We start from the raw sequence: 280,349 nt of genomic DNA, 5'->3' as shown, positions 1-280,349 counted from the left end.
AAACGCAGAGGAGGGGCACAGCAGAGGGATGCTTTGCTCAAGGCCATATAACCTGGCCCATATAACTGCAGCCCCTCAGGGGTATGTGGGTTTGGGAGGAGCTTGCATGGGGCACTGCATGTCTCCCAGCTTCTTTGCCCACCTGACCCCCCACCTTGTTGCCCGCCAGGTCACCCTGTCTCACCTCCCCATAGCACTGACTTGCCCTAAGCCATGTGATGGCTCCATGGGAGACACAGATATGCTCGACTGAGGCTGCAGAAAGCTGTAAAAGGAGGTGGAAGGCCATGAACCCTTATCAGCCAGTGACTCAGCCTGCTTTGCTGTCAACCAGTGGCAAGGGGAAGGTGTAATTAAGGAAAAAACCCTCTATTTCTGAAGCCTTGACTATCCAAACACTATAGTGAGACCCACTTCCAAAACTAACCCTGGGCTGGGCTCCAGGCAAGGGACAAATCTCTCTAAGCATTCATCACATACAATCCAAGGCAGATTTTTCCCTGCTTGTTCACAGCATTGCTCTCCTGCCTGCACAGCTGCCCGCCTGCCCTCCTGGCAAGGCAGCCCCATGCTTGTCTGCTGGCATGAGGTGTTGGGAGAGTCTCAGGCTGCCTTTAAGAGCTTATCACAGTCACCACCACGGTGATTTACCTCGCTGCTGAAATACCCCTCAGCTTCAGGGGCAAATTTGAAGACAGCAACACAGCCAAAGTCTGGCTGCCTTTTGCTGCTCCCATATCCAGCAAGCTTTACTTCTATGCCATGATCTCCAGGTGCTGGGGAAGGTAAGAAACAAATTTGAGGGGTTCATCTCCATTTACATCAGTTTTGAAGGGCTAGGAAAAAAAAAAACCACATGCTCTGCAGCCCTCAAGTCCCTGGGGCGGGGTGGCAGAGGAGCAAACCCCACTGTGGAAGATGAGGGGTAGTGGCAACCCAATCCCTACTGTGAAAAAGCAATGTTTGCTTTGAATAATCCGGATAACAACTTTCATCCCTTTCACACCCGGTGAGCCCTTCAGGAGCTAATCAGGATTTTCACAGGTGTTTGTGAATATTCACCTACATGCCAAGGTGTTGCTATGGCTGGAAGCAGCCAACCTTTGCTCTGGTTCATCACTGGAGCAGCTTGCTGGTGCTCGTGCTGGGAAGCTAAGCATCTTTAGGCAGGCTGAGTATCTTTAGGCAGGCGAAGGAGAGCTGAGTTGGCTCACCATTTCTGCTATATTTCATGATAACTGAAGATCCTGCAGAAAACTCAGCCATTGTCTCAATGACCCTGAGTAATGATTAACTCAAACACGTGAATCCAGCAATGAGCTTTTTTATCAGAAGGAAAACATTGTCAAATGAGTTTTTTTCCAGCCAGCTGCGAGAGCAGGTAACTGATAAGCCTGTCATTGGAGTGGGGCTGAGCCAATGGGAGCCGATGGCGACGGCTTTTACTTCTGTCTAGCAACAGATTCTCCTTGAGCAGCAGACAGCAATTCAATGCTTTCCCTTGCTTGTATTGAGCTCCCCCTTTCCTGCCCTCTTGCTACACAAGGGTTTTCATGGGAGACACTTGGAAACTGAATTTCACATGATTTTCCATGGTTTTCAGTGTTATTCGGTGTGTATTCCTATCCCACATAGCGCGAGCTTTGCAGCTGTAAAAGGGGATGCGTGACCCCAACCTGCTCACATCTTGGGCTCTGTTCACACCTTGCCTCGTCCGTGCACAATGGGCTCTGCTTCTGTTGAGTGAGTGTCAGAACCAACAGGATGTTTGGAATAGCACCATGGCAGAATTGCAGCTGTATCAGGAGACCCTGCTCCAGGGATGTGTCTGACCCTCCAGTTCTGGATCGCCAGTACCTGGTCATGGTCCAGCCCCTCTCCCAGCTGCTGGGGGCTGTTTGCATGGGGACCACAGCTGTGATCAGCATCCCCTGATCAAACACCTCGGTTGCTTTGATGCTGGCTCTGGTTATTGCAGCACATGTGGTTGAAATTCCGTGTAAACCCAAAATATCTTGGGGTGGAGCAATGCCGGTACCTAATAATAGCATGGAGCAAGCCCCTAATCTGGGGCAGTCTATCCCCTTGCAGTGGGACACAGAGGGATGATTTGCCCCACTTACAGGTGGAAAGCCGAGGCTTTGCTCAGGTGACTTGCCAGAGACCACACTGATCACAGCACAGGGACGAACCCCATCAGCACCCCTACCCACCATCACCCATCTCCTCTATGCCTCAACTGTAAATTGGAAGGCAGACAACTCACAGCCGGCTATAAATTAAAATCTCATGAGCCTTAATAACCCTCTTGGCTGGAAGAATTGAATAGGTGTGATGTGGAAATGAATAGGCACATCTGGCAGCCGCTTAGCACTTTGGCTGCAGAAGGGGTGTGCATGTGCATGTGTGCATGTGCATGTGTGTGCGTGTGCGAACCGCCAGCACAGCCTCCCGGATTGGCTGCAAAACCCCTTCCCAACCGATGCTGGGCACTAGAGTGGCCTAGCAACAGCCTTTTCCTAATGAAAAACAAGCCACTTAAGCATCATGACTGTCGGCAGATGAGAAGAAAAGGCACAGTCCCTGGCACACCCTATCCTCCCAAAATAGGCTGCAAAGGCTGTGCTGAATGGTCTTGGGTCATCCAGCCTGAGTATCCTCGGTCTCCATGCCATGTGTGTGTTGTGTGCAGCTGCAGGTGCAACACTAAGAAGCCCCCAGGGGAGAAAGAGTCATCTGTGGCTCCATCCCTCTGTGTGGGTAGCCTAGGTGCCAGGCGCACCCCCAGCATGGCAAGGGCACCCCTACTGCAGCCGCCCCACAGCCCTGCACCCATGGGGCGAGCTGGGAGCTGGATGCCAAGTGGCCTCGGGGTCCATGAGCTGCTGGAGATGCTACCTTTAGGGAAGAAAGGGTTCATGAGGTACAGTGCTGGGGGCATATGGAGCACTCCCCAGCACCGCCAGGTCCAGGAGGGGCAATGGGGTTGGTCACTGCTGTGCTCTTGCTCAGTCATGTCACTTTCCCATGAACTTGCTGCAAGCTCTCCCCTGCCCAGGGAAAGCACTCTGAATACAGCAGGGTCTGACGCATGAGCATAAACTTGTCCCCTAGCAATAGCCTTCTTGCAAGCCAGCTCACAAAACAACTGCTGGGCTTATGGCCAGGGGACCAGGAACTGGTCCTGGGGTCAGTGGGCACGGGGACACCTTGCAGGAGGAAGATCGGAAGCTGGGGACAGCCACAGAGGGTATCAAGGCACAGCATTGCTTTTGGGCTGCAGAAACAACATTTCCGCAGGGAACAGAAGATGCAGGTCAGCTGTCTCCCACCAGTGTGTGCAAATCCCAGTAAAGCAATGGGGGAAGAAGACCCAGCTCAGCCCATCCTGTACTGAGAGCAGCAGTAGCATGGCGTGGTGTTTCCTCCATCCCCAATCACTGCATCATTCCAGGGAGCTTTACACTCTGCACCAAATTTGTATTCTTTCAGCCAGCTTTTCCCCTACCAGCTCACCCTGGGGGTGATGGGGAGATGTTAGAGCACCTATAGTAGGTCTTGGCTTGGCTGAATTCACAGTCTCTGCCTCCAGCCCCTCAACAGATCTACCTGCACCGCTCCGCTCCCGCACATCCAAGGCCTCTCTGAAAGCATTAGAAACAACTCTTTTTTTTCCCCACAGACAAGAAAACAAAATATCATCATCTTACCAGTGCCACCTGGCCAGGGCAGGGCAGCAAGCGCACTATGCCACGGGCCAAGAGCTCTGCCACGATGGATGAAGCAAAGGCTCTTTTCTAGGGGATCCTGATGGAGAAAATTAAAAACTAAATGGAGTAGGGTGGAAGCACAAAACACGACTTCGCCCACTCCTCTGGGCTGGCCACCTCGGGAGCCCAGTCCTGGTTTTCACCCCATTTCTGTCCATCCGAGGTTTGCGCAGTCCCAGCTATTCACTAGATGGTGCCCTCGGGCTGCTGGTCTCTGAGTTATCCCTTGGCAGGCTGGGGATGGGTGTATTTTAGGCAGGTCTCAAGCACAAAAGGAGCGTGAAAGCCACTTCCATAGCTCAATTAAATCCCTGTGTGTTTGGGGGTCTTTGGAATATGGATCCAGTAAGGAGCTGCAAGCACTGGCCTCCCTGCAATACCCAGACTCTATCTAATCCCTCAGTATATTATATTTCTACCACATGATGTGGTTTACCTCACCAAGACGGGAAGAGAAGATTGGCAAAGAGGCAATCCCATGGTGAATGCATCTGAGTAAATGAGATGGTGAGGGGCTCTTTATCAAGGAGTGTAGTGATAGGACGAGGGGTAACGGTTTTAAGCCAAAAGATTTAGATTAGATATTGGGAAGAATTTTTTTCCTGTGGGGGTGATGAGGCACCAGCCCAGACTGACCATAGAAGTCATGGCTGCCCCATCCCTGCAGGTGTCCAAGGCCAGGCTGAATGAGGTTTTCAGTGACCTTATCCAGTGGAAGATGTCCCTGCCCATGGCAGGGGTGTTGGATCTTTAAAGGTCCTTTCCAACACAAACCATTCTACGATTCTATGAATATAGCAACTAACCATCCACAACTGTTATCAAAAACATGTACACCCATAGTTCTGCAGCTCTGGTTCAGAGAGGAAGAGGAGGAAGACAAGATAACACTCATTATTACCAGGAGGATATTTATTAATTTAGAAATGTAAATTAATGGGCATAGATCAGCTTTAGCTGCCTCTGTTAAGGAAGAGCCCTGTCACAGAGTAGGAGGATGCAATGGGACAGGGATGCAAGGCATCCACAGGGCCACACGTGGACCCAGGGCAGGAACAGGGTCTGCTTACCCTCCTGGGAGGTCACTGTTTGCGTTTGCCCTTCATCTGGCCAGGATGGAGACTCTTTCCCTTTTATTAGAAACCACTCCTTCCTTTATAAAATGGGGATCCCAGCCACGATTGGCAACTTCCATGGGCCAAGTCACACAGGGCCACTCTGTGGTGGCAGCGTAGGACATGCCAGCACCCGCCTTAATCTTATGGTCTCTTAAAATAGCAGAATGATAGAAAAGATCAAAGCCAGAGCTACACAGAGCAGCGTTTGTTGTCATTTTAAGGTGGCATTAATATTCAGTTCTGGGTGAAAAAGTTGCTCCAAAACCAGTCTGCTGTTGCTGCTCATCTCTGCCCCACCCCAGGCAAACCCTGTAGTCCTCCTGCCCATGGTCGGGGATTTATACCTCTCCACTTTCTGCAGAGCCATCTAGACATCAGGGTGTGAGCCACAAAGGCCAGGGACTGCTCCTAATTTTTATTGTTATTTTTGTATTTTCATTGACTTCCACCCTCAGAAACCTTCACCTCTGAAAAGGAGACAGACCTGCCCTTTTGTGCCTGAGGACTTGATAATCCACAATTTTAAATAAGTAAAAACCCATGTTTATCACCGAAGTCCAGTGTCAGTAAAAGCACTGCAGTGCAGCTACGCAGCCTTGTCATCTCTATGATTTACCTTTGTGTAAGCTCAGAATATCCCCTTATGCAGGAGTTGGTTTTGTAGCCCATGCTACATTGAAAATGATTGTGTTTTCCATGTTGACTTGTAGGTCAGGAGAGAAAACTTGCAGCAGGGAAGCAAATCCTTATCTGCCTGCTGCAACAGGTGAATATTTTTGTTACGATGCCACAAAAATTGTTAAAGATGTCTGGGTTTGACCCATTTCCACAGGTTTCCCAAGATCACAACTAATTTAACAGAGAATAAATCCATTAATTTGTACACTGATGAAAGAATATAGGCACAAAGGTAGGCGGGGAACATCCAAAAAGCTGTCTCCTCTTCTGTCCTTGAGCCTCCCCTGCTTAGGGCTGTCCTACATGGATGCTGGCTAGGATGAAGCACGTTAAACCCGAGCCTTAGTTTGCATCTCTGGGGCACGGTCCCTTCTGCAGCTCTCCCAGCCGTGCCACGGCACCAATGCCCTCACTGAGAGCCTTATGAGGGACTGTAGCTCATTCCATCCAGGGCTGACCACTGCCACTTGTCCTGGGTGGTGTAAAAGACCTGGCACAGGTGGACACTGCCTCCTTTCAAAGCTCCTCTGTAGGCACCAGGCAAGCGCTGAGCCCTCCAGCAGAGGACAGGGGCAATGCGTGTGGGGAGAGAGAAAGCAGCTGGGTTTAAGGGAAGGGAATTCAGGATTTGCCCCCACCTCAGGTCACCGCTGCCTCCCCCAAGGGATCCATCTCACCTCCTGACAGCTCCAGGCATGGGAATTGCTGCAGGGGAAATCTATGGGGCTTTGAGGAGCTCCACCAAGGGTTTTTTGGCAGACACTTGCCTGCTCGCCAGGAGTAGGCACCAGGCACAAAGGCAGGGGGACAGACAGCTATCCCCCAGCCCCTCCATAGCCTTCACAGGCAGGATCAGGATCCATCCTGGCAGCCTGCATCCCCTGAGGCTGGAAAAAAAGCTGTGCCAGAACCAAGACACTACGCATGTGTGCACCTCTTTGGCCTGTCTCTCCATCCCTGGGAACGGGGCAGACCTGTTTGACGGATACCGATAACGGCCCGTTTTGAGCAAGAGCTTTATGAAACCACCTTTCACAGGCAGCACAGAGGACGGTTGTTCCCAGGGCCAAACCTCCCTCTCCCCACTCCTGCCACTGGATGCTCGGCTTCTTGAAACCTGTGGAGCCTGAGGCGACAGAGGAGACGTGGGAAGGGGGATTTATGGCTAGCTGCGAGGCGAGCTGGGAGGAGCTGTGCTGAGGCAGGGGTTTTGGGGGAGATGGTGGCATCAAGGCACGGCTGCAGCCGGCTGACGCCAGCCCTGCTCTGCGGCCTGAGACCCTTCCAAGGCTCCAGCCGAGGTACAGATGTTCCCATTGTGCATCTTGGGAGCCTTCTTGGAAAACTCCAGCAGTTTCGTTCCTCAAGCTGCCTTTTTAGAGCCAGCTTTTCTTTTTTTTTTTTTCAAAATCATATATATAATTTTGGAAGAAAGCCTTCTCGCTGCTGCATTTCTCTGACTCGTGACAACCACAGCATTTTAAAAGCTCCCTCCTTGCTTTGTGTCACCATCCCTGCCCCCCCAAGCCCGAATGATCATCGCCGTCCCAGGGTTTGGCACTATTTGACTCCAGTGTAAAGCAACTGCTGCCAAGCACAGCCTGTTTTGTATTGCAAGGGCTGGTTAGTGGGGTAAAGAGGATGAGAGGAAAGGCAGTCTGTGCACCAGGGATCCTGCAAACCAGGCATTTGATGCTAAAGTGCACGTGACCCCATTGCCGCTCCCTGACTCAATTTTCCCACCACGCAAAGAAGCATTGCAGTCAGGAGAAGAGAGGTTTGCAAACCACTTGGAGACCCTCAGTTAGAGGGTTTTTCTTTCCACTCCCTGGTTCCTATGCAAAAGCAGCTAAGCAGGGATATGAAGTGAGACATGTGAGAGGGATATTAGATCAGCCCTCAGACGCAGCGGGAGAGGCAACTGTGGAAAAGTGAGCTCAGAATGAAGCTAAAAAATGATTTAAGTATTTGGGGAAGGATCAGTCTCAGGTTCAAGGCCAGGAACCAGAGCTGCAAGGTGCCTGCTCCTGCCTCTAGCTCCACTGTTGGCCAACTTTATGGCATATTTGGTCCCTGCAGGGAGAGTGACTGAAGAAAGCCTTGGGTTGAATCTAGGTGTGAGCAAAGAGGATGTTAAGACCCTGTTTTGGAACCTGCTCTGCTCCTGACTCTCACCTTGTTTAGATGTCATTTTGACCGAGCTGTGGAGCACTCCTGGTTCCCCACGGCTGATGTTCCCAATGAAACTCCAAGTCCAAATGCAAAGGGAGGGCAAGGAGAAAGCCCTGCAGTGCTCTCAAACCCTCATCCTGGCCTGAATTCTCTCTAAAGTACAGTGTCTTTAAGGTTAGTCTCTTAAGGAAGGGGGGAAATTGCCCCATCTCTCCTGGCCAGCACTAGGAGCTTACTGAGAAAAGGGCGATAAATGAGAATCAGTTTCCAAAGAGCAACAAAAAAGCAACACCACCCAGAGCCAGAAAGCAGCTGAAAGAGACATTTGTAACAGGAAAGATATTTACAGCCCAGTAGCAGCAAGAAAAGCCATGGCCTTTAAAGGGAGCAGGGGCAGAGGGCATCTCTCTTTCAAAACAATCAGGAAAGGGAATCCGAAAAGCAAACACAGCTCTCTCAGATATTAAAGAAAAGACAGCAGTCAGTGGAAGTCACTCTCGGATCATGAAGGGATCCTGAGCGGGGATAACATCAGGAGGCACATCAGCAGTGGGTGACAGCCAGGGCTGGTAGCAGGACGAAAGACAGGGCTCCCACGAGCCCTTTGCTGGCGACAGACTGCCTTGGGAAACTCCAGGCCAGGGGGTTTAATCTGCTCCTGTAGATAGGCTCTTCCTTATCGGTTTCCTCCTCTAGGAACAAGGCCCTTGGGGATGGTGAGCCAGCACAGCCCCCTACTCTGTTGGTGGCAAGACAGAGAGGGCAGATCCAGGCTGGCATCATCGTGGTTCTTATTTCACACTGCTTTGCTTCCTATAATCCCTAAAAATCATGGAACAAAATTGTGGGTAGCTTCCAGACAGCCCCTTGCAGCCAAGCCACCCATCCCCAAGTCCACTGGGGCACCAAACCATTAGTAGAACCCACACCAGTATCCACTGCTCTCCAATGTAAGAACGTGGGTTTACAGGGGCTTTCACAGCCTCTGAACTGCACTTAAATTACACAAAGCATAACCTCCACACCACCATGTCCATCTTTGGGGTCTCTGTGCCTGCTGGGAACTGCAGCCCATCCGCCTTCCCCTTCTGATGTGCACCCCAGGCACAGAGTGTGGGCACAGTCAGGAGTCAGGGAGAGGGGTTTCAAAGGCTGCCTTGCTAAACAGGGAGTCACTTAAGCAAGACAGGAAGGCAGGGAGAGCCCCATGCAACAGCTTTGAGATATCAGATCTGAGAAACTGAGAAGCACCTGTAGGATTAAGAAGCCAAGCAGAAGCTTTGAGAGTGCCCTCAGCCCTCAAATGATGAATAGGAGCCACCTCCCTTCCTCTGACACCTACATCCCTTTTGAAGTCTTGGTTCATGTACTAAAAAGCTAACAGTTTTAAAGAGAAACAGAGGGAAGGAAGCATCTTCCAACAAAGAGTAGGTGAGCATGCACATCCTACTGCTGTTCATTAAAAGTAACTAATAATCTCATTTTTTTCCAGCCCAGATAAAGGGCTGTGTATAAGTAGATAAGAGGCTTATGTACCCAGGAGGCTCAATTAATGTTATTAGTTCACACAGTCTCAGGTAGAAGCCACTGCTGACCCCAGGCTGCAGCTACTAAGTCCTTATAATCCAAAGGCTTTTATTTTTAGGTATTCTTAGTACTCCTCATCTCTGCAGCACTTCAGCACAATTTTCCCTGGCTCTACATGCACCGCTGGCTGTACACCAGCAGCCTAACAAAAATTATTTCTCTTCCTTTCCCAAACACCTAAATCCTTACACAAAAGGAAGAGGCCCTTGATGAACATGGTCTTAGCTCTGCTGCTGTGCTGGGCAGGATCCTGCGCTGGCATGAAGGGCTGTGCTGGCCCACATGGATCCTCAATCCTGTAGAAAGGAGGAGCTGCCTCTGGTGCTATTTTCAGTAGGCATGTGGGAGCCCAGGGTTCCTGGAGGGTGGGTGGGTTGTTTTCCCCATCTGAGCCCATTAGTCAGGCTTGTTCACCCTAAGTTAGTTTTAGTTATTTGCTCTTCTGTAGTCTTATCAGCAGAGAGGCACTTGGGGCCCTATTTTTCTTCTAGAAAAATGGTATTTGAGCTAGGAATGTGTTTTCTAGGGGACGTGCTGCGGTGTAACTCCCAAGAAGTTCTCCGTCTTTGAAAGGTGCCTCTTAGGCTGCACTTTGTGAAAACACCCTATGCTGCGTGTCAGCAGATCCTGCAACTCAGTCATTTTTTTCATCACTTACTGACTGCAGCATCAGGGTCGTGTGTCTATTCTAGGGCTGCACAAAGAAGCAAGGTGTCCTTCACTGCTGAAGCCAGAAGGACTGTTGTAGCAAAAAAAAAAAGCACCTGAGATGCTTTTGAGCTGCTGGGGTATGGTCACAGCTGAAAGCTGTGCTATAGAAACACTGATGATTGAGATTGTGGAAAGGAGGGACCTGGCCTCTTCTCCCAAGTGACAGGGTACAGGACAAGAGGGAATGGCCTCAAGCTCTGCCAGGGGAGGTTCAGGCTGGACATCATCAAAAAATTTTTCATGGAAAGGGTCATTGGGCATTGGAACGGCTGCCCAGGGAGGTGGTGGAGTCACCTTCCCTGGAGGTGTTTAAAGGACAAGTGGATGAGGTGCTGAGGGGCATGGTTTAGGGATTGATAGGAATGGTTGGACTCGATGATCCAGTGGGTCCTTTCCAACCTGGTGATTCCGTGATGTGAGTACAATGCAAGTACTCTGAGTTACAGAAGTCCGGAGGCACATTTGGAGCATAGCTGCTATAAGCAGGATAACCATAGATGAGGGCAATAGCGAAGGTCAGCAGAGCTAGGCAGGGCTGTGGTCATGGCTGAGGTTTGCAGTGTGCCAGCCTGTGCCTCTGAGGTCTTCCTCCTGCTCTTATGTTTCCGCATCAATGGGTGACATAGCATCATGAATACTTACAGGGTGAGGCAACTGGGCTAAGTGGGAATGCTGTGAAGATGGTGATCAGGAAGCACAGCAGTGGTGAACAGGGCTTTCTGCTTCCTCAGTGAGATAGGGCCACAGCTGAAGACCTGCCAGCAGCTATATCTCACCCTACGGGCATTGCCCAGAGCCCTGCCTGTGCCCTTGCCATGTAAGACAAGTGCCTGCCTGCCTGTTTCTTCCCTCTGCTGGCATTTGGGCCATTCCCTGACCCAGCCTTCTAGGTGTTGGTCCCTTCTAGCATCATTGGTGACCACATGTGAAGGTGACTTTCAGATACAAATGCTTTCAGTTCCCTGCTTTATGCTCCCCCACCAACTCACCCTGTCTTGTAGCTGATCTTCCTCATGGGTGGGTGAACCTGGCATAGAAGTATGCAAGTGCTGTGTTAAACACTGTTTCACCCCAAGGTGAGGTGCACACTGTCCCTATGCTACTGGATACACCCTACTCCCAGATTCACGCTGCATGTCTGAGCTGATCAGTATTTCTCAATCCAGTGCACATTGACATGCTCCTCTCCACCAGCTCAGCCCTCTCCTGGGACTTTGCAGTGTCTGCAAAAGACAATGTGGGCCAAGCTCTGCTGGCTGTCATGGTAGGGAGGCTTCAACAGCATCTGCACTTAATGGGCTAGAGAAGATTAAGTGCTCTCTCTGCTCCTGAAAGGCCCATTTAATTCACTTTCACCCTCTCTTCCCCCACCCCCAGACCTCCCTGGCATCCAAGACACAGGGACTTTTATTACACCACTGAAAACCTTGAAGGGGACTGATCTTTTTTTTTTTTTTTTAGCTTGTTCCACTCCTTAGAGAAATGTCTCCTCTGACGGGCCACCAAGATTACGTGCCTGCTGTCACGCACAGACGGTTTGGGCTCCAGGACAGCCTGCCAGTGGGTTTGCTCTGCCAACGTCTGCTTTGGGCTCAGAGGGCCCCAAGAGCAAGATTTAAAGCTTGGCAGTGGGGAGGGCTCTGAGAAAGGATGGGGTCTTATCAGCCAAGGACAAAGATTGTCTCTTGCTGCTTGGTTGCCTTTGGTGTTTTGGAGGAACCTGGCAGAAGCCCTGAGGTGCTGGCAGGGTGGCAATAAGATAGGCAGGAGGCTGTGGCTGACACTGGGATGGGGCCAGCCTGGCCTTGGCCTTTCCTTCTCTGTTTGTTTCTGTGCTGGGCTGTCGGCTCGCTTCTCGCCAGCCCCTAGCACCGAGCGCCTGTGGCAGGGCACAGCTGCTTGATGAAATAGTTGAAATTCCAGAAATGTCTGAAATTAATTCAGCTTCTTCGGTCTGCGCTGGCAATACTGAAACTCACTTCACTCTGGGTTTGTCCTACTGGAAATGAGCTTTCCTCTGCACCACACAGAGGCCAGCCATGCAGCTGGGCTGGTTTTTTTCCTAGGGAGGGGAGAGCAGGTTGTGGGGAATGGGAGCAATCATGGGCTTTGCATGCATGTGCCTTTAACTCACCTCAGGAGCAAGTTTTCTCTCTACATGAAGCCAAGGTCTCCCTGGTATAACAGCTCTACAGGCAACAGGAACACAGGTGGGACTATTTTGACTAGCAAAGCAGCGGCCCCAACTCAGCACCAGCTGGCTTGCCAGCTGCAGGTATCTAAGTTTAACTGGAAAAGGGCTAGATTCCCTACTGGAGCAGACAACTGCAAAATCTACTGGCTGTTAGATACTTAATTGAAACCTCTCTAGACCCGTGTCATTAAAACAAACTGAGAATTAAAAGCATTCTCTTAAGACTGGTATGAGCAGGGAAAGATGTATCTGTCTGTTTGGTGAGCTTCCAGAGAGGCTTCCCTCTATTTGCTGCCCTTTACTAGGAGGGTTTTGGGTTAATCCCGCACTCTGTGCCTGACTTTGAGATATTGCTTTGTGTCCAGTACCCCTTCAGCCCTCTCCTGAGAGATACAAATGCACTGATAATATTGTGTAAGTGACTCTCACATTGCTGTAATTGCAGCTTCTGCAGCACAAGGTGGCACCTATAGAAACACACCATTGCCTTCCAGCCCTATTCTCAGCCCTATGGGTTAAGCCAAGACTGTGTCCTTGGAGAAGTGCATGGCAAAACTCCAGCTGAGCTCAAAGGTCTCAAGTTTCTAACTGGAAAATCTTGCTGAAGGTACAGTAACAAAAACAGTATTTCTGAAAGAAAGTCAAATGCCAAGCAAGATCATATTTTCTCCTAAAGATGCACCAATAACGAGAAAATCCCCAGTCAATAGAGAGCAAAAGAAATTCTAAGCTGCGAGAAATCAGGTGGGGCTTTCTTCAGTCAGCCTGTCAACATGTGAATGCAGCACATCTGGATTTTCTTTTGTTGCTCTGACATTTCTTTTCCAACAGACATAAATGTCCAACATGGTTTTTTTTTTTCCTCTGAGACAGCCCAGCCTCTCCCAGCACTCAGTCCTTTGGCAGTTGCACTTCCGTACTGTAAGCAGGTGATGTGCCAGCCTGTGCCACCAGGCTCTGAAGAAACAGTCATTTACGCCAGGGAAGGTCTGGCAGGTGAATTGGAGCTGCAGAAGAAAGCAATAGGCTTTGGAAATCTGAATCTGAAAGGGACGTATATTTGTGCTGCTGCAAACCACCACCTTGCCAAAACATAGCCACCCGTTCTCTCACCAGCTGGGGTGAGCTGCTTTGGGTCACGAGCAGCCCGGACACCCTGGTACTGTGACACAGCAATGTCAACGCGTCGCCCTAAAGCAAACCTTGCAGCTCTCTGGTGACAGGGGTGTATGGCATGCGTGCTGATCTCCGTTGTGTGGGAAAAGCAACAATGTGAGTAAGGCAGAGTAAAATGAGGCTTTCTGTTTCAAGACAACTGCAGGCTTCAAAGATCAAGAACTCTTCCATAAGGTCCATGTCCTGGGCTTATTCAAAGGCTTCTGTAGAGCCCTGCCTCTGCCATGGAATTTGCAAAGGAGGTATTTTCTGTCCATGACTCAATAAGCTCTTGGGGAAGATTCAGGCTATGAATAAATCAGAACTTCAGAACAGCCCAGCGCACCCACCATTTAGATAAGGCATGTCGGCAAATATCTTCCCGTTGTGCCACAGAAATGGAGAGAAACCTGCAAGTCAGTGAGTTACTCAAGACTTTTGCCTTTTTCCCTTGTCCACTGCTGAAATGAAAAACAGCTTTCTGCAAAGTATGTGTTTATTTGAAATGAGTTCTTGAACTCTTTCCCTCCCTAGGTGTCGGACTGTAGGACGTCTGTGGTGTCAAAGCTGCATTGCTTGCTCTGATGGGACATAGGTCAAATTTCTTTCTCAATCTCTCGCTCCAAACACCTTCTCCAATATTTGCTTAAAAAAAAGAAGTCACTCTTTCCATGTCCATTCTGCCAGTAATTTCTCTTACTGGAAGGCTTGTAGTTCAAGTGCTGTCAAAAAAAAGAAATATTGCCCAAATAGTCTTATTCCCTAGTGTTATCACACACTGGCCGCTCCATCCAGGATGTGCCCACAGTACGGCAGAGCTAGAGTCGCCAGTAATAATTACTATTATGGTGCTGCTAAAAGCCTTAAAAGGTATAGTGGTTATGGGCAGGAAAACCTGCAGTTAGCAACCAGGTCCAGTTTATGCAAACACAACCTGACTCACAAAAGCTGTAGTCAGATGAAGATTTGAGAGCTTCTTCTGTCATCCCAGGACTCTTTCTGGCTTTCAGTGGGTTGCAGAGGTCTGGGATGAGCCATAGCCTGAGTTGTACACTGTACCAAAGCATGCCGTGTGTGTCCCAGCAATGCAAGCCCCTCTGTTTCCTTCCCTGAGGCCAGCCCAAGCTTATATGCACACCAAGATCTCCTCTTGCCACTTAACCAGCTGCAGGACAAGTGGGGCTAAAACCTGAACAGTGTTGACTGCCATTAGGAGAAAAAGAGAAGGAGAGCCCCAAAGGATTGCCCTTCAAGTAGAGTGCTCATTTTCCAAGCTTCAGTACACATGAAGAGGACGCTTCACTTTCCAGATGTGTCCTGTCATGTCAGGGCTAGGAACAGTAAGGTTATACATGACTTTCCCTGAGCCCAGTCTCTCAAGGCCACACTTCACCCTTTCATGCTGTCTGTAGCAACAACAACCCTCCAGTGCTCTCTGGCTGTTCAGAAACAGCTGTGTCTGACTGTGCTTTATAAAGAGATAAAACTCAGAGATTTCTGAAGAAGAGGAATCCGAGCTTCCCTTAACAACATCGTACATGGTGATGTTCTCCTGAGTAACACCCCTGCCTAGAGACACCAGACAACATGGCCAGCAGTCATTACGTGATGGACAGTTGGTGTAGTATATGTGCTTGTGTCTTGGCCTGGCTGTTCTTCCTGCCCAGGAAGGTATAACCTCCTCCTCGTCCTGTCCTTTCTTTTTGGAGAAGCAGAGGGAAAGCAGATCCCCTAGACCAAAACTTCAGAAGAGGGTGTTCAGTTCATATGTCAGAGACGTGACTACCTGGTGCCTGCAGCCTGTGTCTGCAGAAGGGATGACCTTGCTGGGCTCCCGTCCTCCAGACACGCTTGATGCCTTGCATATTGTCCTCTCAGTGAGGCACATTATCCTGGCAGTACTCTATTTCTACCTCTTTTGCACATCTTTACCTTCCCCTCATCTAGGGGCAGAGCCTTTGGCTGTCAGGTGAGGGAAGGCAGCTGTCAGGTGAGGGAAGGCAGCTGTCAGGCTTGGCAGTGAGACTTCTGCACCACTATGTGCAGAAACCTGGTTGCCTGGGAGTGGGATATTTAGGCAAGTATTTGGTGGATAAACGTTTCAGAGACATTAACTAGTCAGGAGAGGAGCTGAGTTTTGATATCCTAAGGCACATATCTCTGCTTTTTGTCCTGCTGCTTTGCTGCCCATCTGTGTCGCCCCAGGCAACAAGGAGAGACATGAAGTACCAACATCTGTGTGTGCACGCAGCCATCAGAAGCTGTTGTCTGGTCACAGAGGTGTGTGGGTTTGCTGCTGGATTCTGTGAACAGGGGTAAAAAGTGATGCCAAAGACAGCACTGCACCCAGGGCAGAGTCTTGAACATATTGGCCTCCCATATCCCAGGGGAAGATGATCTTGGGAGGGCCTGTGGAGTTTCCCAGTGTGCTGCATCATGCCAGAGGCTTCCAGTTCATGTACAAGAGGGGACAGCTACCAGGACTCTAAAACATACTGCTACCATCTTTCTCCCCAGACATCCTGGCTCCGTCCTCTGTAGGTTACCATGGGAGCCGTGAAGCTCTGCCAAAATTCGCACCTTATAAGAACTTCTGAGTGGAAACTCCAAATCTGTGCAATTTCCACACTTTCAGCCACAACCTCTCCATCTTTGCCCCCCCTTTTCCAAAACCACATTATCCTACAGATCCACAGACTGGACAGCCTATCCCATTTCAATGTCCACGCCCTGCAGCTCTGTGCTGTGCCTGCCCTGGCACTCAATGGAGGCTCTGATAGCAATACCTGGTTTGTTTTGGCCACCAGTTCGGCGCCTCAGAAACCCTAAAAAAGAGACACTGGCATTTTCCCCATGTATATCTAGGAACAAAGCATTTCAGGAGGACTACACAGCCCTGGTATCACTGCCCGAGAGATGCAGTGGGACTGATATGCGAGTTTGATCCAATCCACTCCCTTCTCTTCCTTACCTCTCCCCAGAGATGTAGAGCAAAGGCTTTTCTGAAGCAGAGACATAACTTTCTCCATGCTGTGGGTACAGAGACCTAATAGCTACTTATCTCCAGCCCAGACCCTCCACCACTTGTTGGCCAGCAAAAAGGCTGATCTAATTTAGGAACTTTGCCTGTGTTGAGGGACACCCCTGTGTCCCCTCCTTCTTTCCCCTGGCATGCCCTGGCGTAAAGGCACGTCAAGCTGCTTCACAGGTTGACGCTTTTGGCTTTATTCTAATGGAAAGTTTTCCACCACAAGGCAATTTTTTTCCTCTGGCCAGTTGCAACTAAAATCCAGTCCTCACCTTAGCAAGGACAGAGCAAAGGTCTCTGTATATGACTTGCGGGTTCTGGCTGGCAACTTTTAACATCATATATGGTTGTTGACTTTTCAGGTTTACAAATGTACAAGTCACACATTTTGTAGACCAGCTTGTGGGAGGTATTTTCTTTAAGCTCTTTCAAAGCCCCAGTGAAGAACAGTGAACATTTCTTATCCCCAGGCTACACACTTATTTTATCCTTAAATGTTCTTAGTAACTTTCACAGTTACTTTCACAGATTAAGTCTCTAATTTTCTTTAGGAGTAAAGGCCAAGATAGATTATAGATAGCACGGGCTATCAGCAGAGACAGGAGAGCCCAGCTGAGACCCTTTTTTGATCACTGCAGGAGTTGCAGGGAATTTAACAAGCTACATGTAGCAAAGTGAAAATTATACAGATAAACAGTCTGATGAATTATGTAAAGTCTTATGTATACATATTATATATGTATTAAAATGCATATACAAACACACTTCCATGGAGAAAATGAGCTTAGCTAATGGTTGTACCTGGCACTTACATTGCTTTCGTCATATAAGGAGCTCAGCATGGTTTATCTAACTGTATGAGAGCATTTTTCCCGCACCACTGAAAAATGGAAGCAGTTGTTTTAGTATTTCATAGCAACAACTTGAAAGAAAAAGCATAGTGCCCCAGTGAAACTGCTGACTAATTTGGGAAAGCAGGTTTATTGGAGGTTGGCTAGCACAGTGGAGTTAGTACACTTCTTCCATCAGGTGCCAGGGGGACTCTTTGGGACCACAGACTGCTAGAGACTGTCTTCCCTGTCACCCAAAGGCAGCCCTTCATTGTGTGTTGGTCTTTCCATAAGATGTGGCTTGTGCTGGCAGATTCTTATTCAACTTACAAGAGAGACCAACAGCATCTGTCCATCCTGGTAGCTGCTCCTTGGACCAGCATGCCTGCTAGCATGGTGGACAGCCCAAGGCAGCCCAGCTTCCAGTGTGACTAGAAGGTAAAGATGACCTCCACACTCTCTAGGAGACCAACAAAGTTCTTGCCTTGTGGACAAACACCCCGCAAATTATCTTCAGCCAGACCATGCTTGAATTCTCTTCAAATGCCTTAAGGATCCACCTGCCATCTTGAAAGATATTCATCACGTGTACCTGCAGAGTTGTGGAGTCCAGTCATCCCAGTGCTGCCCCATGCCCTGTTGTGCTCTCTTCTTAAACAATCAGCAAAAACCAGAGTTTGTTCCAAACTGTGCTATTCCAGATGAAGCATGTTGATTGACAGAGTTTTGGTGCCTGGAACTTCAGTCTAAGATACTTTCACCTTGGCATACCATCAGGGGCACCAGTGCTGGATTTCCATAGCCGGTCATGGCCCAGCAGAAGGTCTTCTAGCAAACGAGCAGATGAGAGGCGACATCTAGCAGAACTGACCGGGGCAGTAGAAGAGAGGCAAGGGAAGGAGCAAGCACCACCAGACATGGACCAGGGTTACCCTAAACTCAGCGGGTACTAATGCACCCCAGTGAGCACACTTCCATCAGTCAGTGAACCGTATGGTGTCAACAGAACAAGATGCCATTGGTTCTGGTTTCATCCTTACTGTTGCTCTCTTCTCAATTCTAGCAGTTCTTTTTCCCTTGGTTCCCCTTTTCTTTCCCTCCCTGTCTCTTCTCCCTGTGCCTGCTCCAAGCCATCTCTTCTTAATTGCCTGTATGTATTTTTTTAAATGAAAGGGCTATACAAACAGAACCCCGGGAGTGCCAGGCTAAATTCCTAAAACAAGCTTTCTGTTCCGGGAGGAGACCCAAACACATTCACTCATTGATTGGGCCGCTAGCTGATACTCAGCTCACCCCCCTCCTGCTGTATTTCAGATAGGTTTTCTTTTTTTATTAAATGTCTCTAAAAAGACCAACAGATTGCCTGTGAATGACCACACAGTGGAATCCTACAAAGCTCCCATTCATGGCCAAGAAACTTGTACAATCCCAGCGGTGCAACAGAAAGACAGCTCTTTATAAACCAACCTGAGTTAAAAGGTCAATGGCCATAAACTCCCCCTCCCTGCTTTCCTGCAGGGTTTGGGTTTTTAATAGCAATCAGTACTTTTTTTACTATCATAAGGAATAAGTCTTTCGAAGGGTGGAGATTTTTTTTGCTTGAGGACTGCAGGGAAAGACCTGTATCATGCTGGGAAATGTGGGCCAAGACCTCTCCACTGCAGTTCCTTTTAGCCAATGGAGCTCTTGGCTGGATGGATTAACCCTGGCTCGGTTTATTTTATGCTGCTGGCCTTGGAAAGCAAGATGGTGCTTTGGCTTGAACATGGTCTGAAGCTGAAAGGACCTCCTATTGAAGATACCCATTGTTGTGGTCTCTGAGGGAAGGCAGGCAATGAAGTTATGTGCTCAAGAGTCCTCAAATCAGGCCATCTGATACTACCAAGGACAGGCAAGGTTCCACAATGTCAAAAGTCTTAGTACTTCTAACAGCCACTTGATTGTTTGATGTTTCTGTGATAAAAAAGGCTGCTCTGGCTGCCTGAAACACTTTTAGCCTTCTGTTGCTTAGCTGTAAAATATGGACAACACACAGGTCTCCTCAAGTTTCTTTCATTTACTCTAACAAGATGCCATACAAGAATGCCTGCAAAAGTTAAAAAACAACAACAAGAAAACAGATCGTCATGGACAGAACATCCGAGTGGCCTGTGCCTGTGTGGCCAGCTAACATCTACGCCTCATGAGCTACAACAGTAATTAGGTGTTTCCTAAAGACCCAAGTGGAGAAACGGGTAAAGAAATTAAGCTTTGCTTTATCTATGCGAACATAAGCACCGCCTACTCCAAGCACCTTCTTCAACCAGAAGGTTATGAAAAGCCTATGAACATTGCTCATTAGAGCGTGTGATGGATTCTCAGAGGAGAAAGCATACAAGCAGGCCTGGCTCTGCTAGATCAGGGCCAGTAAGCCCTGTTAGCAGACATCCCTCAAGGGTTTGTCCAAGTAGGAACAACTTCTAACACTGTCTTGGACTTCTAGGAATTGGCCTAGATACTTTCACATCTCTGATAGCTGTAAAAGATAACTGATTCTGAAAACGTTAGGTAATTTTTATAGATGATAAAATCCCTTTTCTAAACACCCCTGAAGCCAAAGGAGACAAAAGTCTTCCATTACAATAAATAAATCATGAGGTTGTAAAATAAAAGGACTTGTGAGTGAAGTGTTTATGAATTGAGCATGTATTTCCTGTCTCAGAAACATATCTTTATTCAGGAACTATAGGGAAAGGACTACAGTTCCCCATGGCGGTTGGGCTGGATGACAGGGTGGGGCTGGATGAGGGCAGGTGTGTGCCCATGGACGTGTATGTTCAAGGGAACTTCTAAGGCATCAGTACTCAAACATACACACTCAGCATGGAGGGAATAAAAAGTTATTTAAGTTCTTCCATTAAAAAATATCATTCTCCAATTATTTTAGCATGTTTAAGATGTTTAAGCCCTCATTAATATCCTTTAAATCTCCCTTTCACACACACTGCAAAGCCTTTCAACGAAGGACTCATTTTAATGGACTTAGAGGTAATCTTGTTTTTTAGCAAATAAAATAAAGGTTTCACTAATTAAAAACGTTACAACATTTAGACTGGTCTTTTCTTTCTACTGCTGTAATTAAAAACCATCTTGGGGAAAGGTTTTGAGAGCTGGATCCAAGTTTTATTTAATAATCCTACTACTGAGGCCAAAAAGGAACAAGCTGTTCCTGAAAGAACTTCATCTAGGAGAGTGGGGAAGGCTTAGCTTAGATATGAGCCACTAGTTCAGGTGGTCAGATCTGAGCAAACCCTTCAGAAGACAATGAGAGGGTATATGAAGCAAAGACGGCATTGCTCCATCTCTGTTGCTATGGAGAGCGGGGTTAAAATAGTCAAGCTTTTGAATTCAACAATGACGAATACGCTTCTTAGGTCCCTGGAGAGTAACCACAGCTATGGCAGCTCTAGCTCCGTGTTGTTGGTTACACATCCCATCAGCTTTCTGTCACCTTTGCAGAATTTTATCTGGCCTGCATCCCTTTCAGGTGGCCTTGCAGAGTGCTAATGGAGAGATGGGAGTGCTTGCTTTGTATGCTCGTTTGACAACGCACACCACCTCTGGTAGGTGGCTGAGGTACAAGCTAGAGGAGTAGAGTTGAGATGATGATCCCTGTGTATTTGCAGAGAAAAGGCAGGTTATTTGTTACTCAGACTAGCTGTCTGCAGGAGATGGCCCGAGTGCTCCCTCCAGAGCCTGTGCTGACTCCCATGTGTGCTAGGCTTGAATCAATGTCTTGGTAGAAAAGAGTTATGGTTTCTTTGGTGGAAAACCAGACAGGAGAGGTTGTGCTCCCTCCTTTTTTTCCCCTTCTCTTACCCAAACTCCTGTTGATGAGTACCTCTTTTCTGCTTAAATTCAGTGAAATGATTGAGGTTCATAAGAAAGCGTATGTTTATTCTTGAGAGCTTTTTTCAAACACAGATCCCTGACTCAGTTAGACGTGAGTTGGCACAACAGAGTGGGGCAGCCAGCTGCCTCACAGCAGAGAGGAAAGAATAGCTGGAGACCGGCAAGATGCAGACTTCAACTGGCTTTAACACTAGGAAAATTGCAATGGCACCACACCCTCCACCTCACCTCCATGCTCCTTCTTCTCTTCTCTTCTCTTCTCTTCTCTTCTCTTCTCTTCTCTTCTCTTCTCTTCTCTTCTCTTCTCTTCTCTTCTCTTCTCTTCTCTTCTCTTCTCTTCTCTTCTCTTCTCTTCTCTTCTCTTCTCTTCTCTTCTCTTCTCTTCTCTTCTCTTCCTTTCCATCAAAGGCTGTTTACTTTGCGAAGTGCAGAGATAGCTGGAGCTCTCGCTCCCACCTCATTCTGGGGAGCTGGAATAGATGAGGCCAGGTGGTGAAGACAAAGGCTTCTCTGCCACTGACCTAAACAGATACCCTCAGCGCTGGCCACAGAAGAGGGACTGTTCTTCCACCTCTTAGTGCTGCATCTGTCCCTGGGTGGAGGAGCCCTGAAGGACTGTTTTGTTCTTGGGAGCATTTTACAGCCTTCGGCCTTCACCTGAGCCTTGAAAACATAAAGGACAAGATGGTGGGAGTTTGAACCCCAGATTCAGCAGGGCACCTTGTCACTAACTAGCTTAGACAGTCTCTAGGTTCACTCACTTGTCCTTCCTATATCATAAAAGCTATTTTCAAAGCTTGGCCTCGTGTCTTTATTGGTCTTGAGCAATGACACCACTTTCCAGCTCAGTCACTTGCATCCCTCCCACGCATCTGTTAAAGGACGAGCAGCAAGTGCTAAAGGGTGCATGAGACATCAGCCACTTCTGGAAAATGTTAACATTTTCCTGCCTGATATGCTCGGCTAGCCTGGAATTATTTTGTTTTTAAAAAAAAAAAGAAAGGACTTTTCCACAAGATTTCTGGGAGGGGTCTGCAAAGAGGAACTCGTTGTCAGCCACAGCTTATGACTAATGTAATAAAAAAAGAGTATGTTTGGCAGGATTTTAGGTGAGTGACTGTTTCAGGAATGAGGGTATTATTTTATGTGCAAGGTTATATTTAGAATTTGTAGACTGCAGAGTCGCAAGAAAATAATTGAATCAAGGAAATCTGGTGGAATCATAAACCATGAGAATGCAAAGCCTGAATCATCCAGGCTCGCAGGAGCCTGGGATTTATTCCACACGAGCTCACAGCATTTCATCCATTTGTTGGTGTTTGGGGTATTTCCTTAGCTTTAAAGGAGTTTATGCTTCCATGTTGATATATTTACCAAGGCAATAATTGCTGCATGTGAGAATGACTGCAGCTGTAAAATGGCTTCTGGATCCTTAAAAAACAGACTTCAAACTATCTCATTTTGAACTACACCTCCTCCTCCTCCTGGTATGGGTGCATCTGAAAGCTCCAAGGATATGAATCCTCAGGAATTTGACTATTGTTCAGATGTGGCTTTCCACATGATGATTCACCACCCTCCTCATTTGGGGCATCCTGGCATTCAAGAAATGATGTGTTCTCTGCTTCTAAGTATCAATCTAGATTGCAAAATGCCCCAAGATTAGATGGCAAAACATGGCTCTGACACACTCCCCCCGCAGCCCCTTGCAAGTTCCTTTTGTGTCAGTGAAAAGCCTCCCAAAGGGCTGTGAGGGTGTTCACGGCTTCTAGATATTGTGTTGCTTATACATACAAGGTTGGAGGTGGGAGGATTGCATGTAGTGATTCTTGCATTCCCAAATGGCAGGACTGTAGATGTACAAGCTGGATGTTTTCAAAAGAGGGGAGAGCTTCCAGCTCATCTGGGACAGGAACCTGGACTTGCTGACTCTTAATTACCTTCTGTCAGCTCCTGACCCCTTCTCCTCAGCCTTCTCCCTACATGTACACACTGCTTCCCCTCCGCCTCATGGGCCAGACAGCACAGGACTCCTTCTCACCCCAATTCAGAAAATCCCACCACGTCTCCCTTAAGCCAGATTGTCATCCCTCTCCCAACTAACCATCCTCAGAGGCAACACCCAGCTTTGACTCTCACAAATAGTTTGTAGTGACGTCTTTGGACACGTACAAAATCTGAGTATACCCATGAAGCAGTGCTGAGAGTAGAGGCCACAACAAAAGCTGAGAAATAATTCCTTCCAAACGATTGTGCTATGCTATCTCAAAAATGGTCTGGTCTAATGATTTCATGTGTAGTCTTTAAGAATCTTCAACAGGTTGCATTTGGCTAAGCTGAACCATGTTGGCATTTTTAAGTCAGATATTTTGTTGAGTGTTCACTCTGCCTGCATGGTGCGATGATCCCAGCGGTCACTGATCTTGCCTTTTCTGACAAGAAAGGTATGTGTTTATTGAGGGCAAGTGGGACACAGGAATGGAACCAACAGCTGACTCAGATGAATTTGCCCTGCAATAAAACCGTTATGCCTTCATGTCTGCAACCAAAGAGTATAGTGGGTTTCAGTTATTTTTATTTGGACAGTGAAGACAGGACCCTTGTTACAGCATTTCAAGTGACAGTTGAATACAAACTGTCCATGGCTCCTAACCTCTCTCCAACTGGAGGGTACGTATAATACCGAAGAAGAGTCTCTTTCTTTACAAGTAAATACACTGCTGTAGTGTCCTCAGTGAGTAGGAAGGAGGGATTGAGCAAAAGAGGGTCTCAGAGAAAGAGATGAGAGTGATGGTGAAATTTATTTCAAGACCTAAATGATGAAAGGTTCCCCATGCTGTAAGGACTCATTCATGCCATTTTGGAGCTGGCATTCAACCAGGGCTTAATCCAGTGCAGAAAGAAATCAGGCATTATGAAGAGATGGGTGGTTGTAATTGAAATAATAACATAAATATAATTGAAATATAAATATATGCATGCGTACACACACACACACACACTGTATAAAAACCCTGTGGAAACAATAACCTTTTAGCTCTTCAAGCCAACCAACCTATTCCTGGAACTGCCTCTAATCTGTATGTTTGCACCTGGGGTTCTTTAAGGAAATGCAGAGTTGTAATTAACTGGGGGTGTGGAGAAGTCAGATGAGTGGGATATTCACACTGCAAGACCAGAGCGTGAATTTGCTCCAGGTTACAAGCATAAAGAGAGCAGGCGTGCCAGCTCCATCCCAAGAGATCACTTTACGTGCTCTCCATCATCAAACAGCCATACATTGCAACTCACAAATTTCCTCCAGTGATGGTAAAGCTTCTCAAAAAACTTTACTTCTGAGTTAGTCATTCAAAAAGTTACTTTGTGACATTAAAAAAGACTCTTGGATTTCGTTAGACTTCTGCAGGGCTTTAGCAGCCGTGAAGCTGGTACCAAGCTGCCATGAGACGTTACAGTACCTACATTGTTGGTGGGAACCTTAGGGAAAGAGTTTTCTGGACATGCCCTAGCGTCCACTTTCAGGTGATAACTTCTTGGCTAATAAACACATTTAAAACACAAAATATGAATTTCCCTTATTGCTCATGATGGAGTGGCTGCCAAGCATCGGCAATTAGGATTATGTCTGGAGAGGGAAAGGGCTTAGGCAGCACCTTTGGATGTTCAGCGCAGGAGTCTTGGCTCACAGCTGAGTCTGCTCTCACATCTGGCTTGAAGGACTGGCCGGTTATGATGTATAGGTGAAGCTTTATACTGGCCCTAGCTCCATCTAGCTAGATGAAACACAGCTCATCCGAGGTTCCCATGGCCCAGCCCCTGAGCAAGTGACTCCTTCTCTTTCCCTGTTAACAATACTGTTTCTTGCCTAGTTTTATCTTGGAGCTGAAAATTGTGCGCAGAGTCCCCACATCCAAACCTGTAGTGGCAAAGATGTTCCCGAGGCTGAACAAACAGAATCAATCCAAATCTGCAATCAGTCTAACACAGTCCACAGATGGGCTCTTGTCTGTTCTTCTCTGGGATGCTTCAGCCCATAAAGTGGTTTATGAAAGGAGATGATATTTGTATTGTTTGTCAGAAGGATGCTCTATTGTAAACAACGGAGATGTTCATAGCTGCCTCAAGCTAATATCATGGTACGGCTAGCGGTGTAAATGTAGGGAATTTGACAGAACAAGTGATAAAGACAAGGATAATGTGGAGTCTTCACTTTGTCAAGGCGGATGTTGCTGTTGGGTGGAGGTGTCTGATGTGCATTCTTAGTGACAACTCTAAAAATGCCAAAAAACTGTCATTGGTGATTAAGCTCCCTCTCACGGGGAGGCTTTGGGAACAGCAGTCAATGGCTTTACAATTAGCAAAAATTACTGAGAAAAGAGTCATTTGGATGCTTCTTTTTTCTCATCGAAGTCTTTGTGTCTCTAAGTCCCCTTTTGAGCTGGTCTGTCTCCCTGCCCAGCCTTTTTGTGATGACAAGGGACTGCTTCAGATCACACAAGGCATGACAGATTCACACTTGCCAATGTGTGAATCATTTAATGACTAAAGAAACTCCACTGGAGTCTGCTCCTCCAAATGCCAGTCAGCATTTACATTGCACCTGATCCTGGCTGGGTGGTCACTCCCAGGCAGTGTTCCCCTCTGGGGCTCACCCCTGCCGGCTAAAGCAGCTGAATGTTCAATAAACTTGGAGCTGGCTTACATACCAATAGCCCTGTGCTCTAGAAACTTTCTTTGATCCTTCCAGAATGCAGCCCAAAAATCCAAATGTAAAAACTAGGGCCACATCAGGACCTTCAGCTCTGAGCTGGTCCTGCTGGACTCAGTATGGCTTCTGTGCCTACTACCCTTAAATCTTCTTCTCTAGCTGCATCCTGTGTGCAGCCAAATGAACAGGAGCCTGGCAACATTTGGAAGCAGGATTGCTGGCGTTTTAGGCACAAATTACACTCAGGAAATGTAGCTGGTGTGGTTTGCATGCTTAGCTCCCCATCATACATGTCTGAAGGCTTGGCCAGCACATCCTGGCTGATACGCAGAGTGCTCAGAAGCCTGAACCTTTCCTTTTGGAGCTGATGAGCCCAACTCAGCCCCAGGGAACTGTGACAGATTCTCACCCCTGCTGGATGAGGCCCTAAGAGGATGCATAACACCCCTTCCACAGGCAGATTGCATACATTACTGTGGGAATTTCTTAGGAAAACTCATTCTTAAAGAGAGATGGCTTCTATTTAGCAAATGCCACATGAAACGAGCTGTTATGAGACGAGCTGTCTCCTATAGGATGAGGAAGACCTTTATTTTCTCAAACCAGTCTTCTTGGATGTACAGATTTTATCTGCTCTCCCCTCCAAAATAAATTTCATTGTCTTTGCATTCAGCTATTTTCTCCTTTCCAGAGGGCTGGAAATGCCTGCCAGTGAGACTGCTCCCACTAATATGAAACCAGGGAGTGTCAACAAAAAACAGTGTGATGAGAGCCTGAGTGAACGGGTGCAAGAGAGTTGTTGGCATTGTGCTCAGTGGTCATGCACTGACGTTGGACAATACAGTGACAGCCAGCAGTGGGATGCTGAAGTCACTTCTCAGTGTATAAAGCACATGCTTAGCATCCATGGGTTGCTCTTGATTACTGGGATGTGAGTACATTGACCACAGGGGGAGATGCAATGGACTGGGGAGCAAAGCAGGCCCTTGAGAGAAGGAAGCAATGTCCCAGTTGCCATCTGCCATGTGGAAGTGGCAAATATTTCTGCTGCCACTTTATAGGACAGCTGGTCCTATAAAACACACCATGACAAATTGTAAAGATCTTGACACCAGGGGCCCCTTGGCATAGAGCACTGCCTGCTCGCTGCTTCAGAGTGACACTCAGGAGAGCTTCCTGGAGGCATCAGTGGAGCCTGGAGCTCCCACCGGAGCCAGCATTCAGCTTTCATGACTCCCGCAGCCTCCGGTGAGCCCTGAGCAGCGTCCTGCTGACAGACCAGAGCTTTTTAAGGCACAAAGACTGGAAGTGTTGTTCCATGCATAAGGCAGTAGTGTTTTAAGCTGCCACTCCCCAGGGCTTTCTCTAGTGAGCTCTGTGATTACGTCATGTCTCCAGTGAGGTCAGCACTCAGCTATGGAGATGGAGTTTCGGCTGCTCCTGGGCTCGCAAGCGTGCTCTTGCCCACGCAGGATGTGGCCAAGCCATCACCAGGAGGGTGCAATGGAATTGTCCCTCCTCAGTAGTCCTTTCTTCAGGGATTGACTTCCCCAGGTATGCCCATGCAAGTCTCATGGTGGGAAGAAAAGTGTGCTTGTTTCTTGTCTACTGTTAATAGAAAGGGCTGGAAGTGTAACAAGAAATGACAACTTGAGTGAAATGCAATGCTTCCACGGGGGCCCAGAAGGCAGCAAAGCGGTGCCTTCCAGTCACGCCAGAGACCCTTTTCTGCCTCTCACTGGAGAAGCAGTCAGCTTGGAAAACCTTGTTTTCACAAACGTATATTTTTCCCTCTAAAAACAATAAATGGTGTTATTGATGGGCAAAGCTGAGGTCCAATGTGGCCACACACTGTGAGGTTTGGCTGGCTTCCTCTGCTGTTGCTACGCTCGTCGTTTCCCAAGGAGGCTTTGGATACTTCCTTCTGCTGCGAGGGCCACACATACAGACAGAACAACCCATCAGAGGATCCTGTATACGCCACCAGGTCTCATCCAGAACCTGGGAGGTGCAGAGGGGCCCGGGAGGACGAGGCGCTGGCCCCTGACTGTAATCTATGCCTCCAGCTCCTTTTGTTAATGCTGACCTGCAGGAACAGAGCACACATGAAGCCTCAAGGTCCTGTTCAAGCTGACCAATCCATTTCTCTATACCACTTTTAAGGTGTCAAGGCTAGAAATCCATGTGCACACAGAGATGACTGCCCTCAGCTGTAGAAACAGCTCTAAGCAATGGCTGCTCTTTCAGTCTCACATTCTACATGGGCTGGGCTGATTTAGGTCCATCCTTATCTCTCAGGTACAAGTGATCTGGGAGCTCTGTTGAGCACAGATGCTGTGGCAGAGGTCCAATCTCATTTGGAAAAAGCCTCAACAAGGAAAGAAACATTGCTTAGTGTCTGGCATGGATAATGCTTAATTCTCAAGAGCTGTTCTCACAATTTTTCCTCAACACTGTCTCTAAAAAGCAGTTGTTGAAAAAAACTAAAACAATTCAGACCCTAGACAGATGTTAGAAAAGAAAAAAAAAGAGCAAATAAATAGTATCTGGCTTTGTATCAGGAATCCAAACTACAAACAAAACCCAATGGCCAGTCACCATTAAAGCAAACATAGGAGAAGAAAGCAGAAACTGGTCAAGTTCTTGATCTCTTCTACACATCTGCAACACCAAACTGCTTTGCTTTACATCCCCTCCTGTCTCTCCCAGCTCCCGTGCATCACATGTTAACCTCCATGCATGCATAGGCACACTCCCATGAATCTTTTCTTCCCATCCCTGCCAGCCGGCACCACTCGTTTCGGTCAGTGCCCTGGCTGCCATGCTGTGGATGCTGCTGATTCACGTGTCGTCACCGGCTGCTGCCCCCCCACAGGGACCCCATCCCTTGGATCTGCTGCGCCGCACGTCGCTGGCACATAGCGGAGCCAGGAGCATTTACTGGCGTGAAGTAGGGTACTGGGGCAAATGGTTGCTGCATACCAATGAGTGGAAAGCAGCTCGCGCATAGATGCAGAGCAAAGGTCCCCTCGTCTCTTTTCTTGGCTGCCAACACATGAGGGACAGAGGGGATGTGGGAGAGGAGGGAAGGAGCAGCGTGAGCCAGAGACAGCAGTAGGAGCTCTGTCGCACTTTGGGATGAATGCTAAGCAGACCCCACTGGGCGGGAGTGCCCAAATGAATGGGATCCTTTCACACCAGCCTGACAGAGGAGGGATTTCATAGTTCTCCGAGTAGCACAGAGCTGCCTTAATCCAGCAGATACAATGCCCTGCTCATACGGCTCAGGAAACAAAATAAATATGTTCTTGCAAAGACATCACAATGAAGCTTTTAAGGACTCAACATGAGAACACTCTACCTGGTTCTGGGGTCTCCTCACATGTGCAGGAGCTAAGAGTTGGGCTTTTTATTTTCTTGCTCTCTTTGCTTTTTACAAAAATTTCCTCTGTCACCAAACCTGTCCGTGGGGTGGTGAAGGGGAAAAACATTTCCAAATAGGCTCTCTTCTAAAAATAAACAGTCATCCCAGGTTCATTCTAAAGAAAGCCATCACAGATACACCTGGCAAAAAAAAAAAAAAAGTAAAAATACAACTGACTCTGAAGACGAATAGAAATAATCAAAAAATACTAGGAGACCTGAGGAGACCTTTCCTGAGCAGGACAGAGAAGATATCTGCTCCCTATTTCTGTCATCTCTGGTGTCTCTACTAAACAGCCATGACAGCACCAGCAGGATGTAGTAATTGTGACTACAGGATAACCATGGAGTGAAGCTCACCGTCAAAGACCAGGGACTGCTCCTTTCACCTTCCCATTAATTCCACATGCAGGCAGATTCACAGGATGCAGCAAAACCATCCAACAGGGTGCGGTGTAGCAATACCCAAGCCAGTCCTCTGTCAAAAAGCAGTCGTGGGGCTTGAGATGAGCCATTTGCACTGTGTTTTAGTCCTGCAGCACGTACACTAACCTGCAGGACTACACACTGCCACATCTTTTCAGAGCCTAGTACCCAGCAGGTTCTGAATGGGTTTGAGAGACTTTCTCCACTTACATCTAACCACAGGTAGAGAAAAGTCTTTAGCATTAGCGGCTAATCCAGCTGCCCTGCTCTAGCTACATACCTGGCTTTTGATAATTTCCTTTTGTTCTGTGATGCTGCTATAGCAAAGAGCATTTACTCTGCTGTATATGTGTAATAATACAGTGGATCTATGGCGCATTTGTTGTGCTGCATGGGGTTGGTTCTGATGCAGCAGCATCAAGTGCAAGCATGCAAGTGTTCCTTGAGTCCATCCTTCCCTCCCAAGACTGCTCTTTCCCAGGTGGCGTGCAGCCTTGAGAACAAGGTAGGTGACTTCAACCCATTTAAGGTATATATGGTTCATATCTTACTTCCAAGATGGTCTGGGTTGTCCTTCTTGTGCTGGGACAAGATATATTAATATCTCTGTTAGGAGGTAATGAAGGCTCTTTCAAACATTGTAGCTGAAATGTCCCCTAGAGATTTGTCTTATAATACCTAGACGTTACGACAGAACTATACTGTATATATGAGACGTGTGACCACCTTGTTTGGCCACTTGTGCCATCCCTGCTGTGGATGACCAGGTGTGTGGTGTTGCTTGGGCAGCCTTTGGTGCCTATCTGGAACACATTTCAGACTGCAGGACTCTCTGCTGTCACACATTGGCTTGGGAAGCTGCCTGCCGCTTCTGTACGTGGCAGGTACCGGAGAGCAGTATAAAACTGTCAAATCCATTTCTTGAGATAAAGGGTTTGTGTCAAGCTGATCAAAGCATGAAGACATGAGAAATGCACAGAGGCAATGGTTTTAATACCAGAACTAGTGGCCTCCTCCACCAGGCCTCCCTGCATACACCCAGTCCACAAAACATCACCTGGCAAATCCTGCAGAGGCAGAAATTGTTCTTCCTATCAATGAGGAGACACACACCTTTTGGAGACAAAGCTCTGCCTTCCAAAACCTTAGCAGCCAGCTGTCCCACTGCAAGGCTTCTGCCAACATTTTCCCTTCCCAAATTGTTAAGCTCTGTAAAAATCCTGTGCTTGTGCCACTGTAACGGAAACACGCTCTTTCAAAAATTAGCCTAACCGTGGCCTTCACTGTTAGATATGTGTTAGCTCTCATGCTCTGCAGTCTATCTGAATGTGGATAAAATGCCCATTTTGTGCCAGCTTCCTCTGCCCCTCTGAGTGCAAGTGCTGCCATTCCCATGCCAAAGCTGCAGGGATGAGGTGGTGGGTTGGCTGGGATAACGGCAGCTCTGCGATTCCCTGGGTCAATGATCTCCCAGAAGTGCCAGACTGTGTCAAGGGATGCGTGAGTCACCACTCACAGCTTCTGCTCAGTGGTGGAGCAGAAATCCACAATACTGGCAAAATTTAGGTCTTTTTATTATTCTTTCTAGCAGCCTTACCAAGCTGGCATTTTTAGCGTCCCAACCCAAAGTTGAATAGAGCTGCCAAAGGCTGTCATCCCAAGTTTCTGCTTCTAATTTCCTTGCAGTGGAGATACTGAGGCGAAAGAGAATATTTCATTTTACCACCTGGCTGCCAAAAAGCTGGGTCTGCATTTTGAGTGATGTCACATTTCCTGAGCTTTTGAGAATGGTTGTCTCTCCTTTCTCTTTTGGCGCAAAATGAGCTCAATCATTCGAAAAAAAGAAATCCCTTATAAGCTGCCAAGGAAATACCAGTGAGAGAGACAGGAATAAAAGCACAATTGCAAAATCAAAGGAGACAAAAGGATTCAATAAATCTGATCTTTCTTTTTCCCACCCAGACTGAAACATCCATGTCAACTGATGACAATAATAATTTGGTGACGTTGAAAGAAGTTGGAACAAATCTGCTTTTCCTTAAGAGCCCTGTGTCTAAGCCACCCATCCCAGTGGGTTTGTGGTTAATCTGGCTAAGGTCTTTGCCCTCTTTGACACCAGCTGTAGCTTCCACATGGCCCTTCCTAGCAGGATTCATCTCAGAGATGTCAAGAAGATGACTAATAAGTGAATATGTTCTCAAGCTCGGTGACTGAATTCATTTGTGTGGCTGAAGACCTCATTAACAGCTGCACACACAGTATATATAGTTACTCTTTAAATATAAAGGCATTGTCCAGAGATATTTCTATTAGCCCTGCTTACTCCCAAACCATTTGGGCTCAAACTTTTGACATCCTGAACCTAAACGTAGATGAAGCATGAGGCAGTGCTCCAAAGGGTGAGACAGAAGGGAAATTACTGCACCAAGCAGCTTTAATGGGAAAGAAAAACGTTTGAAGCTGTCACGGTTCAATATTTCTTTTTTTTAAAAAAAAAAAAAACTTAGGTCACCCAAAAAGTGTGACAATAGGGTCACATCAAAGTTGTGGATTAGGTTCTCATGGTTACACCAGAGATGAAGGTTAGGTGCTGATGGAGAAGGAAAAGATATTGGTCATGGTGGAAATGCCATTTGATTATTGGAGTATCTCACTATCAGAAAAGTTTGGTGTCCATTTTTTTTTTTTGTGGAATTCCCACAGGAGCACCTGTCTTGTCTTTGAGCTGTTATTTGCCAGGGCACGTACTTTTCTTCACTTTGCTAGTAAAGTGACCCCAACTTCTTTGAGAACATTTCTACTCCAGAGCACCAGTGAACCTCTTTTCAGTGATTTTTAGGACGAGAAGTGTCTGATGGCTATTTTCAGTTTGCTCCTTACACTGTGCCATTCAGAAGCTGAACTGCACCAGGTTTTGATTTTGGTTCGGTTTTGTTCTTGAGGATGTTGGGTTTCTTTTCCTGTCTAAATGGAGAACAGGAAATTAGTTTAAAAGAGCAACAACAAAAAATAGCACCTGTGTGACAAGGATCTGTCAGCAGATGAACAGCAAGGCTTAAAGAATATGAGAGTTTGCAAATATTTTCACCCAAAAACAATGTTTCATCACCTGCAAATAGCAGCAATTCAAACATAGGGCTCAAGCTCAGAAATAAATGTATGAATCACTGTTTTTATTCCTTAGTCACATTAGTTACTAAATACTGGAGAACACCAGTTCTTCCACTCCCCTAGCTGGGCTAGGAAAAGTGAAAGTGTAAGGCCAAATGCTGACTCTGAGCAGCAAAGAAAAGCGTATATGAAACAGAAGAGCTTTGGAGAGGCACTCTCCTTTCATCCACTGTGTTCCTACTAGAGCTCTTCTGAGGCTTTTGCTGAGGACTCACATCTTTAGAAATATGACTTGGTTCTGATCAATAACAAAACACAAAGCTTTCCAGCTAAAGGAGAGACTGAGAGTCTATGGCTCTGGGATGGTTCTGCTGGCTGGCGTGAAAAAGGATGCAGTGAGAATCTGATCCCATTTCAGACAGCAACAGGATGGAACTCCTCTATCTTTGTCATCACTGCCTTAGACCCGCAGATCCTGGGAGCTGTGCAGTGGAGGAGTCAGACACCAACCTTTTGGCTGACTGCAAAGGCAGCTAGTGAGAATAACACGGGTCCCAGTGCACCAAGCAGGCTTCTGGAGCATCTCCCAACATGGCAAGGTAGCAACCACTACATGAGCTTTTGTTTCCACATTTAGCCCCTTTAGTGGAAAGCTGTTGATGATCTTGGCCACAATGAAAGCACTTCAAAAAAGAAAGGGTTCATGGGACAAATGAAAGAGAAGTACCTGAGACTTCGTTTCTGTCCCATAAGGGACAAAGAGAAATAAGCATTACTAATTAATGGGTGTTTTCCAACATTATGTAAAACATTTTTTAAAGTTTCATTTGAACAAGAGCTGCCCTGATGTGCTGGGGGATGTTTGAGCCCTTTCAGGTCTCAGCTGCTTTGCTCGCACCTCGGCCCCTCCGAGCCTGCCCGGCTGCTCCCACAGAAGTGGGGCATTCATGCTCCTGGAGTGTTAATGATTTCACCCTCCATAAACCCAGCCACACAACTGCACACTCGGTGGGACACACACTGAGATGAAATGCTCTCTTTGAAGGCCAGGAGGAGGTGATAGAACTAAAGTTTCTTCCTGGGACAAATTCACCTTCATCCCAGGGGAGCTCCTGTCTGATTCCCATCACCCATGAAGGCTTCTCGCCCTCTTAGCCTCACTGATATTGGTGCATTTTAATATATAGCCCTGGGCTCATGGAGGCTGTTAACGCCTGCCCTAGAGTATTTCTCAGAGCCAGTTCTCCTCCTAGCTCCTGCTTTGACAAAGGGGCAGGGGGACATCATATGTCCCGCAGCTTTGCTGGTGGTGAGGGGCAGAAGACCTTCTCTCGTTACAGAGCTCTCCACCCCAGGCACACAGGGTGCCTTAATTAGTTCCCCAAGCACTCTGCTGACAAATTTTACAGGAGGCTGGGAAAGTAATGAAAATAGTCTACGCTGGATGTTTACTTGAAAATGCTATAAAACTCCCTGAATAATTTTCACACTGAGGCCATCTGACCAGCACGGTATAGAACACTAACAGCCCTGGACCTGCCTGCGTATCCCAGCTGGGCATGATGGTCTTCACTGCTGTTGCGTGCTCCAGCCATGCCTTGGCGCTGGCAGAGGCAGCTGCTGGCTCTGGACTTCTCCCATTTGCATCCACCAGTGGGATCCACCGAGTCACAGCCAGTGCACCAGGGTGGTCTGTGATCTGCAGGAACGTGGGACACAGAGAAGGAACCTGAACCAGGGATGTTCCTGCACTGGAAGTTTCTTAGGTGGCACGGGGCAGCACACTATCATCTCAAAGCAAAGGCAAGAGGGGAGGAGACAACAAGGAAAACCCAGGATTTTCCCTCTGCTTTCAAGGGGAAAAAATGATGCAATAATTCAGATGTGGTGAATTAAACATGATCCTGTCTCATAATTAAAGCATTATTCGGAGACAGCTCTTCAGATGAAACTCCACAGGTTCATCCCCCTGCAGTTTGGATGTTTTCCGCTCAAAGGAACTACAGATCCCAGCATGCAATGGCCCCTCTCCTTCCAAAAGGCTTGAGGGAAGTGTGAGTACTACTGGATTAAATTGTTTTTACTGGTAAAACTCCATGCCAATACAGGTGTTTCTATAGCTCTTATCCCCACTCCATCCACTGGGCTCCAGAAGTCAGCATTTCCCTCTGTGACACTCTAATGCTTTTTGCATAGGAGTTAATGGCAGGAAGATCCAAATGATCCACCAGCTCCGTTGGGCAAAGCAGCTTTACGTGCTCTCACACAGTTGTAACATCCACTGAGAAAAGCCAAAGGAAAACAATTGAGCCTCCTGCTGCCTTCTGGCACTGTCCATGGAGGGAAAACCCCTGTTAATCAGCCAAAACAACATGACAGGTCAACATGGTAGAAGAAAACACAAGTGAATGGTTTTACACAGAGCATAGCTCTCAAAGCTTGTTTTGATGAGAGGTCATCTTATTTCCTTGTAGTGCAAGTTCAGCCATCCATCTTGGGAGCACTTGAGGTGGTCCCTTGCCAGCAGGTCTATCATGGATGTGCTGGGGCAGTGAGGAGCTGGAATGAGAACTGGGGAAGGGCAAAGGTCTTCTGAAAGCAGGGGATGGAGATACACAGTAAGTCTTCGTCTTCTGGAAGATCCATGGTCCATAGCAGATGGAAAAGCAGGAGAGGAGCGACGTAGTAGGGGAGGCAAGTATTTCTTTCATGGTGTAGCTGAGGTCAGAGTTTAGACCAGAGTGTGCGTAAGATACAACTCATGTCTTATTTCAGGAGGACCCAGCAATTCTTCTCCCAGTGACCAGAGCATTTCCTCCCTCTTCCGTAGCAAGAAATACCAGTGCTCTACCTTCCCCACTGAGGACCTCTGTCCCACAGTGAGGCAAGTAGCAGCTTCAGGAGGGTAAGTGAAATCCCTTAGCTGCTGGCATCATGAAGGGGACATATCACTGGAGCACAGGAAGAAGAGAAGAGAAGAGGACACACAACACAGACTTCCTGAGCAAACCAGGAACTCCATCCTGTTCCTGACACAGCCCCTCCAGCCGCCTTTGCACAAGCCACCAGCTCCTCTCCACAAGACTGACCATCTGCCAGCCTTCCTGCCTGTCCTTCCAGTCCTGTCCTTCCTGCCTGCCCAGCTAGTCTCTCCTGGTGAGGGAAGGCAAACAGCTTCTGTTTATTCCCTTTCATCCATCTGCTAGTGCATAATATGAACCCGGCCCAAAGTTTTTTCTGTTCTTTTCACCCTTTTGCCTTGCTGAAGGAAGCAGTCGCCATAGAGCCAAGGGTCAACCACCCACACCACCTGACTGCAGATGTCCACTCTGAGGCATAGTTCTTGGTCCAGATGAGAAAATCTAGAAGCAAACAAAATCTTTCATTTGCTTTCACCAGCTTTGGATATTTGTCACAGGAAGACAAACCCAAAATATTGACTTATGTGAAAAATGTTTCTTCTATGCTTGACCTTCCAAGTCTTTTTTTTTAAATGATACCTGTCATCTCAAATAAAATAAGAATGGACATTTCCACAGGGGGAAAGTTTAAAAAGAACCCTAATTCTTGTGAATATGCCAGCCCTGCTGGCTTTTCCCACTCCCTTCCCATCCTATTCCCCTGTGCAGGACAGCTGTGCGGTTGCATGCAAAGCAGCCCCACACCGGACATGGTAAAGTTCTGTGGGATTTTGGAGCTAGGAGGCAGCAGGGAAACATCGCAGCTCACTTTCACGGCTCCTCCATCACACAATGCCACTGTTACAAGGCAGCTATAGCTTAACACAGGACGCTTATTGTGTTTGCCTTATTTCTGCACATTTCCCTCTAGCTTTCTGTGGAGCACTTAGCTTGAGTATGAAAATCCTGTATAAATACATAAACCAGTGTATTTTGCAATTAAGCACTCTGGTCCTCATTTTTCTGGGAAGAAATGGTTAGAGAATATCTGGAGGAGCAGTGGAGGTTGAAGGTCCATTCTTTTTTATTTGTGTCTACCCAAGTCATATTCTCTGTATGTGACAACAGACTAAACTGTTCCCCTTGCAAGGCTTGAACAGGTCCCCAATAAAGACCCATGGCAAAGTCACACTTAGCAAGACATTTCTTCTGTGTCAGTGTTAGGTGCCTGGCTGGATGCTCTCGCTGCCCTGCACGAGTCCCACATCATATATTTCGTTAATACTCCCTGGAAGCTTCACCCGTGGGAAGTCAGGAGCACAGGAGGTGTTTGTCACATCTAGAGATGACAAAACCCATCGCAGCACCTGGGAGTGCTGGGAGCTGCTGGCAGCATTTCTGAGTTGTACTTCTGCACTGCACAAGCAGTTCCCATAGCCCAGCAAACGGGCAAAACCTTGTAAAAATCACTTTTCAGGAGTGGGTGGAGGTGGGAGGAGCTCTTCCACCCCCGCTGCAAGTTATCCAAGGTGAGTCTCATCTATACGGGTCTGCTTCCAAATAAAAAACATCATTGCTTACACATAGTATTTATATGTTCCTCTGCCCTGGTTTTGGCTCCTTCCTGCTTTTCTTCGCAAACTGCAGGCTGAAAAGAACCATTCAGGGAGGCTCACTGATGCCGACGCGGCTTCAGCCCCTCTGCCAGCTCACAGCTCCAAGAGCGAGCACAACAGATTTTCAGCAGGAGAAAAGTCCTTCTTGGCCTGCATTAACATTTTCAGTTCTTGCACTTAGATTATGTTCCCTTGGGCTTTTCTTTATTCTCCTTTCCTCTTTTCATGCTAATTGTTGCAATAGAGACCATAACAACAACCAGGCAGCAGGGCTACAGCCCTTGTAACTGCAGCTGAATTCTGTATATCCACAAAAGCCTGGGGAAGCGATGCCTTCTTCCCATGACCCCACTTCTGAGAAAGCATTAAACTGACATAGACAGCCCTTGCTTTCTGCTCCTGAAACACATTTGCACCTGGTTCATTATCAATGAGTTCAAAATGGAAAATGAACACAAACATTGGTTTGCCTATAGTGGAACAAACAGGTCTTTTCTTTCTTCAGTGATTAGATAGGAAAAAGTATATTCACTGGCCGTTTTAAGAGGTAGATGCTGTGGGCATCAGCGAAACAATCCTTGCCTGCCGCTAGCTGGACATGTACCAATTTAAATCTCTTACCATGTGACAAACCACATAAAAGTGAAGGGGTGGAATATTCCAACAGTAAAAATGCCTTTTCTTTTTCTCTTTTCCCCAAATCATGAAACTGAAATGCAAATAGCTGTTTTGCTGTGCTGTAGGTTTCCAAAGTTGCAGGGTGTTTCCAGGAATACCTGACAGCCCCACAACTGCAGCCAGGGTTGGGAGGAAGGGGTAGCTTCCCCTCAGAGCTTGCAGAAAGCTCAGTAGGAATTATTCCTGTTGGTGTCCTGGATTTCATTGTGAGACCTAGCAAATCTTAAACCAAAGTAACATCTTTTCTGTTTAATCTCATCACTGCCTTTTGCTGATTAGATGCATTCCCTCTGTCTGTATAGGTAATAGGACAAGCCGAGCCAGGAGTAGAGGTAAGAGAAAAGGAGAGAGCCACAAGTAAATAAATAGTTTCACCAGGTTTTACAAAGATTAATAAGGTTGAAAGCTACAAACAAACAAAAAAGCACATTTTACCTTCTTTTGGAAACATGATCTTTATCTTTAAGAATCCATCTGCTAAAGAAATTCCCCAAGGGAGCCTGCGTGTTTACGCAGAGAGGCTTGAACACCATGCTGATCTTTTATTCTAACAATTTCAGTTCTTCCCAAGTGATGCTAGAGTCCATATTATTTTACCTGATGGATATTTACACAGGAGGGTGCTTGTTTCTCATTACAACACAAGAGAGACATCGCCTTCTTCCCAAAATAGGTCCAAGCCAGCACCAGCTCCTTTTTCCTGAATTCATGGATGCAGAGCAACCTCAGATTTAGGCATACAATTCCTTTGGGTTTTATTGCTTGTTGGAAGCTCACTTTCTTGCTTTCTATAAAATATTAAATATTTCCTAATGATCAGATCTGCAGCTGGGAGAAACCAGTGTGGCTCCTCTTAGTCACAGGAGCGTGGCTGATTTGCATTTCACAACCATTTCACACCTCACTTACAGTTACTCACAAGCGTGTATGAACACATTTCCAGAGTCTATAACTGCTATGAAGCTGATTTGCAGAGGAAATCTGAAATTTCTTCTCTGTATACCAAGTAGCTGGAGACACTCTTAGCTCCAATGGAAGAGCTGGATTGATAAAGGTGGGTTAGATAGCCTCTGCTCCTCAGTACAGTCTGAGTAGAAGTGGGACAGAAACTTCTTCTTGATCAATATGCTCAAAGGTAAGCTGAAATTCCTGGCAGAAGCACAGGGAAAACTCTGGAGCATGCAGGGTGACCTTAATCCTTTTGCCTAATCACCAAGCCAAGCAATGCCAAACCCCTCGGTTTCTGGGCTTTTAAGCACGATGTCACTGGGATCAAAACTGGAATTCCCCAACTCGGGCAACCAAAAACACTACCGAATTGTAATGGCTTTTGGACGTAGCAAATGCGAAAGCAGAGAGGGACCATTGCTCTAGAGAAAAGCTATTTTCTTCTCTCAAGTACTTATGCTGGCTGTGCAGTAGACAACTATTCCCCCTAGAAGATACCAAGGTCTATTTGTGATGATTTAGGATCGTATTTGTCGTACACAAACAATCCTCCAGCCATTGTGAGCTTGCAAAAATATTTGCAGGTCCAATAACAGTATACACACTAGCACAAAGGCCTACCTATGAAGGGAACGTCTGAGGAGAAGCACATCATTATTATTATTATTATTATTATTATTATTATTATTATTATTATTATCCAGTTTTTGAAAACATGCCTCATACAATCTGGGAGCTGGACTCTAGTGGCCAGTCACCGAATGTAGATGCCAGGTGAATGAAGGACGCGGCACACAAACAACCCACGCTTCGGCTGGGTTTTCTCAAAAGGTCCTTACAAACATGTAGGAGAACACACTGGGGACCTGCTCCCATACAAGGGTTTGTGGTGAGGGTGGCACGACGCTGAACAGGTGCCCCCGTCAACTCCATCCTAAGCAGCATCTCTTCTCCAGGGAGGTTTAGACAAAGAAGCTGGCGAGAAGCCAGGGGCTGCACTGGGAATGTGACAGCTCTTGTCCAGGAGACAGAGGGTAATAGCAAGTTGGGGGAGGCCTTGCAATAAAACAGTTTGAGGGAAGGGCAAGATGCTCGTTGCTCCCACAGCACCACCCAGAGCTAAACCATTCCCTGAGGACCGCTGCTCAGATCAGCTTCACTCTCCAAAACATCTCTGCGGCAATGAGACCTGGTACCTGCTGTGCTGTAATCACACCTTGTCCTGGTGAGTTTGGCGGAACAGCCCACTGGGAGCAAAACCAGACTATGTTTCTCTCCCTGATGTCCCTCACAACACTGAAAAGCTACCCAGTTCAGGAATCTTACAAGCCTTTCTTCTCCCCCTGTGTTTGCTACATGTGTTTGCTTTGGCTGCTTCATCCCAAGCTCCTTTTCATTTCTCATTTTTGTTTTCAATCACTTTACGCACAGCTTTGGCTCCGGTCAGAGCACAAACAGGTCCTCACTTGTTCCCTAGCTGGAATCATAGATCACACAGTGTTCAGAGCTGCAAAGAGGGGGAAAATGGAGATAGAGAAGAAGTGACTTACAGACTCATGTAGACGCAGGATGTGGCAAGTGGAGAGGATGGGTTCATGGGGATGCTGACCCAAGGGGACTACGGAGCTCGCCTGAGCTCTGCTTTTCTCAGACAGCTTTCTGTTGTCCACTCAAGGAACATCACGGGTTTTTTTTAGAAAAAAAACAAACAACAAATCAGAACTGTCAGAATGAATAAAAAATGCCATGCTCTTCATGATGTTTTTTTTTTTTTTTTCATCCAGGACTGGTTTTGACTGTTTTTTTCCTATAAGGAAAGGAAGACACTGTTGTTTATTGCCGCTTGCGGTGTGTGCATAAGCTGGTGTCGGCATGCTCTGGCAAAATGAGACAGTGGTGGTTTGGTTTGTTTGTTCTTCTCCAGGAAATGTGGCTCACTTGTGGCAGCCTGGTCCTGGCTCTCTCTCCCGCTTCATCACATAAATGCAGAGGTTGTGATGGTGTCTGCACCGAAAGACATTGCAAAATTTGGTATGAGGGGTGTACTCAGGACAACACGGAGGATCGAGGCAAAGCTGAGCACAGATTTCAGCTCTTTCTCTCAGACATTCTCTGTCCTCACACAAGGACAAGAAACTATCATCTCAGTCATGATGGGAACCTCAAAGGAATAAAGCCTTGATGTGGTGGCCATCCGTATGCCATGCTCTGCACTCTGTACTGGAGCTGGGATGTGCAAAGCCTCATGACTCAATTGCAATTAACAGATGCACTGAAGTTAGCTGGGGAACTAGGTAACACCCTCCCTCTTTCCTCCTTGAAGTACTTATTGCCTTGTGAAATGTCTATAATGCGATGCTGCCAACTTTGTCACACAGGATTTTATACTGATCTTCATAAACATTGGCATACCCACCTATAATGTCACCAATGGCCACTTTGCTAAAATTTTCCAGTCTCATGGCTAAAGTGGTTTCTCAGGATCTCTTTTCCATTCTGATTTGATAGGTAATTTTTAATTTACCTCTATTATTTTCACAGCACTGAAGATTCCCATTATGAAGTAAAACATTGCTGACCAAAGACACACATTGTTTGCAGATGCTGCCCAAACACAGACCAAAACCAGATGGATCACTCAGGAAAGGCCCAGAAATGACATGCAGTGCTTGTCCCTGCTCCTGGGGAACTTCCCAAGATTCTCCTATATTCACCACCTTTCTAATGCTCACAACACGTGCATCAAGAAAGCAGATGTCTTTTGAGACAGTGGAGACCACAATTACCTGTGGCTATGGCAGCCCAGCACGGGAGGAGTTAAACTCAGGTGGAAGGGCTGGAATCCACAAAGATCCACAAAAATGGCAGCCAGACTCTCGGAAGTGCTGGGTTTGCCCAGGGGCTGCTAAATTCCTGCCTCTCCCTATGCAGTACACATCTCCATACCCACTGCCTCGCTGGCAGCCGTCCCTCCCTGCCTAGCCGGGAGAGAGAAATGAAAATAAAGGTGGCTATGAGGCTGGAGAAAACACTGCTGCCGCCACCACAAAGGTGGTTCCCGTCAAAGGACGTCTGGCCTCGTCACAAGACAATTCTTAGCTGCAACTCTACAAACAGCTCCCACCAAAGCAGTCAGCAGCCCGCGAGGAGGAGGATGGAAAAGTACCAGTGAGTGCTTGCTTCCAGCGCTCCTCCTCTCAAGGGGAGTTTTGCACATACCCCTCTCACACACTCCTGTGCTGCGGTATTTGACACAGGGCTGTGGGGACCGTGATGCTTTCGGAGGGTATGGGCCTCAGGGGTCACAGACATTGCAGGGAGAGCAGGGAGAGAGCAGGGGAGACAAGACCAAGTGACCTGGTCTTTTCAAAACAGAGATCAGGAATGGGTCTGTGTCTCGCCCTGTTCCTGTAGATGATGTGGTATGCAGGGAGGACAACGAGGGGGTTGCTTGAACAGTCCCAAGATTTCTGACCCTGTCTACATGCAGAGGACTTCAGTCTACAGGAAACTCTTACCAAACTCCAAGCCCAAGTGCCAACAGATGCCCCAGAGATGAGAGACTGGCTGACCTGAGAGCTGTCTCTATACTTTGCAGTCATGCCAAAAATTGGAGGTGAGCAATTTATAATGAAGCAGTGTCACCAGCTGGCATGTGAGGAGCATTTCCTTTCTGTCAACAAGCAGGAGAGAAACTGGAGGAAATTATGTGAAGCAAAATTTCATTTGCCTTGACTCACAAAATGTTTCCCCAGCTCAGCAGCTGAGAAGCTTCAGGATGGTTTTCGGGATCAGAGCTCAGACCGTGTCCCCTAATCCGGCAGCAGCAAGTGCCTTAAGCCCTGTTTGCAGAGTGGAATGGATCAGTACCCGAGTTAAGACTCATCCTGGTATCAAGAAGCATGCCAAGATATCACACATATATGAATATCAGCAGAGGAGGCATGCCCATATTTTCTTAAGCTGATGCTATGTAAGAGATAAGAGAATTCAGATCCCATGTTTGCGGGCTTTGTGCAGCCACGCAGAGGAAGAGAAATCTGCCTCTGAATCTGATTTGCCCATTTCCTCTGCCTCTGAATCTGATTTGCCCATTATCTCCCAGCTCCTGCCCTCCAGTCTGGGGAGTAATTGGGAATACAGATCTCTTTATAATTCTCCTCCATAAGCTCATGAGTCAGAGCTGCTGCGTTTGTTTGCAGGTAATCACAGTAGTGAATGCAGCCACACTATCTCCTTGCCTTAACATCCTTAAGGGAGGGTTGGAGTTTTAATGCTCTGGATCAGCTCTCTCGGCTCAGTATTTATGGCCATTTCTCCCACCCTAAAACAGGACCTATAAGCTGTCTTGTAAGTGAGATGAGAGATCATCTAATACCAAAGGAGTTTCTGGAAGTGTTGCTGTCCTTTACTCAAAGCAGCACAATCCAGTGCATTTAGCTTTGTGATTACCCTGTGAGTAATGCCATAACAATTCCTTTGTTGCCCCTGCACCCACCAAGGAGTCCTGGGGCTTGTGGAAGTCATCCTGCTCTGACACAAGAAGACACAGAGCAAAGTATGTCTCTGCTGTCTGGGGCAGGGGAGGGGAAAGGTGATGTGCTGCAGTGCTGCACAAGTGATGAATTATTATACCGGTTCCCCTTTTGGCTTTACTAGGCAGTAGGTAGTCAGTGCTTCATTCATTCTCAATTTTCATTACTCCTGTGGCGACCATCATCAGACTATTTCATTGCTCCGCTCCTCAAGGGCATTACCATCACATACCTCTGTTAGGGCAGTCCTGCCACTTCTCTTTTGTAATAGGAAATTGAGTTACTAAGAGGACAAGACTTGTCAGAAGTCACAGTGTAGCCTCAGAAGCAATGGCAAGAACTGAAGGAAACTGTTACAGGTCAGCACTGTATTACACAGAGCACCCTTCCTCTTTCCAGGGTGGAGGTAATTCATGGAGTGACAGCACTACAAATTCTGTCTCCCATCAAGTGCTATGCACTCAATGCAGCTTGCAATCTGACTCATGCCAATCCTTAGCACCATTTATGGACAATTCGCCATTTGGTGACAGTTAAGTTCCTGGTGTTAATCTTTTCCAGCGTGGAAACTCACGGTTAGAGTGGTGCAGTCATTCAGGGACGAGCTGGGGAGGATACTAAGAACCATCAGGAGTCACAGCATCTCCCAATCTCATCAGCAAGCCTGCTCTTGTCTCTGAAGAACCCAGTGTGTGCACAGTAACATGGGAGGGAATTAGAAAGCAGAAGTCCTTACACCTCCACCACCTCCCAAAGTTTTCAGCCTTGCTAGTTTGTGAGGACTAGTGATGTCTTCATGGGATGTGGTGGATGGTTGTAGCCAGATTCTCTGCACTGGCCAGGTACAACGCTGCACTCAGACCACACAGACAACAATTTAACCTCAGATAACGGTTTAACTCCCACTTGATTCAGTTAAATGATTTAGCAACAGTTATCTGTTGAGTTCTGCTGGGAAAAATACAAAAGCAGCAGCCACAGGAGCCTGTTGATTTAGGGAGGGTGACAGGGAGAAAGCAGCTGTCCAACCAATCTAGGGAGCGTGAAGGGCCCTCTCTTAGCCTCGCTAAACAAGGGTTCTCTGTGCGTGGAGAGCTGCAGAACTTCCAGTTCTTCCAGAAGTCCAGGTCCTGAGCCGCTGCTCCCTGCCAGATACCTGTGGTCATCAGCTCCAGGGCACTGGCAGCCAGGACAAGATGACCAGAACTGCCTCTTCTCAAATCACAGAGTTATGCAAATTGCTCAATGCCTTAACAAACTGCTTTAAATTAAACACAAGCCTCTTTTTTTACCTGAAGGTTGCAATGCCATCCATGCTACCACTAAGACCAAAACCGTATGTTAAATTCCTGACCTCTTTACCCATGATCTGAAAAAATCAGAGCATCCTTACTAATCTAGCTTGCACCTCAGGTCCACATAGTCTCTAGTGTTTGCGTTTAACACTCAGAAATCCAGCTCTGTGAACTCCCCTGTTGTTTCGCTGATGAATCTTAACACAAAGGACCTCCTCTTACCACCATCAGCAGACACCCTAGGTCTTTGTCCTCTTTGATACCTTCAAAGACTAAACATGAGTGCTGTGTCAGGGCCACTTCTTGTTTTCCTACAATATCTCCGCTGCCTTACCCACACAGGCACTGTTTAAGGAAACTGCCCTAAGAGCCCTGTAGAGTTCTGTTTAAGCGCATCAGAAGCTTTGGCCATTTTCATGGAACAGCCCTGAAGTGTACCCTATTGCTTTAATTTCTGCTCCAGACATTTCTGAAGACAGGGTCTTACCCAATCTCCAGCCAGAACAGCTCAAGACGTCTACTGCATCAGGCCCACCAGTGTTTTTAGAAAGATTCACTAACAGTCTAGAAGCTGGAGCAGGGCCCAGAGAAAAGGCATCTCTCATAAAATCCCTCTCTACCCCTGATTAGAGCTCAGCAGGCTTTTCTATTGAGACATTAGTGCAATCCTTGGCCTCAAAGAGGAGCATTTGAATAGCCTGAAGTGGCTTGGGTAGTGAGCTAAGCACTGGACGGGGAACAAGATTCTTGCTTTTCAGCCCAGAGGCAAATGTACAGCTTTGGTCCCATCCTTTAAAGCCATTGAGTCAGTTTTCTGTGAGTTTCTACAAAGGGGCAGTTCTTGGGCATGTCTGCACTGCCAGCAGCACAGCAAACACAGTTATCCCAGACAGCTTTAAATGAGTTATCACAAGTGCTGGAAGGAGCTCAGCCTTAGAAATACAGAATTCTGTGCTGCAGTTTCAGCCTGCCCCAGCACAGCAATGAACCAGAACCTGAGCTCCTCCCAATGAGCTGGGGCAGGGGGAAGCGGGAGGCTCCCGGTGGACCAGGGTGTCACTGGAAGAGATGTCCCACCACACTACTCAGCCCATAGACTTGCATCACTGCAGTCTGGGTTTTTGCCCTGCTCGGTGTTCTCCAGTCAGATAAGGGCCACCTTAATTTCACGTGTGAGTGCAATAACACAGACACGTCCAAACTCTGCTGCCTTCTGCAGCACCAGTCCCTCATCCCAGACACACATCTGGCCAGGCAAGCACTCTCCAGCTAATGCAGACCCAGGAAATGCATCACTGATCAAGTCTTAAAATCTCCTTTCTTCTCACTCCTGCTTTCTCTCCGCTGGCATTTTTTGGGTCCTACTGAGAGTTGTTGCTTATGCAGAGGTCTCAAATGTGTGAAATGAAATACAGAGGTGGCCACAGGCCCTGTAGTTAAGATCTGTGAGTCTCCAACGGTAGCAGGTTGGCAGCCTCTCAGAAGACAGTGCTAGCACTCACCCAGGACAGAAAATTATGTCTGAGTGTGTCTGAGGTCAGTCTGCTCTGAGCTGTGTCAAGCGTCCTGTTGAGGTCTCAGCTCTTATTAACCAGTTCCTTCATTCCCCTGCAGGTCATGGTTGTGCCTACAAAGGAAACCTATTTCTCCACCTTTACATCCTCATCAGTAGCTGTCTGCAAGACAGACCAAGGCTCTGTGGGGAATTCGGGTCTGGGTCGGGGAGACAAATGTATTACTGTCCAGAGAGCCAGAAGGTGTTATACCATACCAGCCTTTTCTTCATCCAGCCTTATAAATCCCTCATGCCATATCTCTTGTACTATATAGAAAAGTGATTGTTTATTTTCAATCCACCCCGTCTCTCTCAGCTGGTTTCTAATCCTGTCTCTCTGATCTTGATCTTGGGGAAGAAGTTTCCCTTCAACTCTCTCCAGGTGTGCTGCTTTGAGGGAACTTAAAATAATGGATTTGCTATTTCATATTTTATGCTTATATTCATTTGATAAGTGTTTTTTTACATGAGCTTCCTGCTCAGAACTGGGTTTCCAAAGGAGTCCTTGAGTCTCCTTTTCATGTAGCAAAGGGTTTGTTTTCCTCCTGTGCTCAAGTTGCCTTTCTGGTTCAAGTTACGCAGGCAAGATAAAACTAAGGTGTCTTAGTTTGTTTTGAGACTGTTGGAGAGGATAAAAGTGAAAGAACTTGGCAGGGCCAGCAGTGGCATGGCAATGCTCTCAGCATCTTCTCAAATAAACAACGGGGAGCGTGATGAACTCTTACCCTGAGTGTGCTGATGGCTAGGGACTACCAGACTTTTGCTGCTGCAGCTATCATATAACTGCCCCAGGTATTGGTGGAGGCAGGGATGCCACTTGAGACCAGCACTGTGGTTTGTGGGGTCTGTGGGAAGGACCCCTGGGGTATGGAGCAACACCGAGCTCAGGCAGCGGGCAGAGAGCATGCTTTGGGCCAAGCAGTGGGAAAGCAGCACGTTTTGGGCTGCTCTGTTTCCAGACCTCCCTTTCCCACCACTTCTGTTTCCCTGTTTTGATCTGGCGTACGCTCTCTTCTGCTTGTGGTGTGCCACATGCTGCATGGCTGTGGCAAAGGCTCTGGACCACTGGCTTTATTAAACCAGAGATACGCCAGAAACTTTTTCATCCACTTCGGCAGAGACCTAATGTCACAAACCAACCTCAGCACTAACGGACATGGAAAATTGGCGGGGAAGAGAGCAGCATAATTGCGGCAACTGAGGGAGCATGGAACAGCACTGCCTGGAGACACACATCAAAGGAAAATCCCTGCCGACCTGGCTGACTCTGCCATCAGCCCTGCTTCCCTCTTCCATCTTTTGTCTCCTACCCTGACAGTACCACGAGCCCTGCCAGCCGTCCACCTCTGCAGCCAGACTGGAGGGTAAACAGTGTGGCTTTAAATGAGGGAAGAGTGGCAATGAAGAGACCGACGCCGCCCAAATGTCTCACGGGTTGCCGGGGATGCATGCTGTCCTTCCTCACCTCTGAGCCTCCTCCCTACAAGCTGGGCAGTGCTGAATATAGAAGCCTGTTTGGGGACAACCAAGACAGTGGCTTTTCCAGGGCTGGCTTGCGTCAGGAGACAAAGATGAGAGCCACACACAGGGCAAATGGAAAAATCCAATCAGCTTACCTTGCTCGTGGCTAACACAGGGTTATTCTTGGCCATCTTCCCCCTGTACCAAGGAGGAGTGCTGTAAACACTATCCTAGAGCTTTCTCTGCCACCTGGTACACTTCCCAATTAATCTGCATCCTGAGTTTCAGGCAATAGCTGACTAATGGGCAGAAACACTCATCTACTTAGTCTTAATTCCCAACGCCCCTTGGCCAGCAGACACTAGATGCATGTCATGCTCCTCAGTTTCCTTCTCAGACCCAGCGGTACTAGTGCATCCCTCCTTCGTCTGTGAAAGACAGGATTCACCAGGCAGATCCTGCCTGCCTAAGCTCAAGTATCTTTCCACTCACGTTTCTCCTTGCTACAGTATGGATTTTATCTGGGCTTTGCTCCTCTGCCTTCTTCACTTCCCCTCAACATCCTTGTCTCCAGCAGCTGATTCAGGTACAGCCTTCAGACGTAGCCTCCTCAGCTCCTCCATACAAGCAGCACCAAGTGAGGACATTTGGAAGCCTTTTGCCACGTGGCACACGTAAAGAGAGAGGGGACACAGGCTGGGAGTCAGGGATGTGCATAGAGAAATGACCTTCTGAATTGGAGATAGGACAGAAACTTCTGGAGAGACAGAGGGTTATTCCAGCAGGGAATATTGAGGAGGGAAAGACACAAAGTGCAAGAGGTGAGGGAGCCCCCAAGAAAAAGAGATGGGCACAACTTGAATCTAGTGCCAAGTGACTTGTGTGCTTTGCTTCACCTCCATAGTCCTCCATGCTCAACACGCTTGAATTTGTGTCCCGTAACCACGCACCACCGTATAGCGAGAACAACATGGTACGGCAACTGAGGCGACACATAAAGAACTGAGCAGCTGTTCAATTACTGCATTATGCCAGCCAACTTATGGAGTAGCTAAATATACCGATGCTCCTGTTGAGAACGAGGAGACCAGGTCATGTCACTTTGCCTTTAAAGTCAGTGCCATTGTTGTGAATATAACTCAGGAGTCCTGACTGCCGGTCCCTACGCTAACCACCGGGTAATGCTCCTCCCTAATGTCTAACAGCATCCACCACAAATATGCTTCACTCATCTCCTAAGCACAGGAGGAAATAAATGGCCACAGTATATTCGTGCCTTGTGTAGAGCTGCTGTTCGGCTCTGGCGTTGCCCTCAGGTAACCTGGGAAAGAGTGGCTCTTGTAAGACACCCAAGACATCGCTGGCCACAGAATGATGTAAGCTTTTAAAAAGAAGCAAGAAGCAACAATAAGGAAGACAAACCAGCCAGCAGTGAGCTCTTCTTTTTCACAGGGAAGAGCAGGATTTGCAGGGTAAATGCTGCTTCCCAATCTTGGGAACAAGCATATCAGGCCACTGTAGGGTTATTTATAGGCAGCTGAATATGTGTAAAGCAGAGATTTTTAACTTGGCCCTGGGCAAGGCTGTGCACTTCACTTCTCTGCTTTGAAAGCAGGAATAATAGTACTTCAGTGTGTCACAAGACAAAATGACACCTCAATGTGGGTGGATTGCTCAGAGAGATCTCTCTTAGCACTGTGCACTAAGGTAGCAATATGGGTCTTATGGACACATCAGTCCTCTACTCCTCATTTCAGTTTCCTTCAAACTAGAAAAAAATGAAAACTCAAGTTCTTCATCTTCAGGGATCTCACTAAGCCCAAGGAATCCAAAAATTCCTACTACAGTGAAAAAAAAACACATCTAAATAAGGTTATTTCTCACTCACTCAACTCTCTTTTTGGAAAGAAATACACACATACAGCGAGGTCCTTCAGGGAACTCGGAACTCTAGGGGACGCAGAGTCCACAGTGATGGTTTCACGGAAACATCCAGAGGACTGTGGTGGGCTTGTCACTAGAATATGGACAAGGTCGGGCAACTTGAATCTGTCTGGAGTTTTTGCATTAAAATAACTGCTGCTCTCTGTGTAGTGGGATTGGCAGATAGAAGAGCTCTTGCAGTGTGTTGGAGAGGTCTTCAAGACAGAAGGACTGGCTGTTTTCAGCCACTGACACAAGGCAGAAATTGGGTGGATTTAGCTGAAGGACTCACCAAGGTTCTTGAGACCAGAGGATTATGTCAGGCTCCTGGTCCTTTCTCTCCTCCCTTATAGGAGGGGTGTCTTACCCCTGCACTCCAACCTGACCACCCAGGCTGGCAGCCTGCGGCACTGACAGAGACTGGGGGAGGGAAGAAGGGAGCATCACAGCCCGCAGTAACTTAGTTTAATCCCAGACACTGATGCACATGCTGCCCTCCTGAACAGTTTCTTTCTTGCAGATTGAACACTTTACATTGTCCTTCCCAACCATTTTGCAGGCAAGGACCTTCTGCTGCTTGCTAGTGTTAACACAGGTTTCCCTTGTTCTGCCCCTTGAAATTTCCAGTAAAGCGCCTTTAATACAATCTCTCTGTGGCTGCTCTAATTATGTGTGAAATATTTTTTCCCCCCATAAACCAAAGAAAACAAATCAACACAGTAAGATCCTTTCTCTCCGGCTGTTTGGCAGGTCTCACGGTCTTCAAAAACGTTACCCAAAGTCCACACAGTCTCTGCTGTCTTTTCACAACAGCTACTTTTGGGTTCCTGTAAAAGGTCCCAACAAAGGAAAAGGTAAAACAAATCACAAAGCCCTGAAAGGCTATTTTCCCACCTGAATAGTCCCAAGTCAAAGGACAGGCTGTCTGCTGAGTGGCAGAAGGTGTGCACTCTGTGCCAGGGCTGTTTCTGAAAGAAGGAGGGGTATGGGACAGGGTGGCAGCAAGTAGGGATCCTTTAAAGGTGGGGATGAGTCAGTCGGTCATTTATTCTCACAAAGGCCAATATGCATTTGCAGTATTCAGGAAGAGAAAGGGAATTTATTTTGTTTTCTGAAAGCAAGGAACAGTTTCATCTCTTCCCTACACCAGTTCATCTCAACACCTTGCTGTTCCATCCCTGGGAATCATCCAGGTGTAGACATAGTCCTGACAACGCACTCCAGTCATAACCTACAGACCCTGCATCCTTCCCAGTGCTACTCTGCCTGCAGCATGAGGCTCTCTTCTCGCTGTCGTGCCCCACAGCAGGTGTGCCCCAGCCACGCTCTCCTCAGGGCTGCATCACCAGCATTCCAGAGTCCTCACAGCCTTCACTACCTGGTTCAAGGATTTGATTGAGCTGCTTGGTTCCACTCTGGTTTATTACTCGTCATCTTTGCAGCCCTTAGTTGCTGCTCAGTTCCAGTTTCCCTTGCAGTGGCTCTTGCTTTTGCTTGCCAGCCGGGTCATACAACTGGCCCTTGTTAATAGCACTTGGGAAAAGAGTCTAGAAACTGAATGACCTTCAAAAAGAAGCATGGCTGTCACTTCTTCCACATTCGGAAGTATTCTTGCATCTTTTTCTCTAAAACCAATACCAAGCACTTACCATTTAAGGGAACATCATCCCCGCATTTAGGATTTATTTGAAACACTACAAAGAAGGGAAGGAGGTCAAGTTTATGTGCTATGGGTACAGCTAGTCTTGAGCTTGCACCTATGCTAGGTCTGTTACTTGCTCGTCTGAAGGGTCCTGGTGCTGTGTCAGGTTTGAGCTCCTAGTCCATGCTTTCTGAGGTAGCTGGTCTTCCCCTGAGGACAGTCACATTAATCTTGCAGCCTGCCATCAGCATGATTACATCAAAGCTCAGCTTCTTGCCCACTCACCCTTTTCAGGGCTGCGAGATTCACGTCACCATTAACTCGCCTCTCTGAGGAAGGGACACTTGGCAATGGGAACTGTGCTGGAGCAGCATTACTCCTTTGCAGACCTCAGGGCTCTTCCCCCATGCCCTTGTCACCATCACAAAGCCAATTCACCCATGTGTTTTGATGAAGCAGAAACACCATGGCATCAAAGCAACCCTTGCTTTCTGTTTCTCTTAAGCACAGGATAAATCTCACCCAGACCCCACAAGGGCAGATTAGGGTTGGGAGCAGAGCCATCCCACCTCTTCCCCCCCCAGCTCCACAGGGCAAGTCTGGTTATAGGCTCCTGCAGCTGCCTCAGCCCTAGGTGATCCAGGCTGAGCCCTGAGCAGCTGCCCCAGCCCTGCACACAGAGGCTTGTTTCTGGAAATGCTGCAGCTGGAAAGGGCTGTTCTTACTTCACAAATATTGACACTGAAATCGCTGCATCCCAGCCGAGGAATAACATTTTCAGGGAGCCCTTGATCTGCAGAGCTTCTCTGTTGAACAGGGGGATGTAGACTTTAGTCTTTTGCTTTCCTCTCTACTTTAGCAACTCTTCAGGTGGACCTTAACCCACCTTCAGGCACTAAAAACCTATGGAAAGCCCAAATTGTTGCCTCCAGGAGGTGCAGCTACCAGTTTGCAAGTCACTGAGGGATGTTTCACAAGAAAATACAGATGCCAGGAAGCAACAGTTGTCAAAGAGAGACCTGTTAAGATCTCTGAGCACAGTCCCAGCTGGATTCTGAGAAAGCAACAGCAGTCGGTAAAGTAGAAGCATACAGGCTTCTGGGAAGGTGTCCTGAGGACTTCTGCCCTGCATCCTTACTCAGTCTGGTATTTGGCGTTGTGTGTGTGTATAATCCCAGCACAGATGCAAAAAACCTAGGGCAGTTCAAGATGTTCTTTCCTAACACCACAGCAAGCAAAGGCTGTTTTTTCTTTCCAGACACTCCACACATGCCTCAAAGACAGGCTCAAACTTCTGTCATTCCTCTCATCAGCCCAGAAACTCAGCAGAGGGCACAGAAAGACATCAATATGCAGCAAAGGTCTCATCTACAAGGAGATAAGGAAAAGGCAGAGGTTCTCCGGAGGTGTGTTTGATGATGGAGAACCATGTAAGTATTTCTGTAACACTGGATGCTGCTCAGAGACCCACTTCAGTGCTAGCGGAAGGATGGGAGGGTCACAACCTGCTCTCTAACCATCGGGTTTTTAATGGAAGGTTTGAACTGCCCCCCATGAGTACTCAGAGCTAAAAGGTGAGACAGGTTATATCTTCCACTGGCAGAAAAAGATGAGCTATGCTGTTAGACGTAACCCTGAAGATATTTCTGAGGCTCCACCTCCCCACCCTACAACTCAGATAGAGAAATATCCTCTCTCCTGCAGCAAACAAAAAGACACCTTTGCTGAAGACTGAAAAACAAAGAGTGAAACACTGAAACAAGAGGCTGAGATTTCATAGGTAATTAAACCAAGAAAGAAGAAATACTGATAGCAGGTATAAGAGAAATGGAAGAAACAAGCCGCCAACTCACTATCAGCCCCGGGGATGGATAATTTATCAAGGTCTTCATGTGTCACGCCTGGAGAAGCTGCCTACGCTCTTCTCCTTCCCTGCAAGTCTGTTACTGAGCTCTGACCACATAAGTGGGGAAAGGGCCAGTTCAGCAGCGATCTCAAATCCATATCTGTTACATGTGAGTCCATATAAACATTACTGTCGAATTGTGGAACTTTTAGTGGGATTCGGGGTTTGAGATTGACTTTTTTACAAAATTTTCTTGTTTACCAACATGAAACCTGTTTCACAAGCACAATTACAGACTGGGTGGGGAATGGATTGAGAGTAGCGCTGAAGAAAAGGACTTTGGGATGCTGGTGGAGAAGCTCAACGTGAGCTGCCAAACTTGTACTTATAGCCCTGAAATCCTACCATATCTGAGGCTGCATCAGAAGTGTGACTAGCGGGTCAAGGGAGGTGATTCTGCCCCTCTACTCTGCTGTTGTGAGAGCTCACCTCGAATCCTGCATTCAGTTCTGGAGACCTCAGAGCAGGAGGGACATCAATCCGTAAGAGAAAGTCCAGAGGAGGCTATGAAGATTGATCAGAGGGCTGGAGCACCTCCCCTATGAGGATGGGCTGAAACAGTTGGGATTGACCAACCTAGACAAGAGAAGGTTCTGGGGAGACGTTAGAGCAGCCTTCCATTACTCAAAGAGGGCCTATAGGAAAGCTGAGGAGGACTTCTTTATCAGAGAGCACAGTGATAGAATGAGGGGTAGTGGTTTTAAGCTGCAAGAGAGGAGATTGAGATTAGATATTAGAAAGAAATTTTTTACTGTGAGGACGGTGAGGCACTGGCACAGGTTGCCCAGAGGAGGCACAGATGCCCCATTCCTGATGGTGTTCAAAACCAAATGAGACCCTGAGCAACCTGATTCAGTGGGGGTGTCCCTGCCCATGTCAGAGGGGGTGGAACTGGATGATCTTTAAGGTTGCTTCCAATCCAAATCATTCTATGTTTCTATGACACCTCTGGGCTTCCCTGCTGCCATGCCGGTGTGTGGGGAGAGGCACCTGGCCTTACTTCAGAGTCGGGCACATGGCTGAGTGTGCACTGCGTACGTCATCTTTGCAGCCAAAGCAAAAGGGTGCGAGACCATAAATATCCAGCCCGGCAAACCTGCCGGGCTTGACGTAATCTCTCTGCCAGCTTCCAAGGTCAACAGTGACCTGTTTATACTGTGCGGGGCGAGAAGAGGGATTCTGGGAGAAAAGCAAAGAGAAGAGATGTCCTATGCCTGTACAAAAGGTGCTGTATTCCTGTGTTGCTCCATCCCAGGCTAGGAGGAACATAAAATTAGCACTGTTTTCATTCATTCATTGTATAAATATTCTACATGGTGCCCACCCCCATGTTTCCTTACTCAGCCTGCAAGTCTCCATCAGGGAGGCTGGGAGGGGCACATAGTTAGCTTCAGTCCAAGCAGCTGATTAACAAGGTGAGGTGAGGGCATGCATGTATGCAGAAGGGGAGAAAAAAAAGGAGAAAGGGAGAGCTGGGGGTTGCATTCAAAGGCAAGTGGTGCTCAAGAGGAGCATGCAGGGGCAGGGAGGTGCGCACAGCACCACTCTTGCCAAGGGAGTGGTCTGCACCATAGCTTCTGGACAAAAGCTGTTTCACCGTTACCATGAAGGCTGGGCACGTATCTCACACTCCAAGCATGGGGCTGCATGGCAGGAGGGACAGCAGATCCCTTGTGCAGCAGAGGCACCGTGGATGGAGCTGGATGGGCCATGCAGTCACATCTCAGCCAATTAACAGCACTGCCACTCCAGGCTACAGCCTCGCTGGTGCCCATTCCCCTCACCAAGGGGTTTCCAGACCTTTCCTTTGCGCCAAAAGCCACAGCCAAATGAAAGAGGATGTTTCCTTGGGAGGGATGAGCAACCTCAGGGTGTTGGGCATCCCCTCTGCATGCCAAGCCCCAGCCCAAATGACTGTGCAAGCCCTAGCACCATGCGTGTTTAAGATAGTGGAGCTCAGTCCCCAAGACCATCCTTCACACCCTGTCTGCAGCCCTCCGAGGATGGAGACGGGGTAATAGGTATCCAGGACAAGCACAAGAGGCCTCATGGGAGCGAACCTGTGCTGCCCAGCACTGAACCTGTGACTGAAGATGTCCATCCCTGCTCCCACTGTACAGCCCTGTTGAGCAATGGGAAAGACATTTGAGAGGACAAGAGAAGCAGAAAAGAAAATATTTTTTGAAAAATCGACTGCCAAACAAACATTGGTTTGTGCATGATCCCACTCGCTGGCCTGGACATCTATTTTTATCGGGTGATGAACAAGCCGCAATATCGGGGTGGGGATGAGCCCCGCTGTTTACGTCTGCCGGCGCGGGAGGGCTGCCGCAAGCAGAAGGCATCTCATTCAGTAAGAGCTGGAGCGTCCTGGTCGCTGCAGGTTGAATAAGTACATTGTCCAGCACAGAAGGTTCAGGAAGGGCACAGTTTCCAATCCGAGATGCAAACAGAGCTGGAAGAAGTTGTGTGTGCATACGGGGTTTGCTTTTTAAATATGGGGCAAGTGTTCCACCCACACCAACAAGGCTGATATTCACTCTGGAATAAAGGAGCACAGGAGGAGGCTCCTCCGTGCCCTTTTTACCCCCAGATGCCGACTTATTTCTTTTCAGTCCCCTCACATGCTCTCACAGCAACATCTCAGTGGGTAAAGCCTCTCTTGGGAGTTTTTAGACCCCTCCTAATTTTTGACTAGAGAGGTTTTGGCAGTGTCTCCTTCCATCCTTCCAGTAGGTTCCCAAAAGTAAGACCATACAATCCTTTCCCCAGCGCCCTGTGACACACACTGTGCAAGGACGTGGACAGATCTACAACACACCATGCCTTCTCTGTCCTGGGATCGTGGCTTGGAGAAGTGCAGGACATGAACATGAGGGCCAAAGCTGCTGCTGAGGCACCCTGGCAGCAGTGCAAGGCTCTGCCCACATCTCGTTGGAGGCAATCCTTGCTGATGCACACAGCAATGCCTCAGCCGCAGATCTGAAGAGGTTTCCTCCCAGTGCAGGATTTTCACATCCGGGACATGCAAAGTTATCCCTTGGGTAAGCAAGGGGAACGTGCAGCACTCACACAGTGAGGGTTGTGTGCGTGGCCCAGGCTGTCAGAAGTGCCAGACAACCCAAATAGATGCATATGAGCCTACATGTGTGAGTGCACGTCAGTGCCTAAAGCCTAGCATTTCGTTCCCATGCTTGCTTGCACTCTCAAGCTGAAAGCCAGAAAGGATGCAAAGCATCAAGCACCTGAGCAGAAACAGAAAACAGACCACCTCACCCCTTTCCTTACCCTCCCAATTAGAGGCTCATTTCTCTCATCAGTCAGGGCACAAAGTGTGTTTGATTTGGAGGTGCTTGGCTTGCTCCTGCGGTGGGAGACGTGGAGGCTCAGTTTGCTGCCTCTGTTCCCTATTTCCCAGCCACAGCTGCTGGAGGTGAGCTTGGACTGGAAGGTAGATGGGAGCTGCCTTTTTTTCCCCCTGCCACCTGGATCAAGGCATGGTAAACTTTTTAAGTGGCAGCCTTGCCCTCGTAGAGCATCACTGCTTCAGAAAAGACATCTTAGCTGCGCAGGCAAACCCACTCCCGCAATGCCGCAGAGGATCAAAGCCTTTAAAAGAGGGAATAGGGCAGGAAACAGGGATGCTCTGGCTCTGCTGTCATCTCCACCCATGGCCTTCAGCAAGTCATTGTACCTCTGTGTGCCTGAGTTCCACACGGTGCCAGGCTTTGGACTCCACTACATGGCAACAAGACCTCAAATATTTTACCTAAATGACTCTGTGATGGCTGATTAAGAAATATCTACTGTAACGTGTTTTGAGCTGCTCAGACACTGACTGTAAAAGCACAAACAGTACTTCTTGGGTACACGTTCAAAGCTCCTGGGCCGCCCCTACAGCTCCATTACTATTTCCTGAAGACTTGTCAGAAGATTTAATTGTGCATCACCCACTCGGATTAGCCTCTACCTTACTCTACCTTTGCACAGAGTAGCTGGGATCCTATACCTTTCCTCATGTCCCTGATGAGTTTGTTGTTGGGTTTTTTTTAAATGCCTAATTAGCTTTTAATATTACTGTAGAATTCTAGAAATAAGTGTTCCAAGGACACAAACCCCTCCTTTTCATCCTAAGAGTAAGACAAGGATTTGAGCCGAGTCACGAGATGGCTGAACTGAAAGTTGCAAGGCAGAAGCAGTAGTTCACAACATTGAGTGGTTTGATTTTTAAAAGCAGTTTGAGGTCTTTATTCTTTATTCTGTTATTTGTTCTATTTCTTTTGTTTCCCCTCTCTCACTCTCTCTGCTAGAAAGCCACCTAAGCCTGCCTTTCATTGCTTTTTGTAAAGCTGCAAGAGATTATCACCTTAGCCCAAACAACCTTCTTCTATCTGGTATTTTTTGCTTTTCCACCTGTTTTAATTCAGTGGCTGCTTCCACCGTACAAATTCTGGATATTCAATACTTTTCACAGCAAAGTTATTATCCACTCTTCCTTGGCCACAAGGTTTGTTCTCTGTTCAAATACTTGCACTCCCTGAAGGTTGAACTTCACTAGGAATAGACATAAACCTCCTTGAACTTTATAATGATGTGTAAAAATCTTGCCTAACTGTAAGCACTTTTGCAACGTATTACCTGTATTTCAAAGAGCTCTGGATTGTTGCTTCCCTGCTTTAAATAAAAAAAACATTGATGTGACTTTCTTTGGCCTGGTCTCAGCTTAAAAGACAAACACACACAAGAGCAGTTTATGAATCACACTTTCTCTGAATGTGATTCTATTTTTCCAGTTGTTCCTGATGCAGACAAAACTGGGAGAACCAGCAGGTACTAAGCAGTTTCTACCCCTTTCCTGAAGTTGCTAAGAAACCAGTTTGTGTGGAGCATCATGTTTTCCTAGCTGGTCAGATCCGAAATGGAATTTTCTCTCTTCGCTGGCTTCAGCTCACCGAAGGTTTAGATGGGGTTTCTTCGCCAAACCACAGTGGCAGCAGAGGGTACACAGGGCTCGCAGTTATTCCACAGCAAAAAAACTGAACATATACATTTCCCAAAATGGAAATTCTTTATGTTACAGAGAGAAAGAGCTGCGGTCAGGCATGAGATGCTTCAGTTTCACATACATGAGTCAGAACAAAATCAGTCAGGTCATATTTTATAGCTCCTGTCCACATGCTTTTTATCCCCAGCTGGAAATGCAGAATCCTGCCTAAAGCAAGACCTGTCATGCCTCACCTGAAGTGTGTTTTGCCTGTCTCCTCTCATTGCCACAGCTACATGCTAGAGGCACCCCAGGTAGTGAGGAATGGAGGCGAGCAATGCTCCAGCCACACAGGATTCGTCACTCCAAACCCACCCAGCAGCTGGAAGAGGTGGCAACCTCTGGGATGGATCTGATGCCTTTTGAGTAGGTGGGAACAGCACCACTTGACCCCAGCAGATAGAGAATAAAATTTGATGTGGACAGGTAGCACTCTTACACACTGAAAGGCATGCGAGGTGGCAGAAATAAAGACCGAAAGTTTCAGGTGGGGTTGTAAATGTACTGTCTTTTCTAATGGTTGTGAAGTTTTCCCTCACTGCCCTTTTGGCTTTCAGGATAAGGGCACCTGGAAAGTGCCACCTAGCACTTCACTACTGAAAAAAAAAAAAAAAGAGTTGGGGGGGTGATCCAAACAGAAGATTCGCAACCAGAATCTGGTCTCAAATCTTTAAGATGGAATAAGGTAGTTGTGGGAAGAAGTGTCTCCATGCTCTGTGATCTAGGAGCATTAGCTGTCAGGATGATGGATGCATGGCTCTCAAAAGAGGGCACAAATGTTGCAAAAGGATTATAAGCCTCAGGTTTATAACTGAGACAGTTAAGAAAGCAAGCTTTGAAATGAGGCATGGGATCAAAATAATTCACTGAGGGAGGAAAAGCTATTATATGATAAACAAAAAAGCAAAATTGGGTAATGGGAAGAGAGAGAAAAGTGCCTATATTAAAGATCATGCTAAAAGACAGAAGGCCAAGGGCAGGCATGTGGCTTAAGTACAAGGACGGCACAGAGCAAACGTGACATCCCTCAGCTGCTCCAGACAGAGACAGGGCACCAAAACCATCACATACTTCTAACACCCAAAGCGTACCAGAGGAAAGGTGTGCATATTGCATTAGAGGGGGTAAATCCTGTTTACGGACCTCCTTTCATTCAGTTTTGAATTTCACCTGTAATTTAGACTAGGGACGTTCTTTCCCACATTAAGCAGCTTTCTCCTTCTTGAACCCAGGGGTCCTCCCAGCTTTAAAACAACTAAGGGCTTCAAAAATGTCTTCCCCTTCCCCAGAGTAACAGCAGTGATAGACAATGCTGTTGAGACTTTCTAGAGTTTGACCTATAAAGTCATTCACCTCTGTCCTCTGCTCTTCTCTCTCTGGTAACCCAAGTCACATCCTGTATGAAGGCTTTCCTTTGGTCTGGAGGTAATGAGTCTCCTGCAGTGGAATGTGCTGCCAGAGGGACCCTCACTGAGCAGCTGGGAGGATTATTTATTACCTAGGCAGCACCATAGAGCTGTATGTGGTCACTCCACCTTGATCTCTTGGAGATCTTGGAGCTGCCAAAATGGTGATGAACATGGAGGCAAAAAGACTGAATCACAGTGTGGACAGTCTTAGCCTGAGCTGGGGCCTTCTTGCAAGCCTGAGGAACTTCAAACCCAGACCTCTGTCCACCCTCCAGTTTCACCACTAAGGTACAACAGGTTTATTTTCCAATCAGAAGATAATTCTCTCAACTGTGAAAATCTCAGCAGCTTCCCACCTCCTCTCAGCTGCCATCTGACCCCCGTACAAGCTAAGATGTGGGTCTACAGCAGCAGGCCCCTTTCCTCTCCCCTAAACACAGCTTTTTCTCCCACTCAAAAGTACCAGTGTGCCCAGCAGGAAAAAAATAAATAATCAAAGCACATTACAGCCTCTTCAGCACTTTGTCACAACACCAGAATTACTAAGGATTCAGTATACAGCTACTGGGTTCTGTATTCACCTACAGGATCCACCTCAAAGTCTTGGAGCACTTGCTTCAGCCTCCACCACAGGTACTTACAGGATCTGTATTTCTTCCCAGTTCACTCTGAACAGCTTTTGCACAAGTTCAGTCCCAACAGCCTCCTCTCACTGCCTTTACATCACTTATCAGTTATAGATGCTCCAGGTGCTCCCTATTTCTTAGCACTGAGCATCCCCTCCTTCCCTCCACACTGAGCCTCACGGCTTCATTGCCATCACCTGCATCCTCCTCCTCTGCAGCAGCAGTAGTCAGTGGAGCAACGCAAGAGAGTTCCCTAAACTTTCCTGCGAGCTTTTTCCTTTGTGCTTCCCAGTAAATCTCCTCATTTCTACTCAGACTGCAGTGATATTGACTGCATTGCAGACGCACATACTTTACTCAGGTTCCTTAATTAGCTTCATCTTATTTTAGTTTGCATAAACCACGTTCTCCTTTTATTACATAAACTATTTCTTCTTTCTCAACCACTTGTGGTGCTCCAGCCAGTTTGCTTCCAAACCAGAGGGCTAAATTTAATTCCCCACTCCCCATTCAGCTTTCTCCATTTACAGTATTTTTTTGGTCATGCTTTTTCCCCCCCCTTTCTTTCCTTTTCTTTTCTGAGGTTTGGGTTTTTTTTGGTTTTTTTTTTTTTCCTTCTTTCCAAGAGGCTGGGCTTCTTTTTCTGTCCGTAAGCCCTCCTATTTCCCCCTGCCCCCTGGATGCCTGCCTACCTTTACTCTAAAATCCAGAGGAGGATCCAATACACTTAGTTTGCCAGCTCTTCAAGAGGTATCTAAAGAGGCTGACAGGAGTTTGATGGTCTCTCTTGCAGCCAGTGGCAGCTAATGTGATCTGAAACCCTCTCTCTCTTTTTTGCCATTCACACACAGTACTTACTCTTCAAGTCTGCTGCTGCTGCTACTGCCTGAAAGGACCTGAAATACCACACAGGGAATTTTGATTTCTTCTGGGGGGAAAAGGGGAACAAAAACAAACAAAAAAAAAAGGGCAGGAAAACTCATCTGGAGATTGCGAAGAAGACGTACAGTAACAGCAAGAAGTGGCAAGCTCTTTCCTTCTTGAACGCCGAAAAACACCTCATTTCTCTGCCAGGTGTATGGGACTTAGATTCTGGAAGCACTGCACTGAACTGTTAAAGGTAACGTACTGCACTTTCCTTCCTCCTCTCTCTTTGGTATCTTTTCCTTAACTTTCCTATTTCTTTCCTCAGTGCTCTAAAGATGCAGGCTCTCAATCAGTGGATTGGTTGTTTCTCTGGTGAGTGGCCAGCAGAGAAATGTGAGAAAAGTTGTAAACTGATTGAGCCTGAGCTTCTCCACAGAGGTTCCCTTCTGCAAGCTGCGCTGCTGTGAGAGGGAAGCCTGTGCCCGCCGTGCCTCTCAGCACGATGGTCCTCACCAACAACCCATCCATTACGGGGAGCAAACCTATAGCCAGGCGCAACAACTATGTGTCGAGTTCGTTAGTTGGCCTGGGGAAGGGAGGGGAAGAAAACCATCTGGCTTAAGAGATGTACAGCCAAAACCACGAGGCAAGAGAGCAAAGAAGGGATTATTCCCGTTTTGGCTCCCCAAAAGACCCTCTAGCCTGTTGGTGATTTTTTTTTTTTGTAATGGATTTCAGCTACTGCTTGAGCTCTGGTGAAGTGTCTGAGCCCACTTCTGAGCACTGGGGAAGGAGGCTGCCGTCGAGCTGGTTTGTTGCAAGCACCCTGGATGGCTGTTGGGTTTCTCGTGATTATCGCTTTCATCAGTGTCATTGCTTTGCTACAGGGAAGGCAAAGGGTAGTCTCTGAGCTAGAGGGGAGTTAAGCTCTACGGAGGCTGACAAGTTCAGAAAGAGAATGAAAAGAGCCTGGGCGCTGGAGAGTTTGACAGCGTGCTCCCCTTGCATGTGGATGGCAGTGACCAGCAGTTGGCAGAGTTTCTTGGGTTATTTCCAGTCAGCTGCTTCAGGCGTTACTCAGTACCTGCCCTCTTTCCGAATCCACTCGCAGATGAAGCATATTTTTAGAAATAGTTTGGAGAGAGATGAGTTCTTCCACAGAAGCAGACGGAGCAATATAGTTTTATTTTATGGAATCTATCAGAAATTTCTTCTTTTTGTTCATTTACTACTTTTTAAGACTTCATTAAAACCTTGTGCTAAGTAACTCTCTGCATGTAGCAGAAAGTATGTATCTTAACCTTTCCATTTTGAGTTGTTTAGCCAAAAAACTTCAATTTGAAAAACTTTCCTAGCTTTCTAAAATAACTTCGCCAGATGTGCAAAGGGGGGGACATCCCAAAAAAAAATAGTTGGGAGAGAGGAATTTTTAACATTCCTCACTACTTTGGTTTTCTTCTATAAGTTCCCGATAAGGGTTGTTGGCTGGGCAGAGGGGCCATTGGTTTGGGGACTGAGTCTGGTGGGGTTTTGGATCCTATGAAGGAGTGCAATACTGTGCGGTTTTTGAAGGGGAGCTGTGTGCTTCTTTGCTTTGGTTGTTTGATGTTATATTTTCCTGCTGGCTTCAGAGACTGTGTCTGCCTGATAGGTCAAAGGGGAGATGTTGCCCCTTCAGAGATGTCTCAAGTTGCTGCCAGAGTGAGAAAGGGGAGGTATCGCCTCCCATCATCACTGGACGGGGCAGAGGGTAAGGGCTGGAGATGTATCCAAGTGCTCTCAGCAGCCTGACAGTTCTTTGGGGGAAAACTCCATCTGTTGTGCTTGAACTGCTGTTTAACGTTTCCTGTAATCGCTTCCATGTACAGTAGCAGGGATTGACACCCGCACGAGGGCTGGAGGATGGGTGGGCAAAGAGAACCAACAAGATGGGAAGTTGAGAGTGTGAAAGAGGTGGAGAGAAAAACTTCCTAAGGAAAAGGGGACATCAAATAAAATTTAGCAGAATTGGCACCTTCAGAGCAAACAGTGGCTCATCATCATAAAATACTACCTAATTAGAGTAGAACAATAAGGGGGTTAGAGGAGAAGATGATGGATGGCATCAAGTAAAAGACAAATAGAGGAATGACTGAATGTGTAAATGAAAAGAGAGACCAGATTGTTGCTCAGTGCTCTGGTATTATCCGGAGACGCATCTAATGGTCAGAAACATTGGGGACTCCAAAATCCACTCCATTATTCGTCTTTTCTCTCCTCTTCTCTCTCTGGGGCAAATTGTCTGCAAACCTAAGCTGCACAGATCCAGTGACTTCATTGCGTTCCCATGCTGACTTACACCCGGCGGGAATGTGGGCTGGTGGAGGGCCAGCTAGTCTCATTTTAAAAATCAACAGGACCTTTCTTAGCTGCCTGAGACATCTTTTCCACCGCCACCCTCCTCCATCTCCTCGCTTCCCCCTTTCCCTTGCCAGTGGTGGGACACTGCTCTACCACAAGACAACCTTCCCCGAGCTGCTCTCTTCCTCCTCCTCGTCCTTTCCCTCCCCAGACCTGCTGTAGCCTTCACGTGTGAAACAAGGCAGGCTGTGTGTGCTGCTCTCAGGCAGCTTCCCAGCAGGGGCAACAAAAGCCATGTTCATAGCGGGTCTGGACCACATACGGAGCCAATGCGCGACGGCTGCCGAGCAGCCCAGAGCAGCCGGTGCTGTTTAAAGAGTGAAAAAGAGAGAGAGACAGCAAAGAGAGAGAGCTGTTATATATTAAAAAAAAAAAAAATACTTGAGCCCAGTGCAACAACGGAAACCTTACAGTTTACTTTTAAAAACTCAGTGCTTCCTTGTGAGAGGGCAGAACAGCTCAGCCTGTGTGCACGGAGCAGGTCTGTGGGCTCTGCCTGTGTGCACAAGGGCGGGTGTGTGAGCGCTGCCTCCCCTCCCTCTCAATGGACTCACAGTATAAATCTAAAGAAGCTTTTTGTTGGCCTTATGAATAGGCAGGGGGTTTTGTCGTGCTACCCGCGCAGCCTTTTTTGAGATGCTTCACACCAAGATTTTTTCCTCTGTGTGCTTTTTATTAGGCTTTCCCTTTTTAATAAAAATTTCCATTTTTCCCTTGCCTGATGTTCCCCTTTCCCAATGATCACTCCATACAGAAAGGAGAGCAGAAGGGTTGGGAAAATGATGAGAAAGACCAGAATAATTGGACTTGGGTTGAATGAGCCTCCACGTGCTTTAGCTGTTGAAGTGTCCTGAGGTGTTAAGTAGCAGCCCGTGGACTGCCTGGCTCCGATTTCCTTCTCCTGCTTTACAAGCCCAACAGCTGTGCAATCAGCTTTAGTGATCTAACGCTCCCAATGGCTTCAGCCCATTGACAGAGGCTGCGACCAGGGAGATGATGTGAGTTGGGCACCTTGGCCATGCACCTAAATCCAGAAGTCACCAAGTCTCCATCTGTATAAGCTATGTGGAAGCAGCCTGGGAGCCAGATTTGCCTGCAGGTTTGCATGGCTTTGCCTTTCCCCGAGGCTGGCTGAGGAGGAAGCTGGAGCTTCCTTGGGAAGCTTCCTTCTTGGGAGCTGGAGGGCAAGACAGAACAGAAGCCACAGAAGGGGTTCTGCTGAGAGAAGGGAGCGAGAGATGGAGAGATGGGGGAACTGGGTACCCCTGACAAGTAAAATCATGGAATCACTAGGTTGGAAAGGACCCGCTGGATCATTGAGTCCCACCATAAAATGGTCTGGGTATTCATCTTTGTAGTAGATCTTTTTGTCAACTAAGTCATGGCAATTCATGGGTTTTTTTTCCAAACCCAAGCGCAATCCAGAGGACGCCTGGGTCAGTCAAAGTATGGGGAACTTTGGGAGAGACCCAACATTAACTCAGGTGAGGAGTTCTATCTTGCTGCTCAGTTCCCCCAGGTTGTGACCATGTCCTGGTAATGTGGAGGCTTATGATGGAAAGGAGCTGTGACTGCTGTGAAGAACTTGGATGATGGGACATCCAGGGCCAGGCAGGTCAGTGCTCTTTGACCCGGCAGCTGTACTTGCTATTGTAGTTAGTGAGGCACCATGTGAACCTTGAACATGGGCATAGTCCCGGTTGCCACCTCATTGCCAGGGAACTACATGGGAGCCAGGGATCTTCTGAAGCACTTTGGTGCTGAACAGGGGTGGAAGGAGCTGAATCCAGCCCTGCTCCGTGCCCAGCCATGGATAGGGCAGGTCCCATAGGAAAGGCACTCACTTCAACTGAGGCCACATCAAGCAACATGAGACAAAGAGTATCTGCAAGCACAACCACATCATATTGTAGGGACAAAGAGATCAGGAAATTTCTTCTGGCAGAGTAGTGCTCATGGGTTAGGCCTGAAAGGAGTAAAACTGTCTATTAAGCCATGCCCAATAAATGTAGCTTACATTAGTGGGAGAATATGGAATGCAAATACTCATGCTTCAAGGCATAAGGTAACCACTAAATGTCCAGTGTTCAAAAGAAACTTCCTCAGCAATTTATTCCTTATTTTTTGATGATAAGAACTTTGCTTTGAAGCTGGTGATATAAGTCTTGTCCAAGGCAGGATCCTGGCCTGGACACACCATTGGTTTCATCTGATCTGGCAATTTCTGCTTGCCCTTGGCTAGAACTGGGCAGAGGACTTGGACATTTTATTAGCAGTAATGTAGAAAACCACTGAAAAACCAAAGGAATTGTCTGTGATGATTGCAGGAGATACAAATTTAACTTATTAGGTGGGAAATTTAAATAGGAATAATTTGACAGGGAAAAAAAAAATCCGTAGGGGAAGCCAAAAAGAAAAGCCAAGGAACATCTCCTCCTGACTGAGGTTAGATCACAGACCAGAGAAGAAAGGTGTGTAGAGAAAATTCAGAGGCCAGCAGCTGATAAACAGGTGAAAATTATGATGCTGATCGCTTGCAGCTGGAACTTCCATCCGTCATTCACACCTACTCTGAGAGAGCAGCCACTGTGCAGGGGATTGAATGACCTGTAATCCACAGCAAAACCTACTGCTCCTGCTGGGATCCTGCACAGGCTCAGGGATTAATACCCCACCATGACCCTGTAAATCCCCACAGGCTTTGCACAGGGCAGGGGCAGATTCAGCAGTTCCTCTGGCACAAATCTATTGACTGCAGAAGATTACTCTGGCTTAGCAGTGCTGTGGTAGAGCAGCCATAGACCTAAGTGTAATTAACATTACATCATCTATACCACAGTTTCAAGGTTGAAATAATCACGTAGTTCACATGTTGGAAATTACAGGATGGCTTTCATATAAATGATTAACTGTCACTATTACTTACCCCAGAAAAATAGTTTCTGTGGTGTCTGGTGTATAAATAATACCCTGTACCTCTATAGTGCTCGGCTTCAAAGTAAAACTTCAGTGCTGTATAACGAATATCCTCCCATTTTGTAATAACCGGTCTGTAAATGATGTCTCTTCCTCCGCTATAAATTATACCATACAGTCACTGCCACAGTTGCTATTGCATTCAGTCTGGTTACTAAACAATACTCTTTCCCTACCATTGTATCTGGGGTTTAAATAATACCCTGTCCTCATATAGCAGTTGGCATCTAAGCATCACCCTAATCCCACTTGGTACTTGGGAGTGCACAGAACATCCTGCTGCTGCAGAGCAAATTGCAGCCTTCCTCTCCATAGTATTTGCCCTCTAAATATTATCCAGCTGGTTTATGTAGCACTTATTGTATAAATAATACCCTGCTGCCTTTTAGTAATTGATATGTAAGCGATACCATCAGACTGAAGGGTACTGAGTTTGCTAATGCTATCTGCTAGATTGGCTTTAGATGACACAGCAAGGCTGTGCAGCGGAGGACACTGGGGTGCCAGCTCAGCCCTTCATCGCAGTTACATGACATCTTCATTTCGGTTCATCTTCAGTGCTGTGCTTCCAGCTCTCACTAATATAGCCAAAGCAACTTTGAGTCAGACAGCCCGGGCACCATCCCCGCTCTGACCAAGACAGTGCTGGATTGGATGTGGGCTACAAACCTTCCTGAGAATTGAGATAAGTTCTGGGGTTAGTCATCCTCTACTGGACACCACACTGCCATGGCACAAGGCATAGCCAGCTGGCAGCTAGCTCTGACTTGTCTAAAATATCTAGTGATATTCCTCTGGAAACAATTAGGATAAGTACCCCTCAGTACTACGTTAGGGAAATCATGTATTTTTCCCTAGACTCTCAATTTCAAAGAATAAATAATCTTTCATCCTTCCTTCTGCTAGCCCCACTAGATGCTCTCCTTTAGTCAAAGTAAGGTGGTATGTCTAAGAGCAGCTTAAAATGCTGGAAAATAAATATTCTTTGGCTAACACACGCCCTTTTCCAGCTTTTAAGTCCACACAGGCCACCTCACTCACTTCTACTCTGATTTTGGCTAGTTTAATAAAATTGCCACTGTCAATTGACTTAAAATTGACCTCCTACTTTGAATAAGCACATCAAAATGACACAAACCTGCATAGGTTGTGAACATTATGCTCATCCCTTTCTTTCCTAGGTGCTAAAACTCTCCACTCCCTCTGTATCCTCCATGGCAGCTCAGCTGTTCACGTGTTGTTGGAGAGAGGGTGTTTTGGCAGCTTTGGAATCAGTGTAGCAACAAAGACAGTAAGGTTGGGTTTGCTTATGCTTAAAATGCAAACATCTCTCTCATACTGCAGTCTCAGAGTGATGTTGAAGCTTTACTGATGCCTCCGTTACGTGTATTGGTGAAAGCGAGGATGCTCAAATACGTTGGTAGGCACCTTCTCTTCAATCCTGGCACAGTTTATTTCCAATTTCTTTTGTTGTTCAGCTAGATTGTTCTCTGTTCTGCAAGTGCAAATGCAACTGCCTGGTTTTCTGTAGATCTGCAGTGCCTCATCCATCAGAGATGTCTCTCTCATCTGTGCTGTTGGTGTAATTAAACAATAATATTTTTAAGCTGACTGACTGTCAGGATATTAAACATTCAGATAGCTGATTGCTTTTATCTCCCTTATAAAACTCTATCCTTTTCCAGAAGTTGCTTTAAGGACTCAAGGCCGTGTTTGGCAGAAGGAGCAGAGTGCCTGAAGACACAGAGGAGTTCTCTTGTAAATACTATTAGATGTCTCGCTTATTTGCATCTTTCAATTCCTAAAAACCACGGTGATTTGGCAGGCAATCAGGGTTTTATGAAACATTTCTGACATTCCCTGAGATCTCCTGGCATCCATGTTGTGAGACCACACCGTATCTATTGCTGTTGTGTCAAAACTTGTATTCCAGATCTATTAAAGCTCAGTTTAGAAGCCATCTGCTATTTTTTTCTAACAACCAGTGGGGTTTCTTTCTCTTGCTCTCCAAAATATTTCCTTATCCCTTCCATTCTCTTTTGCGAGGTCCTTATAGTAGGAAGGAGAACACACTGAGTTTTTCAGGGAGCAAGCACAGCCCAAGAAAAGAGCATGTCCAATGTGGTTTTGAACACCCTCAATCCTGCAGCAGCAGCAGAGGTAGCTCAAAAAAACCCAGGTATTGTCTGGACAAGCATGGAATCTGCATAGACCAAACTCTGAGGGCCAGAACAAGTATGAGCCGTAGCCCTTCACCTTCCCAGTATACTTTGGTTAAAAATCATCAACTTAATGTATGACTCATTCAACCATATTTGCAGGAATGCTTATCCTAAATCATGGAATCATAGAATCAAAATATTAGAGGAAGTTTTTGTTTCGGATGTTTAACTGTCAACTAGTTTTCCTGTATATCACTCCTGTTGTGTGATCTATTTAAATGGTGTGGATCAATGTGCGTTAATGCTGTGATGGCTTTTCAGGCACAGCTATGGAATTTCCATGATCTGCAGACTGCTCTGTGACAGTGCCCAAATGTCATATATGATCAGATCCAGTTCTCAGTCTGTGGGTAAAATCCAAACAGGATTTTCCTTGTTATATTGTCTTATGGAATTAATTCTTCTTCTGTCTGAAAGCAGAGTGCTCTGCATAAATGTGCTTCCTTTTGAGAGCTCTCCCTGCTGCCTCTTTGGGACATGCAAGCAGTTAACTCGTCTAGACTAGGTTTTAATACCAGAACTTTTATACAGTTTCTCTCTGTGTGTTTCTCTTGTGTCTGAGTTAAAATGCCAGTGTAGCATGCTCTAGGATTCATTTCAAAGCCCACATCTCCTCCATCAATGCTGGACCATATTTGCTGATTTGAAACACTTTGTTAGGCAGTTATTTTGCCTACAAGGAGATCTATGTTGGTGTCTTTCTGTTCCCCAAAATGTGGCTACTGTTAGTTGTAGGCTGTTCCGCATACATCTGGAAAAACAACATTTTCTATTGCCCTTACAAAATGCTTCATCAAATGTGGGGCAACATTTTGGCTCTCTCCCTCAACCACATCTCATCCATAGGAATTTATTTGCCTCTCAGAAAACTTTGCATTCCCATCTGATTGCTGGTTTCATTTCCTCCATACTTCACTTTCTTTTTTGGAAGGTATGACATACAGATTTTGCTTAGCAAACTCTAGATTTTGGCTTAAGAGCAGTGGCTCTCCTAAAACCCATAGCTTACATTAAGGTTAAATTTCTCTCCCTTCACAATCTACACTTTACAAATGATTTAATATTTCATTTAAAAGTCTTGCTTTTGTTCAGGATTCCTGTGGTCTCCCCATATTTACATTGATGCTCTCCAGGCTTTGTCAGCTGCCGACACTCTAGATCGTAAGATCTATAAGACAGGTACTGTTGTCCGCCTGTGCCAGGGTGATTCAGTGGAGCTCTGTGATCTGAGCTATAATGAAGATTATTGATATGCATTCATTGACCTTAGACTGAAACTAATTTTGGAGAGGCTAATTGTCTCCATCTTGCTCTTTCTTTCAATGTCATATCGTCACAGCTGCTTCCTAAATAACACCACATCAATGCCCATTTGTAAATTCTTGTATACGTGGAGAGAAAGCTCTCGGTATACATACCCTACATTTGGGTTAAGGAGGCTGGTTGTTTTTAAAGTGCAGTGTTTCTACTCCTCAGGTTAGATTCACCATGTGTTGGAAGGAAACAGGTCTTTCAGTGTGGGCAGAGTTTTGTGAAGACACTGAAATCTCTTTTGGAAAAAAAGCCAAAGGCTGTGATTCACTTTTGGATTGAACAATGGGGTTCATATGACTGAAAATTCATCCTTTTACATTTGTTGCTTGTTTCAGAAAGTGTGCGTTTGAAGGTTTTTTTGTGGAAGTTTTGGACCGACCCAAAATGGAAATCTTGGCCAAGGGACTGAGACCCTTCTACCAACTATCCCCTCTCTCATGCTGAAGGGTTCTGTTACCTCTTTTGCTGAGTGGATGAATACAGCGCCCACAGACTGACATCCACCTTCATGGAGGAGCCAGTGACTAAAAGAGGACAATCTTTTCCATCACCTTTGTTCCCCTCCCTTCCAGCTCACAACTAGTCTCATGAAGAAGGTCTTAAAGCTGTTGAGGTCTCTGCTGTGTGGTCTTCTCTGTGACAAACCCCAAACCAGCTTGTTTGGTCGTGAACTATTTTGTTGTCATCTTCTTTCTTGTCTTGTTCTGTTTTCTGCTGTACAATTTGGCTTGATTCAAAAGCATTACTATAGTAGAAAACAACAAGAGGAAGATTTGTTTTCTGCCTAAAGTCCCTGTTGGTTTCTTCCCAAGAAGAAAAGAACAGGCTGAACCAAAGGCAGGAATTACTGTTTGGATAAAGTGACTTGACAAGTGAATCGGAGAGGTGGTGAGTGTCTGTGCCCAAAAAGGGCTGCCCCTGGCAAGCAGAGATGAGCATCCATCAGTGCTCCCAGTATGGTGAAATGCCCTCAGAACTGATACCAGGACAGAGCAGATGACTGTGCTTTTAGATACCTTCCTCCCCGCAAAGGAATGGAGCAATACTGAAATAAATAGGGACCATTTTTCCTAAGCCAGTTAAATTCAGTTAAATACATGCTGTGTGTCTTGGCTAAGAGGGAAGAGGGCACTGCATGCCAGAACAGTCTCCTGGTAAGTGAATAGTTTGAGCACTCAGAAAAGGATGGAATTGTACAGGGATGCAGGACGACCAGGTGCCATGAGATGGTGTTGATGGGGGAGTGGCCGAGAATGAATATACAGGAAAAAAAAGTGAAAGAAGAGATAGCCTGGTGAGATTTTAACAGGGCCTTAAATCCTCTACACATGCACAGGAAAGCTCATGGTTTGTACAGCCAGGCGACAGCCACAAACACTGCCCTGCTCAGCACCCGCTTGCTGTGTGACTCAGTCCCTGGAAGGGAGGCAAGCAGGAGCACATTGTCGATGGTCTACATAATCTTTCACCACTGCTAAAACTGTCAAGAAGGAGACAAAGTGGACTGGAGAAGCTGGTCTAGGAGGAAATGAGAGGAGACAGCCATTCATTCTCCTGCTGTCATGCATGAGGTATTTTCAGGGGATGCAATGCCTAGCCATTGATTAAGCTTTCCTAGAACCAAAGAATGGAGTGAAAAGCTGCTTCTCCTTCTTAATCCTTCCTGTACCATTGAATCTCCTAGATTAGTACAAGCTGGCATGACCCTTTGGTGCTCAGTCTAGTTGTCAGATTTTTTTCTGGCAGAGGAAACTGAGCAGTAAGAGAGTCTTCCTCAACACAGTCTAGGCAGCAAGACCTTCTAGTCTGGACGTGAAATCTACGGTCTCTGTGTGCCCTCTCCATAAACTAGAAAGTAAAGCCAGCCCAGTGCCTCCAGAACTGAGGTTCGTCATATCCATCCCAGACAGCAGAGATCTTTAATGAAAGCCTAGTCCAATGTTTTGGTGAAGACCCTTCTTCAGACACCAGGGTATACGGGATCCTTCATCTGCAGTAGCAAAATTCATGCTTGCATTATGCCTGGGGGTTTGTCTGACTGCTAGGAAAAATATCCGAAATCCTGGTGACCAGAGTCTTGAGAGGAAAAGCTCTTTTACTCCTAAGAGAGCAGGAACTTGTTTGGAGTTATAAAGAATAAAAATGCCAAGAGATTGGTAGATTTTAAATCTTGCAGATTATTTATGGCAAGTAGTATCATTCACTTGGGCCACTGGCACTGCCTTCGGAGCAGCACATGGCAGGTTGTCTCCCCGCTTTCCAGCCAGCAACCATAAAGGCCCAGGCCCTCTCCCATGCCGTTTGCCCTTTTGTCTTCCCAGTCATCCCAAAGGAAGGATCGAGTCAAGATTCCACCTTCCTAGAAAAACTAAACTGTGCATGTCTTGAATTTATGAGACAGGAAATCTACTTGGGAAGAAAGCTAGGGCTGAAACAGCCTCGTTTAAGTAAATCTAAGCACAGTGTTTACACAATGTCTGGAATTAATGCAGGGAAAACTTTCAGGTGCCAACTTTGGAAAGAGAAAATGGGGAGCAAGAAAGAGGCAGATATTGAGACTATGATGAAACTGGAAACTCTTCCTCCAGGTTGGATGGAAGGTTTCTTTCACTGCTGTAAAGCACCAGCAGCATGCTATACTTGGTAAAGCAAAGGCCAGATAAGATGTGATTGCTCCCCTATCTCTTTTGTGTCCAAGGTGTGACAGTATGACGTCTTGTATTACCAACTGTGTATATTCCCAGCACGGACAGCCTTGACAAAGATCATGATGCAACATGAGGCACATAACATCAGTAGAAGGTGTCCTATTCAGAGTAATGGGCCGTCCCTCAGTCGTAGTTCGCAGCTGCTGACACAACAGTTGAGCTTTACCTGTCCCACACTAGGTGTCTTGGCATCTGAGAGGACCTACCTGCCTGTTTAGCTGATGCCTGCTTGGAGAAGGTAATCACGTGCTGATTTAGAGAGGCCTTACCAAGTTAATGGAAAGAAGGTTTTACAGGTCCCTCAGTCTCCTCTTCCTCTTGCACTGTACTGGGCTTAGCTAGCTCGGATCCTAGGTCCACAGAAAGAAGAGCTTTCATATTTCTTTTACAATATGCGAGCCAGTACATTTGAATAGAAAAATGAAGGGCTTGTTCTTTACTTCCTTAGATGATGGCCCAAGCTGTCATCTTCACACCTGACACCCAGGGTGGATCCTGTTTCTCTGCTTTTGTGTTTTGGTGTGTTTCTTTCCGGTGTCTAGGGAGCTTCACTCAAGGCCTGCAGCAGCTCCACAAAACAAGTGTTAATTGTTATATTCTTTCCCTGGGGTATAATTGTTTACCTGTCTACCACTACCAAAGAAGGATGACTGGTAATTATCATTCCAAGAGACAGCATATCCTGGAGGAAAGAGATTTCCAAGTTCCATTGCTTCTTTGAAGATTAAATTCTTCTTTCCTATCCTAAGCTCCCTTACTTGCTGGCAGAGAAATGACTGAACCACTCTTAAAGGTTCTCAAGCAAGACATCTATTTCATAGGGAGATTAGTTATTCTTTAGAAGTTTCTTTTTCTCCCCTTGGAGTAGAGAGGATTTTGAGTGTGAGCTTCAGCTAGTCTCAAAGGCTCATTGTTCCCTCGAATCTAGAGGTTCTGGGAGCTGTTTGAATGTGGCTCTTGCTTTCCATACTGAGCAGACACTCAGAATTAGGACTTGGTGCTGATCCCATGCCTTGCATGAAAAAGGGTCCAGCTGTTGTCTGCTTGCCATAATGGACATTTTGCAATTTCGCTGAAGAAAAAATTTTTGAGTGTGTGTGACAGTGACAGACAGTTCCAGTTTTCCTGCAAGACAACTAGTTTTGGGGTGGCCAGTGATATTGGTTTCTGCTGTTCTGGAGCCTGTGTGTTTAGCTTGCTTCTGATCTCTTAGTTGTTTGTGGTGAAGGACAGAGAGGAGCTCTGGACCCCACATTATGGCTGAGGTGCACTCAGATAACATCACCAAAGAGCATTAGCAAAGCTATTTCTGACTGTTCATTCCTGCAGTGGCAAGGGGTGCTTGAGGACAGGAGCCAGCTGAGGCTCAAGATGAAACCTGACATTATTCCCAGTCTTCAACAAATGTTCTCTGTTTTGTGCCTTACGCACTAAGAACACCTCGGTGCCACCAGTTTGCCATCTCCTGTAGGAAGCCAAGCAGCCAATGCTGAAAGACTGTCAGTGTGTGGAGGACTACATCACATCCTCAATGACAAAATATCTGAGCAGTTACTGCCGTGTGTCTTTCTGATTGGGGCAAAAAAGGATTTTATTGTTCCAGGGATGGTTTCAGAAACAGGCAGGAGCAGCATCCAAGTTACTCTGTACATAAAGACCTTAGTCTTAGAATGGTTTGGAAGCCAGACAGAATGGAATATTTTTCCTATTTTCTTTACAGCTGAAAAAACATGAAAAATCACAGGAGTGCATTTACTGCCATATTCTAGTTCCAAATTTTGCCTTATTTAAAAAAAAAAGAAGAAGAAATAAAACTGGTTTTGCCCATCCCCCTCACCTCCCCCCTTCCTTCCCTCCCATTTCCTGGACCGGGCTGAGGTTTTTAACAGAAAAGCTCTCAGTCCTGCACAGAGGCTGGGAACATGCAGAGGGACAATAAAGCGTTTGTTCTTGGAGATCATAGAGGAACAGTCTGTATATTACACGGTGGAGAAACCACCGTTTGACACTGAAGCCTACAGGGACGTGGGACATGCTGTCTAAACATACGTAAGAACCCTCCTGATGTCTCTGCTGGGTGATGATGTCTCTTCAGAGCCCATCAAACTCTTGGTCCCCTCAATGCTGGTGCCTGAAAAGAACAGTGCTGAGATAAGGCTGGATGGAGGTGACTGCGTGTCTTGGAGAAGCTAAGGTCCATTCCCTGTCAGGAATAAACATGGGATGGAAAAGCAGTTCAGCAGAGAGAATCCAAGGCTAAATGAGCTGGTTCAGGAGCCTCTTTAGATCAACAGTTTTAAAGGAAATATTTTCTTTGGAAATACATTTATGCCCAGGCATATCTTCTAGGTAATGAGTGGCATTTAACTAGCTGCCAGAAACAATATGTAAGCTTAAAATGACCCATCCAAAAGGATAACAGCAGGATTAAGAGTGATGAAAATAAATATAATTGCAACAATGGTGATTAACATGGTCTGGAACAAGCAAAGGCCACAGGAGAAACTGCAGATAGGACTCTATCAAAATAGACTAAAACAGAAAAAAAGCTTTCCAGCAAGTAAGGTAGACTGTGCTGAAAATGGGCCACCTGGCTATTTTCCACTGTACAGTCTTACAGTGTAGGCACTTTGTTGGACTCTCACTATAGCGACTTTTCCTTTTCTTGCTCCCTCTGGATTCTTCAGGCCTTTGCAAACCTGGGGATAGAATTGGAAGAGCAAGGGGTTAGACCTGTCTGTGCATGTGTACACACTTCCCTCCGCACACACTTAGATTCTCAAATAAACAAATTTCTGTGCAGCCAGTTTAGGACAGTCTGCACACAACCTGATGCAGAAGCACAGCCTAAAGCATAAAATAAAGTGGCAATAAACTTTAGTGAAAGAGACAGTTGTTCTTTGGGGTGGAGAGCTCCTGAGCCTACCAACATTTCCCGACTCTGTCTTTTTTGGAAAAGCAAGAGCTTTTCCTGAGTTCTTCCTGGCTCAAGATGAATAGGAGAGGGCCTTATTTCTATCTTGGTCACTGGTTAGAGAAGGTAGGATGGTGAGGATTTTTGTGGCAGTTTGGTTGGATTCTTGTTCCTCCAGACTGTGTGGTACCCTGCAAATGGACAGTTATTCTAATGGAGAGGTATAGCCATGACCTTGTGTAACTTGTCCTATCTCCTCCTCTCTTCTCACCACAAAAGCTGCCTGCTCCAGCCACTCTCCCAGCAAGTACATGTAGAGTTTTGCAAGAAAGTAATCTGCAGGGTTGGTAGGTGTTTCTGTAGCGTGGACCTCACAGAAAGCATAGTGTGATTGTTAACGCTTGTGTGGAGGGCTCTGTGCTGCAAGAATTAGTCTCTCCCAGCAGTCCCCACTAGAGCTTGGAAAATCCTCTCTTATTAGTAACCCTAGGAAGAGCTCCACCAAAGTGTCTGCAGAACTCTTCAAGGTGACCTTTTTCTACTAGAAGATAAGGACCCTGCAACTGAACTTCAGGCTGTCAGCAGTGACCTGGTACATCCTATGGATTCTCTAGCGGCCAGGCTACCTTGATGATTTTCAGAGTAGTTAAATGGGGTTACTTCCAGAGGCCTGTGTTATCTATGACAATGTGGTAGGGGTATTGACCATATTCCAAACATGTTGGGTCAGGTCAGCTTCTCTCCTTAGCCATTCAGCTACAGTTGGGGGCCAACCTTGCTCAACGATGCTGAGCAAGGGATGTTTCTGTCCCTGGTTAGCCTACTCCAGGCTTTACTTCACCTTTATTCAGTCATGCAGCTCAGGCACTTCTTTATCCCTGAAAACTCTTGCTCTGTGCCAGATCCCATCTCAGCAAGCACGTACTGCTCCAGATCCGTTCTCCCATGTGCTGATCTGTGTCTTTGTGCTCCTTAGGCACGGCTCATCTAATCTGAACTCGCACCTCTGTAGAGAGAACATCCACATTTGAGCTAATCACCCTCCTATGCTCTGACTGTCAGTGGAGAGGGACCATCAGTTTTGAGGTATGTGCTATATAATGTTTTAGACGTTGCTTTGGAGTGACAGGAACAACCTCCCCAGCTCCCTTGGCTAGACAGACCCAGTCTCCATCATCTGTGCTACCCTTGTCTGCTCAGACAGACCTCTGTCTTTACTTACTTCCAGAACTGCTCCTCCAAGCAGCTGTTTGCTCACTGCCATGTGCTTGTACCTCCCACTAGAGACAACAGCGAGTAGAAGTAGTGCAGCACAGAACCATTACTGTAACAAGAGGATGTAAATCAAAGACATTCCCAGCCTAGTGAATCCTGACTAGAACTGTGTGCAGACACAGGGCTGGATCTCTTTGGCACGCTTAAGGGGAATGAAAAATGGAGATCAACATTGCAAACAGCACCCTGAGGAGTAGGTTGGGTTTCTTACTGGCAGAGAGTCAATGCTTTCGCAGAATACACCCAGAACATTGTTATTGTGATTTGTTTAACCACTGCTCACAAAAAAAAAAAAAAATCCATTGCCTCTGGGCTTCTGTGGGATATGAGAAGACTGGGGGTTTTTTTTCTCCATTGCTAAATCAAACTGCAATTATACTTCTGGTCCCAGCTGTCATCATATGAGGCTATTTTCCCTTGGGAAAGATAGGCATAAAACTTGAATAAGACTAGGAGTACATGAGCTTGTCTTAGCTTTTGAGACAAAGTGAATTTCCTCTATTTAGGGCATTTTGTTCAGTGATGTTTAATTGATGCACAGATGAACCTGCTCTCCTCCTGCCCACTGCCAACACACACACATATAATAACTGTGTGGGACTCAGAACAATACCACTTTGCTGTCGGCATTGATTCTAAAAATTTTTTCAGCCAGCCAGCTCCTGTTATATCTAAATGCCTCTGTTTCCATGCTCTAGGATATTTTGATTCTTTGGTAGGTAGTTCAGGTCTAAAGCTGCCTGTCTGTCTTGGCTGAGTTTATCGCTTGACACTCAGGGCTGTTCAGCTTTCTTGGGTTCTGGCAAAACACAGAACCTAAAGATACCTGATTTTAAGAGCCTGGAGAAGTGAAAGATTTTGTTTAATGCTTGAAAGGGTATCACGATTAAAGACTTGGTTACTAATGCCTACAAAAGTGTTCTCTACCTGAATCCTCTCCAAGTGCCTTCTGCCCAGGAGGGTCCACCTCAGCTTGCAGGACTAGCGTGGTCTTTGCCTTCATATTTCTCCTTTTGTCCAAAGGATGAGAATGTAGCATATCCTGGAGTGGCAGATTCGGAATCGTGCAAGTAGAAATAATCTGAAACTACCCTACAACTTCAGTTCATTCCAGGAAGACAATTATTAACTGATGTCGGGCTGGTCCATAATGGAAGCAGTGACCTACTCTAGAAGGGCTCTCAGTTCAAAGGTTATTTTTCCCTGTAGGAAACATTCCTCTAACCAGAAAATAATATGCTTCAGAGTGGACTTCAGTTTCCCCCTAAAGCTTAAAGATATGCTAATATGCAGGAGCTGTGTCTGCTTCAAATTTTCTGCAGTGCTTCATGTGTTAGCACTATAAGTTGGAGATGTTCCCCAAAATACAGGTTAAGCCCTTTTCCTTCTTCTCTACTTGCAGCTTACCTCTGAATTCCTTTCTCCCTGCCTGGCACGCAGCCAGAGGGTGCCTAGCCTGAGCAGGGAACTGGGTTAATTTTACGGAATTACTTTTTTGCCTTAGATCCTGCAAGGCAGGTAAAAAATGTGTGTGATATTCATAAATATGGTCCTTTGTACTGCCTAGACCCAGGCAAGATGAATAATACAAAAGCAGAGATCAAAATAGTGATACACTCATAGTCATGAATTTTCATGTTGGAAGGGACCATTCTGGGCTGATCTCCTGTGAATATAAGCCCCTTAAACTTCACCCTCTTGCCTCTGTACTGATCCCACTAATTTCCATTTGCTCAGTCCATGTCGTCCAAAGAGATAGTTGAGTCTGGATTTGAAGCTGCCAAGGGGTAGAAACTCCATTGCTTCCCTTGGTACCAGATCCAATGACTCATGACCCCCTGTTTAAAAGGTAGACTTCATTTCCCATTTGAATTTGCTTGGCACATGACTCCTAGCTATTAGTTCTGGTGACGACTTTTTTTTTAGATCAAAGAGCACTTTAGCATCAGCAGCTTCTGCTTGAAACACTATTTGTGCACTGTTGTCAATTCTTAGTCTTCTTATTTTGTATGTTGTCGCAACAATTAGACCCAGACTTTCTAGTCTCCCCTTGTAAGGTATTTTCTAGAGCTTTCAGATCCTTGCTAGGGTATATATTCTGCATAGTGGATATATGTTTATGACATCCTTATGCCAATCCAGAGGCACATGCAGCATTCCCATTTCTTACCACAACGCACCGACGGGTTGTTTGGTTTTATGTCAAAGAATGGCGGTAGCTGTCCTGACTCTTCCTAGGATACAACATCCTATTGTCAGGCATGTTCTGTATCTCCTGTATAATTTTATATTTCATTCTATTAAAACATAGTCTATTTGGAATTTGGCTCTATTACTAACCCTCATAGATGCCCATTAGAAATACCTTCCTCAATGTCACTGTCCCTCAGATGGCTCCTTTTAGAGACCTGTCAGCTAGTCTTCTGCTAAACCATCTTAATGTGTGTACTACCAACATTGCATATCCTCATGCATGGAACCCTGTGAAAGTCCAATGTTGTCAAAATCTGGTTACATTACACTACAACCATGCAGGCAGCTTTATCGGACAAATGTAGAATCATGCCAACTCGTGAAATCAATTTCAGAAACATCTGTTTCATATACAAGTGCCTCAACTAAGATTAATATTATGCCTAGTTTTCAGTGCTTAATGAGTTGAAGTCTGTACCAGATTTTCCATTATTTTCATAGAATCATAGAATCATAGAATAGTTTGGGTTGGAAGGGACCTTAAAGCCCATCCAGTTCCAACCCCCCTGCCATGGGCAGGGACATTCCACTAGATCAGGCTGCCCAAGGCCCATCCAACCTGGCCTTGAACACCTCCAGGGATGGGGCAGCCACAGCTTCCCTGGGCAACCTGTGCCAGCGCCTCACCACTCTCATGGTGAAGAAATTCTTCCTAATGTCTAATCTAAATCTGCCCTTCTCCAGTTTATACCTGTTCACCCTCATCCTATCACCACAAGCCTTTCACCATTTTGCCTGGAATTTATGTCAAACAAACTAGCATGTATTTATGAAGCTCATTGTTGTATATCCTGGCTGACTATAGGCACAGTGTTTTGGTATTCGTGACCTGCCCCAGTGCTCCAGCGCAGATTATGAATGAATATCAGTGGGCCAGCAATTCACTCAGCCACCTTGTTAAGGACTCGGGTATGACTGTTTAGCCAAGCTGATTTCAGACTGTTTATTTGTAGCAGACGGTATTCCCGATTCTCCTTGATTTCTGATGAACAGAAGGCACTGCATGGCTCCCCCACAGCCCATCCTATGGGTACGTCCCTCTGACACAGTCCAAGTACTGACTGTCAAACACTTTGACCTCTTCTGCAATGTAGCAGTTGACTTTGTACTGGCCATCAATAGAGTAAAAGGATGAGGTCAACTGTCATGCTGCAGAAGAGGCTCATAATATGTTGCTTATGCAGATATCATTCCTAATGGGAGAGAGACCCAAACAGCCTTACAACTCCACAATTTCTCCTTGAGGTTGGCACTTACCTGATATTTTATTCCCATGTCCATTAGAAACTGGTATGTCCGTTTGATCTTGTTAAGCCCTACAGCTGTAAACTCAAGCCTCCATGCTTCTCTGCTGATGTGTTCCAGCCCTGTTCTCTCCTGTTTTCTGCCAGTATAGCTGTCTCTTTTAACTAAAGTTTTCAAAAATACAAGATATTATGATGAGTCAGGTTGAAATGAATGAGGACATGGAAGTAATTTTTTTCATAAGTGAAAGGTTAATGCTGGACTGTACAGGATAAGGTTTATTTTTGGCCTTTTCTTCTGCCAGTGAGGACATCTAATGGACATTTCAGCAAGGTCAATAGGCATATACTCAGAATGTTCCCCATCAGTTGAAGTCAGCTTCTAGATCACAGTTAAACGGCCAGTTTTTGAACAGGTGACCTCAAAGGAAACACCAGTGATTCAGTAGGTGTGGTCCTTCTTTCTGAGTCAGTGCTGCAATGAGATGCCAAATGATCCTGTATTGCCAAAGGACATGGGTTTTATTTGAAATATTAAAACTAACTCAAGCATTTGTGCCTATTTAAAATCCCATGATATTATACTGGATGATAACACAGTAAGGATTAATTTAGCTGGCCTCCCTATACTGTTTCTGCCATTCAATGTTAGGAGGATGCCCCTTCCCTTTCCTAAAGCTTCCAGAAGCAGCAAGTTGCTCTGAGTAATTGAGGGGTCTCAAAAGGAGATTTTTAGTGTGGAATTAAGGTGCCCAGATTTGTATCCTGTTGATTTCTTGTATCAGTGTATTAAAGTCTTGGGCTTTTACACCATATAGAACACAGATTTCCCTTCAGAGCATTGTAAGGTATACGCAATACATCCAACCATCGTGCCTGAGAGCCAGTGTTGACTTGTGTGGAGGATGGTGGTGAAGGGCAGCTTCTGTTCTGAGGTGAAGGCTTAGTGGATGTGACGGTGCCTCTGGAGTAAGTACAGAATAAGTGTGAAGATCTGTTATAAAATTGTCTTTCTGCTCCACAGGGAAGACTGAATCACAAAAGAAAGAACATAATAAGTGATCTATAGTAATACTTCAACCTATTGCATATAGCAGAGCATCTTATTTATTTGTCACATGGACTCATTTCCTGAAGCGAGAGGCACTTTGAGACAGCATTTTTCTCCAAGGATCGGCTCTCACTGCCAGCCGCATGTGGGAGGCTTAAGGGGGGGCTGAAAGCATTGCACCACCCTGCAGCAGCATCCCCAGCACTCAGCGCCCTATGAACATACAGCTGTCATAAATCCTTTCTCCCTGTGTTGTTTCTTGCAGGTAAACTATGACCACTTTACTATTAGTGTTTGTGTGTTTGCGAGTCATCACAGCAGCCACCCCTATGGAGCTCTCAGGTACGTGTCCCGGACATGGGAAACTGGGATTGAGCAATGTGGTGCACTCTGCTCCCATCCCTCAGCATGGGCAGCTGCCAGGAATAAGCGTACCCAAGATCTGATCTCTGTACACGCAAGGCTCCTCTATCTGGATGGCTTCTATGCCGTAGCCTCTCACTGTTCTTGTACATGGGGAGTTAGCTCTAGGCAAAGGCAAATTTATGGGGAAATTGAGGGAATTTCAGCATTCCCCTTTTTAAACTCTGTCAGGTGTGCTCTTGTAGCATGGACAGCAGCTACACTGCAGTAGCCCGTTCCCATATCCAGAACTGGTCCAAAACCCGAAAGCAACCATGGTGCAAGGGTCGTGGTTGTAACTTCCCTTCCTGCAAGTTATTTTCAGCAGACTAAACCTAAAAGAGTACATCTGAATGTGTGGGTACAGGTTTGCAGAGCAGATCATAGCATTGAAGTACACAGAAGAACCAGATTAAATAAATTTGAATTAAATGTATTATTGATGTGACCATTGCTTTTTTTGGGAACTGGCAGACAGTAGTGATGGCCTGGAAGTGAAGATACCTGAGCAGTCTCCCCTGCGTGTTGTCCTGGGAAGCTCCCTGAACATCCCCTGTTACTTCAACATCCCAGAGGAACAGGACACCAGTGCTCTGCTGACCCCGAGGATCAAATGGAGCAAACTCTCGAACGGAACAGAAGTTGTCTTGTTAGTGGCCACCGGTGGGAAAATCCGGCTCAACACCGAGTACAGGGAGGTGATTTCTTTGCCAAATTATCCCGCCATCCCCACTGATGCAAGTTTGGAAATCAAGGCGCTGAGATCCAACCACACTGGGATTTATCGCTGCCAAGTGATGTATGGGATTGAGGACAGACAAGACACAATAGAGGTCCTAGTGAAAGGTGAGATCCTGCTCTTGCTCTTTCCTCTCAACAGTTTGCTGCCTGGCCTGGGCAGAAGGGAGAGAGGAAAAAAAATATATGGGCAGAGGAAGTACTGCTTTCCCCATAGGCATGAACCCTTTCAGTCAGGTCGCAGATAAGGCAAGGGGTCAGCAAGCAGAAACCATGGGCCAGGCATTTATTCTAGCAGAGTAGGACCAGACAAAAGAAATCAGTAAAATGACTCATGGCAGAATATATGACAATAAAATAACTCTTCTGGCAGCAGATGAGTTACAAAGACAGCAAGTTGGCATCCTTGGCAAGAGGTGGTACTGGAGATACCGTGCTATTGCTCAGAGGGGTGGAGGTGGAAACAAGGCTGTCATAAAGTCCTTTTATTTCTTCCAAGCATTTTAGGAGATGGGATGCCCTCAGCTGGAGAAATGGTCTGTCCTGGAAAAACTTTCCTCATCATCTTGCAAAGCATATCCCAGTAATAGATGGGATGAAATAATGAAAGTTTTCTACCATCCTTATCTTTATTGTGGTTTTCGCTTTCTGAGTAGCATGTGGAGACGGCTTCCACTATAACAGTTAACCAGTGAGTCTCTGGAGGAGACTCATTGCCTCCAGGCGAATTTTCCATTTGACTCAGGCCTGCTCATGCCAGACCAGAGTGTACCAATAGCCATCCTTTTTAAAGACCCTAATTCATCAAAAAATATTATTTAGATAGGTTTACAACAGATCTGGATATTTTAAGCGTATTTGCCTCTTGTTATTGTTTCCTGGGTGTTTGCACAATGATTGACACTCTGCACCCTTGGTCCTGAGCAGGACCTTTGGAGGTGATATCTTTTAAAACTGCGCAGTCCCTGCTCTGCCCCACTGGCTGATTTCTGAACTGTGCATTGAAAATGCTGCACAGAGCTGTATCAGGAAAGTATTGAGTCCTTCTGATGGTGATGGAGGTCAGTGTTCTGGGTGATGGGTTTCCTCCCACTGGTCACAGTGCTATTCCAGTACTGGCTTTTAATAGGCAATGACTTTGTTACAGCACCAAGGGAGAGCAGTCACTGCCCTAGGTCACCACTGTGTTCCACAAGGTTCTGCGAAAGGACTCCACCAAGTCACCCTTGGCTTGAGATGCTCACCTAGAAATAATCATCATAAAGAGTTTATAATTTCTGATTCACATGTGGTATCCGTTCTTTGAATCCATAACTTAATTGGAAGGAAAGGGGCTGGTTGTTCTCCAGCAGAAACGGGAGTGATGGCCATTGTGTTTTCCAGGCGTCGTATTCCACTACAGAGCAATCTCCACAAGGTACACCTTGAACTTTGAGAAAGCAAAGCAGGCTTGTATCCAGAACAGCGCTGTCATTGCTACGCCCGAGCAGCTGCAAGCTGCCTATGAGGATGGGTATGAGCAGTGTGATGCCGGCTGGCTGGCTGATCAGACTGTCAGGTAAGGAATGGTGGAGGGGAAAGGAAAGTGACAGCAGAGTCATTAGGGAAGGGTTTCAGTAATGAAGTCATCAACTGAAAATGTTTGATTAATAGTTGCTAACCAGCAGCTTTTCTAATTGCTGGTGTGCGGAGGGAAGTGTTGGTTTGCAAGCCATTCTGATCACTGTCCTCCTCAGCTGGTGCTGCCAGCTGAGCGGACAATGGCTTAATCCTGATCTTTCATCCTTTCTGAACAAAAGACATTCTAGGGCAAGATTCACAAGTGAGGCTCAACCATACCGAGTTGTATATCCCCCACTGGGGAGGCACCTTGGCCTGATGTCTTTGGCTGGTGCTCCCAGGGACCTGTTTCACTCAGGACCATCAGAGGGAGGGCAGGACAGTAGATCATCCTTTTCCACAACCCAGAAAAAAGCCATGAACTGTCACACACTGCAGCTGCCAGGGTTCTGCCATCCCATTCCTTACGCATACTCTCTCCTCCAGGTACCCCATCCACTGGCCCCGAGAGCGCTGCTACGGCGACAAGGATGAATTTCCAGGAGTAAGGACCTATGGTGTCCGTGAGCCAGATGAAACCTATGATGTTTACTGCTATGCAGAGCAAATGCAAGGTGATTTGTTGCTTCTGTTGTTACTAGGTGAAGAAGCAGCCATAACTCTGATTATGGCAAGACTGGACAGCAGTAAATACAGAGGCAAAGGGCCTAAAGGAAAGACAGGTTACAGGTGGAAAAGCATGTACCCCAACAAGGCCAGATGTTCTCTACAGTCTGTTAGACCTTGGACAATTTAAATGTCAAATGACTGGTGCAGAGGATGGAGTCTGTGTAACCTTCACCAGAGTCCAAGCCACCCTGCGTGTCTCTAGTCATCCATTTGAAGGCATGACATTCAAAGGTGTCCATCACGCATGCTTATGACAAATATTCATTGAAATATGCACATCAGAACTCAAATTTTCGTTTGTCTTCCTCTTGCCCTGTGGCTCCAGCTGGTTTGTTATGTTTTGCTCCAGCCTGTATTTGGCCTGTAAGACTCTGCTTCTTCTGGTCTTTGACAGCCACCGACACGGGCTTGCCATTCAGCTGTAATACACTGGACTTTTTGACTCATCCAGAGTCTCAGGAGGCAGGGAAGGCAAAAGAAAGGGAATGGGGATTGAATTCTACACCTAATTCCTGTGCTAATGGATGGTGTGATTTCAGGTAAAGTCTTCTATGTCACTGCCCCTGAGAAGTTCACCTTTCAAGAAGCTTTCGACAAATGCCACAGTTTGGGAGGCCGTTTGGCCACCACGGGAGAGCTGTACTTGGCCTGGAAGGATGGCATGGACATGTGCAGCGCAGGCTGGCTGGCCGATCGCAGCGTCCGCTACCCCATTTCCAGAGCACGGCCCAACTGCGGAGGAAACTTGGTGGGCGTGCGGACAGTGTACCTGTACGTCAACCAAACAGGGTACCCTCACCCCGACTCTCGCTACGATGCCATCTGCTATACTGGTGAGTGCATTGGGGCTGATGGGATTAAGCAATGTGGTTCTACACACAAGAAAGCTGGAGTTTCCTGGACAGAGCTAACTTCTCGCTTCTTTTATTTGTATTTTTTTAAAAAGGAGGGGGAAACAGGTTTGAATTTAGTCCTCTGTTCATGTTCATGTAGGAGGCAGTTCCAGAAAGTGCACAAATGCCTGAGGTGTACAAGGGGCTCCTGAGGAGGTGGTTGTAATACAGCCCTCTTCTCTCCAGTCCTCCCACACCCTCCGGCCTTGGTAGCTCTCCTGGAGACACAGAGCAGAGCTCAGGCACTTCACGTACAAGACTTTAAAGGCTGCGGATGTAAAATAAGGAAAAAGAGAACAAGTCTGACTATATGTGTATAGTGCTGTGATGTGGTACAGACATGGGTCTGTTTCCACATTGGGATAAATCAGACATTAACAGTCTCTGACAGTCAGAAATGGGGCAACGTTGCAGCTAAGAAGTCGAGAGCATCCCGGCTACTCCTCCTTTCTTCTAACTGCACACTACTCCCTGCAGCAAGAAGAGTGCAAAGCACAGCAGTATATGGTTTATTCAGGGCAGCCAGATGATGACATTCAAAATGGATTGCTATCTTTAAGAAAATAATAACAATATTTTCAAATGTGCTTTGAAACCCCTTTGATACCACCTATTGCGCCAAGATGAATGCATGATCAGTGTGACAGGAGGCCCTGTAGAACCATTCAAACCCTTTGGACGTATCCAGCTAAATGGCCAAGCTAAACATTGGTCCACAAAGCCAGTCTGGTTATCTCAGGGCATGCATCTGAAACTGCTGAGTACAGCCAGTCCTTGTCTGAATATCTCTATCTAATTCTGTGCATCCCTTGAGGTCTGAGAGGTACTGGCTAAAATGAACTAGCAGCAAAACAGAATTGGAAATAAATAGAGCAGGAAAAGCAGTATTGGGGAAAAAGCCTGACGCTGCCTCATTATCTTCACCTTCCCAGCTGAGACCTGCCTTGCTGAGTATCCAAATGTCCCAGCCCTGCCTCACCCTCCCAGTTCGGATTTATGCTGCTCTTTGAATCACCATCCTTGCTGTAGACTGACCTGCTCAGTGGCACGTTAAGCACGTTCGCCTACACCCAAGGGATGCGACTTGTCAGAGAAGTGATTTGGGAGGGGAATGGAGAGAGCTGTTTGAATGTATTTGCTACAGCAAGTGGCCTTGGCTGTCCTTGTGATGAGTTTAGCATACTAATATCTGATGAGTTCTTAAGTCATCACCTGGGCAGAGCAGAAGGAGATCATGATCCTGGTGAGACTTCATGTGAGGACGCAGTGGTCCTTCTTTCACGGCTCAGACCTACCGTGGAGGTTAACCAAACTCCCCTACTTCCCACCAGCCACCTTAAATTCCTTGCAGCAGGCACTAGAGGTCAGTGCAGACTCGGATATGGGCAAGGTGCTCCCGGGAAAGAGAGCTGGAAGTAGACCAGGGAAAGTCCTTTCTGATTTTCCGGCTGCAGAGCGTGCGGTGACCCATTGCCTCTAACTCAGGAACACACGCTCCACGCTGAGGTGTTGTAGACAGACGAAGTAAAAGCATTTCTTTGACCAGACCATCATGATTTCCCTGCTCCTCATAACCCTCAGCTTTCTTGGAGGCAGCGTTGGCGCAGCACGCCTTGCTTGACTGATCTCGTCCTCTCTGATTGCTGCTTTGTCTCTTGATGCAGGGGATGATGTGGAGACTCTGATCCCAGGAGAGTTCATCGATGAGAGGGAAAGTGAGCTGGGCAGCGGTTTCACTGTCCAGACCGTCACCCAGACAGAAGTGGAGCTACCCCTGCCACGCAATGCCACCGAGGAGGAGGCCCGTGGCAGCATCGCCACCCTGGAGCCCATTGAGATTACACCCACTGCCACCGAGCTGTACGAGGGCTTCACTGTCCTGCCTGATCTCTTCACCACTGGTGTCACAGCAGAGACAGGTGCCCCAGAGGAGGAGAACATCACCAGGGGGGATTTCACAGGAGTGTGGGCTGTACCTGAGCAAGTCACCACCATAGCTTTAGACACTGCCATCACCACCAAAATGGCAGAGGTGAGCTCGGTGGAAGATGTCGTTGGGGTGACGGCCACACCAGGACTAGAGTCTGCCTCGGCATTCACAGTGGAAGATCAGCTCGAGAGAGTGACAGCAGCCCCTGGTGTCGGTCTCCTCCCTGAGCAGCCAATCTCCCCCATGGGTAAGTCCCCAAGACTCCGAGAAGCCTGAAGATCAGTTTCTCTTAGAGGTAACCTCTCAGTTGAAAACAGCCTGAGCTTCTGCTGGCGCAGAGGGCATCCAAGTCCCTGGAAGTGGTCAAGCCTGTTTGCGGTCAGGGACAGGCTGAATGCCTCCACTGTGGTAGGACAGGAGGGCTGAGAAGGAGGCTGTGGGGCCACCCGGTCATGTGCTGAAGAGGGCTCCCCAGGCTGATGCTTGGGTCTGCAGTTATCACACTCTGCACTCCCATGTGATTCTGGGTCCAGGCAAGGGGAAAGTCGTGGCAGGAAGATCCTAGGGGAGAACTAAGGAGATTTCAAGAACATCACCCTTGATGGCAATGGAGCTTAATGGATGAGGCATCTCCATTACAGTGGGTTTGATAGGCACTGGTCCTTGTACTGTTGTTGGGGAGACACGTTGTCTGGTCACACATTCCAGTGAGGAGGGGTTCCTATATCTGCTGTCTCACCATGGCTTCTCTTCTCCCAGGTGTGGTGTTTCACTACCGTGCTGCCACCAGCAGATATGCCTTCTCCTTCGTCCAAGCCCAGAAGGCCTGCCTGGAGAACAATGCAGTTATTGCCACTCCCAAACAGCTCCAGGCTGCCTACGAGGCTGGCTTTGACCAGTGTGATGCCGGCTGGCTGAGGGACCAGACAGTCAGGTAAAACTATAATGACTAGAAGACTCCTGTCCAAATTGAGGCTTTACTCTGGTCTCTCCTGCTGCTCTGTTCATCAGCTTTTAAAGGTTTCCTGACCTAAAGTTGTCTCCAGACCTTGATATCTATTGGCAAATAGACCCATTCTTCTCACATTTGCCTACTAATTTCTTAACCTGTGTATACATCCTGCAGTGGAGCTCCCTTGGCATGTAGGAAAAGTGGAGAAAAGGTACACGTTGCTCCAAGCTGCATGTTGACTTATTTCCAACTCACGCTGGGGGCTCTGACCACCTCTAACAGCAAAGGGTTCGTGTCCTCCTGCCAAGTACACTGAAGTTCTTCAGTCTAGGATACATAATGCTGACATTGGGTTACATCGTCTCTTCTTCTTTTGGTAGGTATCCCATCGTGAATCCTCGAAGTAACTGTGAAGGAGACAAAGAGGACTCTCCAGGCGTGCGCTCATATGGCATGCGCCCAGCCTCAGAGACCTATGACGTGTACTGCTACATCGACAGGCTCAAGGGTACATTATCCCCCTTCCTCTGGTCACAGCTGTGAAGCAAAAACGTGCTTCACACCCCCACACCTGCGTGTCTGTGGGTGGGATGCAAGGACTCACACCTATTTCCTCTCCCATCCCTCAGGTGAGGTGTTCTTCGCCACCCAGCCAGAGCAGTTCACCTTCTCAGAAGCTCAGCAGTACTGTGAGAGCCAAAACGCCACACTGGCCTCTGTTGGCCAACTCCACGCTGCCTGGAAGCAGGGACTGGACAGATGTTATGCTGGCTGGTTAGCTGACGGCAGCCTTCGCTATCCCATCGTGAGCCCCCGTCCTGCCTGTGGGGGGGATGCACCTGGTGTGAGAACTGTCTACCAGCACTACAACCAGACGGGCTTTCCTGACCCACTGTCCCGGCATCACGCCTTCTGCTTCAGAGGTACCCTCCCACCCTTTTCGGGGCATGTAGACATGGATTTCACAAGGAAGGCTGGGCACATCAGGGTGCTAGTCTGGTGCAAACCACTTCACTGGCATCTTGGATGGTGAATTTTTGGAAACACCCTCCCTTTCTGTTCCAGCTCTGCCACCTGTGGAGGAGGAGGGGGTCACCTCATTCTTTGAAGAAGATGTGCTGGCAACCCAAGTGATTCCTGGAGTGGAAGGAGTGCCCTCTGGGGAGGAGGTGACCATGGAGACAGAGTTTGCCACTCAACCTGAGAATCAGACAGCCTGGGAGACAGATGTCTTTCCAACTGATGTGTCGCTGCTCTCAGGTGGGTCAAACGTTCCTCATCTCCTGGATCATGCTTGGCTGGTGTTGTAGGGTTGGAACACTTCCAAAATAAATGGGCTGTGTCATTGCTGAAGAGAATTCCCACTAAATCTAGACAATTAGCACCATTTTAGTGAAGTCTGAGGCTGTGCCCACAATAGGAGCTATTATTATTGAACTATTATTATCTAGTACTGAACTAAATGACCAGCAGACAGCACACACAGCATTGCCAAAGCACTTGAGAAAATATGTGGATTTGTGTCCAAGGTGGCGAAGGCAGGCTAGGAACAGATCTCAGGCCACGCCTTCTAGTGAGGACAGAGCTACACTGCAGCTGGAGCAGCACCAAATGTTTTCTCTTCCACATGCTATCTCCAAAGAACTGGTAGTTTGGTTTTGACACCTGGGAACTGGTATCACTGTTGCTCTTATCCCATGTCAGAAGATGATATAGTCTATCAGTTTTGCATAGATATTTAGTTTGTAAATGTTTAAGATATAATGTTCATTAACAAATTTGAAGGGACCAAATTATTTGTGCAAGGACATAGGGATTTGTGCCTTTATCCCAAAGGTATCAGTTTGGAGGTGAAGTCAGAAAATGGTTCATAGCTTCTTTAAAACAATTTAGTAAATAATTTTCTATCATCCTTTTTATTTGCTCTTTTCTTTCTAGTGAGTCCATCTGCTTTTCCTCCAGCTACTGTAATACCAGAGGAAACAAGCACTAATGCTTCAGTCAGCGAAGCGTCAGGGGAGGTGACTGAATCTGGAGAACGTCAAGTCAGTGGTGAATCTTCGGCGTCTGGGTGGGTATCTGGAGTCCCAGATACAAGCGGAGAACCAGCTTCTGGTGGTTTTGAATTTAGTGGAGAACACTCAGGGATCGGAGAAAGTGGATTACCATCTGTAGACCTGCATACCAGTGGCTTTCTACCTGGAGAAAGTGGGCTACCCTCAGGCGACCTGAGTGGTGTGCCTTCTGGCACGGTTGACATCAGTGGCTTACCTTCTGCAGAGGAAGATGTGTTGGTGTCTACTTCAAGGATACCAGAAATCAGAGGGATGCCATCTGGAGTGGAAGGCAGTGGACTGCCTTCTGGATTTAGTGGAGAAATCTCTGGCACTGAGCTAATCAGTGGTGTGTCATCTGGAGAGGAAAGTGGACTTGCCTCTGGTTTTCCTACTGTCTCTCTTGTGGATACCACATTGATGGAAGTTGTAACAACAGGGCCAGAACGGCGAGAGGAGGGAAGAGGGTCCATTGGAGTCAGTGGTGAAGATCTGTCAGGGTTCCCATCCACTGAGTGGGACAGCAGTGGCAGAGCCCAAGGGTTACCCTCAGGAGCTGAGCTCAGCGGGGAGCCCTCTGGAGTGCCTGAGCTCAGCGGGGAGCCTTCTGGGGTGCCCGAGCTCAGTGGGCAGCCCTCTGGAGTGCCCGAGCTCAGTGGGCAGCCCTCTGGAGTGCCCGAGCTCAGCAGAGAGCCCTCCAGATGGCCTGAGATCAGTGGGTTGCCCTCAGGACTGGATATCAGTGGAGAATCATCTGGAACACATGAGGTCAGTGGCCTGGTGGACCTAAGTGGCCTTACTTCTGGTATCGATGGAAGTGGTGAGACCTCAGGCGTTACCTTTGTAGATGCCAATCTGAAGGAAGTGACAACAACCTCCTCGGTTACGGAAGCAGAAGCAAAAGAGATTTTGGAAATAAGTGGATTGCCTTCAGGAGGTGAAGATGCGTCAGGCATGGTATCTGGGAGCTTAGACATCACTGGTGAAACTTCTGGGCATGTAGACTTTAGTGGGAGTGCTTCTGGAGTGCTTGAAATGAGTGGACAAGCAAGTGGAGTGATTGACAGCAGTGGAGAAGCCTCTGGAGTTGATGTCACCAGTGGCCTACTGTCTGGAGAGGAAAGTGGACTCACTTCTGGCTTTCCCACAGTCTCTCTTGTGGACACCACTTTTGTAGAAGTTGTAACACAGACGTCAATTGCACAAGAGGTGGGAGAAGGGCCATCTGGGGTGATAGAAATCAGTGGATTTCCTTCTGGAGACAAAGCACTATCTGGAGAAGGGTCTGGAACTGTGGAGACTAGTGAGCTTCCTTCAGGGGTGGGAGACTTCAGTGGAGAGCCCTCTGGGATCCCACACATCAGTGGAGACATTTCTGGAGCCACCGATCTAAGTGGACAATCTTCAGCAGTGACTGATAGTAGTGGGGAGGTCTCAGGGCTTCCAGAAGTCACTTTAGTCACTTCTGATTTAGTAGAAGTTGTGACAAGACCAACAGTATCACAGGAACTAGGTGGGGAAACAGCTGTCACTTTTCCCTATAGTTTTGGGCCAAGTGGTGAGAGCTCTGCATCTGGTGAACTAAGTGGGGAAACATCTGCATTGCCAGAAAGTGGTATAGAGACATCAACAGCTTATGAAATCAGTGGTGAAACATCTGCATTTCCTGAAAGTAGTGTAGAAACATCCACAATTCATGAAATCAGTGGGGAGACATCTGCATTTCCCGGATTTAGCATAGAAACATCAACAATTCAAGAAATCAGCGGGGAAACGTCTGCATTTCCTGAGATTATAACAGAAACATCCACAAGTCAAGAAGCCAGAGGTGAAACGTCTGGCTATTCTGAAATTATCATAGAAACATCCACAGCTCAAGAAGTAAGTGGGGAAACCTCTGCATTTCCTGAAGGTAGTGCAGAAACGTCCACAATACAAGAAATGAGTGGGGAAACATCTGCATTTCCTGAAATTAGAATAGAAACATCCACAAGTCAAGACATCAGTGGGGAAACATCTGCATTTCCTGAGATTAGAATAGAAACTTTCACAAGTCAAGAGGCCAGGGGAGAAACATCTGGCTATCCTGAAATCAGCATAGAAACATCCACGTTCCATGAAACTAGTGGAGACACGTCTGCTTTTCCTGAAATTAGTATAGAGACTTCAACAGTCCACGAAATCAGTGGAGAAACATCTGCATTTCCTGAAATTAGCATAGAAACATCCACAGTCCAAGAAATCAGTGGAGAAAGTTCTGCATTTCCTGAAATTAGAATAGAAACATCCACAAATCAAGAAGCCAGAGGTGAAACATCTGCCTATCCCGAAATTAGCATAGAAACATCCACAGTCCATGAAACCAGTGGAGAAACATCTGCATTTCCAGAAATCAGCATAGAAACCTCAACGGTCCACGAAATCAGTGGAGAAACATCTGCTTTTCCTGAAATTAGCATAGAAACTTCGACGATCCACGAAATCAGTGGAGAAACATATGCATTTCCTGAAATCAGAATAGAAACATCCACAAGTCAAGAAGCAAGGGGTGAAACATCTGCGTTTCCTGAGATTAGCATAGAAACTTCCACAGTCCATGAAATTAGTGGAGAAAGTTCTGCATTTCCTGAAATTAGAATAGAAACATCCACAAGTCAAGAAGCCAGGGGTGAAACATCTGCCTATCCCGAAACTAGCATAGAAACATCCACGGTTCAAGAAATAAGTGGGGAAAGCTCTGCGTTTCCTGAAATTAGTATAGAAACATCCACAAGTCAAGAAGCTCATGGTGAAACATCTGCGTTTCCTGACACTAGCATAGAAACATCCACAGCCCACAAAACCAGTGGAGAAGCACCCACGTTGCCTGCTGCTAACATTGAAACAGCTGCCACATCTTTAGCCAGTGGTGATCCCTCTGGTGCTCCCGAGGAGAAGGAAATTCCTGATGCAACATCTGGAGCTATGACATATTCAGTCGCAGGCATCTCAGGGGAAACCTCTGTCCCAGACGTTGTAATTGGTACCAGTGCTCCAGAAGTTGAACAAACACAGGAACCGAGGAATCCTGAAGAGGCTCAGCTCGAAATAGAGCCTTCCCCTCCTGCGGTGTCAGGACAAGAGATGGAGACATCTGTTGTTATAGACAATCCCCATCTGCTGGCCACCACTACTCCTGCCCTGCCTCAAGTCTCACAAGAAGCAATAGACACATTAGGACCCACTACAGAAGGTACCGTGTCTTCTTCTCATATGGAAGGGAATGTGTTATGGAAGGGAAGGGAGAGAGGGGGCATAGTTACTGCTCTTTTTCCTTATTCTCCAGCAGAGAACATTAACATGGAAGCAGACTTGAGCAGAACGTTATTGTGGTGGGAAGCTAGAAACTTCTGGGGGTTTTCACAAGTCATTTTCAATAGTTTCTGTCTTAACAAATGATAGTCTCTGATTTACCATGTAATGCAATTATCCAGCCAACATAACTGCATCCTCAGAAGGACCTCCCTCCCGCCAGACAATGGCAATTCCATGTCTCTGGGGAGAGTAGTAGAGGACCAGTTCAAAGGAAGCACCAGAAGATGCGTATCTGGTCTTCCTCCACTGCACCACAGCAGTAGGCATTAGTCGCTCCTCTGAATTGCTGATCCTGGTGGATGTGGTTGTGCCCTAGCCATGAGGAGCAGCTCAGTGGAGCTGGAACCTGCCAGGTACATGACAGAGTCATCATCTGCTTGTGTTGCCCTCGGGGTACGCAGGTTATCACTGGAACACAGGAGAGCTCTCCTCTCTGTGCTGCTGGAGGTGGGGGCTCAAAAAAAGAGCGTTCTATGAATGGTCATCGAAAGCTGCTATGCTATAGCTGGGGAAGGCAGTAGGGCATTCATGCCTCCTCTGAAATTGATCTAAGCCATTGCTGTCATCTAGAGAAAACAAAATATTTTTTTCTTCTTATGTGGAAACAAGAGCAAAGACTGCCAAAGACATCCACCCTGCCTAATGGATGCAGCTGAGAAGTTGGATAAGATGGGCTGCAAGTCACTATCCTGTTTTGTTTCTCTTTCTGCGATGTGTTGACTTGCTGCCTCTATCCCCGGGGGTTTCATAGTGCTCGCTCCAGAGTGGGAGGCTGGCCATCAGCAGCTTTGCAGTGCCGAGGGGTAAGAGGCAAAGCAAGCCAGCTGGGGACAAAAATCTCTGCTCTAAGCATCATCTGCACTGAGCGTAATGTTTGCATTGGGCAAAGTGCTCCAATCCCTTTGGCACAGAGTGTGGCTCTGGTCTGCATCTTAGGCTGCTGTCTGCAGCTAGAACAGGCTGAATGTGTGCAGCCATGCTCAGAGCATTGCCACCTTTTGTCAGTTCTGCTTATAAATGCTCTTCCTTCCACCTTGCCACTTCTTAGTGTTTTAACACTCTGTCTTTGGCGGGACCCCTTGCTGCTAGGTATAAACAGGTACAATATTAAATCTGAGTAACCATTTATGCTGAAAACACTTTGCTAGCTTTCTGAGGAGCATTGCTCGAGCAGCGTTCACATGCCATGGACGCATTAGGATACCACAGTGAGAAGAAAACAAGATGGAACATCATTGTGCTTATCGGTGACTGCTTCTTGGCCAAGGGATGAAGCCCAGTCCCAGTAACAGGGGATGTCCCATGGGATCCCTGGTTTCACTTTACTGCAGTCAGGAGCGAGGTCCTGGGGACAGACCCCATTTCAGTACCATCAGTGCTTTTGTATGAAGGTCCTGCATGTGCTCAGTTTTCAATGGACCGCACATTCATGTAGGACATGTTGCTTAAATATGGCACAAAATGTATGTGCAAAGAGATTTTCTCAGTTCCTTCCAGTAAAAGTAATTTTAATCCCACCCTTTCCCACACTACCTTTTGAACTGCTTCATTTTGGTGAATTTACACCATTCAGTTCAGGACTGAGGGAGGGTCTACTAAAGCAGGACTTTGTGAAGCTCAGCCTGTTTCTAACTACATTTCCATCCTCAAACTGTTTTGAATGAGTCACTGCATTTTCTTCTGCATCACTTCTCTCCCTCTGAGAAAACAGGTAATCACAAACCTTTGTTCAGTCCTGCTCATAATGCATTTGAGGTCTTATCTGTCTTTACTCAGCAGCTGCACAGCAGATGTCGCGGGAGTGGGTGAGGGCAAGTCAGCAGTGTCATTCCTGCAGCACTGGTCCAGGCTGGCACAGTGTCCAGAGCTTGGCAGGGTGTTGCAGGACCCAAAAGCCCTCCTTGCACACCTAATGGGCTCTGCTTTTGGGCCATGCCTGCTGCCACATCCAAGCCTGGAGACAAAAACAAGCCAGCAAAAGCAGGGTTGAGAGGAAGGAAGGAAACTGGTCAGTGAGGCTTAGCCAAAAAAAAAAAAAAGGAGAAGAAAAAAATGTTAAAAATTGGTCCCAAAGTATGGTTTTGTTTCACAGCTTTTTCTTTTTATAAATTACCCACAAGGCGACTGCCAGATTCTTCAGAGCGTTTGTTAGCCAACATTCTTGTGAAGTATTTTGAAAGAAAACCATGTGTTCAGCAGCTCATGTGTGGAGACGCTTGAAAAATATTCTGAAATTGGAAAATGGTGTATATTTGCAAGTTGCAGACATGACGATGTAGCAGCTGGGGTTTCTTACAGGTGACAAGCAATGACTGCCTGAAGCTTAATTGTAGTCTTTTTATAGACTGGAGGTGGCCTTCAGCATGTGTGTGTGGCTGGTGCTCCCACCAGGGAAGATATTCCAGGGTAAAGATTCTCTTTTATTGATAAGCTTCTTTACTACAGTATCCCTGTAGGGTTAAATGCAGTCTTCGTCAGGGTTGAAGGATATTCATCCAAGCATCAAGAAAGTGTGTTGACCATGAACATACAACATCCCTGCAACAAGTTGAAATTCTAGAGAATTAGAGCAAAATGATGATAAAAGAAGAAAAAAAAAAAAAAAAGGAAAAATAATCGTAGATTACTTTTTCTTGGGTTATTACTCTTTGCAGTGCTCTGCAGATTGTGCATGTGGAAAGTTTACAAGGAAGAGCCATAGGCTTGAATCGAAAATTGTATTTTCCATATTGCAGCTGCCTTTTTACCTGAAACCTCCCAGTCGTGAAATGTGGCTCTTGCACAAAGACCAGTTCTACTATCTGTGCCTCGTGCTGTGCGCAGAGCTTGTAAGGTGTAATAGATGCCCATTAAGTGCAATTCATTTTGATTAACACTAAAGCACAGCTGAAGGTAGTTCAGTTTGCAAAAGGAGCTTAGAGTGAGGAGCAGGAGGCATGTGGCTGGAACCTTTGAAGGGTTCCAGTTAGATCCAGAAGTCTTTTTAGTGGGATGATTTAAGAAGAATGATATTTTTCTGCTCTGCCATAGTCTCTGCTTCTCTCTAAAGGCCAGAGCCAGAAGCACAAGACGACCAAAGATTAACGCTTGGAGTGCCAGCATTTTTTAGTATTTAACCAAATTGAAGGCTGCTCATGCACATGTCTTTTGTCAGCAGTTTAAGCCCTCTGTTAGGACAGAAACCCCAGAAGCTTGAGAATGGTCCATGGTCTTGGCTTCTTTATCCAGAGTTTTGCCAAGTCAGCGGGTCTTTTTGCTTCTGGTAACGTTTGAAGACAAATAATTATTAGCTGAAAAAAGCATGCTGGCACTTCATTGAAAGGCTGTGGTTTGGAGCACTAGGACCAGTCAATGACTTAAAAATTTCAGTCAAGTTGGGGGGGAAAAAAGAGAAATGTGCTGAAATGGCAACTCTTTACATTAAGTTTTGCTTGTCTCTGGTGAAACGAGTTGATAAAGTCTGCTGTCTATGACCCCGGCACAGCTGAAGGCTAGAATCCAAATGAGGAAAGGTCTTGATGGGTTTTCTTCATTCTTCATGCCCTGGAAGGCTAGGGATGGTGTTTTGTTGGTCCAGAGCAGCTCAACCCAGAAGAAAAAAATCTAGAAAACATTCACCTCATTCATAATGTTTCAGCTAAAGTAGAATGAAGAGCATGCTTTAAAGAAGTAGATGGAAGTACCAGTCCTGGCTGAGAGAAACAAGTAAAAGCACAATCTGTGGCTGACTGACCAGACGATTTGATATCTCCTGGATATACCATCTGGTTTGCATCAGAAATTTATTAGCTTAATTAAAACCTTTGTCTGAAGAGGAAGCCCACAGTCCTGGACTAATGTTATACACACTAGATTACTGCTACACATAATATTTTGGATATAGAGACGTCTAAATTTCCTACACTCTCCTTCACTGAAAGTGTTGAAGGTCCCAGCGGATCAACAGGTTCTCCTGGAAACTTGCTGTTCTCCAGACGAATATAGCTTTTTAAGGCTGTAGCAATACCTGCCCCCTCTGCTGCATGGAGGCTTTAGTTTAAGTATTATAGTTAATTATTTTAATGACTTAATTGCTCATCATAATTCACTACCTGACTATGTGATGTTCAATGCTGGCATTTTACTTAATGATGAGAGAAGTGTTTTGCTATTCTTTTCTTCTAGAAGTCGCACTATAATCACTCCAATGTTTTTCTTCACTGTTTGAGCTATCAGATCAGCAGTTAAAACTTCTCTGAAAAGCAAATTTAATTTATACCTGGATTTTTTTTTTCTCAGTTGCTAGAGGATAGTTATCTAACCAGTCTCTGAGTCCCTGTTTGGATAATTGCACTTACAAGGAAGAATATAAAGAAAGAGTGAGGGGCACAACAGGGACTGTTGGACATCCTGAAAATGTCTTGCTGTTTAGTCTAAGTTTTCCTTTCTGCAGAATAAAACCAGGACATTATTCCTAGGGTATTTCTCTAAACCAGTTACTCGCAGCTTCAGGAAAACTGTACGCTTTGTTCAGGGTTTGGACGAGAGTGTCCTCACAAAGCATCATAAGATGCTTCTCCTTAATAGGTGTTTTAAGCACAAAGCTGACCTTGGTTAACGGCTGTTCCTGCTCATCTTCCATACAGGCTGCCATTGAGAGAGATGCATGGGCTGTATTGTATTAAAAGGAGTTAGCACTGTTTCTAGTATTGTGTTCTTAACTTGGGATGAAGGATTTTAAAAGCATTTCCCTCTCACCACTGACACTGTGTGTTCACTTTTGCGTGCCATTTGCCTTCTGAGCAAAACTGGGACCAATCTACTTCTCTCTCATTTCTAAAGGATTTCTCTTTCTAGTTTCCATGAGCTAGTGCCCCAAATTGTTTTCAAAGTCACTGGGAGAATACTTATGTTGTGTTTAGTTTCACTAAAAGCAAATAGTTCTCACTAAATATAGTTTGTATCTGTCAAAAAACAGTGTGTATCTGGTAAAAGAAATCTTAGGAAGAAAATGGTGACATAAATTCAAAGTTTGCCTTGTAGCTGCGTAACTTTCTTTGCTTTCTCCAGCCAACAATTTACATCTTCCAGATGCAAAACCCTGTTTACATTGGATATTCTGGTTTTATTGTTTTTTTCTAAAAACATCGAGAAGTTAGACCTTGGGTCCTGTTAGTAACAAAAAATAGACACCGTTGTGACAATAGCTTTGAATAATGTTTTTCAACTTCTGGGCTATATTAACTGCAGTACAAATTGTCTTCTAAAGGGCTGCTAATTTTGCATTATCCTCAAAAAGTGAGTTAATAATGTTTTAAATGGGCTTCCTGTTCTTGGCAATGCAAGGCATTTTCTTCCCTGTCTTTGTTTTACAGCTGAAGCTCTTGAAAGCCTCTGTTCTGCATCCCATGCTGTATCACTTGTCCTTTGTTAGCACTGGGTAATAATAGCACTGGGTAATTTTAGCAGTAGTCTTGTCTTCTTGTTGGTTGATAAGCACTTGAGCTGCCTTTCAAAACAGAGCTGACTTGTTGTATGACTGCTCACCCAAGCAAACGAATAGCTCGAGTTTGCTTAAGATCTTTGAGTGTCAAAGTATCTGGCAGCTCGTGCTGTGGAAGTGGAGTCTCGCTTCATGCTGAGCAGAGCTGGCACACCCAGTGTGCCACAGGCTTTTCAGCTGGCTGAAGAGCTGTACAGTGATTTACTAACCTCATCTAGCTCTAAACTCTGTGGAAGTGGATATATTTACGGTACACAAAAGGCTATGAAGAAAAAGCCAAGCATTGTGTAATAGATGGGATGGCTTTTTTTAACTGGATTTCTCGCCTCCCATAAATCCTATGACTTTGATGTAATATCCTAGAAACACACATAAAATGGCTTGCAAGGGTTTCCAGAAACAACATCACTGCCAGTTTTACCATTTAAATCTTAGTTTTCTAAAAGATCTCCAAGACTCAGATTTTCTGGGAGAACCAGAATCAGCAATGCTTCCTCCAACCCAGCTGATACATTTGAGTTTCTGGATATCAGTTTGGTGTTTCTTACAGATCGAGATGGGGTCACTGCCCCAACAGCACCACAGGATGAAGGTGGAGTTTGGTGTTTATGATCATCATGTGTTTAAAACATCTTCTCTTCAGCCATTTGCAGCACACACCTGGGAAAATACCTGTCTGTATCTCAGTTGTATTTGTTGTCTGTTTTTCCAACACTACCTACTTCCTTTCTCTATGTGTTGTACAGGAAAATATATATGTGTATGTATGGAGAGATATATAACATATATATTATACACAGAGATTTCTTTTTACAACATATATAATATGTGCAGTCATATTATATACAATATCTGTAAAATGAAATAATGTTCCAGTGTTATTTCCCAGCTGGAAATGTGTGGCGATGACTTTGCACGTGTGCCTGCTCCCTCCTCCTCCAAGACCAGGGATGGCAATTCACAACGGGTCTCCTGCACCTCAGAAGAAATCTTGGATGTGCCAGGTTTAGCCCACGCTGCTGAAGATAGCTGGAGGCTTGTTATTCCCTGTTAAACATTCTACTTTAGCTCTCATATGTGTTTTGGTCCCACTTGTACAGCATTGGTTTCCACATCATGGAGTGTAACAGACAAAGGAAAGCCTTTCCTTACTTGTTCAGCTGGAGCCCATTGGAATCAACATGAACTTCTGCTGCCACTGCTGTTGGGAAGCCCAAGAGGCCTTTCAAGTTGGAATCATCCCTCAGGATACCTCATTTCCCCCTATGCTCTCTATCTTCTAGGAACTCCAAGCATGACTAATAAAGAATAGCCAGCCAAGTTCAGCTCCTCTCTTCTACTTAGGCACATGACTGCTTCTTTCTTCTGAAAAGTGCTTATTAGTGTCATGAAAAGAAAAGAGAATCTTCATGTTACAGTGAACAAAGAAGTCCAGAAAGCATTCATGAGTAAGGTCAATTCAGAGAGAAAAATTCCTTCTCTCAGCGAAGAACTAACTGCAAAAGTGGTATCAGAGATTCATCAGCCATCTGAGGGATGTTGCATTGCTCACAGTGATACAGCCTAGCATAAAGATGACAACCTTCATGCTCCAAAGCAGGAACTGCTTTACTGTCCAAGATCAGGAAGGATTTTCTGTCTGCTCTCATAGCTCCAGGGACAGTGAGCATCTGGGCCACAGTTCTGCAAGGAGAAAATATGAGGCTGAATATACTTCAATCAGAAGATGAACACAGACCTTGAGGAGTCACTGCTCTGCTCTCCTATTTCCATTGCCAGCATGTTTGTCATCTTTGAATGTTTCCTCACTAACCTCTCTCATCCACAAGAAGAGCATGGAGCCGTAGTTGGCACTTTTAAAGCCTTACATTTCTCCTGAGTGTGAAAGAGAGAAACATTGTCTAGCATGAGGATCTAACCAGTCATCATTTAACCTAACCTGCATGGATGTGCTCTTCTTTCTTAGTCTTCTTCCTTGTTTCTTGAGTTGAACATCTCTCAATTCTTTCCCTTCTGAATTATTTTTCTTCTTGTTCCAAAGCTCCATAAGTAGGATTAAGCACAAGTCTGGAGAAATACTGGGAGAAGAGCTTTTACTTCCAGCACAAGCTAGACTTTACAATATATCGATACAAACTGGCTACCTGTGGCCTTCTTCAGAGCATCCATGCTTCTTTCCTTCTGCCCCAAGATGACAGGAGATGGAAGTGCTACCCAGGCTTCTGCTTATTAACAAGTTAAGAAACAATGGAGAGTTGGAGGCTGAACTCTTCCCAAAAAACTTCTCTTTTCACCTCTGGAAAAGCAGAAAGAATCTTAAAGGCCGCTCTAGATAGGAATGTTGAAAGTTGTTTCCTTCACTAAGAGTGAAGCCACAGCTGAAAAAGACGTACAGCTTCTTCCAGCCACCCCACAAGTAAGAAAGAACATAGTTGGGACAGGTCTGGAGAAAATGGCACTGCACTCCAGTATTCTTCATCAGGGAGAAGGTACCCATAGCTAGGCCCAAGATCCTCAAAGGGACCTTTAAACCTAATTCTCTGCACTTTCTTGATCTTCACTGAGAAGAGATTTCTTGCTCCAGAAATTCATCTAAATTATGATTAGAAAAAAACCTAGTAGCAAGCACTGGCAACAAGGAAGACCGATTGGGAGCTAGAGATCTGTTTCAGGATGTTTCCATCACTTAGGAGAACTCCACCTTCTTCCTTGTAGACCCATAGCTGGTAGAGACATAGACACAAGTTTGCATGTTTGACGCCTCAGGCAGAGGCAGTGGACAAGGAAGAGTTACCACAGCTGTCAAAGACACTGAGTGCTCTGTACTGGATACATCTTGCTCAGCTGGTACTGATATCTTCAGACTGGTGTTCATCGAGTGACAGAAAATCAGTGTCTTCCTTGTAGGGTGGGTTGGGTCTCTTGCATTCATTCTTCCAGCAGCAGCAGTTGCGGTGTGTTTTTAAATAAGATGCAAGAAACTCTCAAGTTCCCCCAAAACAACTGATATTCCCACCTAAACAAGCAAGGACATAAATTCTCCTGTTGGTCGAGTTGTCTGCCTAGAGCCCTAATGGAAGCCCTTGATTTCTTGCAGACACTGATGAGTGCCACTCAAGCCCCTGTCTGAATGGAGCTACCTGCGTTGATGGCATCGACTCTTTCAAATGCTTATGCCTTCCCAGCTACGGAGGTGACCTGTGTGAGATCGGTACGGCCTACCTGGCTTCAGCTAACCTTACTAACTGCTGCACTACCTTGTTCCCACTCTACCCCCCGAAAAAAAGCTGATCCCAAGTGCTACCATCAGTCCTGTCCTCATCTCAGCAAGCTAATCTCTAACTGACACTTAAAATACACTAGGGAAAAGCTTTAAGACTTTTGCTTGTGTATTTTGATTACTGTGTTCATCACACCACCATGTCCTCTAAGATTCCTAAGCAGGAGCATCTCGTGTCTTCTTCAGCTTTCTCTTTTTTCTTAAGTTTCTCTAGTGAAGGTCTGTACAGATTGTTGCAATGTTGATCACAGAAGTCACGGTGACTTCTGAGTCAAGGGTCTTTCTGTTCATCTGTAACAGTAGGGAAACATCTGAGTACATCTTCACCCCAGGCAAACTTTCTCTGCTAGACTGGAATTTCATGGAAAGATGCTTCAACTGAGCCATGAAAATTGGTTATGTTTCTCTCTATGAAGATGCAGCTGAGAGAAGCCTCATTCACTCCAGGAATCTCCACCGATTTGACACAGTATGACATTTTTGTCATCTCTTCAACGTGGCTTCCTGTGGCACAATCAGCAGGGAATGTATATCTTTGAGAAAATGTGAAGTGACCTATTTTTCCATCAAAATTAAGTAGTCTGACCTGTGCTAATACTTGGAGGTTTTTTCTAGAAGGAAAGAAAAAAAAAAAGGATTTTTTTTTCTTTAAAGCTGATGAAAGTCCAAACTTCTATCAACTTAGCTGAGAGGAAGCTCTCCTACCTTGCTCAAAAAGAAGAGGAATAAGGTTGCAATGTGTTCTTTGCTTCTGCAAGAGTAATGATAATACATATCGAATTTTCTCCTCCCCTTTCTCTGCACCTCTCTTTCTGCTTCCAGTATGAACAGATGGAGTTAGCTGTGTGAAGAAGGCTGAGGATCATTGGACCGTGTGGGCAGGAATTGTGCTGTCTTAACACCACTTTCTTAACGCAACCTAACCAGCCCCTGATTTACCTGCCCCTCTGCCTGTTGTTGAAGATCCCTGTAATCCAACAAGAGACTTTCTACCCTGTGGCTGCTCAGATTTGGTTTGCTCCAAGCCAGACTTAATTTCCTCCCTTCTCAGATTTATGGGCTCATCATGCCTGGAGGCCAACGCCTCGGAGATGCAAGAAGAAGCCAGAGCCCCAAATTCAGTGGGGGATGAAAATCCATATTATTACCATGAGGCAGACCACAATTTCTGTCGTTCACCAAGAACAGCAGGACACCATAGGTGATCTCTGCTATCTGTGCACACAGACAGTTTTTCTTGTCACCATGACAGTGTCCCTACCAGGTTAACAAGCTTTTCATCATTCTTTTCCAAGATGATTGCTGTCATATTTCCCCATAAGTAAAAACTCTGTAGGAAAGAGTGGCCTTTCTCCTAGAAAGTGTCCTGCTGAGCTTCTCTGCCATGTGCTGTCCTGTCCCCAGGCTGTGATGACAAGGGGTGACATTTAAGTTGCTAGAAAAAAGTCTTAAATCTCAAAAGCCAGAATGTGTTCTCTGCTCACCTTGTGCAAACGATCTGCCTGCAGTGTCCAAGAATCCTTAGAGCTTCAGCTACTTCTAGATAATCCATGTGATCTGTTGAAGAAGGCATAAAACACTTTTAATGCCTCAGCTAACCACCAACCCCTCCAACATCTATGAAGCACCTGCAATCTCCAGCTGGAAGAACACCACGAGGGTGGATTATGAGGAATTAGTGTGATTGAAGATGACAACCTACCAAGTTTAAAAACAGAAGAAAGAAACTGAGTGTGGAAAATCTTACTGGAAAGGGAGAGAGGCATGAGGACTCATGAAAGCCCACACCTCCAAGAACAGCAAGTGCCTGAGGAAGGATGGTAGATTGGGCATCTGAGAGTCTGAGATTAAACACATTTAGCCTCCTGTTTCCTTCAGCCACATGGAGCAGATGTGTGGTGTTGCATTGCATGGGAACTCCTGAAGGTCTTTTCTGATGGTTTCACTGTTCACTTCTGCTCCCCCTGTCTGTGGTTTTATTTTTTTTTTAATCAGTGGGTTCAGCTCTTCAGTCTTCCTCACTGTAAAAGATGTTCTGAAATGTTGAGAAGTTTTTGTACTTTTCTAGCAGCTTCCAAGATTTTCCCTTCAGATCTCATTTTCTCTCTCCACCATGGTAAGTTCCTCCTTCCGTCTCTTTTCTCACGTCTTGGTAGGCTTGCTTCTCATCCAGAGCTCCACACCAAGCAATTTGACCACCCAAACCTGGGTTCTCCTCTTTTCTTTTCTACATATATGCATTTATTCTGGGCATCTGGATTCAGGGTTTGGAGTTTCTTTCCTAAACAAGACAACTCTGCAGACCAGCACAAGTGGGAAGAGACGGATCCTTGCTTGGTCAATTCCTCAAAAAAAGAGTCAAGAAACATGATGTGGGGATTGAATTGCTCAGGAATAAGTTTATGTCACTCAAGTTTTCTAGTAGCACCAGTCACCTCACTGAAAACACAAGGTCTTCAACATAGACTCCTCTTTCTGCCTGTGTCTTGGATGCCTTCTGATCATTTTCCCTGGGATTTCCCACAGGCAACAGTGTCAACGTTTGCTTTTTAGTGGAATTAACCATGTTTTGTCTGATGCCATGAGAGCATGAGTCACACAGAGGTGAGTTGGAAGGCTTCTGGTCCCATGCACCAACTCTTTTTCATCCCCCCCTTTGTGTGTTTCAGACCTAGAAAACTGTGAGGAAGGCTGGACCAAGTTCTGGGGCCACTGCTATAGACACTTTGAAGACAGGGAGACTTGGATGGATGCAGAGGCCAGATGCCGACAACATCAAGCCCACCTGAGCAGTATCATCACTCCAGAGGAGCAAAAATTTGTGAACAGTGAGTGTCGAGGGCAGCCTGAGACTAGGCAGGGGTCTATCCTTTGGACTCTGAGTCTGTTTATCCATAGTTATGTAAAAATCAACATTTCCCCCACTGGTGTTTAAACATTTCCCAATGAGGCCTCACCCGTGCATAAGAGAGGAAGAACCATCCAGCCATGAGACAGAAGAGGGCTCTTTCTCAGCTAGGGCAGATCTTTGCTCTTAGCACATTGCCGATATGATAATCACTTGATGCAACAAGGGCAGTGACCCACGTCAGCGTGGGTGACTCTGTTGAGTGGGGAGGGAGATGGAAAAGCACAGCGTGGGCTGAAAAAGTACGTTGAGGGCTGGTGGCTTAGAAGGAGCCGAATGACTCAAAAGCTCCAGGGTCAGAGGCAGCTGAGATGTCAAATAAATGCTTCCAACAAGGTGTAGAGGAACCATGATGCACTCTTCGCTTCCCCTCCATCTCTTCCAGGCCACGCACAAGACTACCAATGGATCGGCCTCAGTGACAGAGCTGTGGAGAATGACTTCCGCTGGTCTGATGGGCACTCCCTGGTGAGCCTGCAGCCCAGACATTAGCCTTTGGTGGAAGGGAAGAAGGTCCTGTTGGGTGGGAAGAGCCCCATGATATACTTGCTAAGTGCTGGGGCTGGGCATTGGATGGAGACAGCTTTAAACTATATAGGGCTCACAGTTTTTTTCAAGTGTCTACTAAAGCTGGTCCGCTAAGCTCCTGGGCACCGTCATGATGGAAATAACCCTTGTAGTAGCAGTGCTTGTAACCCATGGTCTCTGCATGGGGAAGGCAGACACAGGGATGAAGGAAGGAGTGAGAGGGTGAAAGACCCAGCCTTAGGCAAAGGACTTTCCTCTCTTGGCAGCAATTTGAGAACTGGCGGCCAAACCAACCCGATAACTTCTTCGCGGCGGGTGAGGACTGCGTTGTGATGATCTGGCACGAGCAAGGCGAATGGAACGATGTCCCCTGCAACTATCACCTCCCTTTCACCTGCAAGAAAGGAACAGGTAAGCACCCCGCAACACACCAGCAAGGATGGGGGACTCCTGCAGCAGCTGTGGAACTGGAGCCAGGGCCAGGGTTTCATGTCCCCAGGCAGAGCAATCACTCCCAGTCATCAGCTCCATGATATTGCATGGATGCAAGCAGCTGTTGCCGTGCCTGGCTCTCGCTGCCTCTCTAGGAGGCAGGAACAGAGCCGTGAGGCATTCCACTACTTAATTTTAAGGTCCCACGCATAATTTCTACATTCCATTGCCCCTAAATTTCAAGGCAGTCAGAAGCAATCTCAAAGGAATTTAAGGTTTTATGAACTTTTTAATCAACTGTCCTGTTTTTGTATTGCCTCCATCTTTTTTTTTTCCTTCCAAACAAAGGAAATGAACCCTCTGTAAATGCAGCAAAAAAGGTCTGGCAGGCTTAGATGCTGACACCTGCCCACATAGGACCCAGACACCTTCTAGGTCAGAGATGTTTTTCCAAGGGAGGAATAACAGGGCAGGGTATCGCTCCCACTGCATCTCGGGGCTGGGCAAGGATGGCTAGGGACACAGCTGCCTCTTTCCATCCCAGAAGTAGCTGCCTTTGAAGCAGCCACTGATTACACCCTCTCCTCAGCCGTTCGAGGAAACCCCATGGAGTGGGGTGCAGGAGAAGCAGAGAGACAAGGCTGTGTGTGCCCAGCCAGTGCCAGGCAGGCAGGATCTACCTACTCAGCCAGGCAGGACTCCTCTAGCTCTCCATGTTTCTTCTGCAGTGGCCTGTGGGGAACCCCCTGTAGTGGAAAATGCCAGGACCTTTGGTCGGAAGAAGGACCGCTATGAAATAAACTCCCTGGTGCGGTACCAGTGTGACGAAGGCTATATCCAGCGCCATGTGCCCACGATTCGGTGCCAGCCCAACGGGCAGTGGGAAGAGCCACGGATATCCTGCATAAACCGTACGTATCGGCCCCTCCACCTTCAGGTTAGGGTTCATGCACGCCTGCCACAAGGAGGAAGAGCTGGGGATGAGCCAGACAGAAGGGGACATCATGGTCCCCTTGACTTGCTGAAAGCTGTCCCATGATGGAGCCATGGGAGCTGGTATCTTCTGGGAAGATGCGGACCACAGGGGCTGGCTGGAGGGACAGACTGGGCAGTTTCTGCCCTGAAGGCTCCTAGGAGCCAGGAAAGGGCAACAAGGTGCTTACCAAGGGCCCAGGCTACGTAAAGAAAGAAAAGAAATAGAAATGGTTTCTGAAAGGGTGAGTTTTGGCACCACCAACATTGGCAGAGAGACTAGGAGGGGGAAGGTGTGGTCTTCCCAAGCCCTTTCCTGGCATCCCCCTGCCCTGGAAGCAGACAGGAACCCTGCAGCAGAACTAAGCCAAGGGACAGGGCTGGGCTCCTGACCCTTCTCCTGTCAGGTCTCCATCTGACGGCAGCCAGCCCTCTCCCACTGGTGTCCCAGCCCATTCCCAGGCCTGCCTACAACCCGGTCCCACCCCTGCTTGACTGCAGCTTCCCAATAATTTAATCAGCCTGGGCCAAATCACATCTGTCCAGTGGTCTCCATGCATGGTTCTGGTCCAGCTGGGCAATTCCAGCTAAAGCAATAGTTCTATGGCCAGGGAAAGCTGATACAGGCTTAAGGGACAAACCTCCCTTAAGGAGATGGGAGGAGGAGAGATGGAGGAGGTGTCTAAGGGCAGCATCATGCAGACAAAGCTGTTGATTACCTTGGCTCTGCTATGGACCCAGAGAGTTGTAGGCTGCTCCCAGTATGGACTGCCAGCAATCACGAGACCTAGGATGTTCCCAACTAGCTTTTGCTGCTTCCATCAAAACCCTCCTGCAATTATCACACTGGAGCAGTGGATGCCAGCTTCAAGGGAGACTGGCAAGCAAAGATCAGGCAGAAATCTTGTCCCTGCCAGCCAGATAGGGCTGTTTCCTCTCTTGTGCCCTGAGCACTTCCCCCCACTGATGAATATTTGCCTCCCTGTCCCAGGGGACTGGGGAGGGACTGGTAGGGCAGGAGGGGATACAAGGAAGCAATCCCCATGCCCACCCCATTAGCAGAGCTGCCCTACTGGGCAAGCACAGGGAAGGGACAAGCATCTAGAGAGAAGATGATCCTCCCAGTAGGCACTGGGCACCTTCCACACCTGGGTGAAGCAAACCACAGCTGCGAGGGCAACAGAGAGGCTGATTGTGCGCGCGTTAGCAGGCTGGTGCCAGGGCACACGCAGCCGCCCACTGGGCAGTGCTGCCTGCGGCTGCCGGTGTTTTTCCAGGCAGCCAAAGGCCAGAGTGGCCAGCGCGGGACAAGCAGCGTCTCTGTCCCAGCTCCTGCTAACAAGGTGCCTTTTCTTCTCCTCCCTCGTCCACAGCGTCCAACTACCAGCGCAGGCTATACAAGAGGAGCCCCAGGAGCCGGTCGAGACCCAGCGGCAGAGCCGTGCACAGACCCACCCATTAGAGCAGAGCGAGAGAGACCAAGGAGGAAAGCGAAAGAGAGATTTTTAACGGAACAGTTATATTAACAGAGTCAATTTCTTCTTCTTCTTCTTGTTGCTTTTTTGTCGTATAAGGAAAAAAAAATATATTAAAGACAAACCCACCTTTGTGTATATATATAAAAACAAATTAATGTTTTTTCCAAGCACCAAAGCAAAGCGAATTAGATCTCCGCATTTTTACTAACCGTCCGGTTACAATTATCTTCATGCCTTCGGGGACAGGGAGGGGGTGGGATTGCAAAGGGCAGGGGGTTAAGTTAAATAATAAAGATGATTATTTTTTCCTGATTTTATCCATGAACAATGTAATTATTTCTGTTATTTAATCTCCGGGGTGAACAGCACCTTCTGGGGTTTTATTTTTGGTTGGTTTGGTTTTTTTTCTAGAATCCTCCTTGTGCTGCAGCGCGCCAGGGCGGGTGGGGAGGGCTGGGGGGCTGCTGTGGAAGGAGCTGCGGGAGGAGGGAGGTGAGGGGATGCTGAGACCCAGGACTCGGGCACTGCAGCCCCTCTCTGCTTCCCCACTGCCCACCCAGTGGCACAGCACCCGTCCGGGGACAGCGTGCTCTTTCCAGGGGACCGTGCGGGGCACCAGTGTTCCCTGCATCTATTTATATTTTTGAACATATCCTATTTTGAAAGAATGATAAATAATAAAGAGAGTGAAATCCGAACAGGCACTTTGTCAGTGTTGCTTTTTCTGAGGCACCGGGGTGGCTGTGTCAGCTGGGGTTCAGGTCTCCTGTGGCAAGGCAGCGGGGTGGGAAGGGGAGCCCAAACAAGGTCCTCCAGACTACAGGGGACCGGCTCAGCCCTAGCCAGGACCCAAGGGTGCAGCCCTGGGGACTATGGAGGTGAAGGAGAATGTCCCAAGACCCAACCAAAGGTCTCTGCGGTAGGACATTGCCAACCCTGTTCAGCTCTCACCCTGGGAGGGGGTTAACACACATGCCTAAAACCCATTCCCAGTAGCAAATGCTTCAACCTCCAGCTTTCAGTCTTAACACCCAGAGGGTTAATTAACACTCATTAATGAGGGAGCATGGGGACACTTGCAGAAGCTCAGGTGGGTGCAGGACTGAGTTGGTGCAGGGCTGAGTGGGCAGTGATGATATGATGTTCGACCAAGGTTGAGACAGTTTCAGGTGTCCAGCCTGGGGTCCCCAAATCTCTTTGGCAGATCCCTCTCTTGTGCTGGGACAGAGACTGGGAGAGAGCCACATCACTCCAGGGCTTTCTCCACTTATTTATTAGCGGTCCAGGAAAATACATCTTTTCATAACCAAACACTAGAAAAAGAAGGCACCAGAGTTCAGTTGGCATCTGGGAGAGGGGTGTACGAAGATAAGGCATTGGTGCTCCATGGGTACAGGCACAATGGCATTCTTCAGTGGGATGGGGACAGGGCTGGAAGAGGAGCTGGGATGCATCACAGGCACCCGTCTTGCTGCCTCTGGCCAAATCCAGCCTTGCTTTGCTCCCACCCTGCAAGTTCAGGGGCAGGACCAGCCTGGAAGGGCAGACAGGTGGTGGCAACAAGCTGCCACCACAGGAAGGAGACACCACCCACAGGGTGGTGGGGGCCAAGAGGAGTGGCAGGAGCCTATGGGGATCATCCTTGCACACACCCCATGCTGGGGTTCCACACTGACCCAGCCAGCAGCTGGCCTGAGCAGCTGCAGCTGCCAGCTGCTGAGCAAGATGAGGAAAATATAGAGGAATAAAACAAAATTAAAAAAAAAAAAAAAAAATAAGCCCTCCCCACCCTGCCTCCCCCCAGTCACCCCCAAAACAGCCCTGGGAAACACCTGACACCAGGCATCATCAGGCTGGAAACATCCTCTGGCCAAGAAGGAGCCCTCCTTGGCTCCTTATCTCTCCTTGTAGCAGAAGACTCCAAACCTGCCCTTGCTGGGGAAGCCGAAGCTGCGGATGCCGGGCTCTGCGGGGCCACAGTTAGCCCGGGGCTTGACGATGGGGTAGCGTACACTGCCGTCCGCCAGCCAGCCAGCATCACAGCGGTCCAGCCCCAGGAATTTCCAGGCTGAGTAGAGCTGCCCCACCCGGGCAATCTCAGCCTCTGCGTTCTGGCAGCTCTGCTTGGCCTCCTCCAGTGTCATCCCAGCTGGGTGGTCCAGGAAGAAAACCTCTCCTAGGAGGGAGAGGGGAACATGAGTGCCAGCACCATCAGGAGCGAACCCGCCAGGAGCATTCCCACCCAAGCCGAGCCCTGCGCCCTTAGGTAGAGGGAGGATATGGGACGTCACTGATCAGGCACAGCATCTTCCCCAGCATCCCACTCCCCAGTCCCTGGCCCAGCACCCACCTCTGAGCCCAGAAGAGAAGCAGAAGGCATCAAAGTGGTGCAAATGCCGGTGTCGCGGGCCGTAGCTGCGGATGCCCGGGGCGAGGTGCAGCCCACCGCACTTCTTGCGGGGCAGGCGGATGGGGTACTGCACGGTGCCGTCGGCAAGCCAGCCTGCATTGCACCAGTCCAGCCCCTCGCTCCAGGCCTGGAAGAGCTGGTTGAAGGTGGCGAGGATGGCACCTTGCTCCTGGCACACTCGCTCGGCTTCGTGGAAGTTGAGCTTGTACTGCCCAAGGGGAGGCTGGTAGGGGAACACGATGCCTGGGGGCAGATGGGGCGCTCAGCCAGCTCCACGGGCAGCCCACTCACCCCGAGCCTGGCCCTGGCAGGAGCTGCAGGGGACCCCTATCCATCCCAAATTCAGGCTCTATGACAGGGATTATACCAGGGTGGCACAGCCCAAGGCTCAGGCATGCAGGGATGGGGCTGCTCCAGACATGCAGCTGCCAGCGGCGAGTTGCCAGCGACATCTGGTGGCACAGGGACACAGGGGCTCAGTCCTGGGGACCCACGGACCACCTTCGTGGTGACAGCACCAGCACATGCAGGGGTGAATGGACGATGAGAACAGGGATGCAGGGACCACGACCACACGGACGTATGGACCAGGGTGTGCTGAGGGACACACAGGTAGTGGTCCCAGGGAGGCACGGACCACCCCCAAGGATGGACAGATCATGGGGAAGCCCAGGCTACAGGAAAAGGGACACAAGGTCCAGCATCACAAAGATAAACAGGCCAGGATTGCAGGGACACATGGACCACCAACATGGAGATGGAAGGACCATTGCCACAGGGATGGATGGCCCACAAGAACATGTGCACCACCGTGGATCCCAGTCAGACAGACAAACGGACAAGCCACCATGGGAGGCAGAGCCTGAGGACCAAGGGGGTGGGCAGGGGCACAGCAAGGGGGATGTTTCCTTAGCTTTAATCTTGGCAGTGGGGCTGGGGCTGAGTCAGGTCCCTCAAGGCAAGTGAGCAAGAGCAGTTGGACCAGTCATCATAAGGTTCATCACAAGATGCATGGGGTACCCACAGCTGGGAGGCAAAGGGGTGGCTGCACATGATGCAGCACAGCAGGAAAATGGGTGAGTAGAGGCAGGAAATGCTGCAACCATAGGGTCACTCCCAACTCTGACTCCACAGTAGCATTCCCAGCACCTCTGATAGGCAGATGACCTCTCTGGGCTCACTTACTGCTGAAACTCCACAGTCAGACAGCCCCAAGCTACCATCCCATCACACTAAGCATCTCAGCTGCTGTCTGCCCACAACTGGGCTTCCCAACCCCCATGCTAGTCCCACCAAGAAAGGGGTGCTACAGAAAGGCCAAGATCACTGGCTTGGCACAGGGGCTCACGCAAACCCCACCATGCCCCCACCTTGCAGCCGGAGCTCCACCACATTGCTCTCATCCTCCAGCCCATCAATGACCTCGCAGCGGTATTTGCCGTCATCCTGCAAGCGCACGTCGCTAACAACCAGTGAGGCCTCACGCCGGCTGGCCTGGTGGAGGTGAGCACGGCCCTGGAAATCCCCAAAGGCCACGTAGGTCTTGCCAATGGCCACCAGCACGTCCTGGTCCTTGGTGTAGTCATCCCGCAGCTTGGACCACTTAATGCGGATCTTGGGCTTAGCCTCCAGGTCAGGCTCATAATAGTAGCGGCAGGGCAGGGTGACATTGGCACCATTGGAACTGTAGACAGGATCTTTGGGCGTCTCCACCACCAGCTTGGCACCATTGAAGTAATCCACTAGGGACAGAGAGGGAAGACATGTAGTGTGAGTCAGGGTCCAGGGCTGGGCGGCGTCCCCAAATCTCCCTGAAGCTGCTCTGCTCTGTCCCTCCAGCCACCTCCTCTTTTGCCTCAGCAGCCCACAAGCATCCCTTGAGCACCCCCGCCTGCAAACCTGGGGACCACATCCATCCCAAGCGATGAGTCCCAGCCCTATCCCAGAGGCAGGGGGTGGGACTTCAGCCCACCGCACCATCGTGCCAGCCCCCCTTTCCACCAGCCAGTCCCCAATATACCTGTCTCCTGCCCATTGCCCTTGTCGTTCATGATGTGGTTGTAGTAGAAGCCGTTGTAGAAGGGGCGGTGGAAGCCGCTGACCAGCTGCAGCAGGGTGGCCTCCAGGAGCAGTGGGAGCAGCAGCATGGCTGAGGAGCAAGCCTGGGCTGCTGGGGGGGGAAAGGGCTGTGGTAACACCCCAAAATAACCAGGAGGGTCCTAGCGCTACCTGGCACATGGCAGCAGGCAAACCCCATGGCAGGGATACAAGGAAAGGGGTGGCAAGAGCCAGCAGAGCAGCTCACCTGCCCTCAGGGGAGGGTGCAGGCAACCTAAGCCATGACCCCAGACCTGCCCCATAACTGGGGCTCCTAGTCCCCTCCATCCTCATCCTCCCACCCAGGTCACGCTGCGCACCACCGCATTTACTACTGCTGCCTGCTGAGGCTTGAGGAGCTGGAACCTGAGATCAAGCAGGGGGATCTCAGGGTGTCATTTCAACAAGGAGCACTGAGAAAACATCACGTAGAGGGGGTTTGAGGAGAGAAGTGGCTGAGCCCCACTCTAGGATGCAAGCTCAGTTTACAGAGGCAGCGGAGCGTGAAACCCAGTCAAGGAGGGGAGGAGAGAGCTCAGGGCTGCCTCTGCTGCCCCAGCACCGGACAAAGCCCAGCAGCACCCAGCCAGCATGGCCAAGGACCTTGAGCTGCAACCTTGAGCTGCCACTTTGCACCACAGACATAGGTAGCGCTCACCCCGTGCAACCTGTATCGCTCCCAAACTACGTTGCCCAGGTCTGGGGGAAGCCTGGGTGCTCCGTGGCACCAGAGACCCACGCTGCCCCAAGCTCCAGGTGCTCTGGGCACCCAAAGGTCACCCCCGGGGGCTCACCCAGGGCGGCTCACAGCGGTATTTGACGGCTTGCGAGCTTTCTCGGAGCCGGCAGAGGGGGCTCGGCATCCAGCAAGCCTCCAGCAGCCCCCCTCCAAGCCTGGGAGGGATTTGACATCTGTACCTCCTGCTTAAACATGCTTTACGAGTGCCTATAAAGGTGCCCTGGGCTGGGGGGCTGCAGCAGAGTGGGTGCTCGCCCCCTAGCAGTGTCAAACACGGGACAGCAGTGGTCTTTGGGGACCGAGGTGTGCAACCAGCTGCTCTCACCTTGGGTGGCTCAGTCCTGGGCACTCTTCCATGCCATCCGTGCCACCAGTGCCGCTGCCTACCATCCCACAGGGCGCAACCCACGCTTGTTGCCCTGCTGAGGTCTGCAGAGCCGGTGCTGGAGGGCACAGAGTGCACCCGCTCGACAGCCAGCGCAGCCCTGGGAGCTGGCAGCAGCCACACACAGTGCTGCAGACACCGGAGCTCGCCAGGCACGCCGCCACGTGCTGCCCGCGCACAGCAGGGTGGGCTCGAGGCACCGGCAGCTTCACACCTCAGTTGAGGGTGCCTCACTACCCCTCAGAGCCCAGCATTGTGGTGGCAATGCCAAGGGGTCCGGCATCCTCAACTGCAACCCCAGCGAGCATCGTGCTGCAGCGCGCACCGGAGTGATGCCCAGCATCTTCCACGGTGGCACCCAGCATCTCCCACGGTGATGCCCAGTATCCTCCATGGCGATGCCATCCCTCCCAGCTCTCCCCAGTGAGCAGAGTGCCCATCACCCCGGGTTACCAGCCCTCCCCAGCCTCTCCTCGGAGGCCAAGCCCTACTCACGCTGGTTGCAGGCTGCAGGCAGGCAGGCTGCAGGCAGATGCACTGTGTTTAGGGCTCTTGCAACGGCTGAGAGGAAGCCGCTCCAGGGCCTGCCTCTTAAAGGGAAACACACGCCTTTCCCAACCCCCTGCTCGCAGCCCGGAGCTGGGGTGGGTGCCTCCAGCCCCCCGCCTGCCCACTGTGCCCAGCTGACAGCATCACTCGGTGCCTGCACGCTGCCTGCACGCTGCCCGCATGCCTCATCTGCCATGTGCCAGCTGCCAGCATTGCCTCTGGCTTGCAGGGGAGAGCAGCAGGGAGTGGGGTGCCCTTCAGGGCTGGGGGGACCCTGTGATGCCCCATGCAGAGCCCCGGTGAAGCCCCAGTACCAGGGGAGAAGAGCCATCCCTTGTCCCATGTCCCACTGGGGAAGAGTGGCCATGGTCCCCAGGCGATGGTGGTGCAGAGCACGCACATGGCAGAAGCACCACGGGCGTGACTGGCTTGGTACAAGTGAGCTGTGGCAGGTGGGAGTCTGTGCCCAGGATGTACAGGCAGCACCTGCCTGTTCTAGGTTCTGAGGGAGGCAGCTGAGCCTTGGGGTTCAGCATCTTCAGGGTCTACTTACAGCTGTCAGGGCAAAGCAGAGGCACAGAAACCAGGACAAAAGCTATGGGATGCACTGGGGCATCATCCCTAGCCTTGGGTGATACCCTCCGTACCAGCTCCCGCTGGCACTGGGACACACAGCCCCAGCTCTGAGAGCCCCACATCTGGAGCTCAGGAAGGGCAGCGCAGCAGCAGTACCAGTGGATGCTGGTCCGGGGGTGGACAGTGGGGCTGAGCACATGGAGGAACCACAGAGCAGCGTGTGCCCTGACCTGGCGACCCGCCACCCCAGCCCCGCGCACTGCCTCACCCCCCCCTCTTTGTTGTTTTATGGCAAGGAAATGAGGCATGGGGGCCCCGGCCCGGCTCTTGCCGCCGCGCGGGATGGCGTCAAGCCGGAAAGAAAACAACTCATGTAAAAATAAACTGCCTTGGGGCTGGCTGCGTGGTGAAGGGGGCTGAGACCCCTTTCCCAACGGGCCCACATGTTTGGGGTGTGATCGTGTCTGCCTGCCGCCGCCACGCTGATAGAGAGCAGCCAGCGCGGAAACAGCGTTATCTGTCACCAGCACCGGCCCGACATCCCCTGTCCCCCGTGGGAAGCTGTGACCAGGGATGTCTGCAGGACACAGGGTCTGGAGGCACCACTCTTCCTTGCTGTCCTTTTCCTTGCACACCCACATGCTGAGGCCCACCAGCCCTGCCTGAGGAGGTGCACAGCGATGCCGGGCTGCCTGCGACGCGGGAGCGTGACGGCCGGGCGTGCTGCCTGCTTGCCTGCCCAGAGCAGGCTGCTCCGCAGCCCACAATGGAGGGGCAATTACATCTCCCAGCAAGGCACCACGGGAACGCTGTACTGCCTGCATCCCGGCCGAGGGTCTCTGGGTGCTCCAGCCCTGTCCCATGGCAGGAGGAGTGGATGGAATGGCATTAGGGCTGCATCCCATCCACTGCTGCCCCCCTGCATTCACTTGTTCAAATTGTCCATGTCCCAAGGAGTTGGCAGTTGATATGGTCCCCTCCACTCCACTGTCCGTACAGACAGACAGCCCTGTCGGGGCACGCTGCTCCTCGGCGTGGCCACCCCATTGTTTCAGAGCCGAGGAACAAGCCACATGGTGGTTGGTGCTGCCTGCATTGCCTGCACCACAGCACCTGCCAGAAGCCATCTTCTGCCCAGCCTGAGGAGGAGAGCAGTGGCAGGGAAGGAGTAAGGGATACTTTTGTGCATCCATTTTTCAGCAACAGCTCATGGCTCAGATGCAGCCACAGCTCTTGTCTGGATGTGGCAACCAATGCTCTCCACCTTCTCCCAGGGAGCACGCAGCATGGGGGAGGATCCAGCCACCACCAGTCCCCTTGAGAAAGGAGGATACCCCTTTGCCCACCTCTCACCTTATTTTATGGAGCTTCAGGCATGATCCCAGATTTGTTTTCTGCTCCCTGAGAGGGACCCTGGGCAGGACCACAGGTTTCAGGGTAAGTAAAGCTGTGCAGGGTCAGGGTAGCTCTGATCCAGGAGCACATGTTTAGGGCATGTGTTTAGGGCTGGCTGAGCTTTTGGTTGAATGGGAGCCATAAAAATGTCATCCTTGTCTTCCCCACCTCTAACCTGGCAGCTGGCAGCTCTATTGTGGCCCCACTAGAGAGTTTTCTTACTGAAATGCCACTTGAATGGGACAATTCTAACTGGAACATGTTGCCCAAGGCTCAAATTGAGGAGGAAAACCTATATTCTCAGTGGGATGGAGGAGGCTGTGATCTGTGCTGGGCTTTCCGGGTGGAGGCAAGAGGATGCTCTCCCTGACAGCTGCTTCCTGAGAACTGGCTCACAGGCAGCTGGCAGCACCGGCAGCAGCCGAGTCAGCACGCAGCAGGGTGCTGTGTCCACAGTGTGCTGGCTCTCCTGGCCTTCCGGCTGCCCCAGCAACATAGCCGTGTCCGGGAAAAAGCATCTGAGGGACAGGGAAAAGCCGTGAGGGGCTTGGCAGGAGGAAGGAAATACCACAGGTCTAGGAAAAGGCTCAGCATCCGTCAGAAGGGCTCACCTTGGGGGTGGTGACAGCCAGGGGGAAGCGGCAGCCAGGCACTGAAGGTGCATCCCCTGCTCTGACAAGTGGCATCTGCTTCCACCACTCTTCACAGAGCCTCTGCTGTGCCCTCAGCTTGGGGCTGTCTTGGCTGGATTCAGAGCAGGCTGCTCTTATCTCTGTCCCAGCTTCCCAGTGATAAGGTTGGCACGTCTGGAGGTGAACCAGTCTGACTATCCCTCCCACCACTGGCTCTAGTTGTGGCTGCTATTTGTCACCAAGCAGCCACAGCCACAATGAATTAAGCATGGTTTCTGCAAGCAGCCTCACAGCCCCTCTGATGGCTGAGGCTGGCACCAGGGCCAGGCAGGAGGTCACCTCCCACAGGGCCATTCATGCCAACCTCATGGCTCCCTGCCCAGCATGGCAGGAGACTCTGGAAAAGAGCCTAGCTCCCCTCTTCGTTCCCCTCGGTGCTCCTTCCTTACCAGGTTCCCCATCCTGGTGCAAGGGAATCCTGCTCTGGCAGCATCCATCTCCCCACCCTGCACAGGGGGGTTTGCTGGGAGCATCACTGAAGACAGCCACAGCTCCCCCCAGCCCTGGGTGCACGCTGGGGTGGTAAGAGACAACTTTGCTCCAAGCTGAGGGATTTGCTCCAGGATCAAAGCCAAAGGAGGAGACGCAGGGCGTGGGGTGCTGATAACTGGCCTCCCCTCTCCAAGTCCCATCCCACTGTGTTTGGCCAGCTGTGAGCACAGGCTCAAGCAGATGTGACGGGGTGGAGGCAGCAAGGAAGATGCACTAAACCCTGAAACCTAGTTTTTCAGGCAGAGCTGGGAGGGTCTGTGAAAGAGATGCAAGGTCAGCATGGCAGCTGGCAGCCCCCTGAGCTGGAGAAGCCAGGGGGCTCAGAGGGCATCCTGGGTTATTGCTGGACTTTGGGATGCGGTTCTCAGGGAGACACAGAGTAGCCAAGCCAATAGTTCCGAAGATTCAGCTGGTTTTAATACTGTCAGACACCCCAGAGCAGGGCCGCCACCGCCATCCCACCTGGGCTCCCTCTGCGCTTGCCAAAGCAAACCTGCTGCCGGCTCAGCCGCACAGCCACTTCGCATCTCAGCAGGCAGAGGAAGCATCGCCACCAGTGCCGCTGCCCGGACACCCTACTCGCGCTCCCACCTGCCAGTGCCGGGTCTCACTCATCTCCTACTTCTAATCCTGAGGGCTCAGGCATTCCACCCCACAGAAAGGGAAAAAATGAGGTTACAAAAAGGGTCATGGCACAGCTCTCTGCCTACTGCATTTGTGTGATTTAACCACCACCTTTCCCATCTTTTCTCTGCACCCTTGTGGCTACAAACCATCTCTCCCCCACTACCACATCACAGCCCCTCTGGTCACCGCTTGGCCCTGGGAGAGAGGGACCTCCAGGCACCCCAAACTGCAGTAAGGTGGGGATGGCAGCAATGCTGAGACTTGGAGCACCCTTGGAAGGGGAACGGGCAGTGCCTGCCAAAAAGCCAGCCATGGCACCTGCCAGGAGCGCCCAGCAGGCAGAGCCACTGGCAATGAGGATTGGTAACTCTTGATAGGAGCCATTTCATCAATCCTGTCACACTATGCGGCGCTGACACTGCAGACAAGGAGATCCGGGGCCTGGCAGAACAGGCAGGGGATAACAGCAAAGTAGGTTTTTCAGAACCCTTCCTAGCTGCCACGCAGGGAGCAGAAGGAACGTTGGAGACTGCGAGCCCAGGGTGCTTGCTCTAAGCTCCCCAAAACTGCTGAGCCCCCGAGCTCCAGTGCAGGCAAGGAACTGCCGCTGGCTGCAGCCTGTCTGCTGGAAGCAGAAGCAATATGGGGAGAAAATTTGCCTCCAGGCTCGGCTGGGAGGATGCAGCCAAGCCCTGGTTGTAGGACAGGGTCCTGCAGCAAAGCTCCATTTGCAAGATGAGGTCCCCCAAGGAAGTCCCAGTTGCAGGAGAAGGTCCCCCAGCCAAGCTCTGTTTGCGGAAAGGGGTTTCACCTCTTGCTAGCAGGGTGAAAGGGCAGGAGCCATCCCGCATCCCACCCGCAAGGGCCTCATGAAGTGCAGTGCTGCAGCCCCAGCACAAATGAGGGGCAGGAGAGCCCTCCTGGTCACCTCCTGAGTTTGGGGACATGGAGAGAAGGTTGTGAGGTTGGAGCAGGAATGGGCAGGGATGGGCAGAGGGCACGCCAGGCAGTGGGAAAGAGCAGCCTCATCCTTACTCCCCGGGAGCCTACTCATCGCAACCCAGCAGCTCCACGCGCAAGGTGATGCGGTTGTGCCAGGCCACAGGCAGGATTCGGACGAAGCGGGCATAGAAGGGCAGGTCAAACACATTCTTCTTGTGCGAGTAGTTGTCACTGTTACCATGGAAGATCTGCAGGTGGAAAGATGGGTGTTAGTACCGCCAGGACCCCTCAACACCATCCCATCACTCCCCACAGTGGCATCCCCTAAACACTGCAAGGTCGCTGCCCACCTTGCTCTGCCCCACACACCTTGGTGCTGTTAGTCTGGCTGTCCCGGTAGAGGGTCCAGGATGTGCCGTTGTCACTGTAGGCCACTTTGTAGGCTGCCACATACTGGATGTGCCCAAAGTCACGGGCTCCTTGCATGATGATGCCCGTCACCTTCTTCTGATCCCGGAGGTCAATCTGGTATGGAGACAAGGCTTGTCAAGGCTCCTCGCAGGAGCAGTGCTCCCACCCTGGAGCATTCTGCATGTCCTGAAGGCAGCTGGGACTTGCTGGCCCTCAGGGGTCCAGAGTGGAGAAAAAAAAACATTCAACCTCTGCGCCAATGCAAGAGCAACCAATGAAAGACTGCTGTGGAACATTTGACCCTTTAACACCCACAGCACCCTTCAAAGCAACCCAAAGTGGGATGCAAACCCCACCATCTCAGCTCCCTTCCTCACCACTGCCATCTCAACATATTTTACTGAACAGTTCAATGGGGAATGATAGCAAAAAAAAAAAATTCAATTAAAAAAAAAATAAAGGATTCCCAGAGGAAATGCATTTCCACTGGAAAGTGATTCTGGCTGAGAAAATATGCAGTTCAGCACGGTCTGACATTTGGGTTGTAAGTGAGATGGTTTCTATTCTCTTTACTCTGTCACACTGCACTACTGCTGCTGGCATGTTACAGGGTAAACCAGCAAATGAGCTGGAAGTCTCCTTAAGTTAGTGCCTATTTCATGCTCCTCAAGGGCAGTACTAGCTAAACGTATACAGGTATACATGTATATACATGACTATATATGTGAATCCCTACACACATACACACAGGCAGCCTGCAGTGCGAGAGCCCAGCTCAGCGTGTCATCCCGACCCCATCAGCAGACATCCTGATAAGTTGGTTTACTTAGGGACATGAAGCAGCTGCATTTAATCATTTCCCAAATAAAAAGCGGGACAAATATCTAAACTGCTTTGTCCTATTATGTCATGAAATCATGTGAAAAGTATAAAAACAGAGGAGGAAAGGAAACTGAGAATGAAATTTCAAAACTACTTGTTCCCATTCCAGATTGAGAAGAGAAAAGCAAACCTGATTTTTTCATGCAAAACAGAAACGCAGTGTTCTGGACAGCCGGAGGGTCATGAGACGGTCACCCCAGGCTGGGATGGCTCTTCCCAAAGAGGTGATGCAGAACTGGGGTGCTGCAGACTCAATGCACCCCACCAGAAGGTCTGCAGAGACCGCACCACCCTTTCCCTTTGGGCACTGATGTTTCTGAGCCAGAGCTCCAGCATCACTGCTAAAAACAGTGGCTGCAGCCCCATCTTTAACTTCCCCTGTGATCCCAGCTTGGGGAGAGAACTGCCAGGCTGCATGCCAGCAAGGCTCCGGGCACACCATCCCGGCAACTCTGTCCAGTCTCTCCTGCCATGCCCATCCTGCTTCCAGCCACTGTGGCACCAGAGGTGGCCCTGGGCACAGCTGGAGGAGCTGAGGAGGAGAAATAAGGTTACAGAGGGACGGCATGGAGACCCACCTGCAGCCACTCGGACGGGCCATTGTTGAGGGCTGTCCAGGCATTGGTTTTGCCCAACTTGTCCAGGCGAGCGTAATGGGGGTACCAGGTAAAGGCATCGATGCCCCAGGTCTTGAAGACGCTGGAGGCTGTGATCTGCTGGTCAGAGATGAGGCGCGATTTCATGCCCAGAGGCTCCGAGCAACCTGCCGTGTTGAAATACACTGTAACACAACGGTTTATACAGGCAGTGAAAAGGAAAGAGTCCACAGTACCATCACAAGCAAAATCCCACAGCCCTGGCAGGCATCATCCCCACGTTCCCATGTTTCCAGTGCCTGGAGGGCCAGGCAGAGCCAGGCAGGGGAAGGCTCAGCAGAGGCGCAGGGTCGCAGCCAGCTTGCCTTTTCCTGGGATTTTTAGCTCCTAGCTATTCCCTGGCTCACAGTGCCTCCTGCTGCAGGGAAGCAGGGAAGTTCCTGCTGCACAGCCTGGCTCCAAAACACAAACAGCTTTGGCAGGAGACAGAGGAAGATGCTTTCATCAGGGAAGAGACAATTCAAAAATATCCCCAGCTGAAAGCATGACTGGCAATGCACGCGTACAGAGGCAGAACACAACCTAAGCCCCTACAGCGCCCCACTCCCACCCCAAGACACAGGTCCCACTCGGCTGCTGGGGATGTGCCGCAGGGCAGGAATGCAGGAGGCACAGGGAAAGGGCTCAGCTAATCATCCCTCACGTTTTCCAGGGGACTTTGATCCTCTGGTGCTTTCCAAGCTCACCAGCAGGAAAAGCAGCCAGTTCACAGCTCAGACAAGGAGGGGGCACAAAAAAAAACCCTGGCTGGGGAAGGTGTTAGCAGCAGAGAACAAAGGTTGAGCCTGGCTGAGCTGCTGAGATTAACAGCTTGTGCTCCCCAAAAGCACCCGTGGGTAATTCCAGGCATCAGGTAGCCAGCATGAGGAAAAAAAACGCTGACAAATCCCCTGTCCCTGGGGATCAGAACCAATACAAGGGGTGATGCCCTGCCTCACGCCACCCCCAGCCCTGTGGTCCCAGGGGACGGGAGAACCACCGATGTTTACCGTTCATCTCACAGCCAATGAGTTCAAAGCGCAGCGTGCAGGCACGGCGGCACATCACGGGGTAGATACGAATGAACTGGGCAGTGATGGGAGGGTTGAACATGTTGGTCTGCATGGTGCCATAGTCCATGTTCCCCTGGAAAATCTGCAACAGCAAGCATGATTGAGTGCCCTAGCCCCCCCACATCCTCCTGCATGGAATCCTTCCCACTATGGCAACGTTCCTCAAATCGTGACAACAGAGAGGTGGCTTGATTCATTTATTTTAATACAATAAATAGAGGCAGGTCATGTTTTCATGTGTTTTCTCCACCACAGCAGAAACAAGGGAAACTCTTCTTTTCTTAAAAGGCAGATATAGCCAGCCATTCCCTGGATGTTCATAACACAAACACTTGCCATAAAGACTGAGCGGAGAATGCTGCATTCCATAAGTATTGCTGCTTCTGAAGTGAGATATATCGGGGGCTAGTGCTTGGTGTAGACGCAGCACCGAGCTGCGTAAGCTGTTTGCTAGCACTTCCAGACCATGATCTGTTCTCATAGTGAGTCAGAGATAAAGATGTTATCTGGATGACCTAAATAAATCAGTGCTGCTTCTTTGATTATGCTTATTAGGGTCAATTAAACAGAGCCAGAGTGATGCCCAGAGCTGGAACCACCTGTGCCATCTCACTGCTAGGACAGTTCCAAATGTGGATTTGACCCAGATGAAAAGCACTGCCCAAACATGGGGTCAGTTTGGGATGCAGCTCACAGCCACTCCAGTACCCACCACTGCTGGGTGGGGGGAGCCAGCACAGTCCCTGCATGCAGCATCACAGCTCACCTTGTCTGCGTCCTGCTTCTCATCCTTGTAGAAGGTGAATTCCCGTCCATCCAAGCTGTAGGCGACTTTGTAGGCACGGACATACTCCTGCTGGCCCACGCGGCGAGCACCTTGTGTGATGATCCCACTCAGACGCATCTTCCGCAGCAGGTTGGCCTGGGGAGGGGAGAAAAGCATAAGCAGGGCACAGCGTGAATGGAATGCACAGCCCCTGCACCCACCTACACCACCAAGCCTGGGTGGGACGGTGGGCTCACGTTCAGCACTGGGATCACAAGAGGGGATGCCTGGGGAGCTGTGACTTCCTCGGGTTGTCAGCCCTCCATCCCACAAGACTTACACCTAAGGGTGGGCAGAGAAGGGGGGGATCACTACTCCAGGACCCCATCTCCCCCGCCAGGGACCTTGCCTTCTCCAGAGGCAGAGAAATCCCATGAGAGTAACCCAGCAAGACCAGCTATCACTACTAGGACTGCGCTCTATGCTGGTGCTCCCAGCTCTGCCACAGGTACCTGGATCCATGGGCTCTTGTCGTAGTTGCTGGAGGTCCAGGCATTGACAATGCCTTGGTTGTTGAGGCGAGCGAGCTCTGGCCCCCAGCGCTGGAGGCCAAGGAAGCCGTAGTAGACAGAGGATGCTGAGAGCTGGGCATCAGAGATGGCTCCTCCTTCCATGCCCAGGAGAACAGCACAGCCTGGCGGCAGTGGGGACATCAGCACCATAGAGAGACTGTGACCGAGGAGCAAAACTAGGGGGTCATTTGCCTCTTATCTGGGAACAGGGCAGGAGATAAGGCCAGCTCTAGGATGTGGCTGTCCCCAAGGTGTTGTCAACCCCTTCCCAGCCTTCAGCCAAAACCACACCCCCCATCAGCCCCTCTCATGGCACAGAGGTCTGAGGTGAGAAAGGGATGCTCCCGGTACCCTCATGAGAGGGTATCCTCATGGTCCGTCTATCAGAAGCAGGCCTCCTACCATCAAGGGCAGCCAGCACACAGTCCCCTCGGCTTCCCTCCAGATCCCCTAAACCAGCCGGTGAGATGTCTCCTGACCACGCCGGCAATGCAGGACAAAACAGTGGGAAACAGGGAGGGAAAGGGAATTCTGTACAGTTGGTGCCAGGGACTTACGGACGTGGCAGGTCTTCCCCAAGAATGGAGAAGGACACTTGCAAGTGTAGTCACCATCCAGATCTAGGCAGGTGCCTCCATTTTTGCAAGGCTGGGAGTAGCATTCATTCTTGTCTAGGAGACAGAGTAAGGGGGAGGTCAGGAGGTGACCCCAGAGCCAATCCTGGGGAGGAGACCTCCTCCCATTTGATGCAGCAGGAAGGGAGAAGTATTCCCTGAGCAAGGACCACAGCAGCACCCCTGCTGATACAGTGGCAGTGGTTGAGGCTGTAACCCAAGCAGCTGCCTAAGCCGCATCTCCACTGACTGCAGCCAAGCAGGTACATCAGGGCACAGCCATGGTAAGGCTGGGAGACCATTTAGAGCAGACTGAGCCTCGAGACACCCTTTGCCCCATCACTGGAGGCACCGCGTTCCTCAGAGATGCAGAGCAAGGCTCAGACACAGCCCTGCACCACGGTTCTTCCCTTCACCCTGCAACACCCAAACCAAACCAAGGTCCCTGACAGAGCCTAGCGCCCAACACAGCCACAGCTGCAAACAGCCCAGATTGTCCCCCAAGTGCTGCCTAGGGGGTTTCCAAGCCCTTATCAGCAAAGGAGCCCCTCTTGCCCCCCATGTCACCCCATTGTACTCACTGTTCTGGCAGTGCACCCCATCGTACCCTGCAGGGCACTTGCAGATGTAGTCGGTGAAGACATCCCCTCGGTTTGGGACCAGCTGGCACTCACCATTGTTGTGGCAAGGATTGGGGTGGCAGGGGCCTGGGGAAGGGCAAAGGGGGAAAAATGGTTTTAATACAGACGCAGATGGAGAATAAGAGCATGCCATGTTGCTGCCCTAAGACATCACATTCACCCCTGATGACGGAGGTCACCACACCCCTGCTTGGATCTGTGCTCTATGTGCCCATCTGCAGGGCTGGACACCAGAGCCAGCGGTGCAGGGCCACAACAAGGGCACGCTGCACACTGCAATGTTCCTGGACTTCACAGGGCCCCCACGATGGCATCAGCACCTCACCTTTCTCAGTCTCATTGCAGTCAATCCCAACATAGCCCTCAGGACAGATGCAGAAGAAGGGGGTCTCATTAATCCCAGTCAGGCAGGTGCCCCCGTTCTGACAGTAGTTTACATCGCAGAAGTCACCTGGAAGCAAAGCCATATGCCACTGCAAACCATCCCTACGGTGGGTGTCTGCCACAGCCCCACAGATGAATATGGAAGTATCCCAGCTCAACAGCAAGAACTGCTCCCCTGCGAATAACATGGGGAGGGAAGCATCCAGCAGGAGCCAGTAGATCAGCTGCTGGATCCTGCATGGAACTGTTGGCATTCAAGAGCCATAGTTAAGACCAGGACCACAAGAGAGCAGTCAGGATGAAACCTGCCCTGGCACATTACAAAAGGCGTTTAACAGAGCCTATATATCAAACCAAAGCCAGGGGAAAACCAGGTCTTTGGTACATCAAGTGCTTCCTCCACTCAGCTGAGAAGCCAGAGTGGCCAGGCTGGAGCTCACTCAGGCAGGAGCAGGACAGGATTATTCAAGGGAATGGGGCTGGTCCCACGGGTAGGTTTTGCTAATGAAACTTAGTACTCATAAGACATAAAATACATGACAAAACAGAAGTCATTTTAGGGGAAGCCTGCATGCCTTGGCTCCCAGATGCTGGAGACACATGAGGGGGAAGCATAGGGTCCAACCTGCATGATACCTGCTGAAACTTCATTCACTCCAAGCACTCTCCAAGCAGCTCCCACCAGGCAGCCGCAGCCCACAGGCAGGTCTCCCTGGGGAAATGGCAGGGCTGCACTATCTTCCCTGCCTGTTCACCCACCTCCAGCATTTCTCATGGTATGGTGTTTACATGGTGAGGTGGTGGTGGCAGGGGGCTACAAGGGTGGCTTCTGTGAGGAGACACCAGGAGCCGCTCCCATGTTGGAGAACAGCCAGTGCCAGCCAACTCCAAAACAGACTCACTGCTGCACAAAGCTGAGTCCATCACTGACACTAGTGATGATAATCTGACTGATAATCTATGTAAAATAAGGTTAAAAAATAGTGTGCAGCAGCTGTGGGAGAGGAGTGAGAAAAATGTGAGAAAAATGTGAGAAAAACAGCCTCACAGACACCACAGGCAGAGAATAAGGAGGAGGAGACGCTCCAGGCACCGGAGAAGGGATTCTCCTGCTGCCCATGGTAAACCACGGTGAAGCAGGTTATTCCCCTGCAGCCTGTGGAGAAGACCATGGTAAAGCAGGTTGTCTCCTCGCAGTCCGTGGAGGACCACACTAGAGCAGATCTCCATACTGCAGCCCACGCAGGACTGGACCAGAGCAGTTTGTTCCTGATTCCCCATGGAAAGGAGCTATGTTGGAGCAGTCCATGGAGAACAGCAGCCTGTTCTGGAGAACAGACTCACTCTAGAGCTTTTTCATCTTCTTTTCTCCTCCCTGTCCTGCTGAGGAGGGAGCCAGCCAAGGTCAACCCACAGCACCCATCAAACTTCTGCTCCCCATTGCAGTGCTGAATCAGACTGCAAGTGCCAGGCTGAAATTCCTGTGACCTCTCATTTATTTTGCCCCACGAGCGACAAGATGGCAACACTTCCCATTAACCAAGACTAGATTCCCACAGATCTGACTGAAAGCCTCAATAACTCCATGCCAAGTGCTGGGACAGAATATCCCTTGATGCCAGGCTCTTCTCTACCATGCTGTAGAGTCAGACCAAGGGTTGAACTCGGATGGAGACCCAGGAATAACCCCCCTCTACCTGCATGCCCTGGAAGTTAATTAGCTGTGGGCTCCTTAAACCCACACCAAATAGCACAGCTCTCATTAGCCTAAGCTACTACTCAGTGAGCTCCTACTCATTAGTCTTTTAATAGCAGGGCTCCTTCAAGTTAATCCTACTCTTCCTGACACTCCACATCTCCAGGGTACACACCGGTGGCAGAGAGTGGCAGTGTTCTGCAAAGTTTTCCAAAAAGATGCTGTAGGCTTAGCCGAGCCTCAGGAGGCAGAAAAACTTGGGCACTGGTTCAAGTTGCTGCCTGCACTGCCCAGCCTGTTCTGCATGACCTCATGCTCCATCAATGCGCTGCCATGAGCTACAGCACGGGAGGAGAGAGCTCGTGCTGATACGTGGGGATGCCTTTGTCCCACACCCCTCCGCAGGTCTCGGACACAAGCAGCTGCCCCATCCCAAGGATCTGCCATCAGGCCAAGGTCCTGCAGAGAGAGAGCTGCTTCTGTTCAGCAGCAGGAGCCGGCTGCTTCCCCAGGCATGAAGCGTCAGCAAACGTGTGCTCCCCAGCATCCACACTGCCTCCAAAGCTGGAGTTTCTGGGGTGGGACACAGCAGCAAAGGAGCAAGGGCTCCTCCCACGGTCAGGCCAGGAGGGGTCCCAGTTATATACTTTAATTATCCCAAGTAACTGGATTCTCTTATCCCCTCCCAGGAATAATCCTGTACATGGTAGGTCTCTCTAGCCAGCCCCCTGCCTAACAACGAGGCACATTTTCCACTGTGGCAAGTAGTTTTGGATGCTCCTATTTCTTGGCTGGCTCAGGCCTGGTTTCAGAGCAGTTCAGCATCTCCATCCTCCCCACACACATTTTTCTCGGGTCAGGGACAGGGCTGTCACAGGCTGGACAGTCAGGAACCAAGGCAACAAAGATCAGCCACCGCTTTTGGAAATGTTTGCTTATATGAACCCACAGGCTGGCTGGAAGGCAAAAATAACATCCTTCGAAAACTGGGACGGTTCATCCCAGCAAGGGTGCAGGAGGTCAAGTCAAGCCTATCACAGGAGGGCAAAATGAGCACCTCTTTGCAGGGAGAGCAAGCCCAAACAGGGCCTTCTTCACAACATACCTCCCTGCTGCCCTTTGTCCCCTGGCCCAGAGCCTGTGCTTGGGTTTTGCTTCCCTCTTCCCTGGTCTCACCCATCCCTTTTGGAGTCAACCACCCAATCATGATCTACAGGGTGATGATGGAGCTGCTTCTCCCTGGGGTTCCCCTGGCCAGGCCAGCCAAGCGTGCTGTGCCAGGCGGTCCCAGGGAAGCTGTTTACATCAAGAGCATGGTTATCTAAGGCTGAAAGCACAGGACGGTCTGGCTGAGCTATTCCCCGCTGGGGAGCAAGGACAGGGCTGTGGACCTGAGCTCATCTGCTCCTCCAGCAGCAATCTCGGGAGCTGCGCACCCTCTCACTCGCTACCCCTACACCCCGCACACAGCAGCCCAGACCCTCTCACCCTGCATCCTCTCGCTCTGCAGCTGGGAACCCCTGCACCTCAGTCTCCCCTACTCCCCGGATCCCCTGCAGCCCGGGTACCCAGCACCTTCCGATCCCCAGCACCCCCGGATCCCCTGCACCCCAAATCCTCTGCACCCCGGGTCCCCTGCAGCCCTGGATCCCTGGCACTCCAGGCTCCCCAGCAATCCTGGGTCCCAGCATCCCAGGTCCCCTGCACCCCGGGTCCCCTGCATCCCGCACTCCCCTGCATCTCAGCTCCCTGGACTCCCTGGCACCCCGAGTCCCCTGCACCCCGGCTCCCCAGCACCCTGGGCTCCCTGCACCCCGGCTCCCCTGCACCCCCGGTTCCCCAGCACCCCAGGTCCCCTGCACTCTGGGTCCCCAGCACCCCGGGCTCCCTGGCACCCCGAGTCCCCAGCATCCCGGGTCTAATGCACCCCCAGACCCCCAGCACCTCGAGTCCCCTGCAGCCCGGGCTCCCCAGCATCTCGGCTCCCCGGCACCCTGGAACCCACCGGCCACGAACAGCAGCAGCGAAAGCCCCAGCGCCACGGCGAGCAGCGCCCGCCACAGCCTCGTCTCCTTCATGCTGCGAGCCGAGCCGAGCCGAGCCGAGCCGAGCCGCTCCGCCGCGGGACTCGGGACGGGGAGTGACTCGGCTCGGCCCGGCCCGGCGCGGTCCCACGTGCTCCGCACCGCCCCCGGGGCGGGACCGGGGTGCAGCAGCGGGGGGTGCGGGGAGCCCGGGGGGCAGCAGCGGGGGGGGTTGGGCAGCAAAGGGGGTGTAGGGAGCCCAGGATGCGGGCAGCGAAGCGGGGGGTGCGGGCAGCAAAAGGGGGATGCAGGCAGTAAAGGGGTACAGACAGCAAAGGGTGTGCAGGCAGCAAAGTGGGTGTGCAGGCAGCAGGGGGTATGCCAGCAGCAAGGGGATGCAGGCAGTAAAACAGGGGTGCAGGTAGGGGGTTTACTGGCAGCAAGGTGGGGGACTCCATCCACCGTGGGGTGCAGGTAGGCAGCAGGAGGGCGAGAGGCAGGGTTGGGGGACTGGCCTTATAGCCAAATGTGCAGCCTGGAAGTTAGAGCCACCATGGCACACTGATGATGCTCAGGGTACAGGGGGGCTGCTGGCTCACCTCACACCAGACCTCGGCCTTTGGGCGGCCACTGGAGACTTCCTGAGCCTGGCAGTGCTGGCGGGGAGAGGGGTGCAGAGCTGGACCGAGATGCACCAGGGGCTGCCAGCACCTGGCAGGAGGAAGAGCTGTTTTCTAGCACAAACCCCACTTCTCTGTTGCTGGGTGGGGTGATAGCTGGAGAGGACATTCCCTCTCCACCAGAACAGGGCATGCATGAGCACCCTTTGCACCCAGCATGGCAGTGGCACAGGGGTTTCTTAAGCTCCTCCTAAACCAGCATCAATGAAAACAGCTGGCAGCCAGGTTGAGTGAGCAGGGAAAGGTTGGGGGGGGGGGCGGGAACAGCTCTCTGACCAAAGTACCACCCCACAGGTCTTGGTTCAGCCACAAACAAGTTCCTCTTTGAGCTGTGTCCTGGCCTGGAGGGCTGGAAAAGCCCAGCTGTGCTCTCCAGAGGAGCTGATGCCATGTGAGGAGCTCTGCAGGCAGGAACAATCAGGCTAAGGCGCAGGCAGGCTAAATTCATATTCACCAGCAAATGCTTTGGAAAAGAGAATTGCGCTGTACAGGAATGGTGGATCATTTGCCCCCGCACTGGAAATGCACTCCAAGCTCTCCTCCTAAACATGAAGCTGATTTTATCTCTTCTTGCAAAACCCTGCATTTCAGCATTAACTAACCCACCTCAGACAATCCAGCTGCTCATATTTACATGTTGACTCTGCTGGGGTGTTGCTACATTTCTGGCTTTGGCAATGCAGCCGCCTCAGCCAGAAGCAAGCTGGGCAGCCCAGCTGTGCGCCGTGCACTTTGACCAGTCCTTCTGCCTTGTTTTCCATCACCAGCATCCAGCTACTGCAGTCAACCAGTGCCCATGAAAGCACCAATGACAGGGATCTACACCCCCAAGGGATGCTCCCACTAGCAGATCCAGCTGCCCTGACACGCCAGCAGTTTGCAGGGCTGTTGGTGGCATTGCTGGAGCATGAGGAGCGCAGGGAGACAGACGTGTCTTCCCACACAGACCCACCACCCTCACTGGTGGTGTTTCCTTCATGAAATAGTGACATGAAGGAAACTCCAGGCAGAATTTAACTCCAGTGCGAGGAGAAACACTGGCTGGAAAGGAGAGAGCGGACAAGACACAGTACTTGCTTTCGAATAACCCTTCAACCTCAGGGTAATTACTGCTGTGGTGTTCAGAGGAAAACAAGGTCAGAAGGAGGAGGATGCAGGGCAAAATTCCCAGGCCTGTGCACAAGGAACTAGGACAAGGGTGTTTGTTTGGCCTTTTGAGGGGCTACTGCCTGGACTGGTCTGGAGAGGATGTAAGAAAGACCCAGAGGGAGCTGCAGAAAAATCTGCAGCATCTCTAAAAACAGAAAGCAAAATGTTTTCCTTCTGTCCCCAGGGGCACAAATGCCGATGTCCCGAGGAACATGCATGGGAAAGGATATTAAAAAGCAAGTGGTGGAGGCCAGGCGGAGCTATGGTCTCCGTAGGGATGATGCTTCCTGGAGGTACCAGTGCCTTTTTGAATGGAGACCTGCAATGGAGTGGGGGATCCTAATGAAAAACCAGAGTTGGGAAGAGCCCATGCTGCCCCAGCCAGAAAAGAGAAGCTCTGGCTATGGGAGATACAGAACAGAGAGCAGCAACCTGTCAAGGACAGGGAAGCACGAAGAAATGGAGACAGCCCCACAGATGTACACCACACCCTGGGTTCACATAGCCGCCAAGTTTTCGCAAGGGATGGCTCTACTTGAAAGAGCTGGGTAAGTTGAAGGTCAGGCATAATTTCACTCCCTTCTGCAGGGACTACTTAGGCCTTGTTATAGCAGGATTTACCACTGGGTTTGTTTTGCTCTGCATGGAGATCTGCCAGGCTTTGCTGTGCTGTAACCCTTTCTGAGCCATGCAGATAGCCAGTATCCTGGTTCTCGTAGCTGGGGTGATAGGAAAATAGGTGATGGTGCTGCATGTTTCTCTGATGCAATTCTTTTTATTTCCAAGTTTATACAAAGGTGCTTTCCTGTGAATGAGGGAGGTGAACACTGCACAGCCTCTCCCAAGCTCTAGCATAAAGCCCCCATACGCCATAAAATCAGCCAAGGTGTGTCTCATGGCCAAAGCAATTGCAGTGATGTCTCTAGTATCGCCCTGATTTCGTGTTCCTCCTCTCCACTCCCTCTAACCCATGAGATCTCTCCCTCTGCCATCAGATAGTAATGACAACCCCCACTCCCCACAAAGTCCTGTTCAGCCCTTGCATGGAGATTTTGTTGGGTGGCAGGACCTATTGTTTCAGCTATTTGTCCTTTAAAGGAGTTCACTGGCTTAGGTTTATCTCAAAAGAAAAGCAGCCGCTACACCCCAGAGCGATTCCTCAATTGAAACCCTCCCACAGCCCTCCCTGTGACATGGTTTTCCTCCCTCACCTCAGCACCAAGGGCCCCAAAAAACCCTGGCAGAGGTAGCCAGTCCCATCCATTATGGGCACAACTCTTTCCTAGAGCTCAGAGTTGTGGGTTGGGCCACAGCACAGGTCCTGGGAAGGTTTGTGAGATCAAGTACCCTGTCCTGCCACACACGGCTGCCACTCCAAGCAGGATGGAGAAGCAATCCACAGCATCATCACGGAGGATTACGCCTCAGTCTGCTCCAAATCCCTCTAACAGGATAACCAAGTGCTCGGTGCCAGCATCACTAACCTCCTGCCACCCTGGCTGGTGTTGGCACCTGCCAGCATGCCAGCACATGGTTTCGGATGGCTGCAGAAAATATCCCCTGGCCAGGACAATCCTTGCAGGTGGCTCCACTTCTCAGATTATTTTCTAGATAAAAAAAGGCTTTCAATACTCTCTGCCCTTTTCACCAAAAGGGTGACAGTTTCTTTAAACTCGGGCTTTACGTTTAGAGATGCTAATGTTTAGCTCTCAGGAATTTCAGGACTATCTGAAGAAACCTAGACACTGAATAGCCTCAGGGCATGAAAAGCCCTGTACAGCTACAGAGGGCCCTTCAGGGTATGTAAAACTTTGTGATTTAAAAGGAAAGAGGCAAAGGACAGCACTGTCCCCTAGTTTTGCCCCATTCCTGCTGCTGATTGTGTCAGAGCTCAGATGAGATCCCAGACAGTTTGACTTCAAGTCTTTTGCTTTAACGTCAATAAACAAGATTATATCCAGCTTAGAGCTGGTATGTCTGTGTAAGGTGCTTTATATAAGCACCTTTATATAACCCCCTCCTCTGAATTTGAGTGCTTTGCAGTCTTTAAGGATTTATTCATGCAGATCTCCAACGGAAAAGGTGTTGCCTTCATCTTCATTTGACAGATGGGAAACCAAATAATGGAAGGGCTTGAGGGAAGGTCATGTCTCCCTTTACTTTGTCCATCTAAAAGGTAGGCATGTGAGCTTGACCTCTTACACACTCCTTCTCTGCAGCCAGTGGTAACAGCAACATTTCCCAGAGCCGTTTGTAACTGCTACAGGAGGAATCACCCTGGGAAACAGCTGTCGCCCCACTGAAAATGGATCAGCATCCACCACTGGCTGGGACTCTGCGTGGTCCTGGCTCTTCCCTGCAGTGCCCATCTCAGGGAACTGCCCAGGAAGGATGGTGAAGTGCCCACATCCCAGACTTGTCTTGACGCTCTCTAGCCTGTTGATTGAAAGCACTCACCTGGTAACTCAAAGTGACACTTCGTAGTACATAGTATGCCAAGATGCGCAATCGAAACTGCTTATGGATTAGCAGCAGTGAGTGGCCTGAGTGCCTGAACACCGAGCAGATGCCACAGGCAGATAAGCCACATCTCTTTTGTTCTTTTTCAGGAAGCTCTTGGCAAGCTTTGACACAAAGCACTAAATTGTATACTTGATAACTTTATCATCAAAGTTCCTCTGATAACCTAGGTTACTGTGGCAAGGGACTGATCCTCATCCTGTTATCATGCTCACAAGACACCTTCTTACTCAAGCCATCGATTTGGTGTGTGTGCTTCTAGCATAAATTTGATGGGGTGGAAGGTCCTCCAAAACTTGTTGCACACAAGGCAAGCTTGCAGCCTGATTAAACATCAGGGGCCTGTAGCCACTAATGCTGTATGAATATGTAACGACACTAATGAACACTAATGAGCTGGGCCACGAGTTTGCTAGGAGCCCAGAACCTGTTTTACCGGCTGGTGAAGAAGAGGCAGTTTGCTCATCACCACACTCCCGCCCATCCATGCAGGGGAGAGGCTCTGCCCAGGCCAGGGCCTCATTAATTTGTGAAGCTGCCTTTTGATCTCTGTATCTTGGAGCATAATGAGAAGGTTTGAACTCTGCCTGTCCCCCCCACCCTGCCTGCTCTGTGCCTCCCACTTTCCTCCCCCAGAGCCTGGCAGGCAAGGGGAGATCAGTTCTGGGACTTGTTTCTTCCTGAAGAGAGGCATATTTGTGGCCTTAAGATACATTTCAGTAGCCACATCTGTGGCTGGCTGTAGCAGGAAAGCACAGGTCCCCTGCACACTCCCTCTCTCTTGCAGAGATGCCCAACCCCATGGGGTCATCCGAGGTGATCACACCTCAAACATGGCTTTTTATTCCCTTAGTTCCCACAGCCCATAGTGGCTCTCAGAGGTCACACAGAACCGGTCATGCCACTGTGTGGTGACTGTCAGTGCAGGACATTGACTCCTGGAGGACCTTTGTTCTGAAGGTGAGCTGCTGGCACCCAGTACCTTCAGCTAGAGCTGCTGCAGGACTTCCCATGCTGGCACAGAGCCATAGAGCCCCCCTGTCCCAGGACCCATCAGAGTCTCCCGCTGTGATTATGAGCTGCTTTTCCATCTTGGATGGATCCTGCACCACTGGCACACCAGTTGAAGCTCCTTCTCCATCACTTCCTGCCCCTTGGGCTGCAGGTTCCAGAGCCACAGCGGAAACCACAGCAGGAGCTCATTTGGCACTGTGGTCTATGTCCTGGACAGTCGGCTCAGCAGCTCAGTTACTCCTCTCCCATGACTCCTCCTCTCCTCTAAAGGAAATGAAAACAACCTCCAAGCCAGACATGTCTTCAATGAAAACCATCTGTGAGAGCCATGGCCATGGCCCAAGGGGGACTGTTGCCTTCTCAGAGCATCCAGACCTGCCATGAAGGAGCGCACGTAGCCAGCCCCAGGGGCAGCACGCAATGAGGCGGACACAAGACTGGAGCAGGGGATGCTGTGGGGCAGCTGCGTGTTCCCCAAGCGTTCTGCCTGGGCCTGAGCTGCCTCCTCTCTCAGCAGTGACAACAGCTCCTGGGCAGGAAGCCAGCTGATAAGTCTGCACATCCACAGATATTTCCATACAGTTTCCATACACATTATTTGGAACAGTGAAGACTTTCTTAGTGTCCTGAGGGGCATGGGTATCCACCCAATCCCTGGCTGCTTCACAGATTTTCTCCAAAGGCGATTTACTAGAGCTTGGGTTTGTATTAGACCCTTGTAAATTCTCCCAAGCTTTTCTTCCTCCCTGTTGGGAAGCTATACTAACCTGTATTTATAACATCCATTCTGTTAGTCATATCCCATATGTCTTCCATAGTCACGCCTCTATCTCAGTGGATCTCCCATTGCACCAACTGCCTTGTCCAGCCTCTGTCACAGCCTTCATTACAGCATGAACCTGTTTGCCTTCTGCCATCAAATCTTCTCCAAGCATCTGCATGCTACTGTTCTCTCTCACCTCTTTGTGCTGCCTCACAACTTAGTTGATACTGGATGCAAATCCCACCTATTGTGCATCCTCTCAGTGACTCTTGGAAGAGTTAAACTGCCCTGGCGCCAGTGCTGAGTCCCTGCTTGTACCCAGCTGGCAATGGATTGCTGCTCTGACAACCCCAGCAGCAAAACCAGTGGCTCTTGCTGCAGACATCCAGAGTAGATACAGACAGTGAAAACATGCATATTTCAGAGCCCCTCTTAGCTCCTAACAGGGCTTCTCATCACCCTGGAGCATTCTGTTTGATCCATGTTCTGGGCCATGTTCGTTTGTCCGTCCCTGTTCCCCAGGGACCTGTGGATGCAGCCCCAGCACCTCTTTCAGCATATGTGGTGGGGCCAAGGCAGTGATGAGGGGCTTGTGCGGTAACCCATGTCCAGTTCAGGATGCTCCCTTCCAGTCCTTGCTATTCCATCTCAGCCTCGAGGTGGAAAACAGGAGGGAGCTCATCTACATCAAGAACTGATGTGGCTCATTTCCATGGGCAGATCTGGCTTCATGGGTAAACCATATTGTATGGATGCTGCTCACCTAAAAGAACACCAGAACTTTCCCAGGACCCAGAGATAAGTACAGTCCCTTTAGGGTTGCTGTGAAATAGGGCTGCTTTGCAGTCTTCCTCTTCCTTTGTTATGCCTGCATCTTCTCACGTTTGGTAGGTTGTCTTCTGCAAGACCTAGGAATGTAAGAAAACCTCTACCTGTGCTTCCTCCTGCTGCGGGCAGCCAGGCAGAGCAGATTTGCCAGCAGTGAGGACAGTGACCCCACAACTGCAGCTTCAGGGTGGCAGGGATGTGTTTTGCAGAGCACGTGCAGCCCCACACAAGGAAGAGGCACATTCACTCACGCTGCCTGTGGTTAGCTGGCAGGCTTTCCAGGCAGCAGAGATCTGCTCAGAGAGCTGCTTGTTTGGGAGCATGTTGTGTTTTTGCCTGGTCTTGCAGCTGCCTGTCAGCTGCTGTATAAAAGCAGCCCTGTCTCCCATGCGCCCCTTTGCCTCTTCTGTTTCTCCTCAGCTCTGCTCTTTGCTGGGCTTGGGATTAGCCACACCTCAGCTGGGTAAACAGGAGCTGATCCTGCCCCATCAGCCTCAAGTCACCACAAGCAAATCTCTCTTTTCATTATTCAGCAGGTCCAAAGCCCTTAATTGGACACAGCAGTTGATGTGATACTCTGCATTGTTTTCATCTTCTATGTTCTTTATTTATTCTCCTGTTCTCTGGTTTTGTTCCGCTCAGCTTCCTTACCTTATGGTCTGTTCCTCATTTTCTCACTCCTTTCCCTTCCTTTTGCTTTTCCACCCACCTGAGGAAAGCCACGCTGTCTGTATGTCACCTTCTGGGTGCTAATTAACAAGCTAGACTGGGATGATATTTTAATCTTAAAAACCCTTGCAGGCTGTTAGTAACCACAGCCACCACCTTGGTCTTGATCTCAGCTCAAAGGCAGCGTTTCCAGCAAATTTTTACCTGCCTTTGAAGGGATGCTGAGGGGGGAGGGAGGAGGACACCCATTCCCTGCAGCACAGCACCCTCTAGCCTCCGCCAGGCAGCAGCTCTTTGCTCATCTGGAAGCAGGACCTTCACCACCATCACTCCACCAGGTGTTCTCCCAGTCCTGCAACACTCCCTAAGTATCCAGCAAAATCCTCCTGCAGCATCACTGCCAAATCCAAGGATGGATTTTATGGGAACTTCAGGGATCAGGATGTTAAAGCTGGCCCGTTCTGAGCAGACGTGCAATAAATTAGACACCATTTCCAAAAGGCTGAGACACCAGCTTTGCAAGGTGGAGCCCTCAGTGAGCCAAGGTGCTGGCAGCCCAGAGGAGTGATCATTACACAGCATCAGCTGCACTGTTTATTTCCTCCAGCTCATGCAATAATTCAGCTTGGTGTTGGTATGGGCAGGGTTTTCAAATGGGCAGTGCTGCTTCCGCAAAGCCAGGTGAGGTCAGCTGGAGTAGTGGCATGGGGTCAGTGTCGGCTGTAGCTCTGTAGATGCTGTATTTTCTTTGGAGGTGGTCCTGTAGCCTGCCAGGTCCTCATGCATAGAAGAGGGTGGTCACCCCCAGCTCACCTCTGGATGTGGCAGCAGACCTTCCTGACTTGGCTGTAATTGCCAGTGTATCTCCAGGAAAACATCCAGCAGATGGGGATGCTCTGGGTTATCCCTTCATCCTACCCACGTCACTGCTCCTTGCTGCCTCCTGCCTATTCCTCCCAACCCCACCAGCCTCACACAGAACCCACCTTCCCATACCAGCATCAAGCTTGATTCCTCTCACCCCTGCTTTCCTTCTACAGTTCTAGGGAACAGAACTCCAGTTCTCTGCACCCTAACACAATCACCCTTTCCCCCAAGTCACAACTGTGAGCTCATTCTTTGTATTCACCCTCATCTAGATAGACACTGTTGCGTGCTCCTGACCTCCCAAGACCTATGCCAGTTCCCACTATTTTGGCACAAAGGCAGTAGCTTCCACCTCTACTCACTTTATTTCCATAACCATTGCTCTCTAGGAAGAGTCTCTTCTCCGTTTCTGAGGAAATACTAAAAGTCAGATTTTTACAGGGGGCTGATCACCCCACTGTTCAGTTCTCTGGGCATTTCAGTTTGCAGGATTGCAAGCCCTCATTCTCCTCATGCACCACTACATCTATGGCAACTTTTACAGACAAAAGCAGCCACTGAAAAAAATGTGGTTTTAGCAGTCTCCTTCACTGGCTTTCTGAGGCTGGATAATCATAGGCTTTCCACACTCCAACCTCAGGATCACAGTACAATGGCAAATGTCAGACAGACCACTCAGAATTAAACAGAAGACAAATAGTTTCCTTTATTCAATATGACAACTTGGAAGCATTCCAGGAGAAGCTTATACATCCTTCTGGTTTTACTACATTCATTTGTTCCCATTCATCCTGCTTTTCACCAGAGAGACATGTTCTTGCTGCTCCCACTGCCTGTCAAATATCTGCTGCTCCCATGCAGCCTGCCCTACACACAACCCCCGGCTTGTGCAGATAGCTTTAGGGACAAGTGCCACACCAAAGCAGTGCTTAGCCCTGCAGCGGTGTCTTGATTTAAAAAAATGTGTGATAAAGGGACAGAAATGGCTCTGAGCAAACAAGAGGTGGCATTGGAGGTGGCTGCTGTTGGGAACAGATCTGCTTAGCCTAGCAGCTTTAGATGTATGGGGTAGGAATTCCACCTAACCAGACTCCCTGGAAAAATCAGGAGTGTTGTGGCATGGATTCATCTCAGGAAGATACAGACACATCCTTCCGCTAGAGCACTGAGGCTGCTTTGTGGAGCCAGGCAGTGTTCAAGTGTTAGGGAACATCCAGAAGCAGGACCAGCGGCATCGCTGATGCCGAGCAGTGGTTTTCAAAACCTCTTCCTCCATCCAGCAGCTATGGCTGGATGTGGGGTAAAAGGAGTGAGCTGGCTGTTGGGGATTTGTGGACAGAAGCAATGGAGCACAGCCTGGTAAAGTTCTCAGCTCAGTGGCATTTCTCTTTTGGCCTAAAGAATTTGGGAATGCAGTAGCTTATCTGCTCGCAACTGAGGAGTGAAGCTCCCTCTATTTGCTGTCAGGGCCCTCTTGGTTTGGTAGAAAAACAGAAGAAAGAGACAGAAAGTCTCTAGTGAGAGAAGGCAGAAATGCTTTCAGCCATAAGAAGAGACCAGAGCTTCTGGTCTACAGAGCACAGAAAGGTGGGCAGCAGTAGCCCTGCAGGGCTGAGGTTACTCAGTAGGTGCTATAATTAGGAAATAAATAGTGTGCTAAATAAACCCTGAGCAGAAGCTTTTGAGCAGGGTGAGAGAGCTGGAAGTTGGCAAGGAGCAGCTGAATCAGAATGTGATGGAAAAATACTAAGCAGGTGGGCCACGTGCCACCTCCCCAGCTCCAGTTTGTATGATGCAGCCGTTCTCCCATCCCTGGCACTTGTCTCCTTATGTTGTCAGCTCCTCAGGACAGAGGCTCGTCTATTTAGAGATCTGCAAAGTGCTCATTATGCTTTTAGACACCATTTTCAGGAAATACGTGAGTCCAAAGAGCACGATGCATCCAGATCCAAGAGGCTCTCAAATGGCACAGCTCCACAGCCTGCAAGCCTCGCTGGCACTGCAGGGAAGGCAACGCAGGAGAAGAGGGAAAAGCATTGCCTTTATTTCCATCTGCAAAGCTTTTTTGTGCTCACATGTCACTGACAGGCACTTCGCTTATTTTCAGCTGGCAATCAAACACTGTCATAAGAGATGTTTTCCTTTTTGCTCTTGCTACACTGGCAGGGATCAACACCTCCACATTTCCTCCAGCAAAAAGTTTTCCTCAGAGACCTTTCCTCAGAGGTGCAAAGTCCCTGGGAGTCCTTCAGGACACAGTGAGTTTGCTGAGCTGGAGAAAAGCTGGGGCAGGGGAAATGAAGCAGAAAAAGACTCTGAGTTCCTTGTGGCAGCAACAGCCAAAAGAGAGAGGGATGTGAAGAACAAAAGGTGACTGTCACCATGGTGTTGTACAGGGGTGTCTCAGACTGGCTCAGCACTGCAGCAAGTTCTCCCTGCCTGGTACCTTTCCATTTGCTGGGTTTAAAAAGGTGAAATTATCCTAAGCCTTTTCTTGGCCTCATTGTACAGAGGTAAGTGCCTGCTGAAAGTGTAAGGCAGAGCTGCATGTTCTTCCTGTGCCTACAGTGTCCAGCACATACATTTTATCTCTTTTGCAGTAATCATACTACTCAAAGAGGAACCCTCCTGTTTCCAAATTATTATGGTGTTCCTGTTAACCCTCATCTCACTCCTCTGCAGGAACATCAGGCAGATGCATCTGCTGGGCTGGAGCTGCCAAATCCCCCTCTACGAGGCTGGGAATGAAGCTCGACTCTTCCCAGCACCCTTCCTTTACAGGATGGTTTGGGCTACTGCTCAGATGGCATTTCCTGAGCGTGAGCTGTTTGCTGCGAGTGGTACAGCCTCGCTCCTGGCTCCCAGCCAGAGCTCTCCACCTACTGCACACACCACTGCTGCCAACGCCAAGCAGCCCTGCGGTGTTCATCATCACACCGGCGAGGCCGGTAGCAACGTCAGCTCCCCGCACACACAGAAGGGGGGCAGCTTCCTTTACAAGCCACAACTCGCAGGCTGTTTTAATAGCCCAAAGTCGGGTTTGTATTCACAAAACACACTTGCTCCCTCTCAGCCATCTCTGTTCCCACACCAAAAGGTGCAGCTGGAACCTCCCAACATTTTCCAAAGCAAAACACCATCTGCCTTTCACCAATTTCTCCTTCCTTTTCTGGAGAAACAGCACAATTTCCATCACATCCCTTCTTCTTGCAGTAAGCAGACAGCTCAGGAGTTGGGCTGCCGCTGCCACATCTATCCGAGAATTTGTGCTGCCAACTCCTCAGTGTTAGTTCCCTTCAGTTCTCAGCTCTCATTCCTCAGTAATGTAACAGAGCACTCTGGTATAAAAGACCACCCTATGTTTTATTTCTTCTCCTCAGCAAGAAGTGAGCTCGTTTTGCTTTGCTTTGTGTCAGCGTCTTTAGAAAGCTCTCTTCTAATAGCTGAGCTTCTCTCAAGTCAGAGGAATCTCCAACAGCCTCAAGGATTTAAAATAAAAGCCTCGCCTGGAGGCTCAGCTCTGGTTTGTGTGGTGTTTTCCTGCCTGGATCGATGGTGAGGAGCCAAGGTACACCTGGAATCAATTGGACTGCAATTTTCTGTAATCAAATTCAAACACATTCTTCAAATACTTAGTTAAGAGGCTGATACCGGAAGTTTTATCTACGCAACATATCTCATAGCCTGCTGACAGGCACAACTCAACTGCCTTGAGACAAACCAAACCTCAGCCCAGCTGAGTCGCCAACAAGTTTAACAACCACCATAAACTCTGTCTATTTTCACAAGGTTAATTAAAAGCTGAAGATAAGGAATCCAGCTCTTGTTTGACTGAGTGGTGCAGGATCGCATCTGTAGCAAGCAAGGAGGAACGCTCACTGTGGGGCTGCTGCTCCTTCTGCTCTGCCACCATCATCTCAGCAGTTCCCTCTCTGCCCTTCCTCAGAGCTCCCTTCTTCATGGTGACTCAGTCTCCAGCAGTTAGTCATCCCTCCAGATATATAACTCCCTGGAAAATGTGACTTGCTCCTTGAGAGCTTTCTCTACGTAGGAAGCTCCAACTCCCAGTAAACAAAGGAAATAAAATGTCTGAAATCAGGGAAAGGATTTTTCCATCGAGTTATATAAAGCAACCATTAGCATAGCTAGGAACAGTTCATGTTACTAACAACGTAATGTGGCTCTTTTGGGAGGCTACAAGAAAAGCAAGTTATAAACATCGCATAGTGGACATCTTTTATTTTATTATTTGTTTTTCTCTGGAACCTTCCAGATGTGGTGGGTTCTGTTTACCTCCAGCCAGATTTTGCTGTCCCAGTCACATATCCTGCTTGGTGGAAGGAAACTGGGTGGGTGCCCCTGTGCCTCTGAGGGGCTGGGAGAAGACCTCTTTAGTCCTGCTGGAGAGGCCCAAGAGGTGATCCCGGCTTGCACCCTGGTGCCAAGCAGAGGTAGCCTGGAGGTGCACTTAGAAACATAGAATGGGTTGGGTTGGAAGGGACCTTAATGATCATCCAGTTCCAATCCCCCTGCAATGGGCAGGGACACCTCCCACCAGATTAGGCTGCTCAAGCCCTGGCCTCGAACATCTCCAGGAACGCGGCGTCCACAATTTCCCTGGGCAACATGTGCCAGTGTCTCACCACCCTCATTGTGAAGAATTTCCTAATGTTCAGTCTAAATCTTCCCCCTTCCAATTTGAAGCCATTTCCCCTTGTCCTATCACTCCATGCCCTTGTAAAAAGTCCTTCCCCAGCTTTCCTGTAGGCCCCCTTCAGGTACTGGAAGGTTGCTATAAGGTCTCCCTGAAACCTTCTCTTCTCTGAACAACCCAACCTCTCTCAGCCATATCCTTCTTATGCTGGGGATTCCAAATGCCATTCCTAAATGATTTTGTATAGCAATGTAGCATTACACAACCGGCACTCATCACCTGGGCACACTTGGCTGCCCTATCAACGTCTTGGGCTAGGCTGGAGAGGTTTCTGGTCCACCTGGTCCTCAGGACCACCCAGCCCTGTGTCACAAGGGGCAAACATCCCCCTCAGGTGGAGTGGCCCTCAGATGCATCCCTTGCGGCACGGGCGTTGGCTCCGGTGGCTGGAAGCAGCCAGCAGCGAGACAGGTGCCTCACTCTCATGTCACTGCTGCTGTCACTGCTCCCACTCTCGCCCAGCTCCGTCATGGTGATACCAAAACCACCAGCAAACAAACTTAGACTCATTTTGGAGTTTTAGAAAGCAAAAATCCTTTAATCAGGCCTGGGTGACATGAGGGAGCGATCTCCGTCAAGCAGCAAGACAAGAAGGGACAGAATATATTTCCCACTTACATGCATATGGATAAAATTTCCATTAATCTTATGCATATTCCACTGCTTTCCATGGACTCATTTTAATGTTACTGTGAACTTCACAACAGTCCAATCTCTTGTTAATTTGGAGCTTTGGAGCCAGCTCTCCTTGGGTTTAGGACAGAGAAATGCTGCAAACAGAGGTGATCAGAGCAGACACCTCTGCTCAGCACACACCACACTGAACACAAGGCGTTATCATCTCCAAAAGAATGAACAGCGTCTGGAAAAGCACTGTTAGAAAGAAATCACGCTCTCAGAGGGGCAGTCTGTCTAACTTTCAAAAATACAGTTATTTAGATGAACTCCACTTTAGCTTAAACAAAAAATACTCCACTTCCTGCAATTGCAGCTCCTTGTCTCAATGGCGGCTTCAACCCCGCCCACCGCCAAGCCCCGCCCACCCCAATCAAGCCACGCCCTCCAGCCTGATTGACAGTGACGTAAGCCAATGGGACGGCATCTCTCCGCCCCTCCGCTCCTCTACCAACCAATGGCGCCACCAACCCACGGTCCCGCCCCCTCTAGCCTCTCAACCAATAGCCGCGCGGGGTCGGGTAGGCGTGGCGCGGTGGCGCAGCCAATGGGAGGGTGAGGGCGGGTTCTAACGGGCCGCGGGCGGCGGGGCTGGCGCAGACGGATGGGAGCGGTGGATGCTGCAGGTGAGGATGTGCTGCGGAACCCCTTCGCATGGGGCGGCGGCGCGGGGGGCTCGGGCCGCGCTGCCATCGTGTGTCCTCCTCGCCGTGAGCGTTTGTTTCCCCTCCCGGTGCCGCCGTGTCCGTCCCCGCCGGGGCTGGCGGCCCCCCGTGCTCCGGGGCGGGGATGGGGAGGCCGCGTTGGCCACGGGAGGATGGAGGTCCTGAGGTGTTGGTGCTTGAGAGAGGCAGAAGTGGGGTTCTGGGTAATGCCCACCGGGTCATGTTGCTCCCCAAAAATGAAGCTTTTCTCTGTCACTCTGCTCGCCAAAGAATGAGGGTCTTCTGTCCCTCGTGCTCCCGGGTCTTGATGCTGCTAAAAGCGTTTTGTGACAACTTTTAGGCATCCTTTTGTTGATGTGTACCAAATATGTGCTTGTTAGCCTGTGTGATAGGGCTCTGTCCTCTCCATCCAACAACTTGGAATCATAGAATGGTTTGGGTTTGAAAGGACCTTGAAGATCATCCAGTTCCACCCCTCTGCTATGGGCAGGGACACCTCCCACTAGAACTTCACGTATAACTTATGTTTCAGCCTAATGCAGGATGAGTTCTGTCACAGTTGATGCATTACAGCTGGTGAAATCCCTCACCTGACACATGTTTTGAGAGAGGTATGTTGCAGTGGCTTCATTCCCACAGTTCTAGCTGGAGAGGGTCATTCTGTTGTGTTTTCATGCAGGTCTCTTAAGAGAATTCATAAAAGCTTCCTCTTATTGTTAATGTACGATTGTCACTGGTGTGGTAAGTACTTAAGATTCTTGTCTGCCTGTTACAGATTGCTGTTCAGCTTCCACATCACTGATGCCTCCTTCTGTAAGAAATTTTTGTGGCTAAAAGTCAGCTAACTGGTACAGTGTGTTCATCTTACATGCCACATTTATCAGGGGTTATTGTGCTCAGCTGTGTTTGTAATAGATTGATGTGTTCTAGTCCTCACTGATATGGTGTTCATAGAACACACAGCTCAGACATCTGTATTTGTGATACCTCACTTTCAGACCTTCTAAAAAATGTTTATTTCCTGTGCAGGGAGTTTTATTATTGCCAACTAGTCTTTAGTAGTTCTGTGGTTATCTTTTCTTGCTTTATCTACTTTGCCTTCTTTCCTAGGTGCTTGCTTAGTATCACAAGAGACTTGAATCATTTCTCTGGTCTCTTTTTGGGTTGGTGGACATGCAGCCTTACTTATTCTAGCCATAGTTTATTTCAGTCTCAGTCAAGAGCAAGAACAGGAAGGATATTAATAAAGAATAAGAGCTAACTTATTCTTCTTCTGTTCTTCTGCCTTGTTCTTAAATAGTTGTATTTTGGCTTTTGCATGGGAGGTTCTTTGTGTAACTGGGTGAATTATCAGGCTAGAGGATGAGACTGGCCGAAGATTGTGCCAAACTGCCTTTTAGAGGGGTGGAAAAGACCTGGAGGTTGAGGGTAAAATCTTCCATCTTGCAAAACTGTTTCTGAAGAAGTTAAAGTAATTTGTTCTACTCTTCTTGTAAAAGCTGTATTTTTATTTTCAGGGAGTGGATAACAGCTTAGGCTCTTAGTGTTTCATAAGGCTGCATTGTTAAACTTTTCATGTGAAAAGCAGAGGATTAACACACTGAAATAGTTGCTGTTCTGCTATGTGGGTTTGGGAAGGAAAGATGGCAGAATAACATCATTTGTCCTTGACAGGCATATGAAGAGGTTATCCAAATCTGCTGAGTTCCAACTCTACTTTTCTGTAGCACATCAAATTTATTTCTAAATTTATGGCTTCAAATCAAATTCAAATCTTCTGTAGTTGTAGTTTAACCTCACTTGGTAATGGAAATGCCTTCATGCTGCTGGGTTTATATTGTCCTCTTGCTCTGTATGTATGTCCAGCCTCTTCATGCCTAGTTTCAGGCTGCTGGCTCTGGCAGTTCCTGGATTAAGTTAAAGAGCAGGATTTAGCAAATTCTCTAGCGAGGGTGTATGTGCTGGGGTCTTTAGTCCTTGTGGTACCTGTTGAAAGGGGCAGACAGCAGCCTGAAACTGGTGTTTTGGACTTTTTGGCCAAAGCATAAATCATCGTAGTTCTGCTAGTATGTTGGAGCCTTTGTATGCACTTTTGAGTTTCTCCAAAAGATTGTATTTCATGAGCTGTTACAGCTGTGAGTTTCTATTCTTAATGCATACTGTAGATCAACTTGAATTTCTATACAAATATTTTTCCTTTTTTAGCCTAAACAGTTTGTTAAGATTAAGCTTATACAGCTAAAAAAAAAATCTGATCAAACTCAGCTGATTAAGTTCAGTACCAAATAATTGATTTCATTTTGATGTTCAAGGACTGTCTGTCCTTCTTATGGAGAAGTGAAGTCCCACTTGCCCATGGGTGGCAATGATGCTAACCTAGTCAGGCAGCTATCTTTGCCTCTTTTAGCTCTAGGAAGATTTATGTGCCTGAGGGCTTGTCTTTTCCCAGCTATATCAGTTGACTTGATAATTAAGATTGTCTCTGACTGCCAACCTTACTCTGCCAGCATCAGGCAGCAGTAAATCAAAATCCTTTGCAAAGCAGTTCTGTACAAACCAGGTGCTTGAAACATCGTTGTGCCTGTGCTCTGCTAGAGGTAACAGCAGTGAATGAAAGTGTCATACTTTGCAATGTGCGAAAGACTTTCATCTGTATCTCTGCATTGACCAAGAAGTGCAGTTGCTTAGCGCAGCTGTTGAGAAATACTGGAGAGGTGCAGTCTGACTAAAATGGCAAGGAAAACTTTCTCTCCTAGTACAGCTGAGCTCCTGCAAACTCAAAACCCTTCTGAAACCTCTGATATATGAGCTGCTAGTAATTGAGCTAGACCCCTATTCAAGGCATTGAGTCCTTGCAGCATGTTGGAGGCTCGTGGAAAGGGTCAGCCAGGAGAAGTGAAAGGCTGCTAGTGAGGGGTTTGCTGCAAATAATAATTATTATTATCTTCAATAATAATTTTGCATAGAAATGCAGGTTCCAGAAAGATTATGCTAAGGATGTTCAAGCCTGGCTGTCCCTTAAGTGGAACACCCTGTTCTGTGAAGTGTTGGTTGGGCATATGTGAAGATGAAAGTCTGCACTAAGTGAAATAAGCAGATGTACAGTCAATTACAGTGAGCGTCCTTGTAAGAGGTAAGGAGAAAATGTCCCAAGATGTGTGCCTGTAATACCCCTAACCTCCCACTCATATTCAGCAGGAGAGTGGGTAGTGTAGCTCTTTGAACTTTTAAGTTGCTGGTGTTTGTAGAGCTCCACAACCTCTGGTTTTGTTTTCATTAGCATTCTGATAAAATTTGAGTGTTCTGCAGTAGTGGCAGCTGTGTGTTGGTCAGCTCCTGTCTCTTTGTATTTGATTCTTTTGCTCTGAGATGTTTCATTTTTAATGTGATTATGTGAATTAAGCTTCTCTGGCATAGCCTTTTGTCTGTCATGGACACACTCTGAGGGAATGACTCTGCAAATCTTCTGTACTGCTGTGGAGCAGAGCTGCTCTTCAGGGGGGAAAAATACGCAAGGTGTTTGAAGACCTCAGCACCTTGGCTTTTGATTGTGTTTAGATATAAGTGTTTCCAAACTGCTTGAACTGGACCAGTCTTGAATAAAGTTCTCTTAGCTGTCTGAACTTGTGCTTTGGTGATAGATGGTCTTTCCCTGCTGCACAGCTAGTCTGGTGAGGAGCACACTCCTCGCTTACTCAGCTGTACGCCTTGTACTCAGCTGAGCAAATAGCTGTGATGTGCTTGGACTTTGGGCTGCTGCTCTGATATGTACATCTGAGCTCTAACAACATGAGGATGGAGAGATTGGAGCTTCAAGGTACATGAGGCTTTAATAATACAATGCTGTATATCAAAATATAGTGAAGGAATAGTGTACTTTTTCATGGGGCTTAGTCTGTAATGCAGTTTGCATTATCTCGCTTATCTATCTGTGGCTTGATGCTGGTAGCATTCCCTCAACTACTAAGCATGGATTGTCAGCATCTTTGTGATGTGTTTATTCCATTTATTGCCTTGAACTTAATGCTGCCCCCTAACACAGGGTTATGTGGTAGATAAGTGATGCCTGCTAATCCTTCAATACTGTGGAAAACTATTAGCCAGTATTTCTCCTCCCTCAGTATCCTAAACTAAGCTTGACCTCTTCTACAAGCAGCTGAAGCTCTGCCCTGTGGTTAGGCAGTGGCTAGGGTGTGACAAAGTCCTAAGTCTCCACAGTAATTGGTTAATTATGTTTGCTTAAATGACATGAGCCTTCCCTTTAAGATAAGATGCAATTAATTGGTTTCTGTGGAGTCATCAGAGCCTTGTCTTTTCTTAGTTTAATCTTGTACATCAAGTGTTTGCAATAAAAGCTAATGCAGTGTTTTTCAATCCATCTGTGACAAGCAGGAACCAGGTAAGTTGACATACAAGAGAAGTCAATGTGACAACCACCTTATTAGATAATATACGAAAGCTGCCTGTCATGCAGTAGAACCATTTTGATCAGTTAAAAATTATACTGTGAAGTAAAAGTGGTTCCTGTAGTTGTAAGAAAAGTGAAATCCAAGGCTTATTAAACTGTAAAATAGCCTTCTTGGGGAAGTGAAAGACCTACAGAGTCTTTGGCCCTGTTGGCTCTAGTATTGTTCTCAGGTGGTTTCTCAAGCAAGCTGCCTCAGCACATACACTCAGCCCTGTTGGGTGCTTGGCTTCTGCTCTGAAGGTGTAGGGCTTCTCAAAGTCAAAAGGGGTGGGGGGGGCTCCAGTTAAAGGCACCTGTCTTTCTGGCTGTGCTGATGGTGCCTCGTGCTATGAACTTTGTCCCTGTAACCTCACAGTACCTCTAAATTTAGTGTAGGAGCCAAGTATTGTATCTGATGGAAAGATCAAATTCCAATGAAGCCAACAGCCAAAAAAAATTGTTGGAGCATACTATAAACAGTACCTGCTCTTTGCATACTTGCCAACCAGCCAACTCCTGGCCTGGCTCTAGCAGAAGGAGGAGGGATTTGCACCAAGGACTTTGTGTGCTGTCCAAGTAATGTCCTTTTAAGCATCCTTGTGATGGGACATGTCAGTGTGCCCTTTTTGTTCGGAGATAAAAATCAGTCAGATGTTTGACAACAGAACTGTAGTGGGTTTTGCCAGGCTCCTGATGGTGCTGGTGAGGACTGTGCTTTGTCTCATGGCCACAGCTCCTGGAAACTGAAGCTTAAGTGCTTGAAGTACTCAACTAATTCTTAATTATGCCCTGTATGCTTCGAGGTCTGAGACTTAACTGGCTGTTTTAAATGGCCAGAGGTACTGAGCAATACATTGAGATGATCTCAAAGCTTGCTTCTGAGCTACCAAGAAAGATTATAGGAGGTTATGCCTGGGGTAAGCTTGGCGTGGTTAAATGCCAGTTTCAAAATAAGTGGTGTGTTGCCTTGCTTTTTGCACCTAAACTGATAAGGCATAGTACTGGTGTGTAGCCCCAGAGAATTATACAGATGTAAGTATTTTGGAGACCTTAATGCTTTTTTTCTGTAAAAATGAAAGCATCTTTTACACAAAAAGTGCCGAGTAAAAGGCAGGATATGAGACTGTGCTATCAAGCTTGAGGCTTTTCCTGATTCCTCTTGTATGAATTCCTGTACTCATGTAGCTTGTGTAACCTCAAACTGTCCTCCGGTGCTTTACAGAACCTTAGTCTGATAACCTTTCCCATCAATCACACTGCTTCAGAGGCTTTCCCAGGTGTATACATCCCCTAGGTAAGTTAGTTTTCATCTGGGTGGTCTCTAAATATCTTCATCTGCATTCAAACCATTGAAAGCTCAGCAGTATGCTATGCTTCTGTACACTTCCTGGAGTTTGATTCGAATAATATGCTGGCATGGAACTTGGCTTTCTTTAAAAAGCTCAATAGTGCTCTGACTTTCCATCCCTTTCTTAATAAAGTTCCCTTCTCCATGGTGTGGTTCTAAGTAACATACCTGGTAGCAACAGGTCGATAACTTCTGGTGTTGCTTTTTTTTGAAGAAACGTTAGCTAATTCCCTGTGAATGTTCCCTAAAGAACTAACTCCAGTGAAACAACGGTGCTTCTTCCCCTGTCAGTGGTTAGGGGGGGAATAACTTATTTCTGATTTGAATCTGCCTAGGCACATCTCTTTGGAGTCCTTTGTTTTCCTCTTGTCTAGCAGACCTCCTCTGAGTTTAATTCCCCAACCAGGCGCTCAAAACAAATGAAACCAGTCCAAGAACTGTCTGAAATTAGTTAATGTGTTTGCTTTCTCTGTCTAGAAATAGCCTCTTTGGCTCTTCCAAATGTTAGCGGGAAAGGGTTATTACACTACTTGGTAGAAGCTGTAAAAGGGTAGAAAAGGGGATTTTTAAATGCTTTCAGTGTTGGCCAGGTATGCTGCAGTGTTCTGGTGTCCAGCTCAGCTCTGAAAGCCCCTGTGAGCCAGAATGACTGGTTGAAGGGCATCTAGGAGGCTTTTGTATCAAACTGCTGTTCCTGTAAATGTGTTCCTTCAAGATTATTCAGTGAATGTCATGGAACATAAAATATCTTGTTAGTGGAACACCTTTTAAAGAGGCTGCCTTCACTTTTTTTCTGTGAGCAGTTCCGTACAGCTTCATCTTCACTTTAGCCCAAAGCATTTCTAATGCTGCAGGAAAATGAGTCTGCCTGGCTTTCAGTTGCTCATTAAAAGCCCTGAGGGAAGGACCCTAGGGAGTGGCTTCCTTGAATGTCTTTGCTTTTTTAATGTTGCCTTTCCAGTGTACTGAGTCAGGCTCTGGCATGGGTGGAGGAGCTGTAGTGCTTGGTAACTACCAAATCCTATGTGTTCTGTGTTGAGTCACAGGGTGAAGTGACTTCTGTCCCTGGCAGAGTCTCCTCTCCCCAGGGAACCTTGAACAGAAACGTGTACAGGTCTTGGATTTGTTATCAGTTGTGACTGCGTGTACTCTACAAGTAAATATTTTGATTGCTTTCCCCAAATGCAATGTTTTTGAAAAGATACAGAAGGAATTTGCTGTTGTTCTAATGGCTTTTTTTGTACTTCTTTCTATTTCTTATTTCTGTCTGGAAAGGAGAGACATTAATTTTTCTCATTATGCTTGTACAGATGACTTGGCCTCTGCTAACAGCAGTGCTGAAGTGCTTCCTGTAACATGATTTTCAGCTTTTTTTATTCTGTGATGAAAAGGCGTATGAAAAGACTCCACAAATGCAGCACTTAGTTTCCAGTGATTGATTTTAAATTAGTCCTCAGTCACAAATGAGACTTGAGAATATCGCTTGAAAAGACTGTCAGTTTTTGGGGCTGTCATGCCTTTAAATGAGTTTTTAAAAAGGAATTGTATACTTAAGGTGCTTCAAACTAACATCCTTGGCCCCAGGAGCATCAACTGCTTTGTGTTCATCAACGTAGATCTCCAACCCTGGGAGAGATGAAAAAGCAGGCTTGATTGCTTCCAGTGATATACTTACTGCCTCTTGCTAATTTTGTCTACTCTGCTAAAAGAGAATATAATGTTCTGTATACAGAAAAGGACAAATGTTTGTCTGTTTATACTAATGCTGACCCATTTAGAGGAAATTTGAGATTAAAATTGATGGGCTCAACACTGGTTGTCTGTCCTTTTTCGTAAACGGACAAGTTTATAAGGTCAATGCAAAAAGGGTTTAACAAAACAGAAGCAAGGTGACCTCATCCCTGCTTGTAAATAGGGTTACATTTGTCCTATGTGATTAGAGGCAGAGCTCTCAAATCCATTTCAGTAAGCTAAACACTTAAAATTTTAGAGCAAAGTGCTCTGGCTCAGCCCCTGCAAAGCTGTCCTGGCTGAAACAGGTTGTTTAGATCTTCAGAAATACCAGGTGCTCAAAGTACCTGAAATGCCACAGCTGGATCCACAGGGCAACAGCAGTGCTGACTCTCTTAGCTGTACGCAGACTAAGCTGTTAGGTAAAGATCCTGACAAGTACGTGAACCTGTAGCATGTTTGAGGTGTATGTTCAGTGAATGTGTATTTAGACTGTCTAACAGGGGAAAATATTAGTTCACTAGTTCATAGGTGTCAAAGCATAATCTTGCTACCAACAGCTGACTCTTTTCTGGAAGTAACTCCAAGATGCTTTTTAGGGTAGCGACAGGCTGAATGAGATATAGAAGTATCAGAAAAGATGTAGTGTGTTTGTAATCTGAAAATTAGGTCCGAGAGAAGACTCGGAGATCCAGCTTAGTTGGATCAGTTATGTTGACTCACTAGTACAAAATGCTAATGACTAATCATGCCCTGTTTTATTTTTAACTAATTCACTAATAATGTGAAAGCTGTAAACTGCAAACTAACTTAAAGTCCAGGTGGCAGGGAGGTCATGGCTAAGCTTTGTAACAGTGTTATCTAATTTTTTAAATAAAGTGGTGAAAGAAAGATGCCAACAGGACTACTCGGAGCTTCAGTTGGGGAAGACTTGTTTGAGCTTCTGGTTGTCCTTGAGTTCAGGAGCTTGGTCCACCCCTCTGCTGATTGTACCTTCCCTGGAGAAGCTGTTGCTGTAGTTTGCCTGTTGTTTTTCATGCAGTTGGCAGTAGTGTTGGTGTAAGTGTATGAAGTATGGAAGAGAGGTAATATACTACAGCTAAACACTGTTCTCGAGGTTTTTGTGGAGACACATGATGCCAATGTAGTGTCCTGATAGGAGATTACATGGTGCTTTGTAGCCCACTCCTCTCCTTTCTACTGTGAAACTCAGAATTAGAAAATAAAAGCTTTAGAGTTGTCCAGTATTAAATGTGTCTGCTTTCCTCACCCTCTGTTCTCCTGCAACGCAGATGGTTGTGGTGGCAGAAGCTTGGAGCTTTCCCGCATGCTGTTAATCAATAGCTGATGTCAGACTTGTTTTCTTCCAAGGGATTTTGGTGTAGCTGCACTGAGTACAGAAAGTACTTCTGGGGTTTCGCCTTCCTGCTAGGAAAGAGAGTAAGGATTTGGTATGGCCTGTCCAGCTGGTGTATTTTCAGAGTTGTAAGCAGCAGCTGTGGTAGAGCAGACTGTTCTGGAGATTTTTCTTGGAAGCTCTAATTCCCTATTGGTTTGTTGTGCCTGTAGGTGATCCAGTTCTAATTGTAAATGTTGCTTATCTTTTTTATGATGTGGGCTGAAAGCTATTTTATTGGCAGCAAATTGTTCTTATGGGCCTTGGTGTATGCATATGCTGGTGTTAATTAGGTGGACAGCTGTATCTGAGCTTCCTGGTGGCTCTCACCATCTTGAAGTGTGATATCTTGTAACTTCTCAAAAAAGCAAGTGTGGGAACAAGCAAAGGCTGTTTACAAGCTTCTGTCTGCAGAGTGAGCTGCCTTGCTAAGCCTGAGTAAAAGTAGCAGGAGACTTCAGACTGGCTTCACGCTTACATAACAGTGTAGATATTGCACAAAGTTGGGAAGAACAGTAATCTCTCACTTCTAGTCTTCTAAATATGGAGATGTTTGGGTAGGTTTTGTAACTGGGAACGACGTCACTGTCTTGCAAAGATAGTGACTGTGTGGTCTTCTGGAAGTTCATAGCTTGGCTTTCCTCTGAAATTGCGTTGGTTGCAGTAACTTTTTGTCTATCTCTATCCATGAAGGTGTATTTGCATACTGCTGATGAACTAACGTGCTGTAGGTGACTGATCTAGTCTGGAATTGGTGCACAGGCAAGAAGCTTGCAGATGAATCAACGTTGAAGTGGTTATGACTGAATAAACAAATCAATTGTAATATGTCCAGTGGGAACTCTGTATAAACTTGCGTTCTTCTCTTCCAGTTGAGAGATGCAGCCTTGTCAGTAATAATCAATTTTCTTTTCCTCCCATCGCAGGGTAGCTGGGGTAGCACGTGGGTCCAGGCGGTGACAGCTCTACTGAGGAGAGGCGGTTATTTCTTGTTTGAAGAAAAAGTGACATTGGTAAGACTTCATTTGTCAATTTCTAACTTACTTCAGTAACCTGTGTGGTTGAGGAAAGACCCAGAGAAAAACCTGCCCCTTCAATATGGATGAAATATCCCTGTAATAACTGCAGCCAGCTCTTTGAACCATATATTCAGAAGAAACTGGATTGATTTAAAAATTAGATTTCAAGCTGGACAGATACTGTTTTATTGTGGGCTTTTAAATTTTCTCCCCTGCCTTACTTCCTTTGCTCTGAAGTCCTCAAAATCTAGATGTTAATCTAGACCATCTTCAGCTGTGGAACCATGTTGAATTAAAAGAAATGCTGGTCCCAGTGGTACATAAAGTGACCACCTTAGCTACATGCAGGAGTTAGTACCACTATTCTTGTGGAGCTGCAAAATTCAGGCTGAGGAGGTAGCACAGTTTTTTAAAGTTCTCCTTTTCAAGTCTGACTTGTACATCTGGGAAGAAACACACATCCAGTGCTGCTGGTGTATCTTTATGGCCTGGCTTTTCACTCAGCTTCTATTTGAGCTGGATAGTCTTGGCAGAGATCCTGAAAGTATTGACTCTCTGCAGACTGTAGGGTTTGACACCTGAAACTGCTGCAATTCTAGCGCAGCACTGATTAGGAGTAATCTCCTTTCCAACTGATCATCCGGTTTCTATTTCTTGTGGTGGCCAAGGTCTTTAAAGCAGTACAAAATAAACTTCCTTTCATGATAAAAGTTGCTAATCTGAGTTGGTATGCTAGGGTTTTTGTAGCAGTGCTAGCTGCCAGATCTAATTGGTCACTACAGTCTTATAACATGGAAATGTCTATTCATATCCAACAGTATATGGCAAAAAGCTTTAATATTGTTTTTTTTATCTCCAGGCTCAAAATGAGTGCAATATTGGAAACGCCTGAGCTGCCGGCTGTCTTTGATGGGGTGAAGCTAGCTGCAGTTGCTGCTGTTCTGTATGTTATTGTTCGCTGCTTGAATTTAAAAAGCCCAACTGCCCCTCCTGAACTCATTTACCAGGACTCTGCTTTGGCCCGCTTTCTACTCAAATCCTGCCCACTTTTGACCAAAGAGTAAGTAGAATATTTTTCCATGTTGACCTGTGTTATAGGGAAAAGAGCTGCATTTGACCATTTCTCTGCCTAGTGTGTTTATTAACCTGGGTGCAAATCAATGTCAGGGTATTTTCTTGATTAAATAAACCTGTTTTAAGTCAAGCATTTCATTGTTAGTGTCTCAGGTACCTGGGTTTAGGACCAAGTCTTGTTATGCAGGGTGCTCTGTGGGTGTATGGAAAAAGTCATCCTTGCCCCTCTATGGCAGCGGTGTGCTGATACTGTACTATACAGCCCACTGTCTGGAAGTGGGGGAGGAATGGTCGCAGTCAACGCTCTTATTGTTCACATACTGCCCTTTCTAATAGGGAAGAAATCTGTCAGGGCTCACAGGAAGGGAACTTTGTGGTGTGTCCATCCAGTTATAATGAACACAGGGATGGCTATTAGTTTTAAAGTGCCTACTTTTATTTGAAGTGCCTTAAGTTGATTGAAGACTAATGAAATGTATTACTGAGTAGAGCACAGCATTGTAATTAGTTTCATAAAGTAATAACATATTGGCCAGCTTTTAGCTTGTTGAATCCACTTTCAAACTGACCTCATGTCAGCTGTGTATTTGAGCAGGCTGATCCTTCACCTTCCATTCTAGAACCTCTAGAATTGGTGCAGCTTGCCCTTAACTTCACCAGTAATATGAAGCTTTTACCACAATTTCATGAGGCTTTGGAGGGACAAGGACTTTGATTATAGCATTGCTTGTCTGTTGTCAGTTTGAAAACTTGCAAGTCCTATTTAGAAAATCTAAATACGTCGATTATCTCCATGCAGCTGCATGAACCTTCCTTTTGGATCTCAAAAGTCAAGCTGACTTAATGATAGTTATTCTAGGGGAGATAAAAGGCTTTTAGCAGTGCAGTGTTGGGTGCCCTGATTACATAAGGTGTAAGATCTTGGACTACAGGATCTCTAAACTCTTAGAGGAAACAAAGAGTTCTCTTGGCTCCAATTCAAAACAGATAGGATACCCTGATGTGGTCTTGAGTTTGGTAGTAACAAGTGTGTGAAACTGAGCATTGAAATTGGATTCTTGATTATGTCTGGTGCCTTAACTGCAAAGCAGTTGCTTCCTAAAAACAACACTAAGGAGGTTCTAGTTACTTGGTATCTTAGACACTTGTCATCTCAGTGTCGGCACTCCAGATGGACAAGTCTCTATTTGCTGAGAGAGCAAGCATGAAGCTGTGCTGATTACTGGCCTTGAAGGCGTATTAGTGTTAGGCTCATCTTTGGAAAGGGATTTTACACTAATTCAGAGTCCATTTTACTCCTATTTCAGCTCTGTTCTCATGGCACAAGCTCCTAGTGCTGCTCTAGTAGAGGCATGGTTTTGACTTTCCGATGGAGAACAAAGCATTCCCAAAGGAGTAAGAATACAGAACATATCCAAAAATTGCAATACATCAGTTGTGCATTAATTGCAGGAATGAAGAGCTTTTTGCAGAACCCTAGTGCTGTGTGTGCACAATCTTGGGTTGTTTGCTTTCCCTGGATTAGCTCAGAGCTCAGGCTTGCCAGCTTCTCTGGAAATCGTAGCAGGGATTTCCAACCTGTGCTTCTGGGGCAGAACATTTCCTTGAAAGTCTTGCATGACCCCAGGAAACAAACTCAGCTGAAACAAAAGACAACAAAATCTGTCAGTGTGTAATCATTCAGCCTTGTTACCTGTGTACTTATGGTAGGGGAGGCCAGATTATAATTACTGTTGGGGATTGAAAGGGTTTACAGCAAAGACAGCTGTGTAGGATGATGTGTATATGAATTTTTGTGATTCTATTGATGTTATCACAGACTTTTTTTAATACAGAAAGCTTTTAAAAAATCAAAGAAATCCTGCCTTCAGGTGTGAAAGTCACCTGGAGACTAAAAGGGGAACAAATATATTTACATTCCTGCAATTGTGCATGAAATAGTTTGTAGGATTAATTAGCAAAAAAAAAATAATGTGAAAACAGCTTATGCCATACCCCACTGAAAAATCTTGCAAAGCTTTGATTACTTGCTTATTATTCAGCGTGTTAGGAAAGCTGATTAAGCAGCTCTTTTCAGATTCTACAATGAAAGCAAAATAAGTAGTCCAGTAATTCCTCCTGTTGTATCAGTACTGGGTTTGTTGTAAGATCTGTTTTAAGACCAAATCCTCTGTGCAGCTGTAAGCAGGCTTTCGTTCTCTGTTGTGCTTAAAGGAGGAAGGGGTGAGGGTTTTGCTAGGAAAAAAGGGTGGCAGGGAGGAAGCAGAAATAAGCAAAGTTATTCTATCTGTGCAGCTGCTCAAAAGTACTTGGAGGAGGAACACTTGGATTTTATTTCCTTGTCATGGCACCCTCCTCACCTATGGACCTATTCAATACATTGTAACTGTGGTGTGTTCAGTAAGTTGAGTGGTTGTGGATGAATAATTTAAGAGCTTTGGATAGTAAAACTGCCTGAGATGGCTGCGTGCCAGGTACCTTGTACTTGCAGATGTTAGCACTGCTTTTTACAATTCTCAACTGCTAGAAGCTTTCTACATATCGATTGAACGCTGGTAAGCAGTAGACTGTTTTAGAATTCATATTTTCTTACCTCTGTATTTCACTTTTCCCCTTGTCCAGCTCTGTACTTTGGCTTACCAAGTGGAGTGGCATGATCGGACCCTTTTTTCATTCAAAGAACTGCTTCGTGTGTGGAAGCTTTTGCAAATCAGCACAACTATTGGTGCCCTCAGCACTCTGGTCTAACCCTTGCCTGCACCTGTCTCCTTTTCCTGTCTTTCAAGTTGGTACAGAAAGTCTGCCGTCTGCTTCTTGTGCATCTGCTTCTGTACAGAAATGCAGCATTGGCTCTTTGATTCCTGAAGATAAATTTGGCCAGTGCTTGGGCTGGGATAGAGACTTCTTTTTAGGCTGTTCCTAGTTTCTTCTGTGATGAAGTGCGTGTGTATCTTTATTCCTGTAGAGTTGACACAAGCGTTACCCTCATTGGAAGTTATCCTTGCTGTCTGCACACTTTTATCATTAAAAAGGGAAAGTGCCTCAAAGATTGAGGAAAATGACTGCCAAGCCATCATTAAACACCATCGAAGATCCAGCCTAGATCCTTCTTATCCTTTGCACAGTAACCTATGCTGGATAAGCAGGTGGCTTGGTACCAGAAGACTCTTGCACTGTCATTTTTTTCCTAGCTGCAAGGAGTCACAAAAGCTGCCTTCAAGCTTTTCACTGTTCTTTTCCTACACCTAACAGCAAACGGTGTTTGATTCCTGTCAGCTCTGTAGTGTTTTGCCCTGGGAGTAACACTTCTAGAAGAATAATAAACTAGGATAGTGTTACTGCTGAAGCTTTGGCACGTGAATGTGTTCAGAGGTAGAGAAGAGTGTTGGTTCCCTGTTGGTAAGTCAAAGCATTGACCTTAAGGACAGAAACAGCCCTAGGGGTCTGAGTCCTTGTGAAGTGCTCTGCTGTGGCCTTGGCAGCAGTGTTGTGTTCTCCAGCTCCCTTCAGCAAGGAAGATGTGCTACAATAGTCATGCCTTGTTTTGACAGAATTTCTTGTAGTCACTGAAGTTGGAGGAGGCACTTTAGTAAATAAAAGCTACTTAAATTGAGAAGGAGATGGTTGAACCAAGGAGGCCAGTCTGTACTTTTAAATAGTTCTGACTTCAAATGATTTCTATGGGCAGCAAGCAATTCTACTCCACTTATTTTAGTTTTTTTCAGAGGCTCAGGAGACACGGAAGCTCTGTAAGCAGCTTTAAATTTTTGCTGTTTTGCATATTGCTGTGTCTTCATCATATTGAACTCATGCAAAAAAAAAAAAGCTGCTTTCTGTATATGTAAGTGGGAGAGAGTTGAACCCTGCAGACTTGTAGGTGAGTTTTTTTGACTGGAATTCAAACTGCATTCCCTAGTATCAAATAAAGGACAAGGTTCAAACAAGCTTTGATTTGTAAAGCATCCTTTAAATACCTCCATACTGCCCTGTGAAGGGGGAAGAAATAACGACTCACCTGCTGCAATGCAGGTGGCTGTTCTTAGTGTCCCCTGACACAGACAAGTTGTAGATTCTGCCTTCTTGCCATCAGTATCCAATGTGCTACAGAACATAAAGGTGATGGAAGAGTTAATGTTTAAAGTGTTAATCTTCTCAGCTGAAATGAAGTAATGCTCCAGAAATAAGCCTGTTGCTGAACTTCCACTTCAGATCTTTGAGGACCTGAATGCTGATGCTTGCTAATAAAAATAGCACAGTTTTTATGTGCTTTGTGTGAGCTGCTTATACAGCTGCTGCTTTCCTAAATTCCTGCATACTGGGTGATGTACGTGCTCTAAAATCATAATCCTGCTGCCTGAAAACCGCTAAAACTTAATCTACAATCACATGTTGGAATTGTTTTTAATACTAAAATGCTAGGAGAGTGTTTGTGAAACATTTAGGAGTTCTCTTGCTTTCAGGCACTGTTGTGGACAGCCACCTATGAAGATATGGGGCTGTGCTGCGCAGCTGAAACACAGCATTTGGAGTTAAATTGTTAGCATTTGTGAGCAGGTTTATGTAACTGAGTTCACTTAACCAGTTAAGACTGAACTCTGTGCTGTTTGTGCTGTGTAAGTCAGCTTCCATAATAAGTAACTGGCATCACCAGTTCTGTCTGCCTTATGTTGTAGAGTCCTCTTACTGGAAGTTATAGGACTGGCTACTGGCAGCCCTAACTACCTCCCTCAAATATTTGTCTTTAGTCGGTGTCTCTGATATCTATTGCAACTGACCAAACCAAGAGAGACAAATGAGTCAGTTAAAAGTCTTTGGATCTGGAGCAGACTGGGAAGCCTTCAGATCTCCTATGTTATTGGTACTTGCTTGTCAGTGCTATTGTGGTACATTGTCCTCATCCTTGTATGGGCATGCGTAAACCTCTTCGGCAAGAGGTCTTCCTGACTGCTGTTTGCCACTCAGGTGGCTGCTCAGCTCCTGTCATCCATAAGCTGCTATTGCACAACTGTGGAAAATACTAACTTATGGACATGTGCCTGGACGCTTGTACATCTGTGAGCAGCTTCACTGAAACGGGCCATGCTGAGAAATGCATAGTGAATCATCTCTGTGCAGTGAAATTTGCTCTACTGGCATAATCTCTGCAGTACACTGCTTTTCAAAACCCTTTGGTTTATTGTAGGCATTATAGAGAAACTGCGGTCTGTCATGTTCTTGAACGCTTTCCTTGTCTCCTTCATGTCAATGCCAGAGGGAAGCTGCCTGCTTTTGAGTGATGTTGTTGGAAGACATGGTTAAATTTAGTAGTAGTGATGGTTTTTAATATAAAATCCAAAGGGCAATGCTTGAATGATCCTTAAACTGAATACTACTTAGCTGCTCAGTCTGCATGATATCTAGCTCGTATTTCCATGTGTCATACCCAGCTGAGCTTGTTTTGTTAAGGCAAGCCATAAGAAAAATAGTCTGAGTACATGCTTTTCTGCCTGCAAGATGATTGTTTCAGGGGAGCATCTTTTCAGCTGTTTGCCATGAAGAATGTTGGGTTTCACTGCAAAACAATCTGTGCTAGCTATTGCTATGAGCACTGGATAGTTAGGTTTTCCAGCTGAATTGAGTATGAAAATCTCTGGAGTTGTTTTTCACCTAATCTAAACTTTATTGAAGTTATATTATCTGATCTATTCTTTCAGAGAGGTGAAGACTTTTGTAATTTCTGGCTAGTTTTTTTTTCCTCACCATTGTGGTATTATGCACCTCCATGACTGAAGAGTTCTTTCTATGCCCTTGTCTTTGAATAGCTTTACCAAAAGCAAGCTGCAAGTCCATGCAGCCTGGATAAAAAAGATGTCCTGTCCTTCAGTCCTCTATAGCCTTGCACTGTTATGCCAGTGCTTGGCATAATAGTTCTTGTAGACTTTATCTCTCTTAAAGATGTAGATAGAAATCATTCATAGCAAGACTTTCAAAAATAGATTTGTCCATTGCCAAAAGAAGAGTCAACAGAAACAGTCCAACAGATGCTTTGCAAAGTTACACTTCTCCATCAGCTGAGGAGAACTCTTACTGGAATGCAGTGATATAGAGGCATGACTTTGTTCCTGACAAGGCTTTGTAGGGTTTTGTAGCAGCTTAAATTGGCAACTTGTCTTGGTAAATGCAAGTCTAATATTTTTTGTATTATTGATATTCCTTTTGCATCAGTCTAAGGTGAGTTTTAATCTGTCTTAGTTTTACCATTTATTATGCAAGACCTATGCAGTCTGGGAAACTTTCTCCTTCCCTGTTGAAGTCTTGTGATGTTCAGTCTCCTAGAGCCTGGATACTTAAGGGATTTTAGGATATCTGTCTCACTATAAGCCTATTGCTTAAAGGCTGATGGGCAGTAGTAAAGGAAAAGATAGGTGAGATAAGAAGCTTCTCCTCTAACACTTGTATGTGTATTTCAGAGCTTTAACTGCTTTATTTTTAAGTGCAAACTGCAGAGATATATTTAATGTGTTTAAGTAAGACTGAGTGGGAGTAACAAATCTCTGCATCAGAGTACTGTCTGCGCATTACTCATGCTGGCACTTGACCTTTGAGTATTTATCCATGCAGAGTGACTAACGCTGGTGTGTCTTTGCGTGCAACATGATGCTTGAACAACTGACTGGAGTTCATGTAAAATGTTGAGCATGTCTCCTTGGTCCATAGGGTGCTCAAGACACTAATTTGTGCACTCTGAAGTGAGCAAGCAGTGAATGCACCTTTGTCCATAGGGCTTCACACAGTTTTATCTTTGGAAATCTGGAACCCATATGTGGTTTGTCCGTAGTGTTTGGTGTTGCAGGAATTCCTGCTTTGATTTTAGTCTTTGTTAATAGCGTGTCAATGAAACCATGTGCTGTTTCCCTATGTAAAAGCGGCGTAAAGGTTTGACTTGCTGAAGGTACATCAGGTAACTTCCAGCTGAGTTATTTGAAAGCAAGTTTGGGGATTTTTTTTCTTCCAAAGGAACAAGCAGTGACCTGGGGAAGTGGGCTGTAGTAAGTAGTACACTCTTGGTAAGTGGAATGCTTGAAGCCACTTCTCTTCATTTAAACTCCAGCAGTAGTGGTGAGGCTTTGAAGACTTTCCTAATCTCCTCTTCTACAACATCCTGTCAGATGTGCTGCTGCTGCAGCTGCTGCATCCGTTTGACTGCATGACTAGCTTATGGCTGGAAATGGGACTGTAGATAAACATGTGGAAAGGATTGGTACTTGGAGATCCTTGAGGGTTTTTTCCATCAAGGTGGTAGCAGTAATCAGTCACAGCTGTGTATCTTAGCTGCTGTAGCTGGAGGAATTGCTTTCCTCTTAGCCCTAGGATGTCAGACTTTGGGTTTTACCTGGGATAACCTTTGATTTGAAAAGTGCTGTGTAGAAGCAGAATTGCCAACACTTTCCAATACATGCACTTACGTGAAGATTAAGAAACCATCCAACAATAATGACCTCTGAGTCTCTTCTGTAAGACCTGCAAGTTGTTATTATAGTTTGTATTTGACAGCTCTCCCCTAAAGCTGCTAGCAAAACCTGTCTACAAAGGACTTGTGTGAAAAAGACAAAGCCAGTCAAGCACCATCTAGTGTGGAGTATGGCTACTGACCTGAACTGGTCATAAATAAATGGCTGGGTGAGGCTAGCTGCTTTTTCTTGTGCTAGAAGAGCAGTGTTTCTTCCATCTGGCATAGTAGCTGCTGTTCAAAACCCTCCGCAGTGAGCTTTGTGACTTGAGCAGAACCATCTGTAGTTCTTCTTGTGCAGTCTTGTTTACATTGACTGCAGTATCCCCATGGATATCTACTTTGAATCCTTAGAATGTATCCACTGGCTGCTTTCCGTCTCTACTACAAGTAGCAGAGTATGAGGTTGTTCAGCCCTTGTCTTTGAGAATATCTGCACAGCTGGCATGCTGCACATTGCACCTAGCAAGACCCACCTGCAGTACTTATCTCCCAGTGCAGAGATGCTGGGCTGATAAGGTAGTGCTGCTGGCCTCATGTAGATTATTTTCAAAAGCTTTATAGTTGAGTGATTGAATTTGAGAAGCACTGAGGGCTAATGTACAAGTTTATGAGCATCAGTTGGCAGCTTTGGGAAGTCCACTTGCAAAAACTGAGTGAAATTGTACGATGAACTGCTGTGTTGTTTTGGTTGTAAGAAATATCTCTTGTGGATGAGGGAAGAGAACAGGATGAAGGAGCATGTTACTGCTCTTGTCTTGCTAAACAGGCTCACCTAGTTCTCATTTTTTATAGGAAGCCGTTTTTGAGGAGCGTGAAGGGGGAACAGGGAGTTGCAGATAATGATGCAGAAGAGCTGATGTGGGGAAGAAAGTCCAGCTGTGGGATAAAGTAGTGTCAGAGTGCAGAAGCAAGCTTTGTCACGTTCTGGTGGATTATGGGCTTAAGCAGTAAGTCTGAGCCCTGAGCTGCCCAGTTTTCTGTGAACAGAGAAACATGAAAGAACATGATTTCAGCTTTGTGGTCTCAAGAAGTGGAAGGGAATAATTACAGGAAGCCCTAATTACACAACAGAGACTTGCTAATCCTTCAGGATTCTCAGGTGGTGTCAGCAGCTCTCAAGCTCCTTCTGGATACCCTGCTCTGTGTAGCAAAGGCCACAGCTCTGTAATTGGAAGCATGTCTCCTGGGACTGCTGTTCCACTAAACAAATCACTTGTGCTTTCCTATTGAGAGCTGATGTAACTATCTTTTTAAGGCTTGGCTCGGTTTCTCCTTTGCAGATTGGCCAGGTGACTGCCCACCACCACTACATGGGCAACAGTTAAAGTTTACTGTTAAACCACTTGCAGCTCTGTTTGTACTAGAAAAACCTGATAATTAAGCCTTTAACCTCTTCCAGCTAGTAAGTGTTTCCTTTTGTGTCTTTCGTTTAAGTGTCAGTAAGCCAGGAAAGGAAAGATAATCTTTGTCACCTGGCTTTAGTATGCCCTTGATAAACATAATTGGTAGAGCCCCCCCCCTCTTATATTGAAAGGGATTTACTCTGCAGTGGAATTTGGCCAATTCTGACAGGTCCTTTTAAAACTGTCTCAGCTTTACCTAATTCTGCTTGAGAGGCACAATCTCCCTGTACCGTGTTTTTCACTTAGCTGAGAAAAGTAATTCTGTGTAAAATCATCCCAGCCATCAAGTTTTGGAGCTTTTGGTGTTGTAAAACTTCTTATAAATCCTGTCATTTCTGCCACTGGCTTGTACGGTCAGATACTTACACAAGTTCATGTGGCTGAACCCAGCAGGCTTCAGTGTTTCAATTGAAACAGATTTACAACACTTTACAGGTTTTGGAGGTCAGTTTAGTTGGCTAGCAACATAGTGTCCCAATCTCACTGTGGTATAAGATCTTTGTGTATTTGGTGAGAAGTATTTGTGCATCTAATGTTTCAATACAGAGGAATGTCTGGATTGCATTTGCTGCTGCTGCTGCTATCGGTGCTGATTTCTCAGCTATGAGAGCGCATCGTTCTCTCCCCTTGTGTAAGGCTACAAGGATCAGTGCTGGCAGTTCAGTTACGAGCAAAACTGTTTCATATTTGTAACTAGATTTGGTAGTGAGGGGGGAGATTTGTTATGGGAGTGCTTTTCTGTTCTCAAGGGTCATTAATACAGCAGGAACAAGCAATTAAATTACTGCTTCTTTCAGATACATTCCACCCCTAATATGGGGAAAGAGTGGACATATCCAGACTGCCCTTTATGGAAAAATGGGAAGAGTGAGGTCGCCACATCCATATGGACTTCGCAAGTACCTCACAATGCCAGATGGAGCAACAGCCACCTTTGATCTCTTTGAGCCGCGGTCTGAACACTGCATTGGAGGTCAGTCAAACAGCTGCTGGCGGTATATAGCTAACCTTGATTCTGTGCTCTGGGGATGGATGATGACACTGCTGCTTGATTTAGCAGGAAGGATAGATGTTAAATCTGGTGATGGAAGGGGGCTGCTAAGCAATACCAACGAATGTGTGGATGCTGTAAGACCATCTTGCTGTATACCTGTTTCTCAGACAGCAGGAGAGACCTTCCTAGAATAATCAGCTGTTTGAGGCGAGAGATGGGGAGTCGAGGAACAAATTTTTTATAACTTGTGCCTCAAGTGAGAGGCTGGCAAAAAGAATCTGGTGGCAAGCCTTGTTAGGAGTGTCCTTTGCCTGTTAAGGCTGTGGGATCATAAAACAGAGGCCAGCTGCAGAAGGTTCTTCATAGCCTGGTGCATATGGAAAAGAAATTAGTCTTTATCTCCCCTTTAGAAACAGATTGTTGGTAGTCTTTACTAACAATAGATGTTTCAAGATCTGCATGAACACAAACTCCATGTGCGTAGGGTATGAAGGAGTCCAGACGTGAACAGAACACCATGAAAAAGCAGAAAATCATGGTGACTCCTTACAATATTAATTATATACATTCAGAGTGAATTTTGGCTTTCAAACTCACTAGTAGTAACAGCAATACTTAAAACTGAGTTACTGTGGCTTGACTTCAGAAGTACAATTTACTTCTGTAGTAGCTGATTTCATTAAAGCCCATGACTCCCTTTTGGCCTTCAGAAAAAGCAGAGTTCTTAACTGTCAGTGTTGAGAGAGATCCTCACGGTATAATGCTGCCCTAGAACACTTACTGTTCTCTTCATCACTAAAGAGAATCTGAGCAGCTCTTTTCTAATGAGGCACAACTTCAGTTGCTGGAGCTGCTAAGTGTCGGAGCTTTGCGTGTAGGACTCCGATAGCTTATTTGAAGTGCATATGCTAATCCTGACTGTAATTTACTGTGCTTATTTGAATTACAACAATTACTTTCTTAGTTGATGAAGTGATATCTTTTTAAACTAGTGAGCAGTGTCAGCAGATCAAATATCATTAGATTAACCCCAAAGCAAAGAATGGCTAATGTCAGCTGATCAGAATGTCTGTGCTTAGCAAAGCTGCTTTTGAAGATGTGTTAAATCCAACTCTGGAAGCAAAACACACAAAATAATGTAGCCACTCTACTTGGTGGGTGAATAAGCAATGGTCTGCCAAACTTAAACACACTTAAGAATCACAACGGACTGTCAGAAAGTAGAACGTGTAATGTCAAAAACATCTTTCAAAGGGAAGAATTTACTTTTGGTCTCTAGATAGTGCCTACAGAACTGTTTGGGCAGCTTTCCCTGAGGCTAGAAAATTGTTCTTCTCCTGTAACATGAAATTACTTTTTCACATCTGTAGCACTAGAGCTGCCAGTCCCCTGTTGCACAGTGGATTTTTGGCAGACTAGTAGGATTTTTAGCTTGCTTCTAGTAGATGGTTTCCCATGGATCTGAAATAGAATCATTGTGAATCTCTTAATTTGCATGAAGTGACATTTACCTAACTTCCCTCTCTTTCTGTGCACAGAGGATGTCACAATGGTAATCTGCCCTGGGATTGCTAACCACAGTGAAAAGCAGTATATCCGCACTTTTGTTGACTATGCGCAGAAAAATGGGTACAGATGTGCTGTCCTCAATCACCTGGGGGCCTTGCCAAACATTGAGCTCACTTCTCCACGAATGTTCACGTACGGTAGGTACTTTATGACAACTGTGGACCTATTTTCAAACTTGTAGAATTTCTAGGGCTTGATCAACCTCCTTTGGCATAACACAAGTGCTGTGTCTGAGGATAATTTTATAGTATTTCTTAGGAAATAAACTGAACTTACCTGTGAGGAAGAGGGAAGGCTAGCAGTGGGATTTGCTTTACGCATGTATCTTAACCAAGAGGGCAGCTTTTGGAAAGAAAACTTGTAGCTGCAGGTTGGTTTAACAGCCTGCTTAAACTGTTTTAGAGATGCTGAAATGCTGTGTTTAGCAGAATGTGAAAAAAACCTGGATCTGGAGAATAAACACTACTTCTGAGGCTTTGTAAATCGTAATATGAGGAGTTTGTACCAGCCTATCCAGAAAGCACATTTCTGTCATAAAAGGGACATGTGAGGATTGATCCCTGGATGCAACATAAATGTCAAAGAACAGCAACAGTTTTATAGTATGATGGTAAAGCTACAGAAGTGACAGTGCTTAACTACCATAATTTTGCATTTTCTCCTTGAATATAAGGAAATATTTCTTAACCTAGAAATCAAAAGGGATAGAGGATTTGGAACTGTTAAGGGTGTCTTCAGCTATTCTTAACTGCCCTACTAGCAAGTAACAATTGTGACCGGATCCACTTGTTCCTGAGTTCTCTTGAGCAACTCCCTCTTTCCTTAAAGATTGGGTTACGTATGCATCTTCTGGATGGCTGCAGTATCTTTACCTCTTTGGTGGCTTAAAAGAACAAGCTGCTTGTGCTTAAACCTTTCCCTCGGATTCTGGAGTGCGCCTGCTTGATCAGGCTCTGCAACAAACCACTGAGTGGGTTCTTTCAAGCAGCTCTGCATTTCCATCCCCCATCTGCATCATCGTGGATTTAAGGACCCATGGCAGTCTTAGTGAAAGCAAAGGAGCAAGCTGCTTTCCAGGCACACCCACTGAAGTTCAAAAGTGGCAAACTGCCTCAGGAAGATAATGATGTGCTCTCTTCTTAAATAGTAACGTCAAGCTCAGAATGGTTGGACTCCGCTTTTTAAGCTGCTTTAGAAAGGAGGAGTTTGGATTGTCAGATTAGCTGTTGCCATGATTTTTAAACAAGTAATTTCATTTTACTTGGGCACTTCGACAGAACTAGGCGTGAGCTAAGGTTCCCAGGACTCATAAAACAGATGCATGAACACATGTGTGAATCAGAGCTCTTAAAACCATGATGTTATTGAAAAGACATAAAGGATAAGAAGCTGAACTTTAAAATACACAATTGAAGCGGGAATCTCAGTGCGTTAGAAGATGGGTCTTGACTTTGTCTTTATTTTTAGGTTGCACCTGGGAGTTTGGTGCCATGGTTAATTACATCAAGAAGACCTACCCCCAGACCCAGTTGGTTGTTGTGGGCTTCAGCCTGGGTGGAAATATTGTGTGCAAATATGTGGGAGAGAGCCAGGCCAACCAGGAGCGAGTCCTGTGCTGCGTCAGCGTGTGCCAGGGGTACAGTGCACTGAGGTAGGTTTGGAGACTTCTCTGTGCTGGTCTTCTCTGGGAGTGCATGCGAAAGGGCAAGGTGACGCTTCTCTTGCACTGAGCTGGTGCGACAGAGGACAGTGTGCAGGATGCTGCCCTCCTGAAGGAACAGTTAAAGCTTTGTGGGTCTGGCAGCACAAATAAAGTTTCTCTCAACAATGCATATACAGGTACATGCTGACAGCTTCTGGTCTGTGTGAGCTGGCCTACCTCTGTCTCATTGCTACAGCACCTAAAGAGGAGGTGTTCCCCGTGCAAAACTGGTGTAATTAATCTGGCAAGCCAGGCAGCATGACAAACTGCTGAGACAATGCCAGCCTCGCAAGCAATTGTTACACTTTCTCATCACTCTCAGAAGTATCCCTTGATTCATAGTAGCTTATCTGGCAGCTCTTTCCTGGGGAGACTGGAAAGAGGCACAGCTGCCAGTTCACGCTCCCCTCTTGGTGTGTGTCACAGTGCTGTGCACTGATGATGTGATGGAGAGGCACTTGGAACTGTGCTATGCGTTTTGAAGGTGAGGAGGAGAAGGCTTATAGCCCTAAATTCTGCTTAAAATGTGGTTCCCTACCTGGAAACCAAGGCTGTAGTGCTTCACTAGTTGTAACGGCTCCACCTAGTGCTTACACTTGGATTTACTGATGAAGGATCTGGGTACAGCACTGCTCCTTGAAAACTGGTGGCTCACTCGCTATGCATTGCCTTTTCGTGTGTGAGCAGTTAGTTAAGAATAAAATAGTGTAACTGGGTGAGCTGTTAATTTCAAATTTTACTTTCTATACGTATATACTACTACTAAAGGTGTAGCTGACTTTACAGTAACTTAACTGCGTTTTTTAGCCCTGAGACTATTCGAAAGGCAAAAGGGGTTGTTGAGACTAGGGTATTTGGGTGAAGACCCTTTGGGGAGACAAAAATGGTGGAACTATGGTAACCTTGTGAGTGGCTTGCTGTGGGACTTGACCTTCCTGCCTGATGAAGGGAGCTGGCATTCTTGATGCTGATGATGCCTTGGCTGTGCAGAGACTAGTTTAATATTCAGCAGTCTGAAGACACCTTTTAAAGAGTTAAGCTCTTACAGAAGAAAGAAATAAGCTTTTCTGGAAGTCTTAAGATGCAACTAAAAGGTTGATATGTGCTTCAGGAATATTTCAGCATACCTAATCCTTCTTGAGATCAGATGCAATAACTGCTAAAAGAGTGTATAATCTGCTGTTAGGTCCCCATGAGCTCACACTCTTAAAATCTGAACAGATGCTTTCAGGAACAGTTTTTCTGTTTTGTTTCAAGTAAAATGTTCTTAGATGTCTTGGGGTTCTGGCACGGAGCACAGAGTATCCTTCTGAAGTCAGCTATTTGACTGCAGCCATCAGACAGGGCTTGCAAGGATCACATCTGGTTGTGGGCCACTTGGTTCAACTTCTGCAATTCTGCAATATTGTATTTCTGTTCTCCAGAATATTGCTGTGAGTAATGCTGTTCCCTAAGCCGATTTCTGTACTAGTATGTCATAATGTGCTGGTCGAATAGCAGGGCAAGGACAGCTTGTTTAACAATACTGCTCTTGGATACTTGTGTGGAGAAATAACAGCTGCCTGTCTGACTTTGATACGCAAGTCTTCAGTGGGTTGTGTCGATTGTTGAGCTCTTGACTCCACCTGCTGGGTAGACATCTGCTAACAAATCTCCAGTCACAAAAACATCTGCTATGTGTTACTGGGCAATCAGCAGGAAAGCTTTTAAGATCCTGTGTCTCCCTACCTATTATATATCTCTGTTTTAAATGCTAATTAGCTGAAGATCTAGGAGAGAGCAATATGACTAAATATCTACCAAACAACAGACAGGATAGGTAGGGCCTGGTGCCCCTGGTTTATAGGATTAGGAGGGAGGTGGTACAAAGCAATTCCAGGTGGAATAGTTAAGCCTTAGCCTTCCTGGGCTTGATCTGATAGGTTAAAATAACTGCCCTCATCCTCTATGAACATGGATTACCCAAATAGACATGACCAGTTAGTTCACAATTCCATTCTTTTTTTTTTTTAGTAGCTTGTACAACCTTTATCCCTCAAAACTTTAGGAAGTGAATGTGAAAAAGTGGTGGTGAGGAGGGTGAGCCAGGGATCTGAAACATGAAAGCTTTTCCAGACGATCAAGCCTGAGTCCCGTAGATGGGCATAGTAAAGTAGCAGCAATACTAGGATCTGCCAGAAGAATGAGACTCTTAGTTTAATGAATTAACACAGAGTCTGAGGAATTTGTTCCCTGAGGCTAAGCAGGGATGTCTCCTTATACCTTAATCTCTGCCTGCACAGTCTTGATTCTACTTCTTGGTCTTGTGGAATGCACCTTCACCATAGCTACATGCTGTGGGGAGATTCCTCAGCTTTGAAATCTGTGCAGTCCTCAAAATACCTGAAGGTGCCTTTTTTCAGTGCTTGCAGCTCTTCATATTAGGATTACCACTGTACAACACAGGAACTGCAGCGTTGACTTTGAACACTTTGTAATAACTTAAAAGATTTGCTTAAATTCCTTTGTGAAGAAAGAAATGTGAATCTTCCTGTCTTCCTTCATGCCCCTGCCCTAGCTTAAATGTGGTAGGTATAGTCTGGCTAGACAAAAAGATAAGTTATTTAAAAAGAAGATCCATACTCCAGTATGGCATACTACAAGAAAACATAGTTTGCTTTTGCTCTGGTAGATGATTTGCAAGTCATGCTGGATCTGCTGTAGCTTCCATGGTATGTTAATGTTTAAATGGTGGGAGTACTTCAGTAACTCTAACTGCTCCCAGCATTTTTGGACTGCTTGGTAAATGATAGTGTTTCCTCAGTAACAGCAAACCCTGCTAAGAGTAAAGCTATAACCTGCCCATGACCCTGCAGAGAGCGAAGGAGGGCTGGTATCTGGCAGAGCTCACAGAGTTCTGGATTACTTTAATTCTGTTTTAATGACAGATAAGCTGTGAAGTGCTATTCTGCTTTGAGAATAGGTGAAGCTTTCAACTCTGATGCCACTTGCAGCTGCAACTTGTGTCTATTCCTTGAGCTCCTACTAATGAAGCTAAAACAATAATAGTGCCTGCACATATTGGAAACATCTGCCCGAATCCTTGCCTCTGCAGAGCTGATGTACACAACAGACAACAGGGTTTTAATCCTTTCCTTGGCCGTCCCATTAGGTAAATTACATTCAACTTATGCAAAAGGATGCTGAAATCTTCTTGTCAGTGCTACAGATCTTGACTGATGGCTCTTAAATGCTCTGATCCAAACAGCTAATTGCATTGTGCAAAGTGAGACTGCAGATCTGTTTTCTGATACTACAAACTTCATCAAAGTGAAGTCATTTCCTGGGGAAGGTTAAGCTGTGACAGGGAAGGCCTGGAAATTTGTTTACATAGCCTCTAGGCTGCAATAAGAAGTTATGGTGTATTAATCTGATCTTTCAAGTTCTCCTTTAACTGCTTTGATTGTTCTGCATGCTGTTTTTTCTAGGGCGCAGGAAACCTTCATGCAATGGGATCAATGCAGAAGGTTTTATAACTTCCTCATGGCAGACAACATGAAGAAGATAATCCTTTCTCACAGGTATTGCAATACATCACTTTATACTGGTAGTATTGATTTGGTCAATTGCTGTATTGGATTTCTCTTCTTGGTCCTTTAAGGAAGACTCTTCAAAGATTATACATCAGTTCCTTGCTTGGTGGCCTTTAGGTAAACAAACAGTGAAAGGGAGCCTGTGTCAATAAAATATGCAAATAAGCTTTGGTGATCTTGCTAGAAGAAAGCAGGACTTGTCTTTTCCTTCTGAGCAGACTTGCTTAATGAATAAACAAGGATGTGCACAGGAAAACACTGTAATTGGGCTTCAAAGTAGAGTTTTCTGCATCTGTTTCACTTCTAGCCAAAGAATTCCCTATTGAAGGAACGTCTTGTTCTGCCATCTACCTGAGGTAGGGTGAATCTTCTGCATCTGCTATATGGGGCTGCTGCTTATTAAATAAGCAAATAGTCCAACTGTAGTTCTGGCTTGTAGCTGTTCCTCTAGAAAGAGAATGTAGCCAGCAAAATACTTAGTGTTGCTCTTTCAGGAGTGCAAGTGAACTTGTAGGATCGCTGTGGTGCTGTTGTGATCTGTGGTGCTTGTGTAACAAAGGAATGTGTGTTAAGCAGGTGACATAGACAATGCTGTTGCTTTGTTGATCACAAGTTCTCTGGATATTTTTTTGTAGGGCAATAAATGTGTAAGTACCTCATGTGTGCATATTTGAAGTTACTTGACTTGAGGGAAAAGGAGGATCCATTCCAATTAAGATCGTGTGTCACTTGCAAAGTTCTGGTTTGTTGTTTACACTCCTGTGCAGTGTGAAAAACTTGTAGAAGGAATTAGGGCAGTTGACCTGTAGGATGATCCACATAATTAATTCCAGATCGACAAATATTTAGGCAACTTGACAGATTTAACATGTCAAGTTGGGTAAGCCCCCATTAAAAACCACTTAAATTCATAACCCAGAAAAAGCCAATGCTGGTTAAAGGCCAGTCTGTTAAGTAAACTTTTTTCCATAATCATTTCTGCTCCAAGGCAACTCCCCCAAATCAAATCTAGTTTCCTTCTTCCTCTGCCCTGCGGCTCTCTCTGAAAGGGAATAAAAAACCCTTTCCAACTTGTGGCTTTTGTTCTGTTTGTTAGGGGAGCAGTTTGTTCTGGTAGAGAAATGCATCCTCTCCTGGGGGCCATAACTCATTATGACAAGTGTCCATAATAAATAACTTTCTGCAAAGATAATGCCCCAAGTCATTTCTGCTGTGTGAGCTGGCGTAGTATCTGCACTGAGGAAACTTGAGGACCAGATGGTAAAGGAGATGCTATGCCCAGAACTGCTAGTGCTCTCACCCAAGCCACCTAAAAGCTTGGTCTGAAGCCAAAGGACCCTCCCTGTAACTGAGCCTCTGTTCCAAATATCCTTAGCGTTGTCTGTTCTGGGAAGATTCTTTCTAGAGGCAGCTCATGCAGTTTTTCCCGTATAACAGGGAAACACCTTTTTGTATCAAGAGGCTGCTAGGGTTTCTGTTAAGCCTTGCTGCAAAGGGAGGTGGACAAATAAGCTGTACTTGTTCCCCAAAAATCCTCATGTATATGTAGACCACTTCTATTCTTATCTTATCAGACTTGGTAGACTTAGTTGTCCTTGAACAGGTCATGGCTTTGCTGCTCTGATGCTATTTGGATGTTTTTCTTGTTGTTACTCTTTCAGGCATGTTCTTTTTGGAGATAATGTGAAGAAGCCACAAAGCCTGTCAGATGCTGATCTGAGCAAACTCTATACAGCAACATCCCTTATGCAGATTGATGATAACGTTATGAGGTATGAAGGGTGATTCTCTGATACTATGTAGATGTCTGAAAAATAACTGTGGTGGGTTTGTGTTTGAAAAGGCTTTCAGATAAAGGTGAACAAGATGTAACTTTTTCTTTATTCCATGCATACAGTTACTTAAGCGAAATGGGATACTCTAAAAGAAACGTGAAGGCTGCTCAGCTTGCATGTTTGATTTGCCCATGCTATCACTGTACTTGAGTAAGCACAGAAAGCTTAAAGGCATGTGCTGCTGAAGGTGGGATTTGTGGGGAAACCTGGGTAGGAAAAAAGCATTTTCCATGAAAATTGGGGTGGCATTCCCATCTCTGCATGTGTCCTTACTCGGAAGGAAGAGTCACGTGATAATTAGTTTTTCTCTAGCAGCAGATAATTACAGTTTTTCTCTATTTCAGGAAGTTCCACGGCTACAGTTCCCTGAAGGAATATTATGAAGAGGAAAGCTGCCTGCATTACTTGCAGAAAGTAAGTTTCTTCTCCTGCAGTAGAAACTTCTCTTCTACCTCCATTTTTCTACAGGAGAGAATGCATTGTGATGTCTCTTGTTGATACCTAAACAGAAGTGTCTTAGCTGAGATTTTCAGAAATAATCGGGCACAGTATATTGGAGTGGGATTTCAGTTCTTGGTACCTCTAATAATGGGGCTAAATGCTCTGGGCTCTTAGTAGTTTCTCTCTGACAGGTACTAGCACCCCAGGAATCTAGATAAAACCACACATTCAGCTGAACTGCTCTGAATGTATGATGATAAAGTGGGAAGTGGGTGGTAGCATAGAGCCTGCATTTTCAAGGACGGAAGACTTGCCAAAGACTGGAAGAGACCTGGGATGCTATCTGGCGGGCAGATTCTTAGCAGACTAAAGTTTTGCAGAAGTGGAACTGGAATATTAATTCCTCCTTGGCTTTACTGAGCCAGGGGATGGAGATGGTCCAAGGGAGTTTCCTGGACTTGAACCAAGGTGTCTGTAACAGAGCTGGTGCTAGCCACCTGATTTGCAAAGCAATACAGAGCAAAAAAGGGTGTAGATATTTGAATGCTGAGAATGGGGAAGATCTGTGACTCAATCTGTATTTGCTCTGTTGCACCACTGCCCCTGTTGTACAATTAAGTTGGAAAAATAAATAAGTGCTGCAAAGTACTCCATTGGTGAAAAGCCACCAGTCTTAAATTTTGGCGTTCTGCTTTTGTGATGCCTCTCCAGGTACAGGGCAGTTCTGAAAGATGTCTTAAGTGCAGCTAAGATACCTTTACAGTTGGTAGACTGAAATTTAAATACTAACCCCTTACTGTGTTTTTTTCCTTTCCTGCCATGTTTCTTGATGCAGATCTATGTTCCTCTTTTGTTGGTAAATGCTGCTGATGACCCACTTGTGCATGAGAGTCTTCTATCAATTCCAAGATCTCTTTCAGGTGTGTTGAAGCAGATTGCTCCAGCTGTGTATTTGTGTACCTGCAGCTTAGTTATCACATTATGATCCATGATTTCAAAGCAGCTTGACTTGCCTCCTTACATCTTTAATCCTGTGCGAGGTGTACTAAGCCTCTTTAAATCATTAGTTGCGAGAACTAACAAGGTTAACCTTGACCAGGAAGAACTTGAGTCCTTTCAGGCACCTTAGGCTGTTTTGGGTTGTGTCGATAGCCAGTAGGTTACATTCTGGAGTGGAAAAAAACTATTCCTTGTGTCTTCATTCCTCATTAAGATTTAGTAGAAAGGTGGGCTGTTACAGTGATAGTCTTCATCAAGTACAGATGAACAGCACCTTTGCCTATCAAGAGCAGGAGGGAGGGGGCGCACATGATATCTCTGTTATGTGGTACTGAACTAGGATCTCTCCCTTGACGGAGTTCTGTGAGCTGTCTATCTTCAGCCAAAAAAAAGGCAAATTACCTTTAAAAGATCAGAAGAGGGAGTTGGCTGCTGCTTTATCACACAAATAGCAGGTGGAGGGAGGTACTTGGGGTTCATTCTTTTCCTGATTAAAAGCTACGAACAGAATTTATCTACAGCTGCTTCAGACAGAAGCAAGCACGGGGTTTTCTCACTGTGCATGGAACAAAGTGGCTGACATACTGTAAAGAGCTTTGGTGCAGCTTGACATTATTCAAACAGTCCTAGTCCCGGTGTAGAAGTTCAATGTTCTCTCTTTAAAGCAAATGAGCATTCTTATGACAGTACCTGCATTGCCATAAGGGCCCAGCCAGCAGCACTTCTTTGGGCAATGTTCTTGTGCTGCCTGGGATTGGTTCCTGCAGATTGTCCTGATCTGTGAGGCAGTAAGGTTATGTGCTTTGCCTTCAAAGTAGCCATAGCCTTTGTCTGTGTGTTTCCTACATGTTATTGCTCCTTTAGTTCAAATAGCTGATCACAGCTTAAGATGGTTTCATTCTCAGCTCTAAGTTGTTAACTTTCTGGAACTTTGTGCCTCCTTTTGTTTTACAGAGAAACGGGAAAATGTCATGCATGTGCTGCCCCTTCATGGAGGCCACCTGGGATTTTTTGAGGGGTCTGTACTATTCCCAGAACCTCTTACCTGGATGGATAAGCTTGTGGTACAGTATGCCAATGCCATCTGCCAGTGGGAGAAGACAAAGTCTCAATGCTCGGACACAGAGCAGGCTGTATCTGGCCAGGAGTAATTGACCCAAAGACTCTGGATCACTTCAGTTTATCTCCACCTTGGGAACATTTTGTTCCCTAACCTGCTGCTTCAGGTTTCCATTCTCCTTGATATTCTGTGGCTGGGGTTTGATCACAATGTTTTCTTCCAAAGTGGAATTAAAGCTGAGGTTAATATCTGGTCAGAGCATCTTTGTGTAGTCACTTGGGTTTGTAATTTACTGCTCTGTTATAAGAATTAGGTTGCCGACTGTGACTTGTTACAGGGTTATTGAGCTCAAGACTGCTTGCTTAATATAGCAGAAGCTTCAAATGTCAATCTCTTTACCTGCTGGTCAAAAACTCGATCTGCAGCATTTGTTTAGGTGCAGATGACAGGGTAACTATGACTCTATTCTCCTCTGTCCCAGTGCTGGGAGTGCCCTGTACCAAGCCACAATCCAGTGAGTGGTTCAGTCTGTAACCCACTAAAATGTGGCTTGGAAAAACATGTTTGACTGCAAGTGGAGTTCCAGCCTTGCACCATCCCAAGAGAAGCCTTTTAGTTCCTAGGAATGCACACTTAACACAAGTGAATGAGTTTAAAAATATGTAAATCTTCCATGCCTTGGTTATCTGTGGATTGGGGCGTCTTTATACTGAGACTCCAAGTAGAGAAATGCTGTAGGCTGGTAATACTGGTTAATGTTTCTATGTAAACGTATTCTCACACCAAGACCAGATCAGTCACATTCTTGTCATTTTTGCCTTTTGAAAAGTAGTGTTCTTTTTAGTACCAGATTATTTTGTTTGACTTAGGACTTTTTAAAGCTGGCTCCAGCTTCCAAATGGAGACCAGTGATTAAGAATCTGCAGGATCTTTCTGTGAGCTCAATCTGTTTTTAAGAATATTTCATGGAGCATTGTATACTCTGTTAGGGTTTAATTTTTGGGAGGGCAGAAGAGGGTATCTATTTAGACTTACTCCTCTTATGTCAGGATGAATCATACCAGAATTCTTCCCCTGAGCTTTCAAAGCATCAAATGGTTTTCAGACACTTGACTTGCCTTACAGTTGATGGGGGACTGGATATCTCTAGCTCTGTGCAACTACAATGATACCTTTGCATGACTAACTACTTCCATATTTATGTATACACTTTAGGATTACTGGCTCCAGTAAGACACTGGGCTCTTCCTCACTTGAATTCCTTTTCCACACCCAGGCATCCTCTTCTAATTACAATATGTGACGTGTGAAAGCTCACTGAAGGAAAGACGCCTACTCATTTGTGGGTTTCCCTCAAGTGACTGTTGTGGTCTCGTGCTGGGGTGGTTATTAAAGACTCTAATCTGTCCCCCGGAAGGAAAGTTGTCCTATGACAAGCTGGAGACTGAAACTTTGTAGTCAAAATATTTTAGTTTGTTCTGGCAGTATTGTCTCATTAATCCATCTTTAGGACTTCTTTATCACAGTGTCACCTTGTCAATTAGCACTTTATTGCTTCAGCATCGGTCTATGTTCCAGGCACTTTAGTTTATCACTTAAGGGCAAAACAAGTGGCAAGATTTCAGCCTGGCTATGTAGGGGAAGCCTTCTGGACTACCCTATCCCTGAACCTTTCAGTAGGCTGGAGAAATGGGGGTTTGTTTTGGTAAAGCAATAACTAAATATTGTAGCAAAGGTGTGTTATCATATCAGGAAATTCTTTTCATTTGCCTTAGGCCAGACACCTTGGTGTGTTACGATGAACTATGGCTACCTGCACATTCTCATTATTAGTAAATCCAGGTTTCCTTTCCGCCCTCCCCCCTCAAAGAAAAGATGTTGACCAAGTAAAATGCAAGACTTGGCCATGCTTGTGACTGTTCCTTAAGAACTGTTTTCGGGCATCAGTTTCCAGGGATATTCTTAGCTGATGGATATCTTGTCTCTGTTATTCTTTTATACATGCTGCATCTGTATATCACTAAAATCTGTCATAAAAGACACTTCAGGTTTTTGCTTAAGTGTTCGTATGTTATTGGATATGACTTAAATACCTTCTCTCACCAACAGAAGTGGAGTGTAAACAATGCTCATACACCTCAAATAGATATAGTATAAAATAGGGCATGTAGGGTAATTTTTTATCTCCAGTGGGTTACAACTCTAGAAGTGCTTTGACTTCCATAGTCTATTGCAGCTGTGGTTTATACACAGGTCATGGCTGTCTGCCTTGAGAAAATGAAACTGCCCTTCCTGTGCTTAATTTGTCTTTCCTCAGTCCAGCTTTACTGCGCTGAGTATCAACTTCAGACAGCTCTAAAGGGACAGAAGTTGTCCTTGGTAACAATACTGATGTTGAAGTGACCCAATATGTGGATACTGATGAAAGGTCAGTGTGCATCTGTCCTTCTTTGAGAGCAAAATATTGGCCTTCCTCAACCTGAGAGCCCTATCAAAAGCAGGGGCTCTCTGCCCAAATCCTGAAGTGGCTGAAACTCTACCTTCCTTCCAAGGACCCCAGACTGGCAGAGCAAGACACTTTTTGACTGGCTAGAACATGAAAGTCAAGAGGGTAAGAACTGCCTGGGAAAGGTTAGTGCTGAGGCCAAGGAAGTGTTTTGCCTCTGCTTCTTGGCCATGTCATGCCAGTCCCTCTGAAAGCAGAGCTTTGTCCTGGGAAGCTTTTTCTTGGAAAAAAAAATTCCTCGTATTTTGTAAAGATCATTCCTGACAGACAGGGATTTCAAATGTTTTTTCTGTTTCTGAAGTATGAAAAAGCTACCTTATCAAGTGTACCTTCATTTCAAACTGATTTCACTACAACAGATGGCCAGTCAGTCAATGACCCATTTTGAAGCCAGTCTCCTAAAATGAGGTGAGCAACTGGGCGGTGTTCAGAGCAGCAGGAGCTGTGATTTTGCATAGTCAAATAGAGGTGTTTTTTAAAAGTTGGAAAGCCTTTTCAAGGGATACTTCCTGCCCTGCAACCCAGGTCATCACACTTCAGAAGTGCCAATGCTGTGGACTTTCTGAAACTCACCTACAGAAGTAATGTGGGTTCTGTCTTGCTCCTTAGACCTGTTTTTGCACTTGCATCTACAGCTGTTCCAACCACTTGTGACCTAACCAACTAATTCTAGCCTGTTTGGGTGAGGGGAGCTTTTGTCATGGCTTGTTTGTGTGAGGCTTCTAAAGCCTGAGGTTGAGCTTGCTAAGCTTGTAGGTGGAAGCAGTGAGAAATCTGTTCTTCCCATCCCACTCAATTTGCTTCTTTCAAAGCAAGACTCAAGGTGTCAGACTTGCAGTAGTAGCTTAGAGATCTTAGGAAGTGGGAAATCATGTAGCAGTATGTTATCTAAATGGAATCCTGTATTAAATCTTGCTTCTGACAGTGAATGGCAACTGACACCTGGTGCGAGTACCCCAAGATCCATGGGATTTTGTCCAGTTACTAATTAGAGATAGTACTTTCTCCCACAATAAGACAATACTAGTCTTGTGATGTAGGCAGGTGTTCTTCATTTGCCCAGTGAACTTGACCTTAAATGCAATCTGAAATTTTAAGTCTTCTCTTGTCAAGACATGAGGTTTTTGAAGTGTGCACTTCTGTGTCATTGCATTGTAGTCTGATAGTGCAGTTCAAGGTTACAGAATGATGAATCTGTGTTTAGTTTCAAACTGAGATTAGAAAACGCATTGGCAGAGCTCTTCTACAGGTAGTCTTGTGTGGTATACGCACCTCTTCCCATCACTGGATGCAAGTAGCTCTTGAACATAAATCCTAAGGACACTCGGTCAGATAGCAAGTTACAGAACTATTACTGTTTGATGGTAAGGCTGGTCCAACCATCACCTTTGTCGGTGTCCAGAGAGGTCTGAAGCTTACGGGTGGGACTTGCTCTTACTGAACACAAGGAGCTTGCAACTTCCACTAGATCCAATGTGCTAGCTTTTTTTATGGTCCTTTGGTTAGCTTCTAAATTGAAAGTGTTCTTGGATGGGTCTGGCAGTGTTGTAGCTGCACTGTAAAGACAGGTACTCGAACTTCCGTGCAGTCTTTTACTGAGTGTTTTTCTCTAGTTCCTGTTTATGAAGATATAGGTTACAAAGACAGGATGTTAAGCAGATGTTGGGATCTATTAGCTCTATTACTGAATTTAGCCAAGCTACTTGTGTCTCATCTGTCCTGGGTCTGTCACAAGTTCCTACACCACAGCCCTTTCGATATGTGGTTCCTTCCTTGGTTTTTTCTCCTCCTACCTTGACATCTCCTTCAGTGACATATCTAGAGACTTCCATAACAGCTCTGTCAGCTTTTGGGGCTTTGCTTCTTAGTAAATGAGTTTTCAGATGCTAGGTAGCAAGACAGCTCTGGCAATGCACACTCTACAAGTGTGCTGACTTAAAGGACTTCTGTGGGCAGTCTACAACTAACTTCGGTATGTTAAGGCTTAAAATAATATACATAAGAGGTAGATCATTTTCAGCACTCTGCTTCTCTAGCAGAAGGGATTGAGTCATAGGAAGGGGATTTGGTTTGCTTAATATGTGACTTGTTACCTTCCAGTCCCGAAGTTCTTGTGTCTGTCACCTCTTCAGCAGCATAGCTGGAGGTAGATTGCCTAAGTGACCACATCTCAACAGTAAAAGCAGAGAGTAGTAACTTTGGGATTTAATTGCCAAACAGTTGAGTCACCAGAGTTGCTTCCAAGTTTTTCTAGAAATACCATGCCTGTCTGAAGTGTATTGAAATTCTTCATAGCCTTTTTCAAGGAGATCAGAAAAAGCCCTAGCCTTGTGTTGCATGTGAAAGTCATTTGTTGTGAAGAACATCTTGTTTCTGGCTTGAGTCTTGTTCCATATGTCCTTATTCCTTTGGTAGGTAAGTTGGTTCGGTAGGTCCTGGAGCCACAGATGCTCAAAGCAGTATCTCATGGCTTCTAGGTGAATAGCAAGCAGCTCTTGTTAGTGTGAGGACTTGCTAAGTTTTCTCACAGCAACAGTGCCCAAAGGAAGGGGTGCCTTGTAACTGTACCCCTTTTATTGCTGGGAGTGTCTGTTCTACTGGCCTGGACTTTCTCAGCTTTTAGAGGGGAGTTTAGGTATAAGTGCCATCAGTGAGTCAAAGCAGTTGCCAGCTTCCCGTGCTGTGATGGAAGGGTTTCTGGATTTATCTCGAACAGTTATATTTTGGACATCTGTTTTCTTGGTTTTGCTGGTTAATCAATGGACACAAATATTGCAATCCAGGGCAGCATTTATCAGGTTGGATCTACTGGTGTTGAACAGCCTTTTCCAAGTCTCTCTTGATACTCTCTAAAGCTCCAGTCCCACAGCCAGTAAAGGCTATGTCCTTTCTTCTCACCAAATGGCCTTGTCTAACCCTGGTTTTAATGCCAGTAAGGAGTCTGATCCCACAAGGTGGCACTACACAACCTTTTTGCTTTTGTCTGAATGATGGGCTCACCTTGTCTATCTCTGCTCATGCAAGAGCTTTAATTAGGTACCATACTTTCTTCTAGGACTTCCACTATGGCTCTACTGGGATGTTGACCCTTCTCATGGCTCCTGATAATTGGGAAATCTTAAGAAAAAAAAAAAAATCTGAACAAAACCCACTTGTGTTTGATAGAACCAAACCCTACTGCTTAACCGAAGTGAGCAGTGTTCCAAACGAACTCGTTTGCTCATTGTGTTATTTGACAGCTCAACCATAATTCCCAGTGATGGATCACTAGACTTTCTTCTTGAGAAAGCATAACCTCTTTTTCTGAAAATTCTAAAGTGAAGAGGTGTGTGGAGAGACCTGTGCCCGTCTTGCTTTGTCCATGCAGGTGTGTTGGAACAGGCTGAGTGACTGCCAGTGTTCTTGGTGAGAAGTTTACTATGAAAATAGTTTAAAATTGGCAAAATGATACTCTGGAACCATTTCTAAATGCTGCCCTGAAAGATTTGTATACTGAGACACCCTCCCTGCCATGTTCTGAGTCAGATTCTCTGGAGCTGACAGCTGCAGGGGAGATGATTTGCAACTAGCAATGCAATTTTTCTATATCTGCTGATGTTTACCTTTAAAATTATATATAAATATATAAAACAGCATCTTTGATTTTTCTTTAATTTTTATTCTTGTGTGGTGTAAAATGAAGGTCATTGAAAAACAAAATGTAATTTTGTTATCTTTGATTCAGTGGGATTTCTTTATTTAAAAATAAAGGACTTGTTGAAGTCAGTGCTTCATGTAGTGACTGTGTGGTGTCATTGGGTGGTGAAGTCCAGCTGTCACTCTTGACAGACAAAGCAGCCATGCTTTCTTACTTGCTTCATCTGTGGTGGGCAGAGGATCATCTGGGGGGACACATTGAGCTGACAGGGTTGATTAAAGCACAACTGGGTATCTGAAGGTGTTCACTTGGTTATGAGGTTTGGTTTAGTTAAAGGAGGAGCAAGAGCCCCAGTCCTTACATGTGAATTGATATTACTGTTCACCAGTGCTGTGTCTAATCAAAGACTGCCTTGGGGGTAGGCTGCCCTCATATTCCTGTGGTATGCACCAAGGTAGAAGCTGGCTTGCTGTTCCCTCATTTCCAGACAGGACAACCTTTGTCAGTAACTCCTCTTTCATAAACTCTGGTGCTGCCTCTCTGGCACACATGTGCCACTGGCTCTTCTAGGGATAGATGCAAGATACCTCTTAATTGTTCTAGGAAATGTGAATGAACTCTTCCTCTGTGGGCAAAGTCTCAAGCTTGCACTCCTTCCTGTCCACACTCCTGTGGGGGGGAGGACAAGAGGGGTGGCAGTGCTGGGGGTATCTTCTCTCCCTTCCACTTCTTTCAGCAGTTGCAACTTCCATGCCCACATTTCACAGACAGCTTTCAGCAGACAGCAGAGCTGGAATGAGGGTCAAGTAGATACCTAGAGCCCCTGTGCGGTCGTATTGAGCAGCGCATGGGGTGGTGTGCCAGCTTCTACCACCACTGTCATGTCCAGCTGGAGCCTTATTGTGCCTCTATTATTCCAGAGTGGATCAATGACAGAGCTGCTACAGAAGCCTTCAGTAGGAAGTCAGTCTTAATTCCTGCTATATAGAGGAGCACCTCCAGCAGTTGCCCTGGCTCTCGGGTCTGCTGGGACCCCACATTGTAGCTAAATAAGGGGGTGTAGCACCTCCTGAGCAGAGGTGTGTGGCTTTCTCAGCAGCTGTCAGAGGCTGGCAGCTCAGCCTTGCTGAGTTCCAGCTTAGGAATGTAGCTGTGAGGTGACTTTCTTTTCTCTCCTTTTCTCCTTTAAAGCATGTGACACAAGTGTGAGTGATGCTCAAGCCTTTCCTAGTTGTGTTTTGTCCTTAATGCCTTTGTGATAGAGAATAGGGGTGGCATAATTTTTAAAATGCCTTCCCTGAAACTACTAAAGAAGGGCTATTTTTGGCAGCCGACAAGAGCGGGTTGTGGTGGTCCTGTGTCAGCCCCCAAGATTACAGGGTTGCAAGCTGAAGAAATTCTCCAGAGTCAGATCTACAGCTGCGCCAGGACTAGGACCTGAAGCAGGAGGGAGGGCTTAGCTGTGGCCCCTCATACAGCACGTGGAAGGCCTCCCATCTGGATGATTGCCTCCCTGGAGCATGTATCAAAGCTTTTGGCTCACGTGTATCTGCAGAAATCATCATCTGTTGTTTTTCCCTTTTTGAGAGCAAGTGGATTTCCTAATCTTTCGGCTGCTGGCAGAAGAAAAGCACAACAGCTCTTACCAGGGCACAGAAAAACTCTGCCTAAAGCACAACTTGACGGACACTAAGAGCTTCTTGGGGTGTGTGTTTTTTACCTACAGACCAAGCGAGAGGGATGCAGAGGGTAACGGAGACTGGTAAGCCATCCGGGTAGCTGGGCTGGGCCAGGGCTGCTGTTGTTATTCCTCTGTAATGAAAGTTGTTCTTTGGAAGGCAGTGTTTCAGGCTCTATCTCTTGTTTATTGGTCGTTGCAATTTAGGTGTTAGATCTACTTCAAAACTCCTTCTTTGCTTGGTCAGAGTCACTCTGGGGGGAAGCTGAGGCCAGCATGGATCATGCTCCCTGTGCTGACAGCTGTGCTGTTCTCCCTCTCAACATCAAAACAAGCTACTGGCAGCTCCCAAGAGCTGTGAGTGTCCCAGTCCAAGAGGCAGCAATGTGGTGCTCCCATCTGTGCATACTAGGGGTGTGTGTATGTGATTGTCTTATTCTGTTTTTATAAGTCAGCTGCAATTGCTCTGTCTCCCAAGCAAGCTGCGCTGTTATGTTTGCACTGGCCTGATGGTTGTAGGGTTGTTGCACATGGTTTCCTTGGGACAGCTCCAGATGCTTCCCAGCCCCATGAAGAGCACTGTATAGTGAGGAGCCAAACACAGCAGAGATGCCTTTTGCTCTCCCTCTGGGCTCTTGCACAAGGCTGGCACAGCCTCAGGCCTGGGACTTGCCATGCATGGACCAGCTGTGCTGCTGAGGCCAGGGAAAACAGATTTTACCCCAGTAGCCTCTGCCCAGACAGACCCCATCCTCCCCACAGCTTCACAGCCGACATCCTGTTTGGTTTGAGCCTGGGCCAGTGCCCTGATGAACGCGGCTCTTGTCAGCACCCTCCACCTCAGCTGGCTTCGGGGACGGGGGGGTCTGGTCCTCTGCTTGGCTGATGAAAGGCTCCCGTGTGTAGCTGCAGAGCTGGGAGGGAGGGGAGATGGGGCGCTATGGGGGACCAGCTTTATGGAGAAGGTAACCTGGGCAGAGACCAGTGTCTTGCTCCTCTCCAAGCCCTACTACTCACCAAGGGAGGAGAAGACAGTCTGGAAATGAGTATCTGATCAGCTTCTTGGAGGAGGCGCCTGGCTCATGAACCAGAACAGATTGCCTTCTCTGGGACAGTTACTTCTGCCTCCTTCCTCCCCACCCTGGTCCTGCTGACTCCACATTAGCAAGGGCAAATTAGCATTAGCATCCAGAGCAGCTCCTTTGCTGGGCAAGGACCCTCTTCTAATGTCTATTATGGCTTTTGGTGGGGCTTTCCTGACTAAGCACACTCTCACAGTGTGGTGCTAGGAGAAACAACTGTGCTGAGGCTTTTAAAGGATTTATGACAGTGTATTCTGCTTGTCTTTCACTGTCCTGCAGCTAAAATCCATCTCCTACTTAGTGGCTGCTGCAATCTCTGTTCCTCCTCCTTGTCCACCTGGCTGAGCAGGAATTAGACAGAGACAGCTCTGCCTGGACTCCTGTTCAGGTTCTTGTGTGCATCTTCTGGGCTGTTTCCTCTTTTCTGGGTAGAGCAGAAGACTGACAATTCAGGGTCCTCGCTCGGGCACGGCTGGGGCTCATTCTGGGATGCATGGAGGATGGAGACCGGTGGTTCCTTGGTTCCTGTCTCAAAGGGCAGTCAGTGATGGGGGAACAGGGGTCTCCTGCCAAGCACTGACACTCCTGGCTTCCTTAAAAACAGCAGCACAGCCAGCACCTGTGCCCAAAAACCTGCACCCCTGTTCCTTGCCACATGCCACAAGGGACCTTGGAGCTCTGCTGTTAAACACTTTATTTCTCCCTCCTGTAGCCCTCCCTTCCCAGAGCAGATGCTCTCCAGTCCTCCCACCGCAGTTCCAGGGCATGATGTGGGAGAGGGCTGGTGATATCCTTTCTCTGCTGGCTCCCGAGGGAAGGATGCTCTGCCCAGGAGGAACAGAGCTGCCAGGCAGCCCGCTGCCAGGTTTGGGGAAGGGAGGGACAGGCGCGGAGTAACACGCCCAGAGGGCCTCATCACGAGCAGTCATTCAACCAAAGCTACTGTATGGAGGTGGTTAAGGTTAGGGAGCCACCTCTGATCCTATTTTACAGGGAAGAGGGTGCAGACCCCAGTTTAGAGAGCCGTGTCTTCAGCCTCGATGCGGGGCCCAAAGAGCTTCTCTGCGGTTGCTTTGCCATCGTACTTGGGCAGGTTGCCACCAAAGTCTGCTGGCAAGATGTCAGCGTCAATCTCCTGGTAGAAGGACTCCAGCTCCTCCCCGTGCACAAAGACCTGGGAGAAGACAGAAGCAACGCTCAGCAGAGGACCTGGGTGACTCTTTCCATCTGATCTGTTTCACCCAGGGAAGCGTCTCTGCCTCCAAGTCCCTTTTTCACACTCACCCTCTCCAGCAGTTTGCTCTTCAGGAATGGTTTGACCACATTGTAGGTGGTGGTGAAGTACCAAGGCTGGTGGATGAAGTGGACAGCCTTGAATCGCGCTGGGAAAGAGTCCTAGGATCCCAAACGCAGACACAGATGGTTACAGACAGTGGCTGCCCACGTGGAGCTGGGCAGGCAGCAATGGGCACCCCAGAACTGCCACAGATCTCTCCCAATCTCCCCTTCTCTCTTTGATGCCCTTTTTTTGTTTTGACTCAGAGGATCAGCCATCCCAGCCCTGGGAGCACCAGGGTAGCTGAAGAGCCTCCCAGATGGTTCATTGCTCCCACTCCATGAGAAGGACCACAACTCTGCAGCATTCCTTCCCTGGAAAGAGCCAAGTGTCTTTAGTCTCTGGTCCAAGGGCAGAAATCCTGGAGAGCCTGTGAGTGTCTGTCCAGCCTGGACTGGGCTGAGGGTGGTGAGGAAAGGCCTCCAGGCCACGCTGTAGGATGCTGCAAGGAGTAGTGAGTACTGCTTCTGGTTGGCCATCTGAGAGGGCAGGGAGCTGGAGCTGGGAAAATAGGATCCATCTTGCAGGATTTAGCCAATTAGCTGGCAAGGGAAGGAGCATGTGACAGGGAGCAGCCTCTCCATGATGCTTTCTTATGGTGCCAGTGGGGTGGCAATCCCAAACCCTACGAGCCTGCCTTCACCCTTCTTTGAGCTCTCTGATCCTCCAAGGACTTGCTCTGCCTCTGCTGGATGCAGACTTTGCCACCTCACCTGCAGCATGTCCACCATCTTCTTGAGCTCAGAGGGTTTGATCCCTGATGCCTGCTGCATGGTAAAGCCTTTGAAATTCTCAATGATGCAGAACCCATTGATCTGAGTCTCCTCATTTTCCAGCAGCTTTTCCAAGATAACACAATAGGCACGAAGGATCTGATGGAGAGACAACAGGTCTGGTATTAGGTCTCACCTCCCACAGACCCCAACAGGTTCCCAGGAAGAGTCCCATGGAGAGTTAGCCAGGATCTGCTTGAATCTAGCCTGCTTATTGCAGCCATCCCCAGGAGTTAAGAGCAGGAAAGGCATTTCAGGGGATGCTCAACAACCACCAGGTGGGTACATCTCAGTTCTGTATCAATATGTTGCCACCAAATTCAGAACTGAGCAGAAAATGCAGCCTGGAGAAGTTGTATGTTACGTGTCTGGAGACCTCTTTGCCAAGAAGTCCTTTCTGTGCCTTGTGCCTCAGTTTCCTCCTCTGCCCTGCAGGTCCCTCATTTCTAAAGCACCTTGATTTAATGTCACAATGCCTTTCTTCACCCTGTGTTACCTGGGCTGGAGGATGCATGCCCTGAATTTGTCCTGAAGCCTGCACCACGCCAAGGGGAAGGAAGGGGAACCCTTTGGGATGGACCATGCCTTCCCAGGCTCCCTGGAAGAATAAATACCAAGGACTACAGATTTGTTTCAACCCAGATGGCTGGAGACTGCGTGTGGACATATGTACACGTGTGTGTGAGCGATGCAGTGCTCAGATGTGCCGAGCAGGACTGGGCTGACCTCATCGAAGGTGATCTCCTCATAATCCCAGTTCTCGATGTTGAAGAGCATCACTACCCGGCCGTGCTTGTCTCTGCTGGCCAGGATGCCGGGGTAGCCAGCTTCAATGGTGCTGCGCACGGCCTCAGGGGTCAGGTTGTCGAAAAGCTCAGGATACTGCTGGCGGAAGTTTACGTAGCCTGGAGAGAGGTAGAAATTGGGGAGGACAACTGCTGCTCGCCCTGCCTCGGGAAACCAAGACAGTGCTGGGGGAGCCACCAGAGACAGGACAGGCTGGCGATGGTGAGATGTCAGTCCTGAGCCCGATTGCTGTGAACTAGCGGTGCCCAGAGTCCGTGTGGGTCAGGTCTTCTCCAGCAAACAGGGTGAGAGCTTCTCAGTCCTGGCCCCAGCACGCTCATTATTCTCCTCATGGCAGGGGCTGCCCATGCCTGCTTTCTCTCCAGCACCTCAATGACCATATAAAGTAATTTTTCCCCTCATTTCCCCTTTCCCTTTCCTCCCTGTTTGGGTGACATCCCCCAGCTCCCCTCCCTTGGCACCCTGCGGGCACAGAATAAGGAATCTCATCCTGGGAAAATGCAGGCAAACAAAACCTCTGTCTGGAAGCCAGCGCTGATAATTACAACTCATTATCCCCCAAGCTGACACAAAGAAGAGCAGAGCTGGAGCCAGGCAGGTCCCCACTGGTGGCCATACCCCAGGCTGCCCTTCCCCTCCATCCTTTTGGGTCACCCCCAGTGTGGGGAGGGGCTGCCACAAGCTCCCCAACCCTTGAGGGGTCACGGGGTGCTGAGCTTGCCAAGCACCATTCACAGAACCATCAGGGTGGGTGCAGGAGCAGCTCCTTACGGGGGTACAGAGGGGTGTGTATGGGGCATGTGTAGGGCATAGGGTTCTTGAGGGGATGTGGCCCAATCCATCTGGATTTGCTGCACAAAGGAGACAGCATTCCAATGCCAAACACATTTGGTTTTTTCCATTTTGTTCAGTAAATTACTAAGGAAGAGGAATGTCCTGGCTTTGTGGGAAGACTGGCATCCTTATTTATTTCCCTCCCCATCCCAACTCTTTCCCCTGTACCCTGAGCCCACATTTATCTATTTATCCTTTCTTTTCTATTTATTTATCTATTTTTCTATTTATCCTTTCTTCTCATTTCCTTCCCATGCTCTGCCAGGACAGCCTGGACTGAGCAGCTGGGAGGCTCTGGTACAGAGCTGGGAGCTGCCAGGGGGATGAATAACTCTGTCCTCACATGGTGTCACAGCCCAGGACCCCTCCCCACCTTTCAGCAGGTCATAGGCCCTGTGGACATCAAACTTGCGAGCGCGGATGAAGCGGAGGAAGAAGGAGTCGTCCTTCCCCTGCACCTTCTCGGCCACCGCCTTGCACACCTCCTCGCTGCCTGCCCGCTCCTGCACCAGCTCCCGCAGCGCCTTCACTGCCACCTCCCTCTGCTCCTCTGTCTCGTTCAGCTCATCCTTCGCCTGGGGGGAAGCAGGGAGAGGGTCCAGATCAGCAATGCCCTCTGCACCCCTAAAACCCTCCAGGGTTTATTTAGGCACCCTAAAGCTGGAGGGGTGCAGTGATGCTCCTTGCAGCATCCTGGCGCAGGGAGCGCAGGGTCACCCAGCTCCCCTACTCGGAGACCCCTTGGGATAAGTGCATCCCACCCCACAAGGCAAGACCCCAGCACAGGTCTCCTCCGGTCCCTGGGAAGGAGCAGAATCGCTGGGCCATGCTTGCCTCCCCACTCCCTGTGGCCACCCTCACCTTCTGCAGGGTGTGCGGGGGGATCTTCTCACATCTCCCGAAAACAGGGCCATGGTCCTTGGTTGTCAGGCGCTCCAGCTTGGTGCGCAGGGCCTGCTCCTCCTCTGAGACGATGCGAAACGTGCCCGTCTGGGAATGAGAGAGGGTTTGGGGTCTCCCCAGCCAGCCCCCCAACTCCCTGCCCCACTGCTGCTCTGCTGGGATGGGGAGCGATGAGGAAGGGCAGAGTCTCCATGCCTGCACCCGAGCGGATGCAATTGGATGGGAACGGGCTGCATTGCCACCCAGGCTCCCCACCACGGACTGAGAGCAGCGGTGGGCTGAGGAGCGCATGGAGAGTGCCCCATCCTGGCACTGCAGGGAGGAGATGCTCAGAGCTCAGGGGACGGAGCGGCTTAGGGGCAGTACTCACAACCGCAGACATGTTGTCCTCTGTCCTTCGTCAGCCACAAGACACTGGGAAAGGGAAGGAGGAATCAGCAGTGGTGGGGATCCCGACAGCCTCCACAGCCCCTCTGTGCCCCATCCACTGCCCTTCTTGCTCAGCTGGGGACGCTGCAACTGTCCTCATCTCCATCACTACTGCCTACATCTCTGCCTGCCTGCTGGAGGCTGAGCAGCTTTGAGAATCACCAGAGGTGTTTGTAAAAGCAGCTCAAAAATGTGGGTATTGATCGTCTGACATCTTAATTCTTCTTTTTGCCTGGCTCTGCCTGTTGCTGGAGGTTGGGACCCCCAACCCCATGATCTCACCCGGTGCCATTTCACCTCAGACCATCCTCATAAGGGCAGAGGTGAGGCCCCAGCTTTGGCCAGGTGGGCAGCTGGCTCATGATTTTACTGTACTTTATTTTTACTGCCTCACTATCCCTAAGGTGTTTCCCAAATCCTTGCTGCTCCAGCCCAGAGCTGGTCACCAGCTTCAAAGTTGCACAGCAAACCTCTCAGCATCTTTCTGATGCTTTCTAGGTGAAACACCTAGTTCCCACACTTGAGGACGAGGAAAACTGCCTTCATCCTCCCTCCAGCACCTGCCCCTGCCAGGCTGTAGCACCGGCTCCAAGCCTAGGCTGTGTGAGGGATGCTTGGCTTCTGCTCCCCCACTTCCTAGTGGCATCTTCTTCCTTGCCAGGGAAGCGATGGGCATCCGCTTTTTCCAGGAATCAAAAGCAATCCCACCCTTGGAGGTGCGAGGTTAAGGGAGGGATGGATTACAGTCTCTCATGCAAAGTTAATTTGGATGGGAAAAGCCCCAGGTACTCACCAAGGAAAGGAAAACCTGAACTGTCCACAGCAGGTCAGCGCACGGGGCAGAGATGGACACGCAGGCAGCGAGGCCAGAGTGGAGCAAGAAGAAAGCTGAGCGAAAGCTTTGTAGAGTCACCGGGTTGGGATTAGACCGTCACAAGGCATCAACTCACTGCAGCTTTGTAATTAAATCAGTACAACCCAGGGAAGAAACCCCATTAAAACATTACAAAAGGCAGCTGAGGAGAGGGAAGGAGGGAGCTGGGGCTCCGCTGGCCGGCCGCAGCGTGTGTGGAGGGGCGGGCTGGGATGCCGGACCCGATTAACGAAGTATAAAAGCTTCTCGTTGTGTAACTCGCTCATTAGCGCGGGGCAGGGGCAGAGGAGGCGATGGGCAGCCTGCCATCGCAGCCCAGTCCCCTGCGGAGAGCGGGCCATGTCTCTTTCCCCGCTTCTGCCCTGAGAAGCCTGGCAAGGTCCTGTTGTGAATTATCCTGTGTGGACAGGGTCCAGCTGCAGGTACAGTTCCACAGCAGAGGATGCTCCCAGGCCTGGCATCTCCTGGAGTTCTCCAGCTCCTCCCCAATGAGGCCACCCAAACCAACATCCATACATCGCGTCTTTTACCTTTCAAAATTAAAAAGCACATGAGCAGATTTTTTTAATGGTACCCTAGAGTGATGGTTGCCTGCTTGGAGCTTTGGGAACTGGAACCCAGTCCACCCCTGAGGTGATGGTTGTGCACCCGCAAGGGAGGGAAGCCCTGGGATGCAGCAAGGACCATGCTGAGCCCACACATGGGTGCAGCAGGACAGCAAAATGAGGTCTTTTGGGGACATCTGCAGCCCAGCATGCTGAAGCCACGTGGAGCAGGGGAGCCTTTACAGCCTTAACTCTTTTTGGCTCCAGGTTTGCCGGAGGTGGGTGAAGACATGGTGAGGAAGGGGCTGTGCACGGCAGGAGAGGAGCTCGGCTGGGCTCTTAACACAATGGGGATTTTAGGGAGGTGGCAGGGCCGAGCTAAGCACCAGAGCAGGGGCTGAAGGGGCTTACACAAGGCATGTTTTGTAATGCCACCAGGATTTACGGATTTGATTTCCACAGGGCTGCCCTGCAAACAGAGCTGAGACCCCACTGTGAGGGAGGAAAGAGGGATGGAGGTGAAGAAGGCACGAGACTTCAGATGAAGGGCAGGGGGGAGAGGAAAGGAAAAATCTGCACCTGTGTCAAGATCCTGAGTGATGCCACCGTGGCCAGGGGCACCATGCATTGCTCTGCCTTGGAAACCTCCCAACCTCCCTGTTCTCTTCCCATGGCAGTCTTGGCTCCCACCTAGAGTTGTTGGATGTTTGTCTGCAGCCCAGCGAGCAAGATGGTGTGTAAGAGAGGGACATCATCAGTGCAGGGCTCCCAAACAGACCCAATGGCTCTGCGCAGGGGTGGCAGAGGGAACCTGTGCTGCCCTGGCCATCAAGATCACGGCAGATGAAATCCTTGTGCAGACTCATGCGCAACCCCTGGCACCACGGACTGGGTGCTTTGTCCTGGGTCCAACAAGGGTGGCAGCCCCAAGCACGACCCACCCCAAGGGGGTCCCACCTCAAGGTGTTGTGGCTGGATCACTTTGGGGATCTCTCAGCCAGGTTCAGTTATCCCCCTTCCCCATGTCCCCTGCTGAACCTGCTCCCCCTCGTACAGCAGCATCAGCTCTCACTCCCTGGGAGCACGGAGCTTGCGAAATCTCCCACACTGTGCTGGCATCGGATCCTCCAGCTAAATCCCGCTGCTTAAACATGGGCTAAACCTCCTCGTGCGTCCAAGGCCACCCCTCATGCCCCCCGGAATTAAGGGGTTTACTTGCAGGGATCCGCACCCCACGTGAGTGGCACTCGCAGTGGCCGGATGCTGCTGCTGTGGGGTGGCCCTGAATGAGTACTTTGTGCTGAGCACTCCAGTCCCTCCGTGGCTGCCTGCCCCACATGCCAGCACCCCACACCGTCCACACCCAATGCTGCCCTGCACCTCCTGCTACCCTACACCCCACATGTGTGTACCCCACACTGTCCTACAACGCACACCACACTGCACCCCGTGTGTGTGCACCCCACACTGTCCTACACCCCACAGCACCTGCATCCCACGTGTGTGCACCCCACACCATTCTGCACCAGTGCTGCCCTGTACCTCACACCACCTGCCCCCACACGTCTGCACACCATGCTGCATCCCACGCTGTCCTCCATCCTGCACCCTATGTGTGTGCAACCCATGCTGCCCTACAACACCTGTATTTCATGTGTGTGCACCCCACTCTGTCCTACACCCTGCATCCCACGTGTGCGCACCCCATGCTGTCCTACACCTTGCACCCTATGTGTGTGCACCCCATGCTGCCTGCGCCCCACACCCTCCTGCACCCCATGCTGCCCTGTACTCCACGACACCCTGCACCTGACATGTGTGCATCCCACGCTATCCTACATCCTATGCCTCCCTGCACTCCACATCACCTGTACCCCACATCACCTGTACCCCATGCGTGTGCACCCCATGGTTTTCTACACCCCACACCATTCTGCAACACCTGTCGTCCTACAGCCTGCACCCCACGTGTGTGCTCCCCATGCTGCCTGCGCCCCACACCTCCCTGCACCCAATGCTGCCCTGTACCCCATGTCACCCTGCACCCCAGGCTGTCCTACACCCCACACCAGCAGCATCCCACGTGTGTGCACCTCACATTGCCTGCACTCCACACCACTCTGCACCAATGCTGCCCTGTATCTCACACCTGCATCCCTCATGTGTGCACCCCACGCTGTCCTACTCCTTGCACGCCACGTGTGTGCACCTCACGCTGTCCTACACCCCACACTGCTTGCACACACCCCACCCCCCCCCCAAATCCTGCACCAATGCTGCCGTGCACCCCACGTGTCTGCACTCCGCAGGACTCGAACCCGAGTCTTCAGGGAGGCGGGAGGGCGGGGGGCGGGCGCTGTTACCCGGGTGACGGGCAAACACTTCCGTTTGACACTTCCGGGCGGGAGTTGCGAGGGGCGGTGCTGAGATGCGGGGGGGCGGGCCCTTCCGGCCAGACACTTCCGGGCGGGAGTTTCAGGCGGCGACGCGGAGGCTCTCGGGGTAGTGGCCGCTGTCAGCGCGTCCCCGGCTGGGCCGGGCTCCTCCGCGGCCTCATGGCCCAGCGTATCCTGGCGCTGGCGGCCGAGGAGGCTCCCGAGCGGCTGCAGGAGGCCCTGCAGAGCATGGGGGAGAGCGAGGTGCGGGGCCCGCGGGCTGGTCCCGGGGCGGGCGGGCGGCGCCGGGTCCTGTCAGGCCTGAGAGGCGGCTTCCCGCGGGGTGAAGTGCGGCTCGCAGCGTCCCCTTCTCTTTGCAGCTGGGCGATATGGTGACAAGGCAGGCCCTGAAGGGGAGGGAGACTGCGGCTTTGCTGAGAGGGATCTTCAAAGGTCGGTGATCAATCTGTCTAACGGGAAATCCTTGGAGTTGGGTTCCACAGGGATCCATCTTAGGACCAGTACTCTGCATAAATGACTTGGATGCAGGACTTGAAGGTTCGTCATAGAATCCCTAGGTTGGAAAATACCTTTGATGTCATCAAGCCCAACTGTACCTGTCCACTTCTAAATCATATCCCTGAGCACTTCATCCACCTGTCGTCACCTTTAGGGATGGGGACTCAGCCACCTCCTTGGGCAGCTGTTCCAGTGCCCAATAACCCTTTTGGTGAGGAAAATTTTCCTAATGCCCAATATGAACCTGCCCTGGCAGAACTTGAGGCCGTTCCCTCTCATCCTAACTTGGTTTACTAATCAAGTTCACTGATCACACGAAACAGGGGGGAGCTGTTGACACTTTTGAGGGCAAAGACACCCTGCAGAGAGAGGAATCAAGACAAATTGAAGAGCTGGTCAATCACCAGCCACATGAAGTTTAATAAGGGCAAGTGTCGGGTTTTGCACCTGGGATGCAGCAACCCTGGATATACATACAGACTGGGGTTTGAGGGGCTGTAGAGCAGCCCCACAGGAAGGGATTTGGGGGTTCTGGTTGAGGACAAGTTGAACATGAGCCAATGGTGCATCCTAGTAGCCAAGAGGGCGAACCGTGTCCTGGCGTGCATCAAGCCTAGCATTGCCAGCAGATCGAGGAAGGTGATTGTCCCGCTCTGCTCTGCACTGGGGCAGCCCCACCTCGAGTACTGTGTGCAATTTTGGGCACTGCAGTGTAAAAACGACATCAAGCTTCTGGGGAGGGTCTAGAGGAAGCCAGAAAGTTGGTGAAGGGTTTAGAGGGGAAGTTGTATGAGGAGCGGCTGAAGTCACTCGATCTGTTTAGCCTGCAGAAGAGGAGACTGAGGTGGTCCTCATTGCAGTTTACTGCCACCTCACAAGGGAGGGAGGAGGAGCGGGCACTGATCTCTTTTCTCTGGTGACAAATGATAAGACCGGAAGGAATGGCAGTAAGATGCGACAGGGGATGTTTAGGTTGGATATTAGGCAAAGATCCTTCACTCAGAGGGCGGTGGAGCACTGTAACAGCTTCCCAGGAAAGGCATCATGGTGCCAAGACTAACAATATTCAAGAAGCATTTGGACACTGTACTCAGACACGTGGTGTAAATTTTGGGGTTGTCCTATGCAGGAATAGGAGTTGGACTTGATGACCTTTGTGTGTCCCTTCCAACTCAGGTCATTCTGTGACTCTGTGATCTTTTTTGAGGGGTGGGCTGAGAGGGGGGTTGTGGCCCCAAACCCACTGGCGGCCAGCGGGGCACAGGCGACCTGGTGGAGGGAGAGGTGAGCAGCCTGAGGATGCGTCACCTGTCATAAGAACCAGCCCTTCTGGGCTGTCACAGGAAAATGGGACTGCCACAAACAGATCCAGGAAAGAAGAAACTGGACTTATATGTTTGTAATGAACCTGTTGTAAGTGGGCTTTCCTTTTGGGAGCCCTTAATTACTTTGGAGTAGAACAGAGACGGCCAGTTGAGACTTAATGGCCAAACTGATGCTTCTTAACATTTTGACACCTCTCAATCTCAGGCAGCAGACTAAGTGAACCACAAAGTTCACAGAGTGTGATAATGGTGTTGAGTGCTTTAGTTTTTCAAGAGATTATTTCATGTGGTCTGGTTTTATCTGTTTTGTCAGATAGATAAAATAGTTGCAGTGTGGTGATAATTTGGCTCTGCTGATTTCCTGTTGTTTAGTAACATGTTCCTTAAATATCTCTTTTTTCCCTATTCTTCATTTGTTTTCTTTTTTTTTCTCTCATTATAAGGCTCCCCTTGTTCCCAGCGAAGTGGTGTTCTCAGGAGGCTTCAGGTTTACAAGCACTGCGTCCCACTAGTGGAGTCAGGGGACCTACATTTGGGCAAGGTGTCTGAAATCATAGGACTGCTGATGCTGGAGGTAGAAGCTCATTTGCACTGGCTTTCCTGGGGTCTGTTTGGTATCCTTTCATATGTGGATTAAGACATTTCACTGGGGCCACTGAGGAAAAGAAATCGTGTCCTTTCCACAGATCTGCCCTGGACTAAGCTGTTGTTGGAATTTGTTTTGTGTGTAAATTTGATTATCTTTGGATATTTAGACTTAGACTCAAAATTCCAAACCTATAAGTGTATCAGCTTGATTTACTTCTCTGTTCTGTAAAGGATAGTACAAAATAGAGATCTGGGGGCTGAAATTCCCTTTCATGGGAACATTTCGCTGTAAGAAATGCTGTCCATTGCTGGGTTTTGGTGACGGTCTGGATGTATGTGTGAGATTCTGTGCACTGCCTCAGGCTCTTTCATGTTGTTGTACCTTCTCCCAGGCTCGTCAGCTGCCAGGCTATGCCTTAGCTGAGCTTGCCACCCTGTTTGTCGATGTTATCAAAGGCGGCAACCTGTCTAATGGGAAATCCTTGGAGTTGTTTTCCACTGTTCTCACTGCACTGGCCAGCTCGAAGGAGAGCCTGGCTTATGGGAAAGGTAACCCCTCTCAGTTCCTTCTCCCCAGCCTGTCCTCCCTACCTTTGACATTGGTTACTAAAAGACTTTTGCTTTTTCAGGTGAACTGAATGGGGAAGAGTTTAAGAAACAGCTGATAAATACCCTCTGCTCCAGCAAGTACGCCAATCTCCACCAGCTCTTAATTACATGGCAAAACAGTGTGCTTCGTGTTGTGGTTTGAAAAAGGCATCATGATGAGCTGGACATCACAGTCTCTGTCCTGTTCTGTCATCTTTCAGACTGTACCCTCTGTCACAGTGTTTTCCCTGGCTGGGAAGGCAAGGGAACACCCTGTTCCCAGATCTTGTAATAGTATGGCATGAACTGGTCTCAGGAAGTACTTGTTTTTATTCCTGTCTTGATATTTGTTATTGTGGAGGCTGGGACAGTTCAGAATCATTCTAACTCTCGGTGGTAAGGGTGGCAGTGGTGATTTCTGGTGGAAATCTGGCTTCTAACCTCAGTGTCAGAATGTAACATGGGAATTGGTGACAGAGAATAATTGCATATGAGGAAGGAAGAGATAAGCGATGATTCTGCTTGCTCTCAATTTTCTGGCATTTTTTTGTTTTACCAGGTGGGACCCTCAGAATGTAATACATCTTGCCAACATGTTCAGGTAATTATTTTTGCCTTCAACATCACCGTTTTCTTGTGTTGTGGTCATGTCCATTTCCTCTTTCATACGAATTAGTAGTTTGGGGCTTGTACGAGTAAGAGGTCTGACCATAACAGGAACAGCCTCATGGACGGTTGAGATGATGAACATCCACATTGGATCGCTTTGGGTACAAAACACAGCTGGACAAGCATGCCTCAGAGACCGGGCATGGCATTGTGGTATTTATTGCATTTGTGAGTGAGCCTTGATAAATTAACAGTACATTAATGAACAAACACAATGTGAAGGAGACGGGAGCATCGAAAGTTGAAGAGTATACTGGGGGAAAGGTATTGAGGATCTGTGGCAACTTATTCTGGTGAGGACTTTAGGAATGCACACTGCCTGTCTGTATATTAGGTTCCTTTGTCTAATTATGGGTTGAATCTGCTGTGGCATTCTGAAGGAAACTAGTGAAAATGATTAGGCTGTACCTTTGATTCACAGGAATATTCCGCTATCGGGAGAGGAGCTGCAGTTTGTGGTGGAAAAGGTCCTTAGGATGTTCTCCAAATTAGACCTGCAGGAAATTCCTCCTCTGGTCTATCAGCTGCTGCTGCTTTCTGCAAAGGTAAAAGCTCACAGGAGCTGGCCTCCTCCTAAGCATATACTATGAGGAAAAGAAAGTACATACAGACTGAGCAATAGGCTGGATTTGGCAGGGATTGTGATTGTTCCCAAACTGTGCTGCAGGGAGCAGGACAGAGCAGGACATCAGTAGGGTTTTTTTTCTCTAGCTCCCTCTAGCCTGAAGAAGCTGAAGAAGATACAATCTTGATCTTGTAAAGGATGAGCATAGACCTTCCAGATTGCTGAGAGGATTGGGATTTTTTCAGTGTTCTCAAGTGTGATTTTGTTCACTCTCTGTTGCCATGAAGGATGCTGTGACATTTGTAATTGGTGTGAGAATAGAGTGTAGTTCTCTGAGATACTGCAGGCCCTGCAGTGGCCTAATGTAAGGTCCTGCCTTGCAGGGCAGCAAGAAGACTGTTTTAGAAGGAATCATCAGTTTTTTCAATCAATTGGATAAGAGACAAAAGGAAGAACAGAGGGTTCCACAGTAAGTTCTCTCTGTCATCCCCTTTCTTTACTACCTGGATGTTTTTAGTCACCCTGGTCCTATCCAAGGCTCCTTGAATTTGAATTGTTAAACCTTGTACAAGTACATCCTCCTTGATACAAAAGAAATGATTTATGGCTTTGGATGGCTTGTTTTTTTTTCTGACAAAACTCATAGATCAGCAGACCTTGAGGTAGCCACAACACCCCTCGACCAGCTCTGCCATGTGGAAGGCACTGTTATTCTCCATATTGTTTCTGTTATCAACCTGGATCAGGACCTAGGCGAGGAACTAATCAAACATCTAAAGGTATGACAAAGACAGAGCAGGCACTGTTCTTGAAGATGTCGAAGCAGGGTTTTTAAAATTTAGTTGGTTATGTGGGGGTTGGAACTACATGATCTTTAAGGTCCCTTCCAACCCAAACCATTCTGTGATCTGTAGAAAGGATTTAATAGTTTTCATGATCACAGTCTTGTTCACTTTAACAAGTGCTATGATATGTTTGAAGAGATGTGTGCCTTTCTTACACTGCAACGTCAGTGTGATATGGGCCTGTTACCTTCCCTGAACCTGCAGGATGCTGCAGTTGAAGATAACAAGCTTTCTGATTGTTGCTTGCTATTTTCTAGACTGAGCAACAGAAGGACCCTGGCAAAGCCCTGTGTCCATTCAGCGTGGCTCTTTTGCTGTCGGTTGCGGTAAAACACAGACTGCAAGAGCAGGTATGTGAGTGATAAGCTTGCAGAGAACTTCCATGTACAGTACACTCCTTGTAAAGGAAAGAAAGCATGGTCAGGTGATAGTTCCATAAGAATTAGGCCGAAAAGGGTTTCAGGATGTTTGTGGGGAGGCAGTTAGATCATTGGTGTGCTGTCATTTACTGAACACTATGAAGGACCCCAGAGCAGTATCAGGATTTTCCAGGGTTGTGATTCCTGTGGGTTGGTATTGTAGGATGAGAAGAAAAGCAATGTCTCCTTTTTTTTAATGTTTTGGCTCGGTGGTGGCCACCTAAAGAGTATCTGGCAGCAAGTTACCCTCCTTGAGGCACTTAATGAGGTTGGTGTGTTTGTCCCGAGAAAGAAGAGAGTTAAGATTTTTGGCAGGCTCTACTGAAACTTGTGCTCTGGCTGGTGCTCTTACTGGAACGTACCCAAGACTATACAGTTCCCATTTCAAAGATCATTTCCTCACACTCAATGATTTTGTGTTCCAGATATTTGATTTCTTGAAAACATCAATCACAAGAAGCTGCAAGGACCTGCAAATTCTTCAGGCCTCCAAGTTTCTGCAGGATTTATTTCCTCAACAATATGATGTAACCGCTGTAATTCTGGAAGTGGTAAAAAGTAGGTGAGTTATTGCCACGTCCTGCAGAACACTCGGTGGACTTTGGGAGGGGAGGAAGTTTCAGCCTTAGAATCATCGAATCACCAGGTTGGAAGGGACCCACTGGGTCATCGAGTCCAACCATTCCTAACACTCCCTAAACCATGCCCCTCAGCACCTCGTCCACCCTTCCCTTAAAGGCCTCCAGGGAAGGTGACTCAACCACCTCCCTGGGCAGCCTATTCCAGTGCCCAATGATCCTTTCCGTGAAAAATTTTTTCCTGATGTCAAGCCTGAACCTCCCCTGGCGGAGCTTCAGGCCATCCCCCCCTTGTCCTCTCCCCTATCACTTGGGAGAAGAGCCCAGCTCCCTCCTCTCCACAACCTCCTTTCAGGTATTTGTAGAGAGCAATAAGGTCTCCCCTCAGCCTCCTCTTCTCCAGGCTAAACAACTCCAGCTCTCTCAGCCGCTCCTCATAAGACTTGTTCTCCAGCCCCCTCACCAGCTTCGTTGCTCTTCTCTGGACACACTCCAGAGCCTCAACATCCTTCTTGTGGTGAGGGGCCCAGAACTGAACACAGTACTCAAGGTGCAGTCTCACCAGTGCCGAGTACAGAGTGAGAATAACCTCCCTGGACCTGCTGGTCACGCCGTTTCTGATACAAGCCAAGATGCCATTGGCCTTCTTGGCCACCTGGGCACACTGCTGGCTCCTGTTCAGTCGGCTGTCAACCAACACCCCCAGGTCCTTCTCCAGGCAGCTTTCTAGCCAGACTTCTCCTAGTCTGTAGCACTGCATAGGGTTGTTATGCCCCAAGTGCAGGACCCAGCATTTGGCCTTGTTAAACCTCATGCCGTTGGTCTCAGCCCAGTGGTCCAGCCTGTTCAGATCCCTTTTCAGAGCCTCCCTACCCTCCATCAGATCCACACTTCCACCAAGCTTAGTGTCATCCGCAAACTTGCTAAGGGTGCACTCAATGCCTTCATCCAGGTCATTGATAAAGACATTGAACAGAGCTGGACCCAGTACCGAGCCCTGGGGAACTCCACTTGTGACTGGCCTCCAGCTGGAGTTAACTCCATTGACCACCACTCTCTGGGCCCGGCCATCCAAGCAGTTATCAACCCAGGAGAGTGTGTACCTGTCTAGGCCAGAGGCAGACAGTTTCTGAAGCAGAGTGCTGTGAGAAACTGTGTCAAAGGCTTTACTGAAGTCCAAGAAGACTACATCCACAGCCTTTCCCCCATCCAGTAGTGGAGTCACTTTGTCATAGAAGGCAATCAGGTTAGTTTGGCAAGACGTGCCTTTCATGAACCCATGTTGACTGGGCCTGATCACCTGGTTCTCTTGCATGTGCCTCATGATAACACTCAAGATCACCTGTTCCATGACTTTCCCCGGCACTGAGGTCAGACTCACAGGGTTGTAGTTCCCTGGATCCTCCCTGCAACCCTTCTTGTAGATGGGCACAATATCAGCCAGCCTCCAGGCTTGCTAGGATACTCTGGGTTGCTAAATACTGCTGACCAGGGGCCAGCAGGGAACAGTGTCACAATCCAAAGTTTTTATCCCAGTTTTATACAGGTGAATTGAGAAAAAAAATAAGGCAACAAAATGCAGCTGTATAAATATGCCCCTACTCCCCCCTCAGATGTTGTCCTTTAGTCTGTTGTGAGGAATTCCTCTTCTGTTTTCTTCTCTGACTTGAAGGTCTTACAATCAGTAGGATATTTGTCCATCCTGACTGTAGCCTACTGTCATGTTCAGATCAGACCTGAGTGCACATCATTGCCTGTAGTGAGGAAACCTTTGGACTGGAAAGGAAGTCTGGTGGTTGGAGAACCAGGACTGCAAGACATTTTGTGCTGAGCGCCTACCTCTCAGCCTGAAGACAGTTATGAGGTTGTGAGGGATGGATGTTCCCTGATGTGATCAAGCATCTCTCACTGCTGCTTTGGACCTTGACATGACTACAGAAGACTTTTCTTTAGACTACTCTGATCTAAACCTTTTTGATGACCAAGTTGTTTCTTTCCTGGTCTGTTTAATGTTTTCCTTAGTGCATTTGGCTGGGACTATGTTACTCAGGGCCTGGTGGATCTTGGCTTCAACCTAATGGAATCATATGAACCAAAAAAGCCCTTTGGAGGAAAAGCTGCTGATACCAGTTATGGCCTTTCAAAAATGCCAGCCCAGCAGGCGTGCAAACTGGGAGCAAGTATCCTGCTGGAAACGTTTAAGGTAGTGTATGCTTTGGAGAGGTTTTTTTGGGATGTAAGCAGGAACTCTGTTCTTAGTCTCTCCCAGTAAATGGCATCAAAACCTTGCCTTGCTGTATCTATCATTAGTGTTTTACAAACAATACTAGATTTAGTCTCGTATTTGCCCCTATCCAGCTGGGAGAAGGCATCTTCATAAAGACTTGATCCTAGTTTGTGCCAGCTACCATGACATCTGTGTAATCCCTATCACAGTTTCTAAGAAACTGCAGGCGGGGTAGAGAAATTCAGAGGTAGAAAGAAAATCTGATAGAGGTGGTGTTGCAACCAGCATTCTCACCAAAGTGATAAATTTGCATCCCACAGACCATTTGATTCATTATGTTCCGAGTGTACTTTGTGTGTCTCTCTCTGTGGGTTCTGATTGTACTGGGATGAAATTTGAATCAGTGAAATTAGGTGAAAGGGGACTTCTGGGAACCAGCCCCAGCTCACCTGTTAGATCTGGATTTGCTTTGTACTGCACAATGCCTGTGCTTTGAACTGCAGGAATATTTTAAATTTACGTAGGTTTTAATTTTTATGTATCTTTCTCATTTCAGGTTCATGAACCCATCAGAAGTGATATTCTTGAGCAGGTCCTGAACAGAGTCCTCACAAAAGCAGCGTCTCCTGTCAGCCATTTCATAGGTAACAGGAAAGAGAAGAGAATGTGTCCTGCTCTGTGGACGCTTGGAACATAGCTCCTCAGAACAAATGATGAAGTGGACTAAAGCCAAGAAAATTAGTTATTCCTTCCCCTTTTACTGAGGTGTCAGCTGCATCAGATTACCTTTTATTCATCATAGGTGAAAAACATGTTTGCAGGCAGTTGCCATGGAACAGCTGACGCACAGAAAGTTGGTATCCATCAGTCAGTAACTTGTTACATGTTCCTGGCCTTGCCTTCCTCCTGGTCCTTGAGCGTGTGCTGGGGCTGCTGAGGTGCCTATGCTGCAGCCTCTTCTCTGATACCTCAGTGCCCTCTGGTGGGCTGAGGCCCTGCAGCTGTGTTGTGCGTGCTTTACGCTTCCTGCAGAGCTCAGGTTTTAAATGGTCATCCTATCATGAACTATCCATGTAATGGAAGGACTTCTACTATTCTGTAATTCTTAGCTCTATAGACATATTTTGCTCAGAATTCTCTGGCCCCATGGCAGTAGCTGCTCCTTTTGTCATTTTATTTTTCAGACTTGCTGTCCAATATTGTTGTGTCTGCTCCTCTTGTGCTTCAGACTTCATCCTCCAAAGTCACAGAGACTTTTGACAATTTGTCCTTTCTGCCCATTGATACAGTGCAAGGGCTCCTCCGGGCAGTACAGGTAAAGCTTTGCATTTCTCCATGAATATCCTGCTAGTTTAGTTCCAGTGACAGCTCTAGGCCACAATTATATGCATGATCTAATAACCCTCCTCAGAAGGTAAGCCTTCATACTCTGCTGTACGTTGTTCACTGTAGCATGGAACTGTTCTTCAAGCATGAATTTGCATGTGCCCTCTAGCAAAAAGCATATGGCGTGGTCTGGCATAGTACCCAAACTGCTCTGTGCTGACCTTTCATCCGGAAGATGCCCAGATGCTGCACAGCGTAGAAAACTAAGTACACAGTGTTTAGCTGAACAGCTGTAGCTGTCAGGTTGATTTTTCTCCTTCCAAGCTCCATGTCAGTATTTCTCTTTGCCTGGCCCTGGCACTAAACTTTTACCTGCTTCATCCAGTCTCGGGATAACAGTTCTTTTCCAAGACTCTTGCACTGTGTCCTCACTAACCTGTCCTCACTGCTACAGTTCTCTAGGTTTACTTTTATATTAATTTTAAATGTTTTGGTTCTCCTACTGTACTCATGACACTATTGGAAATGCAGGGCCAGATGGGCCTGAGGAAGATGATCTCATATGCCCCAAGGGCTTGGCATGCCTTAGTGCTTTTCTCTCCAAAACGTATCTTCCTTTCCAGCCTCTGCTCAAAGTCAGCATGTCAGTAAGGGACTCCCTGATACTTGTTCTCCAAAAAGCTATCTTTTCGAGGTAAGCTGGGAAGGGGATTCTTTGAAAAGATTTCTACTACTCATTTAGGTTTTTGGAGCAGAAGTATTTTTGTTTGTTTGTTTGTCTCAGCTAAGTGTCTTCGTACTATTTTCTTCCCATAAGTGGATGGGGACATCTCCTACCTCTTTAGCCTAGGACTGTAATACTGTCACAGCTCTACTGAACTGAGACATGAACCCTCAGCTGAATGGGCTTTGGGAATACAGAAAGCTGTTGGGAACTCCAAATAAGTAGGCAAAATTAAAATGAATTCCAACATGTGTGTACACAGCTGAATACCTCCAGATGCTAGGGAGAGACTAGGAGGAACCAATGATAAGAATGCTGACCTTCCACCTTCCCCCTGACTGATCCCTTACAAAGCTGTCAGAGAAGCAGGCTTCTTGTCTTGGTAATATTTTCAGTGAGCCATCCTGTTGTCTCCATAATGCTATGATCATAGACTGGATTTTGTTGGGCAGTGGCTGCCTCGTTATGAATGCAGAATTCATGATTTGGAATTATTATTCAAGGCAAGGGACTTGGTCTTGGGAAAGACCCAGACTTTTGGTGAGCAAAGCGAAACACTAGCTTTTTGTAAGGAATAAAACTCTGAGCTTTGTGAGGCTTCCCTATTCCATTTTTCAGGTGACATTAAATGCTTGAGTCTTGGTTTGGGGCTCTCCCTCAGTGTGAGCAATGCAAGGACAGAAAGGAAATTGAATGTTGTGAGATTGTAGACCAAGAGAGTTCCCAGCAAACTGCCAAGTTCTTAACTATTCGGGACTGTGCTGCCCTCTTGGGGAATACAGTTCTCCTGGGCCCAGTCACTCTGTGTTTGTGGACCATTTTTATTGCTGAGTTGGTCTTGTGTTTACTTTTGAGCTTTGTGCTTCCATTTTTCCTAATACTTCTCTTTTCTCCCCCTGACTCACAGGCAGCTCGATGCTCGTAAAGCTGCGGTTGCTGGGTTTTTGCTTCTGTTAAGAAACTTTAAGGTTCTGGGCAGCTTGGCCTCTTCCCAGTGCAGTCAGGCCATTGGTGCCACTCAGGTAAGTGCTGTTCAGCAGTCCCTGGCGTGGACATATAAGACAGTCTCACATCTAGTATGTACTGTTTGAAACAGCTCGAGCAGAGTGTTTCCCCAAAATAGAAATATAACTTCAGCAAGGATTAGTTCTGGAAGAAAAGCTTTAGGAAATGCAATGTGCGGAGACAAGCTGGCCTAGGGATGTTGGTTTTCTGAATCATTCTGACTTACAGCACCAGTATTCTGGGGAACATTTACAGTAGTCCTTGATAATGATAAAGAGCCTGGCAGCACGCTAAGGACTATTTCGGTGATTATTTAGGGGCCAGGCTCCTTATCACCTTGTTTCTGTGTGGTGATATTTGAGAATTGTAACCAGTATAACGTGACTAATATTCCCTCTCAGGTCCAGGCAGATGTTCATGCCTGCTATAATTCTGCAGCTAATGAGGCCTTCTGCCTTGAAATCCTGGGCAGCCTGAGGCGATGTCTGAGCCAGCAAGCGGATGTTCGACTTATGTTATACGAGGTAAACACAGTAACACAGTTTCTTCAATCTCCTTTTAAACAGCCTTTAGCTCTTCTGTTGTCTGGTTCTACTGTAGCTCCAGGTAAATAACGATCACAATTACTGTGGAAAACAACCTATCATCTCAGTTATGTTCTTCATGGGACACGTGTACCAAGGAGTAAAGTTTTTTTAATCCTTTGGTTTCTTTTTATTTTGTACCATTATAAGTCCAAAGACACATTGATGTATCTTGCTCATCTCATTGCTTAAGAGCAAAAATGCATCAGTGTGTCTCTTTCTGTGGTGGGACTGAAGAAATGGGAAATATGTTCGGTGCCCAGTGGGAAGTAGTGTTCTAACAGGCACTAGGAGAAGCAGAGTTGTTGGAAGTTAGTGGTGGACTCAGAAGAAAACCCGGATTGGAGAGTATGGGGAAACTTCCTTAGAGACTGCATCAGGGATCTGTCTGTTCTCCTCTTCCTTCTGCAACTTTCAATAAAGGCTTGTCTGCTGCTTTGATTTCTTTTGGCAAACGGCCCAATATTGAGAGCCATTCTTGGGTGCGCATCTTAGCTCCTGATGTAACCATGGGGTATGAGCCTGAAAAAAGGAAAACTTCAGATCAGAGATTTTTTTTCTTGACTTGGTTGGATTGACCTTTGGTGAGCTGCAAGTTTTGGGTGTGTTCGTCACTGTTGCTGTAAGACTTGTGCTTGCTTTATCCATCCGCTGAGTATTCTCTGAAGGACTTTTTACCTCCTACAGTTTCCCCACTGGCTTGCTTTGCCTTTGAAGCAGGATTTCACAGTTTGAAGTTGGATCTAGTGCTAGTGTTAAATAGCAGTGAAAGTAACTCTGGGCTTGGTGCCACCACTGCTAGGGAGATGCAGCTAGTGAGAGGGCCCCTGTGAGGAAATTCGTACTCTCTGATTCATACCTTCTTTCTGTGGTGCCTTTGCTTTGCCAGGTATGGGGTTTTACACTGAGCACATTGTTACTTCCTCATCATTCCTTGTGGTTGCCAAAGGGTCGTTGTTGTCGTATGACACCAACTTATTATGCATGTGATTCATTTTCTTTGTTGCATAAGCCAACTTATCCTTCCTGTCTTCAGGGTTTTTATGATGTCCTTCGCAGGAACTCCCAGCTGACCAGCTCTATAATGGAAATGCTCTTGTCCCAGGTAAAGTACTGCTGCAGAGTCCCTGAGAATTCTGCACTGCAACCAGTATAGCAAGCAATTCAGGTTAAATATTGAGAAAATAGTTCTCTGTTATGCTGGAAACATGTTTAAGTGGTGCAACACTTCTCTAATGAGGTGTTCAAATCCCTGCTGTATTGAGAGAGCAGACTAGGTAAATGTCTGGAGACTGGTTCATATCCTGTCGCAGAGTGGAAGAGAGGATCTCTCGGAGCCCTTTCCAGTCTTTCAGGTCTGAGATGCTGTGAAAAGTGTGATGCCCAGAGAAGTGCTCTATATGCTCCCTGTTCCTTAGCAGTGCTCTGCTGTTACCTTCCCGTAGTTCCCCAAAGATGTGTGCTGACACATTAATTATTATTGCTGTCTTCCCATTGGAAGAATACCCAAGTCCTTGTAGGATCTGGGAGGATTAACTCATCCTCCAACAATGTTGCTCATGGCAACAAGACAATCACATTTCCTTAGTCCATTGGACAGGCTGTGCTTTCTTTGAGACAAGTAATTTTCTTCCCTTTAATCATCCATAGAGTTCATGCTGACTAATTCTAGCTTTCCCACAACAGTATAGTGTCTGAGAAAGGAACATCAACAGAGCCAGGGTACCTTTTGGGAACAGAGGAGAGGGCACTTAATGGGAACTTGGTGTAAATATATAAAATTTTATCACATCATTGTATATATAAGTATCCCTATTCGATTCTGATCCTATATCAGCACACAGCATCTCTCCTTCCAGTGGTGTGCTGAGCAGCCAGGAATTGGTGCAAGCACAGTATCTCATGGATATGCACCCTTAGGTCAGGAAGCTGGATGCCAGAACAGGGCCAAGTGGTCAGTACGGGTGATGGGCAACAGGAGCAGTTACTTCTGCAGCGGGTAGCACTGCGGATGAAGTGCAAGTGATGTTATGTATCAAGACAACAGCAGGTGGTCAGATAAACTTGTTTTAGCTGGCTGAGAGGTAAATGAGCAACTCAAAAGGAGATTTTAATTAGTAGTAGAGCAGGTGACATGGCTCAGGTGCACATGCCATTATCATACTGTCAGTTTTCCCTCTGTAAAATGGAGTACAAAGACTATTGTATCCTGTGTGGAAACACAACCTAAGAGGCTCAGTTACCAAGTAACTGGTTATTTTTATTTCTTGTTTTCTGTGACAGATAAAGCAATATTACTTGCCCCAGCCAGACCTCCTGCCTCCACTGAAACTTGAGGGATGTATTATGGCTCAAGGAAATCAAATCTTTCTGCAGGAACCACTGGTAAGAGCTATACTGGCTAGCCACAGCTGCAAGCTCATCTGTTCCATAGCGTTTTAGTTGTGCTGCTACATGAGCTGAATACTTTGCGTTTTTTCAGCCTCTTCTAGCCTGAAGCAATTCTTTTAATGACAATAGAGCTGGGCATCTCACCCCTGCCTCAGGCTATCTATTAGAGCTTGTTAGCAAAGTGGTTTGTGGAACTTGTGTGAAAAAATTCCCTAGGAATGGTGTTCTGTTACTCTCTATTGAGCTTATTCTGTTTTTTTTCCCCTCCTTTACCTTACTTCTGGGTAAAATAGTCATGCAGGGTGTTTGTAGCAGGAGGAGGAATCTGCCCTTTGATTTTGCTCCTTTGATGTTGTTGATGAGACCTCAACAATTCATTGGATTTCCAAGGAAACAAACTCAAATTCCTCACTTTGTTTTCCCCGAAGGAAGTGTTTTGCGGAAACAAACTCTATAACCCAAAATGACCAGCTTCAATGCTGCACTGCAGTAGCCCACCAGAAAGGGACAGACACGTCAGCTAGACTGAGAGCCTTTCTGGAAATTCCTTTTCCATCTCCTTCAGCAGCTGACGTAGCTGGGTTGAGGGAGCAGTGGGAGTTAACTACAGGCAAGCTCAGGCAGACAACATTATCTGAAGCTGGAACTGAGTAGCTGTGTGTAGGACTACAGATCTCCTCATTCTGGGAATGAGGCATATTCTTGAGACTCAGGTGAACCTCTGAAGGCAGCTTATAGCTCTTTGCATCCAGCTATCTGCCAGTGACCTCCAGCTAGAAGGCTGAGTGTGACTGTGTGGCTGCTTCCTTCAGGCCCATCTGCTCTGCTGTATCCAGCACTGTCTTGCCTGGTATAAGAGTACTGTGCATCTGTGCCAAGGAGCTGAAGATGACGAGGAGGAGGAGGATGTGAGATTTGAGCAAAACTTTGAAGAGATGCTCGATTCTGTCACACGACGAATGATCAAGAGCGAGTTGGAAGACTTTGAACTGGTAAATCAGATTTTCAGTTTGACTCAGTGGAAAAAGAACTGAGTCCTTGTCAGGTTTTGAAAAGATTTTTCACATGTTTCCCTTACCTCTTAGGATAAATCGGCAGATTTTTCTCTGTCATCTGGCGTTGGTGTGAAGAATAACATCTATGCCATCCAGGTGATGGGAATTTGTGAGGTCTTGATTGAGTACAATTTCAACATAGGGAATTTCAGGTAAAACATCAAATCTTGCCCTCCAGCTCTAGCTGGCTGTGCCTGTCTCTTCAGACTAGAGGACACAGACTCATTGCGAGTTCAGAATAATGGTACCAACACAGAATCAGAATGATGTTTTCTGAGTGTGTTCCCCTTGTGGCACATTCAAAGAACCTTGGGAGTATCTTTTGTATGTTGGAGAGATGGGATGTGACATTTTGTAGAAGAGCGGGTCAGGGAGGAACAGATTAAGTGTACTGTGGTAGGGAGGCAGGAAGATGTCATCTGTCACTATCATACAGAAAGTGTCATTGTGTAATTTGGCAACTGAAGCTTCAAATGGGAAACAATCTTAAGACTGGATTTTCTCCACTAATGCTTTCTACTACTTTATTGCAGTAAGAACAAGTTTGAGGATGTCCTAGGCTTGTTCACATGTTACAACAAACTCTCTGAAATCCTGAAGGAGAAAACTGGAAAGAACAAATCCACCTCGAGCAACAAAACTGCACGGAGCTTCCTGTCCATGGGTTTTGTATCTACTTTGCTCACAGCTCTGTTCAGGTGAGAAACTGTCATATCTGGAGAAGCTTTAAGGCCTATTCACAAGCTTCTGTAGTGGTGTCTGTGTGCTGGCTGTCTTGTGCACTGCATATCCAATACAGGCATTTCCATTTCTGTGCAAAGCATACATGTTAACAGTACTTGCTGTCTGGAGAACATCATAGTCCAGGTAGGAACTGCAGCTGTGCAGCTCCTGGTACTGACAAACCAGCTTTCCTGGACCTTGCTTATGACTTGTGAGACCTTGGAGAGTCTTTGCTCTTCCAGTCCTGGGCCATTCCCAGGCAGCAAACTCCCATGTCTGAGCTCCAGTCTTCTGGAACAGAGCCAGACATCTGTTGTGAACATGTCTTTTAGTATGTTTGGAGAGGCTGGTAGAATTATTCTCTGAGTGTTCGCTACAAGCTACAAAAACAAAGGGTCTCTTCCACCCTGAATTCAGCTAGCGATTTTATTTGTAAGTGCATATTTAGATTTTGAATCTCATAGGCCCTCCCTATGCTTTTTCAGTGCATCCTCAGTTCTCTGACAGTGCCCTTGATTCTTCAGGGACAATGCCCAGAGCCACGAGGAGAGCCTGGCAGTTCTGCGTTCCAGCACTGAGTTCCTGCGCTATGCTGTCAGTGTAGCTCTGCAGAAGGTGCAGCAGCTGGAGGAGACAGGACAAACTGATGGACCAGATGGACAAAATCCTGAGAAAATGTTTCAGAACCTCTGCAAAATCACGCGGTGAGTCACTGTGGCCCATGAAGATGTCAGCCCTAAAAAGCAGCAATGCATTTTGGGGATTTTTGATTCTCAGGTAGGGATTTGAAACAAGAATGCAGTCTATAACTCTTTCAAATGGTTATTATTACTGGGCTGAGATCATTGCCTTTCTTTGCTCCTGAGAAATCAAGTGGAAGCACTACAGTTTCTGTGCTGGAGTGAGTGATACAGCTCTAATAACAATACTTGGCCTGGAAGAGCCAAATGCCATCAAACTCTGATTTTCAGCCTCTTTCTGACTTCTGGTTCATTGCTTATTGTCACAGAGGAAGCAGCATGGTTACAGGCTGGATTCTTGAGGCCTCTGGGATGCAATGAAGTTAAAATTCACTTTTAGCTACAGTATAAAACAGATGTAAGAGGAAGACAAGCTTTAGAAAACATCTGTTTAGAACTTTTGCAAGTCCTTTGGAAAATCCAAGAATGTTAAGAATCTAAATGTCTTGATATCTGGGTCATGTCTGCATGGGGTCTTTTCAGATCCCAGTCAGCAGACAGCACAAAATGCAAATTACCCTTGCCATGAATAATGCCCGTTTTGTGTCTCGCCCCAAATAGAGACTGGTTTTGTTGCAGTCATTAGGACTACATGTGAGCCACAGGTTTTGTGTGATTGGACATTGAAATAGAACAAGATCATCTGTGCAGGCAACAGAACTAATGAGAAGAAAGGAGAGGGAACAAAAAGGGGAAGAAGTACACTTAGGGGAGCAGGAAAAAGATGTTTGCCTACAAACAGAAAAACCTCCTTTGGGCCAAACAATTTTGCTGTCTTCAAAGATTTTTCACTTTGCTTTGCCTGCCTTTACCTTTCTGATTTTATTTATATAAAGCCATATAAAGATATCTGACATTTCACAGATTCAGCTGCCAAGAGACAAGTTCTTTTTGTCACTGACAGATTTGACACCCAGTGGTCAGTGTTCAGGTAGTCTGAGATGGAAGGAAATCCGGGTGGAAGAAATGAGTGTATAAAGATGGACTTGAAATGTGATCAGAAGGTCTCTTGGCATCTGGAAAGAATTAAATTATTTAGCTGTGCAGGCAGAATGCAATAGCTATTTTGCTGACATTGATACAAAATCTTCTTAAAAATGGATCTCTTCTCCCTCCACTTCCCTATAGGAAAGAGACCTTCCAATTTAGTTATATTAAAAATATGATACTAAGAATAGACTCTGTTATTAGCCCTATTCTAGTTTTTGCACTGTGCACTGTGTGATGTTAACTTCTCTCCTATGCTCTAGGGTTCTGCTTTGGAGATACACTTCAATTCCCACTGTTGTTGAAGAGTCAGGGAAGAAGAAGGGCAAAAGCATCTCACTTCTGTGCTTGGAAGGTTTGCTGCGGATCTTCAACACAGTGCAGCAGCTGTACACTGCCAGGATCCCTCAGTTTCTACAAGCCCTGGGTAGGTTCATGGTGCAATTACACTCTGGTTTCTAGCCTCTGTCTTCCAGCCCCTGTGTGGGCATTTAGGGACCCAATGTCCTTTATCCATAACTAGGGAGATGTCTGGTCTTTCTCTCTCAGTAAAAAGGTGGGCTTAGTAGCACTGGTTTTCATACCAGAGGCAAGTTCCAGAGATATCTTTGCTTGTTTTTTATAGCACTCTCAGTCCATCAGCAGAGGTTAGTTGAGGTCTGATATAGCTTTTGTCTATTTGAAGTTTGTCTTTAACACATTTTTGTGCTCACCACAGTTTTGCAGTTTGTGTTCCTCCTCTAGCTGTGAGCAGTTGCAGTCTTTCCCACTTTCGTAAATAAATCCTGTATTCTGTTCTTGGCATTTAGCTTTTTTTCTGCACCTCTCTGTCTCTGGCAGATATTTCTGATGGTGACGCAGGAGAAACGGATATTAATGTCACAGAGAAAGCTGCCTTCCAGATCCGACAGTTTCAGGTGGGTACCACTGTGTGCTGCAAGTGTTCCAAAACACTGGTAATTCTGGCAGAAAATGCTGCTAGCTCTCTGTTGCTTGACCACAGGATTGAGTATGTGATAGCAACAGTGGCACTGATTCACTAACAGTTCAGAAAAGTTTCTGATCCCTAAGGAAAGCTTCAGGATGCTGGATCAAATTGCACATGTATTTACAGAGCTATAGGTCCTTCAGCGCAGCATAAACTTCCTGGACTATTGTAAAATTCACATTGTTGGCCTCTATGTAGGCAATCATAACAAAAAACATTCGTTGCCCTTCAGAAGTGTCCTCTTTTTATTTTCTTTGTCATTCTCTTTGTTGCCAGTTGTTTTATCTGCTGCAGTTTCTGGTTATTTGCTTCTTATAATGGCCCTGCAATAAGCAGGCACACTCAGGGACTCTCTTTCCTTCCCGTGATCAGAGGTCCCTGGTGAACCAGTTCAGCAGTTCTGAAGATGACTTCAACTCCAAGGAAATGCAGTCACTCATCACAATTCTCTCTACTTTGTCCAAACTCCTGGATCCAGCCTCTCAGCAGGTACTTCACACCCTTCATGGGCTGGCAGGAATGGGTGTCATAGCCATAGGTGGGGGAAGAAGGTTATCAGAGTGGATTGACATTTGAGGGCTCTGACATATTTGCATGATCTGCCTTCTGCTGCAGACCGCACCATGTCAAAGTGACAGTTATGTTGCATTGGCATCTTCCCATCACACGCCTGCAAGGACAGTTAAGAACAAGTTGTCTTCCCACTCTACTCCTTCACGTTCTGATCCTGTCTTTGGGTACCTGGAGTCTGAACAATTTCCTCTCCTGAGCAAGGATTCCAAATGGAGCCTTGCTCTAGTATGGCTTCCACATAGGAATAGAGCCAGAAAAGGCCAGCAGACTTGTGACTGCTCCAAACTGGCCAAGCGCCTAATTCCTTCCATGCAAGGAGACATTTTCTAAAGTGGACTAGAGGTGCCGCATTATTACAAGCTAAGGATTGCACTTAATGTGTGCTGGAAGTCTAGAGGTGTCATTTACCTTAAATTAAATGGAGCTGTTACTCTGTCCAAGGGAATGTACAGCCATTCCTCTGTCCTGGATCTCAGCTCTTCACTTGTTAGTAGGTTAAGTGTCCCTTGTGGAATTTCACATAGCATGGCTGAGTGCCTTTCTGCCAAAGGGGACTCTGCTGGTCTCCCTTTGCTGTTTTTTGGGGGGACATTTTTTTCATTATTATTATTAGTTTTGTGCTTTGAATTCTGTTTCAAATCTGTAATATCTTTTCTCCCATACGTAGTTCCTTCAATTCCTGACTTGGACAGTGAAAATTTGCAAAGAAAATGCTCTTGGTAAGTAAGCTTTTGGGGAGCGTGTTAAGATGCAATGTGGCAGGTCTGATATTAGACTCTTAGATGCTCCGCCACTGTCTGACCTGGTTTTACCTCGTTACAGATATTTTCAGGTCCCATTCTGTGGCAGATTGCCTTGACGTTGTTGTTATTAGCACAGATATTAGGGAAGAAACTCGATCTCTATAAATACTGGCATTGCTGAAGAAGAAGCCACTTAGTTGACTTTTCTCCGTGGTTATTTAGCACATCTATTGCTCAAATCTGGATTTATAGTCTGGAAAGATTACTCTTGCCAGAGTTTGTATTGTGTTTCCTCAGTGCTTCTGGTCATCATTTCTCCATAAGCCGAGGGCTCCAGTATGCTGTACTTTCCCTTGCAGTATTATATGTGATACCTGATGTTATAAACTCTGCTTTTGAAACTGCAGTATTTTCATGGGATTCTCATCTACTGTGTATCATTTCTGGGAATACAGACAGTTAAATCCATACTGAATCTGAGACTTTCTCTCACTGGATGTCTGATGTTCCTAAATAGCTAGGGGAGCTCTGCACCTGGTAATGTGTTGTTTTCTTTTCCCTTTCCCACAGAGGATATCACTTGCTGCAAGGGTTTGTTGTCTCTGCTCTTCAGTCTCCATGTTCAGTACAAAAGTCCTGTCAGTCTGCTGCGTGAACTTGCACAAGACATCCATGCTTGCCTGGGAGACATAGACCAGGTATGATGCAGAAACCACCTAACTCTTCATCACTTAAGTGCTGCCAGGGTAGAAGTGAGTGCACCTCTGGTGCAAACTGTGACAGCAGCTAAAGTTTTACTCACCAGAATTTGTTTCTCTCCTCCAACCAGGATGTCGAATTGGAGAGTCAGTCCCATTTCGCCATAGTGAATGCTAAGACTGCAGCCCCTACTGTCTGTGTGAGTCAAAACAGCATGGATGGAACAACCTGTAGTGTCCAGGGCTATTCTGCTACAAGTGGCTTTGTAGATTCCAGTTGTGCCAAACTCCTCAAAAAAACTGTTTTGTTATTGGTGTTTCTGTCTTAGCTGCTGGTTCTGGGTCAGGCTGATAAGGTCCTTGAAGAGGTGGATTGGCTTATCAAGAAACTTGCCAGTCTGCGATCAGACACATCAGGTAATAACAGTGGCCCACTTCTTGCTGTTACACCTTTGTCAAAAACAGATGAAGATAGAGAGTGAAAAAATACTTTTGGATTTTGAGGTAGCATCATCTGAGAGAAGGTTAAACTCTCCCTTGGGCTGGTTCCACATGAACGATGTAAGATACAATGTGTTGTCAGAAAATCCCTCCAAGTAGTTATTTTCCCTTTGCCACACTGGTGCTTTGTGCATCAGACACAAAGCTAGTCTTCCACGCCTCCCACCTGCATAACTGTATTCATTAGACACAGTTTCACTGGGTATTCATCTCTTTCCTTCAGAAGACTCTTCTCAGGTGCCAAACCAAACCCAGGCTCTGGAGAAAGGTATAATTCTGCAGCTGGGAACTCTGCTGACAGTTTATCATGAGCTGGTACAGACAGCACTCCCTGCAGGGAGCTGTGTGGACACGCTGCTGAGAAGTCTCAGCAAGACATACGCAATTCTCACCTCCCTCATCAAACATGTGAGTGCTACTCTGCTGACAGTGGGCTGACTGGGATCTAAAGTCTTTTTCCCTATCTCCTACAGCAAGCTCACAGTGACCCCTGGCAGCAGCTATGCTCAAGACTGGGTTGTTGATCTCTTGCAGGAGCCACGTCCTTATTCTGTTGGCTTTCATGCCCTCAATTTTGTGACTTTTCTGCAGTGGTGATAGTTGTACCAGTGGAGATAAAGGCAAGCTTGTCTCCAGCTCCATTTGGCTGTGTGTGGCTTGGAGTGGCTCTTTCCAGTGTGTCTTGCAGGTTCCCCTGTACACAGTTGTGCACTACAATGAACAACTCTAGCTATGTTCTCACAGTGCTCAGCAATCCTGCCCTTGCCACTCGTTCCCATTTAAGGCATCGGACTTGGGGGAAACGCCCTGAAAACAGGCCAGTAGAGCTAGTTCGAGACAGGGTGCTGAGTACTCCAGAGCTCTCTCACAGCTCTGGAATGCAGACATGGCATTTGGGATATAGCAAGCCACTGAGAAGGATAGTTCTCCTGCCCTCTCCACTGTGCTACTGGATGAGCTGCTTTGAACCCTGCCTGGAAGTACAGAGAGCAAGATGGGAACAGCATGCCTACAAGAAACTCTTATGTTTTCCTTGCAGTATATCCAAGCTTGCCGTAGCACCTCAAATACGATTCCAGGAAGGCTAGAAAAGCTGGTGAGTGTGAACAAATTCCTGGAGGAAATGGCTCATTGCCTTGAGTTGGGAGGAACAACAACCTCTGTTTCTTTGCAGGTGAAGCTCTCGGGTTCCCATTTGACCCCACAGTGTTACTCATTCATTACTTATGTACAGGTAAGGCCTAAATTAACTGTGGCAAAATCACAGTCAGTCTGTCTGATGCTGAGTGGTGTATCAGGTGCAGTTCATAGGCACCTTTGGGGACTATCAATCTTGACATGACTTGAGTTTCTTATAGTTTAAGCTTTACTATGTCAAATAATAGTGTAAGACATTTCAGCACCATTGGGACTGAGCATGCTGATTTCTACTTGAGCACAGAAGGAAGAGCATTTGGGGAGCTGGTTTTCAATTGGTTTTCTTTCCCCTCTGTTCATGTGGATTTTTTGGGATGAGATTAATACGGCTGTTAACCACAATAGCAAATAAAGGTCAACAACACTGCAGAAATCACAGCGTAAAGTAATGTGGGTGCCAAAGACTGCAGTGCCAAAGATGGGATTTAGCTATTTGAAGAGGAATTAAATGCTTGAGTGAGGACCGCAGGAACTGTAGAACAGAGATGGCATAGTGGGGAAGGGGTAGTGGTGGGCAGAGCTACAGCTCCTCGCATTTTCTCACACATACATATTTCTGAATGTACAAATTATAAAATGAGTTTTTCTTTCCATCTTTTTTTTTTAAATTACCATCAATTCCATCGTTGTATCACTGCCTTTCTGTCATCTAGCTTGTAATGCTGTTAGCTGGCCAGAGCAAAGACTTCTCTGGCCTTACTTGGCTGGCTTTTCTTCCCTGCTTACCCTCTAACACGTCTTTTGGCATCCTCCTTCAGAACATACACAGTGAGAGCTTAAGCTTTGCTGAAGAGAAGAAAAAGAAGAAGAAAGAGGATGAAGCTGCTGCAGTCTCCACAGTCATGGTAAGATTGACTCGCTCTCTTTTAGAACCTGGGCTGTGTTTGAGCTTGGGATCATATCTCAAGGCTTGTGTTACCTGGTGGCTTCTTGCAGATCACCAATGACAAACTGTTATTTGGGCCTTTAAGTAAAAATCAAATTTATTCTACCTTAGCTCAGAGAAAAGTCTAAAAAAACCCAAACTAACAAAAATAAAAACCAACAAAATGCCACTGTCACTAAATGCAGCCTAAAAGCTTATAGACGTGCAGCAAAGATAAAGTATAGATAGTCTGTCTTGTCTGGTATTTTATCATTTGTGGTAAGCAATGAAATTGCAGAAATGGGCTAAGTTATTGGAACCATACTCTTTAAGTGTGACTTGTTTTTATCAGTACATTTAAAGATAGTGGATTCTACTAAAGTAATGCAGTTGAGAATGACTGGCTGATTTGGCTGGGAGCAAGTGAGCAGACTGGCAGGTTCCTGACCTTTTATGTCCTCTGCTTGTGCTCCCAGCCAGCGTTTCCTCCGTCTTTTTGGATGTCCCAGACATTCCTGTGATGTTAAGGATTTAAAAGCCACAAACACACTCTCCTTTGCTGTGCCCTGAGTGTGTGGAAATGGGCTGAAATGCTGCATGTCCTTTTGTGACTTTATCAGCATGGGAAACAAACATCAGCAGTGTCAAATAAGCAGGGCAAAAATGTGGTGAAAGAGCAGTGTGCTCACTGCCAGGAAGGCACAGGCTTGAGATGCCTCTGCAGAGCTGGAGCAGAAAAAGTTTTGCTGTGATGGGGCTGTGGACTGCCCACATAGTACGAAACAATATACAGGAGAGCTTCACTGCAGAACCATTGCGGGACTCCATTTAAAACCAGTATCAAAGCTGGCATGACTGGAATTGAGTGAGTTTACCAAAGACTCTTTTCTAAACTGGAAGGTCGTCTTCATGTCATGCTGTCCTTGTCTTTTGGGGGAACTAAGCTGCTGATAGGGGTACTACCCTCCTGCCGTAGCTGGGATGCTCGTTAATGATGAGAGTACAAGGGCATCTTCGGGTTATTCACTTCTAAATCTGACCTTTCATCTTCCTCTGCATTTCAGGCTAAGGTGCTTCGGGACACCAAGCCAATCCCAAATCTGATTTTTGCAATAGAGCAATATGAGAAGTTCCTTATCCATCTCTCCAAGAAATCAAAGGTAACACAAAGCAGAACTCTGTGGTGACCTGAATTCAGTGGAACAGTGGCATGGTAGAGGGCTGCTGCTGCTCAAATTAGGAAATTGTACAGACCATGCCCCTCTTTCAGCCTTTGCCCAAGGCCCTGGCCGAACTCTACTGAATTGCTGTCACAGTGACACTGCAGGTGTCAACTGCTGTCCCTAAACACGCTGTGGGTTTTCTGGCTGAGCAGGAACTTACATGCCCAATGCCAGCTTTTCTTATCCCACTCCCCTACTTTGTTTCAGAAGCAGGAGAGAAGTATGCTATGATTAGGTAGGTTCTACATAAGAGTAACCAACAATCATTGGCTTTTGGAAAACGTAAGTGGGCCAGTGGACTGCATGGAGGCAGGTTCTTGTTCACCTACCTTTTGCTTCAGTCCTGCATCGTTACTGTGATGGACTCAGTCCCAGTGCTGTGGAAAGGATAAAACGGGGAAGAAATCTAAACTAAGATCCTAATGGTGTAATGTCCTCTCCCTCTGTTTTCATCTTGGTTGCTGCAGGTGAACTTGATGCAATATATGAAGCTAAGCACTTCCCGGGACTTCCGCATCAACGCATCCATGCTAGACAGCGTGTTACAGGAACATAACACAGAGGATGCCGAAAATGAGCCAGACAACAACCAGGTCAGAACTCATTTAGCTGCTTTTACTGACAAGTTTTCTCCTCTTCTGAGGCCAGCTGTATTTGTGAGTTATGCAGGTGTATGTGAAATCAGGACAGTTTGTCTTCCCTGGGTTACCTCTCACTTTAATGCCACCCTGATGCAAAGAAGTGAGCAGTTTGTCTGGGTAACTTACCCTACACTCCAGCCCTCTGCCTTTAGTGACCTTTATTTCCAAGCACCAATTGCCTGTATCTCTGGTCTTAGAGAAGTGAGGATGCTCTTAAGACCTTCTTCTCAGCAAGCAGAGCCGTCTATCGGCCTTACCCCTGAGGACCTACTAGCTGGCTGAGATCAGAGCTTTGCAGCATGCTGCAAAGTCATTTTGCAGCCACGTTAACTTTTGTGGACAAACAGCTGGTAGGGAAAACTGTGCAAAGCATCATTCTCCCCTGGTGAACTGTGCTGGTGAAGGTACTGCAACCTGTACTGGATTAAAAAAATAAACAATTTCCTTTGCTGATTGTCCAGGTTTTTATTGGTGCTTCTGTCCATGTTTTCCTGAGTGTTTCAACATATCAAAACCCAGTACAGACCGTCCCTGTCCTGTGCCATGGATAACCTGTGATCTAACCTGAGTCCCATATTCAGGTCATTTTGTTAGGGAGGGAAAAGCCAAATCCTGTTCTGCACATCTGGTTTCTTGCTTTAGGTAAACATTCCCTAGACTAATCACATAAAACCGACCACAGTGTTCTGCTACTCTCTCCCTCCCCTCTACAGAGCAGCACAGCAGAGCAGACAGATGAGAACCAGGAACCCAAAAAGAAGAGACGGCGAAAAACATAAAGCTGAGGTCGCTGCTGCTGCTGCTGCCTCCTCCCTCCTCGCCTTGGTCTTGGAGAATGGCATGCATGGAGGCAATGGTTTGTTGTTTCTCTTGCCAAATACTTCTGACTTCTTCCTTTGTGTCCACTGGGCGTGCAAGCAGCTACTCAAGCCCACAGTCTCAGGTTTTACAGCTGGCTGCTGCCCTCGGAAGTGCCTCTGCTATTTGAAAGTGCTGCTATCAAAATCTTTTGCCCTAGGAACATCCCTTCTTATAGCAAAAAGGAAAGGGAGTGACCAGGATCAGTCCCTGCCAAATGATCTCCTTCTGAAAGGACAGACAGGCTCTGGCACACTCTCTGGACAATTGTCATTCTGGCACTCTAGCGTCATTTCTTCTCCAGCGAACCTTTGGTTATTTCAATTATCTGATATATATCCAGTGCTTCTCCTAGAAGACAATGGGACAATCAGTTCCCCCTGTTCTGCAGTATGCTCAGGGACTTTGTAACATAAGACAGTGACGGTCATGATTTGCTTTAGCTCAGAGCGTGTCGCACAAAAAGCCCTAAATTTATTCAAACTTTGGTTTCATGTAGTAGTGTGAACGCAGGAACTGGCACCAGGAGGAAGCTGGAACCACGAGCTCTTCTGCATCAGCGTTGATGCTTGCTGCGTGTGCAGCTCCTGCGAAGCTGTTGCATTTTGCTGTTATGCTTTGCTGACACATTTTGCTGACCCTGAATCTATGCACCTGTTTAATTCGCCTCATTCTTGGTGAGAAGTGCCCTTTTTGCCCATAAAACACAAATCCTGTTCCTAAAAGCACCCTTTGCGTGTAAGATTCCCAATAAAGGAATATGTCCAGCAACTGAGAGGAAAAATCTCCTTATGTGGGAAAACACTGCCGCACATTGAGGAGGAGCTGTTTAAAGCAGCTCTCAGCCAAGAGTTAAATGTTTGCTTGCAGCAGTTAAGAGGGTGACATTGAGTGCAGACAGGGAGACTGCAGGCCTTGGGATTGTTGGGGTGGAACACAGCAATACCCAGGCAGTTCTCCAAACAGAGCTGCACTGGGCTAAGGGAGAGTGGGGAGAGACGGAAAGCACTGAAGGCTGAAAAAGGTTGGGTTTGGAGGGCAAAATACACAAGGTCATTGAGGTACCTTGTTTCAGAGAGGGAAAAATTCAGTCTTGGGCTGTGTTAAATATGAACAGGGAGGGGCTGCTCTCCTTTTGAGGGGCGCAAAGCAAATGTGCGTGTGGGATAACAGAGCCGGGCCTGGCTCACCTCTGTCAGAAATATGGGGAAGCAGCAGCACGAGCTACTCAAGGACTGTAAAAAGAAAGAGAAGTGGAAGGGGGCTAGCAGCAGGGTGACTGCTGCCCTGGGTCAGGAAGCAAGGGGCTGAGGAGGTGCCTCTGCTGTACAGAGGAGTCCTCATGGAAGGGCTGCTCAGGCCAAGTGCTCTGCCTAAACTGGGGAGGCTTGAGCAGAGGGGATGGCGGGGGGGTTACCTCTCATGGACACTGCTCACCTTGTGGGATGCCATATTTCTTCTCCATCCCACTTGGATTTGATGGTGTCACACAGTTCATGGTCACCTCTTTCCTTAAGCACTGGTCAATATCCACTGCACTGAAGAAAGCCACCGACTGTGGCAGATCCTGGAGGCCCAGTTTGTAGGCAAACATGCACCTGGAAGAACAAGAGATGAGATAAGATGGTGCTACACATCACCTTTAGCTCTGATCAGCCACCACCACACAGAACAACAGCCAGTCACCACTAGCAGGTTACTCTGCACCCCTGTCATTCAGCAGGTGGGACACAAGGTGCTTTTTAAGTGCTGGGTACCAGGAGGGTCAAGTATCGCTGAAGTGGACGTGGGTGGAACAGAGTACACTGAGCCTCCTCAGAAGAAAGGAAGGACCTGGCCCTTTGCTGCTGGCTAATCCTCCCAGGCAGAGCAGATGCTGGATTTTCCCAGCAGGAAGCCCTGTGCTTGCAGGAGTCGGCACAAAGCCACAAGCACCAGGGTGTCTGCCCATGCTGCGCCTGCCCCACCGGCACAGAAAGGCTGTTGCTGTATCCGAGAAAAGAGCTCAGCTTTGGCCGGTTCCCTTACAACCAAATACCCCACAGTGCCAGGAAGGAGATTTGCAAAGCTGGCTGTGTCGAAGCCGTATCTGAGGGAGCCCCCTGAGGTCAGCAGCTTCCTAGACTGAGCTTAACCTTTCATGGGGCAGGGAGGCAGCAAAACACCCCACGCCGTGGAAGGGGCAACAGCGCTGGTGCCTGCACAGAGCCAACAAGCTGTGCCTCTTGTACCCTCAAGGCAGCAGGGAGATGAGGGATGGGGGCAGTTGCAGGCTCCCGGCTGCTCATTCAAGTCAAAGGGCTGCTGTCACACAACGGCCACAGACTTGAAGAGAACAGGAGGCAATGTACTCGCCTCCCAGCAGGGCAGAATGATTGGCCCTGTCTCTGTAGGAGCCAAAAGCTGACAATATCCCCCTCTTGCCAGCAGATTATCCCTAGAAATCAAAGCCGAACCCTATTTATAGCCACTCAAGTCATACGTAAATGAACTGCAATCACCACCACTGCCAGCTTCCTTTGAGCAGAAGAGCACTTCTCAAAGGCAACTCCTGTGCCACCCACTCCCACACACACCCCTTTAGGCCTGCTCTGTCCCACCTCAAAAATGCTGCTGCTCATCCCCCAGAGACACCACAGCCATCACATCTCACCGTGTGAGGAGGTTGGTGATCTGCAGAGCCAGGGCTGCCCGGTAGCGATCCTGCTGCTGGACCAGGTAGCGCACCTCATCGTGGATGCTGATACAGAAGCGCCCATTGATGTCAAACTCCTCAAAAAGCCACTTCATGGCAACCAGCATGAGGTGCAGGTAATCAACGGCTGAGCTCTGCACCACCCAGTTCACTCTGCTGGTCAGAAACTGGTGAAAGGAAACAGACAGATGCTAGAAGAGCACTGAATCCAGGGCCTGGTCCTGATGCAGGAGAGCTCCTGGGAGAAGTCTGTTAAATTCAGGGTTGTTGGGTTTCCTTGATGGCACGCAGATAAAGAAAAGGGGCAACAGGTTTCCTGCATGGCTCCAAGAGCCTCCTGGGCCTCCAGCATCCAGGAAGAGTTGAGTGAGGTTGCCATTTTGGAGAAGACAAGCAAAGCTGAGAGCTCTGCAAGCACAGAGCCCTGTCCATACCTCCCCCTTGGCCACGGCAGGCTCCAGCGCCCTGCTGATGCGACAGCCCAGCACCGGGGTCTGTGGGGTTGGGGATAAGGCGATGCTCTCCAGCTTGTTGAACATTTCGGACTCGGTGCCTCCAGCCCACACTCGGTGCCCCACCACATCCCACTTCTTCTTCCTTCGGGACCTGGTGGGGCAGATGGGAGGTTTGTTGGAAGTGTGGGACAAGGCTGCAAGCCCCACTCAAGAGCCTCGAATGGTTTGGAGCGGCCAGATGACCCCTGCAGCCTCCTGCTACTAATTGCCCACTGAGAAAGTCTGGGAGTCCCGTGGGCGCAGGGAGGGAGAATGAGGACCATCCAGCCCCATCTCCCTTACCTGCCTGCAGCTCCCTCCACCGCACACCTCAATGCCACCAGAGCCACGCAGGGTTGGAGCAACTCACCTTTTCGTGGCTTCTCTCTGGAGCCGCTGGACATCCTGGGCAGACACCAATCCATCCTCCGCCCTGTCCACTGCCAGGTCCAGCTGCCTCACCAGCCATTCGCCCTCCTCAGAGAGACGAAATCTGGAAAGGAGAGAAACCCAGGTCCCACAGCACACCACAGTCATCCCCACCCTGCTCCCCCCTCCACCTCCCCAGGCAGCACTCACCTCCGGACGCCCTTGGTGACCGCGTACATCTGCTGAGCCTTCTCACGTGCCTGCTGCTGCGTCAGCCGATGGTTGAACTGCATCAGCAGCCGCTCGGCAAAGGGCTGCCCGGCCCCGTAGATGCGCCCGTAGTTGAAGACTTTGGCGTGCTCCCGGCTGATGCCCACCGTGGCGGCTGTCTTGCTGTGCAGGTCTGTCGCGTTGCTTTTCTTCCCCTGCAGAGTCATCCAACCAAAGGCTGTGCAGCCTGCCAGGAGGAGAGCAGGGGTTTCACACCAAACAGGACCAGGCTCGGGGGAGGTTAAGTGACAGGGCATGATAAACCGGCCCAGAGCAATGTGGGTGACCCACAGATGATTCCCATCGCATGGCTATGCGTCCTCTTCAATCTAGAACTTCTCACGTTGCTATTACAGTGCGATTGTGCTGTGCTATTCTTGATTTAAGAAAGAGGCAGTGAGAAAGTAGCTGGGGCCAAAGACTCTGCCTTTTGGGGGTGATGCAAGTTGTTTGTTCAGTGGTACAAGAGCTAAGCCCCTCGCAGCAATGGTGGGGAGACATCACCCACTGCATGGAGACCCCGATTGCTGGGACAGCCTCTCCAAATCCTTGCTGTGAGAAAAACAGCCTCCCACCAGCGACTGCAGATGTGGATGATGATAAAGAAGCAGTTCGTAATGGATCTTTTTTAATCACTACACTTATTCTCTTGCAGTAATGATTAGACGTATTGCCTTTAAAAGCTGTCACTGTTAACTTGTTGATCACTATTAATCATTTACCTTTCTTGCTGTAATAAGCTGAGTAAAACTTGATTTCACAGAGTATTTGAGAGTCTGGGCTTTTACGCTGATGGCTAACAGCCCTGTGGCAAAACAGAGGTCACTCTACTTCCCAGCAAACCCCATCCCCTGCGGCACAGCCCCAGCTCACCGTGCATGCCGGCAAAGTGTGCCTCGCCGAGGATGGCAGCTATCCAGAGTTCCTGTGAATCCACATCTGCGCCCACCAGAGAGTAGCCAGGTGGCACCTGGACCATGGCTTTCAGCTCACTGCCCACCCGGTCGGCCTGCGGGACACGATGCCCAGCTCAGCACAAGCCCTGCACCTCCCTCTTCTCCTCAGCAGCATGGGAGCAGCCTTTCTCCTGCAGCTGCGGCACAACAGCACAGGGCTGCCCATGCCATGCCCTAAATTCTGCTCTGAAAGTCAAAACCAAGTTTAATGCACACGTGGGGCATCGCTCACCTGGTCAATCCCCATATGCTCTTCCAGCATGGAAGAAGAAAAGCTTGGGGAAGGCAAGAAACAAGTGCTTCAGTGTTTTCTTCTCCTCTCACCAAATGTTGAAGCTCAGGAGCCTCTGATGACCCCTTCCCCTCTCCCAAAGTCAAACCAAACATCAGCAAGGGCCCCAGCACCAGCCTCAACTCCTACTTCCATCCCAGGCCGCTCCCACCAGTCCAAAACACACAGAGAATGCCTCAAAACATCCCTGCAAGGACCCGAGCGTGGCCATACCCGGGCGTTGCTGGCTGTCAGCCAGGTGGGCTCCACTGCCCGACGGGTGATGGTGCCCGCGGTCACCACCTGCGGCAGGATGGCTCCGTAATCTTCCTCCTCATTATAGTCGGGGTGCCTGGGACAGAGGTGAGGGTGAGCATCATCTTGCGAGAGCCTTTCCAGAGTGACACAGAGGGGATCATGGTCACAGCTAAGGCCGTTCCTCCCCACACCTGGTCACCACACGAGGTAGATCTCCTTTCTTCAGCCACACCACCATCTGAGAACTGAGGGGACACACGACAGGTGAGATGCTGAGCCCCTCACATCCACAGAATCTCCCGCAGCTGTGACGCAGCCTCCACCCGCAGGGATATCACGATTCAACAGAAGGCAGCTGCTCACCTGATCCGCTTGTGAGCATTCCTCCAAAATGAGATCATTTTGTTAATCTCGAGGGCTCTAGTCCCGTGCGTGCGGCCCACAGCAGCACGCAGGGTGCCATCCTCCATCTGGGGCAGGAAATCCTTGGCAAAAGGGCTTCCCACGTTGTTATCATTCCCATCCTTTAGCAACAAAAGAGGTGCTGGGGATCAGCATGCTACTGCTCAACATCGATAAAGCTCTGTGTATTCTGCCCCAGCTAGAGATGTCTTTTCACCACCCTATCCCTTGGGACAAGATCCCGGGGTCCCAGGAGCGCTGCAGCACAGGGGTGGCAGGCAGGGTGTGCAGCAGGACAAGGGGAGCTGGGACACAGAGTGGCCAGGATGCCTAAAGGAAACCCACCCCCCCAGGATCACCCAACTTACCTTGTGAGGCATCTTGAAGAACCAGCACCCAGGGACGTTGACATCATTGTAGGGACCATTGCCGTGGTGGTACGAGGGCTGGCTCCTCGCCTCCGCCACCTCACACAGCTCCTCCATCTCCTCCTGTGACCAGCCATGTGAGGGGATGCCAGAAACCCCCTTGGCACGGCAGGAGGGGGAAACCAAGGGAATAAGGACCAATTTGCCACCCCATCCTAGAGAAAACCCCCTCTACCTGCACCAGGCTCTGGTCTGCTCTGCCCATTTTATCCTCCACGTCCACTTCTAGCTGGCTCAGCTCTTCCACCTGCAGCAGAGAGGGACCGCAGCCAGGTCAAACACCAGTTCTCCGGTGGTTTAATACTTGTTGAAAAAAACTTCTTAGTTCCAGCCCTAGAAGCCATGCACAGGGCTGGTTTTTACATGCACATGGGAATAAGCCCAGCCCCACACTTCCCTCCACCAAAAGATCTGCCATCCTTTCCTTTACCTTCTGCCATATCGTGCTGTCATCCATCGCCAGCAGCTCGCCCTCCACGGCGGATTCCAGCCCCGGGGGCTGTTCCTTGCCTCTCTCCAGGCAGTGCTGCCTGTACAGGGACTCGATCACCCTGGCAGGGAGAGGGCAGGGCTCACGCACCCACAGCGGGGACCAAGGCTCCTGGGCAGGGTCCTAGGGTGCTCCCCAACACAGCCCCCAACTCAGTACCTTGCTACAACCCCCTCACCTGTGCGGGCAGGGAGGGCCCCCCAACTCCAAGGGGTCTGCTGGCAAATTGTCCTGCCTGCCTGGTACCAGGTAGCCCCAGCCGTGCTTCTCCGAGTAATGGAGGGGAAATCCATCCCAGGCAAGGCGCATCAGCTTCGGGGTTACCCTCATCTGCAGGCTGATGAGGCTGGGTCCTGGCACCCACTCCTCCTCCTCCAGGCGCGGGCACAGCTTGCGGTACCAGCTGCAGAACAGCAGGGATGGGTCAAGAGAGCACAGGGCAAGAACTGGGGATACCAGGGTCCTCAGCTCACCCCGGGTGGCCTGGCAGGTGCTGGAGTCTCTTGGGTTGCAGCACGACCGTCTCCTTCAGACGCTCCAGGCAGACTCGGCTTGCAGAGGCTTTCAGCTCCTCATCCTCGCTGGGGGGGCCGGAGTCTGGTGGGGCACAGAGAACTGGCTGGCAAGTAGCCTTGCCATGTGCCCCAGCCCAGGGATGCAGGCCAGCGATGCTTCACTCGCCAGTGCCAATAACCCACGGCTCTTCATCTGGGCACTCGCAGGAGGACATCCCTTGAGCATCCCTCATCCCCAGGGACCACCCACACTAACCTTCCTGCCACTCCTCCGTGGACCTGTCCGCATCCACTGCCACCACTTTGCTGTTCCTGTCCTGATCCTTCTTCTTCTTCTTCCCTGGGTTCTTCTTCTGCTTAAACTCCTGCGTGTCCCACTCAAGATCCCACAACCAGGGGTCATCCTTGTACCTGTCAACACACTGCTGTCACACCAGGCCTTTGCTCCCCCCCCCAGCACCTGCCCACCGCCCCCAGGGGCCACCCAGGACCTGGCCTTCATCCTGCAAGCAGCAGGATCTGCACCCCCTGCCCACGGGTACCTGTCCTCGTGCAGCAGCTGGCAGGCATCGTTGGCCAGGTTCATCAGGGACTTCTTCATCTCCTTCTGCAGCTCCTCGTAGATGCCCTGAGCATCATCCAAGTACCTCTTCCAGTTCCCATTGACTGGCAGGTAGGACACTCCCATCTCCAGCATCCCTGCAAATGTCACAGGGTGGGGACACCTACAGCCAGAAGCAGTGAGGAGTTAGATGTCTGCTGGGGGGATTTTGCCCTGAAAGCACCAGACTACAACAGCCACAAGTGAGTCTTTACCTAGAGTTCCCCAGTCCCACAGAGCTCTCTATGCTCTTCCCCTCAACCTGTAAAGACTCCTGTATCTTCTCCCTGCCTTGCACATAAATCACTGCTCTGAAAGCAACCCTGTGCAGTATCCCCAAGTACCACTTCAACTGCTTCATTAAATCTGCTTGCCTCCATCAGCCATGCTGTGCTGCCATTTATTCCTCCTTGCATGCAGAGGGGTGGGCTGAGGTCCCTCCTGAAATGGGCTTCAGGGCTCTCCAAACCTCCCACTGCCACCCAGGGACGAGAGGAGCTGCATTCCACCCCCAGAGGGACTACAGTCTTCCCCACCGCCAGCCAAGACCACAGCCCCTTGGCCAACACCGGCCATAGCTTGGCAGTTCTCACCTCTCCATGAAGAGTGGCAGCTGCTCCTGAAACACCTCATGGGTAGCCTGGACATCACGGGCACAGTACGACATCAGGTCCTGGGGGCAGAGGCAGGTGAGGGCAGGCAAAGCAGTCATCCCTCTGCCAGTGCGGAACAAGGCACACGGGCTGCGAGAGGACGGGGCATGACACAGCCCCACACACACCCAAACATTTCGCCAGAAAGGGCAGCAAAACAAAAACCACCCCAGCAACTGCTCCTGCCCCACTCCAATCCCCGGCTGATCAGGCTGACTGCCCGCACCTGGAAGTGATTCCTGATGTCCACCATGGTCCCTTTCACAAAGATCTCCCGTGCCTCCTTCTCCAGCGGCTCCCCTCCAACATACAGCGCGTGCACGTCCGCCAGGTTGTTGATGCTGCTGACGTGCACCCAGTCCCACGAAGTGACCTGCAAACAACGCAGAGTCAGACAGTGCGGGACAAGGACTGGCCATGGCTGAGATCAGAAGGGGCAAAGGATGCCACTGCTCCATTTTAAACCAAGGCTAGGTCATCTGGAAAGCACTGGGAGAGATTCACTAAGCAGAGCCACTCCAACAGGTCCTGCTCTGTCAAGTACAGGATCAAACGGTGCCCTGCCACCAACACCACTGCCGGTGGCTCAGCTCCCTTACTCACAGCTGGCCCCTCCATTTGGCTGCGTGTTTTCTTGATGTGCTGCTTGACCTGCTGCAGTCCCTTCCTCTTGCCATGCTTGGCAGCCATCCAGAGGCTGCGCTGGAAGCCTGTCAGCCCCGAGATGGCCATGTGCATGCTCATGGTGTCCAAGAAACGCACACGGGAACCCTAGGACACATCAGAAGAGAGAGAGAGGAGAGGTGGTTTGGGTTGTGCTGAAGCTAGAACATGCTGTCAAATGTCCTGCAGCTGCCAGCAAGCACATCCCTGCATTACAGAGCTGCAAGTCCTCTGCTTGGGACGCCTTTGTCAAGGCAAAGCTTTGCCTCCTGGCTCCTGAAAGCCAACAGCATCCCCAGTGCATGGTCCCAGTGGCAACCCTGCAGCAACCTGAAGCGGTCCAAGTGTATCTTCCTCTAAAGGGATCCAATCTCAATCCATTCTGCGGGACAAGGCGAGCACAACTGTGGGGTACCCGTGCAGAACAGCACCTTCCAAAATAACTCTGGCAAGCCAGCACCAACATCTATCCGGGTAATGAACCACAACTGCCAGCAGAAGATCGTGGTGCTGCAGATTACCTGGATGAGATACTGCTCCTTGATGAATGCCCGGTCAAAGGCCACATTGTGCCCTACCACCACTCTCTCTGGCCAGTCCTGCTTGCCAGCACAGCTGGCTCCTGCCGGGCTCTCCAGGGGAATGAGGTCAGCCAGGGTGAGGTGGTTGGACCAGGAATACCGCTGCTCCAGCAGCCGCTTGCTGCACCACGAGTACCTGCAGAGGACACGGGCATCCCATAGCCTTAAAAAATAAAGTAGCAGTTCCCACAACCCAAAGTACCCACTGTGTCATGGGGTGCTGAGCAGAATCCCACCTGTGGGACAGAGGTGACCAACCCCAGGGAGCACTGCGCTTAGTCTCCAGGGCACCCAGCTCACATCCCCCAGCAACACTTCAGGCTTTGCTGCGTTTTCACCACAAACCAGCAATGGTTTGCAGGAAGAAGCTCCACTTAGGAGCACCATCATCCTTCCCAAAGCTGTTTCCCCCCTACCATGATGGGCAGGACCTCAGCAACCCAGCCAGCACCACACCTCACCAGGCGTGCGGTGAGACAGCCACGGCCAGCGTCGGGCAGTGGCCATCAGCCACGCAAACCTCCACGTCGAACACCACCGCCCGTTCCTCGGGGAAGTCAACAGCTTCCATTCGGCCGTCGGGGCCGTAGCGAGTCCAGCCAAGCTGCCATGCCCACTCCGCGGGCACAGGGGGCAGCTCACACTGCAGCAGCTCGTTGGCCGCCTCCAGGTAGGGCAAGCTCTGCTTCTGCGCCAGGAGGCGAAAATGCTCATCGATGTTGTCCCCGTACATGCGGGGCAGCTGCAGGTCCACGTCGGGCAGTGTGGATGTCTCCTTGCCCCACAAGTCGTGGCGCTGCAGGTGTTCCACGCTCCTCTGGATCTCCGCTGCCGAGTGGTGTACTTGGGCCCCCCGGAAGATCTGCTCATGGAGGGTCCTGGACAGCATCTGGATGTTGAGGGGGTTCATGCGCCTCTGGTTGTTGGCAGGCTCCTGGCTCGGGTTCTCTGGCAGCGGGCGGCTGGCGGAGGAGCTGGAGGTGCATCGTCGGGGCTTGGCTGCAGCGCAGCCCCTCACCGATCCCCTCCAGAGCGCGCGCCTCATCTCCCCCGCTCTGGGGATGCACCTTCAGCACGGGCTGCTCCCCAGGAGCTGCAGAGAGAGAGCAAACAGTGAGGAAGAGCTTGGCACCACTTGTTCAGCTCCACAGCAGGGCAGGCCTGGCCACTGCTGCCCAAGTGGTGCCAGGGAGTAGGCTGGGAATGCACTCCCACAAAGGAATGCAACCCCCTCGCTGCCCTGCGCAGCCTCCCATAAGCGCATATACTCCTCCACAGCCGTGCGCCCCCCTAGACACCCATGCACATCCCCTGGTAGCCATGCACGCCCCACACACCCCCTTATGCACTCACGCGTCCCGACATGCAGCCACACACACATCCCCGCAGCCGTGCACCTCTCAGACACTCATGCACTCCCTTATGCACCGTGTACCCTGCTATGCAGCTGTGCACACATCCCCGCAGCCGTGCACCCCCTCATACACCTGTGTGCACCCCCACGCACCCCCTTCGCCGCCATGCACGTCCCATATACCCATGCACACCCTTGTACATCCTTGCACCCCCTATACAGCTGGGCACACCTCCCCACAGCTGTGCAACCCTCCACACACCCTCGCACCCCTCCATACACCTGTGTGCACCCCCTATGCACCCGTTTACCCCCCATACACCTGGATACATCCCCAATGCACCTATGCATCCCCCCTCACAGACATGCACACCCCATACACCTGTGCACCCCCTCATACACTCCTGCACCCCCATGCAGCCGTGCACTCCCTATACAGCCGTGCACATCTCCTCAGTCGTGCACCTCCCGTACACCTATGTGCACCCCTATGCACCTGTGTGCCCCCCTCATACACCTTTGCACCTTCTACACACCCCTGCATCCCCTATGCAGCCGTGCACACCTCTGTGCACCCGTGCACCCCCCCACACCTGTGTGCACCCCCATACACACCCGTGCACCCCATACGCACCCATGCACCCCCCTATACAACTGTGTGCACCCCATACACACCCGTGCACCCCCCATACACCCCTGCACCTCTTATGCACTCCTGCACTCCCTATGCAACTGTGCACCCCCCTACGCAGCCGCGGACACCTCCCCGCACCCTTACACCCCAGTACACCTGCGTGCACCCCTTATGCACCCCTCCACTCCCCATTCACCCCTACCCCCCCACGCCCCGCGCTCCGACCCGCTCACGCCGCGCGCCGCTCCCGCCAAGGCCGAGGGCAGATCCACCGCGGGCGCCCGGGGGAGCTTCCGGCTGCGCTGACGTCCCGTCCCGTTCCTCCCCCACTTCGCAGCAATGTGGTGCGTCCGGTTCCTCCCCCACGTCGCAGCAAGCGTGGTGCACTCCGCCCGTCGTGCTCAGAAGAGGACGCGCGGTGGATCCGCGTAAGAGGCGGCCGCGTGGCCTAATGGATAAGGCGTCTGACTTCGGATCAGAAGATTGCAGGTTCGAGTCCTGCCGCGGTCGTGTAAGAACGGCGTAGTGGTGTTTTTTTCTTGCCGCCTCGTCCTTCAGGCCTCGGGGATACAGCTTCACCGAATGGGAGAGTTTTTGCTCCCGCTTTTAACCAGGCGGTGGAAAAATGCGTCGGGCGGCTGCTTCCGCCGAGCCCGAGGGCAGACGAATTGGTCTGAGGAGCTGGGTAGGGAGGAAAAAGGCGTGGAGAAGGGATGCATGGTGTTGCCCGGGTCCTGCAGCACATGGGTTCCATCCCACACTTGCTCCCCGTTTTTTGCTCCCTGCTTCCCATCACCTGCCCAAGCTCCTTGCTCCTCATCCCATCTCTCACTCCCTGCTCCCCATCCCCTGTTTACCAACCCATGCTCTCCATTTCCCACCCCTTCTCCTTGCTCCCTATCTCCTGTTCCCCACCTCCAGCTCCTCGTTCCCTGCTGCCCCACAGCCGCCCCTGTCTCCATTTCGGACGTTTATGGTAGCCCTTACAGCCCCTCGGCAGAGTTTAACAGGAGCCAGGGCACCTACTTGCACCCCAAAACCACCTTAAAGCTCTGAAGCCTCAAGGTTGGGTTGGAACAAGCGATGGGATGCAGGATTCCCTCGCCCAGCCCAGCCAGGGTGGTTGGTGCATGGCTGCACAGATGAGAGCTGGGCATGGGGGGCACGAGGGCACCAGGAGCCCTCACTGCTGGGGTGTGTGACACAGGTGGGGACAGCTCAGCAAGTAAGGAGGCTGGAGAGACCGAGGTGACCGTAGGGCGCAGGGAAGTGGCCACAGCATGCAAGGAAGGGGGTTTAGGGTGCAGAGGAATGGGGTGCACTGGCCTGGACAGCCATACCTTCTGCTGGTTAAAAAACCTGGCTGGATGGCCAGGCACAAAGAGTTCTGGTAAATATAGAGTTAAATCCAGCTGGAGGCCGGTCACAAGTGGCATTCCGCAGGGCTCAGCGCTGGGTCCAGTTCTGTTCAATGTCTTTATCAACAGTCTAGATGAGAGGATTGAGTGTGCCCTTACTAAATTCACGGGTGACACCAAACTGGTTGGAAATGTCAGTCTGCTGGAGAGTAGGGAGGCTCTACAGGGGGATCTGGGCAGGCTGGGTGGATGGGCTGAGGCCAGTGGGATGGAGTTTAACCAGGCCAAGTGTGGAGTCCTGCACTGGGGACACAACAACCCTGTGCGGCACTACAGGCTTGGGGGAGGGTGGCTGGAAAGCTGCTGGAGGAGAAGGACCTGGGGGTGTTGGTTGGCAGCGGCTGGAAGGAGCCAGCACTGGCCCAGTTGGCCAAGAAAGCCAATGGCATCTTGGCCTGTCAGACACAGCGTGGCCAGCAGGACCGGGGCAGACACTGTGCCCCTGGGCTCAGCGGTGGTGAGGCCATCCCTCGAATCCTCAGTTGAGTTTTGGGCCCCTCGTGGCAATAAGGACATTGAGGGGCTGGAGTGTGTCCAGAGGAGAGAACAGAGCTGGGAAAGGACATGAAGGGGCTGGAGAACAAGGATTACGAGGAGCAGCTGAGGGAACGAAGAATGTTTAACCTGGAGAGAAGGAGGCTGAAGGGAGACCTTATTATTGTCTACAACTACCTGAAAGGAGGTTGTAGCAAGGTGAGTGTTGGTCTCTTCTGCCATGACAGGTGATAGGATGAGAGGAAATGGCCTCAAGCTGTGCCAGAGCACGACCACCAGGAAAAAATTCTTCACTGAAAGGGTTATCAGGCACTGGGACAGCCCAGGGAGGTGGCTGAGTCCCCATCCCTGGAGGTATTTAAAGACGGATGGATGAAGTGCTTAGAAATATGGTTTAGTAGGGGACCGGCACGGTTGAACTTGGTGATCTCAAAGGTCTTTCCCAGCCTAGGGATCCATGGTTCCCTGGTTAAGGCAGTGAGGGCTCTCCTAGCCTGGAAGGTGCCTCGCGGCAGTGTCCGGCCCCGGGTGCAGCACCGCTCTCCGCCGCCAGGTGTCGCTGCGACCCCGCCTCCCGGCCGGTTCCCACGGGGCCGTCGGGGCGCGGGTCCCGCTCCGAGCCCGTCCCCTTCCGCGGGGGCACCGGGCACTGTCACCCCGCATCGCCCCTCCTGGCCTCTGCAGAGCTCCACACGCCGGCTGCACCCCCACAGCCCTGCACCCCCGAGGTCTCTGACCGCATCGCTCCCTCGCCTCCGGGGTTCAGGGCTGGGAGGGGGGGAACATGCTTTGCCCCCTCCTCTCCGAAAAGGCAGCACCGGCATGGGGATGGAAGGGTGAGGGGCGCACGCACACACCCCCGCGATGCTGTTTTCCGCAGCTTTAAATACATCTCGCTGCCCCCCAAAAACACGTGCTGCTTCCCCATCGTGGCATTCGGCGAGGGGGCAGCGCTTCACCCTGTTTCCCCCAGCAGCCGGAGGGCAGGATCAGGCCCCACGGCGGTTGCCAGTGCTCAACACCCTCTCCAAACCGGGACTTGATGTTTCCCGATCCTTAGGCAGGCGCGGTTGGAGCTGAGAGATGCGCGGGGTGCGGAACCGGCAGGGATGGAAGCACCGAGGTGCGGATGCTCTGGGTGGGAGGGAGGGAGGAAAGAGCCGTGAGCTGCTCTGGGGCGAAGAAGGGGAGGATTTGGGGACCCTGTGCTATGAGGTGGCTCTGGGGAAGGACCTGAGTGTGAGGGACTTGTGCTCCCCTCTGATGCATTATGTTAACGCCTATTCCGTCTCATTTGAGGGTCTTTATTTGAGGGTCTTTATTTGGGTCTTTATTTTGAGTCTTATTTGCGGTCTTTATTTAGGGTCTTATTTGGAGTCTCTACCTATTTTTACCGTGGTCGCAAAAAAAAAAAAAAAAAAAAAAAAAAAAAAAAAAAAAAAGAAAAAAACTCCAAAGCTGCCCCACAAAAAGAAAAAAAAGAAAAATAAAAAATAAATCCTTCTCCCCTCAAGCAGAAAAAAAAAATTAATTATCCCCGAAATTACTCTCCCCGCTTTCTTTCTGAACCCTCTCTGGCAGCAGCGCTACAGGAACGGTCGATGAGGAGCTTCGCTGCTTTGCCCGCAGGTGGGACAGGGCCGGGGCTGCCGCATCTCGCCGGGGTGCAGGGGGGGCTCGGCAAGGGAGGGCACCGCTATGAAAAAAAAATCACTGCCTTAAAAAAAAAAAAAGAAAAGAAAAAAGATGGAATTAAACCCCCAAATCCGCCGTTTCAGCAAGGCTGGTTGCAATGCGTGAGTCGGAATGGGGTGTGTAGGATCTTTTTTTCTTTTCCTCTAGGCTCTTTGTCTATCTGTCTGTATGTCTGTCTGTCCGGAAAGCACCTCCATCCCCTGTGCGCCCCGTCGGGGTCAGGCACCGGCGGTGGAAGACGCCACTTTCCCTCCCTCCCTCCCTGGAGACCCCTCTTCCCGCCTGGGGCTGGATGCTGTCGGTCGGATAATGGGGCGGTGGGACTTTGTTTAACCCCTTTGCCCCCGAGGCCAAGGGTCAAGAGCTTCCTCTTCCCCCGGGGCGCAGCGGAGAGGCCACCGGTCGCGCCGGGAGGGGGGGTGGAAGGCAGCCGCCACCCCCCTCGCCGCGGCCCTCCCGGCGTGGGACTCTGCAAACTCCATCATCCCTCGGCACTGGGAGCTGGAGGTGGCTCCGAGTGGGTGTTTTGGGGGAGCAGGGGGCGGCCAAACATTTCCCCGGGGCTTGGGGATGGGATGCGGAGAAGCGGCCCCTGCCCTCCAGCATCCCCCAGCTCTGCCTTTCCCTCCTGGCTGGAGGAAGATTGTTTTAACTGTGTGATGTTTGGAACGGGGTTTTAAATCCTCTCCGCAGGCAGAGGGATCTCAGCCGCCCCCCCGGGAGCCAAGAAACGGGAGAAACGGACAATTTTTATGGGTGACGTACGGGCTTACGTGGGAATCCGTGCCCAGCACCGCTCTTCCAGCGTTTCTCTCCTGAAATAACCTTTCTCTGCAGCTCGTACCCTTCCTTTTCCACTCGCACCCCCTTTTCCAAGCTGCGGGAGGGTGCGGAGAGGGAGGGGAGGAAAAGACAAAAGCAGCTCCCCACATCCCGTTATTTTCCTGCTCGGGCGAAGAATCCCGGAACTCCCAAACTGAGCGATGGAGAGGGCGAGCGGAGGCGGGCGGGACTGGGCTCCGAGGTGGAGATGTCAGGGGTGGGATGGAGAGGTGGGGGGAAGGACCTGGTTTTCGGGATGAAGGGAGAACCAGCAGAGGAGGGCGGCTGGCGGCACGGCGGGCACCCCAGGTAAGTCCCGCTCCTGCCCGGGCGACGCCGGCTCTGCGGGGTCTGCGTGTGCTTTGGGGGTGCAAAGGAGCTCGATCCCGAGGGCTACCAGCCCTGGGGCTACCCGCCCTGGGGCTACCCCACCCCTATCCCGGGCTGGGCTTCTGCGGGGCTGGGGCTGCTGCGGCGGTTGCGGCGGCTCCAGTGGAAATCTGTGCCGGTGATCCCGGCCCGGGATCTGCGGACAATCCTTCCCCCGAGCCGTGCCCGCTCCCTCGGGGCTGGGCCGGGGTCCCCCCGGCAGGAGCAGCCCCCGGAGCCCGCTCCCAGCCCCCGGGGCTCCTCCCGTGTGTGTCTCAATTCGCTCAGGCTTGACTTGGCAATAAGCTCTCTCAATAGGGTGACAATAGAGCCCCGGTGGGACTCGAACAAAGAATTTGAAAGTAGTTAAATTGCAGGACACGTTCATCTCCTGGGTGCTTGAATTAAAGAAAAAAAAAAAAAAAAGAAAGAGAGAAAAAAAAATCGGAGAAAAGAAAAAGCAGAGAGACTTTTCTTTGGGCTGGTGAGAAAATGCTCAGGGTAAAAGTTGGTTTGGCGTCTTCATTTCAGCGACAATGGAGCAAAGCTAATTCAATAGGAAACGCGGGGATTTTTTAATGAAAAGACCGCCAGGGTTACACCGAAGTTAAGCTCTTGTGAATTAATTATTAGGGCAAATAAACTGGGGAGGGGGGGAGCGCTCGGGAGGGAGCGTTGCAATTTCTTAATATTCTCCTTTTCGTGTTTAACGACAATGCCATTAGGTTTTCGACTCTGGGTAAGCAAAAGGATTTCTTACACTCCCCGGGAAGAGGAGAAGAAGCTTTTTTTTTTTTTTTTTTTTTTAATTGACGTTACTTAATTGCTTTTAAAATAAAATACTACGGAATTTGGCAACGAGCTCCTGTTTCTGCTGGCGGTGGCATTTGGGGTTATATTTCATTTCGTGGCAACTCACGGATGCAAAAAGGAAAAGAACGGGAGAATTTAAAAACACGAGTGTAAAAACACGAGTGTAAAGGCGAGGCGGCGTTTTCGGCTGTTGCAGATCTCTCGAGCTCCATCGGTTTATTCTTTCCTACATAGAAAACCTGTCTGGGGATCCCTGTGTCTCCATCGGGGCTGCGAGAGACTCCCCAGAGCCGCTCCGGGGCATCGGTGAAGTGAAACGGAGATAAAAAATAGAAGCCAGGTTACACGCAGGAAGGAAGAGGAGGAGAGGTCGGAAGCGGAGTAAAGGTGTGCCAGGAGGGTTTTGGGGGTTGGTAGGGATTGGGGGAGGGGGTAGAGGGCAATTTTTTGCGTTACTGCAAAGACTGCAGGCGAAGAGAGATGTGTGTAATGCTGTAAAGAAGACAGGGAAGATGGAAACGCAGAGGGAGCGGAGGAGCGAAGTGCAGGCGGTACCTGTCGTGCCCGCGTCCACTTCCAGCTCTCTGCGGCAGCCAGGGTGAAGCGGTCTCGGGGGCTCGGCCTGGCCCTCGGGGAGGAGGCGACACGGCTCGGCACGATTCGGCTCTGGTAGGGATCCCCACGTGCAGGGCCGGGGTCGCATCCCGGGGGCAGCCGGTGCCCTGGCTCTGCCCGACGGCTGCGGGCCGTGCCGAGCCGTGTCGAGCCGGTTCAGCACTTTGGACAGCGGGGCCGGGCCGAGCCGGGCCGGGCCGGGAGACGGTTCAGCACTTTGGACAGCGGTACCGGGGGGGGCCATGGGTGCCCGGGATAGGGGGCGACTGCAGCCGTTTCCCAGCTCGCCACGGGAGATGGAGGGTCCAAGAGGGAACGGGAATACTGCCGAGGGGGTCCCGGGCTGTGGGAATTCCAGCCTCGGTTCTCCCCGCCCCGGAGAAGCGGTGCCGAGGGGCGGCTGGTGTGCCCGGGGCTGGTGGCGACGGCAGCCCTTTCCCTGCTAGCCACGGGAAGTGCGAGGTCCTCGAGGGCGCGCTGCCAAGGGGGTCTTGGGCTACTGGGATTGAGACCCCCGGTTCTCCCGCCCCTTCCACCTCCAGGAGAAGCGCTGCGCCGGGGCTGCAGGGTTGCCCGGGGCAGCGCAGGGCAGGGCCGGGGGGGCGACTGCATCCCTTTCCCTGCTCGCCCGGGTGGTGGTGGGGTCCTCGAGTGGGCATTACCGAGGAGGTCCCGGGCTGCGGGGATCCCGGCCCCGGTTCTCCCCGCCCCGGGAGAAACGCTGCCCGGGGCCGGGGTGCAGAGCGGGTGCCCGGGTGAGCGGTGGCCCCGCGGGAGCGGGTGGCAGGGGTGTCACTGCGGGGGAGGGGGCGCACAGGCGAAGCGGCCCCTCTCCCCCGCGCAGCCCCATCCTCGGGGGGTAATTAAGGGGTGAGGCAGAGGGGCTGCGCTTTCTGCTCGGCGGAGCCTGCCAGCCACCAACCCCCGCCGCCACTGCCGCCTTCCTCCCGTCCTCCTCCTCTCCCCCTCCCTCCCCCCGCCTCCTCCCCTCCCCCTCTCCCTCCTCCTCCTCCTCTCCGCCATGGTTGGAGTGAATAGGAGGCTGCCGGGCTGACGTCAGTGCGGGCAGAGCCTGCCGGCGGCGGCAGCTCCTGCCCAGCGAGCAGAGCCGGCACCGGCAGCAGCCGGGAAGACGCGAGGAGCCGGGGCAGAAGCTTCCCTGCCGCCCCTGCCGCTCCGTGCCCGGGGCTGGGGGCCGCGGGGGCCGCTGCTCGGCCGAGGGCAGCCCTGTGCCCTCCCGCACGGGTGTGGGGGAGCAGCCCCCGCCACCCGCTTCGCCCCGGGACCGCCGTCCTGCGCTCGGCACGGCTGCAAGAGTGAGTGTCGCGGCCGGGCATCCTCGGCGGGGCGGCCCCGGGGGGGCGGGAAGGGATTTTCTACCCACCGCCCGCCAAGGCTGGGGGGAATACACACACCGGCTGCCGGAGGGGGAGAAGAGGGAGACAAGGAGGGAAGGAAGGGGGAGGTGAAGTTGGGTCTGTCCCTGCCGGGAAGTTGGGCGCCTTCAGGTGCGGCACCGGGACGGGGACAGCCCTGCACCCCGCCTTCCCCTTCGCGGGAAGAGAGCAGGAGACACGAGGGGGACCTTTTGACTCCGGGGATGGTTTCGGTCCCGCAGCCTCTCCCCACCTGCCAGGGATGCTGCAGATCGGGAGCGGGACCTGGGGAGGGCTGAGCCCCGAGGGCAGCCCGGGGGGCTACGGAGTTACCCCCGAATATCCCCACTCGCTGGCCACAGGGTCAGCACCGGGCAAAATGCCTGGACGAGGCCGAGCATCCCAAAGCAGCCAGGCTTTAGGCCGCGGGAGAAATTCCGGGCTGCCGGGGAAGTTGTGCCTCCCGGTGCGGCGGGGGCAGCTGCGGGGCCCCGTTTCGCGGGGTGAGGGTAGGAGGGGGGCACCGTGGCTCCCCTGCTCAGATTTACCGCCGAGAAGCAGCAGCGAGGCCGCTGCCGTGCCCCGATCCGCCACGGCTTCTGCTGCTGTAGAATTTATCTTTCATTTGCTATGTCTCTTCTCTTCGCTTTAAAAAAAAAATATTTTATTTCATTTTTTTCTATTTTTCTTTCTTTTTTTTTTTGTTTTATTTTATTTCATTGCTTTTTCCATTTTTTTTCTCCCTGCTCCCTCCCTTCCAGCGAACGCTTGTTTCTTTGGGGCTTGTGGGATTTTTTTTTTTGTGTGTGTGTGTGTTTATTTTTTTTTTTTTCCTGTATCTCCCTGGAAGTGAAACGCATTTTAGGCCTCAGCCTTAAGGAAACGCGAATCATAGCAATGCAAGTTGCCTGAGAGCCCGCACCCGGCCGGATTCCCTCGACGTGCCTCCACCTCGCCCCGCCGAGCGAGGAGGGTCCGGGACCGTCCCCGCCTGGGTCCGGGCCCCCGACGGCCGGAGAGAAAAATAAAAGAGCAGCCGGCGGCTGGGACGCCGCTGCTTTGCCTTTTCAACGCCGGGGCTTGCTCAGAGGCGGCTTTTAATTGCTAAACAAAGCAACGCGTTTCCTTCGCGCCCGTCGGGAGCTGCAGCTTCTGTGAAAAGCCCCGATTGTAGGAGTAAAAGCCAAAAAAGAAAGAAAAAAAAAAAGAAAGAAAAAAAATACAATACAAACCAATTAATGGAAGATGCAGCTCGAGGAGGCGAGGCGAGGGGGGTTACTCCAGGTTGGCTAAAAATAACTTCTCCTAATTAAAGAAAAGTGACGTCAGACGTGCAGGACGTAGAAGAGGGGAAGGCAGCGGACTCGTTACGGGGCGATCACGTTAAATAATTGCGGGGCGGCCCGGTGACCGGGAGGGCTCTCCGTGCCCGGGGCCGTGCCGGGTAGTGCAAGACCATGGTCGGAGCCGCGCCGGCCCCGCCGCCCCGGCCCGCCCCGTCGGGGCACGGAGGGTCCCGCCGGCCCCGGGGAGGCGGAAGGGCTGCGGGCTCTGCCCGCTGCAGCCGCCGTCGATCCCTCGCAGGCTGCCGGCTGGTGCTTCGCGCTGTGCCAAGGAGCCATTTTGTATCTATTCTGCTAAAACCGCATCAAAAAAACCCAAACCCACAAACCCTAACCTTAAACCCCCAAAAGCCAAAATAACAAAAACAAACAAACAAACAAACAAACAAACAAAAAAACAAAAAAGAATCACCCCATCAACACCTAAAAATATACCCCAACTGCAAGGTGAATTTTTCCCCCCAGGTGCTCTGCCCGCACGGAGCGGATCGAGGCTGGGGCTCCGAGCAGAAGCGTTGCTGAAAAGAGATAGGGGGGAAAAAATAATATTATATATATTCCTGACAAAAAAATCTCCTCCTTTGCCCAGCGGAGAGAGGGAGCCCCGGGCCCGAGCAGAGCTGTGCGGTGCATCCCCGCGGCATCGGCGACACGGCGAGTGGGAGACCTCGCACGGCGGCTGTTCCGTGGCTTTGGTCGTGGCTGGTTTTTCTCTCCCGGGCCCCTTCGCCGCTGCTGCGGGGCTGAACAGCCGCCGGAATGGCCCCGGGAGCGGGGGTGCTGCCGGCGGCCCCGCACGCTGCTCCCCGGAGAGAGGAAAGGGAAAGCAACGGGGCTCTCCCCGCCGGGGGAAACTGAGGCAGGACCCTGGTCCAGGCGTCACCGCCGTGTCCCCGTGTCCCCTAGACCCCTCGGAGGCGGTGGGGCGGGCGGGAGGCTCCCCCCGCCCCGCCTCGGATGTCAGCAACTCAAAGGCTACAGCGGTAAATTAGGAAAAAATCCAGGGCTGGAAAAATTAAGGAGATCCTGTTCGTGGAACGTTTCCTCCCTCCCCACCTCTCCGAGGCAGATTAAAATAAACCCCGGGCAAGTCTCCCGAGCGGCTCCGGATGGCGGGGAAGGCACCGAGGGGCTGGGGACGGAGCCGGGATTTCTGCTCGCCCTCCGCAGCCCCGTCGGGGCGGCCGGACCCTCCAGGGCCCGTTTGTCGTTGGGCTCGGGGGAACCGGCTCTTCCCGGGAGCCGGGCTGGGATCGCCGGGAGCAGCGGCGCTGGCAGCGCTGATCCTTTAGCTTTTAGCTTAATTGAGCTCCTGGATTATATTTATTTCATTTTTAAAAAATTATTTATTTTTTTTTTGAAGGGATGGCGGAGAGGGAGGAGAGGAAGGAATAAATAACCCGGGCGGAGCTAGCCGGGATCCGGCTGCCCTCAGCCGCGATCGCTTCGTTCCGCGCATCCCTCGTTTTGCAGCAGCTCACACTTTCCCCTCGGCTCGGATTTAAGGGAAAGCAATAGAAGGGGCGAGGGATTACAATTTTTATTTGAAATTATTTATTTATATTTAATGCGGAATAGGTCAGATAAGCACGCAGATAATCATATTTACCTCCTGGCATTTTATTATTATTATTGCTGTTGTTATTATTTGTACACGCCGGATTCGCCGCTACACGCGCATCGCGTTAAGAACCTGTGCGGAAAATAGGGGGATCTGGAAGGGAAATAATTAAAATAGGAAGGAAAAAGGGGAGCAGAGACGATCGGTGCGGGATCGCCGGTGCGTCCCCAGCCCCGAGACGGGTTAGACCCGCGTATGGCTGCGGGGAAAGGGGCCCGAAGGCTGCCCTGGGTGCGGGGGGAGGAGACGGTGTGAGAGGAGAACGCTGGGGGGGGCATGGCATAGGGGGAACTGGGAAAGGCAGAAGGAAAGGAGTCGGGAAAGGGGAAGAAAATGGACGGAAGGGGGAAAGGGAGGAAAGGGGAGAAGAGAGGAAAGGTGAGAAAGGAAATGGAGAGAGAGGAAAGGGAAAGGAGAAAAGGGGAGAGAACGAGAAGGGGAGAGAGAGAGAGAAGGGGAGGGAGAGAGAGAAAAGGGGAGAGAGAGGATAGCGGAGAGAGAGGATAGCGGAGAGAAGAGAGAGAGGAAAGAGAGGAAAGGGAGAGAAGGGAGCGCCGAGGACAGGGAACTTAGTCGCAGGTGGGTCCCCCAGCGCCGGGCTGCGCAGGGGTGCTGCCCGCCTCTCCCCCTCGCTGCCGGCCCGTCGGGGCGGGCGGAGGCGGAGAGGGGGTCAGAGCACAGCCCCGAGGCGGGGCGGGCGGTGCCGGCCGGTGTGGATCCGCGCTGCCCCGTCCCGCCCCGTCGAGCGGCGGGGGCGCGGCGCGAGCGGCCGGCGCGGGGCTGGAAAGCGCGGGAAAGGGGGCGCTGATTTGAATGCGGGGCCGGGGATTGGCCGAGCGCGGCGTGACGTCACTTCCCAAAGGGGGCGAGCGCAGTAGAAGTTGGGCAGCGGGGCGGGAGCGCGCGTGCCGCTCGCCCGGGCCGGCGCCGCGACGGGCGCGCTCAGCTCCCGCAGCCCCGCTCGGCTCCCGCGGCCCCGGCACGGCTCGGTACGCCCCGGCACGGCTCCCAGCAGCCCGCCCCGAGCCCCCGCGGCAGCGCCGCAGCCGGTGGTGCCGCTGTCTCTGCCCCGGCTCCCCCTCTCCGCCTCCTATTTATCTTTTTTTTTTTTCTATTTTTCTTTTTTTTTTATTTTTTTATTTTTTATTTTTTTTTTATCTACATGTGTGGTTCCCGGTGGCAGCTCCCCGCCGCCCTGCCCCGGCCGTGCCCGTACGCTGGAGCGGACAGATGGACGGACGGACGGACGGACGGATGGCCGGCATCCCCGACGGAGGGATGTTTCTGTCTTTGGTTATCTAGCTGTATGAGTGTTGTGGAGCCATCATAAAGCTAGATAACCGAAAGTAGAAATGACTTCCAGACCTGCTCGCCCGGGGGAAGCGGCCGCAGTAGGATCCGACTCGCCGCCCTCGGGGCTGCAGGTAAGGGAGGCGGCTCCGCGCCCGCCCCGTCGGGGCGCTCCGAGCGGCGGGAGGGCTGGGGAAAGGGAGCCGAGCTTTGCGCGGGTGCTTTCCTCGCCAAAGAAATCCGGGGCTTAATACTCAATTAAACGCACCTCGCGATTCACTCCCGGGCTGCGGTGCTGGAAGGATGGAGGGGGCGGGCGCCCTCCCCAAATTAATCCTCTCCCGCCCCAGCCCGCGAAAAAAAAAAAAAGACACCCGGCTTTTGGATATTTTTCCCTTTTCTCCTCTCTCCCTTCCTCCCTCTATTTTTTTTTTTTTTTTCGGCTTTGGGTTTGATCCTGGCCTCCCTTTGGAAGGTCAAGTTGGTGATAATGTGATCACTTTTCTTGTGCGGTGGCTGTTGCTTTTGTCCGTAGCTGGAGGAAAGGGGGGGTCTGCGGGGAGGGGGATACCCAGGGAAGGGGTCCCGCTGGTGGGTACACCCCTCCGGCAGGCACCCGCCGGCTCTGAGGCTTCTTTGGGAGCTGGGCAGTTGGCAAAACACAAAGCCTCCCTCCAGAAGTTGAAACATAATATGTATGGGAAATAATAAGAGAAAAAGAAAAGAAAGAAAGAAAGGAAGAAAGAAAAAAAAAAAAAGAAAAAGCAATTGGCAAATCTGCATTCCGTTCCCATGGCGACACAAAGCACCGCGCTCTCCGCCGAGCCTTCCCGGCACGTTTTCCCAGCTGGCATGCGGCGAGCGCCCCGGGGTCCCCCGGGTCCCCCCGGCACCCCGGGCAGGGCAGGGGGCATCGCTGCCAGCCCCTCGCTGGGGTTTGGCATCCCTCGGGGCCGCTCCCCGCGCTGCCATCAACCCACGCGAGCCGTGACAGCTTCGGGGAGGCTGCAGAGAAAAAGCTTCCCGTGGTTTGAGTGGCGAGTGGGCTGATTGCTGGCTCCCTGCTTCCCGGGAGATGCTGCGGGAGATAGGGAGAGGTGGAAAAGATGCTCCCGCCACCTGCAGAGGTGGAGAACGGGTACCCTAACCCATCCTTTTCTCTGCGACTGGGCACCCCTCGCCGAGGAGAGAGGGAAGCACCGTGAGGCTGAGCCACCCGTGCCCAGTGGAGTGTGGGGATGCACCTCAGGGGCACCCCATGCACCTCAGAGGCAGGTTTTCCACCTTCCCTTGCACGGGGTATTGGCGTCAGACGCCGCATAGGCCCACAGAGCTCAATATGCCTGTGCACCCTTCCAGGGCCGGCAGAGCACCACCATAACCACAGTAAGGAAAAAGGATTCTCAGCCTGAATTTGGCTATACCGGGAGAAAGAAAAGTTCTGAGGAGCTGTTGTTATTATATATTCTAATGAGAAGTCATTGGAGAAATTAAAAAGGGCAGAGAAAGACGAAGACGCCAGCACTAATTCCGCAGGAAGCCTCCCAGGGAAAAGGCTGTGTGAGTGTGAACGCTGAAAAGCATGAAGGCCTGGAATTAGACTATCATTTAGAAAGCGTTACTAATCCGAAGTTACAGCAGTAATTCCATGATTTGCTGGGTCCCACACGCAGCGGCAGAATTAAAGATACGGATTTTCTAGAAATGTAACTCAACTGTGGCACCGAGTCTCAGCGAGATCCGAATGAATCATTCATTCCAAAGGCAGCGAAAGACGTGTCATTAAGATCCAACCTCCTTTCCAGCCCATCTGGAATATGTATGTTTGATGCAATCCCAGAAATTGTGGAGGAGATTGGAGGTGGGGAGGAGAGAATGTAGTCCTTTCCTTCCTTTATTATGTTGGTTATTTTTAAGAAATGATTTTCCAATTATTTCCACAATATTGTGAGTGGCACTCAATTCTTCTCCTATTTATTTTTTTTTTCCCCTTCCGTACACTAGCATCGAGTCAGGTGCAAACGGTTTCAGTGGAGATGCTTTAAAACTAGGCTGAACAAAGCAGGAGGGAACTGAGCAAGGTGGTTGATGAATGCATTTATTCCGGAGTAATGATTTGATGGGGGATGGAGGAAAGAAACATTCAAATTCCTAATGAATATAATTCAGAAGGAATCATTCGACCAGCATGTTAGAGAAAAATCTGTTTGGTGGGAGTGTTTCTGCACTGGTAGAACCCAGGAGGTATTTCTGTCCCTGGCTTTTGTAATTGCAAAAGGTGAAAAGATAACAAGAGGACCCGAGGGAAAAAAATAGTATATATATATATACACACACATATAATAAATGTCTTTGTGTGTGTGTGTATATAAATACGCATATATAAAATTTTATGAAATAAAATGGAAGTGTGGAAATCCGTGTCTACATGTGAACTCTTACAAAGGATTGATGCAAGGTTTTTCAACCTTGCTGTTGGATCAGCTGTTCAGAAACCACCCTTGAGTCCTAATATTTTTTTTTGTCCCCAAAATTACCTGTTCCGAGCTGATTTTTCAGGTGATTTTTCAGGTGGTAGGCTTGGTTCGCTTATCCCAGAGCGTTTTCCCCCAAAGAGGATTGAGAAAGGGACTGAGCAATTTGGCCTCTGCTTTCCAGGAGAGAGAAACCATGGCTGAATTTTTACTGGTGCTTAAATTGTTCATTTTTGCCCCTGTTGTTGGCGTGAACCCGCAGGTGTTTGGGGGAGGCGTGGAGGTGCCCTCCCCGTTAACGAGGGAGGTGGCAGTGAGTGATGGGGAATGGTGGTACGAACATCCCAGCTCATGCACGTGTGGGTGAGGAGCGAGGAGGCAAATAAAACCTCCCCTGGTAATGCCCTTCTTGTAAAATACCCGCTGCATTTAGAGTCCCTGGCAGCTCACTGTCAGGTTTCTGCTTTCTGTCTGTTTTTTTTTAAGTGCCACTGTGGAAGGAGATTCCCCAAGGGTCCATCTTTGGGCCGGGGATGGATTTTGGCTATACGCAGGTTCCGTTTGTGGCTTAGCCCTTTGCCCTGTCTGCGTAGCTGTAGGTTTCAGATGGATCTTTTCCCCTGCACAGCCCAAACCAAGAAGGAAAGGCGTCTTTTTTGGCTGTGCGGGGAGAAGAGCTCAAGTCCTGGTGTTTGTGGTCCTTGCTGGTGGGTTTCTCTTCTTGGTAGGACTCTCCCAGCGGAGTGATAGGATGCAGTGTAGGTCAGATGTGGGTGAAGTTTCTGGAGCTGGGCCGTGATGTCTTTGTTCTTTAAGCAGAGCTGGGGTTGGGCAGAGGGAGCCAGAAACAGAAGAATCGGCACGTGCCTTTGGGGGATAAATGGAAAATATAATTTGTGGGTTTCACCTTTGGGAGATGATGCCCTGGGACATTGTGTGCTCCAACTCGTTATTTCCCATCATTTCCTAAAACTTGGCTGCCATGCAGTGGGTTTGGCGTGAGGCACAAGGTGAAGGGGCTTTGTACCAGATACCCAGGGAAGCCAAACCTACTGAGGCTCGGGTGGAGAAGAGGCTGTTCGTTGCCTGCCATTTGAAGGAGCTGCCTCGGGAGCTGGGCTGCACGAGCCCTCCCGCTTGGTTATGGATGAAATCCCATCAATGGGCATTTTTGCGGAATCGCCTGGCAATGGCGGGTTCGATGCTTGGGGCTGGGCTTGGCCATTTCTTTTGTCTCTCTCAGCTCCCATCCCCCCCGCACCCTTGACGCAGGCGGGTGGTGCCTCCCTTTACCTGCTGCTCTGCCCTGGCTTTGTCTGAGCTGCGGGAGAAGGGGCAGAGCTCGGGGACTTGGAGGGTCCATCTCGCCTGTGGCTGCAGATGGGTGTTGCTCGTACACTGGAGAGAGATCGTGGCTGCGTGCTGGCAACACGTTTACTTGTGTCTCAGTAGAAGGAAGGTGCTAATTTGGCATCTGTGCAGGTGATGGGAGTTTCTCCCAGCTGCAAGCACCAAGGTGCTGGTGCCTGGCATGTGACAGTGGATGCATGCTGCTCGTGGCGTGGGTACCGCGTGCCAGCCCTGCCACTGGTGCTGCTGCATCGCAGCCCCTAGGTCACCCCGAGCCCATGGAAGGCCTTGGGGACCATAAGCATAAGATGGCTGAGTAGCTACCCATGCTGTCTGCCCCGCCACGTGATGCTGGGAGTCACCGTTTCCAGGTCAAGGATTTTGGTGTTTCGTGCCCAGAAGCCTGATCACCTGGGGAAAATGTTTGCTAAGAGCCCAGCTGCCAAAGCATTGTCTCAGGCTGCTCACGCTCCCTCTCTCCATGTCTCTGGGTGCACGTGTTTGGGACCAGAGCATGTGCCTGTACGACACAGCCATCACGGGGCTCCCGGGATCTGCAAAGAGTTGAGATGGGGCTCTGGCTTCGCGTTTTCAGGTCTAATATTTATTCAGGGGCTCAGGTTTGGTTAGGAGCGTTTGCCTTGAAAGCTCAGGAGTGGGGGTACAAAAAAGAAAATGGGGGGGAGCAAAAGAACACAAATCTCCGGCAGTTAGCTGTCTTTTGGAAACTCGGCCTGCTGTTCCTATAGAGGCTTTCTCTTTTCCTTCACCCTGGTCTGGCCTTAAGTACCACTTTAAGTGGGCTTTGCTCATTCACATCCAGGCTCCTTAGAGCAATTGAGCCCGCGGGGGTTTGAAAAGAAGGGACAGTCCTTCAATGGCAGGACCTTGGGCCAGGCTAATTGGTTTTGGTTCAAGGGGATACTGGATTTGTGAAAAGCCCAAAGACATCTTTCCCACGCCAAATCCCAGCTCTTCAGAGAGGGAATTGAGGGGTGCCGGTTTGGGGAAGGGAGCTGAAAGAAAGATAGTTTAGTTGAGGAACCTTGGTAAGGACCTAGACACGCACTGGCCTTGGCAGGGATGGGCACAGCGAGGGGTGGCACAGCAGCAGGGCATGAGGTCCCCGCTCCTCAGGGCAGGTGGTCGGCGGTGGCTGGCTCCTGGTGGTGAGCAGGCGGCGGTGGCCTGGTTTCATTAAAACCAGGCTTTTTCTGTGTGTGCCAGACTCCTATGGAGATGCCAGGAGCGAAGGAAGGATGGGGATTGGGTCCAGAAACCACGCTGCTTCTGTGCACTTGTGTGCGCGGCTATGGGGGGAATTTGCTGAGGTCTCTTGTCTCTCATTTTGATTTAGGAATTTATTTATTTTTAAATATTGACTCTCTCTGGAACTGTTCCAGCAGTCCCACGACCTTTACTCTCCCCGATCCATAAAAATCACTTAATTATTGGGCCGAAAATCAAGGCTTGGAAACAAAGCCAGCTTATGGGACCATCATTTCTTGATATATTTCCTGAGAGGACATATTTCTGGGCACCTTCAGAGCAGTGCGCGCAGCTTGTTGGATATGAGATATCAAGGCATTATTTATTGAGGAAGTCTTCACACTCCCTCATCTGTTATAATTAACTGATGACATTTTTTCTTAGGTTCAAAATATGGTGAAAAAGTATAATTAGCACGAAGCCGAGGCACTGCATTAAAATGTCTCCTATAGTTAATGTAGGATAGTCATGCTATTTATTATAGGAGGAGCTGGCTCTGACCTCTGTGTTGCCTAACACTTTTTATTGTAAAGATTCTTGAACTTTTTTTTCTTTTTGAGCACCTCTGACACTCCCATTGTTCACCGCGGGCCCTTGAAATTCGGCTGGGGGAGGCTCTTCGCCTTGAGAAATGCCTATTCTTTGTCCCTTAAATTCCTTTCAGGTTTAGCTGAATTATGAATTGTTCAGAATCACCATTTCCCATTGGTTGCCTCTTGGGAGGGGGGGGCAAAATTAAAATTTATTGTTTCCCTAGAATAATAATAACAGGCCATGAGCAAGGCGAGTCCTGGACTCCCACCACTGTATTGCAGAGCTCTGGACCTTCCAGGAAAGGTGGGAGGACAGTTACCGCCAACTCCACGATCCTCTTCCACCTCTAGCTCATATTGTTCCAGCATCGCCCCATCTCCTGGGAGAAAACTCTGTCAGGTCCTGATGCCAGGAGGAAAAATTGTAGGGGAGTGTGGGTGTGTTGGCCTGGGCACTGCTAGCCCCAGCGGTCCCCTTTCCCCGTCAGCCCCGGGAGAACAGCCTTCTGCCGCTGCCAGATAACATTAGTCCTGTATTTCATAGTGGCAGAAATCTGTGCCGAGGCTCGGGGCTTGAAACCGCTCTACCCGTGCAGGACGGAGACAAGGATGGGTGCAGGGTGGAGGGAGAGGAATTTGTTACACTTGCCTACAATTGTTTTTCTTTTTGCTTATATAAACAATCTATTATTTATTAGCTATAAATAATGCATTTTTCTGTATGTTTAGAATGCACGTGATTTCTGTATATTAAAAATGTACATGGTTGAAGGCACCAAAGCAAGCGCTGGCAAGTCGGGAGGGTACCTGATTTCAATTTGACCACGTTAATTCAGCCTCTCCCTGCCCGTGCCCTTACGAGGCTGTACTGACACGGTCACAGCCTATTTTTAGCTCGCTCCTGCTTCCCCTGGCCAGGGTGGCTGCACAGTGAGGTGGAATTAAGGTTGCACGGACAGCCATAAATTGGACACTTCCTAACTTTGAAGTGCTTGACCATGTAATCTAAATGAGGGCTCTTCAGGGCAGTATTTCTGCCTGTGGCATTAACTGCATTGGTCAGGGATGGCAAATATGGCGGTAGAGAAGCCGTAGAGGAGAAAAGACCTATCAGACTATTGAAAGCACTCGTTTGAATAGATGGGGAGTCAACAGAGCCTCCACTTGATCCGAGCGAAATGGCCAAGAAGATGCCTCCAAGCTGAGAAAGGGAAGCCTTTGTTCCTCCAGCCCCAGCCGTGATGTTTTCTTTGCATTTGGTTTTGCCTCATTCACTCCTAGGGAGGTTTGGACTCCTGCTTTTGAGGAACCTTTGGCTTGCGTAGTGCATTTGTATGCTTATGAAAGTGAGGGTGTCCCTAGGAATGTGCACGCGCACGCACGCTCCTGTCATCACACCAGCAGACGTGTGCTACCAGCTCGCAGATACTCGCTGCTTGGCGTCCTCGCCTTGCCTTGCCCACTCCCTCTTTTCAGTGTCGCTAACAGGAGCCATTGCATATGTTGGAGGAGAGGCCTTTGTGTATTACATAGGAGGTATAATCTCTTTTTTTTTTTAGCTGCTGGAAGAATTCAGAAGTGATTACATGCAATGCAGATTTATCTTTGCTTGGAATGGCGCTTTTTTTTTTCTTTTTTCTTTTTTTCTTTGTTTACGGGGTGGGTTTCTCCATTCTGGCTTGTGTTAAGACATTTGGCTGCCTGTTTTCTAGCAGAGTGGACTCCGGTTGAGCAAATTTGTCTGGGGAAGTAAGCAGTCTTTTATTTTTCTTTCCCAGGTATAATGCAGTCATGGCCCTTTGCACACACCCTGCGTATATTTTTCCCTGGCCAGCAGTGTATTTGCCCTGGCTTATAATTATTTGACCTAGTATTTTTGCCTTGTGGGCTCCTGGAGCCTTATACCCTCCTGGGGCTGTTACCACATCCGCACAGGTATCCGAGTGTCCCATGTTTGGGTTTCCATCATATGGGTGTGGGCTTGTGTTTCACAGGCATCTTTTTCATAACTTTCCCCTTCTCTCCTGCATCTCAGTTCAGCAAAGGGCCTGTCTATCTGGATGCAGGCAATAAACGTCTGTTCTCACCCTGACTTCTGTTAATGAGATAGAGACAGGTAAGCATCACACATACCAACTTCCCTGCTCTCAGCAACATCAAGGAAACGGTGACAAGCTATTAATGGAAAGTGATGGTCTGGGTGCTAATTAGTGCTTCCTTTTCAACTTTTACCTACATGTCTGCTGCGATGCCCATCCCAGCCTCTCCTCTCTCCTTGCATCCCTTTGTTTCCAGTGCATTCCTTGTTCTCCACACATATCCCATGTCGAAGAAGCTTCTTTATTTTCTTTCTCTATCCATCTCCTCATTCCCTTTTTGTGCCCGTTCCCCCTGGGTAATTGCCACCTGCACCCTCATTCTCCTGTGATTTCTTACAGCAAAGAATAAGCACAATATTGTAGCAGGATCTGAAAACTTGGGGATGGGGCATGTGAAGTTGCTCAAGAATTTCTTGTCTTCTTCTCCAGGTAGCAATATTTGATTGTGGCACCAGTGCACGGGGTCAAATTACCCCAGGGACGTGAGGTCAGAGATCTGTCCCCTCTTCCCACAGGTAGTGCTGTAGGGAGGCTCTCAGCAGCTCACAGGTCTTGGTCATTGAGCAATTAGTATTTAAAGCAGATCAACTTGTGAGACCAAGTAGGATGGGCCTCCACAGTGTGAGACTGTAGGAGATGACAGGTCCCGCCCCAGAGAGCTTGTGGTCTAAGCCCTCAATGATTTTGCTCTCCACCAGATCCCATTACTGGCTGTTTTTTCAGATCCGCCCTCATTTCTGCAGCAGCAGCAACATGATACTCGGTCTCAGCTTGGTGCCCCGTCTCTCGCGTTTCTCTTTCTTCTGGCCCCTGGGCTCTGCCCCTTCCCCAAGGACCCTAATTGTCCTCTCCTCACATTTTCTGCACGGGCTGAGGGTTTCTTGCTGCCAGGCTTGTGTCCCAAGGAGCTGCCTAATCTGCCCCTGTCATTCCCAGTCACAGGCTCCGCGCACACAGTAGCTTTATGGGAAATGCTTGCAGGGCAGTGGGAAGAGGCAGCCATGGTTTGCACATTAGCTAATTAATTTTCATGACTGAACGATGCTGCCTGGTCTCTTGTTTATACTCCTTGCTGCTCCCCTTCTCTCCCCTCCTCGCTGACACACACACAAGACGACACATCTCATATGAACGTCAGCATCCTTCCACAGCCTTGAGACGCGAGCGGTTATTCTGTTGGCTTGTCAAACGCGGGTTTCCCTGCTTCATGGTACACAGGGGCCCCCTGTTTCACATTTGCTGATTCTTATTAGACCCAGCGCGCCAGGGCCCTGTCTCTCCCCGCAAAGCAACGCTCTGCATCCCATCCATAAATCCAACCCTGGAACAAAGCCTCCTCTACCCTGCCCCATATTTCTACCCAGCCTGCCTGCTTTCCCCTCTCTCTCTCTCTCTCTCTCCCCCTCTCCCGTGCTGAAGGTTTCCTAGTGCCAGGGAGATATGATAATTCTTGTGAAGAGAGCATGAAATGCCTTTGCTCTTTGTGTCTGTTTAATTCAATGAGAATCCCAGCCCCAGATGTCATGAATGGTGGGCTTTGTGCTGGCCCTTCCTAAGCCCTAACTGCCAGCCCTGCTCTCTGTCTTTCTTGTTTCCCACCACTGGATACTGATTAACAAACTAAATTATTTTTCCTCCCTAATGATGTTTTCCCACTTTGCCCACCAGGCTGGAAGAAGCCACGGGGAGGAAAGAGTTTGTGCAAAGGATGAGATAGCCAGGGAGAAAATTAAAGAGACAGTGTTGCTCTCTGGGCTCTGGCAATGCAGGTCTGCTCGGCTTTATTTCCTTATTAGTGAACAGGGTCGTGTCTGGCTGTATTTTACGTGGCTGGGTGTATTTCAGCTGAGGGGATGGCTTGAAAGCGTCCGCACAAGGTATGCTCTGAAGCATGCCAAGGTCCGTAACTCACTTGCAATTGTGTGTACGGGTTTGCATGGTCCCAAATTTAAGATCTTTCTTACAGCCATGAGTGACATTTGGTAATTACTTGACATCCGTCCATGCTTATGGGAGCCTCCTTCTAATTGAGACAAATTCTCTTTTCCTTAATCAGACATGACTGCGAGTTCACAGAGTGGGATGCCTTGGGAAGGGCTGGGACGTCTCCACCTGAGCAAGGAGAGGTGAGTCCCTGGAGGTCTTGCTGAAGGATTGAGTCCAACTCATGCATGGGAGACCAACTCTTTTACCTGATCCCTCCCACCCACAGCCAAATTTCCCAGCCGAGCTTTTGAAACGTGGCCAGTTGTTAGCTCCTGCCAGAGAAGGCCAGCAGCGATAATCCAGGGAGCCTGGATGGAGCTGGAGGCAGGTGGCCAAGGCAAGTCGGTGCAAAGCCACCTGCTTCCAGGAGCCCAGCAGTGCCTCCTTGCTGGGCACTAACAAAGCTGCGGCCAGCAAACACCCTCCTGGTGCACGGAAAAAGGATAGGTGTCAACCTTGCAAGTAGAAAAGGCTGTAGAGAGAGAGGCTTTCAACAACAGCCTAGGGGTGGGAATTGTGCAGTTGGGAGTCATCAAGAGGGAAGTTGGTTCAGTGTTCTGGGGGGGTTTTATGTTTTTAGAAATTAGAGGAGCCCCCGGGCTGGTGATATGGGCTCCTCTCAACTGGAACCATGGCAGAGGCAAATCTGATAGACAGGGCATGGCAGAGAGCAGGGTGTGCTCTGGAAGAATCTACAACGGTACAGGGCTCAGCCCTGTATTTACCAGACATTGTGAGAGCTCATCGGAGAGGTCCAGAGCCCTGCCTGTCCCTCTGCAGAGCAGGAATGCTTGTGCAGGCTCAACTTTGTAGAGTGGCTGCCCACACCGATGCTGCAATACCCAGCTGTGGTTCCTTTTCTATTCAGCTTGGAGTAGAAGGGGGAATAAACAGAGAAACGGGTGTTGCTTGTCTGCACCCACCAAGCCCCTGTGAGCACACCCACTGCATCCAGCAAAGTACTGCCTTATGCATGGCCTTTGCTTCGCACTGCAGTCACATCTGACCCTTATTACTTCTGCAAGGTAGAACAAGGCAGGAAAAATGGCTGTGCAGTGAGTTTCTTCATGCGCCAGGATTTATTAAGAACAATAGGGGAAATCAATCCATCTATGTAGAATACATCGCAGGCTGCGATGGGATAAAGCATTTATTCCGCTCTTGAAGGGTAGAGCTATAACTCATGGGAGGCAAAACCCTTAGTGTTCTGGAGTCTCTTCCCTTCATGTGTGCAGAGAAATACTTCAGCCCATGGCAACCTACCAGCTATTGAATTTGTGTAGAGAATCTGCTGTCCTTCCCCTCTACCGGCCCCTTTTTGGAAAGTGAGTCACTCACTAAAACACACCTTTGAAAAAATGAAATGAAGGGGCTGTTTGTTCGAAGGCATCTCTGCATCTTGGTTTTACTTGAAACAGAAAGAATAGAAATGTGTCAGTGATGTAAAAGCAGCTTCCCCCTGCGCAGTTTGGAACAGACTGATCGTGCTTAAACCAACACAGGTTTTGCTGCAACTTTCTGCTGTTGCCCAAGGACCAGGCATTGCAGTTACAGCAAAGAGGGACTGATTGGGGTGTTGTGACAAGGTGAGATGCTGTGTTCTGTTGCTGTACGTCTCCAATGCTGACTAGATACACGTGTGTGTGTGTGTATAAGTACAACCCTGTGCGCAGCTCTCTCTCACAGCAGAAGGCGTGCAGTGCAAAGACTGGAGCAGTAGTTAGCAGGGGCAAAAGGTGACTGGGATTTGTTATAATCTTTCTGGGTGTGAGAGTGTGAAGGCGGGGGGGGCATTAATAGTGAAATGGTATTTTCACTAAGCCTATTTTCACTGGGTCTAATCTATGTTGTGGGAAGAGGATCTCTTCAATAGGGGAGACCCAGCGAGGCTGGTGAGCTGTTCGGAGGGGGTCTGGAGAGCTGAAGAGTGCAGGCAGGGGGAAGGTTAGCAATTGAGCGGACATGTCAGACGGCCTTCCTCAGCAGAGATGACTTGGTAGGTAGCGTTCGGCAGATGGGGTTAATACTTACACCCAAATCAAAAGGCGACTGAGGGGGGAATGTTTTATTAATGAAAGCAGCCCTTTGTGAGTATTCCTCCCGAGGCACGTTCCCTCCACCCGCTGCCTTCCCCCCTGGCTGCTGTCTGGCCCCGCGTCTTGCTCGGTACCTGCTCAGCTGCCACTCACTCACTGATAGGTTTCATCAAGAAATGTCTCCGTTTGTCTGAGTCCTGGACCCAGGCGAGTGGGATGGAAAGAGGAGGAGGGACAAGTCCTTGGCTAGGCTGGAGAGAGGGATGCGCTACAGGCAAGTAGAGCTCGAGCTGTCACAAGTTGCATGTCAGCCCATTGATTGCTGCAGTGGTGCTGGAGGGGTCACTTCTTGCTGGTACCATAGAGTGAGAGAAACCATGGTTAGCAGAGCACAAAGTAAAATGCAGGTCTAAAGCGGACACCTCAGTAGGCTGCGGATGGAGGGGACGGCTGGAGATTGGGTTGGGGAGGTTGGAAGTGCCTTAGCCACCATCCAGACCCCTTCCCATTCCACTGCCTCGCTGCCCTGCCAGTGCAATGGATGCAAGAGGGGAGAGGATTTCTGTGCACCAGAAAGCAGCCTCTTCTGGTCTTTCTTACCCCACTGTGTTCCCATGCCCGTTTCCTTGGGAGGCCCTGGGCAGCTTTTTGTGTCAAAGGATGGGGCCGTGGGAGTGGCAAGGGCTGTGTGTGGAGATTATTTCTGTTGCTTTATTAAAAATAAAACAAAAGCTGGTTTATGACAATTGATTTAGAAGAAGGAGGAAGCGGAGCTCAATTCCCAGAGCGCCTTTTAGCAAGTCTCTGCATGCGCGCGCGTGTGTCGTACGTGTGTCAGAACAGAGCACCCAAGGAAGGCCGGGTCAGGAAACCTCACGCAGAAGCAGGGAAAAGACCTTGGTGCATGGCTGCTTCCCTGAGGGAACCCCCGCAGGGCTAATGTTTGATCTGAGGCTCGGTTGTACTCCTCTGAAACCTTGGGATGTCAGGAGCTCGAAGGGAGCCTGGGACGGAAAAGGATGCTATTTGCATTTTCCTATGAATGCATCTATTTGTATAAATATGGTGTCTCTGTGCATGCGCACACTTCCCTACGCATGCATTTGTTTGAAGAGCAGCACACCGTCCCCATGGTGTTCTCTGCTCAGGGCCAGAATTGGTTAGTCTGAAATCAAGACTCTTCTTGCAAGAGCTATAACTCCCCTCCCCACTTCAAATCTAGCGATGGCTATGGATGTAGGAGTCCCGAGATGTTTCACCGTGCGATAGCAGAGTTTTCATTGTGCAGGATGAAGGCTCCCCCTTTCAAATTTGCACAGACATCAAAAGAGTCTGGAAGGTTCAAACAGATCACAACGTAATCAAAATGCCAAGCCACCGTCTGCTTCTGCCTTTGGGTTGACAAGCAGGATTAGCACCCAAGGGAAGCAGGGTGTAATAGTGTTTCACGGGCACTGTGAACAGCCCAGAAGTGTGTGGAGTACAGAAAGGTTAGCCGAAGGGCAGGTCTAGCTACAGACGTACGATTGGGAGGCAGATTTTAAAGCAAGGAGCTGTATGCGTACAACCTCTGTGGATATTTACTTTAGCAGAAGGTAGGACTCTCCTGTACACTGTTTATGTCACAGTGGAAGCCGTTTAAACTGAATTGGAGAAAGCCAGTTTAAGAGTGGAGATGTGCACCACGGTGGTGAGGAGCAGTAACGGTTGACCTATAGTGCTGTCATTATAATGGTGTGGTTTTCCATGTAGACAACCCCGGAGCAGAACAGCTAGCCTGCCATCCCTTGTGTTTCACTGTCTAACTGAGATGTATAACACGGCTCTGTCTGCGTGCGGTTGCAATCACCCTTGTGCTCTGTTTCTCTGCAGAGTACTGGAGCAGATGCCGAATTTTCGATGTGTCCTGTGCCTATTGCACCATGTGAAATAGCCCCGTGGTGGCTAAAGACACATGAAATACTTCCCAAATACAAATGTCAGTAATTGCTATAGCTGTCCTGAAGACTGCCTGGGACCACAGGTGGAGGTTCCTCGGCTGGTATTTGGTATCGCTCATTTGGAAAACTGAACAAATGATGTTTGCACTGTAAATCTCCTCTGGAGTGGGTAACGCAGGTGTAGCTTTGATTTTTCTGTGCAACCATGCTTTTTCCTTTTCTAACTGATGTTGTTTTAAATTTGTGTTAAACTAAGATTTAGGAAGCTCTTCTTTACTGGTGTCTCCGTAGTTTTAGTTTGGGATTTATTTTGTTTCAGCCAGGAGGAAGGCAGAATTTGCCCTTAACTCACTTTCTGATGGCCAGGCAAGTGATACTTTCCCTCATAGATCTCAAACTGCCAACCTGTAGTGCTGTTCATTCTACATCTTCCAGGGTCAGAGCCCAGTCAGGATGCCAGCATATGGGATTCACTCAGGCAACCCTGCCCCAAAAACGTCCGCTCTTGGGGGTCTCACCCTGCCCCAAAAGCGGCCGCTCTTGGGGGTCTCACCCTGCCCCAAAAGTGGCCGCTCTTGGGGGTCTCACCTTGCCTCAAAAGCGGCCGCTCTTGGGGGTCTCACTCTTGGGGCTGCTCGTGCGGGGCTAAGCCTTCCTTTGCTCCTGCACCGCTCATGTCTGAGGGTGAAGCCATGGCGAGGGCGCAGCTGCATCTGTGTCCCTGACCCCCTCGCCCCGCCTTGCGAAGGTGAAGCGCGTTAGGATCTACATTCGGGAAGGCTGGTGGGAAAACCATGGCGCCCAACACCTCGTCGCTGTGAGCGCGACTTGGTCTACGATGGCCGCTAGCCAGGCCTCGGGAGCGCACTCTGTCCCGCCAGGGCCCTTCCCTCACTGCCAGGGCTCCCCTTTGCCCACAGTGGCTCTGCCCAATGCCACCGCGTGCTGGTGCCTCGTGGCGGGCGGAGGGGAGCCCGGCGGCGGGCACCAGGCGGCCATTTTGCGGGAGGCGAGCGCTGCCTGTAAGATGGCCGCATGGGCACGAGGTGGGGCGCGGCGCTGCCTCGTCCTCGCCACGCTGCCTCCCTCACGCCGTCCCCTCCTTATCTTGCTAATTACCGATGAAGGCAGAACAATAACGGGAGCTGGCATGCCCCAGTTCTTTCTCTGCCACCTCCTTCCTCGGGCGGAAAATCTGTGCGCGCACACCTCCCTCCCCCCCTCGTCTGCCAGCCGCTCTGTGATATTAATTGAATTAACATATTTCCTAATTTGCCCCGTGTTTTCCCCGCCACGGCTCCCAGCCGCCTCGTCGTGGCTTCTCCAACTGGTGGGGAAGGAGGGGAGCGAGTTCGTCCCCTCCGCTCGTTGGGTTGTACGCAAAAAATCCTTAATGACATCTAAAAAGGGTGGCAGGACAATAGCCCACGCGGGGTTTGGCAGGAGACGTGTGATATTTACCCCGCCTGACCATCCTGGCTGCTGTTTTGCTGGGGGATTACAGTGGCCGCCATCCCCACGTTCCTCCATTTATTTATTTTGCCGGTGGCGGGAGGGACGCGTTGGCACGCGGCTGCTTTGTGCGCCTTGCTTCACCTATGAAAAGGACACATTAAGGTGTTTCCATAAACCCCCGGATGACAAAGAAAGCGCCTTTCTCTTCAGCTCGTAGGTAACAATGACAGAAGCCTTTAAAACCATGATTCCCCCCCCCCAATGATTGCAGAAGGCTTCCCCTAAAAGGAACTTAAATACATATCATTAAATCTAAAGCGCTGAGCTCTGCTCCTGCTAACTATGCCATGCTTTTTGTTTCTGATAATATTTGTCCGTTGCAGAGAGCAAGCCAGGAATGTGGAGCCTCCCCTGCCCTCCTCCTTTTGTTTAAGTGACAAAATGTTTCTATGTTCTTGTATAGAAAATAAATGTTTGTGGGGTTTCCCTCCTTTCCAGATCTTGGGAATCCATGTTCCTCCTGATCAGTTTTCCATTCTTTATGTAAAACCGCAATGTTATTTTATAGTATTACTCCAAAAATGCAGCAGTAATATTTTGAATTTGAGTATTTGGAGCTTCAGGATATTGCAATATTTTTTTTGTAAGAGATGAATGAAAAGCAATGATTTAAGTGTGTAATACACAATACAGATGCCATGCATTGTAAATATGTTTCAGGGGCATAAAATCCAACACAGAGAGATGGTGCTCCACGAAAGCTGGGAGTCCAAAAATAACTGTAAAAATGAATTGTCTGTTGGGACGAATCTCTAAGATCCAAGATGATATTTGCGGGGTTACAATATACAACTAGGGTTACTTATTGGCATAAATATCTCATTTTAAAATGCCGCTGATAAACTGAAAAAGAGGTGAAGAAGATATTTGACTGATTACTAGATGCCATGGATTCTCTGCATTCAATTTCATACTTACATGCTATTTCCTTATCCCATGTTTATGGGTATGCACTTTAGCTTCATATAAATCTCTTGTGTCTGTCTGTCTCCCTGCCTTCTTTTCTATTCTGCCATCCCATCTGCTTTTCAGGGTCCTTCTCCTGAAACCACATCACAGGATCTGATGGGAATAATGGGAATCTGCCTCTGGTCTCTATCATAAACATGCCAACGTGGGCTATTGTGTTGGAAGCCGACGGTCACCAGATGGTGCTTGGTTGCCCAGGGTCTGTTGCTGGCTTTGGTCTCTTGGTAAACCAACAACTCCTTTAGCATTTTTTTCCCCCAGGATCTACCCATCCAGGCTGAGTGAGGCATAAGGACCTTGGGTAATGTATCTCAAGGGACAAAATGTTTCTGGGTGTCTTGGGCACTTTGCAGCCTAAGCCATGCAGCTGCGAGCTGCCCTTGCGGAGCTGAGGTTTGTTAAACCCTGTGCTCAGCCGTATTCGCCTGGTCTGCATTCATGAGTGGGAAAAATTAGCAAGTTAGTTTGTGCAGGATTGAATGCTGTCTTCATATGAAAAGTGGTCCACGCCAGCTTGAGCAGACATCTCCTCTTGCTTGCTTTATATGGTGGGCTTGGGAAGACAGGGCAGAGATACCTCTGTGAAGGTGGGGTGCAGATAAAATCGAGCTTTCTCCTCTTGCCTGAGCTCCCAGACTGCTCTTGAGTGTCTGCAAAAGGAGAGATGGTGGTGGTTATAGAGAGTGACTGAGGTATGGGCTTTCCAGCCAGGAGAGACCCAGGGACAAATCCTGCTCTTCATTTGGTGCCTGTATGTCCTGAGGAGGTCCTGGACATTGTTGTGTATGTGAGCTGCAGAGGAGGCATTAATGCAGAAATAAAGATTGAAAATGAAACCACTGAGAGCGATGGCTCTTCCTGAACGCAGACAGATGGAGAGAGCCTGGCATAATTACATTTAGCAAAGGGCCGCCATGAATGAAACCAATTAAAGGAGAAGCAATGTTCATATGAGAGGGTGAGCGAGAGAGGAAGACAGCCACCTCTCTGTGTCTTCTTGGGCATCCACCTTCCATAGGGGATGAGTCATGCACAGTCCCCAGGTCACGGGTGAGCTTGTGCATGCTCCTGGCTGGGGGGGGACTTGGTTTATCTGCCGGTGTGGAAAAAGAAGGAAATGGGAAACATCGAGTGCTGGCAGGGCCAGAGCAGAGCTGGCTTGCAGCCAGCCCCAGCCTCGCTGCCTCCATTGTCTCATGGCTTTAGTGCGTGCCTAGAAATCCAGTATTTAGGATTCAGGTTACCATTGTAAAGCAGAAAGGTCGTGCTCAGTGCTGCTTGGTGTGGATTCCACTGGCAGCTCTTTTGCCTGCGTGCCCCACATTGGGATGGTGTTGGCAGAAGGCCTGGGGCTAGGAGGCTGCGAAGAGCACGCCTTTGCTGCCTCTGGCATGGCATGCACCTTGCGGGCAGGGAACTGGCTTTGTGAGTTAGAGAGAGCAGCAGAAAACAGAGGGAGGTGTCCAGAAAGGCATGCAAAGAAGAAGGTGTCAGGCCAGGTTTGCATACGCTGGGTGGCCACAATTGAGCATGCCTTGCTGACAAGCTTGGCAGAAAATCTAGCAAGGCAGGAGCAATGTGTCTTTTCTTCTGGCTCTCACTCAGACAAATTCAGTGGAGAGCTTCAGAAGTAGCTGCTGATGGTGACCAAAGCTAGGAGAGGCTTCTGAGGCTGTTCCTCCTTATTGAATCCGAAGTAGTAGTAGTAGTTTTCCAGCTCTCTTCCCTTCTTCTACTATCCAGTCTTCAAGGGCAGGTGCCTTTTGGGTGTAAGAGCAGCTGGCAAGGCTGGTCCTGGAATTTCAGTGCAAAGGCTGGGATTTAGGGTGTCTATTGCAATAATATTTAGGGTGTCTCAATTCTCACTTAAAAGTAATAAAATTGTGCTAACAAGGAATGTTTTAGGGACATCATCATTGCAGGGAAAACGCTGAAATTAAGTCAAAGACCTTGCAGAGCTTAGGCATTACCATTCTAAAAGAAAAAATCCCTCCAAATACTTGTATTTTTGGAGTCAGGTTTAGCAGTTTTGGAGATCCAGACTGCTGGTATTCAAAGCTCAAGGCTAAAAGTCTAGGATGCTGTGTAATTCTGAACACAGAGTGAAAGAGGGCCTGACAACTCGAAGTATCGTGGATTGCATTGGGTTAGATGGGGTCTGGCTTGGGTCTGGCTTGGCTTTAAGCCACTAGATGTACTGGTGACTCGCAGGAGTGGTCCAAGCCACTTTCATATGGGCCTGGGCACTGAGAAACTTGGAAGCAAATGTCTGTGGTGTATGCTTTGGTCACTGGAAGATAATAATTTGTGATGCTGGTCCCTGGCACCCTGTTCTGTAAGAGACCAAGTGAGGGATCTGTGTATGTGCTTGTGGAGGCAGTGTGGACAAGACCCTGCAGATGCAGGCTGGCTGTGACTGTGGACATGTACAGGTCTGTCTCGCAAAGCAGCATTTGACTTCCCCCACTGCCAGGGCTAGGGGGAAAAAAAACCCACACTTTTAAAATGTATTTAGTCCTTGCTTTAACTGAGAGGTCATGTACTGTGTGCAGCATTCTGGGAGACTCTGCTTAAGAGCCAGAGGAAGAGATGCTGTCCTGTGGTGTCCTCATGGGGCCATGAAAGATATCCCCAGGCTGCTGCAGACTTGTCCCATGTTGTCACTCAGACCAGCGTCTCACGATCCTGCTTCGTCAATCCATTTGTGATACATTTCATAGACATTGCCCTGGCCCCAGTGGCCGCTTGCCTGAATGTATGGTAACCAGTGTAAGTTTTAGTTTATCTTATACAGAAGTGTATGCAGCTCTGCAAAATGAAGGGCAAACTGCATGCACGGGTCTGGACTTGTTCAAGTATTTAAAGCAGTTGTGGTCCTGCACCATCCCCAGGCTGGGTTTCCTAATGGAGTGGCACTGAGGAACAGAGTAGAAATACAGAGGGCTTGTGAGAGGGTGCTAAGCTGGGACCTATGAGATGAATTTTGCATATGATCAGGTTGATGGGTGATGCGGCAGAACAAGCTGAGAGCTTGGGGAGGAAACAAATCGTTCACATAGATAAGCACTGGCTGGGAAGTCTGTTTTCTTGCAAAAGGAAGGGTTTTCCTTTTCCTTGCCGCATTTCTGTTGGCTCTGGCAAACCTCTGCCTCCTTCCATCCTCAAATGCCAGAGGTTAAAGGAGTGCCTGCTGTTGCTGCAAGAGCTTGAGGATATGGTAGGAAGCGGCTGGTCTCTGCTACCTAATTGACAGCATGCAACATGGCTGAGTGCTGGGAAACAAAGGGTCAGGTTTCTGCACTGTCTTCATCCTTATTCCCTTCCTTCCTAGCGCCTAGAACAAAACATCCTGCTGAAACCGTGGGATGTTTCCATAGATGCCTCTGTGGGTGCATGGGTGTAGAGGGGACTGTGCTGCTGTGTGTAGTGGGATGAGGGTGGTGATGATGTGCCTTATTCTGTGCATTCCTTTAGCCAAGTGTGCTGGAAGAGGCATGGCTAAGGGAATGGGGATATGTTCCCTCTGCCTGGGCTGTTCCCAGCAGCAGCTACCTCCAAAGCCCTGCAAAATGCTCTCATATCTTCTTTAGGGAAGAACTGGGCATGGGGCATGCAGAGCCTGCTGCAAGCAACGCTTTGCCTGCTCATTGCTGCAAAGACAGAGCCTGGCGGCTGGGGTCAGCCTGGGATTGCTGGCACCAGTGCTCAATGGGGCCAGTGCACTTGGCTATGGGGCCAGGAGCTGCATGGGCTCTGCTGTGGAGGCATTCATTACATCCTAGGGAATTTCCAGACCTGTGTCCTCTGATCAGATCCACTCAGTAAGTGTCACGCTGGCAGACAGAGAGACACTGAGGTGTTCAAACTGCACCCTGTGCTCCTGAGGGACTCACTTTATGGCAATGCGAAATTAGTCTGTGTTTTCTAGGCCACCTTTGAAAACGTCTGAAAATTTGCTTTTCATAGCCTAAAAACTGAGCTCTCTGTTTGACTCCTTAAGTGACAGGCAAGGACTACAGATCTCCTGTGACCTGAGAGCCCAACTAAGCTGTGAATGGCTCAGTGAGGGTGGAAAAGGGTTTTACAGTTCATTATGAACACAGTCAAGTTGTTGCTGTTGTTCTCTCAGTTTGGGCACAAGTGCCACATTGGTGTCATCCTCCCCGAGCAGTCTCTTTCTCCTCCGCTGCCTGAAGTTGCTAGGGCAGGAACATGTTCTTTGGCAGGGCTGTCTGGTTTGTGAAGGACTAGGGTGGTGGCCATCAATACTGCCACCTCTTTAGCATTGTCCCTTTGTGGCTCTGCTGAGAAAGGGCAAGTGGGCACAAGGCCACCGAGCCTGGGGAGAAGACATGTCTCTGGTGATGACCACTCATTTTGCCACACAGCCCTGAGGAGCGGGAGACTGTGTGACAGCCTGATGAACGTTCTCTGCAGGTCCCCCTGCCTGAGGAGCTGACAGTGACACATTTAAGATACAAACTGAGAGGAGATGCCGGCATGAGATCCCGGTCATGTCATCTGGGATCAGGTACCAAACCCAGCTGTGGCTGTGAGCAGTGAAGGAAGCAGCTGCCCCAAGCGCTGGTGAACATGATCCAGACCTAATCCTGGGGCGTCTGCTCCTCACGCATGCCTGTGGCAAGGCACCATCCTCAAGGTCTCCCAGCCCCACACCCTAGCTTCTCCCTGGGCTCTGTGGCTCTCTGGAAACACTGCTGGAGTGATGCTGAGGATGCCGGAGGGATGCGGGCTGTGGATGTGACAGGTTTGCACTGGGCTTGCAGTCAGACGAGTGCCAGCTTTGCAGGGCACAGGCAAAAACATCTCAGGGGGATTTGCTTTCCTACAGAGCCTATTGCTCTCGTAGGAAGACAGAAAAATTGTGGTCCTAAAGGGATGAACACTGTCTGCACTTTGACGGCAGACATCCCAGGAACCATAGGGGAAAAAAGACACCCACTGATTATTTTTTTTTTAATTTCTCCCTGTTTCTGTCTGCCTATCAGCCTGTCAGCTGGCTAGATGCTAATCCACAGCAGCAGCAGCACAAATAAAGCTAGACTAGAGAGATGCTAATTTATGCCTGGATTTCATGCTTTGTTTTACTTCCTCACTTTATTGGACAGAGTAGGCTTTGTGAGTGACGTAAAATGTCGCGTGTGCTCTCCCCATGGCAGGTTCCTGCACATGCAGCAGGAGAAGTTCATTTCTCTGTAGTCCCTGCAGCCTTGCACATGCCCTTCTCTGCCTCCCGTGGGTCATTTTGGCGGGGGGGGGAATGTTGTTCCTGATAAACTGTCATCTAATGAGGACTCGCTCTGTCTTGTGCTGCATTTGAAACCCAGGGATATGTTTCCAGTCTCATCGTGTCTTCTATGACGGTGCCACCATCTATGCATCTAAACTGTAATTTTTTACACTCTTGCTGGGTAACCAGACTACAGCCTCTGCAATTTGCATGAATAAATGTCATGTAAAATCATCTGTTCGTGGGTAGTGACCAGCCGAAAAGTTATGTTGTGAGGCAATCTGTTCTGAGTGATCTGCAGAGCTGTTTAATGAGATGTTGAGATTTACACCTCTCAATGTCTAAAGGGAAAAGCACATATAGATTTAAGGTCACACTCCAGAGGTAACTTTACCCATGTGGTGCAAATAGGTGAGGAGGTTTATCACCTGTTGCTTGTGAAACCCAGAGTGTTAAACTGTGCTGGTGAGCAAAAGGTCTTTTGAAATGCACCCTCTAGGAATAAGGTAAAATTTAAAGAATAGACAAATAAGTATTAATAGCAGAGGGTCTTGCATGGTTTCTTGCAAAGGTCTTACATAAAATCCACGCTGGGATCCTTGGGGTATCAAAGGGAAGGATTCGCCTCCTGCAGCAGGAAACAGGTGTATTGACAGGTTGATCGGGTCTTCAGCTCCTGTTAGAGGCAAAGGGAAGAAGTTGCCCAAATACCTCTGAATCTTTGTGCTTACAAGCCTGGTAGTGACTTTCCGCTGCAGCTAAGGCTCTGCGAGCAAAGTGGCAAATCGGTGAAGGAAAGAACAGCCAAGAGGAAGCGGGACAGGGCTTTGAAATGGCCACATTGTTCTTGGAGCTATGAATACCCTCTGCTTTTTCGCTCAACTTTTTCACAACGCCTTCTCAACTCTACAGAGCAAGTCAAGAAAAAGAGCGCAGGGGTGGTTCTTGTACTGAGGTCTGCCCTCAGCTTCACTGGGTTAAATCCTAAGTGAGGATTTAATTGCGTTAGGTAAAAGCTGCCCAAATTTACACCATAGAAATGAGAGCAGAATCATGAGTGTCCTTGTTTCTCTTTACTGTCAAATAGCTTTTCCCAGCCTTGAGCCCTGGCAAGCTGATTTCATTCGGTGTCTGCATTGCCCTATTAAAACCTAATCTTTGTCCCCCAGCCCCTATGTGTCACTGTATGTTGAGTGCATATCCCTGTATTTTGAGGCAGAGGAATGTTTCAATAAAACTGCTCACAACCACTTGTTTGGATAAAAAGCACAGATTTGCTTACTTGGCAGTAGCTTCCCTTTTTTTAAGCAGGAATGTTTGCACAAGTGACTTAAGTGTTGTGGCAGTGGTTGTGGGAAAGAGATGTTTCATCATCATACATGTTCTTGGTTTTCTGTGTGATGTTTTGCCCTGTCTTGTTTATAGGGATGTCCAGAAGCGTCTTAGCTTTCCTCTTATGGAAACCAAACAAAGGTCCAGGTGCTTGATCTGGCTGCAGGAGCAATGTCAGGGGTGCTGGGCTTTCTCTGCCACACCGAGGCAAGGCTCTTTTGGGCTTGCATCGTATCTTTTATCTTCTCTGAGTAAGCTGGTGGACAGGAATAGTTTTGTACTGCTAAGGTGCATCTGTTTGTGTAGGAGGATGTGGGATTGTGGCATTTGTGTTTGCAGCTTTTACTGGGCTTCTCAGCCAGGCTTTCTTTAGGCTGATATCTGCTGACATGGGGGGAACCTCTGAGCGGCATCGCATCTAGCGTTGTGCAGATCTTCATGTGCAAACAACGTAGGTGTACGGAGGTATCTGGCTTTGTGCGGGTCTCAGAGCCAGCCTCTGTGAGGTCTCTTTGTTTTGTCTCCCTCTGGGTATCTTGTGCAGATGCATTTGCATATATGGAAAACGTTGTCATCATCTTCCCCTCCCTCCCCAGCTCCTGTTCCTGCTGCTCTGCCGACTCGTGGGCATTTCCAGCTGAATGATGTCTGTGGAGAGCAGCCAAGCATGGTGGGGCTGTGGGCTGACACCCCCCATCTGCACCTTTGCTCTTTCCTTCCCTAGGTGTGGCTGGGTGGTGGTCAGGATACTGGCGGCATTTATTCTTTTTTTTTTTCCTCCTAATATTTAATAACTAGGAATAAGCAGGCAGTTGGGTACTGAAGGGAGTCTGGTCCGTTCCCTGAGCCCCCAGCCCCGACACCCTGCTGCTCCCTCCTTTTCTTCTCACAGTGTAGCATGTCTGGCATCAGCACCAAAGAGAGCAGTCCAAACTGTGTGGCGAGTCTGCTTGCTTGCTCTAATCCACAAGGCCAGATTTAAACACTTTTTGTCCCTGCCTGGAAAGCCTTGGAGTGGTTATACCGATAAATCCCTTGCTCCTTCATGAGGATGTCCTTCCCAGGACATTTTAAGTCACTAATCCTCTCCAAGGCATCTCTGGCTCCATATTTTCTTCCGAAATCCATACTTGCCCCCTGCTGCCGAAGACTTGAGTGCCTCGAGGCTTCATCCTTCCAGTCTTCCATCTCTCCGTACATCTCCGTGCAGCCCTGCTCCCACTGCCCACCACTCTACTGCCTGCCTTGCGCTGGGGACAAGCTGGGCCATTGGAGCGGCCGGGGGCGGAAGAAGGGGGTGGAGGAGAGAAGGGGCAGCTGCGAGGCTTGTGTTAGTAAACACTTCCTTGGGTTCACATTTTAATTCCTTACCCCCCTTCCACATCTTCTCCCCCATCCTTTCCCTTTTCTGTATGCTCACACAATGAGACCATTGTCAAGGGGTGATTTGAATGAGGGGTCTCCGGGCATGTTCTCAGCATTGTCAAACAGAGTGGGAAAAAAACCACAACTCCAGCCTAGCCAGGAGGACCAGACCAGACTGAGACAGATGCCTAAATTAGTGACAAAGCCTTTTGAATGTCCCCCTAGACAAGGGTTGCCTTGTGCATGCGTGCGTGTGTGTGTGCATGCTCGTGGGTGTGTATTTGTGGCTGGGTGGCAGCTTGCATGTCTCCTCATGTTAATTAGTTTTGCATGCATGTCTGATAAGGTGCCAATGAATATATTTGTAGTCCTTCCATTGGCAAATGCTGTCTCGGTGGCGGGGGAGATGCGGGGTGGCGGGGGAGTGCTCAGTGCAGCCTGGCAGCCTGGGGTAATTGAGCTGTGCGGAGCTGGGAGAAGAAGGGGTGAGGGTTGCTGTGACTTCTGGTACGTTGGTGGAGCTGGGCTTCCCAGTGTTGGGATCTGCTGCTTCCTTTGCAAATCGTAGAGAGTTTAAAAGAGAACTGTGGCTTTTTTTTGGTTCACTGGGTCTTTCTCTTCATCTTTGCTGATTGCCTGGCTGAGGGTCTGTTGGCTCTTTCTTCTCCTCTGCCCTGTGTCTCTTTCTCTCAAGTCCCTTAAAAGGTGTTTATTTCAATTGGATTTGTATCCATCTTTGTATATACACATACACATGTGATCACTCACACAAAGCCCCAGCAACAAAACCTCTGCCTGCTTCTCCAGAAAGGGTGTCAAATCGACTACCAGTTACAAAATCTGGGAGGGAAGTGAAGCCTGTGGGTGCCAGGGGTGGAGCAGTGGAAATAAGCAAATAGAAGTGCAGAACACGAGTTGGAAAAGCGAAGATAACGTGCACTATAAGGGATTTATCAACATTTGCTCAGGATAGAGTTATTAATTACCAATGCGGAGAAAAGTCTACATCTCCAGCATATGGACCAGCACATAATGTCATTCCTAGAGTGCTGTTATTGTCTGTCCGTCCATCCATCCATCCATCCATCCATCCATCCATTCATCTGGATTCTGTAGGTTCACACAAGAATTCATTGTACATGTAGGGATCATTAATTTCCTGTTTAAATTAATTTTGCATCCTTTCCCTTAAATCAACAAAACTTAAGAGCTCACCTACATTTCCTGAGCAGACCGAGAAGAAGCTCTAGAATGGGCCAAGATGTCTTTTTTTCCCATGCTCCTCTCTGCTTCTGAGGAGCTACCACACGCTGAAAGAGCAGGCACAAAGCTGCTCTGATGTGGAGATCGTTTCAGGAAGGTCTGCTGCAGCAAGGCTTGTCTGCTGAGGAGTTTGGTAGCACCTAGCTTCCTGCTGGCTCCCATCCACTCTGCCTTCTCTTCCATGATGAGCTCCTAGTGCTGGTGGTGAAGAGATGGGGAGCAGGAGCAGACACCATCGTGCAGTGGTGGTCCTGCAAGAAGCCTGAGTGGGAGGTGGTTTGGTCAGAGCAGCAGAGCATGAGGTTGACTCATGGTGGGCTGCCTGGGGAAGAAAAGTAAGGTCATGATGAACAAGGCAAGTTGGCCATCGACATCAGTGGGATTTGAGTTGATATCTTTTTCCCCAGTGGCTCTGCAGTTGCACTGAGCTTTCCTCTACTGCTGAGAGAGGAGCTGGGAGGTGACAGGGAGAGATGGTAGAGTAGCCAGGGAGCAGCAAAGCCACTGGTGCGGAGAACTAACACTTCACTGGCAGAATGTGCTGTGGGAGAAGCAGCTCTCCATTGTGCTCAGAGAAGTCCTGGAAGACAAGCAAGGCCAGGCAGTACCCATCGACCTACACAGGCATCTACAAGGGAGGCCAGCCCAAAGAGTGCCCCAAAATCCTTGCTGCCATTCCAGGAGTAGGTATAGTGGGCAACTCACGAGTAATGTGCAGGAAAAAGGGATTCTCGTGAAACGTAGGTCATCTAGTTGGAGAACAAAGGCAATTTCATGTGACTTATCAGCGGTGCCTAATTGCACAGGGTGAATAATGAGAGGCAGCAGTGCGGTCCCTCCTGGCAAGCTGCAGTCAGTGGCCAAGCCCCTTGTCTGGAAACCCTGAGTCGATGCCAGCAGATCGTGTGCATCCTTAGAGAGGTCCAGCCCCAGTGCTCTGCATCTGTGCCCATTTCAGAGCCATTTGGGTTCCTCCATCGTGAAGTAATTGTGTTAATCACACATGAATGTAAGAGGAGAACCTACCGTTGGGAAGAATCACTGTGCAGTGGCTCGGACCTTTTATTTGCTCACAGGGTGAGTGTGTCATCCATGCCTGACGCAGATGCAAGGTGCACTTTAATCACAAAGAAGAACCAGGCATCAGCAGAGGGCTGGCAATTCCCTCCCTGGCCAATGCCTCATCCTTGAGCAGGGGCCTTGCTGGGGACCACTTCCAGTTGGTCTCCCACCACTAAGCCCTTCTCTCCTATTTGCACATCCCTGCCTCTCCTGAATTCTGCTCCCAAGCTCTGGGTAAGGTTGTGGAAACCGCTTTGTCAGAGCTTCTCACCAGGTTGATCTGCAGAAGGGCTTTTTTTTTTTCCCTTTCTTTCCCCATTGGGATGACTATTCCCACACAAGCAAAGCCTCTTAATGAATCTGTGGCAGCAAAGTAGGTAACACACTCGCCTTGCCAAGGCTGCTTGGCACAGCTGGAGTCACGTAATCAAGCTAGGCTGCCAGCCGGGGACAGAGTGGGAAGAGTTAATCTGGGGACAGTACAGGGACGACTAATCCACAGCAGGAAGAATAGCAGAGACCTCCCTGTCCTTCATCATCCTCCCCCTCCATCCATGAACTCTTCCTCCCTCTCCACCACATCCTATTCCTCTCCCACATCCTCCCTTTACTTATTTCATCTTCCATCTTTCTCATCCTCCTCTTCTCCGTCGCTTTCTCCCTCCTCTCCCCGTTTCCTTCCTGCCTCCGCTCTCTCCAGTGCTGCCTCCTCTCGCGTGTTCTGTCATGTCTCCAGAGCTGGTTTTTCACTGGGACTGAGGGGCGAGGGAACGGTGTATTTCGGCTGCGGTGGAGGTCACAGCTATATGGGGATTGTTTAAAAGAGATTTGCCCACATCCCAGCCCATGTGACCAGCCTCAGCTGCAGGTCTCTCTTTCTTAATCTGGAGATAAGCGTGATTATCCGAGGAAGGGCTGTTCGGAGCTTTGTAACTGTGACAGGGGAGCTTTCAAGTCGCACTTTGCTGGCAGAGCAGCGTTTAAAGCCGGGGAATCAGATTCCAAGCGTGGCTTTGCATCTCTTTTATGCTGGGAGCATGGTGCAGGGCTGGCAGTGGGGATGGGAGCTTTATTAGGACTTTGCTTATGATGCGGAAAAGGAGTTAGGGGAGGGAAATGGGGGGAAGAAGGAGGCAAAAAAAATCCTAATTTTTTCCACCGTTTCCCCATTGATGGTGACATAGGAGAGATGCATTGATTCAAGGAGACAGGCCAGTCTGAACCCTGGTGTAGAGCAATAAGGTCCATCAAGCCTGAGGTCTGGCTTGCTTTTAGCCTGGGGTTGTGTCTCCTTGTTCTGCGCTCACTCTGCTTGCTCCATCAAGCCCCTCACACAAGAGGTCTCCAGGGCCCTGTTTGGAAATGAAATGCTCTTTAGCAGCTCCCATGGCACAGCTTCTCCATGTGGGGTGGCAGAGCCAGCTCTGCTGCCCGACAAGCACGTCATGCCCCAGCGCTTGAGGCAGCTGGCTCCCTGTTCCCCATCGAGAGGAAGGTTTACTGGAGGTGCTCCGTCACGATGCAGCTCTGCAGCCAGGGTGGGAATGCAGGGACATCTAGCAATTGTATAGTTTAGTATCGTATCGATGTCTTCTCTTGCTGGAGGCTGAAATATTTAACATCTCATACAAGGAGCACAGTCTCCAAAGGTTTCTTTCACCAGGGCAGGCATCAAAATAGGGTTTAGTGGAAATGTTCAGCTCTGGAGCAGATGCTGCTTTGCTTCTATTTGTAGACTAGAAACTTAGAGCGGAGACTTGTAATGACACTTCTTTTGATGGAGATAGGTCAAGGAGAAAGAAACCTGGATGCGCGCCGGGGTGGGAATCTGGGGCAAGGTTGAATCAGGACAAAGTGCCAATCCTTTGGACCGTCACTTGAGCAGGACTCACTGTTCTTGCTGTATCCTCCTTGGAAATGGTTCAGCTTCCAGCACAGCAGCTGAGGCCAGCCTGATTCAAAGGACACCCTGAATCTCTTGTGCACCCCACATCCCCGCTCCACACCACCTGTTTTTAGCAGGTAGGGATTTGCAGTGACAACACCAAGCAGCTTCTTTGCCTGCATTTGGTTGTGGAGGGGCAGTTGCTCACCTGTGTCAGAATATCGAGGAAAGAGGCATATCTTCTTCCTCTCCTATGTAGGCATGTCTCATTTTAGCATCATTCTGCCACAGTGGCTTGCCAGCCTTAAAGCAGCCTGAAGGTACATGGATCAAAACATGTGTCTGCAGGGCAGGTAACTCAGTTTACCTCCTCTAGTTGCAGAGAGGAAGCGGTTGCAAATGCATCATCTTGAGAGCAAACTCTGAAATATCTCCCACGTTGCCTGCCTGTCCCCGGAGCCTCACACAGCTGCTCTGTGGGTGGAAGCTGTGTTTTCCTTGTGCCCCCGTGAACTTTATTTTTTGCTGTTTTTCTTTGTGTGCTGCTTAGATGAATCCTCTTCAGTGCCTACAGCTTATTCCAGGGCTTTACCAGGATCTGGCCAACACATGTAGCCTTAGTCCAGGGCACAGCTCTTGAAGAAACTAGAAGATGGACACAGTGTCAGTTTTGTCTAGTGACTGTAAGACCAAACAACCCAAATCCCAGCCTGCAGCCATGTTGCACAGATGACACACGTACATTGAGGGAGAACAAGAGCTCTCCTCGAGATCCTGCAGCCTCGGATTCAGCAGCAGGAACGTGGGCAGGAACATGTAGGTGTTGGCATGTGCAGGCAGGAACACGTATATGCTGGGGCAAGCATGCCCATCTCTGCAGCACAGTCCCACGCCTGCCCATGTACCAGCCCATCTCTGTACACTCACACTGTGTGAGTCTGCCCCGTACCTGCCTGAAATGTGGGTTTGAGGGTGTAGGGCGACTGTGAGGGCTGACAGGAAATTTACCAATGATAAATAGAGATAAGGAATGGTAGAAGGGAATAGTGGAGTGATCCATTTGGGACGCAGTGAGCAATGGTTTCCTGATGCAACCGGGGGGAGAAAGAGATGAAAAAGAGAGCAGTGTGGTAGCGATGGTTGTGAAAGCAAAGGCTGTGCCAGGGCCAAGAGGGAGGGAAGATGGTAACCAGGCACAGTTTGTGTTCCTGGGTGTTGGTTGATGCCAAGGGGAGTGAAGGAAAAGCACCAGCTGCTCTGAATGAAAGCCATGAAGAGAAGAGATGGAGGGAGATGGGAACAGGACGGAGGGGACACCAAGCAGGGGAGACATAACAACAATCACTGAACTTGGCGATATTTAGAGGGCCAAGTGGATGGCTTTCCATGTCGGGGTGAAAAATGGGCTGGAGAAGGGGGCTGGTACCTGATGAGGATGTGCAAGGAGGTCCTGGCCCATGAACACAGAGTCCTGCAAGCTGGAGGCACAGGGTGGCTTTGGGATGGAGCATTCGTCATGGTGCCAGCATGTGTAGTTACCCAAAAGTGAGCTGATCCCAGCAGTCGGGATACGGCCAATGTTCCCAAGACACTGAGAAGGAGCTTCACAGTTGGGTTGGGAAGGACTGAGTCATTTCTCCAAATGCCACATTAGGCCAGGCGCTGGAGCTGGAGCACAAGGTGGGCAATAACACAAAGGAACTGGAATGTTCATTTTCCTTCCTGCCTGCACAGCATCCCCAGCATCCCCGCACAGCACAGGAAGGGAAGCTGGCAGCTGCGTTCGGGTTCTCTTTAACCCACCCAAGTGCCCACCATCACTGCCCAGGCAGGTGAAACCGAAAGGCAATCCAGGCCCTTGTTGTTGTTGCTGTTGTTCAGGGCTATTTCTTACAAGGCCCTCAGCACTTCAGTACATGAGTCCAATTTTAGTGATTGATTAAAAGCAAAAATCTCGACCAAAAAAAACATCATGTTTGCTGGCAACCTCATTGCCATAGTGACAGAGGTCCTGAGGACACCTCTGAAGTAGGTCACCATGGGCCCTGTTTTGCTGCATCTCCCAGCCCTGCACGGCTCTGGATGCAGGGTGCATCCACTGTGGTCCAGCTGGGCATCGCCCTGGCACAGCCCAGACCCGCTAGGGGAAGGTCAGGCTGGAGAGCTGCTCCGTGGTGACATCACCCAAAGGTGCCAAGAGCTGTCCTGCACCTGGTCATGGGAAACTTTAGTCCCTCCTGCTGCCCCCGTACCAGCTTGCTGGTGTCCCCCAAGTCAGGTCTCCCTTCCCAGCCTACTCTCTCCCCATCCCCCATCACCTCGCTGCCTCCCTCCCCCCTTTCCCCCAGCGCCTCTCCTCCTGCTTTGCATAATTTTCCATTTTCAGTGTCCCCTTTTCTTTTTCTCCTCTCCATATGGTGCGTCCCCCTCTCTGCCTGGCGCAGGAGCCATCCTTAACAAGCTCGGCAAAACCCTCTCTCTCAGAGGCTGCACATGAAAGATGCTCTGTAAAAACAGAGGCTGGGATGCACCCCCCCCCGCCTTTTCCCCCTTGATTTATATGGGTCTGGGATGTGGGAACGTTTCTGGGTCGCGCTTTGGAGCTGCTGGGTGCTGTGCCTGTTTTCTCCAGCCATTCAAAGCAGACCCCTAAGGCCAGCTTGTCCCCTGCCTTTGATCTGCAATGCAGAAAGAGCGGCGGTGGCAAGTTTGTGCCTCTCTTGTCCAGTTCGAGCCCTCGTTTTGGATGGCAGGGAGAGATGCCCTGTTCCCACCGCACCAGGGAGTGACCATGCCCTTCCCACTTGGTGTCCAGTGGTCTTTTCCAGCTGACTCCCTCCTACCTCCTTGGCACCATGAGGACCTTCAGCCCCACCAGGTCCCAGGCACTAGGTCTTGGTGAAGTAGCAGGTCATGGGATTTGTGATACGCAGTGGCTCGGTACATCTAACTCACCACTGCCCCTCTCCTGCTCCACCATGGATGCTTGCCAGTGAGCACCTGGCCAACCGAGCCAAGGACTGAGCGAAGAGTGCCGGGGCTGGTGACGCCTGCCCAGCATTTGATGGGTTAAGCCAGTCTCCAGCTAATTTCTCCCAGCGGCTCCCCTCCTCCTCACGCTTCTGTATGCAGCAGGCAGGGCCTCAGTGCAGGTTCCTGCACTGAGCTGTTGCCAGGGGAGTAGTTAGGCGAGTCTGAGCTATGCGGGGAAAAGGCCCGGGCTGTCAAAGTGTCTGAGATGAACCATAGCCCGGTCCCCCTGCAGCTGGGCCCAAGCATGCATCAGCCCTTGTTTGGAGCCTGGGAATGGCAAAGCCCAGGGAGGTTCAAGGGCAAACTTGCTATTCATTAGTCAGGGGTCCTTGACGTTCCCACTCTCTGTCTCCCTTCTTCTTCTTCTTCTCTTTTCTGTCCCTCTTTTGACAGATTCCTGGGTGCTTTTGGGGAAAACTCCCCTCCTCCTCCTCGCCCCAGCAAAAGCCCTCCACATAAACTTCCCCAGCAGACAAGGCAGGAGGACAATAACAGCAGGGCCACGATGCAAACGAGAGCCAGCGGAGCAGCCTCATCCCTCGGGTGTCCTTTCTCCCTGGTCCTCTGTGCGCTGCCACGGGAGAGCCAGCCGACGCATTCATTTTGCTCAGCTTGCCCATTGCCGATGTTTTATTATCTTGATGCTTGCAGGAAATTGTAACTTGAGATAAGAAAAATGTCAGCCGCCTTCTCCTCTCTACTGTAGCCCAAAGCGCTGAGAAGTTCCTCGGTAGGAAATGTAAATGCTTGTCCAGGTGCACAGGACGAGCACGAAATGGAGGGAGTCTCCAGAGGCCATGCGAGCATCTCCTCCAGGAGATAAAACTCGCAGTGTAGGCGTAACACGGAGCCTCCCTCCTGCCCTGCTGAACAGAATATTTCGTTGCTCTTAGAAGCCGAAGCTCCCTTGTAATTATCCAGAGCAAACAGCACGTGTTATTAGTTTAAAATGATTCCCCCCCTCCCCAGGCCCCTGGAACAGAATGGAGGTGTAATTGTGCTAAGGAGTTAGCAGGGGACAGCACAGCTTTTGGTCACATTCAGGTTGGAGGGCTTGAGCCAGGGAGGTGGTATGAAAGGCTGGTATTTGCATAAGCAGCGTGCATCCCTACAAAAAGAAAGATATCAGGGGCCTGCAAAATTCAATCAAGGCTGGGAGGAAAGGAAAAAAAAAAGCGAGGGGGGGGGGCGGGGGGAAAGGAGGGGGGGAAAATTGACAGTGAAAAAGGTTTTTCTAAGTAACACCCTGGCGAGATTAAATTGTCCAGAAAGTTTCTCCGTGTGAGCTGGTGAAGCGGAGGCTGGGCTGAGGGCAGGGGAGGAGCGGGGTCCCTCCTTCCTGGCCTCAATAGGGGATAGGAATCTGATTAGGCAGAGCGTCCTGCATCCATTTGCCGTTATTTGAGGGGTTTTTTGCCCTTCCCACCGCACAGAATAGCTGTGGCAGGGCAGTTTGTCAGCATATAAACCTCAGTGCTGGCTTTGTAAGGGCACAGGGAGGCATGGGAACAAGCGCTGGGGCAGGGGCTGAACTGTAATTTGCCAAATATTTATGCATAGTTTTTTAAAAAAAGAGAGAATGAATCCACATGCTACCTTGCAGAATGCCTTCACCATGCGGATCGAGGGCAGCGCTGGGCTGGGATCGGGTCCTGGTGGAGCCCTGGTTTTGCAGGCACCCACAGTGCTCTACTGAGCTCTGCCCACAGAGAAAGTGCTTGCAGGAGGTTTGGGCTTTGCTGAGGCTCACATCAAATCAGTTGAGTCACTCTAGCCCCTCCTGCCCCCTGTTACCAAATGCCAGAAGGTGCAATGCCCTTAAAATGGGCATAATAATGGCAGGGCATAATTTCCAGTGTGGGTTGGTGTGTCGTCCCAATGAGCATCCTCTATCTGCACCGTAGATGAGTTTCTCTGTACGTCATAGCAAGCTGAGCCTGTCCAGACGGAGGGCAGCCCAGGGCAGAAGTCCTTACCCTGCAAAAGTTTTCTCTGACAAGCACAAGGGTTCAGCCTTCTCTTCTCCTGAGCCTGGGAAAACACGTACCGCTGTTCCTAACAACATCCTCACCAGCCTCCAAATGACACATAGGATACAGCAGTGCTGAGCCTTGGCCTCTTGCAGCCTAGGTCTCCTCTAGGCGCGCCAGTGTGGGATCTGTCTTCTCGGCATCCTAATTCTCCAGAGACAGGCTGTGGTCCTCCCCAAAACCAACACACATGGGGTGGCTCCGGCTTCTGCCTCTCTTAAGTTTTAGGCTTGCTTCAAAGTTGCAAAAGGGAGGGGATTTTCCTTGGATTTCCATCAAGTGCTTTATGAATATTGCAATAAAGGGGTTACAGAAGATCTATTTTTAAGAGAGAGAAAAAATACCCATGAAAATTGCAGCCTGGACCCCAGAGTGTAGAGTATTTGCACAGTTCAAAGAGTTACGGTGGTTCATCCAGTCGCAGCCCGGGAACGTCGCGGTGCGACCTACAGCAGATCACATGCCGGCTACTCCCAGGGTGGCTCATTAGAGAGCCACACAGAAGATTTATCTCTTAAAATGGGCTTGCAAATATTTTATAAAATTTGCAATTTTTTATAAAATTACAATTTGGTGCAATAAAAAGAATAAATTAGCCAGCTGATGGTTCCTTTTGCACTCTGGATCCAAGTGTATTCAGGAATTAATTGTATTAGTCTTTACTCCTTCCAGTTTAACAGTTTATAAGCAGAGCAAAGGGATGGGACTGGGTTTGGAGGCTGTGCTAGAGGATCTGTGCTCACCATAGGGAAAATGCAAAGGAAATAGAGAAATAAAAATCAGTAAAATGGGAGAAGATGTGCAGGGAAAACCTTGGGAGGTGTGGGGATAGCTGAGAAAGGGACTTTCGCTGAGCGTCACAGCCTTGGCTCCGGCTTGGTGGCTCGGTGTCACTTTCTCCAGCCAGGCAAGGGCGCGGAGGGCAGGGAAAGTTAACATGAAGATTAAAACATCAGAGGGCTGTGCCTTTAGTGGCTCTGACATGCAGAGTAATCCCATGCCCCAAAGCCTAGGGAGGAAGGACAAGCGGCAAGCCCTCCCCTGGCTAGTAGTGTGCGGGGCAGGCAGAGGTAGGGGATTGAGGCGGGCACAGGGAGATCTCCGCATCTTAGGGACCAAAGTTTTCCAGGTTGGGAAGGGGGTGAAATGGCCCGGAGCCAGGAGAAATATGTAGTAAGGAGAGAAAGAGTGCTGGAGTTTCGCTCCATCAGTGAGCCAAGTTGGTGTGTTCTCAGCTGAGCACTGCTGGACTGTTTGTTTCCCTGCCAGAGATCGTAACCGCTCCATTTTTTCTTTTCCTTCCTAGATCCTAGAGTGTGGAGAAGAGACTTTTGAAGCTTATGAGCTCCTTCTTGCAGTTGGCTACTGCTTGCCTGGACTTGCCGTCTGACATCACCAGGTTTCTCCAGAAGGATCCTGATCTGCTTCTCCGATTGCCCCAGAGAGGAGGCAGCTTCGGCTCATGAACACAGAGGGTTTCTCCATTGCTTCAAATCACACTGATCCAGCCATGGGGAGGGAGCCAGGGCAACACAGGGAGCCAGGGGATCATCCCACATCACTCCTGTACGTTGTCTTTGGTGCCCTAAATACCCCAGAGCAGGACCACGGTACTTAGGCAGAGAGATTTGAGCAAGCCACCATCTCACTTGACAAAATACCGTGTGTGTGGTGGTTGAAGGGAGCTTTTAGCACTGGGCTTTGCTCACGGAGCAGAGCTCACCCCTTGCTACTCTTCACCCCTGGGTGCATGGAGCTGCAAGAGCGCAGCCGTCCCGACAGTGCTGTGCTGGGGGCCCAGGGACTGCGAGTCTGTCCAGGCCAGGCAGCCCTGCCGCTGTTTTATTGCACCCTCTCTGTTCCTGTAAGAGAAACGTACTGGCTGTAATTCTCTCCCATTAAAATCCCCCCCCCCCCGACCCCATGCACTGTTGAAAATAAAACTCTCCGTTTTGCAAAAGTGAGCTGTGTGATTTGGTGCAGTCTCGGGATGGAGGAGGCAACGGGCACGAAATAAACCCAGGAAAATCAAGAGGGAAGCGGGAGCAGCCGAGAGCCAAGCAGCTCGGCTGTGCTGTGCCCTGCATAAGGCACATTTCCTTGAAAGCCCGAGTGAATCCCTTGCTGCTAAATGATCTTTATTTGGTCTGAACCCTGTCTGGGAAGTAACCGCTAAACCCAATGCAAACAGACCCCCGTGAAAGAATATAATGAATATGTCTCTCAAATGATTTGGAGCCCTTCTGCCTGCAGAGCAGGGTTCCCCATTGTGCCCAGCTCCCGGCGTGCTCGAGGCAGGCTGCGCGAGGTGGCCGCTTTCCCAGCTGAAACCCAAAAAAAGCAAACAATGGGTCAAGGCCGGCATTGTGCGAGCCCAGGCAGGCAGAAGGAGCGCAGCCCGGCATGGCCAAGTTCAAGGCTGGGCAGGGGGCCGGGAGCACAGGGATGCTAATGGGGTTGAGCGGGGGCTGCGGAGGCACGGAGAAGGGGGTCGGGGGCTCTGCGTGCCATTACCCTGTGCGGCTGTGAGCACCCGAAAACCACCTTACGGATTGGCAATGGAGCTTGATTGCCCAGTCCAGGAGTGCCAGTGCACTGGTGGCACTGGAAGGGTTGCTGGGGGGACTGATGCTACTTAGGGGCCTGTATTACTGTGGGGGATCAGTGATATTTGTCAGAGCGCTGATGTTACTGAGGGTGGACTGATGCTATCGAGGTGTTACAGGGGGAACTGGTGTTGCTCATGGATCTTACTTTGGGAACCAGTACCATAGGGTGGTGCAAAGGGAGGCAGGGCACTTGTGCAATGCCCATCCTGCTGAGTGAGGGTCTGGATTTGGGAGCCGCACGGAGGACACAGCCTCTCTGGGTGTTACACACGGCTCTGCCTGGCGCTCCAGGTCCAGGCGGGGACCCCCCCACACCCCCTCATCTCCCCGCCGGCCCCCCCCCCCCCGCCCCGGATGAAGTGTGCGGAGACAGGCGGAGCAGCCCGTGGAAAAACACCATGGAGGGCCCGCACAAAGGGGGTTTTATTCAAATTTGTTTAGAGTTTAGCGGATTTGCATGAAAAATGTGTGAGAAAAGCCGGCTCCAATGACCTCATCCCCAGCTGCCA

At 48.8% G+C, this 280,349-nt stretch overlaps 7 protein-coding genes, 1 long non-coding RNA gene and 1 other non-coding gene across 20 annotated transcripts; 5 read left to right on the top strand and 4 right to left on the bottom strand.

The window, feature by feature from the left end:
- The first annotated feature begins 61,060 nt into the window (after positions 1–61,060).
- On the top strand, positions 61,061–109,591 carry ACAN (aggrecan). Of its 3 annotated transcripts, none has more exons than XM_054078059.1 (19): positions 61,061–61,090; positions 61,192–61,460; positions 81,830–81,906; positions 82,441–82,812; positions 84,088–84,262; positions 84,751–84,878; positions 85,473–85,766; positions 87,491–88,003; positions 88,516–88,690; positions 89,089–89,216; positions 89,338–89,631; positions 89,774–89,968; positions 90,647–93,994; positions 102,696–102,809; positions 105,548–105,706; positions 106,172–106,254; positions 106,581–106,725; positions 107,475–107,657; positions 109,092–109,591. In XM_054078059.1, exons 3-19 carry the CDS (start codon positions 81,837–81,839, stop codon positions 109,178–109,180), a joined length of 6,465 nt encoding a protein of 2,154 aa, XP_053934034.1. In that variant the 5' UTR covers positions 61,061–61,090; positions 61,192–61,460; positions 81,830–81,836; the 3' UTR covers positions 109,181–109,591. The 3 variants fall into 3 exon arrangements, with proteins under 3 accessions (XP_053934034.1, XP_053934033.1, XP_053934035.1); XM_054078058.1 differs by adding an exon at positions 76,718–76,827 and having other exon boundaries at positions 61,062–61,460; XM_054078060.1 differs by lacking the exon at positions 102,696–102,809 and having other exon boundaries at positions 61,062–61,460.
- A 1,394-nt stretch (positions 109,592–110,985) lies between these two features.
- On the bottom strand, positions 110,986–115,883 carry HAPLN3 (hyaluronan and proteoglycan link protein 3). Of its 2 annotated transcripts, none has more exons than XM_054078067.1 (5): positions 115,323–115,883; positions 113,627–113,776; positions 112,977–113,348; positions 111,547–111,849; positions 110,986–111,372 (listed from the first exon to the last, which is right to left on the bottom strand). In XM_054078067.1, the coding sequence occupies exons 1-5, from the start codon at positions 115,741–115,743 to the stop codon at positions 111,092–111,094; spliced, it is 1,527 nt and encodes a 508-aa protein (XP_053934042.1). In that variant the 5' UTR covers positions 115,744–115,883; the 3' UTR covers positions 110,986–111,091. The 2 variants fall into 2 exon arrangements, with proteins under 2 accessions (XP_053934042.1, XP_009559694.2); XM_009561399.2 differs by having other exon boundaries at positions 113,627–113,773.
- Positions 115,884–118,926: 3,043 nt separating this feature from the next.
- On the bottom strand, positions 118,927–234,440 carry MFGE8 (milk fat globule EGF and factor V/VIII domain containing). 4 transcript variants are annotated; one of them, XM_054078069.1, is made up of 11 exons: positions 234,437–234,440; positions 129,780–129,883; positions 126,020–126,145; positions 125,635–125,760; positions 124,997–125,110; positions 124,380–124,561; positions 123,868–124,023; positions 123,039–123,183; positions 121,972–122,174; positions 120,470–120,625; positions 118,927–120,348 (listed from the first exon to the last, which is right to left on the bottom strand). In XM_054078069.1, the coding sequence occupies exons 2-11, from the start codon at positions 129,850–129,852 to the stop codon at positions 120,205–120,207; spliced, it is 1,425 nt and encodes a 474-aa protein (XP_053934044.1). In that variant the 5' UTR covers positions 129,853–129,883; positions 234,437–234,440; the 3' UTR covers positions 118,927–120,204. The 4 variants fall into 4 exon arrangements, with proteins under 4 accessions (XP_053934044.1, XP_053934043.1, XP_053934045.1 ...); XM_054078068.1 differs by lacking the exon at positions 234,437–234,440 and having other exon boundaries at positions 129,780–129,939; XM_054078070.1 differs by lacking the exon at positions 234,437–234,440 and having other exon boundaries at positions 121,972–122,156; positions 129,780–129,939.
- Positions 139,303–178,287, top strand: ABHD2 (abhydrolase domain containing 2, acylglycerol lipase). Of its 3 annotated transcripts, none has more exons than XM_054078074.1 (11): positions 139,303–139,313; positions 154,188–154,277; positions 155,143–155,343; positions 165,050–165,225; positions 166,785–166,952; positions 168,283–168,466; positions 171,985–172,077; positions 173,751–173,861; positions 174,269–174,338; positions 175,201–175,285; positions 176,319–178,287. In XM_054078074.1, exons 3-11 carry the CDS (start codon positions 155,150–155,152, stop codon positions 176,513–176,515), a joined length of 1,278 nt encoding a protein of 425 aa, XP_053934049.1. In that variant the 5' UTR covers positions 139,303–139,313; positions 154,188–154,277; positions 155,143–155,149; the 3' UTR covers positions 176,516–178,287. The 3 variants fall into 3 exon arrangements, with proteins under 3 accessions (XP_053934049.1, XP_053934047.1, XP_053934048.1); XM_054078072.1 differs by lacking the exon at positions 139,303–139,313 and adding an exon at positions 144,243–144,303 and having other exon boundaries at positions 154,191–154,277; XM_054078073.1 differs by lacking the exon at positions 139,303–139,313 and adding an exon at positions 145,017–145,083 and having other exon boundaries at positions 154,191–154,277.
- Positions 182,810–220,341, top strand: FANCI (FA complementation group I). 3 transcript variants are annotated; one of them, XM_054078063.1, is made up of 37 exons: positions 182,810–184,329; positions 194,584–194,656; positions 196,491–196,621; positions 197,028–197,184; positions 197,265–197,322; positions 197,783–197,824; positions 198,314–198,437; positions 198,841–198,926; positions 199,104–199,236; positions 199,560–199,652; positions 200,147–200,283; positions 202,322–202,502; positions 203,083–203,170; positions 203,711–203,841; positions 204,476–204,546; positions 205,484–205,598; positions 205,983–206,105; positions 207,202–207,270; positions 208,449–208,550; positions 209,369–209,548; positions 209,642–209,763; positions 210,145–210,309; positions 210,859–211,038; positions 212,325–212,488; positions 212,902–212,978; positions 213,422–213,538; positions 214,290–214,341; positions 214,936–215,063; positions 215,195–215,263; positions 215,393–215,480; positions 215,788–215,972; positions 216,604–216,660; positions 216,739–216,798; positions 217,520–217,606; positions 218,691–218,786; positions 219,317–219,442; positions 220,204–220,341. In XM_054078063.1, the coding sequence occupies exons 2-37, from the start codon at positions 194,593–194,595 to the stop codon at positions 220,267–220,269; spliced, it is 3,924 nt and encodes a 1,307-aa protein (XP_053934038.1). In that variant the 5' UTR covers positions 182,810–184,329; positions 194,584–194,592; the 3' UTR covers positions 220,270–220,341. The 3 variants fall into 3 exon arrangements, with proteins under 3 accessions (XP_053934038.1, XP_053934037.1, XP_053934036.1); XM_054078062.1 differs by lacking the exon at positions 182,810–184,329 and adding an exon at positions 194,298–194,467 and having other exon boundaries at positions 215,791–215,972; XM_054078061.1 differs by lacking the exon at positions 182,810–184,329 and adding an exon at positions 194,298–194,467.
- Positions 184,429–191,509, bottom strand: RLBP1 (retinaldehyde binding protein 1). 2 transcript variants are annotated; one of them, XM_054078083.1, is made up of 8 exons: positions 191,203–191,509; positions 190,351–190,394; positions 189,912–190,067; positions 189,451–189,652; positions 188,163–188,341; positions 187,377–187,535; positions 186,612–186,722; positions 184,429–186,501 (listed from the first exon to the last, which is right to left on the bottom strand). In XM_054078083.1, exons 2-8 carry the CDS (start codon positions 190,360–190,362, stop codon positions 186,343–186,345), a joined length of 978 nt encoding a protein of 325 aa, XP_053934058.1. In that variant the 5' UTR covers positions 190,363–190,394; positions 191,203–191,509; the 3' UTR covers positions 184,429–186,342. The 2 variants fall into 2 exon arrangements, with proteins under 2 accessions (XP_053934058.1, XP_053934059.1); XM_054078084.1 differs by having other exon boundaries at positions 184,442–186,501; positions 189,939–190,067; positions 191,203–191,504.
- POLG (DNA polymerase gamma, catalytic subunit) lies at positions 219,496–232,307 on the bottom strand. Its single transcript, XM_009561396.2, has 23 exons — positions 232,208–232,307; positions 230,456–231,087; positions 229,935–230,130; positions 229,354–229,521; positions 228,977–229,123; positions 228,691–228,770; positions 228,039–228,221; positions 227,753–227,907; positions 227,455–227,578; positions 227,160–227,384; positions 226,922–227,042; positions 226,667–226,738; positions 226,432–226,554; positions 226,025–226,185; positions 225,853–225,906; positions 225,638–225,755; positions 225,050–225,185; positions 224,117–224,363; positions 223,908–224,030; positions 223,478–223,649; positions 223,002–223,210; positions 221,786–221,946; positions 219,496–220,699 (listed from the first exon to the last, which is right to left on the bottom strand). Exons 2-23 carry the CDS (start codon positions 231,037–231,039, stop codon positions 220,638–220,640), a joined length of 3,621 nt encoding a protein of 1,206 aa, XP_009559691.2. The 5' UTR covers positions 231,040–231,087; positions 232,208–232,307; the 3' UTR covers positions 219,496–220,637.
- Positions 232,420–232,492, top strand: TRNAR-UCG (transfer RNA arginine (anticodon UCG)). The gene has a single exon. It is a non-coding gene; the product is annotated as a tRNA-Arg (tRNA).
- Positions 234,441–239,278: 4,838 nt separating the features above from the next.
- Positions 239,279–279,167, top strand: LOC128853368 (uncharacterized). Its single transcript, XR_008451879.1, has 4 exons — positions 239,279–239,525; positions 243,733–243,973; positions 253,621–253,690; positions 278,538–279,167. It is a non-coding gene; the product is annotated as an uncharacterized LOC128853368 (long non-coding RNA).
- The last annotated feature ends 1,182 nt before the right edge of the window (positions 279,168–280,349 follow it).

This window comes from Cuculus canorus, chromosome 12 (assembly GCF_017976375.1).
Source record: "Cuculus canorus isolate bCucCan1 chromosome 12, bCucCan1.pri, whole genome shotgun sequence".
Classification (NCBI taxonomy): Eukaryota; Metazoa; Chordata; class Aves; order Cuculiformes; family Cuculidae; genus Cuculus; species Cuculus canorus.
This window is presented reverse-complemented; position numbering and strand designations above follow the sequence as displayed.

Bases quoted from the DNA above. Each gene is read 5' to 3' on its own strand.
- ACAN (XM_054078059.1), top strand. From the start codon at position 81,837: ATGACCACTTTACTATTAGTGTTTGTGTGTTTGCGAGTCATCACAGCA. The intron at 84,263-84,750 runs GTAAGGAATGGT...TCTCTCCTCCAG, and splicing joins CTGGCTGATCAGACTGTCAG to GTACCCCATCCACTGGCCCC. The intron at 106,726-107,474 runs GTAAGCACCCCG...TTTCTTCTGCAG, and splicing joins CACCTGCAAGAAAGGAACAG to TGGCCTGTGGGGAACCCCCT.
- HAPLN3 (XM_054078067.1), bottom strand. From the start codon at position 115,743: ATGGCCACTCTTCCCCAGTGGGACATGGGACAAGGGATGGCTCTTCTC. The intron at 113,349-113,626 runs GTATATTGGGGA...CTCTGTCCCTAG, and splicing joins GGGCAATGGGCAGGAGACAG to TGGATTACTTCAATGGTGCC. The intron at 111,850-112,976 runs GTGGGGGCATGG...ATCTGCCCCCAG, and splicing joins GGTGGAGCTCCGGCTGCAAG to GCATCGTGTTCCCCTACCAG.
- MFGE8 (XM_054078069.1), bottom strand. From the start codon at position 129,852: ATGAAGGAGACGAGGCTGTGGCGGGCGCTGCTCGCCGTGGCGCTGGGG. The intron at 124,562-124,996 runs GTAAGTCCCTGG...CACTGCCGCCAG, and splicing joins GGGGAAGACCTGCCACGTCC to GCTGTGCTGTTCTCCTGGGC. The intron at 122,175-123,038 runs GTAAACATCGGT...GTTGTGTTACAG, and splicing joins CATTGGCTGTGAGATGAACG to TGTATTTCAACACGGCAGGT.
- ABHD2 (XM_054078074.1), top strand. From the start codon at position 155,150: ATGAGTGCAATATTGGAAACGCCTGAGCTGCCGGCTGTCTTTGATGGG. The intron at 168,467-171,984 runs GTAGGTTTGGAG...TGTTTTTTCTAG, and splicing joins CAGGGGTACAGTGCACTGAG to GGCGCAGGAAACCTTCATGC. The intron at 172,078-173,750 runs GTATTGCAATAC...TTACTCTTTCAG, and splicing joins AAGATAATCCTTTCTCACAG to GCATGTTCTTTTTGGAGATA.
- RLBP1 (XM_054078083.1), bottom strand. The intron at 188,342-189,450 runs GTGGGGAGGGGT...ACCTCTCTCCAG, and splicing joins GGCCTATGACCTGCTGAAAG to GCTACGTAAACTTCCGCCAG. The intron at 187,536-188,162 runs GTCAGCCCAGTC...TCTCTCCATCAG, and splicing joins AGGAGATCACCTTCGATGAG to ATCCTTCGTGCCTATTGTGT.
- FANCI (XM_054078061.1), top strand. From the start codon at position 194,384: ATGGCCCAGCGTATCCTGGCGCTGGCGGCCGAGGAGGCTCCCGAGCGG. The intron at 210,310-210,858 runs GTGAGAAACTGT...TTGATTCTTCAG, and splicing joins TTGCTCACAGCTCTGTTCAG to GGACAATGCCCAGAGCCACG. The intron at 214,342-214,935 runs GTAAGTAAGCTT...CCTTTCCCACAG, and splicing joins TTGCAAAGAAAATGCTCTTG to AGGATATCACTTGCTGCAAG.
- POLG (XM_009561396.2), bottom strand. From the start codon at position 231,039: ATGAGGCGCGCGCTCTGGAGGGGATCGGTGAGGGGCTGCGCTGCAGCC. The intron at 228,771-228,976 runs GTGCGGGCAGTC...CTCTGCCCCCAG, and splicing joins ACATCAGGAATCACTTCCAG to GACCTGATGTCGTACTGTGC. The intron at 220,700-221,785 runs GTGAGCAGTGTC...ATTGTCTTCTAG, and splicing joins GAAATATGGCATCCCACAAG to GAGAAGCACTGGATATATAT.